Source organism: Somniosus microcephalus, chromosome 11 (genome assembly GCF_052327205.1).
Source record: "Somniosus microcephalus isolate GS21.2 chromosome 11, FLI_Smic_1.0, whole genome shotgun sequence".
In the NCBI taxonomy this organism is placed as follows: Eukaryota; Metazoa; Chordata; class Chondrichthyes; order Squaliformes; family Somniosidae; genus Somniosus; species Somniosus microcephalus.
In genome coordinates this window covers 23,985,496-24,273,853 of record NC_140997.1, presented here as the reverse complement: position 1 = coordinate 24,273,853, position 288,358 = coordinate 23,985,496, and the positions used below count along the sequence as shown (strand labels likewise).

Sequence of the window (288,358 nt, the reverse complement as noted above, 5' to 3'; positions counted from 1 at the left end):
AGATGGCGCCTCCCGCGCTTTGCCTTCTACCCCGATTGAACAAAATGGCACCTCCCGCGCTTTGCCTTCTTCCCCGCTGGATTAAGATGGCGCCTCCCGCGCTTTCTGCCTTTTCCGCTGCTGCCAGCGCTGTTGCTGGTGTTTTTATGCCTTGATGGCGACGCCCTATGGTCTTCGCGCGCTTCCCCCCGCGCTGCTGCCAACGCCGCTCTCCGCGGTCCCCGTGGAAAACTGCAGCTCCTCGCGGCTTTCTGCGCTTCTAATTTCTTTTTCTTTTATTGTAATTACTGTTCCCGTCGTCAGAGCAGACCCTATGGGACACTTCCCTCCCTCTTCTCGGCTCTGTACGCTGCCCGGCTTCGTAGCACCGGCCGCGCCCTGTGTGCTCCACCCTCTCTCTCTCTCTCCTCTTCCCGACAACGTTGCTCGGCCCCGTTGAAAAGGCCCCATTGAAAAGCCACCCGATCGAGCTCTAGCCCGCTGCAGCCCAGGAAGGATCAGTGTACTACCTGCCACCAGCCCGATTAGCTGGAACACCATAGACTGGATAACCAAGCCCAGCTCTCGACAGCCTCTCCTGCAAATCTTCGAATTCGATGAATCAGAGGGTGGTTGCCCACGGTCGACGCCCGTTTCTTCTGTTTGTTTTTTTTTTCTTTTTGGATTTCTTCCTTCTGGCTTCGACCTCTAATAACTTCGCCTCAGGGATGGATCCCCGTGAGGTGGTGCAGAACTGTAGGTAAGTTTGGATCTGTTCGTCGCCAATGTAATGTCCGTGTGTAATTGAGACACGGACTGCAGAAGTTGGTTATAACAGGTGTTTACTGAATGGAGACAAAACTGGAACTACTATACAAAGTTACTACACAGGCTTATATACAGGGGTGGTCACTACTGGTACTGCAGTATACAGGGGCTGCAGAATATAGTTCCTTCTTCAAGGTACATACACTACAGCTTTGAGGGTGTCCTTGAAGCGTTTCCTCTGCCCACCTGGGGCTCTCTTGCCGTGTCGGAGTTCCGAGTAGAGCGCTTGTTTTGGGAGTCCCGTATCGGGCATGCGGACAATGTGACCTGTCCATCGGAGCTGATTGAGCATGGTCAAAACTTCGATGCTGGGGATGTTGGCCTGAGCAAGAACACTGACGTTGGTGCGCCTCTCCTGCCAATGGATTTGCAGGATCTTGCGGAGGCAGCGTTGGTGGTACCTCTCCAGTGCTTTGAGGTGCCTGCTGTACATGGTCCATGTCTCTGAGGCATACAGCAGGGCGCGTATCACTGCTGCTCTGTAGACCATGAGCTTAGTGTCGGGCTTGAGGTCCTGGTCTTCAAACACTCTCTTCCTCAGGTGACCGAAGGCTGAACTGGCACACTGAAGGCGGTGTTGGACTTGGTCGTCGACGTCTGCCCTTGTTGACAGTAGGCTCCCAAGGTATTATCTAACCATGTAACTATGGTATTACATGGTTAGATAATACCAAGTAAAAACGAGGAGTCACTAAATTGCCAATAGGACTGGCGTAAAACTGTTTTTCACTAAGGGTACCTGTACTGTTAATATTATTGATTTATCTGTAAAATTTACCACTGCATTTATACTGTTAACCCTAAAGCTGTTCTCAAGGCTTTGTTTTATTGTGGCCAATGAATGTTGTTAGATCCGTGTGTTAAAGGAGACACGGAATGCAGGAGTTGATTTAACAAGTGTTTACTGAACAAAGTCTGGAGGTGAACTAACAACACAAGACGCTACACAGGCTTATGTACCCGAGTGGTCACTACTGGTACTACAGTATACAGGGGCTTCAAAAACATAGTTCCTCTTAAAGGTACATACACTACAATTCCTCCCCTTTTAGATAAATAGTACATAACATTTTAAGTAATCATTAAATAACATTTTTACAAGAACAATAATATACACATTTGCTGAAGTTAATCAATTACAAATTCAGTCTCTCTGGAGGCTTCCTGACTCGGTTCGGATAACGCCTCGGTGGTGTAGTAGGTTCTTTTGGCAAGGTCGATTCGGCTTCAATGCTAGTGTCGGGTTCATCTGGTTCCAGTATCACCGGATCGGAGGTAGATACTATGGGTATCTCTGCTTCATCACTAGGCGTATAGAGTTGTGGTGTAGGTTGTCCTTTTTTGGATGACTCTATGATCTGGTCAGCATGGCGCCTTATTATGCTTTCTCCAATGTCCACGGTATACATCAGCGGTCCTAGTCGTGTGCAAATAGTTCCAGGCTGCCATTTCTCGGTACGGTAGTCCCGGGCCAAAACTGGTTGACCCATCTGGAAGGTTCTAGTTGGCCTTTCATTCATGCTTTGAAATTGCCGGTTCTCTACGTCCCTTCTGACGTTTGGCTTGACCAAATCCAGCCGGCATCTTAGCCTTCTATTGAAAAACATCATGGCGGGGGTTTGGTTTGTAACCACGTGTGTTGCATTCCTGTACGCAAACAAGAAGTTATCTACCTTATGTTGTAGATTTATGTCTTCATTACCCATGGCCTTTATGGCCTTCTTGAAGGTCTGGACAAACCTTTCAGCCAATCCATTGGTGGCGGGATGGTATGGGGCGGACATGTAGTGCTTAACCCCATTGTTTTTTAAGAACTTCCTGAATTCTCCGGATACAAATTGCGGTCCATTATCAGAACAGATCTGTTCTGGCAGTCCATTCCTGGCGAATATGGCCCTTAATACTGTGATGGTTTTTTCCGTGGTGGTGGAGGACATCCTTATTACCTCCGGCCACTTGGAGTGTGCATCCACCGCGATTAAGAACATTGAGTCCATAAATGGACCAGCAAAGTCGATATGTACCCTTTGCCATGGAGAGGAGGGCCACTCCCATGGATGTAGAGGGGCTTGTGGTGGGGCGTTTTGGACCTTCTGGCATCCTAGACAGCTCTTGGTCATTTCTTCGATGTCTCCATCGATACCTGGCCACCACACAAACGCTCTGGCTAAGTTCTTCATTTTCACTCCACCCAGATGCCCCTCGTGAAGCTCCTTTAGCACTCTATCCTTGAGTTTGGGTGGAATCACCACTCTGGATCCACACATCTAGGTTCCTCGGCACACTGACAGCTGTTCTCTTCTTTGCGAGAATGCTGGCAACAGTAGTTCGCCATGTGCTGGCCATCCCTTCACCGTTAAATCGTAGACTCGTGAGAGAGTCGGGTCATTTCGCGTTTCCTTTTCAATGATAGAATTTGTCACCGGTAGACATTCCACTATGATCGAGTGGAATATCTCCACTGGGTCCACTGTAGGCGCCTCTTCCACCATTGGCAACGGTAGGCGCGATAACCCGTCAGCATTCCCATGCTGTTTTGTTCCTTTGTACTCTATGTCATATTGGTGTGCCCCTAGGAAAAGGGACCACCTCTGTAGCCTTTGCGCTGTCATAATGGGAACGCCCTTTTTAGGGTTGAATATAGAGACGAGGGGTTGATGGTCAGTCAACAAGGTAAACTTTTGTCCGTGTAGGTAATGGTTGAATTTCTTCACCCTCCACACCAGGCTGAGTGCCTCCCTGTCGATCTGGGCATAGTTACGCTCAGCTGAGTTCAATGAGCGTGACGCAAAAGCTATCGGCCGCTCCGAGCCATCAGGGAATCTATGCGATAATACCGCTCCCACGCCGTAAGGGGATGCATCGCACGCCAGTCTGATTGGCTGTGATGGGTTGTAATGAGCCAACACTTCCCTGGATGTGATCAAGCCTTTGCATTTATGGAAGGCACGTTTACAGTCTTCGTTCCATTTCCAAACTACTCCCGTTTGTAGCAGTGCGTTAAGCGGGTGCAGAACCGTCGACAAGTTTGGTAAAAATTTATGATAGTAATTTACTAATCCCAGGAATGACCTTAATTGTGAGACATTTTCAGGCGCTGGGGCCTTTATGACCGCTTCAATTTTTTCAGGTGACTTATGCAACCCTTCTTCGTTAATGACATGGCCACAATATGATATTTGTTTTTGGAAAAATTCGCATTTGGGGCGATTTGCTCGTAGGCCCCGTTCTCTCAGCCTCGTGAGCACCTGCTCCAAGTTGGCAAGGTGCTCGTTGTCGTTTTCTCCTGTTACAAGGATGTCGTCTAGGTAGCATTGAGTCCCCGGAATCGCTTGCAGGACTTGCTCCATAGCTCTTTGCCAGATAGCCGGAGCTGATGCCACTCCGAAAACCAGTCGATTGTACTGGTACAGGCCTTTGTGTGTGTTTATCGTGAGATACTTTTTAGAGGCCTCCTCAACCTCCATCTGTAGATATGCCTGTGCTAAGTCAATTTTGGTGAAACGTTTCCCTCCGGATAGTGAGGCGAAAATATCTTCTATCCTCGGAAGAGGATACTGTACCGTGTGAAGAACCGGGTTTACAGTCACCTTGAAGTCCCCACAGATGTGAACTTTTCTCTGTTCTTCAGATTTATCATTATTCAACGTTTTCTTCATGACTGGGACGATGGGTGTTGCCCACTCGCTCCAATCTACCCTGGATAACATGCCTGCTTTTTCCAAATTCTCCAGCTCTGCCTCGACGGCTGGACAAATTGCGTATGGCACCGGCCTTGCCTTAAAAAACTTGGGAATTGCCGCATCTTCCACTTTTATTGAGGCGGTGGCGCCTTTCAGGGTTCCTAGTTCCTGTTGAAACACTTCTTTGGCGTTAGCCAAGATTTCTTTTAATCGTCCAGGTATGACGTCATCATCGTTTTTTTTCTTACTGGTCACCGTCAGTGCCTGAATGGAGTGCCAGTCTAAACGTATCTTTCTGATCCATTCACGTCCCAACAACAGCGGACCACCATCTTGCAGAACGTATAAATACAACTTCTGTATTTCCTTGCCGTTGTATACAACAGGCACCCTTATTTTCCTTCTGGGGTATACTTTCTGCCCCGTATATGTCTTCAAGACAATGGATGTGTCTTTCAAAGGTATATGCGGAAATAGCCGCTCGTAATCCCGTCGACTCATGATGGTCAGAGCTGATCCTGTATCTAGCTCCATTTTGACTGGGGACCCCGCTATCGTGAGGGTAACCCAAATGGTCTGGTAATCTTCTTTGGCAATTACATTATGTAATTTGAGACAGCTTAGTCTCTTGTTTCCGGAGTCGCTATTGCTCTTCTGGTCTTCGGAGCTACTGTCCGTCATCATTTGTACCTTTCTGTACTTTTCCTTATTGACCATTTTACTGTCAGCGGATTTCTTTCCAGATCTGCATACACGTGCAATGTGTCCCATCTTTCCGCATTGCCTGCATGCTTTGTCCTTGAACCAGCAGTCCTTCTGGTCATGGGTGGATCTGCCGCAGTGATAACATCTCTCGAAACCCCGTGTCATTTCATGGGTGCCGAAGTCCTGTGGCTTTTGCTGTATCTCTGCAGCTCCTCTTGCTGCTGCTTCGTATGATACAGCCACACTGAAAGCCTTGTCCAGTGTCAAATCTTTCTCAGAAAGTAGTCTTTTCTGTGTTCCTTCGCTTAGGAGACCGCAGACGAATTTGTCTCGTAGAGAATCTGCCAGTCCTGCCCCGAATTGGCAGTGCTTTGACAGCTTTCGTAATTCGGTGAGGTAATCAGCGTAACTTTCATTCTTGTGCTGATTCCTCCTGAAGAATTTGAATCGTTCCGCTATCAGCAGCGGTGTTGGGTTTAAGTGCTCCTGTAAGGTATCAACAATCTCCTTAAAATTCTTGTCCATCGGTTTGGCTGGAGTGATCAAGTTTCGTAACAGCCCGTATGTCCTTGCGCCCATCAGATTTAGAAGTACTGATGCCTTTTTATCATCCGCTACTTCATTCGCCTTGCAATATACCTCCACTCTTTCCACATATGTAGTCCAATCTTCTATATCACTATCGAAAGCAGTAATATTGCCAGTCTTTGGCATCTTGAAAATCTAAAATGGCGCTTCCCGCGCTTTTCTTTCTTCCCCGCCGAGTTAAGATGGCGCCTCCCGCGCTTTCCTGCCGCTGCCGCTGCTGCCAACGCTGTTCTCCGCGGTTCCCGTTGCGACCTGCAGCTTTTCGCGGTATTTCTATTTTTTTAAATATATATCGCTTCAATAGTTTCTCCGTTACTTGGAGAACCGTTCCCATCGTGGAGCGGACTCTCTGGGACTTTCCCCTCCCTCTGCTCGGTCCGAACGCCGACCTGCTTTGCAGCACCGGCCGCGCCCGGAGTGCTCCACCCTCTCTCTCTCTTTGCTTCTGCTTGCCGACTCACTGCCCGGCCCCGTTGCAGAGCCACCCGATCGAGCTCTAGCCCGCCGCAGCCCAGGAAGGATCAGTGCACTACCTGCCACCAGCCCGTTTAGCTGGGGAAACCACAGACTGGAAACCAAGCCTGGCCCTCGTTTTCAAGTTTCTTCGAGTTATTATTTTTTTTCTGGCTTCGACCTTCGTCTGAGGAATCGATCCCCTTGAGGTGCTGCCGAATTGCAGGTAAGTTCGTTTCTAACTCGTCGCCACTGTTAGATCCGTGTGTTAATGGAGACACGGAATGCAGGAGTTGATTTAACAAGTGTTTACTGAACAAAGTCTGGAGGTGAACTAACAACACAAGACGCTACACAGGCTTATATACCCGAGTGGTCACTACTGATACTACAGTATACAGGGGCTTCAAAAACATAGTTCCTCTTAAAGGTACATACACTACAAATGTAATGAATTTATTATAGACGATAGGAGCAGGAGTAGGCCATTCGGCCCCTCGAGCCTGCTCCACCATTCAATGCGATCATGGCTGATCACTATGTAATTGATGAGTTGTAACAAGCACTAGTACCATATTTAAATAAATATGATTGACTCAAAAAAAAAAGAAACAGGCCGTGCAGAACGAAGCACAGCTTACAGGGGGCATTGGCCTGGAGGCCTGGAGTTTCCTCCTTGGGCACAACCCGCAAGTCAGACTCGAAAATGTGCCCATTAAGCTGATGTCAAATTAAGCCCAGATTTCCCACCACTCTCAGAATACGCCCGGGCGTACAATGGCCGCAAATCAGCATAAACAATCAGGGCCCGCAGAGAGCGGCAAACTCACACCATATTCTTTAAGTATGAAAATTGAAGTTTCAACTCAGTCACCCATCATTCATGCACATTACAAACTTGCAATCGGGGGAAGGTTGTCAATTTTTAATGTGATTTATACTTATGCCATAAAAATGCATTCAAAGGAACAGAAAATACAGAGCATGTCTCAGCGAGGATACATTTTTTAAATCCTCTTCTTAGGCAGTCTCTTGGAACCGAGGATGACTTGCTTCCACATTAAAAATGAGTTTGCAGGTGACTGATGAGTCCAATGCGGGACCTACAGTCTCTGTCACAGGTGGGGCAGACGGTGGTTGAAGGGGCGGGTGGGTGGGGTGCTTGGGTTGACGTGCGCTCCTTGCGCTGCCTGCGTTTGGCTTCCGCTTGCTCCCGGCGAAGAGACTCGAGGTGTTCGGCGCCTTGCCGGGTGCTTCTCCTCCATTTTATGCGGTCTTGGGCCAGGGATTCCCAGGTGTCGGTGGGGATGTTACACTTTTTCAAGGAGGCTTTGAGGGTGTCCTTGAAGTGTTTCCTCTGCCCACCTGGGGCTCTCTTGCCATGCCCGATCTCCGAGTAGAGCGCTTGTTTTGGGAGTCTCGTATCGGGCATGCGGACAATGTGACCCGTCCATCGGAGCTGATCGAGCATGGTCAAAGCTTCGATGCTGGGGATGTTGGCCTGAGCAAGAACACTGACGTTGGTGCGCCTATCCTGCCAATAGATTTGCAGGATCTTGCAGAGGCAGTGTTGTTGGTACCTCTCCAGTGCTTTGAGGTGCCTGCTGTACATAGTCCATGTCTCTGAGGCATACAGCAGGGCGGGTATCACTGCTGCTCTGTAGACCATGAGCTGAGTGCCGCTCAAAAGATTGCACTGAAACACCAGAACAATAGGCCAACATTTGCGATCAGAGGCTTCCCCGCGATCGGACGCCTCCGACCAGCAAAATAATCTACCAAAGTAGCTGGTGGCCCGGGAGGTACGGAGACTTGCGGTCCTGGGCCTCTCCGGGTACTTGCGGGCAAAGCCCTGGATATCCCAGGGGCGCAAGCAGTTCATAGACGCTCCTGGGATCACGTGGACCGGCCCAACCAATAAAAGGGAATCCCCATTCATACATATGGGAGATCTGTACGTACGGAACTGTCATAAGTAGGAATGGGGATCACTTAAAAAATACACCAACACATGAAATACATTTTTAAAAAATTATATATTTAAAATGAATTAAACCGCCATTTAATTAAATATTTGAAACAAAAATTTAAATTTTTAAAAAATGTTTTTATGGGTCTAAAAATAAACTTACCCTTTTGAAGAGTATTTTTAATTTATAAATGAGTGATAACATTTTATTTTTCTATTTTTTTAAACTCTTATGCTGGTAAAAGCAGGCCTTTCTCCTGCTTTTACCAGGTGCAAGAATTTTGCAGGCATTCAGCGGGCGGAAGTTGGGCAAATACTGCAACTCTCCGCCCGCGGAGGCCCTTCTCCCGGGGATGTGGAGGATCTGTCGAGAGAATTCTTGACAGATCGCAAGTGCCGGGTTTCAGCGCATGCGCTTCGCACGCCTGAACCCGGAACTTGCGCGGCCCCTACACCTTGTACGCACCCGTGGGGGTCGCAAAATATGGCCCGTTATTGACTTTGTTTGCCACTGCGTCTGAAAATCTGGCCATAATTTGAAGAGCTTCTGAGCAAAGCGCAATTGCCAGAAACCCGCGTATGAGGCTCTGTAAGTTGAGGGCGGGGCCTGTTTTATGGGCGGAGGCGCGTTCGGGCAGAGGGATCGCGAGACAGCCGTAGAAGATCGAGGGACTCACTTATGCCCAAAATTGGTCAATCTTTTAGGCCGCGTGTTTAATTTGCGTCCAAATTGCAGGTGGAACTTGGCGCAAATACAGAGGAAATTCAGGGTCTGAATTTCTACTCTAGTTACGGTGTAAGTTGAGTGTATAATCGGGGCAAGTAACTTTTTGGGTGGCAAAATGGGATGGAAGCTGGTCATCTGCCCCAAAATCAATCCCCCCAATTTCCTCCTGTTTTTTGACCCTTCTCACAATCTGCTCGCTGAGTCCCCAAGGAGCGAATCTACATATATTATAATGAGGGCCAGCGGCGCTACTGCTCCAAGATTCCTGCTTTTACACTCACAACACACTCGGGGTAAGTTAGACTGAGAACTATAGAGCACAGGATCATCGGCGACAGGCCAAAACGAGAAATCTCCGAGCCTGAGGGTGGAGAGTTTCAGCGGTGATATTTGCCCCATGGACCAATTTTTTTGCAGCAATTTCTTATTGTTGGGGGGTATTCTGCCTACATAGACCCGGTCTTGATTCTCACTGTGTGAGACCACTGCGAGATCTTCATCCTCCCTCCCATCCATAGTGAGATTCAGGAGCAAACGAGGCATTTCCTTGGACGCCATTATCATGGATGGAGGAGCACAAGACGGAGCGAAGGACAGTCAGGCAGTATTTATAGAGGATGGACCCCACTAGATATTATCCCCCCACAACAGCATGTAGGCGACATACCTGAGTGGGGTGATGTATATAAGTAAGGTGCACTTCTCCACAGAGGCAACGGGTACTCTGCCACCTACTGCATGATAACCTACAGCCAAGCTCATCTGCCCGCACTGCTCTCTCTGTGGCGATGAAGGTGATGACTATTAACCAGAAACTTAACTGGACCAGCCACATAAATACTGTGGCAACAAGAGCAGGTCAGAGGCTGGATATTCTGTGGCGAGTGTCTCACCTCCTGACTCCCCAAAGCCTTTCCACCATCTACAAGGCACAAGTCAGTAGTGTGATGGAATACTCTCCACTTGCCTGGATGAGTGCAGCTCCAACAACACTCAAGAAGCTCGACACCATCCAGGACAAAGCAGCCCGCTTGATTGGCACCCAATCCACCACTTTAAACATTCACTCCCTCCACCACCGGCGCACCGTGACTGCAGTGTGTACCATCTATAAGATGCACTGCAGCAACTCGCCAAGGCTTCTTCGGCAGCACCTCCCAAACCCGCGGCCTCTACCACCTAGAAGGACAAGGGCAGCAGGCGCAAGGGAACACCACCACCTCCAAGTTCCGCTCCAAGTCACACACCATCCTGACTTAGAAGTATATCGCCGATCCTTCATCGTCGCTGGGTCAAAAATCCTGGAACTCCCTACCTAACAGCACTGTGGGAGTACCTTCACCACATGGACTGCAGCGGTTTAAGAAGGCGGCTCACCACCACATTCTCAAGGGCAACTAGGAATGGGCAATAAATGCTGGCCTTGCCAGCGACGCCCACATCTCATAAACGAATTTTAAAAAATTGAAAAACTTTTAAGGCACAGACTCATTTCCGGCAGCCCTGGTGGACCTCTGCAATGCCAGCCAGTGTGTGCATTCATCAGGTGATTGGCATACTTTGCAGAAGAGCTGGGGTATTCAGCACCTTTGGCATCACAGTAAGGCAGCAGAGAGATGGGGCCATCCAGTTTCACAGGGGTGCAGGCAATCCCAAGGTCTAGGCTGCAATCGATGGCACCCGCGTTACTTTGCGAGCTCTTACAGAAGACCCCCCCTCAACTTCCTCTACTGGAAGGGCTTACACTCCCTGAATGTGCAGACTGTGTGTGACAACATGCAGAGGACCTCTTCAGGGAAGAAGATCATGCCGACGATGTCTTGTGGGTAACAAAGCTGACCCTCTGCTCCTCCCCAGATAAGGACCACGCTGAGAGTGGCCCAAACAGTAGCAGAGGAGCCTGTACAAGAGTGGTCATTGAGAGAACCATCAGGATCGTAAAGGAATGCTTTTGCTACCAGTGCAGTTTGGAAGGGGGTGGGGGGAGGGCTAAAGCATGCTCTAGCTCATGTGTCACACATAGTTGTAGCCTGCTACACCCAGCACAATTTCAGCATACAAAATGGCCTGGACTGATGCTGGGGAGATAGCCTGAGCTGCTTTGGAGGTAGAAGTGTATTAAGGAGACCCAGGAAATTCTGTTGTAAATACCTCTCCAGACCAGCGGTGGGTGCACATAATTTTCCATTGGTGTGGAAGCGGTGTATCTCACCTGCCTGGAATTTCTAGTCCGTATATATCTATAATATGTCAAAAATATTACATCGACATGCACTTCCTGTCCACTTTTTCCATTATAATTCCTACATCCACATTATAATTGTAGACATCGAAATTATAATGGCAATCTAAAAATAAATCTAAAACAGAATGTATGACATTAAAATGGGGATTGAATTATTTCTCCATGTCCTGATCCAGTAATCTGCCACTTTCTAACCTTGCTTCACCTGAAGGTTGCTCTTGATTGTGACAGTAGTTTCATCATCCTTTGAGCAGACTTGATCTCAAAATCAAGAACATTTAGGAACAGAAGCAAGATGCAACAAGCCAGTCCCTTTATCAGTCACCTAGTCACATTAATTCCACAAACCCCATCAATACCTTTCATTCAAACTGTTCAAATCCTGGTGACTTAGTGCTGCAGAAGGATTAGAACAGTGTGCGTTCACTTCTGTAACCTAGGTTTAAATCCCACCTAGGCTGTTGGGATGAAAGTCAGCCTTGACTCAGTTGGCAGCACTCTCATCTTTGAGTCAGAAGATTTGTGGGTTCAAGACCCGTTCCAGAGATTTAAGCATACAATCCAGGCTGACACTCCAGTGCAGTTTTGAGGGAGTGCTGCACTGTTGGAGGTGCCGTCTTTTGGATGAGATGATAAAGGGAGGCTCCATCTACTGTCTCAGGTGGCAGAGACTCTGAACAAATATTTTGTATCTGTCTTCACGGTAGAAGACACTAACGACATCCCAATAACGGATAATCAAGGGGCCACAGGGCGGGGGAAACTAAAGACAATCACTATCACTAAGGAAATAGTACTTGATAAAATAATGAGACTAAAAGATGACAAGTCCCCTGGACCAGATGGCCTGCATCCCAGGGTCTTAAAAGAAGTGAATGCAGAGATAGTGGATGCATTGGTTGCAATATACCAAAATTCCCTGGACTCTGGATAGGTCCCAGCGGATTGGAAAACTGCAAATGTAACACCCCTATTTAAGAAAGGAGGGAGACAGAAAGCAGGAAACTGTAGACCAGTTAGCCTAACATCTGTCGTGAAAATGCTGGAGTCCTTCATTAAGGAAGCAGTAGCAGGGCATTTGGAAAATCATAATGCAGTCAAGTGGAGTCAGCATGGTTTTATGAAAGGGAAATCATGTTTAACAAATTTGCTGGAGTTCTTTGAGGATGTAATGAGCAGGGTGGATAAGGGTGAGCCAGTGGATATGATGTATTTGGATTTCCAGAAGGCATTCGATAAGATGCCACATAAAAGGTTATTGCATAAGATAAGAGCTCACGGAATTGGGGGTAATATATTAGCATGGTTAGAGGATTGGCTAACTAACAGAAAGCAGAGAGTCGGGATAAATGGGTAATTTTCCGGTTGGCAAACGGTAACTAGTGGGGTGCCACAGGGATCGGTGCTGGGGCCTCAACTATTTACAATCTACATTAATGACTTGGATGAAGGGACTGAGTGTAATGTAGCCAAGTTTGCAGATGATACAAAGATGGGTGGGAAAGCAAGTTGTGCAGAGGACTCAAATAATCTGCAAAGGGATATAGACAGGCTAAGTGAGTGGGCAAACATTTGGAGTATAATGTGGGAAAGTGCGAGGTTATTCACTTTGGCAGGAAAAATAAAAAAGCAAACTATTATTTAAATGGAGAGAGATTACAAAATGTTACAGTTGAGAGAGACCTGGGGGTCCTTGTGCATGAAACACAGAAAGTTAGCATGCAGGTACAGTAAGTAATCAAAAAGGCAAATGGAATGTTGGCCTTTATTTCAACTGGGTTGGAGTATAAAAGCAGGGAAGTCCTGCTACAACTGTACAGGGAATTGGTGAAACCACACCTTGAATACTACGTACAATTTTGGTCTTCTTATTTAAGGAAGGATATACTTGCATTGGAGGCAGTTCAGAGACGATTCACTAGGTTAATTCCAGAGATGAGGGATTTGACTTATGAGGAAAGGTTGTGCAGGCTGGGCCTATGCTCATTGGAATTTAGAAGAATGAGAGGCGATCTTATTGAAACATATAAGATACTGAGGGGGTTCGACAAAGTAGATGCAGAGAGGATGTTTCCCCTCGTGGGGAAATCTAAAACTCGGGGACACAGTCTCAGAATAAAGGGTCGCCCTTTTAGAACTGAGATGAGGAGAAATTTCTTCTCTCAGAGGGTCGTAAATGTGTGGAATTCTCTGCCCCAGAGAGCTGTGGAGGCTGGGTCATTAAATACATTTAAGGTGAAGATAGACAAATTTTTGCAAGATAAGGGGGTCAAGGGTTATGGGGAGCGGGTTGGGAAGTGGCTTTGAGCCCAAGATCAGCCATGATCTTATTGAATGGCGGAGCAGGCTCGAGGGGCCAAGTGGCCTATTCCTGCTCCTATTTCTTATGTTCTTATGTTCTTAAAAGATCCGATGGCACTATTCGAAGAAAAGCAGAGGAATTCTTCTGGTGTCCTGGCCAATATTTATCCCTCTATCAGTATAACAAAAACAGATAATCTGGTCATTTATCTCATTCCTGTTTGTGGAGCCTTGCTGGGCGCAAATTGGCTGCTACGTTTCCTACATTACAACAGTGACTCCACTTCAAAACTATTTCATTGGCTGTAAAGCACTTTGGGACATTCTGAGGCCGTGAAAGGGGCTATATAAATGCAAGGAAACATAAATATAAATCAAGGAGAGGAACTAACTAGATTCAATATAAGTGAAAAAATGGTGATGGAGAATCTAATGATACTAAAGATAGACAAATCTCCAGGCTTTCCACCCCAGGGTATTAAAATAAGTAGGTGAGGAAATTGTTGATGTGTTAGTCATGATCCAGCAAAACTCTCTTGATTCAGGAATTGTCTCCTTGGATTGGAAAGCTGCCAATGACACTTCATTATTGAAGAAGGATAGGAGAGATAAACTAGGAAATTATAGGCTGATTAGTCTAACAGCAGTTGTGGCGAAATTACTAGAATCTATTATACGGAGTGACTGAGCATTTGTTCAAATATGAGCTGATCAGAGAGAGCCAGCATGGATTTGTAACGGATAAGTCATGTCTAACGAACCTAGTTGAAGTTATCGAGGAGATAACAAACGTGGTAGATAAGAGAGTGTCTATGGATGTTATAGAAACATAGAAGATAGGAGCAGGAGTAGGCCATTCGGCCCCTCGAGCCTGCTCTGCCATTCAATGCAATCATGGCTGATCATCCAAATTCAGTACCCTGTCCCTGCTTTCTCCCCATATCCCTTGATCCCCTTAGCCTTAAGAAATATATCTAACTCCTTCTTGAATATATTTAATGTATTGGCCTCAACTGCCTTCTGTGGTAGAGAATTCCACAGGTTCACCACGCTCTGGGTGAAGAAATTCCTCCTCATCTCAGTCCTAAATGGCTTACCCCTTATCCTTAGACTGTGACCCCTGGTTTTGGACTCCCCCGCCATCGGGAACAGCCTTCCTGCATCTAGCCTGTCTAGTCCTGTTAGAATTTTATAAGTTTCAATGAGATCCCCTCTCATTCTTCTAAACTCTAGCGAATATAAGCCTAACCGACCCAATCTCTCTTCATACGTCATTCCTGCCATCCCAGGTATCAGTCTGGTGAATTTTCGCTGCACTCCCTCCATGGCAAGAACATCCTTCCTCAGATAAGGCAACCAAAACTGCACACAATACTCAAGGTGTGGTCTCACCAAGGCCCTGTACAACTGCAGCAAGACATCCTTGTTCCTGTACTCGAATCCTCTCGCTATGAAGACCAAAATACCAATTGCCTTCTTAACCGCTTGCTGCACCTGCATGCTTACCCTCAGCGACTGGTGCACAAGGACACCCAGGTCTCATTGCACTTCCCCTTTTCCCAATCTATTGCCGTTCAGATAATAATCTGCCTTCCTGTTTTTGCCACCTCGCGTTTATCCACATTATACTGCATCTGCCATGCATCTGCCCAATCGCCTGTCCAAATCATACTGGAGTTTCTCTGCATCCTCCTCACAGCACACACGCCCACCCAGCTTTGTGTCGTCTGCAAACTTGGAGATATTACATCTAGTTCCCTCGTCTAGATCATTAATATATATTATGAATAACTGGGGTCACCTAGCACCGATCCCTGCGGTACCCCACTAGTCACTGCTTTCCACTTGGAAAAAGCCCCGTTTATTCCAACACTTTGCTTCCTGTCTGCCAACCAGTTCTCTATCCAAGACTGTACCTTACCCCCAATCCCATGTGCTTTAACTTTACAGCGTAGATGGGAGCAGAAAGTTGCAATGGGACATTGATAGATTAAGTGAGTGGGCAAAACTGTGGCAGATGGTGTTCAATGTGGGAAAGTGTAAGGTACTGTCCCACATTGGACCTAAGAAAGATAAGTCAGAGTATTTTCTAAATGCCGAGAAGTCAGGAATTGTGGATGAGCAGAGAGATTTAGGGGTCCAACTACAGAAATCACTAAAAGCTAGTGGACGGGTACAAAAATAATTTAAAAGGCTAATGGAATGTTGGCCCTTACCTCAAGCGGGCTGGAATACAAAGGGGTGGAAGTGATGTGACAGCTGTACAGAGCCCTGGTTAGGCCCCATCTGGAGTACTGCATTCAGGAAGGATATATTGGCCTTGGCGGGGATGCAGCGCAGATTCACCAGAATGATACTGGGGCTAAAAGGGTTAAATTACGAGGACAGGTTGCATAGACCAGGCTTGTATTCTCGTGAATATAGAAGATTAAGGGGTGATCTAATTGAGGGGTTTAAGATGATTAAAGGAGTTGACAGGGTGGATAGAGAGAAACTATTTCCTCCGCTGGGGGAGTCGAGAACAAAGGGGCATAACCTTAAAATTAGAGCCAGGCCATTCAGGGGTGATGTCAGAAAGCACACAAAGGGTAGTGGAAATCTGAAACTCTCTCCCCCAAAATGCTGATGAGGCTGGGGGCCAATCAAAAATTTCAAAACTGAGATTGCTAGGTTTTTGCTAGGCAAGGGTATTAAGGGTTATGGAACCAAGGCAGGTAGATGGAGTTAAGATACAGATCAGCCATGATCTAATTGAGTGGTTGAAGAGGCGCGAGGGCTGAATGGCCTTCTCCTGTTCCTATGTAAGTTCTTTCTTTCTCGCTCTGCTTATGGCACTGGTTGGCGTGATACTGTGCCATACCTACCAGGAGTACCCCAGGTTTGATTCCTGTTCTGTACTGATCTCAGCTGGGGAAGCATTTGTGGCTCCATAATCGGCCACAGCATCTTTGGGCTGGGGCGGGGAATCAGCCTGAGCTTCTGCTCTTGGTCGCTATCCAGTGATTAGTGACCTCTGCTGGAAAGTGCACTAGTGTGAACATTAAGTGAAGATAGGATTAGATTGGGCTGCGATGCTCACTGCAATAAATAGCCGGTGATGCTCACTCACTGTGTAGACTCGCACGTGTAGAATGGCCATTTGAACAAGGCACCACAAAGTGGGCAGTAGTGCTTGTGGAATGTGCTTCAACTGGAGAGGAGGGGAGAAAACTGGAATATGGCGGGCGGGGTGGGGGGCTTGTGGAGGAAGTGGAGAATTGAAGAAAGTAATTTCTCTCTTGAACGTGAGGATAAGTGAATGAGTTTGGACAATCCTGACCTCCTTCTCAGTGCATATGGATTAACAGGACAAAACCACCATAAATTGTTTCAAGTGTTGTCAACTTGACTAGTGCGTATGTCTACTGTGTTTTATATCATGATACACCTGTCAGATTTATGTACATTCCAGGAGTGTCGCTGTGCCCATTCAGTCCTTCCCAAATGTATTTGGCTAGCTAGCCACAGAGTTTTAAATAATTTAATGGAATCACGCCCCATGAGGTACTTACTGATGTCCTTTGACATTTCTGTTTCTTTCTGAGCTATCAATTTCTGCCAGTCTGATTGATGGTGCACTGCATATTGGGTTGTGAAGGATTTCATTGACTAAACAATGAACAGTGATTGAAGCTGGCATTTGTAATACAGCAAATACATGCTGTGCATCCCTAAGGTGCCTGTTAATTAAATGATTATTGATGATAAAACCCCTAGCCTACACCTTGTATACTGTAAGGCAGGGGCTGTATGCCTCTACTCTGTGCACTGTTAGAAGAGGGGCCTACTCTTTTAAACTTTGTTCTGTAAAACAGGTTAATTTGTTCTGACATTTTTATGGGTGGGGGCCGGAATGAAGGAAGTATGAAGAAAAGGAGCAGGTCAATTTGGAATCGAGGGCACTAAACAGATTGCTTAAGAAAGATGAAATATAAACAGAAAATGCTGGAAATGCTCAACAGGTCAGGCAGTATCTATGGAGAGAGAAACAGAGTCCAACGTTTCAGGTTAATGAAATGTCGTCACCTGAAACGTTAACTCTGTTTCTCTCTCCACAGAGTGGAGTATTTCCAGCATTATCTGTTTATATTTCAGGTTTCCAGCCTCCGCAGTATTTTGCCTTTGTCTTAAGAAAGATGGTTGCCAGGGTGCTCGGCACGAATGTTCCTGTTGTTATTACCACCACTCGTGAACAAGGCCCTACCCACGTGTGGCATCCTGGCGCTGACAGAAACCTGGCTTGCGAGCGCTAACTCCTTGCCTTCCACTGAATCCTCCCCACCTGGCTACACTCCCCATCACTTGCCCTGCTCATTGCTGTGGTAGTGGAGTAGCTGTAATCGCCCAAGTCCTACCTCGGTCTCTCTCCCCTACTGCTTTGGCACTTCCTCTTCCTTTGGGCACTTCACCGTCTTCCAGTCTTCCCACTTCTTATTTAAAATCCTCATTGCCTACTGACTTCCAAGCTCCACGCAGACTTGCCCACCGAGATCTTTTCCCTTAGCCTCCGCACCGAGCGACTCCGCATCCTCAGTGATTTCAAGCCACACCTCAACTCCCCCCCCCGCCCCCCCTCAGTTTCTCCAAGCTTGTGTGTGTAAACCAGGTTTCCATCGCACTTCCGGTGAAGTTATTGACAAGGAAATTCCCGGCCGCAAAATTAAAACATGGCCACTCACTTCACACATGGCAAAACATTACCAATGAGCGAGGATAGTCCCCTTGTTCTTGCTGGCTGTAGACTGACCGTCGAGATGGGCACAGGCCGCCACAGGTAAGTCCATACTTGGAAGTTTCTGGATGCGTGGCTGTCCATCAAACAACATAAGGAATCATTGACCCTATCCCTTCGCATACATCTGTCATATACCTGGACCCCAGGTACAACTGTCGATCTAAATCACTATCTGAAGCATGCCAATTAGCTAGGATGTTTGGAATTCATAGGTATGGTTTGATTCATCAATTTTTGCCAAGCACTTTGAATGCTATGGCTGATAATTAACATGTTTTCAACCAGCTATCAAATACTCTATTGGACAATGAGTACTGAATCAGCATTGAATTTGGTGAACTGTACCCCTGAGAGCCAGAAATATGGCTTCTAGAGTGCAGACCCAGTAGAAAGTAGTTCATGGGCATTGGATGACATACTAAGGTGGATGTTCTAACCAATGACATTAGGTGATGTACGAAGGTGGGTGTTCTAACCAATGACATTAGGTGATGTATGAAGGTGGATATTCTAACCAATGACATTAGGTCCTCTTTTTGTTAGAACCGGTTAACTGTAAATTAACTGTAACTTAATAAAACTTTAACTAAAACTTAACAAATTAAACTAAAATTTGGTTTCCCGGGGTGACAATGCACACAAGTCCCCGCGGCGCCCACCGGTCTCGGAAGGCCTCAAGTGTGCCGGCGGACACCGCGTGCACCATCTCCAGGGCCACCCGGGCGCGAACATAGCCACGGAAGAGAGGCAGGCAATCGGGCCGGACGACCCCCTCGACTGCCTGCTGCCTGGACCTGTTAATGGCCACTTTGGCCAGGCCCAGGAGCAGTCCTATGAGGAGGTCTCCCGGCCTGCCTGCTCCCCTCTGCACCGAGTGACCGAAGATCAGGAGCATGGGACTGAAGTGCAACCAAAAATCGAGGAGCAGCCCCTTTAAGTAATGGAACAGGGGCTGCAACCTCACACATTGAATATACACATGGAACACGGACTCCTCGAGGCCGCAAATAAGGCAGGCGGCCTGGGAATCCGTGAACCTACTTAACATTTTATTTCACGGGACTGCTCCGTGCAACACTCTCCGTTGACATTAGGTGGTGTACTAAGGTGGATATTCTAACCAATGACATTAGGTGATGTATGAAGGTGGATGTTCTCAGTGGTGGTATCAGGTGTGAGGGGGCTCGGAATTTGGACGCCAAGTGCCACTGCCCAGTCACTCACTTGAAATTCAACCCATCCAATTTTGCAGTCGCGCTGTCACCCCTCGATCTTCTCCCCCACCTCCCTCCTCATTTTGAGCACATGTGTAATTTAGCCTGCGTCCTGCATGCGAACGAGGGCCTTTAGCAGAGCAGTCGAATCTTGCAATGTTTGAGTGTAGGTTCCAGCCAGTTATACTTTTGCTTGTTTGGCAGAGGCCTTGAAGAGAAATGGCTTTGCAAAGTAACAATTTAAAGGGACTTCTTAAGGTAATTATTTTGGAAGTCATTTTGAGTGATTTTGTTCCTCTATTTTCTGTTTCAGGTCCTGGCGTGGATGTTTTTGTAATGACTGAAGCAGCCGAACAATTGAAACTGCCTATAAAGAAACTCTTTCAGCAGAACAGGAAGATCTTTAAAGAAGACGGGATCTATAAAGTGTCTCTCACAATACATGCTTTTACTCCATTTCAGGGCAAATCACAGCATCTAACTGGAAGCAACCAAGCCTAGAGCTCTTTGGCAAAGTCATTGTTACCTTAATGTTGCAGTTTGCTTTGGAAGAGTTGAGATACTTTACCGCGGGCCAAGATAGCGGGAGCTCTGCAGTGCAACTCAACTGACCTGTGCTGCATATGTGAGTAGAAGTGAAGAGATTGCCATTCCTCACCTCGGTGGGCATCCATCACAATCCGAATTGTTGCTGAGCTAACCATGCAAACGGAAGTTGAATATTTGCCCGTGGAACCTGAAGGATAAGAAAATGACACATCTGGCTTGTTTCAGCAGCTGGGCCCTTTATTTATCATTGAGGTGCTCTCATTAAGAGGTTATTAATGTGTTTTAATTTCCCTTCATTTCACTGTCAAAGGGGATAAGCACTGAAGCATATTCTAAATATGAATTTGGTTCTATTTTGGCCCAAATCTGGATATTGGTAAAAATCCAAACCTTAACCCAACTTGTATCATTTGAGTTTCATATTACCCAATGCTGGATGCTGTATAGATTAGTCCTTAGAGATCAACGATGAAAAAGGGGACTATTACATTAGTGGGTTTAATAAACAGGCCCCCTAGCTGTAGTAGAAAAAAGATGAGAAAATCTATAGATAAATCAGAGTACTGTAAATGGAGAAAAGGGAATAGAATTCTTAAAATGTGTGCAGGATGTCTTCCTCAAGCCCTGTGTTCATATGCCTACAAGGGGCGAGGCAGTGCTAGATCTAGTTATGACCAATGAACTAGAGCAGGTAGATGATTTGAATGTGGGTTAACACCTCGGGAGTAGTGACCATAATACGATAAGGTCTATGGGCCATGTAGACAGGGGCACCAGATTGGAATCGGGTAGACTTTAGAAAGATGAGGACTGAGCTAGCTGAGCGGAGGTGGAAGGTGAAATTTGTGCGCAGAACTGTATATATCAACAGTGGGATCTTTTTAAAAAGATTGAAAAGTTACAAAATAAATATATAAAATTAAAAAACAAACGAGACTACTTCAAGCTTCAGAATAATGTGGATAAATAACGATGTTAGAAGCAAACTAAAGTTGAACAAGAGGGTATATGGGGCTTGCGGGTATGATAGAAATAAGAGAGAATACAAAAAAAATAAGCAAAGAAGTTAAGAAAAGGATAGGGAAAGCAAGGAGGGAGTATGAGGAGAGAATCGCAAAAATATTAATAAGAACAGTAAAGTATTTCTACAAATATCTCAGTTAAAAAGTGAATTGTTAAATGTGAGGTGGAACCCCTGAGAGGAGAGGTTAAACAGAAATTGGTAGGGATACTTAACAAGAATTTTATTTCAGTGTTTATAAAAGAGCAGGATACGAGGGAGGAGTTTTAAATGCATTAAAAGTGAGATGAGAGAAATTATAATAAATGAAAGGAAAGTTTTGGAGAAGTTAGTTAAACTAAAGAAGGACAAAGTGCCGTGACGTTTTAGACAGATGTTAACGTGTTTATTATTTTAATAGGTCTGGAGTTTCCACTTGACTTGAGCTCGTTTTTTCAGGGCATGTTGCCCAAAATTGGCGTAACCCGCGCAAAAGATCGCAGAATTTTAAGCGCAAATTACGTCCAGTGCAAATCTAGTTTCCACGATCTTTTGCGCTAGTTTAGAAAGCATCGCACAAGAAGCCGGCCCGCCCAGAAAACTGGCCACGCCCCCCGGGATGAATGAATCACTATGGCGAGTTTCCGCTAATTGCGCTTGTTTGCAGGCCTTCGAGGAGGCTCTAAAAATTAAGCTGGAACTTTTGGGTGCAAGGACACTCATAGATACGTTTTAAAAGGCTTTGAATGTAATTTTTTTTTTAATGTACTAAGGAACTGACTACTGTACCCCAATCTAACTAGAAAATAGTTTTGTATCTTTTTAAAAGTCATTTTCAGTCATTTAAAATCAAGTTACTCAGTGGTGCTGGATTGACACTGTGATTAAAAATGCTTATTTTATGTGATGAACCCATTTTCAGCTGTATTAATCAAACTTTACCAAGTTACCACTCTTAACTGTGTCAAGGAATATTTTTTAAAGCAAATTTTAAATTTACGTTTTAAAGATGTCCGATTGTACTGGTTCATGGCAGGTTTTACACTGGTTCATGGCAGGTTTTGTGTTTGGAGATATGCAAATGTGTTTGAGCAGAAACTCGGGAGAGGGGGGGCGGGGGGAAGCACCTTTCAAAACAGGCACAATTATGGGTGCACTTTGCGCCAGAATCGCTGATTCCGCTCAAAGAAAGAAAGAATGAAAGACTTGCATTTATATAGCGCCTTTCACGGCCACCAGACGTCTCAAAGCGCTTTACAGCCAACGAAGTACTTTTGAAGTGTAGTCCCTGTTGTAATGTAGGAAACGTGGCAGCCAATTTGCGCACAGCAAGCTCCCACAAACAGCAACATGATAATGACCAGATAATTTGTTATGTTGATTGAGGGATAAATGTTGGCCCAGGACACCGGGGATAACTCCCCTGCTCTTCTTTGAAATAGTGCCACGGGATCTTTTACATCCACTTGAGAGAGCAGACGGGGCTTCGGTTTAATGTCTCATCTGAAAGATGGCACCTCCGACAGTGCAGCACTCCCTCAGCACTGCACTGGGAGTATCAGCCTAGCTTTTTATGTGCTCAAGTCCCTGGAGTGGGACCTGAACCCAAAGGGGAAACTCCACCCCATTGAGTTAATGTTGTTTGAACAGAGTGCACAGAGCGATGGAGAACAAGCGCACCAAGTGAACGACAGTGGTGAGAAGAAGCCCTTCGGTCTTACGTTTCTTAGAAGCTGAACTAATATCCCCATGTTGAAGGATGGAATGGTCTGGTAGTAGATCTATAGATACAGCTGCAAGATTAGTGGTGCTTCTGTCAGATTTGAATGGTCACCAAAAACATCCAATTACTACTGTAATAAATCGAACAAGGTTGGCCAGTACTGGAACACATCTTCACAGTCATTTACTTTTCTGAAGGCGCTTGTAAATAAAATGGGATGGAAATTCGTCTGGGCCTGGTTTTTTTGGGGCCCAGACTCGCCGCTGTTCAGGCAACGCGCGCCCCAACCGGGGAGCACGCGATCGGCCCGAAGTCGGGCCTCGTTAACGTTTGATGCACGAGCTGCCGGTGCCTGTCGCGACTCCACAGGCAGCCCGCGCACCGAAGATACCGAATGTCTGTCCGCTTGCCTCACCGGCAACAGAAGGGGGGTTGAAGTGAACAAGTTGGGGTTGGGGGTTTGACGGGGGAGGGGGTTTCCAACAACTGTGGAGTCGGGGGAGCACACCAGCTCCTTCTGGCCCCACCAGAGGGTTTTGTTAAAATTTTATTTTAAAAAAAAGCTTACCTTACGTTGGCGGCCAGGCTGAAGAATCCTGAGCCGGTCAAGCCCAGCATCTGTTCCGTTCATCGGGAACAAAAATTTCCCACTAGTCTCTGCCATCAGGTGTTTGGCCCCGAATGAACATATGCAAGGGGCTTCACGCAAGTTTTAGTCTGCTGCCCTTGACCCCTAAAAAAATAGGCCGGACGAATTTAGCAGAAGCCCAAAACAACCGGGCACAACGCAGGCCAATTTTCACCCCTTCAGCACTGTGTGCTTTTCGCTACTGACCTTGGGACACCGATTGCATGTACATTGCAGGGTGTAAGGTGTAACCCGGACTGTCTGGAAAAGGGATCTGACTGAAGAAAATGACACCATAGCGGCAGGATGTTGTGCTAACCTAAAGGTCTCCTCGTTGCTTCTCTAGAAAATGGCCATGGGTAAAATTACGTTACGAACCTTCTGTATGACATTGTAAATGGGATCGATATCTGTAAACTGTGGGCCTGAGAAAGGATAATCCGAAACCCTTTGAGAGTGGTTTTGGAGGGAAGCGTGCATTCATTGGATGGTGGGCCGGAGGGGTGGGGGGAGAAATCTGGTGGCCTGGCTGAATTTGAAGGGCCTGGTAGGAAAAATTAAAAAGCAAATTATTATTTAAATGGAGAGAGAGACTACAAAATGCTGTGGTACAGAGGGACCTGGGGGTCCTTGTACATGAAACACAAAAAGTTAGCGTGCAGGTACAGCAAGTAATTAGGATGGCAAATGGAATGTTGGCCTTTATTGCAAGGGGGATGGAGTATAAAAGTAGGGAAGTCTTGCTACAACTGTACAGGGCGTTGGTGAGACCACACTTGGAGTACTGCGTATAGTTTTGGTCTCCTTATTTAAGGAGGGATATACTTGCATTGGAGGCAGTTCAGAGAAGGTTCACTAGGTTGATTCCTGAGATGCAGGGCTTGTCTTATGAAGAAAGGTTGAGCAGGTTGGGCCTATACTCATTGGAGTTTAGAAGAATGAGAGGTGATCTTATTGAAACGTATAAGATTCTGAGGGGGCTTTACAGGGTAGATGCAGAGAGGATGTTTCCCTTCGTGGGGGAATCTAGAACAAGGGGGCACAGTTTCAGGATAAGGGGGCACCCATTTAAGAGGGAGATGAGGAGGAATTTCTTCTCTCAGAGGGTCGGGAATCTTTGGAATTCTCTTCCCCAGAGAGCTGTGGAGGCGGAGTCATTGAATATATTTAAGGTGGAGATAGACAGATTTTTGAACGATAAGGGAGTCGAGGGTTATGGGGAGCGGGCAGGGAAGTGGAGCTGAGGCCAAGACCAGATTAACCATGTTCTTACTGAATGGTGGAGCAGGCTCGAGGGGCCAAGTGGCCTGCTCCTATTTCTTATGTTCTTATGCACCTTGAAAGGCAGGGGCGGATAGGTCGGGGATGAAAGGAAGCAGCAGTTTAGAGCAGGAGGTAAATTCTTTGCAGTATCTACAGAAGCAAGGACATTAAATGTGGAAGCATTTAAGCCTCAAAAGCCACAGGCAACTGGCATAAAAAGAAGTGATCAGCTTTTCCCTGACTCCTGTCCCTTTAATGGACGCTCAAAATGACCACTTACCGAATGGTACTGCCCGTGTTTGGCGGGCGGGAGCAGGAAGTGGCGGTAATCTGGCGGGCAGAGACGAAAATGGCATCGGGGGGTCTCGCAATAGCTACTTGCAAATTTTTAGCCTGGTCACAGTTATACTGTGGGTGTTATAGTTTCACAAGAACGGGGTGAAAGTGCAACTCCCATCACGCATCTCTCTTTCTCACTCACATACTCGTGCTCACACATACACATACAACAGATAAAACTTTCCACTCCGACCTGTCAAGTGACATGGGCTGCCCTGGTGTACTGTGGGTCTTGGAGTTCCACAGGGGCAAAATGAAAATAGCTCCCATGACGCGTTATAATTTTGTATACACACAATCTGTCAACAGTAGGTAAAAATTACAGCACCTAGGCCCAAGTGAAATTTTCAGCTCAAGGCCCAGATGAAATTTCCCCCCAACTGTCAGAATCTAGACAGATAGGCCTCCCTGATGGAAACTGGTTGCAGGTATTTCTAACATTAGTTAACCAATATTATGGACAGGTTGGTGAATTTCTTTTCGGAACTGTGTAACTTTGTATGTCTTCGTTGCATTATAAATACAACAAATTATCTCGCGTGAATGAACAAAATGGCAGGAAAAATTATTTGCGCAATCAGATTGGTTGCTGCTGAATGAATGGTACCTTTGGGGGAAAATAAATACAATTTGATTGGTTGTTGTTGAATGAATGGTACCTTTGGGGGGGAAATAAATACAATTTGATTGGTTGTTGTTGAATGAATGGTACCTTTGGGGGAAAATAAATACAATTTGATTGGTTGTTGTTGAATGAATGGTGCCTTTGGGGGGGAAATAAATACAGTTTGATTGGTTGTTGTTGTACGACTGGTGCCTTTGGGGGAAAATAAATACAATTTGATTGGTTGTTGTTGAACGAATGGTACCTTTCGGCGAAAATAAATACAATCTGATTGGTTACTGTTGAACGAATGGTGCCTTTGGGGGAAAATAAATACAATTTGATTGGTTGCTTTTGAACGAATGGTATCTTTGGGCAAAAATAAATACAATTTGATTGCTCAGTTTTTGCTTGTTTACTTGTGCCTCATTGATAGTTGCTGACTAAATTGAACTATTTTTGATTCATTTGCATTTAGTCAATTGGATATTTAATTGTTAATTTAGCAGATAAGCAGCTGTTCCAGCCTATTGCTAACTTTTCGCTAAGGGCACCTGACATCCTGAGGTGTGACACCTGAAGTATAACACTTTTCAAATGTGACATTCTGGTTGCAAAACTTAATTATACAGATGGATTTGGCACAAAGAAGGAATAGGAATTAATGCGCCAATTCATAAAAACCGGTAGGTCAATATATTTCTTAGGAAATTAACATTTCCACAGATGTAATGGAAATTGATGGTAACTGTTTAATATTTATGGAACATTATCCTGTCCTGACTCAAGCATTCTGATTTAAGTCTTATTATTTAAGCAGTCATGTAAGAGCAAATTATGCAAAACAATTAGGGAGTCACTGAAGTCTGAACGTTGGATGGAATTAATGAATGTGTCACTGAAGTGGCCAATACAGGCATGGTGAAGCACTCTGTCTTCTTGATCTGTTTCTCAGGCCCTCCCTTACAGAACTGATGAAATCAAAAGACACGAGCAAATTTTCAGTCTTTGGATTAATAGCCAGGCAACCAATGCACATTGGATTCAAAATCATGAAATCGGCCCTTGATGGCTCGGTTGGTTAATGCGCTTGCCAATGTGGAACTGAGGCACACAGGCCGGGAAGGTGCCAGGTTGAATTGCTGTCTGGTGACTCTTGCTGGAAAGTGCCCCGGTATGAATGTCGGGTGAGGATAGAATTGGGCTCAGCCACATGGTCATTGTCTAACTTTAAACATGAAGAATGGCTACATGGGTGGCTGGTACTCAAGGGACTGGTAGCACAGTGGTTATGTTATTCGACTTGTAGGGGGTGATTTTCACTCAGAAGCTGGGAAGGAGGCGGGACTACAACTTTCGGGGTTGTAGTCCCGCCTCCATGGAGATGCGGCCAATCCACGCGATTTTAACTTGATTGACCTTGTTGAGCCTCCGCCCAGCGGGCTCAGCAGGCCAATTAAGGGCCACCCGGCAACAGGTGACGTCACAGACTGAAATTTAATCTGTCAAAACGTTTTGACAGATGAAATATCAGTGTTTCACAGCTGTTTGAAGCTGTCAAACACTGACAGTCTTACTTCTAACCTGAGCCCTTCTACACAGGCTCAGTTAGAAATCTCTCCGGCACAGAAAGCTGCAGGCTGTCACTTTTGACAGTTCGCAGCCGTTCTGCTTTCTGTGCTGGTTAGATGATGGACTCCCAAAACCTAGAGAAAGGAAGGCTAAAAAGGCAAGTACAGGTAATTTAAACTTCTTTACACACTTTAGACACACCAAACACACTTACCTTTGCACTCATGCACCCATCACTCACCTGAACACTGACATCTCGACCCCTCCAAGTCCTTCAACCCGACGGCCCGACTCCTCTAACTTGATGTGGTTTGGAGCTGTCGGGAATCCCACACTTCAAGCTTTAAAATAGGGATTAGGCTAAAAACTGCCTGTTAACTACCTGTTAACAGGCAGTTAATTGTCACTAATCCCTTCCCGCCTCGGGTAGGTGGGTCCCAGTGCGGGGCGGGTACCCGCCTTCTTTGAAACTTACATGGAGGCAGGTTGGGGGCGGGATGGTGTCGGGACCCCCGAATTCGGGACTTTAACCCCCCGCACGCCTCCAATCCCGACTCCATGGGTCAGTTAAAATCGAGGCCGTGATCCGTGAGACTCAAGTTCAAATCCCACCACGGCAGCTGGGGAATTTAAATTCAGTTAATTAAATAAATCTGGAATAAAGTGCTAGTATCAGTAATGGTGACTGCCGGATTGTCGTAAAAATCCATCTGGTTCACTTTAGGGAAGGAAATCTGCCGTCCTTACCCGGTCTGGCCTACATGCGACCCCAGACCCACAGCAATGCGGTTGACTCTTAACTGCCTTCTGAAATTGCCTAGCAAGCCATTCAGTTCCACCAGACTGCTACAACAAAGTCACTGTGGGAGTACCTTCACCACACGGACAGCAGCGGTTCAAGAAGGCAGCTCACCACCACCTTCTCAAGGGCAATTAGGGATGGGCAATAAATGCAGGCCTTGCCAGCGATGCCCGCATCCCGTGAATGGGGAAAAAATGTGCCCTAGAAAAAGTCAAGGCTTCAAGTGAGGTGTGAAGATAATTAGATGGAAACAAAATTATCATCTAGGTAAGATGGGATGCTCATTAATTAAGCCACGGTAACAATTGTGGGCGAATGCTTTGTGATGTATTCAAGAGGGAAAATAGAGTTTGGAATAGAGAGGGCAGAGTGTCACAGTGAGTCAGCATACTGTCCTCTACTGGTACCTGGGGTTGAATCCAGCGCGGGTTGGTGGGCTGGTTTCTGTAAGGCCCTGTGTGAAATGAGGTTAGGCAGCAGTCTCAGTCCAGTTCTTGGAAGCATAAACTGGCTCTAATTAGGCAATGAATTGGAAATCACATTCCAACAGGCCACATTAATGGCTGGTGTGGGAAATGAGAAAATGTCACACTGGTGCAGTAGGAGCTGCTCTGCTAAAGTTTGGGGTGAGGCACTTTCTTGGGACAGAGTGGAGAGAGCTTTACTCTGCATCTGTGCAAGGAGTGCTCAATCCTGGAACGTGAGCCATACACAATTCCCTAGCACTGACATCTGTCACTCACTTCGACGACCACAAACATAAGAAATAGGAGCAGGAGCAGGAGTCGGCCATACTGCCCTGCAAGCTTTCTCCGCCATTCAATAAGATCATGGCTGATCTTCGACTTCAACTCTACTTTCCCACCCAATCTCCATATCCCTTGATTCCCCTAGATTCCAAAAATCTATCTCAGCCTTGAATATACTCAACGACTCAGCATCCACAGCCCTCTGGGGTAGAGAATTCTTAAGGTTCACAACCCTCTGAGTGAAGAAATTCCTCCTCATCTCGGCCTTAAGTGGCCGACCCCTTGTCCTGTAAACTATGTCCCTTAGTTCGAGACTCTCCAGCCAGGGGAAACAACCTCTCAGCATCTACCCTGTCAATCCCCCTCAGGATCTTATATGTTTCAATGAGATCATCTCTCATACTTCTAAAACTCCAGAATTTACCAAAATATAGAGGGGTAGAAATTGGTCCTCGTTGTACCTGTTTTCCAGGCAAAAAACAGGGCAAAAAGGACCAATTTCAGGATGCTAAGTCCGGCACACGATCTGCGCCTGAGTTATGGGCGGCGGCATATTGGTAAAGGCGGCTTTGCAGGTGTAATGAAATCTGTTTGGCTTGCCTGTATTCGTTTTGCACTCATATATATTACCCTCCCCCACACGGTGTATAGTTTCACTTCCTCTTTCCTGACTAACCTGGAAGATTCCAGGTCTTGGCTCTTGGCTCCGCCCCTGACTTCTCTTACATAAAGATCCCCGGATCTGTATGACTCATTCCTGTGAGCCAGTCGGTGTGTTGAGATGTTAGCTCTGATCTTAGTGATTAAAAGCCAACTTGTTAAAGTCTATAGCTTCTAGTTTTGTGGTTATTGAAGGCACATCAATTTTAATCACTAAAGAATACTAGGATGGATCGACTCCTAAAACCAGAGCGTCTGGACTTGGATCCACATTCTGCTGAAGCATCAAATCAATTTGGACACTGGCTCAAATGCTTCGAACTCTTCGCGAGGGCCTCATCCGCTAGCGAGGTAGATAAACTGAGTCTACTGACTACTCGCGTTAGTCATCGGATTTATTCGTTCATCCGGGACGTCACCTCTTACATGGAGGCCATCACTATCCTGAAGGCCCAATACCAGAGGCCAGTAAATGAAGTGTACGCCAGACACCTGCTGGCTACACGCAGGCAGCGACCTGAGGAATCAATGGACGATTTCTTACAGGGCCTAAAGGACTTGGTCCGGGACTGTAACTGCAAGGCCATGACGGCCAACGTGTACTCTGACGAATTGGTCCGTGATTCCTTCATCACGGGCCTCAAATTGAATTATATCCGTCAGAGACTGCTGGAGAAGGAGGTCCTGGACTTAAAAAAGGCAGTGGCCACTGCGTGATCGCTGGACGTGGCCCAGAAAAACTCTGACTCTTATTCTTCCGGCCATGCGGCCCTCACCGCCTCGTGCGCACCGAGCGGGCCGCCATCTTGGAATCAGCCATCTTCCCCATCCAGGTCTCAGACCAGCTCTGCACCGCCGGAGTCCCCACACAGAAGTTCACCCAGGAGTCCTACTACAGCGGCAATGTCTCGAGGCCCGAAATGCTACTTCTGCGGCCAGGCCAAGCACCCCAGGCAACGATGCCCAGCGAAGGATGCTACATGCTTCAAATGTAAGAAAAAGGGGCATTTTAGCAAAGTCTGCAGGGGGAATCCGATTTCCAACTCCGTCACCGCCTCGTGCGTGCCGTGCGGGCTGCCATCTTGGGATCTGCCATCTTTTCCCGACTCAACGGCCACCCAGGGCCCAACAGTGGCTTCGATCATGGTGGATCAATCCAGGCCACACCCGTTGACAAAATCCATGATGGACATACAGGTAAACGGGAATTTAACGAAATGTTTAATTGACTGTGGGAGTACCGAGAGTTTTATCCACCCTAGCCTGGTACGGCGGCACTCATTAACGGTAACCCCTACACGGAGCAGAATTGCTATGGCTGCTAAGCCCCACACTTCGGACATTTTGGGCTACTGTGTGGTAACACTGACTGTAAAAGGCACGGACTACAAGGATTTTAAACTCCTTGTGATGCGAGAACTCTGTGTTAATGTAATCTTGGGCCTGGACTTCCAGTGCCACCACGAAAGTGTCACGCTAGCATATGGCGGGTCCCAGCCGCCACTCACAGTCTGTGGCCTATCAATCTTAAAAATCAGCCCGCCCTCTTTATTCACTAATTTTGCTCCGAACTGTAGGCCCATAGCGACCAAAAGTAGACGGTACAGTCTGGAAGACAGACACTTTCTCAAGGCGGAACTGGACAGACTCCTGCGGGAAGGCATTATTGAATGCAGTACCAGTCCGTGGCGTGCCCAAGTAGTCATAGTTAAAAATAGCGAAAAGAAACGGATGGTAATTGACTACAGCCAGACTGTTAATATTTATACCCAGCTGGACGCCTACCCTTTACCCCGCATATCAGAAATGGTCAACCAGATTGCGCAATACCGAGTCTTCTCGACTATCGACCTCAAATCCGCGTATCACCAGCTCCCCATTAGAACGGAGGACCGCCCATACACCGCCTTTGAGGCGAACGGACGCCTCTACCATTTTCTCAGAGTGCCCTTCGGGGTAACAAATGGGGTCTCGGTCTTCCAACGTGAGATGGACCGCATGGTTGACGAGAATAAACTACAAGCTACCTACCCCTATCTGGACAATGTCACTATCTGCGGGCACAACCAGCAAGACCACGATCTAAATCTTGCGAGATTTTTAAAAACTGCCCTAAAGCTGAATCTAACCTACAACGAAGACAAATGTGTCTTCAACACAACCCGTCTCTGTATCCTCAGCTGTGTGGTGGAAGATGGGGTAATTGGACCGGACCCTGACCGATTACGCCCCCTAAAGGAACTGCCCCTGCCACACAATCCCAAAGCTTTAAAAAGGTGCCTGGGATTTTTTTCGTACTATGCCCAATGGGTGCCCAATTACTCTGATAAGGTCCGACCACTCATTAAATCGACGTCCTTCCCACTATCAGCTGAAGCTCGGGAGGTTTTCACCAGTATCAAACAGGACATTGAAAGGGCTGCAGTGTGTGCAGTGGACGAAAGCATTCCCTTTCAAGTCGAAAGTGATGCGTCAGACTTTGCCTTAGCTGCGACCCTCAATCAGGCTGGGAGACCTGTGGCCTTCTTCTCCCGAACCCTTCAGGGACCTGAAATCAGGCACTCTTCTGTTGAGAAGGAGGCACAGGCTATAGTGGAGGCAGTGCGGCACTGGAGACACTACCTAGCCGGCAAACGTATCACCCTGCTCACCGACCAGCGGTCGGTGGCTTTCATGTTTAATAACAAACAAAGGGGGAAAATCAAGAATGACAAAATACTCAGGTGGAGGATTGAACTATCCACGTTCGACTATGATATTATGTACAGGCCGGGAGCCCTTAATGAACCCCCAGACGCCCTATCGCGGGGAATGTGTGCCAGCATTCATACGGACAAATTACAGGGTCTCCACAACGACCTCTGTCACCCAGGGGTCACCCGACTATACCATTTTATAAAGTCCCGCAATCTGCCCCACTCCATCGAGGAGGTCAGGGCAATGACCAGAGCCTGCCGCATCTGTGCAGAATGCAAGCCTCGTTTCTACAGGCCTGACCGTGCACACCTTATCAAAGCCACACGGCCATTCGAGCGCCTAAGTCTGGACTTCAAGGGACCCCTTCCCTCTGCTGACCGTAACGTATACTTCCTCAATATCATCGATGAATATTCCCGCTCCCCCTTCGCCATTCCCTGCCCAGACATGACCAGTGCCACGGTCATCAAGTGTCTCTGTAATCTATTCTGCATGTTTGGCATGCCGAACTACATACACAGCGATAGGGGGACGTCATTTATGAGTGACGAACTGCGCCAGTTCTTGCTCTCAAAGGGGATAGCCACTCGCAGAACCACTAGCTACAACCCCCGGGGTAATGGGCAAGTGGAAAGGGAGAATGCTACTGTTTGGAAGGCTGTCACGTTAGCCTTAAAGTCAAAAGGCCTTCCGACCTCCCGCTGGCAGGAAGTCCTCCCAGACGTGCTCCACTCCATAAGGTCTCTGTTATGTACAGCCACTAACGCTACCCCTCATGAAAAGATGTTTGTTTTCCCCCGGAAATCCACCTCGGGCATATCTCTACCCGCGTGGCTGACGTCTCCGGGGACAGTACTATTGCGGAAGCACGTGAGAGGCCATAAAATGGACCCCCTTGTGGAAAAGGTACAGCTCCTCCATGCAAACCCTCAGTACGCCTATATCGAATACTCTGACGGGCGAGAGGACACTGTTTCCATAAAAGACCTCGCTCCCTCGGGGAGCGGAGAGAACGATGAGAGACTACCCGAGGAAGACCTACACCAAAAAGAGACAGGACGCCCAGAGGTATCAATACCCAACTTTAACCTGGAGGACACTGCAGATAACCTGGAAGACACTGCGGAGGCCCGGACAGCGGAGGAACCAGAATCCACTCCCCTAAAGGCACCCCAACCGGCTTTGCGCCGATCACTGAGAACCGCAAAACCTCCTGACAGACTCACTTATACCAACTTTTAAGAAACATCACCCCGATGGACTAAATCTAAAGAAGGGGTGAATGTAATGAAATCTGTTTGTCGTGCCTGTATTCATTTTGCACTCATGTATATTACCCTCCCCCACACTGTGTATAGTTTCACTTCCTCTTTCCTGACTAACCTGGAAGATTCCAGGTCTTGGCTCTTGGCTCCGCCCCTGACTTCTCTTACATAAAGATCCCCGGATCTGTATGACTCATTCCTGTGAGCCAGTCGGTGTGTTGAGATGTTAGCTCTGATCTTAATGATTAAAAGCCAACTTGTTAAAGTCTATAACTTCTAGTTTTGTGGTTATTGAAGGCACATCAGCAGGCATCCTGGCTGGCCAACTTGAACAGGTGTTGGACTTCTTACATATGTAAATGAGGGGCCTATTGCCTGCTTTAGGCCCCCTGGCAAACATTGGTTTGGAATTAAGCGGAGACGGGTTTCCTCCACTCGGGATCCTGAAACAGTCGCGACAGCCTATGCAACTTCCGCCACCAAATGTTGAGTTTTTTTTGTAAGGAAGAATGTCCCGCTTGCTCCTCCCCGGTTGCCGCTCCAGCCCCTCCTCCTGGAACATACCATCGGGATGCCGCCGGGGAGGCAAGCAGCCTGACATTCATAGAAACATAGAAGATAGGAGCAGGAGTAGGCCATTCGGCCCCTCAAGCCTGTTTTGCCATTTAATGAGATCATGGCTGATCATCCCAATTCACTACCCTGGTCCTGCCTTCTCTCCATATCCCTTGATCCCCTTAGCCTTAAGAAATATATCTAACTCCTTCTTGAATATATTTAATGAATTGGCCTCCACTGCCTTCTGTGGTAGAGAATTCCACAGGTTCGCCGCTCTCTGGGTGAAGAAATTCCTCCTCATCTCAGTCCTAAATGGCTTACCCCTTATCCTTAGACTGTGAACCCTGCTTCTGGACTCCCCCGCCAGCAAGAACATCCTTCCTGCATCTAGTCTGTCTAATCCTGTTAGAATTTTATAAGTTTCAATGAGATCCCCTCTCATTCTTCTAAACTCTCGCGACTATAAGCCTAATCGACCCAATCTCTCTTCATACGTCACTCCTGCCATCCCAGGTATCAGTCTGGTGAATCTTCACTGCACTCCCTCCATGGCAAGACATCCTTCCTCAGATAAGGAAGGGGCGAACTGCCTGTGGAGGTGTGACGGGCACCGCCAGCTCAGCCACATCAAGCAAATGAGGCCTGAGGACCAATTTAGGGGCCTCCCGTATGGGTGTCCTGCTGGCTATGGGCCATGACCAATTTCCAGCCCATAATGTTAAGAGGAAATAGGAAGCGAAAATAATTCACAGGGACTCGGTGAATCAATATCATATATTAGATCAGTGCAACATCATTGTGTGTTATAAATACAATAAATCACAGCTAGCCGTGACGAATCTCTCCATTCACAAGTTATCTAGTCAGCCTCACTTGTGTAGATGTTTATCATATATCTTGTCTGGCTGCGACCTAATCTGTGGGCAAGGACAGCAATTGTTCGCAGAATAGGTTCATTTATACAGCTCTTTATACAGCTCTTTATTTAGTTAGTGCAGCGCCTGGCCAGGGCGTGTGGGGGCGGGCGGGGTGTGAATGGAATTTGAGATGGAGCCCAGTTCCACTGGGATCCTTCCCCATGTAACCAGTGCCATAAATTCCAATGGGTGGGGGGGTGGGGGGGGTAGCGAGAGAGTCTTCCCCCCACCTCCATCCGTGAAGGGGATGTTTCTGTAGGGTTCCCAGGGCACCCTGGAAATTCTCTTTAAGGTCGAACAAACCTCCTGCCAGATCAGAGTTCCATTGAAGGCCTTACTAAGGCACCAGCACTGCTCTTCAGTCCTTCCTGGGCCTTGAGTCTCCACCCCTCCCCCTGCACCCCCCCCCCCCCGCCCCCTACCACCGATCTGGTTTAGCTATAGGCACAGTGGCCGAAGGATGCCTTCGAGATTCATGGGGAAATACCCGAAAATATATTTAACTTGAAAGTTGTCCGCACAAAATGGAGTCCAGCTGTTCAACTAAATGCTGCAAAAGGGCCTTTTTGCTAAACACAAGCTAGTTTTTTTTAAATTTGTTTTTATGGGATCTGGGCATCGCTGGCCAGGCCAGCATTTATTGCCCATCGCTAATTGCCCTCGAGAAGGTGGTGGTGAGCCGCCTTCTTGAATCGTGTGGTGAAGGTACTCCCACAGTGCTGTTAGGGAGGGAGTTCCAGGATTTGGACCCAGCGACGATGAAGGATCGGCGATATACTTCTAAGTCAGGATGGTGTGTGACTTGGAGGGGAACTTGGAGGTGGTGGTGTTCCTGCGTGCCTGCTGCCCTGGTCCTTCTAGGTGGTAGAGGTCGCGGGTTTGGGAGGTGCTGCCGAAGAAGCCTTGGCGAGTTGCTGCAGTGCATCTTGCAGATGGTACACACTGCAGCCATGGTACGCTGTTGGTGGAGGGAGTGAATGTTTAAGGTGGTGGATGGGGTGCCAATCAAGCGGGCTGCTTTGTCCTGGATGGTGTTGAGCTTCTTGAGTGTTGTTGGAGCTGCACTCATCCAGGCAAGCCATGGAAACACCGTAAACTAATTAAAGCCATAAAGTCTCTTATAAGCGCTCCAGAAATGACTGTTTATACCTTAGACATTCCTTACTAGTATGAGCAGCCATTATCCCTCGCTCAAACTGCTTTTGGAATATAAAGATGTCATATCTCTCCATTTGTGTGAAATGCAAGATTGATAGGGCAAAGGCCATAAAATTGCAGCCACGAGGTCTGTCATGCTAGGGCTAAAGCCATGTCCCAGTGACTCGATGACAATCACAGCACTCCACAGTCATCAGGCTTGATGGACAGAAGTGGAGGAGGAGCCTCTGGCACATGTGTCACTCTGATTGGTTAATTGAATGTAGGGCGACCTCCCTTTTAAATTAAGATATAAAAATAAGAGGGTTCTGCACCCCACAAAACCAGCATCAGTAATCAGTGGTAGAGAGTATGCAGTAATTTTCTCTAGAAGTAGTTCAGCAAGCTGTCTCTCTCTGTCTTTGTAGTAGTAGCGGTCTCTTGTTAGTTCACCTAGGCTCTCTTTGTTCTGTAAGAGCCTTTACAGGTAGACCTTATTAGGACAGGGAGTAAAATGGGGAGTTAGATTATGAGGCCAGTTACTTGACTTTATAAGTTTCCAAGATCAGAGAAAGGTGAGGGTGAAGCCAGCTCAGATATCATCGCTCATGCGTAAGGCGGGTTCAGCTGGAACCATAGACCCAAGTGGAGCCGATAACCCCCTTGTCGATTGGGGCTCATTGACTCAGAGCTCCAGGAGCTAATGCCTGCACCCTAGGGCAGGAAGGAGATTGACTCAACCACGCTACTCAGAAAGACGAGGTCGTGCAAGCTCTGAAACATTGCTAACCACCAGTATCTAAATGATAATCTATCCAATAGACTGGCTATCAAAGCTGTTAACTTGTCAGCTCTCTAGGGTTTTAACCCTAAAATAACCTTACCAACCGCAGTAATCTCAGACTCTGGTCACTGCTAAAGTTAATACTCAGCGTCCGTTAATGCTGATTTATAGTGATATACACTGAATTGCCTCTGTAACTTCGGCTACTCATTTTGTTAAGTAACACTGTACAATAATGATTTGATATTCAAACTGCTAGATAACTACATCTATTCATATCTATCACGTGCTTGTGTACTCCACCTTAACCTTAAGTTGTGATTTTGTAACCAATAAACAGCCTTATAGTGCACGACTGGTTGTCTGATGTCTTCCTTGTTGATTTGGCAAGAAAGGGTTAATTCATTAACTCAGTAGCTTGTACGTATCCTAATCGAGGGTTCAACTAAAATTGAAATTTAATCTGCACTGGTTAATTTAAGGACACTTTGTTGAGCCGACTCAGGCATCACTCATTCCTAGACCTACGCTGGGAGTTAAGCCCCAGACGGTTCCTAGCGAGGCGTTAAGGATTTGTCTGATTCCTCAGCATATTAAGTGCATTAGCGATCAAGTCCGCATGTCAAATCCATTGATGTCCAGCTGAATTCTACTATGAGAATTATCACCGCTACGCTTTTATCGACACCAACACCTTGGCTGCCCGTGCTTGCAAACATCGCACCACCACACCTACGCCGCGAATATGCAGTCTCCAGAGAATACAACCGCTACACCAGCAAAGACATGCCGATCCAGGCCGACTTGAACAACCTACCACCAACCCGTCTCAAATCTAGGCGGCCATTTTGGACCGTCGCCGAAGCCCTTCAGCGATCTCCCCTCAGCCTTGATGACCGATGGCGAAATGCTTGGAAGAACTGTGACATACGGAATGGATTCCTTGTAGAGGACCCCACAGTACAACCTGAAGGATCAAACCTTCCTCGCAAACAGTGGACAACCATCAACCGCCTCAGAACCGGTCATGGTAGAGGCTGCCACCTTCTCCATAGATGGAAGATTAAAGCATCCCCATCATGCGACTGTGGAGCTCCTGGTCAGACCCTGGAGCACATCATTGAGCACTGCCCTCGGAGGAAATTCGCAGGCAGCCTACAAGATATCCACGCTGTTACACCAGAAGCTTTGGCCTGGATATCCAACTTAGATATTGACATTTGATTTGCTTTGCTACCATCATACGAAAGAAGAAGTGCATTATCCCAATTGGTAGCACTTTTGCCTCTGAGGCAGTAGGTTGTAGTTGCAAGTCCCATTCCATAACTTAGTCTAGGCTGACACGTCATTACAGTACTGGACGGATACTGTATTGTTGGTGGTGACATTTTTGGTAACACTGTCTGTCTTGGTGGTTTATAGATGTAAAAGATCCCTTGGTACTGTTTGAAGAAGACCAGGGAGTTCAGACCGTGTCTCGGTCAAAATTCCTCCTTCGTGCAACACTCCCGAAAACAGATTAACTGGCAATTCATCTCACTACGGTTTGTGGGACCTTGCTGTGTGCACATTGAGTGCCATGTTTTTCTCCATAATAACAATGCTTGCACTTATTGGACGTGGAGCATTTTAGGACATCCTGGGCTAGCTGATGAGGCACTATACAAATGCAAGTTCTTTCTTTCTATAGATAAAAGAGCATAATAATAATCAAACACACTCATTTACGGTTTTTCACCGAACAATAGTCACAACGATGGAACTTGATCGCCAAAACATCGACAGGAATTCCAGAATATCCTACAATCTTCTTCTTTCGTATGGTAGTAGCAAAGCAAATCAAACGTCAATATCTAAGTCGGATATCCAGGCCAAAGCTTCCGGTGTAACAGCGTGGATATCTTGTAGGCTGCCTGCGAATTTCCTCTGAGGGCACTGCTCAATGATGTGCTCCAGGGTCTGATTAGGAGCTCCACAGTCGCATGATGGGGATGCTTTAATCTTCCATCTATGGAGAAGGTGGCAGCATCTACCATGACCGGTTCTGAGGCGGTTGATGGTCGTCCACTGTTTGCGATAAAAGTGCAATTTGAATTTTTCCGTCACCCTACATTCAGTGTCACCCTGGTAATACAATGTTCATCACATGACATAACAGTCCTGTTACAAATCAGCGCATCCTCCAATTCACTGTTGCCAATGCCATGGGAGATCTGCTGCTGTAGAACCAAAGGTTTTGATTTTACTGCATGTCTGTCACACTCCAGACATCACATTTTATTACAGGTGCCAAACAATCTTACAAAAAGAGAAAGAGAACCAGGCACTTCATCGAGGGCCGTGAAATTATAATGGAATTTACTGATGCCTAATTGAGCTGAGGGATGTACGCACACTTATAATCACCTGCAATCTCACAGGGAGTGCTTGAGCACTAGCCTTAAAGGGACTGGCCTGGTTAGCAGCTGAACATCAAAACTGAACTCCAGACCACCATGAGCAGTTTCAGTAATAAATCCCCAAGTGCCATTCTGTCTCTTATTTGTAACACTCGTTCACTTTATTAGATTGTTTTGAGTTCGCTTTTCACAACGTGTTATTGTGTGGTGATGTACCCTGACAGAAATTCATGTGATACACATGATTTCTGTGCAATGATGTGATCAGATGGTAGTTGAATAGTTCAATGATGAGACAGGCTGGCTGATATACCTGGTCTTTAAGGTTAAACCACATGGTCCCCTCATCCCCGATCGACACTTAAGTTTTCTGGCTTCAGGTAGCAGTGAGGATGCTACAATTGAGCACGACAGATGAAAAATCAATTTGGATTCCAATTCCTGATTACTACCCAGTAAGTCTTGCTGGAAAATGCATGTGCGTGGCAGGGTCAAGCTTCACTGTCAAGCCTCCACAGTGAATAGCCCCCCCGGCACTCGTTAGTCAAGGTAATGTGCTGGAGGCCTGCCAGGCTTCTGTGTAACTGTATCCCAGCGCAAGTCAACGCTTTCATGAGAAGGGTAAGGAGAAAAAGTCAGAGGAAGAGGAAACCTGCCACTCACAGTCTCCACATACACATACAAAAGCAACATTCTGCGGATGTTGGAAATCTGGCACGCACACTCTCCACATGCCTACACACAGTATTGTAGTAATTCTTTGCATTTTATAATGCCTTATATTTGCCAAAACTATCTCAGAACTTTAGTTGAATTACTTGTTGGAGTACAGTGACTGTTGTTAAGTCAGCAGCCAATCTGCAGGAGGTGACCTGTTAATTGGGGTATTTTGGCAGTGTTGGTTGAAGGAGAATTGTTGGCCAGGACATGGAGACAAGCACTTTGGTAGGAAAAATAGAAAAGCAGAGTAATTTTTAAATGGTGAGAGATTGGGAAATGTTGGTGTTCAGAGCAACCTGGGTGTCCTTGTACACGAATCACTGAAGACATCTTACTGCAATTATATAGGGCCCTGGTGAGACCACACCTGGAGTATTGTGCACAGTTTTGGTCTCCTTACCTAATGGAGGATATACTTGCCATAGAGGGAGAGCAACGAAGGTTCACCAGACTGGTTCCTGGGATGGAGGTATTGTCCTATGAGGAGAGATTGAGTAGACTAGGCCTATATTCTCTAGAGTTTAGAAGAATGAGAGGTGATCTCATTGAAACATACAAAATTCTTACAGGGCTTGACAGTGTAGATGCAGGGAGCATGTTTCCCCTGGCTGGGTAGCCTAGAACCAGGGGTCACAGTCACAGAATAAGGGGCCGGCCATTTAGGACTGAGATGAGGAGAAATTTCTTCACTCAGAGGATGGTGAATCTTCGGAATTCTCTACTCTGGAGGGCTGTGGATGCTCAGACATTGGGTATATTGAAGACAGAGATCGATAGATTTTTGAATATTAAGGGAATCAAGGGATAGGGGGATAGTGCAGGAAAGTGGAGATGAGGTAGAAGATCAGCCATGGTGGAACAGGCTCGAGGGGCCAAATGGCCTACTCCTGCTCCTATTTCTTATGTTCTTATTTTCACGGGATCTTTAACATCCACCTGGACCATCAAAGCAGGCAGGTGGGGCCTCAGTTTAACATCTCACCCGAACAATGGCAAGCCTAAAAATGGAACAGTCCCCCCAGCAGAGTGTCAGTCAAGATGATGTTTTGCTGTGGGACTCCATACAGTGTCGGGTTCAGAAATAAACCACAGAAATAAAGCAATGATATCCATGGCATATTTGTGGCTTATTCTGTCTAAATATTAATTCCATTAAACAAAGTAAATGTTGTCATGAATATACTTTTAACCTCTTGTTCTCCCTCTTTTGTGATGCCTTGAATACTTATTGAAGTATCCTTGACGGAATATCTGCGAATGGATACATACTGGAGCATTCGCGATGCTGAGGACATCGTGGATAGCACGTTTAGGGAGTTGGTCACACCGCAGGTAAAGGCTGCACAGGCAGGAAGGGAATAGGTGACCACCAGGCAGAGTAGTAGGCGCAGGCAGGTAGTGCAGGGGTCCCCTGTGGCCATCCCCCTTTCAAACATATACCACTTTGGATATTGTTGAGGGAGATGGCTTATCGGGGGAAGGCAGTAGCAGCCAACTTCCTGGCACCATGGGTGGTCCTGCTGCACAGGATGGGAAGAAAAAGAGCAGGAGAGCTATAGTGATAGGGGATTCTATTGTAAGGGGAATAGATAGGCATTTCTGCGGCCACAAACAAGACTCCAGGATGGTATGTTGCCTCCCTGGTGCAAGGGTCAAGGATGTCTCGGAGTGGCTGCAGGGCATTCTGGAGGGGGAGGGTGAACAGCCAGTTGTCATGGTGCATATAGGCACCAACGATATAGGTAAAAAACGGGATGAGGTCCTAAAAGCTGAATATAGGGAGTTAGGAGGTAAATTAAAAAATAGGACCTCAAAGGTAGTAATTTCATGATTGCTACCAGTGCCACGTGCTAGTCAGAGTAGAAATAGAAGGATATTTCAGATGAATACGTGGCTAGAGGAATGGTGCACGGGGGAGGGATTCAAATTTCTGGGACATTGGAACCGGTTCTGGGGGAGGTGGGACCAGTACATATTGGACAGTTTGTACCTGGGTGGGACTGGAACCAATGTCCTAGGGGGAGTGTTTGCTAGTGCTGTTGTGGAGGGTTTAAACTAAAATGGCAGGGGGTTGGGAACCTGTGCAAGGAGACAGAGGAAAGGGAAGCAAGGATAGAAGCAAAAGACAGGAAGGAGAAAAGCAAAAGTGGAAGGCAGAGAAATCAAGGGTGTAAATCAAACAGGGCCACAGTAAATAATAATTCTAAAAGGACTAAGAGTGTTAAAAAATCAGGCTTGAAGGCTTTGGGGGAAAAATTCAGTTGGTAGCGCCACCCGTTAGCGCCTTAGGAGGGCGCTAAGTGGGGCACAAACCAACTAGCACCCGGGCGCGGTGATATCTGCGCCTCTCGCGAAATTGACCGTACATTTTGCGGCGGCGCTAAACAATACCGCCCGGTCTCCTGCGCACGCAGATCTTGACGTCATTCGAGAGTGCAACGCCCTTGGGGCGCCCCGGACCGGAAATTCAGTGGCGCCCCCCTCCTTTCCACCTGGCGCTACCAACGACAGGTTGCCTGGAACGCTTCCCAGTTGCTGTGGGGCTGGGGGGGCGCTATTTAAAGGGGGCCTCTTCCTGGCTTTTGTGTGGTAGCCATTTTTGCACCACTTGTTCTGAGAGAGAGAGAGAGATTTGGAGAGAGAGACAAAGAGAGAAAGAGAGACTTCTGCATTGAGTCAATGCTGTCTGAGGTAGTTTTGGCTTCTGACCATAACTTTGCAGGTACTTTGCTTTTTGACCTTCATAACTTTGATTGCCCAGATACTATGGGGGCTGCAATGAATGGGAACGTCGTCCTTCTCCATCACATTCGGAGGGCACAGAGACGCAGAGAGAGAGTGGCAATCATGGCCAGACGGAGGAGGGCCAACAGGCCTCGATACAGGAGACCTTACCCTCCCAGGGTTTTTCGGCAACAGTTCTCCTACATTAATATGTCTGAGGAGCAGTGTTTGCGAAGGCTGCGATTCAGCAAGGAGGTGGTCACTGAGCTCTGCCATCTGCTTCAGCCAGATCTGCAGCCTCAACTGAGGAGCAGGACGTCTCTGTCAGTGGCAGTGAAGATAACAGTGGCTCTCAACTTTTATGCCACCGGCTCATTTCAATCAGCTACTGGGGACATCGCCAATATCTCCCAGTGCACGGTGCATTGCTGCATCCGTCAGGTAACAAATGCCCTCTTTAAAAGGAGACAAGAGTACATCTCTTTCCCCATGACCCCGGACAAGCAGCAAGAACGTGCAACGGGCTTTGCGATGATAGCGGGCTTTCCCATGGTGCAGGGCATCATTGACTGCACGCATGTGGCTTTGCGGGTGCCGCAAGAGAATGCCGAGGATTTCCGCAACCGAAAGGGCTTCCATTCCTTAAACGTCCAGTTGGTCTGTGACTACAGACAGCTGATACTTGCTGTCAATGCCCACTTTCCAGGCAGCAGCCACGATGACTTCATCCTGCGCCAGACTTCTGTGGCAGACCTTTTCCAGGCACTGCATCACCCAGGAGGTTGGCTTCTCGGGGACAAGGGATATCCTCTGTGCACCTGGCTGATGACACCGCTCCGTTCGCCCAGCACCCCTGCTGAGCTACGATATGAGAGCCATCAAGCTACCAGGAACATCGTTGAGCACACAATCGGCGTGCTCAAGCAACGGTTCCGCTGTCTGGACCATTCTGGAGGAGCCCTGCAGTACTTGCCTGAGTGAGTCTCCCACTTTGTTGTTGTGTGCTGCATGCTGCATAACCTGGCAATCCTCAGGACCCAGCCACAGCCAGCAGACATTGGAGCACCAGCAGAGGAGGAGGAGGAGGAAGATAAGGAGGATGATCATCAGCAGCACCAGGGTGGGAGGGAGGCACAAAGTGGAAGGGCCGTCCGTTAAAGGCTCATAGCAAGTCGCTTCTAGGCCCCCTCTTGTAATGATCAGTAACATGTCATTCTAGAATGGTACACTAGGTGGAGCTGTATATTTAGTAGGGGGCTACCCACAAGGCAGTAGTCAAGATGGATGCCTGTACACTAGTCCACATGGCTGAATAAATGACTAGCTCAAGCTAGCTGTTCATAATGAAAACGTCTACTTATTTATGAACATAACATGGTACCAGGATTGGTAATATCTGCTGAATATTGTGAAACGCGACATGGAGAATTTGAAACCACTGGAGGGTTTGAAACTCACGGGAATGTCGACTGCAATTGGCGGACTTTCAAACAACAATTTGAACTCTACATTGCTGCCATCGGGTTCGGTATGATGCCAGACGCAAGGAAAATAGCGTTACTGTTCATGGTTGCAGGCCCGCAGGTGATAGAGGTATTTAATATGTTTGTATTTGATCAAGAGGAGGACAGAGAAAAAATGGACGATGTGCTAAAGAAGTTTGATACACATTGTTCTCCCAAAAAGAACGAGACCTATGAGAGGTACGTGTTCCGTTCACGGACACAGCAGCAAAATGAGACTTTTGATAGCTTTGTGACCGATCTGAAACTGAAAGCACAGACATGTAATTTCTCTGAACTGAAATCATCCATGACCAGATTGTGTTTGGTATTCATGATAAAAAGGTCAGGGAACATTTGTTGAGAGAAACTGAACTAACATTGGAGAAAGCTGTGAAAATATGCCATGCCAGTGAGCTAGCTCAACAGCATGCAAAGACTTTCAGTGAAATTAATAATAATGCGACTGTAGTAAGTGATAGTGCTGCCGTCGGTGCTGTGTCCTACGAGGGGAAGAAACATGGGCAGAACAGAAATGCAAAGCAATCGGAGGATGGAATTTTTAATTGTAAACGCTGTGGTTACCAGCACCAGTCAAGACAATGCCCTGCGTTTGGGAAAATGTGCACAAAATGTAATGGAAAGAATCACTTTGCCAAACAATGCTTTTCAAAAGTAAAAACAAAGAAAGGGCAACAAGTCAATGTGATTGAGGACACTGATTGAAGTGAGACTTTTTTTGTAGGAATGGTGTCATGTGACAATATCGAAAAGGATACAGAAAATGTGCAGCCCTCAGGAATGGACAATGCTGAACATAAAGTTAATGCAGTAAAAGAGGACAAATGGATGATGCCACTGCAGGTAAATGGAGCATTAGTTACATTGAAACTAGACACTGGGGCAAAAGCAAACTTAATCAGTATGAGTGACATTAAAAATATGAAAGAAAAGCCCAAAATACAGAAAAAGTCAGTACTACTGAAGAACTATAATGGACAGAAAATAGATAGCTTAGGTGTATGCAGACTTAAAGTGACAGTCAAAGACAAAGTGCATCATCTCATGTTTTCTGTTGTGGCTGAAGGACTTGATTCACTACTAGGTAACAAAGCTTGTGAGGACTTAGAACTGGTCAAGAGAGTCTACCGTATAAACTGTGCCATAAGCAGACCAGATGACTCGGTGGATTCTGTAGTGAGTAATTTCAGGATGTGTTCAAAGGATTTGGAGTTCTACCATTCACTTACAATGTCCAGCTAAAGGAGGATGCTCAGCCAGTGGTACATGCTCCACGGAAAGTTCCAGCACCCCTGCGTGACCGGCTCAAGAAAGAACTGGACAGAATGACCACACTAGGAGTCATCAGGAAAGTCGAAGAGCCAACAGACTGGGTTAACTCCATGGTATGTGTAAAGAAAAAGAACAATGATCTAAGAATATTTATGGATCCAAATGACTTAAATGCAAACATAAAACGTGAACACTACCAGATTCCCAAGCGAGAAGAAATCACCAGTGAAATGTCAGGTGCCAGATACTTCACAAAGCTCGATGCCTCACAAGGATTTTGGCAACTAAAACTGGATGAAGAGAGCACCAAATACTGTACCTTCAACACACCATTTGGCGGGTATTGTTTCCTCAGAATGCCTTTTGGGATAATATCTGCATCTGAAATCTTTCATAGAGCGATGGAACACATAATTGAAGGTCTGGAAGGAGTTCGGGTCTATGTTGATGACATCATCATCTGGGGCTCCACACTGAAAGAACACAATGAGAGACTGACTAAAGTGCTACAGAGCATACGCCGGAATGGACTGAAGCTCAACAAAGCCAAGTGTCAGTTTGACATCCAGGAAGTCACTTTCCTAGGGGATAATCTATCTGGTAAAGGAATAGAGCCAGATATGGAAAAAGTAAACGCCATACTCAACATGCCCCGACCCACTGATAAAAAAGGAGTGCTACGCATCATGGGGATGATAAACTTCATTGGAAAGTTCATTCCTAACTTGTCAGCCAAGACAGCCTGTCTGCGAGACCTGCTACATAAAACAAATGAGTTCGCATGGACAGAAAGACATGAACAAGAGTGGATGAACCTCAAAACAGTGCTGACAACCACACCTGTACTCACCTTTGACCAAACAAAGAGAATCAAAGTGTCAACGGATGCATCAAAAGATGGCCTAGGTGCAGTCTTGCTACAAGCAGAGGGTGAAGATTGGAAGCCTGTTGCCTATGCCTCCACGTCTATGACTGACTCTGAGTGTTGATTCGCCCAGATTGAAAAGGAATGTCTAAGGCTTGGTAGTTGGACTAGAAAAGTTCCATGGCTACATTTATGGACTTCCCACCTTCACAGTTGAGGCAGACCACTGCCCACTGGTTGCCATCATAAAAAAAAACCTGAATGAGATGTCTCCAAGGATTCAACGACTCATGATGAAGCTGCAAAGATATGACTTTGAACTGATCTACACACCAGGCAAACACATAGTGTTAGCAGATGCACTATCCCGAGCACCCACAATGAGTCATGTGAGCTCTACTGAGGAAGACGTGGATGTTCATGTGAGTATGGTCACTGCTGCGCTGCCTGTGTCAGATACAAAATCAAAGCAAATAGCAGAAGAAACAGTAAAAGATACAGGCCTAGAAATTGAGTGGGGTTAGCACCCAATTAGAGGCGCTAGAGGGCCTTGCGCCGGAATTATAGCCGCTTCGGAAATTGATTTGGGCCCTACCATCGGCGTTAGCCAGTAGCGCTGCGCCGGCACCGATGACGTCATCGGTGTGCGCAGCGTCCCGGTTGCCGTGGTAACGCGGCCGGACGCCGAAATTCAGTTGCGGCCGCCTCGCCCGTGGCAGCCGCAACCAACGATTTTTCAAAAGTTTCTTGCTGGACTTAGCGCCGGCGCATTAAGGTGGCGCGGCGGCCGGCCGCTTTCCCGGCGGCCGCCTGCCCGCACCTCCCTCCCCGGACTCCTCCACCACCCCCCCGTGGCACAGATGTGTGTGGGCCTCGAGCCCGGCACTTCTCCGAGGTGCCGGGCTCATTTTTCGTGCGATTCCACCGGCCAGCGGTCAGCTGCAGGCAGCTCCTCCTTAACAGAAGGAGGAGGCCTGCAGTACCCCAGCCTGCCGCACCGCATCGGGTGCCGCAGCGGGGGATTAGCGCTGCAATCCTGCATTCAGCGCCCATTGCGAGGCGCTGACACCCTCCATTAGCGCCCGCAACCGTCTGGGCGCGGCGCAGCTGAATTTTTGGCGGGCGCAGCGGCAATTAACTCTGGCGCTAAATTTCGGGCGCTACAGCCCTGGCGGAGGCAAACTCAATTTCTAGGCCACAGTGTTACAAACAGTAATAGAGAACATTCATCATGGTTGGCCAAAAGGTTCCTGTCCAAAGTACTGTCACATAAGGTCAGAATTGAGTGTCACAAGTGGACTATTACTAAAACAGAACAGAATAGTAATTCCACAAGCTCTACGTCGAGACATGCTCAAAAGGATTCAAGAGGGACACCTCGGAATTGAAAAATGCAAAAGGAAAGCAAGAGACACTGTTTATTGGCCTGGCATAAATAAGGACATTGAGAACATGATAGGCATATGTGAGACATGTCAGAAACACCAAAACAAACAAGCAAAGAAACCAATGATAGTAGCTGACTTACCAACAGCACCATGGCAAAAGGTTGGTATGGACCATTTTCATTTGAATGGTAAAGACTATCTTTACCATTCAAATTACCATCATAATGAAGTGTTTTGAGAGACTGGTCTTAGCCCACATCAAAGCCAGTGTTCCTGCCTCTCTTGACCAACACCAGTTTGCCTATCGGGCAAACAGATCAACGGAGGATGCAATCACAACTGCTCTACACTCGGCACTGAATCACCTAGATGGTAAGGAGACCTACATCAGAATGCTGTTCATAGACTACAGCTCAGCATTCAACACTATCGTCCCCAACAAGTTGGCCACCAAACTCCAAACTCTTGGCCTGAACACTTCCCTCTGCAACTGGACCCTGGACTTCCTAACAAACAGACCCCAGTCTGTCAAATTAGGTAACCACACCTCCCCCCCCCGACCCTGAACACGGGGGCCCCACAAGGATGTGTGCTGAGCCCCCTCCTCTACTCCCTCTTCACCCACGACTGTGTGGCTGTTAATGGTTCCAACACCATCATCAAGTTTGCGGATGACACCACGGTAGTAGGCCAGATCACCAACAACGATGAGTCAGCCTACAGGGAGGAGGTCTAGCATCTTGTGAAGTGGTGCGCCGATAACAACCTGGCCCTTAACATCAAGAAAACCAAAGAAATCATTGTGGACTTCAGGAAGTCCAAAGGCGGAAGACACACCCCCATCCACATCAATGGGGCTGTGGTGGAAAAGGTGGACAGCTTTAAGTTCCTCGGAGTCCACATCACGGAAGACCTCTCCTGGTCCCTCAACACCTCCTCTCTGGTGAAGAAGGCCCAGCAGCGCCTATATTTCCTAAGGAGGCTGAAGGGATGTAACCTGTCACCCCTGATCCTCTCTAACTTTTACCGCTGCACTATAGAGAGCATCCTGACAAACTGTATCACAGTATGGTATGGCAGCTGTAGCTACTATGACCGGAAAGCCCTGCAGCGGGTAGTCAAAACTGCCCAACGCATTACCGGCACCCGGCTACTGACCATAGAGCACATATACCAGAAACGCTGTCTACGGAGGTCATGGTCCATCATCAAAGATCCTACCCACCCCAGCCACAGTCTGTTCGCCCTCCTGCCATCTGGGAGATGCTACAGATGCATTCGCACCCGTACGACCAGATTTAGGAACAGCTTCTTTCCCAGGACTGTCATCTTACTGAACTCCACAAATAAACTCTAAAGCCTGCACATCTGCCAATGCACTTTATTATGGTTATGTTTATGTTAATATACTACAAGCCAAATGTATGTTGAATGTTTAAATGTCTTAATCCAAATGTACACTCTCGGGAGCCACAAGCCTACATTTAGTTGTACTGCACTTGTGCACTAACAATGACAATAAAAGTTGATTTGATTTGATTTGATTTGATCTAATAGTGATTGACTACTATTCTAACTATCCTGAGATGGCGCTGCTCTCAAGCACATCAGCAAGCAGTGTCATAATGCATGTTAAATCCATCTTCGCCAGACATGGAATTCCCAGGATTGCCATTAGCGACAACGGTCCGTGCTTCAACTGTAAGGAGTGGCAACAGTTTGCAGCACATTATGACTTTCAACACATCACATCCAGTCCTCTGTATGCTCAGTCGAATGGTAAGGCAGAGAAAGGTGTTCAAGTTCTCAAACAGCTACTGAAGAAAGCAACAGAAAGCAAGTCTGATCCTTATCTCGCCTTGCTGAGCTACCGAGCCTCCCCTTTAGGCTGTGGTTCTTCACCTGCTGAACTCCTAATGGGTCGCAAGTTGCGCACCACGCTACCCTGCTGTGCAAAAGAAAAGCAGAATAAGGAACTAAGACAGAGACTTCAACTGTTAAAGCTGAAACAGAAATCACATTATGACAAGTCATCCAAAACTCTGAAACCATTGACAAGGGATAATGTTGTCAGAATTGAGGATCCAAATGCATGGAACAGGAAAGCTACCGTTCTTGAGGAAGTAGGACCAAGGTCATACACTGTTAGAACTGAGGAAGGACAGATTCTCAGGAGGGACCGCCGTTCCCTCCTGAAAACACAAGAAACCATCCAAGAGCAAATCGATGACAATGCCGCAACTGAATCTTGTCACTTACCACCAGAACAATCAAACACACATACAGGCTCTCATGAAAACACATCAGACTTACCTGTGCTGAGAAGATCCACACGTGAAGTAAAAAAGCCTGATAGACTTAATCTTTGAGTACAAAGAAAACTATAATAAAAGAATGAAAAGCTTAGAGTTCATAAAGTAAAGCTTTGAAAATGTGTTGACTGTTGTGAAGATGTTTATGTCATTATGATTGATTGATATTGATTGATATTGAGTTTGTTTAACCTCTAAGGACGGGGGATGTAATGATCAGTAACATGTCATTCTAGAATGGTACACTAGGTGGAGCTGTATGTTTAGTAGGGGGCTACCCACAAGGCAGTAGTCAAGATGGATGCCTGTACACTAGTCCACATGGCTGAATAAATGACTAGCTCAAGCTAGCTGTTCATAATGAAAACATCTACTTATTTATGAACATAACACCTCTGAGGGAATGGCTTCTGCCATTCAAACAACCTGAATGAAACCATCCCGCAACCCCTAAGCCGGTCAAGGCAACAATAAGTGCAAAGACCAAACATGCACATTTTGAATAGAGACACTTCTTTATTTCACAAACTCTGTGGGGCCGATTTTCCTGGAGCCGTCAGGCGGGATTTCAGGCGTGTGGGGGGGGTAAATCGCAAAAAAAGGGGTTCGCGACCCCCCCCCCGCCTGATTCCCCGCCCCGTCTGACTTTCACCCCAGCATTTCAATCCGACCCGAATCAGTCCCGCCCGCAGCTGGCGGGACTGGTCTTTAGGCATCCTAATCACCAATAATTGGCATCTATAATGCCATTTTGAGGGGCCCTTCCTATTTTCAGCCTTTCCCCACATTAAACACGCCTGGTGGGAACCCCACTGATGAAACCTGGCGTGAACAATAACGGCTCGCTTACTATCAGCTGCTGGTCAATCAGGAAAGAGGAGATTTAATCAGACAACATTTGTAGGTTGCAGGACCTTGTTGTTTCAGGCTTGGGGCAACTTGTTCCAGGCTTAGGCACAGCTGTGGAAGGTTGGAGCCTCACACACTTCTCCAGTGTGAGCTCCTGTGAAGCACCTCTCGGCACCCTCACGCAGCGCTTCCTCAGCGGAGGCATCTACCAGAAGTATGGGAGGCCTTTTTTCCTTTCCCTTCATGCCATTAGAGGATCTCCAGCAGCAGAGGCATCAGCAGCAGAACCAGGAACAGCAGCATCAGCAGCAGGAGCGCCAGGCTGCTGCTCACTCACCTGAAGTTGCACAGGCCAGAAGGGGCCAGCGCTTGGATGTGGCTTGAGAACACCTTGCTGCGCATCAGGAGGCCATGGGGACCCATATCTGCACTGACAGTCCTACTCAGAAGGACTTCCATGAAGGTCCGATTTCTCTGTTCAATAGATGCCCATTGCTCCTCAAGAGATGTCATTCTATTATGAACACTCACCATGTTTTCCATACCCTGGCGACTTATCTCCTCCATGGAGGGTGCCAACCTTTCTATGGTGATGCATTCATGCGCCAATGACTACGCAAAGGCTCAGCTCATCTTCGCTCTGAACTCCTCCATTCACTCCACACTCGCAGCGACCCTGGAGACAAAACCTGCCAGAGACTCCTGCATCTGTGCATGGAGATCCATCACCTCTTCTCTTGCGGATGGACCCAGAGGCAGAGGGTTGACATGGAGCTGAGCTGAGCTGGCAGAGTCCTGCGCCCTCTGACGAGGACTCTCCACTGCTGTCCCTGTCTCCACAATCTGCTGATGCTCACTTGTGAGCTGTGATACACCAGGTGACAACACTACTCTATGTCCCGAAGGTCCCTCCGAGGTGTGAGTGTCTGCGCTGGTGCTGGGTGCGCTTACTTCTGCTGACGCTGCGCCCTCAGAGGTTGGAGCTTCCTCTGAGGAGTCTGGCTGCACAGCCTCTTCCTCCTCCACAGTGGGGACGGGGGCTCTGGATGGTACTGTGGGGGAGTAAAGGAAGGAGTTAGAGATGTAATGCCAAGGTTCTTCTGGTGACTCCCAGCGAGTTGGCATCTGCTGACACCTGCATCCATGCAGCCTTGGTCTCAGTGGGAGGCCTCTTCCTCCCTGACCTAGGGAAGAGGACCTCCCTGTGGACCCTAACCCCATCCAATAATGCCTGCAGTGAAGCCTCGTTGAATTTGGAGGCAGCTCGGGGTCTGGCACTGGCCACAGCTACTGCAGGCTCCTCTGCCATCCTGTATGGTTTGTTTGGAAGCCTTCACAGGATGCAGTGCTTGCTGTGGACCTTGAAAACACCACAAATGATGACATCATACTGTGGGGCTTTCTGACTGGAAATAGTCAATTAGCAAGGGTTCCCACACGCTGGAAATGAATTGGCCAATTGAGGGAAAATTGCATCGATGTGGCAGACCCACTTAGATTCATGTGGGAACCCCTACATTCGGGGAACCCGACAATTCCCCGCACCTGCGGGAAAATCGACCCCTGTATGTCTCATTTCCACATGATAAAGTAATAGAAAGAAACACAAAAAAAGCAGTAATTTACATAACTGGCTCTCACAACCTGGAGACAATGTCCAAAACAGTAACAAAAATTTGACCACGAACCTCGGCCTTCAATAAAACAATGAAAAACATTTTGCCACGCCTCCTACTTTTTGCCCTTCGAGGGTGATCTGCTTCCCTTGCGAAATTCCCCCCTTCCCACCCTGCAGCTCCTCCATAATGGGACCCCAGTGGCTGGAGCAAGGCTGGGGGAAGGCTGCTGAGTGTCAGAAACTGAGACTGCAGATGCCCTTGAGGGACGGCCTGGACCAGCTCTGGGCCTGGAGGGCCCGGCTGCTGACTGCTCCAACTCTGCATGGGCGGCAGCAGTCTGTCCTACAGGTGGTGGCAACTGCAGTGGAGAAGTGCCAGTGCTGGCAGCAGGAATGCTGTCATCTTGAGAGAGGACAGCAACTCCCTGCTTGACCGACACACTGGCACTCCCACGGGGCAGTACTTCAGCATCCAGAACAATCTGACGGAGCACAGATTGCTGGCCTGCTGTGGCGTGGTGAGAGCCCCAGGGAAATCTGCCCGATCCAGCGAGGGTGGCAGCAGTCAGTGCTCGCGTGGCCTCAATCTGCGTCTGCATGAGAACAACCACTGACTGCATTGCAGCACTTAGCATTTGCATGGCAGCCGCCTGTGCTACAGCGAAGTGCTCCACACTCCTTGCCAGTGATTCAATGGATTCGGGCATCCTTGCCACTGCAGCCATGAGCTCAGTGTGCCTTTGCTCCGCCTGGGCACTCATTTCAGTGAGGACCCGCTCCTTGTCTGCATCCAGCAGGACTCGAGGCCATACTCTCCCTCCGGGGAGAAGGCCCCTGAGCTTCCCTACCCCCGTCGCGTTGCTGCAGCCTGCTGGGTCCTGGAGCTTCACCCTCATCAGACCATTCCCCCCTGCTCCCCTCCAGGGAAGGCATGTCCCCAGTATGGGCATGGGCTGCCTCGGTAGAGGGTGGCGCTGATGGTCCGGCTTCCTCTTCCTCCTCGCCTTCAGCTTCACTCTCACTGGCAGCTTGAGGGCCCGACTCCTCCCCTGGTGAATCACCATCTGAAAGCAGGGAGGTACAAGAGTGGCTTTCGCGTGAGGACAGGGTGACAGCAAGGGAGGCATGAGTGCAGCGATTTAGTGATTTGGATTGAAAGTGTCAAAGGCTGGTGTTGTGAGGAACAAGTGGAAGGAGAGAGGACAAAAAGGTGATCACCTTACCGTTGCTGTCCAGAACGGGGTCGGCGTCTCCAGTGGCGACGGGACCAATCACCCGGCTTGCCAGAATCCTGTGGTCGTGCTCCTCAAGATCGCTGAGGGCTTTAAGGTGAGGCCACCCTCCACTGGTCCGTTGCTGCTGTCTCCTATTATGAGACAGCTTGACCTGCAAGAAAAAGGACGGCGTCTGAGTAAATATGCAGCCATGATCTTGCCTGAAATGCCTCCCATGGTTGAATAGCCCTTACTGTATGCAGCCATGATCTTGCCCGAAATGCCTCCCATGGTTGAATAGCCTTTACTGTATGCAAAGTGTGGAATGCGCGTGTGTGTTTGATGAAAGGGCCATAGGTGTTGGATGAGTGTTGGGCACTGGGGCTTTCAAGACCCTCTGGCCATAAAGTGAGGTTGAGATGGAGGGATGAAGAGGTTTTGAAAAAAAGGCACTCACCCTGACGACCCGAGTGAGGTCGTTGAACTTTTTCCTACATTGCACATGGGTCCTAGGCACCATGCTGCTTGAGGTGACTCTCTGAGCCACCACCCTCCACACTCTTCTGTACTCGCGTGGCAAAGGCTTCCTGCCACTCTCTGGGTACAGAATGGATCTTCTGCGCTCCACCCCGCGAACCAGAGCCTCCAAAGCCCGCTCGCAGAAGCGCTGTGCTCACTCCCTAGCCCTTTCCATAGTGTCTGGCTGCTAGATTTAGCCACAGGTCTGCCCAGGCCGAGATTCAAGGCTCCAGTGAGCAGGGTGTGGCTGCAGAGCAAGATTGACCCTCCCCTTTAAGAACTGACCGATGCCAGTGTGTCTGTGTTCAATCGCTAACTGACAGCACCTGTGCTGCGCCCGCCCTCTGAGGTAGCGCCTCGCTCCTCGGCCTTAGCGCCTTAAGAGAGTTGTGTAGCGCCTGATTTAGCGCTCCAATCACCTCCAGGGGCGATAAAAGCCAAGTTTGCTGTCGGAGGCGATAATTAGCGCCAGGCACTAAACTTTGCGCACGGCCGATAATGGCGCCCCAAATGGGGCGATACTAAATTTTTCCCCCTTTGTGTCTTAATGCGAGGAGCGTTCGTAATAAGGTGGATGAATTAGCTGCGCAAATAGATGTAAACGGTTATGATATAATTGGGATTACGGAGACATGGCTCCAGGGTGACCAAGACTGGGAATTCAACATCCAGGGGTATGCAATGTTCAGGAAGGACAGGAGAAAAGGAAAAGGAGGTGGGGCAGCATTGCTGGTTAAAGAGGAGATTAACACAATAGTAAGGAAAGATATTAGCTCTGATGATGTGGAATCTGTGTGGGCAGAGCTGAGAAATACCAAGGGGCAGAAAACGTTAGTGGGAGTTGTATACAGACCCCCAAACAGTAATGCTGAGGTTGGGGACAGCATTAAACGGGAAATTAGAGAAGCATGCAATAAGGGCACAGCAATTATCATGGGTGACTTTAATCTACATATAGATTGGGCTAACCAAATTAGTAACAATACTGTGGAGGAGGAATCGCTAGAGTGTATACGGGATGGTTTCCTGGACCAATATGTCGAGGAATCAACTAGAGATCAGGCCATCTTAGACTGGGTATTTTATAATGAGAAAGGATTAATTAGCAATCTTGTTGTGCGAGGCCCCTTGAGGAGGAGCACTCATAATATGATAGAATTCTTCATTAAAATGGAGAGTGAAGTAGTTGACTTAGAGACTAGGGTCCTAAATTTAAATAAAGGAAACTACGACGGTATGAGGCATGAGTTGGCTAGGACGGATTGGGGAATGTTACTTAAAGGGTTGATGGTGGATAGGCAATGGCAAACATTTAAAGATCACATTGATGAACTACAGAATTTGTTCATCCCTGTTTGGCATAAAAATAAAACAAAAAGGTGACTCAACCGTGGCTAACAAGGGAAATTAGGGATAGCATAAGATCCAAGGAGAGGCCATATAATTTGGCCAGAAAAAGCAGCAAACCTGAGGATTGGGAGCAGTTTAGATTCAGCAAAGGAGGACAAAGGGATTAATTAAGAGGGGGAAAATAGATTATGAGAGTAAGCTTGCAGGAAACATAAAAACTGACTGTAAAAGCTTCTATAGATATGTGAAGAGAAAAAGATTGGTGAAGTCAAGCGTAGGTCCCTTGCAGTCAGAATCAGGGGAAATTATAATGGGGAACAAAGAAATGGCAGACCAATTATATACATACTTTGGTTCTGTCTACACAAAGGAGGACACAAATAACCTCCCAGAGATGTCGATGAACATAAGGTCTAATGAGAGGGAGGAATTGAATGAAATCAGTATTTGTAGGGAAATGGTGTTAGGGAAATTGACGGGATTGAAGGCCGATAAATCCCCAGGGCCTGATAATCTACATCCTAGGGTACTTAAGGAAGTGGCCCTAGAAATAGTAGATGCATTGCTGGTCATCTTCCAAAATTCTATGAACTCTGGAATAGTTCCCATGGATTGGAGGGTAGCTAATGTAACCCCACTATTTAAAAAAGGTGGTAGAGAGAAAACGGGGAATTATAGACCGGTAAGCCTGACATCGGTAGTGGGGAAAATGCTAGAGTCCATTATAAAAGATGTAATAGCAGAGCACTTGGAAAACAGTGATAGGATCGGACAAAGTCAACATGGATTTACAAAAGGTAAATCATGCTTGACTAATCTACTGGAATTTTTTGAGGATGTAACTGGTAGAATAGATAAGGGAGAATCAGTGGATGTGGTGTATTTGGACTTTCAGAAGGCTTTCGATAAGGTCCCACATTAGCATACAAAGTTAAAGCACATGGGATTGGGGGTAAGGTACTGTCTTGGATAGAGAACTGGTTGGCAGACAGGAAGCAAAGAGTTGGAATAAACGGGTCTCTTTCCGAGTGGCAGGCAGTGACTAGTGGGGTACCGCAGGGATCAGTGCTAGGACCCCAGCTATTCACAATATATATAAATGATCTAGACGAGGGAACTAGATGTAATATCTCCAAGTTTGCAGACGACACAAAGCTGGGTGGGCGTGTGTGCTGTGAGGAGGATGCAGAGAAACTCCAGTATGATTTGAACAGGTTGGGTGATTGGGCAGATGCATGGCAAATGCAATATAATGTGGGTAAAGGGTCACAGTCTAAGGATAAGGGGTAAGCCATTTAGGACTGAGATGAGGAGGAATTTTTTCACCCAGAGAGTGGTGAACCTGTGTAATTCTCTGCCACACAGGGCAGTTGAGGCCAATTCATTAAATATACTCAAGAAGGAGTTGGATATATTTATTGAGGCTAAAGGGATCAAGGGATATGGGGAGAAAGCAGGGACAGGGTACTGAATTTGGATGATCAGCCATGATCTCATTGAATGGCGGAGCAGGCTCGAGGGGCCGAATGGCCTACTCCTGCTCCTATCTTCTATGTTTCTATCTGAGAGGGAGAGAAAAAAAGTAAGCAATTGGTCAAGCCCTTGTTTACAATTTATTTGCTTTTAACTGGTGTAAATTATTACCATCTGCAGGGCTTGGAGGTGACTGTAAATGTCTAAGGATGTCACTATGAAAGGTGCAGTAACTAAAGGGACCAGTACTTTGGAAAGTAACTGCCTTTCCCCAGTTTATTGCTAACCCTGCTCACAAACCACTCTTTTTGAACTCTCCATTCTGCTGCAGTTGAAAACAATCGATTTTCCTCTCTCAAAAACTGGTGTCCTTATTTTGGAAACCTCCCTCCCTTTACTATTATAATTCAGGGTCCGGCATTTCCACTTTAAAAAAATCCAATGTTGGCCTGAAGATTTTAAGGGGGAACCCCCAGTTGTCTTATACTTGGTATCCTATATTTAATTGAATGCAAAAAAATATTCGCCTTAATAAGAGGCAAATGAGTTTTAGGCACTTTTTTTTGTGTGCCTGCAGCCGCCTGCTGGCACACATGATCCCTGCCTTATTGGAAAGGAGGAAGGTTTTGCGAGGGGGGTAGCTCGTGAGAGTCGAAGAGGACTGTTTTCATCCTGGAGACTGTGGCAGGAGAGGCAGGAGAACCGGAATCCGCCTGAGGATGAGACAGCAATGTGAGTGAGTGTGAGCGCCTGGTGAGTGAGGGGGGGAGGAGGAGGGGGGGGGGGGGGGGGGTAATGCTGGAAACGAACAGAAGAGTCCTCTTTTCCTTGTTGTATTTGTGGTGCAGAGTGAGGTGAGCAACCTGTTGTTACATTAGACCGGCTGACTAGATACAGAAAGATAGAGAGAGAGAGATACATTCACACAGGACAGGCGGAGAGGGCAGATGGATGGACCGGGGTAAAAGGTAAGGTTTTATTCGGGTGACATGTCCCGGGCGGGTGACAGATTATAAAGGGGGTGGGGTGGTGGGGAGACGAATGTCAGTAAAAAGGCAACATCTGAACGGTTCATCGACAGAGTGGGAATGGGGGGGGTGGGGACAGGAGGCAAGCACACTGACATTTTGAGTCGCTGACATTTTGTTTCTAGTGTTGTTTTCTATCGGTGGAAACATTAACAAACTGTCCTCAACACCTTGTCATTTATGTATCAGCCAGCATGTCGGATTTGATGAACTGTTTCACATTCATTTGTCGGTTGCACATTGCACTGAGTGCCCCAAACCTCGGCACTTCTGATTTATTTATTATATAATATAAAATTACTGCGTCGACTAAGTATTTGGAGGGAGCAAAAAACTCCGTGTGAGACATTTTAATAACAATGTCAATGAGTTATGGGCAGATTGACGGTTCCAATGGGCAAAGGGAAATTCACTTTGAAACAATTTGGAACGTGAGATGTTTCCAAAGATCAAAAACATTTCTTTCAAACATACCTCTGAATGCACAACACTGATGGAGAGAATGGTTTTTTTTCTCAAATATTAGCTGTTAAATGTGTATATTTGATTAATGTTGTGTCTCCCCCCCCCCCTTTTTGGTGAGTCTAGTTACAAAGGGGCCCTGAAGACCTTGTAACAGTGACACCTGCTGCCTGTCCCTGGGATCCGCTCTGTCGCTTTTATCGGCGCCTCTCCGCTGTTAAAAGGTTCAAGGCAGCAATTATTTTTTTCCATTAGATTCACCTTCACACCCCCTCCCCCCTCCGCCCACCACCCACCCACACAAGGGGGGTCCCTTCAGACTGATTATGGTGGAGATAAAGTCACATTCAATGCAAGGAGATTGAAAAAAACATGTGTAAAAAGGTTCAATTAATGCATTTCAAGGTACAATTTATTAACAGAAGGAACCAAAATGTAGAGGTTTATGGTTAATGTCGGGTGGGGGGGGTTTGTAATTATTTTTTTTTCTGAAGACAGGCGTTTTGTAAAGAAGGTTGGGCAGGGTGTGTGTGTGTGTGTGAATGGGGGGGGGGGGGGTAATAGCCAAAGCTCCCTTCGCCCCCCCCCCCCCCCCCCGTGACCCCATCCAGCTTTTGCCCATATGTTCACTGCAGTTCACCCCCCCTGACCATCTCACCTGAGAACCTGTTCACTGCTTTGCTGCCACCCCCCACCACCACCCAGAAGACTGGCGACGGGAAGTTCACGAGAGGCTGAGTAGGAAATATGACTCGGTTGGCATCAGATACACCCCGATTCGAATGGACCTGCCCGCAAATCGGTCAGAAACATGAGCAAAGTGGTCAGCTCCAGCAACAACAACAACATCAACAACAACAAAAAAAGGGAGCAAAAATATTGGTCTGTGTTTATGGAGTTGCGAGTTGTCTCCGGTTAAGACCGTCCAGGCTGAAATAACAGCACAGAACTAGCGCAGTGCTTGTAAATAAACAAAAAAAATATAGCCACAGTAACAGATAAGAACATAAGAACATAAGAAATAGGAGCAGAAGTAGGCCAATCGGCCCCTCGAGCCTGCTCCGCCATTCAATAAGATCATGGCTGATCTGATCCTAACCGCCAATCTACTATCACAGAACCATCTCCTGAATCTAACAGAATTAGACACACGAAATAGGAGCAGGATCAGGCTACACGGCCCCTGGGCCCGCTCCGCTACCCGCAGAGCCATGTCCGATCCGAACCTAGACTCATGTCCAAATTCCTGCCCGCTCCCCGTAACCCTTAATTCCCTTTACTTCTAGGAAACTGTCTATTTCTGTTTTAAATTTATGTAATGATGTAGCTTCTACAGCTTTTTGGGGCAGCATATTCCATGGACCTACCACCCTCTGAGTGAAGTAGTTCCTCCTCATCTCAGTTTTGAAAGAGCAGCCCCTTATTCTAAGACTATGCCCCCTAGTTCTAGTTTCACCCATCATGACAAAATATATAATGGTAAAGACGCCCTCTAGCCACATGGAATAATCATGGCATGGAATGTTGAAGTCTTGTTGCATTTTTCTTTTAAATTGGTACTAAAATATTCCATTGAAGGAGGTGAGGCACAGGTTTTAAAAATGAAGCCTGGAGTAAGGCATACAGTGAAAGTCATGTTGTTTGAGACCCTGTGGGTCAGTCTCTTGGGGCAGTTAGTAAAATTGTGAGGAGGCGCTCAAGATTGCCAACATTAGCAAGAGTGTTCAGAGTGCAGCGTAGGGGCTTCCAACACACTTGATTTTTGAAAGCCTTGTGTTTTTCACAGTGTTTCTCTGTCGTTTTGGACATTTCCAGGCCTGTTGAGCATTTTTGAATTATATCACTGCGTATCTGTCTAACTAATCCTGGCCAATATGCATCCCTCAACCAACATCACTAAAACAGATGATCTCATTGCTGTTTGTGGGAGCTTGCTGTGCGCAAATTGGCTGCCGTGTTTCCTACATTACAACAGTGACTACACTTCAAAGGGACTTCATTGGCTTCATTTGTGTCAGCTGTGGCTCAGTTGGTAGCCCACTTGCTTCTCGAGTCAGAAGGTTGTGGGTTCAAGTCCCACTCCAGGGACTTGCAGCATATGCAAAGTCTAGGCTGACTCTCCAGTGCGAGTGCTGCACTGTTGGAGGTGCTATCTTTCAGATGAGATGTTAAAGTGAGGCCCTGTCTGCTCTCTCAGGTGGGTGTAAAAGATCCCAGGTCACTATTTCAAAGAGCAGGGGAGTTATCCCTGGTGTCCTAGCCAAGATTTATCCCTCAACCAACATAACAAAAACAGATTATCTGGTCATTATCACATTGCTGTTTGTGGGATCTTGCTGTGTGCAAATTGGCTGCTGTGTTTCCTGCATTACAACAGTGACTACACTTCATTGGCTGTAAAGTGCTTTGAGACATCTGGTGGTTGTGAAAGGTGCTACATAAATGCAAGTCTTTTTAAAGCGTTTTTGGGGTGTCCTGATGTCATGAAAGGTGCTAAAGTTCTCTTCTTTAGTGATTATCTGCCTTAGAAGGGGTTACCTCCAAGATGACATGGCTGCCAATGGGAGATTGGAACTTGTCAGTCCTCCGTGGCAGACTCGATAATCTGACGCCTGAGCTAGGCAGGTCCAAGGCAGTCTTCGTGATTGACTTGCTGGCTTAACTCATTGATCAGGCCTGGAATAGTTCATCTGTCACTGGGGCCTGGGATTCATGTCATTCAGCTCCAGAGTACCCTACCAGGGACTATCCTAAAGGTATGGCAGTTTCAGTTGGACAAGTGCGCAGTGTCGGTAATCTGTGTGATTTTAACTGGTGTTAGTCCAGTAGTACACCCCAACCCCCCACACACGTAGGGGTCCCTAAGCCTCAGTTCTTGCCAACACATGCCTGAGTTGTCTGTATTTAGGTAAATGGGGTATGTCCCTACAGCAGTGGTTTTCAAACTTCTCCTTATGGGGGACTTGTGCTCATATCGACACATTCGCAGGGACCCCTTGACATAAGAAAACTCACTAAGCACTTGTTTGAGTATAAAACAAGGCTTTAATCAACTGTTTCACAACCATGAGATTCTAGTTACATCACTAGTTCCTGGTTACAAAAACGTCCTGGGCAAGCTGGGCCCACGCCCGAGTATTTAGACTCCTTGGACGGCGCCACCAGCTGGCCGCCCAGTATTATTTCATGAGTCATTTCTTCATGAATGGTAAGATTCATGACAGGCCTCTGTCCTAACTTCTAAGAGTCAGTGTGAGGTACCTGATGGAAAACGGTGTTGTCGTTGCATAAAATACATTTTAAATTAGCTTCCAGGAAAAGAAAGAGCAGGCCAGTAGGTCAACAAATAGAGAAACATAAAGAAATCTGATGAGAGGGATAACATGGCAGTGCGGCGACTCCAGTTTGAAAACCTGTGCCCTGCAAAGGGAGAATGGGGACTTCCTATTAGCAAAACATCAGTGGTTTGGTTTGGACACAAACTTGGTGATGATGGTTCACCGTATGTGTCAGACACCCAGCTGACCAAAAAGAGAACAGAAAATCTGACAGCCTTTCTATTTTTCTGGAGAGAGGGGGAGGGGGTGTTGCGGTGGGGCTGTTTAACAGACTGTAAAATGCAATTAGTTCAGAGAAGCTCCCTGAAGAGGAAATTAAACTAGTTATTTGCACAGTAGCTCAGTAAGCACAGGACCTAAATTAACTGTTCCAAGTCGGCAATAAAAAACAGAAAATGCTGGAAACGCACAACAGGTCCATTCTTAACATCTATAAAGAGAAAAGACGGATTAATGTTCTAGGTAGAACCCCTTCATCAGAATGGGCAGTTAGTTGCTGCTTTATACGGCTGGAGGGAATGGGTGGAGAGATCAACCGATTAAAGTCAGTGCTGATTCCTGTCACAGAGAGGCGGTTATTGGCCAACAAACAGGTCTTATAAAAAAAAAACAGAAAGAGGCTAAAACGATTGTATTATGTTGTATCTCTGTGAGGCTGCGAAATGTCTTTGAAAGAACAAAAGGGCATGAAAATAACTGAGTAAGGCAGTGAGAAGCCATAGGATCAATACACCCCAAGCAGCGTCAAGAGTGGAGGGGGTGTGGGGGAGGTGTGAATTGGCAGGTAGATGAGAGAAAGCTAAGGGCTGGTTACTAAAGTTACTGTTCAGATTCAAGGGCTGCAGAGTGCCTAGGAGAAAGACCTGATACCACTTCTGAAGTTTGAGTGAGCTTGGCTGGACCAATGTAGGAGGCTCAAAGATGGAAAGGCCATAATGGGAGTGAGAAGGAGAGTTGAAGTTGTGATAGAATGGAGTTGCTAGGCAGAGAGATCACCCAGTCTATGTTTGGTCTCATCAATGTAAAGAAAACTGCGCCAAATATACTATGCTAGATTGAAGGCAGTACATGTAAATTACAGTCTCAGATGGAGCGCTTGGGACCCAGGGCAATGGTGTGGGAAGAAGTGAACAAATTTGTGTTTCTTCTGTTCCATCGCATGGAAAAGTACCAGAGGAAGGGCAGCTGGAAATCAGGTTGGTGGATGAACAAAGAAGGATATCTCTGAGGGAAGGGTCGCGTCTGGAAATTAGAGAGGGGACGGGAAGGGAGGGGAAAATGTGTTAGGCTATAGGATCATATTGTAGGCGGCAGAGAAGATCTGGTGAATGGGGACGACTAGTGAGATGGAAGGTGGGAAGGGGAGGACAAGGGAAGTCTGTCAATAGTCTGCGAGCAAGGGCAGGGAGTGTTGTAGTTGGTATTAAGGCCGGTATGGTTGCTAAGCAATCTGAGGCCATGTTTTCCTCTGTCTGCTAATTTTAGTGAAGAAGTAGATATGCTCATACAGTGCTTCAACCCTGATAGGAAGCACAGAATGACTATTCCTCTGTCCTTTGTGCTGCTGTAAGGGCTGCTAACCAAAGCCAGGTTCACAAGAAGTAACAAAAGTGAGAGAATAGTGGCTTTTTACTTCTTAAAGCTATTTGTGAAAATCTTGTGGTTAAGGAGAGAATGGAAAAGAAAATATTTTACTCCAGACCACACCTGGCATCAGTAACCACTGTTATACCACTGCGGTTTTAGGTTGGACTGCGGGTGTCTGGCATCGGTGAGCCAGCTCCCAAGCTTTGATGACTAAACTTGGCTCCCATGTCTTTACAGTAGAAGACACTAAGAATATCCCAACACTGGACAAACAGGGGGCTAAAGGGGGGGAGGAGCTAAACACGATCAAAATCACTAAGGAAGTGGTACTCGGTAAAATAATGGGACTCAAGGCGGATAAATCACCTGGACCTGATGGCTTACATACTAGGGTCTTGAGGGAAGTGGCGGTAGGGATTGTGGATGCATTGGTAATAATTTTCCAAAACTCCCTGGACTCGGCAAAGGTCCCGGCAGACTGGAAAACTGCTAATGTAACACTCTTATTTAAAAAGGGCAGTAGACAGAAGGCTGGAAACTATAGACCGGTTAGCCTAACATCTATGGTAGGTAAAATTTTGGAGTCCATTATTAAGGAGACAGTAACAGGACATTTGGATAATCATAAATTAATAGGACAAAGTCAGCATGGTTTTATGAAGGGGAAGTCATGTTTGACAAATTTGCTGGAGTTCTTTGAGGAAGTAACGTATAGGGTGGATAAAGGGGAACCAGTGGACGTAGTGTATTTAGACTTCCAAAAGGCATTTGACAAGATGCCACACAAAAGATTATTGCTCAAGATAAAAAATCACAGGATTGGGGGTAATATTCTGGCATGGATAGAGGATTGGCTATCTAACAGAAGGCAGAGAGTTGGGATAAATGGTTCATTCTCAGACTGGCAATCAGTAACTAGTGGTGTTCCGCAGGGGTCAGTGCTGGGTCCCCAACTCTTTACAATCTATATTAACGATTTGGAGGAGGGGACCGAGTGTAACATATCAAAATTTGCAGATGATACTAAGATGGGAGGGAAAGTAGTGAGTGAGGAGGACATAAAAAACCTGCAAGGGGACATCGACAGGCTAAGTAAGTGGGCAGAGATTTGGCAGATGGAATACAATACTGGAAAGTGTGAGGTTATGCACTTTGGCAGGAAAAATCGTAGAGCAAGTTATTATCTTAATGGCAAGAAACTGGAAAGTACTGAAGTACAAAGGGATCTGGGGGTCCTGGTGCACGAAACTCAAAAGGTTAGTATGCAGGTGCAGCAAGTGATTAAGAAGGCCAATGGAATGTTGGCTTTCATTGCTAGGGGGATAGAATATAAAAATAGGGAGGTATTGCTTCAGTTGTACAAGGTATTGGTGAGACCGCACCTGGAATACTGCGTACAGTTTTGGTGTCCATACTTAAGAAAGGACATACTTGCTCTCGAGTCAGTACAAAGAAGGTTCACTCGGTTAATCCCGGGGATGAGGGGATGGACATATGAGGAGAGGCTGAGTAGATTGGGACTCTACTCATTGGAGTTCAGAAGAATGAGAGGCGATCTTATTGAAACATAAGATTGTGAAGGGGTTGGATCGGGTGGATGCGGGGAGGATGTTCCCGATGATGGGTGAAACTAGAACTAGGGGGCATAGTCTTAGAATAAGGGGCTGCTCTTTCAAAACTGAGATGAGGAGGAACTACTTCACTCAGAGGGTGGTAGGTCCATGGAATATGCTGCCCCAAAAAGCTGTAGAAGCTACATCATTACATAAATTTAAAACAGAAATAGACAGTTTCCTAGAAGTAAAGGGAATTAAGGGTTACGGGGAACGGGCAGGAATTTGGACATGAGTCTAGGTTCGGATCGGTCATGGCCCTGTGGGTAGCGGAGCGAGCCCAGGGGCCGTGTAGCCTGATCCTGCGCCTATTTCGTGTGTCTAATTCTGTTAGATTCAGGAGATGGTTCTGTGATAGTAGATTGGCGGTTAGGATCAGATCAGCCATGATCTTATTGAATGGCGGAGCAGGCTCGAGGGGCCGATTGGCCTACTCCTGCTCCTATTTCTTATGTTCTTATGTTCTTATTTCCCAGTAGCCAAATTAGTGATTCAGTTTCCCGTGACCCAGCTACCAGAATAAAGAGGGCCGGGTTTAGCAGGGCAAACTCGGGGAACCAACTCAAGGACACTGGTCACCTGCAATCTGACCTGCAGCAGGACCAGGATAACAGTGGCTCATGAACTTAACAGATGGGAAGAATTCAACGTATCGTCACAGCTATATAGAGATGTTGGAGTGACAAACCAGCGATTACACAGTAAGGCAAGAGACAGGGAATCTCAGAACAACGCAGTGACTGGTGTCAAGGGCTGCTGTGCAAAATGGCGTTGACATATTGTAAGGACTGTGCCATCCATGCAGGAGCTGCCTGTACAACATACGTGAGGGGGTGGGGGGGCGGTGGGCAGCACCTGGGCATGCGGCCACTTCACTTCAAGAAGGAGTTAGATATATTTCTTAAGGCTAAAGGGATCAAGGGATATGGGGAGAAGGCAGCGACAGGGTACTGAATGTGGATGATCAGCCATGATCTCATTAAATGGCGGAGCAGGCTCGAGGGGCCGAATGGCCTACTCCTGCTCCTATCTTCTATGTTTCTATGTGCATTTGATGCCACGTTCCCATATCCTGCTTCTCAGCGTCTAGTTTGTTGTTCTTCATCATTCACTTCAGACAATGTTTGCCGTCACTTCTCATTTCCATTTTCTTTCTTTTCAGCTACCTCAGCAGTTATGTACGGATACTTGGTCTTTTAGCAGCATCCAGCTCTATTTTTCAGCCTCTTTTAACTATAAAAAGATATATCTAAAATACATTAAAAGTCTTGCATTACAGTCTAATCTTTTGTTCCTAGATATTAGTCATATTTTAACTTTAATATTGGAAAGAACTTCAGTCAAAAAATCCAATTTTGCCTTCAATCATTTTGTTCAAGAGCTTTAATTGTCCTTTCAGTTCTCACATAACACACTGGGCCGCAAGGAATTTACTTTGCATCACGCTTCAGATCTCACACTTCAGCAAATTTTCTGACTCACCACAAGGAGTGCCGTAGGAGGCCTGACAGTCTATGCGGGAGAGTTCTTTTTGTTATACTTTTTGTGACACAGAAAGTTGAGTGTGGCAGAGAAGTGCGATGGACAGGAAATGCGCCCTAAATGTACTGTTTTCTACAGACACAAATACAGGCACAGGTGTGTGTGCCTTGTGTGATGGGAATTTATAACAGCGTAGGAGGTCTTCCATACATCCTTGGCTTCACCCACTCGGCACCAGTGGCAAGATGACGTATGCAGCAAGCCGCGAAAGAATTGGGGGCAGTCCAATGTGGGTCCCATTCCCTAAAATGAGAAGAAACATAGCTATTGACTAAAAACGACTGCATTTTCATCAACTAAACTCACATGAGAATTACGATAGCAAAATACTGCGGACGCTGGAAATCCGAAATAACAACAGAAAATGCTGGAAAAACTCAGCAGGCCAGGCAACATCCGTGGAGAGAGAAACAGAGTTAACGTTTCAGGTCGAAACCCTTCTTCAGAACTGAGAAAAAAGCAGGAAATGAAACAAGATAAAAGGCCAGTTTGGTGGCTGGGAAATGACCTCCATCCCCCATTTCCCAGCCCCCAAACTGGCCTTTAAATCTGTTTCATTTCCTGCTTTTTTCTCAGTTCTGAAGAAGGGTTTCGACCTGAAATGTTAACTTTGTTTCTTTCTCCACAGATGTTGCCTGGCCTGCTGAGTTTTTCCAGCGTTTTCTGTTCACATGAGAATTAGACTGCCGATGAAGACTGAAACTAAAATGAGACTACAGTTCAAGATAAGGAAGAAGACTGAAATTCAAATTCAGGTTATTTTCAGACCCTGAATTTCCATGGGGTTCTCCTGATCTCTTGCTGTAACTTCAATGGAAGATTGGCAGACCCTCACAGGAATGGGGTCAATGGCGGTTGTGAGAGGTTTACACCGTTTCTCCGGGAGTTGTCCAGCAATCATCCATCAGAGGATTTTCTGCGGAAATCCCAGTCAATTATTTTTAGTACCTCGCCAGTCTTGAATTTTTGGAACTGACATTGTTGATCAAAAGATGGTCCGGCAATGCTTCGATTTTAAAATCCTCATGCTTGTTTTCAAATCCCACCAAGGCCTCACCCACTCCCTATCTCCGTAACCTCCTCCAATCCTACAACCCTCCGACATCTCTACGCTCTTCCAATTCTGGCCTCTTGCGCATCCCTGATTTAAATCGCTCCACCATTGGCGGCCATTCCTTCAGCTGCCAAGGCCCTAAGCTCTGGAATTCCCTGCCTAAACCTCTCCGCCTCGCTACCTCTCTCTCCTCCTTTAAGATGCTCCTTAAACCTACCTCTTTGACCAAGCATTTGGTCACCTGTCCTAATATCTCTTTATGTGGCTCGGTGTCAGATTTTGTTTGATAATCGCTCCTGTGAAGTGCCTTGGGACATTTTACTATGTTAAAGGTGCTATATAAATGCAAGTTGTTGTTGTTGAAAGAGACAAATTAAGTTTAGTCATCATTCAAGCCCCCAGTTTATTATTTCTCAATAACTCTTGTGGCCCAGTGTGTTATTTGAGAAGTGAAAGAACAATTAGATCATGTCTTTGGAACATAATTTAGGAAGAAATCCTGAAAGCTCCAGAATAAAAAAAGGAACACTTTTGACTAAAAAAAATTCTAATGGGCCAACATTTGCGATCAGAGGCTTCCCCCGGGTAGATGCCTCCGACCTGCAACAAATCTACGAGTATACCTGGTGGCCCGGGAGGTACGGAGGCTTGCGATCCTGGACCTCTCCGGGTCCGCACAGGCAAAGCCCTGGGTATCCCAGGGGCGCATGTGGTTCGTAGGCACCCTCTGGGATCACATGGGCCGGCCCAACCAATAAAAGAAGGGAATCCCCATTCATACATATGGGAGATCCGTACGTACGGAACTCCAATAAGTATGAATGGGGATCACTTAAAAAATACACCAACACATGAAATCATTTTTTTTTAATGTCATATTAAAAATTAATTACAATGCCACTTAATTAAATATTTTAAACCAAAATGTAATTTTTTGAGGAAAAAAATGATGTTTTTACGGGGCTAAAAATAAACTTATCTTATTGAAGAATGTTTTTAATTTATAAATGAGTGATAGCATTTTATTTTTCTATTTTTTAAAACTCTTATGCTGGTAAAAGCAGGCCTTACTCGTGCTTTTACCAGACGTAAGAATTTCACAGGCATTCAGCGGGCGGAAGTTGGGCAAATAGCGCAACTCTCCGCCCGCGGAGGCCGTTCTCCCGGGGATGTGGAGGATCTGTCGAGAGAATTCTTGACAGATCGCAAGTGCCGGGTTTCAGCGCATGCACTTCGCGTGCCTAAACCCGGAATTTGCGCGGCCCCTACGGGCGCGTACACACCTCGTACGCAACCGTAGGGGGCCGCAAAATATGTCCCAATATTAACGTTAAAATATGACTAAACCTTGCAAAGAAAAAATTAGAGTAAAGCTAACCGATAAATTTCTTCCAAAGACGATAAATTAAAGTAAGGCGAAAACCTGAAACTGAAGCTAAAATAAAAACTATTTGTAAGATTGAAACAGCTCTGCTCCAGTGGGCAGTCATATCCTGTTAGGCCAACCAACTGATCCTCTGAAATTTCCCATTTGTCTCGCCCCACAGCTCTTCTTTATCATTCTGGTCGTGTGTTTAGAGTGACACAGCGACGCAGGAGTTGCTCTGCATTTCTTTGTTGTCTCATGAAGATCATCCATCGAATTCACCACTGAAGTCTTCACCCTGGGGCATACTTGTTTATCATCTGCATTCAACGCAGGCAATCAGTATTTTGCCATTGTCTATACCTTTGCATTCATTGACGCAAATGAGTGCGGGCAAAAAAGAATGCCCACAGGAACTACGGGGGGGGGGGAGGGGATAGCATGAATTTGGGTGGACGGAAAGTGCCGGCATGAATTGGGTGACGTAAGAAAACTACTAGGCACTTGGTCTAAGCGTTAAACAAAGCTGTAATCAACTGTTTTACAACATGGAGGTCTAGTTGTGTCCTTCACTAGTTCCTGTTAAGAATGTCCTGCGCAAGCTGGGCCCGTGCCCGAGTATTTATACTCTCCCTGGACAGCGCCACCCGTAGGCTGCTCAGTATTATTTCATAAGTCTTTCTTTCATGAATGTCTGATTCATGTCACTGGGTTTGGGAGAAAGACATTGCCAGTGTGAACTGCGGGGGAAGGGGGGAATGCCTATATGAACTCGGTAAACTTGAGCTCATGCAAAACTCTGCTGCCCGTGTCCTAACTCGCACCAAGTCCCGTTCACCCATCGCCCCTGCGCTCGCTGACCTACACTGGCACCCGGTCCGGCAATGCCTCGATTTTAAATTTCTCATTCTTGTTTTCAAATCCCTCCACAGCCTCGCCCCCTCTCCTATCTCTAACCTCCTCCAGCCCTACAACCCTCCCAGATTTCTGCGCTCCTCCAATTCAGACCTCCCCGATTTTCATCGCTCCACCATTGGCGGCCGTGCCTTCAGCTGCCTGGGCCCTAAGCTCTGGAATTCCCTCCCTAAACCTCTCCGCCTCTCCACCTCTCCGTCTCTGTCTCCTCTTTTAAGACGCCCCTTAAAACCTACCAGCTTTTGATCACCTGTCCCAATATCTCTTTATGTGGCTCGGTGTCAAATTTTGTCTGATAACGCTCCTGTGAAGTGCATTGGGACGTTTTACTATGTTGAAGGTGCTATATAAATGCAAGTTGTTGTTGGGTAGGGGTGGCGGGAGGTGGGGTGCAGGGGAAAGGAAAGTGCCGGAAAGAACTGGATTTGGGAGAAAGATATTGCCAATGTGAACTGCGGGGGTGGGGGGAGTGCTAATAAGAACTGTTGTTGGGTCGGCGGGGGCGGGGGGGTGGAGGGACGGGCTGAGAGGAACGTGCCTGTATGAACTGGAAGATGGAAGAAGGGTGCCAGTTTTAATATTGGGGGAAGGATGAGGAAGCAGAGTGCCAGCCTTGGAAGAGGGAGCAGAGTGCTAGATTGACTTGCGAGGAAGAGGGAGAACAGTGTCAGTTTGGACTGAGGGTGGGGGCGGGGGGGGCAGGAAGAATGCAGGCTTGAAGTGGGGGAAAGGGGGAATAGTGCCAGGTTGAATTGAAGGAGAGAGGGAGAACAGTGCCAGTATGAACGGGGAGGATTGGAGGTGGAGAGGGCGTAACGTATCTGCAGAGGGTTTGACGGGGGAGAGTGGCTGTGAGGGAACTAATGATCTGCTTGGTCGGTTGAAAGCCCAAGGGACAGTTATATTTTGTTTTTTTGTCGATGAAAAATCCTTCAATTGTGAACCATAAAAGTATACAAAATGAACCAGAATGCATTATTTTAAATCTAAAAATAAAATCAATGCTTCCCAGGCAAACGTGCCACCAAGACCTCTTCTAAATGCACCACCAGTTGGTGGGAGGGGGGTGGGGAAACAACTTTTGCAGGCGATGTCTACAATGCTAAACTTGCTGCCTACAACCTTGACTGGAATAATGTCGTGGTCAATAAGACAGGGTTTGAATCCCGTATTAACCAATTTAAAAATAAAAGCATTTTGGCTCCCAGTATCTGCTGCTACTGGGAGAAAGAAATATTCAAATATAAAGAAACGTAATTAATTTCCAGACGGCAAATAGAGTGTCGTTTTAAACAAAGCTGAGCAAATATTGCTTTTGGATTTTAAAAAAAAATTTGCAAAACCCATGTTTAATATAGAATTCAAAATATTGGAAAATGCTTCAAATAAAGTATCAGAAATCAATATATTCTGGCTGGGGAGGCATAATCCACTAGAAAATATATCTTGTGTCCCTAATACTTGCATCCCTCTTCAGGCTTTTGTGTATTGAATGTTTTTTCTCTCTAATACAAAAAAAGTGTTGAGTGTATTTACAGCTCAAGTTACAAAGCTGTGTCCCACTGCACTTTCAGCGCAATTAATTGATTTCACACGTCACAAGCTTATACACGGCTATTTTTAAGTTAACAGGTGTTTGTGGGGTGGAGGGTAGTGGGTGGGCGGGAGGGGCAGGGGTGGAAGCTGTGTTGGCGTTTTGAAGCCATTGGTCAGCTGTTGCTGGTTTTCTAGGTTGACACGCATGCTGGGTACGTAGGCCTGGGTCCAGGTCAGAGGTCATTTATTGTTGTCATAGTATCTACCCTGCCACTTGGGCACCCCTGACAGGTTTTGCCCAGGTAGAAACTGTTACAGTAGAGCCACCTGTCTACCCTGAACTGGGTTAATATTTGTGTCATCCCAAGGTTAAAGGCAGAAGCTTAAATTGTATCTCTTTCTTCCAGTCAGTCACAGAATCACAGAAACCCCACAGTGCAGATAGAGGCCATTTCGGCCCATCCAGCCTGCACCGACACATATCCCACCCAATCCCCGTAACCCCTACACCAACACATATCCCCATTTAATCCCCCTAACACTAAGGGTCAATTTATCATAGCCAATCAACCTAACCCGCACATCTTTGGACTGTGGGAGGAAACCGGAGCACCCGGAGGAAACCCACGCAAACTGCTTTCTGCTTTCTCATACAACATGGTGTCATCTGCAAACTTAGACATTCTACTTTTAATACGCTCAACAAAAACATTTATAAATAGTTGACAGCATGGACTCTGGGACTAATCTTTGGGGTGGTTTTTAATATAGTTGTACAATTTGAACGGATACCATAATCAATGGCTTTTGTTTCCTCTTATTGAATAATTTATTATCCAATTTACTCTCCCCTCCTTTACCCAAGAGTTTTCAGTTTAATCAAAGGCCTCTTATTAAATATTATCTGAAAATCAAGTTATATAACATTCCGCACATTACTGAATGCCATTACTTTGTTACATCCTTCAGAAATTCCAATAAATCTGTCAGTATTATACAGTACGTAGCTTTGCATTGTTAGTGCCCCCTGGGGCCTGGGATTGGGACCACTCAGACTCAACTAACTACAGACCGTTAGCATTCATCAGAGAGTGGAAGCTCTCTAATGGCTCGTTCATCTGACCCGTAAAAGTTAAAGAGACTGCTGTGTATTTTAAAAATAATGCCATGAGCAGCTGCAGGGTAGGTCAATGTATTTACATTATTTTGTGTGTGTTTGTTAAAGAAAGTCTTGCGTTTTTTGAAGTGCCTGATCACTTCGCTCAAAAAAAAAAAATCTCAACATGCTTCACTGACAATGAGTTGCTTCTTGGGCGTGTGGCTGCTCTTGATCTGTGGCCAAACCTAGAAGCCATTTTGTGCACAGCAAGAGCCCACAAATAGCCACGAGACGGACGACCGGTTGATCTATTTTGGTGATGTTGCCTGAGGGAAGTATGTTGGTCAAGGGACTGGGAAAGCTTCCTACCTTTGTTTGAATGGTGCAATGGGATCTTCAGTGTTCACCTGAACCACTGGAATTTAATGCTTCATCCAAAGGACTACAACCTCTGACAACACAGTACTCCCTCAGTACTGGAATGTCGGCCTAGATCGTGATTCTACTTTGTTACATTTTTGGGGTTTCTTTACTCTTTAAAAAAAAATTCTAGATATTGTTTCGCTCCCATGTGCCAGACTATTCTTGTAGATGGGCCCAAACTCTTTATATGCCAGAGACTGTTTCCATTTGCCCGTATATTTGGGTAAATTCATCGTGTGTTCAGGAATCAGAAAGTTTAGTTCAGCTATTAGTTTTATCATGTGCCCTCAAGTGATTCTCTTTGATTTTGGAAGGCAACAGGTTAACACACCCCTTGACTATGAGGTGGGCTTTAACTACCAAACCAATTCATTAAACAGCAATAACAATGAACAGTAGCAGCAACACAACATGTAAGATTTTAGCCACTCCAGCTAACCTTATTGATTAATAGGTCCGAGAGTTCAGTTGCAGCAACTTTAATACTTTATTAAGAAATACAAGATTTAGCTTCTGCCTTTTCTTATATTGGTCCATCAGTCATGCAAGCCCCGCACATCCACGTTACTTACATCAGGTCAGCCCACTGGATGGAACCTTAGATGCCCCTTGAGGTTGCTCTCTCGTGTCCTAAGTCCAAGCTGCACACCTTGCACCAATATGCCCTCATTTTGTTATTTATATCCTGTCGCGATCCATCTATGTCACCTGACTCTTTTTGTGTTCTCTGCGGGGTTTTGGCGGGAAGCCAGCAATAGCAGCTGGAACATTTCTAATCTATGATTTGCAAAGACACACTCTGTGGTACCTAGCAGCCTTCAGTTGCTTTTCTTCAGTAGTTCCCTCATTATCCCGAGACCAACTTGCCTACTGTTAATGATGTTATTCCTTCTAGTTTCACAATTATATCAGCCATTTTATGTCAATGTATGTTATCCCTGAAGCCTACCCCACATAAGTATTTATAGTAATTACTAAGCTTCACTGTGTCCCTGAGTAAGTAGAAAATAATAACTAGTTTGCAACCGCAGTGCTAAATTATGATGGAAGTAACAGTCTTATGTATTGGTCGCTTTCTTTTTGTCACCATGGACAATAGTTACCTGGTGTGATAATCTCTCTTTGAAAGCTTCAAACATACTCCTCAATTTGAACAGGGCGGGTTGATAAATGCCTTCAAAAAAGAGGCCAAACAGATCCGCATAAATTGAAAAAAGGCTGCCTTTCAAGCAGATATTTGAACAAATTCCACAAGATGTTTCTATTTGAAGTAAGTGGCTTGTCCCCTGTCAGCAACACCAATCTCAGACAAGCTGAGGAATCCTTCAATAATTGTATCAAGTTAAGCTGAGATGCCTAGAAATTCGGGTCGGGGGCTTCCCGCGGGTGCAAGCCCCCGACCTTCCCTTACCTAGTGCGCCGGCCGTTGAGCTGTGGGCCCCCGTGGGATTCCGATCCTGGACCTGCTCCAGCTGTCGGCGCGCAGTGCTTGTGTATCCCAGGGGCGCAGTTAGTTCGATGCGTCCCCTGGGATCACATGGGCCATGGAGAGCCAATGGTAGCAGAGAATGCTTCATTCATAAGTTTGACAGGAAGAGCTGTCAAACCTATAAATACTATAAGCCCCAAAACATCACTAAAACTTCAAATAAATTTTAAAAAAACATCACATTTTTAAAATAACTATAAATTACATGAAATAACTATTTTAAACAATAATTTAAATTTTTGAAAAAATTAATTATATTTTCTAACAGGGCTAAAAATAAACTTACCTTTCTTTAAAGTATTTAAAAATAATAAACCTGTGGAAAAAATGTTTTAATTTTAATTAATTCACCACTTACCTTGTTAAAAGCAGGCCTTGCGCCTGCTTTTTAAAAGTGTAACTGCTGGAGACTTACCCTCCTGGAGAAACCTGCAAAAAAAACGTAAGTTCGATGCGCACGCGCTGCCTCTCCGGTGCACGCGTTCCACCTGTCAACCCCTTCTTTCAGGGGAACGGAAGTGCCGGTTTCCCGTACATGCGCAGTGCATGCACGAAACCGACACTTTCGTTGGGCCTACGCGTGAGTACCCCGTGCGTACTCACGCATTGGGACTCGAATTTCGGGGTCAATATGGAGTGAGTTTTTTTTTAATGCCTTCTGTACTGTGACAGTGTTAAAGAAGTCAAGACCACGTTAAATCTTAGACACAAATGCTTCAGTTTGGTTTGTGCGCTCAGGCTAGACATACTCCTGGTCATCGGGTGAAAGGTGTCAGTTTGGGATATTGAAGATTTTCCACTTTTCATCTAGTTACAGCGTAACATGCTCTCAAATCCGGTGAAGGGCTGGTCAAAGCTGCCTACGCATACCCTGACAGAGAGGGCGAACTGACAAATTGGTCACAGTTAAGTGCCGAACTTGCCGGACTTGTGTTTAGTGGGAGTTGGTTTGAGGCTCTCCAACTTAGAGCTTTTAACAACATGAACCCCACGGTCTGAGATTACTGAGATGGCTGTTGCAACATCTAGTGGCCTTGTGTGCGAATGAGTGAGTGATCCTGGAACAACGGGCGAGGCCTGACCGGTCATGGAATATTTTTGGGGGGAAAACCACATTCAGTTGTTTCCCTCAGATACCTAACGACATAAAATGGAGGATTCACAGCAGCAGTGTAAAGCAGTCAGCGGCTGTGTTGACCCAAAGAGTAACATTATGATAGATGGACAGCATGTTTAAAACATTTCTAAATTCTACCTCAGCACCAGTAGCCACGGAAAAGCACCAGGCCTTATCTCAAATTGCTGCTGCAGGCACTGGGGAAGTGATGGTTCCCTTGTACCTGTCTCGAGTATTGTATTAATATATTTTTCTCCCTTTTTACCTTTCATTCTTTTCTTTGAAAGAAAGAAAGACTTGCATTTCTATAGCGCCTTTCACGACCACCGGACATCCCAATGCGCTTTGCAGCCAATGAAGTACTTTTTTTTGAAGTGTAGTCACTGTTGTAATGTGGGGAACGCGGCAGCCAATTTGCGCACAGCAAGCTCCCACAAACAGCAATATGCTAATGACCAGATAAACTGTTTTAGATGTGGGTTGAGGGTTAAATATTTGCCAGGGCACCGGGGAGAACTCCCCCGCTCCTCTTCGTGAGATCTTTTACGTCCCCCTGAGAGGGCAGACGGGGCCTCAGTTTAACGTCTCATCCGAAAGACAGCACCTCCGACAGTGCAGCACTCCCTCAGCACTGCACTGGAGTGTCAGCCTAGATTTTTGAGCTCATGGCTCTGAGTGTAAGACTCCCTTCTTAGTGTATTTTCTCTTCATCATTGGTCAAAAAGGCAGACAGCTAAGTGACCTTCTTCCACCAATATGAGACTTAAACTGGACAGCAGTGGCCTGGGGGCTGTGCAACTCTTTAGGGAGGGTTTTAATTCTTGGGCTGGAAGCCCGCGAGTCTCCGTGAATCGAACACTTACGTCCCGCCAGCCAGTTCCCTCAGCCACCTAAGTTGGTGGTCTGCGGGAATTGAACAGAAACAGGGCAGTAAGTCTATGCACAGCTATTTTAACTGCATGCCTGCCCCTGCTCTCGCCAGGCGGAGTGAGTTAAAATCCTCCTCTTTGTCTCGCTTCCCCACCCCCCGCTTTCCTTTTGTGAAGTGTTAAGTTCAATGAAAGCCCTGTGAAATATCAGTGTTTCAATTAAAGCATGTTTTTTGCTATTCCTGTAAATCGGTGTTGAAGGGTTTGTGTGGGTGCAAACTTGGAGCTGTTACATAAATAAAAAAAAGCAGATGACACAAAGCTGGGTGGGCGTGTGTGCTGTGAGGAGGATGCCGAGAAACTCCAGTATGATTTGGACAGGTTGGGTGATTGGGCAGATGCATGGCAGATGCAGTATAATGTGGATAAATGCGAGGTTATCCACTTTGGTGGCAAAAACAGGAAGGCAGATTATTATCTGAACGACAATAGATTGGGAGAAGGGGAAGTGCAACGAGACCTGGGTGTCCTTGTGCACCAGTCGCTGAAGGTAAGCATGCAGGTGCAGCAGGCGGTTAAGAAGGCAAATGGTATGTTGGCCTTCATAGCGAGAGGGTTCGAGTACAGGAGCAAGGATGTCTTGCTGCAGTTGTACAGGACCTTGGTGAGACCACACCTTGAGTATTGGGTGCAATTTTGGTCGCCTTATCTGAGGAAGGATGTTCTTGCCATGGAGGGAGTGCAGCGAAGATTCACCAGACTGATACCTGGGATGGCAGGAATGACGTATGAGGAGAGATTGGATCGATTGGGCTTATATTCGCTGGAGTTTAGAAGAATGAGAGGGGATCTCATTGAAACTTATAAAATTCTAACAGGACTAGACAGACTAGATGTAGGAAGGATGTTCCCGATGGCGGGGGAGTCCAGAACCAGGGGTCACAGTCTAAAGATAAGGGGTAAGCCATTTAGGACAGAGATGAGGAGGAATTTCTTCACCCAGAGAGTGGTGAACCTGTGGAATTCTCTACCACAGAAGGCAGTTGAGGCCAATTCATTAAATATATTCAAGAAGGAGTTAGATATATTTCTTAAGGCTAAAGGGATCAAGGGATATGGGGAGAAAGCAGGGACAGGGTACTGAATTTGGATGATCAGCCATAATCTCATTAAATGGCGGAGCAGGCTCGAGGGGCCAAATGGCCTACTCCTGCTCCTATCTTCTATGTTTCTATGTTTCCACAGAAACTGAGTGGCACTTGGCACAATCCAATGATGTCACTGTGGTGTACAAAGATTTTCTGTGGCCTGTATTGAAAGGGGAGCGACGTCGGTTTGGAACTGGGTTTTCCGGATCGCCATTGACTCCCAGAGACGTGATATCAGAGCCGCGATATCACACCAAATCCCATCACTGCATCTGCGTAACCACTGGGATAAGTAGAACATGTCTCCCCCATCCTCCCAATTTTTTTGTTGTGGGTTACATCTCCCTCTCCGACAAATCCCACTATTGTTCCTGATGTCCCGCAACGTCCCTCACTCTTTGTAGATGGTTGCACCTTTGCATCATGGTATGAATCCATCCTCGAGAAAGAAAGAAAGACTTGCATTTATACAGCGCCTTTCACGGCCACCGGACGTCCCAAAGCGCTTTGCAGCCAATGAAGTACTTTTTTTTGAAGTGTAGCCACGGTTGTAACGTAGGAAACGCAGCAGCCAATTTGCGCACAGCAAGCTCCCACAAACAGCAATGTGATAATGACCAGATAATCGGTTTTAGTGATGTTGGTTGACGGATAAATATCGGCCCAGGGCACCGGGGAGAACTCCCCTGCTCAAGATGCGCATAAATGACCAATTTGGCCATTGAATTCTGCTTAGTCCTTTATTGGAACTTTGTTGGCTGTCCAGCAATGAAGCTTGTCCGATCAGTGTGGAACCTCTGAATTCCCAGTACATTGTTTTTCAGATTGGGAACCCCTCAGGGGCCCATGTAAGGATCCCAGGGGTCCTCGAGGCTATCAAATGTTGGTGGGTTTTTTTTCTAAGTTGGAGGACTTCCTAATAAGTTCTGTCTGTTGTTGTGGAGTAGCCCTTTTAAGAAGAGCCCTGTCAAAAATAATACTACACGGCACTTAAGTGCTGTCAGGTTCATGAGTGCACAGATATACTGGGTTAAAACCCAACAGTGTTCAATTTATACCTACAGCGGGGAAAAGAGAGATTTCTCCCATGCATGGAACTGATCGAAAAAATGGTCATTTGATTTCCTTTCTCTGGCTGTCAGACATCACAGAATGAACAAATTGATTTTTTAAATTTAATGTAATCGTAAATATGGACAAAATCGATGTCAAATTCAGATCTTTCAAAATTTCTTTCATGGCGTTTCAAAAGGTCTGAGTGAGGGCTTTAATACAAAAAAAATCTTAAACTGTCTGTAGGCAGAACAGCGCCCCAGTAATATATCTGTTTACTTGATTCTCAATCACATTTTAGAGGGAAAACAAAGTGCATGAGTGTACCAGGATACAACTACAACAAGATTGAATGAGTAAATATTTAATGATAACTTATTTATTTTCCACTGCAGTGTGCCAGCTGGACGATTACCATTGACAAACAAAGACAGGGATTGAAAGCAGCACACGAACTGTCAGCCCTGAGCAAACGTGCGGCAATGAAGAGTAGGGACCAGAGTAATTCTCCATTAAAAGTTGAACAGGCATAACGAGGTATTTAAAGGGCAAGTCAATACTTATTACTGCGCACTTTAACCGGCAGGGCATGACGCACAGGTCAGAACATCTGTCTTTTTTTTTAATCTACTTTCCCTCCCCTCCTCTTTCTGAGGCACTGGCTCCTGCTGGGGAAGGTCGCACTGGCACCAACGACTGTCCGGAAACTTGCCCAAGTAACCGTTCCTCGTGCATGACCCCAGGCGGTGACCGTCGGCAGACTTTGCAACTGTGAAAGGGTTGATGGCCAAACCCAGTCCTGTTTTCAGTAGGTGTCCAGAGACATCAGAGACAATGGATAACAATCAGGAACGGGGGGACCTAATGAATTTTTCTCTTTCCTCGCTCAGGGGCACTGAGGCTAAATCTAGCTCCCCAGCTGAGGTCAGCTAACAGCACCAATTCAACCTGGGATCTTCCGGGTAGGTCCGGCAATGCCTAGCTTTTTGAAATTCTCTCCTTGTTTTCAAATCCCTCCATGGCCTCGCCCCTCCCTACCTCTGTAACCTCCTCTAGCCCTACAACCCTACGCTCCTCCAATTCTGGCATCTTTCCCATCACCGATTTCCTTCGCCACACCTCCATGCCTTCAGCTGCCTGGGCCCTAAGCTCTGGAATTTCCTCCCTAAACCTCCGCCTCTCTCCTCCTTAAAACCTACCTCTTTGACCAAGCTTTTGGTCACCTCTCCTAGTATCTCTTTATGTGGCTCAGAGTCAAATTTTGTCTGATAACACTCCTGTGAAGCGCCTTAGAATCATATCGAATCATAGAATAGTACGGCACAGAAGGAGGCCATTCGGCCCATCGAGTCTGCGCCGGCTCTTTCGAAGAGCGATCCGGTTAGTCCCGCTCTTTCCTCATATTCTGGCAATTTTTTCTCCTTCAAGTATTTATTCAATTCCCTTTTGAAAGCTATGATTAATTCTATATCCACCACCCTATCAGTTAATGCTTTGCCAATCCCAACCACTCGCTGCGTAAAGAAGTTTTCCCTCAGGTCGCCTCTGGTTCTTTTGCCAATCACCTTAAATCTGTGTCCTCTGGTTATCGACCCTTCAGCCACTGGAAACAGTTTCTCTTTATTTACTCTATCAAAACCCTTCATGATTTTACTGTGTTAAAGGCGCTTTATAAATGCAAGTTGTTGTTGTTGTATATGCTAGCACTAGACCAGGTGGTACCTTTATTGACTATGGCATTGGGGGAGCTCGGAACAGCTGAAATAAAGGAGTGCCGGGGAACTTTTACAAAGGATTACATACGGTAAAGAAATAGGCCATTCGGCCCAACCAGTCCATGCCGGCGTTTATGCTCCACTCGAGCCTCTTCCCGTCTTTCCTCATCTAAATCTATCAGCGTAACCCTCTATTCCCTTCTCCCTCATATGCTTGTCCAGCCTCCCCTTAAATGCATCTATACGATTCGCTTCAACCACTCCCTGTGGTAGCGAGTTCCACATTCTCACCACTCTCTGGGTAAAGAAGTTTCTTCTGAATTCCCTATTGGATTTCTTGGTGACTATCTTATATTGATGGCCTCTAGTTATGCTCTTCCCTACAAGTGGAAACATTCTCTCTGTATCCACTCTATCAAAACCTTTCATAATTTTAAAGACCTCTATTAGGTTAACCCGCCTGCCTTTTTTCAGGAGAAAAGAGACCCAGCCTGTTCATTCTTTCCTGATTGGTATACCCTCGCATTTCTGGTATCATCCTTGTAAATCTTCTCTGGACCCTCTCCAGTGCCTCTATATCCTTTCTATAATATGGCGACCAGAGCTGTACGCAGTACTCCAAGTGTAGGTTTAGCAGAACTTCCCTTGTATAAAAGCAATTCCGATTGCATTTGCACACACGCACATTGATGTGTAGAAGAATATGATCCCTTTTCTACACAACGTATAGAGTTGGGGCTTTCTGCATGTTGTTCTATTACTGTTGCCACCTGCCCTCCAGCAGACTCCAAATAATGGATTGAAAGAATACTTAACCAATTTTGTTGTAATGGTCTTCCAGCTTCTGGGTTTTTTCTCCCTTTCGGCCATTATTATGTTATTTTCTTTACAGTTCACTTCCCTTCCCCCGCCCCACACACAAAGCAACATTCCTTAACCATCAAAGAGACAGACAGACAGAGGGGGTGAAAGAAAGACACTGAGGATTGAGATTAAAGAATAACTGGGAGGGGGGTGGGAGTGGACAGAGAGACTGAGGCAAGGAGAAGAGAGGAATGGGAGCGAGCGAGACTGAGGAGAAACAGACTGTAGGGGCAGAAAGATTGGTGGAGAAACAGCGAGAGAAAGAGAACAAGAGGCTAGAAAGACTTTAGGGAGACAGTGAGAGTCTTGGGGGGAGAGAGAGATTGAGGGTGAGGGAGGGAAAGAGACCGGAGGAGAGGGAGACTGAGAGATTAGAGGGGACAGCCAGATGGCCTGTTCCTAGTCTGAATTGATGCAGTTATTACACTAACTGTTGGAAGGGCTGGAAGAACTTGCTCACTCAAATTTCTGCTCACTGCCAGCCTGTGGAATAGTCCCTGGTCTCTGATCTGTGCCTCCTCTGACTCTGATTACAAACTGCTCACTGTGTAGTGACGGGGAAGCCACCTCCGATCATTGCATTGCCCAGTGTGCTAGTGCACACAGCTGCTGTGTCATGTGGTGACCCTTTGCTGTGTCATGTGGTGACCCTTCTCCCTTGCAGGTTAGGATCTCAGTTGGTTGAGGACTGGACTGGGCTCCCAGCATTTGAATGGCGACGGGGTTCGTCCAACCTTTCCACTGTTCCAAAATGAGTGCAAGAAGTTCGGATCTGGAGAGGCTGCAGTGACCGAAACGTGCTTGCCAGAACTTTGCATCAATCTTCGGGCAATGGGAATGGAGATCAGCTCCACACTCAGTAGACATTTCGTGGCTGATGGAAGCCAATCTCTACTGTTCATCTCTCTCTCTCACCCTCCTCCCTTGCGTTCAAAGATTCAGCAACCATTCTGCCATTGCCCAGAGATTGTTTTCTTATATTTTGTGTAGTTCCATTCCTCCCTCCCCCACTCACTCCAGATTCCCCGTCAGGCTGGGACCAGAATCAGACAAACTACCAGAGGTCAATACTGGATACATGCATTTATTTGAATACATTGAATTTCATTTCTTTAAACTCGCCTTTGGCTCTTCATTTTCTTTTATCAGTCAGCACGCAGTCTGGACTTTTGGTAGCATTCTAATTCTAATTCTGTGGCTCTTCAGACCGCCGCTGTTGCCAGGCAGCGCACCAGCTCATTCAGCTGATGGTATTGGAGTTGTACTCTTGGATACTGCTCTCTGTCAACCTCTCGAGTCTTTTTATTGCAAGAGTCCTTGTGGGATGAGAGGATCCCATTCAGCAGCCCTGACAGTTGCTGTGATCGCCAGAGGCAAGAGCCCGATCAGTGCAAGGCATACCGTGAGGCAGCTGTGTATCTGATGAACTGTAAAGTGATGGAAGTGATTGCAAAGCTCTAATTGGATAATGAAGTTCAGGTGATATCATACGGTGCAGATTGAGCATCCTTTATTTTAAGCACCCCCTTCGAATGCCAAATTGAGATTTACATCTCAAGGGTGCGCTGATAGGGTTAGATGAAGAAGAGGTGGGAGGAGGAGGAGGCTCGTGTGGAACATAAACACCGGCATAGACCTGTTGGGCCGAATGGCCTGTTTCTGTGCTGTAGACTAACTCTGTATAACATCCTTGCAAATGCTCATTTCTATTTGTACCCATTAAAGGCTTGTCACCTTATCACAGAAAAAGTTTACATCCGTCCTGCCACAAGGGTCCAGTTGGAAAATGGTTTGCCTATAGTGGTACTGAGCCACACAGATCAAGCTAGGTGCAGAGAAGATTTACTAGGATGATACCAGAAATGCAAGGGTATACATATCAGGAAAGGATGAACAGGCTGGGTCTCTTTTCTCTTGATAAAAGAAGGCTGAGGGGTGACCTAATAGAAGTCTTTAAAATTATGAAAGGTTTTGATAGAGTGGATACAGAGAGAATGTTTCCACTTGTGGGGAAGAGTGTAACTAGAGGCCATCAATATAAGATAGTCACCAAGAAATCCAATAGGGAATTCAGAAGAAACTTCTTTACCCAGAGAGTGGTGAGAATGTGGAACTCGCTACCACAGGGAGTGGTTGAAGCGAATAGTATAGATGCATTTAAGGGGAGGCTGGACAAGCATATGAGGGAGAAGGGAATAGAAGGTTATACTGATAGATTTAGATGAGGAAAGACGGGAGGAGGCTCGAGTGGAGCATAAACGCCAGCATGGACTGGTTGGGCCGAATGGCCTCTTTCTGTGCCGTATATCCCATGTAATCCTGTGTAAGAGGTGCAGTTTTGAGGGTCAGTGCCTGGTCTGTGCCACGGTCACTGATCTTAACCTGTGCCGGTAGTTCCTGGCCACAGCTAGGAACTCATCCAGCTCCCACTTGAATGGGAGCAGCGAATGCACACTCACCGCACGAGCCACAGGTCGATGACCCTCTGCGAAAAGACAAACCTCCTGACATCTAATTGGCCTCAGTTCTCCTGGTCTAGCAAGAGGAAATGCCAGCTGGGATTGCTAATCCCGCTCAACATTTCTTGACCCCTGCTGGAAACCATATCTCATTGCATCGTTGTCAGGTGACAACAAGATCGGTCTTGGTTAACAATACCTTCCACCGTCGACTACAAACATACGAAAATAACTGACAAGAAAAGACCAGCTGGCTCATCCAGCCTGCGCCGTACAGTCATGTTGCAACTGAGCGTTACGATCCCCAGTTTCCCCCCACCAGCCATGGAATCTTCCAGGTGAGGCAATCAAACAATATTTAAAAAAAGTCTGAGGTCGATTCAGTGAAAAGAAATGATGAGAAGTTCCACTCTAACCGCCAAAGGCGATCACACAAGTTCCAGTGGACCACAGTGACTATGAGGCACATCACCCAATACCCCACCTACCTTTAACATCAGCCTCAGCCAGGAATTTGCCCAGCTCCCTTTTGAACGCTTGCAGCAAATCCACACTTGCTGCACGAGCCGACATCTTCCTCCAAATGTTGAGGACCTTCTGCAAAAAGGAAGAACCTCCCGGACATCTGACCCACTTCTATGCATATGTAACTTACATGCACGTCCCCCTGTTTTCAAATTCCTCCACGGCCTCACCCCTTCCTATCTCTATAATCTCCTTCAGCCCCACAACCTCCCCCGAGATATCTGCACTCCTCTAATTCTGCCCTCTTGAGGATCCCTGATTATAATCGCTCAACCTTTGGCGGTCGTGCCTTCTGTTGCCCAGGTCCTAAGCTCTAGAATTCCCTGCCTAAACCTCACCACCTCGCTACCTCTCTTTCCTTCTTTAAGACGCTCCTTAAAACCTATCTCTTTCACCAAACTTTTGGTCACCTGCCCTAATTTATCCTTATGTGGATCGGTGTCAAATTTTTTGCCTTAAAATACTCCTGTGCAGCCCCTTGTGACGTTTTACTATGTTAAAGGCGCTATATAAATACAAGTTGTTGTTGTTGTTCTCCCTAACCTATCCAACTGAAATAGTCTTATCCACATGGACAAAGTCCAATCAAATTTCCCCTAACTCTACGCTTTCCTAGACTAAAAGGACCTAGCTCCCTAAGCCTATCATGGTAACAAAGGGCTTTTAAGATAGATATCAACCTAGCGGTCCTCTTTTTGCACCTTTCCCAGGGCTTCTATACCATCCACCTCATGAGGGGTCCAAAACTAGGCACAGTATTTTAGAGACCCAATCAAGGTCTTAGTGTCAGCTGTGGCTCAGTTGGTAGCACACTCGCTTCTGAGTTTAGAAGGTTGTGGGTTCATAGTCCCACGCTGGGTACAATAAATCTAGGTTGTCACTCCAGTGCAGTACTGAGGGAGTCTTTTGGATGAGTTATTAAACTGAGGCCCTGGTACTATTTTGAAGACGAGCAGGGGAGTTCTCCCCGGTGTCCTGGCCAATATTTATCCCTCAATCAACACCACTAAAAACAGATTATCTGGTCATTATCACATTGCTGTTTGTGGGAGCTTGCTGTGCGTAAATTGGCTGCTGCATTTCCTACATTACAACAGTGACTGCACTTCAAAAAGTACTTCAGTGGCTGTAAAGCGCTTTGGGATGTCCGGTGGCTGTGAAAGGCGCTATATAAATGCAAGACTTTCTTAAACAAGGAGAACATATGGCATTGTATTTTATATTGCATCGTCCTAGCAATACATCCCAATATTCTATTTGCTTTTGCTATAGCCTCGTGGCACTGGCTGTGAACCTTTAGAAATTCATGAAATATAATGTCTAGGCATCTGTCCAGCTCAATAGAATTTAGTTCGGAATCCTGCATGGTATACACATGGGCTAGATTTTCATTGAGGAGTCGGGTAGGAGGCGGGACTACAACTTTCGGGGTTGTAGTCCCGCCTCCATCGAGTTGTAGCCAACCCACGTGATTTTCACTTGATTGACCTTGTTTAGTCCGCCCAGCGGGCTCAGCAGGCCAATTAAGGGCCACCCAGCAACAGGTGGCATCACAGATTGATATTTCACAGAATCACAGAATCACAGAAACCCCACAGTGCAGATAGAGGCCATTTCGGCCCATCGAGCCTGCACCGACACATATCCCACCCGATCCCCGTAACCCCTACACCAACACCAACACATATCCCACCCTATCCCCATAACCCCACGTATTTAATCCCCCTAACACTAAGGGTCAATTTATCATAGCCAATCAACCTAACCCGCACATCTTTGGACTGTGGGAGGAAACCGGAACACCCGGAGAAAACCCACGCAAACACGGGGAGAATGTGCAAACTCCACACAGACAGTCACCCGAGGCCGGATTCGAACCCGGGTCTCTGGCGCTGTGAGGCAACAGTGCTAACCACTTTTGACAGATGAAATATCAGCGTTTCACAGCTGTTTGAAGCTGTCAAACACTGATAATCTGTACTCCAAGTTAATTCCTTCCTCTCAGGCTGATTTAGAGATCTCCCCAGAACAGAAAGCTGAATGCTGCAATTTTTGACAGCTCGCAGCCATTCTGCTTTCTGTGCCGGTGAGATGAGGGACTCCTGAGACCTGAAGGAAGGAAGGCTGTAAAGGTAAGTAAAGGTAAGTAAAACTTCTTTAAACACTTTACACACACCAAACACACTAACCTTTGCACTCAGGCACCCATCACTCACCTGAACACCGGACATCTTGACCCCTCCAAGCCCTTCATCCTGACAGTCCGCCTCCTCTAACTTGGCGTGGTTTGGAGCTGTCGGGAATCCCACACTTCAGGGATAAAAATAGGGATTAGGCTAAAAACTGCCTGTTAGCGACCTGTTAACAGGCAGTTAATTGGCACTAATCCCTTTCCCGCCTCGGGGAGGCGGGTCCCAGTGCGGGTCGGGTACCCGCTTCCTTTGAAACTGGCATGGAGGCGGGTTGGGTGCGGGGTGGGTTCGTGCCCCCCCGATTTCGGGATTTTAACCCCCCCCACACGCCTCCAATCCCGCCTCCATGGCCCAATGAAAATCCTGCCCATAGCCCGTCTACACTCACTATCTAGACTGCCACAAGGACAATGGCCACTAAGATGAGGTGCCAAAGGGATGCAGCATCCGTGGATACCAGAAATGAGAAGTTAAAAGTATCAGGAAAGACTGAACAGGCTGGCGCTCTTTTCTCTAGAAAAGGGAAGGCTGAGTGAGGGGTGACCTGATGGAGGTCTTTAAAATTAGGAAAGGATTTGCGAGGCTAGACATAGAGAAGATGTGTCCACCTCCGTAACATCACCCGACTCCGCCCCTGCCTCAGCTCATCTGCTGCTGAAACTCACATCCATGCCCATGCCTCTAGACTTGACCATTCCAACGCACTCCTGGCTGGCCTCCCACATTTTACCCTACGTAAACTTGAGGTCATCCAAAACTCGCACCAAAACTCCTCTGCTCGCTGACCTACATTGGCTCCCGGTTAAGCAATGCCTCGATTTCAAAATTCTCATCCTTGTTCTCTAATCCTTCCATGGCCTCGCCCCTCCCTATCTCTGTAATCTCCTGCAGCCCCACAACCCCCCGAGATATCTGCGCTCCTCTAATTCTGCCCTCTTGAGCATCTCTGATTATAATCGCTCAACCTTTGGTGGCCGTGCCTTCTGTTGCCTAGGCCCTAAGCTCTGGAATTCCCTGGAATTCCCTCCCTAAACCTCTCCGCCTCTCTACCTCTCTTTCCTCCTTTAAGACGCTCTTTAAAACCTACCTCTTTGACCAGGGTTTTGGTCACCTGCCCTAATTTATCCTTACGTGGCTCGGTGTCAAATTTTTTGTCTTAAGATACTCCTGTGAAGCGCCTTGGGATGTTTTACTACATTAAAGGTGCTATATAAATACAAGTTGTTGTTGTTATGGAGGAATCCAAAACTAGGGGTCATAGATATAAGATAGTCAATAATAAATCCATTAAGGATTTAGGAGAAACTTCTTTATCCAAAGACTGGTGAGAATGTGGAATTTGCTATCACATGGAGTAGTTGAGGTGAACAGCATAGATGCATTTAAGGGGAAGCTAGATAAGAAAATGAGGGAGAAAGGAATGGAAGAATATGCTGATAGGGTGAGATGAAGTAGGATAGGAGGAGGCTCGTGTGGAGCATAAACACCGGCATGGACTTGTTGGGCCTAATGGCCTGTTTCTGTCCTATAAACACTGTGGGGGAGAAATTGGGTGAGTAGCGCCACCTGTTAGCGCCTAAAGAGGCAGTCAGTGGCTGTAGCGCCACTGGCTACGTCTCCGACGATATTCAGTAGGGGCGCTAATGGTGGCGTTAGGCATTTGCGCTGCGCCACCACCGATGACGTCATCGGTGTGCGCAGCGCCCCATTCGTGCGCCGTTCGCAATATTTGGTAGCGAACGCCGCAGTTGCGCCGCTCGCTACCCACGCCCGGTTCACGGGGGCCTTACTGTGCCGGCAGCGGCGCAAGTTAAGGTGGAGGTGCGGTGCGGCCACTTTTCCGGCGGCCGCCTGCCAGCACCTCCGTCCCCGGCCTCCTAATCCCCCCCCCGTGGCATTGCCGGCTGTTTCCCGAGAGCCCGGCACTTCTCCTTGGTGCCGGGCTCATTTGCCCGCACTCGCGATCGGGGCTCGCGCTGTTGCAGGCACCTCCCCCTTAACAGTGGGAGGAAGGCCTGCAGTACCGCAGCGTGCCGTGCCGCAGCGTGTGGCGCTGCGGCACGTTGTGCTGTGATATTCAGTTTCAGCGCCCTAAGAGGGACGCGGAGCGCCTCGAGCCTCGCCCCGTGTCCCTCGCAGGGCAATGAAACTGAATATCTGGCGATCGGTATCACTCCGATCGCTGCGCTAAATCCTGCGCTCCGCCGACTTTTGCGCCACTTTGGCGCCCCAACCCAATTTCTAGGCCTGTGTAATTCGATAGAGGTGATTCCATGATTCCACATTCCCAGTGGAGAAGCTGTGCTTGTAGGAAGCCTGTGTCCAGTGGGGTTCCGCAGGGATCGGTGCTGGGTCCCTTGCTGTTTGTAGTGTACATTAATGATTTAGATATGAATGTAGGAAGTATGATCAGTAAGTTCGCAATGACACGAAAATTGGTGGAGTGGTAAATAGCGAGGAGGGAAGCCTCAGGCTACAGGACAATATAGATGGGTTGGTTAGATGGGCAGAACAGTGGCAAATGGAATTTAACCCTGAAAAGTGTGAGGTGATGCATTTTGGGAGGACTAACAAGGCAAGGGAATACACAATGAATGGTAGGACCCTAGGAAGGACAGAGGATCAAAGGGACCTTGGTGTGCATGTACAGATCCCTGAAGGCAGCAGGACAGGTAGATAAGGTGGTTAAAAAGGCATATGGGATACTTGCCTTCATTAGCCGAGGCATAGAATATAAGAGCAGGGAGGTTATGATGGAGCTGTACAAAACACTACTTAGGTCACAGCTGGAATACTGTGTGCAGTTCTGGTCGCCACACTATAGGAAGGATGTGATTGCATTGGAGAAGGTGCAGAGGAGATTCACCAGGATGTTACCTGGGCTGGAGCACTTCAGCTATGAAGAGAGACTGGACAGGCTGGGGTTGTTTTCCTTAGAGCAGAGAAGACTGAGGGGGGACCTGATTGAGGTGTACAAAATTATGAGCGGCATAGATAGGATAGATAAAAAGGAACTTTTCCCCTTAGTACAGGGGCCAATAACCAGGGGGCATAGTTTCAAGGTAAAGGGCAGGATGTTTAGAGGGGAGTTGAGGAAAAACCTTTTCACCCAGAGGGTGGTTGGAATCTGGAACTCACTACCTGAAAGGGTGGTAGAGGCAGGAACCCTCACAACATTCAAGAAGCATTTAGATGAGCACTTGAAATGCCATAGCATACAAGGCTACGGACCAAGTGCTGGAAAATGGAATTAGAATAGACAGGGCTTGATGGCCGGCGCTATGAAGTGCGGGTCAAATATGGGACTACAGTATTGCACCCCCAAATCTCCATCCCGCACTCCTGTTGAGCTCCTGTTCCTTCAGGATGCACTGGGATCATGGAAGCACCCTTTATAGACTAGGGTGACCATATTTTCTAAACCGAATCCGGGGAGCACAGCAAAGTGGCCAGGACACGTTTCAAGAAAACCAGCATGTTGCTTCTGCTAGTGGAATAAGCGTAGAGACAATGCCATTCTGACTTTACACCGAATCTCGAATCTTGCATGTGTTCTGACAATGGTGCTGTACCATCTATACTCGTCCCCTAATACTCTAACTTTAATTTCTCAATTTTAAACCTGTTTCAAACAGATAGAGATTTTTCCATATAAGGTGTGAAACACCCTCTGTCTCAGAAGGTTTCAGAAACCTCTTCCCAGTGGGAGAATTTAGAACTTGCCTTATTCAGTAAAAAAAAACAGGACGCACCATACTAATCTGAGGTAAAGTAAACCCAATCACCCACCAGCCCTCGGCTTCTCCCGCGCATTTTAAAGGTTCCACCCACCGGCCAGACACTATTGGCCGAAACACGGGGTCAGGTGACTTAAACCCCCAGAGTGCAGTGTGGCCCGAGCTATCGATGGGGCCTTTTCCTCTGCCGCGCTGCATTGTGGGAAGGTGGGACGGCCATCGTTGCCTCCGTTCATCCGGCTCCTGGAATCCGTTCCTGAGCTCAAACAGGGTGGGAACGGGCTGAGAATCTCCCCCCAGGGTTTCTGTACATTCACATCTAAAATAACAAAGACTCTATATGGGGACGAGTTTTCTGAACTGGGGACTCTCCCGGGGACATTGTTTGCCCGGGGACACAGTACCTAGTCCGGGGACTGTGCCCTGAAAACAGGGACGTATGGTCAGCCTATTATCGACCAGCGTGAGCCAAGGGGACAATGAGAGAGAAACTAAAAGTTTTCACCCATGTGCTTTGTCTGAAACTGCCAACAAAAGTGTGCATAAATTCTTAAATATTTATTATTCGAAGTATGTGGTTTTCATGTTGATGGATAAAAATAAGTTTCTCCTCACTGGTAACAGAGATACAACCGGTATTGTCTGAACCAAAGTTCCGTGGTGTCGATGCTGTCATTGTTTAAGGTGTCATGTTCTCTGGCCCCGTGGATCTGTGAGGTAAAATGTAAGCTGAGAATAGCACAATATGATATTCCCGGAAGGGCATTAAGAGGCATATGTTACCTCATTACTGCAGGTTTACACAGAATCACTCTGTAGTGAACCACAAGCTGACCGCACGTCCATTATATAACACTCGTAGGAAAATTAAGAATATGAGGGCAGAAAAATGAGAAAAGGTCATTGAGCCTGTCTTGGTAGTTCCGTCATCCTGAACCTCTCTGTTTGTTTAGCTCAATGATTTGAAATCTTTGTTGTCCTTCTCTGACTACCTTCCACTGCCTCAATATTTTAGGTCAAACCTGTGATCGAGTACTCCACGAGTTGCCTCGCTAACGCTTTTCAGAGTCTCTGTAACAATTCCTTAGGCTTACTTCTACCGGATGCATTTATTCACCTCATATCGCATGTGCCTATATAACTTGTGCTATGACTTTGAATGGGTGATTTTCCGATTTCGCCTGCCAAGAACACACATTGGAATACCCAACGTGTGCTCTTGATGGACAAGGTTTCTCAATCGGAATGTGAAGTCTGAAAATTCAATCTTCAGAGTAGGGGGGATTTTCCTGTGTGTGTTCCTTTTGATGAGAACATAGATGTTTGCAAACAGGGGAGCAAGACCAGTAGAAAGTGGTTAACAGATGTCTATCCATTGATACTCTCACTCTGAGTCTGTCTCCCGTTCTAAAATAAGTCATCACAAATTTGTAAAGAAGATGTGTTTGTCACAGACTGTTCAGACTTCATTAGCGGTCTATAGTGGAAAGCCCTCTGACATTCAGACACGTTAGTTTTCCAAATTCCATTTAAGTTTACAGATTTTCACAGCTTCTTGCGGCTCATTCATTCATTCATCTACGTGTGCAGATTCTCACTTCAGCTCCTCCCTCCCCCCCATGTGTCTCTCTCTTCCCCCATGTCTCTTTCTCTCCTTCTCGTGTCTCTTTCCTCCCCCTCTCTATCTTTCTTTCCTCACTATCTGTGACTCTCTCTTCCCCTGCGTCTCTCTTTTTTGCCCCATTTCTTTCTTTTGCCCTATGTGTCATTTCTCGCCCCCCCCCCTCTCTCTCTCTCTCTTGGTCCCATCTGCCCTCTCAGGTGGATATAAAGGATCCCATGGTACTATTCGAAGAGGAGGAGGGAGTTCTCCCAGTGTCCTGGCCAGTATCTATCTCTTAACGAACACCAGTCAAAACAGTTTCATTGGTCATTTCGTTCTTTGCTGTTTGTGGAATCTTGCTGTGCACACATTGGCTGCTGCGCTTCGCTACATTATAACAGTGAATACACTTCAAACGTAATACATTGTGAAGTGCTTTGGGGCATCCTGAGGTTATGAAAGGTGCTATTTAAATGCAAGTTCTTTCTTTATTGTTCCGTGGAAGCAAAAGATCTCAGACTTTTTAACACAAAGTTAGTCGCTGCAGATTTGCCGACCTGAGCTATTGATAAGGATGAGTAGCAGCACATTGTAAGATTAATCCATCACAATGCTTACGGACCATTGCTTGAGTAGTCAATGGCACTGCTACACTAGCAGTCTGCTTTAAATGTTAAATTTTAGAGTGTATAGAACAACAAAAAAGGTTACTTCCATTTCAAATTCAATTACTAAACCCGTCCTTCAAGGTCTATTGACTTTACATCTGAGCTGCTCTTTCTTTGGCGCATTTTACTTTTTCTTCCTGTCACTCAAGAGGGCCAAGTTTCTTCAAGCCAGATGATCTGGTCCACTTGATTAACTCTGCTCTCTGCTTTCATCTGCCACCACTGATACTTCGGTTTCAAAAGAGAAGAACGGGTTGAGAAACCACCTTCTCAATATGAAACATAGAAACATAGAAGATAGGAGCAGGAGTAGGCCATTCGGCCCCTCGAGCCTGCTCCGCCATTCAACGAGATCATGGCTGATCATCCAAATTCAGTACCCGGTCCCTGCTTTCTCCCCATACCCCTTGATCCCTTTAGCCTTAAGAAATATATCCAACTCCTTCTTGAATATATTTAATGAACTGGCCTCCACCGCCTTAAACTGAAGATTCACAGAAATCACATGTCCTGTAAAGAACTTCACAACGGATTAGCTTAACTTTGGAGGCTGGAAGGGCGGAAACAGCTCTCCTGTGCCGTCTCTGGATCTTCTGTTGAAGAAAATAAGGAAGGGATCTCTTCACCTCTCAGACCTTCCCTTTTGTTCTATCATTCCCTCCCCCATTTCCCAGCCCCCAAACTGGCCTTTTAATCTGTCTCATTTCCTGCTTTTTTCTCAGTTCTGAAGAAGGGTTTTGACCTGAAACATTAACTCTGTTTCTCTCTGCATGGATGTTGCCTGGCTCGCTGAGTTTTTCCAGCGTTTTCTGTTGTTATTTCGGATTTCCAGCATCCGCAGTATTTTGCTATTGTAAGGAAGGGATCTTTCTGGCCCCTCGCGCGCCCACGCTGCTCTTCTCCCGAGGAGTCTCTCCAGCTACTCTTTTTGCTTAAGAGTCCCCTCGGGCTGCAATCGGTCCACTTGCCAAAAGGGCAACTCCACTGTGTCGCGCCTGGCTCTTTCTTTAAGAAAATAAGAAATACTGACTGTCTTTTTTTCCCCCCTTCATTTTAATCATGTCCAGTGCCCCTGGAACTGTACCGCACCAGGAGTTAATAATGTCCTCAGGAGGAGAGACAATTGACAAAATAGCCCCAGAAGTTCTTGTGCTTCATACAAAGTCATAAACTGGTATTTAATTGGGGAGGTCTGAAGAAGATATAATGGTGTCACCTTCATGGACATATCTAAGTTTGACTCCGATAGCTTCATTCATTAGGATGGAATATCTTTATCGGCAATTAACTGACGCCTGATTTTTTTTGTTTTGGGGAATTTACCAGCTTATCTTTGGAGGCGTGGCTGTCCAGAGATAAGGGGTCATTTTTCAAATTCGATCTGCTGGCATATCGGAAAATGCCCCTACAGTGTTCAAGGATGAATAGATGTGTCATAAGCTGGCCTTTGCTGGCTGCCACTATAAATCACTCTGATAAATGACAGTGCAAAGATACAGCTCTCAGGAGAACAATCCCGTCCACTAGACTAAATGCACTCGGAAGGGCAGGTTCTGGTTTTAGACAGCAGAGATTAAAGATATTGTTGCATTTGCGTGTCGCTAAAAATAGAATTGTCGGTCACAGATTGTGTGGCTCATTCTAATAATATTAGCAATGGAAAATATCTCTTAACGTTCTTGCTAGCCTTCGCCTGGATGTAGGTTTGAATAAATAGCCGTGATATTTTCCTACAACTTTTTGTTACTTTTAAAGTGGGTGGCACCCTCGCCTCTGAGTCAGAAGGTTGTGGGTTCAAGTCCCACTCCAGAGACTTGAGCACATAAAGCTAGACTGACACTCCAGCGCAGTACTGAGGGAATGCAGCACTGTCGGAGGTGCCGTCTTTCGGATGAGATGTTAAACCGAGGCCCCGTCTGCTCTCTCAGGTGGATGTAAAAGATCCCATGGCACTATTTCAAAGAAGAGCAGGGGAGTTATCCCCGGTGTCCTGGTCAATATTTATCCCTCAACCAACATAACAAAAACAGATTATCTTGTCATCATCACATTGCTGTTTGTGGGAGCTTGCTGTGTGCAAATGGGCTGCCGCGTTTCCCACATTACAACAGTGACTACACTTCAAAAAAGTACTTCATTGGCTGTAAAGCGCTTTGAGACATCGGGTGGTTGTGAAAGGCGCTATATAAATGCAAGTCTTTCTTTATATTTTGCCTTTATTCAAGAAGGTTAACAGCTGACTATAAAAGCACAGATGACGTGAGAGAACTCAGTCGTGAAGAGGGTAGTTCTCAGCAAGAGTCCTGCAGCGATAAAAACTAAACAAACCCAAAATCAGTTTTACTTTAAACAACACATGAAAATTGGCCGCTTGACAATTAGATTTGAATATTTTTCCGTTGAGAAACCAAGTTGATGGACCAAGGTCTGCAGTGCAGAAAACCATCAAGGTGAGGACAAGGTAAATCAGGAAGTAGTGACTAGGCAATGCGAAGCTCAGGTTTTCAAAACTTGGAAATAATTTGGCCTGGAATTCAGCAGCGGAGCGAAGGCGTTCGCTGCGGGCCCTGAGGTACGCTTCGCACAAGGACCTCACGATCCCTGTGCCGGGAACTTCATGTTTTCTGACCTTCAATTCAACGGAGTATAGTGGGGATTCCCTTGTGCGAAGTGCTGTGATGACAGCAGGCTGTCTAAGCAGCCAATCAAAAGTCAGAATTCTCGCAGGCAGCGAACAAGGAAGTAGGTAAGCTCTTAAAATTCTAACTTTTTAAAATAGTTAGAGAGAGCAAAGCAAAGATTGGGGCTCTCACATGGGGCAAAGGCAAACCTGAAATAAAAATGGACAAACTAACGCCTGCGCCAAATCCCGAAGTTACTTTCGGTTTCAAAGGCGGAATGGCGGTGAACGCTGCCGGTTCGCTGTAATCCCGATCGCGAATTCCGGGCCCATAAGCGGGAGGAACATCTAAGGGAGAACCATAGACTCTTACAGCACAGAAGGAGGCCATTCGGCCCACCGTGTCTGTGCCGGCTCTTTGAAAGAGCTCTCCAATTAGTCCCACCCCCACTGCTCTTCCCCCATAGCCCTGAAAATATTTCCTTTCCAAGTATTTATCCAATTCCCTTTTGAAAGTTACTATTGAATCTGCTTCCACCGCCCTGTCAGGCAGCGCGTTCCAGATCACAACTCGCTGCGTAAAAAAAGATTCTCCTCATCTCCTCCCTGGTTCTTTTGTCAATTATCTTAAATGTGAGGTCTTATGTTTTTGGGCTAACTCTTATAAGTGACCCTAGGCCTGTGTCAAAGTGCTTTCCCTTCCCCACATATTTAGGTAAGTGTGTAGTGTGAACAAAGAGCTGTCTTCAGTTAACTTTTACCATCTGATGTGACGTGATCCTCCTTGTGTTTAGAAGACGGCAGAATAACACTAAACTTGACTTTAACTTAGGCTTCAACCACCAAACAATTGTATTAAAGCGTAAATGCATAAGTGAATAGTAGCAACAACACAACATATATCTTACAGTACAAAGGCAAAATACTGCAGATGCTGGAAATCTGAAATAAAAACAGGAAATGCTGAAAACACTCAGCAGGTCAGGCAGCATCTGCGGAGAGAGAGAAGCGGAGAGAGAGAAACAGAGTTAACGTTTCAGGTTGATGATTGGTCAGAACTGGAAAAAGTTCGAGGTGTAACAGATTTTTAAGCAAGTGCAGGGACAGGGAGAGGGGGGAGGGGAGGAAAGAACAATGGGGAAGATCTGTGATAGGGTGGAAGGCAGGAGAGATTAAGAGACAAAAGGGATGATGGTGCAAGGCAAAAGGCGATGGTAATGGGACAAGTTAAGAAACAAAAGATGAGTCTAGATGAAGTGTAAATGGCACTGGCAGAATGATCGACAGCTGCCATGTGAGAGAGAGAAAAAATATATCTTACAGTATTTACTAAGTTCAGCTAGCTCCTCATGTACTGGAAAATAAAAATAGCTCACGACAGCTGTGCTAAACTATGATATTGTGGCAAAGACCACATAGGGACAGTAACACAATTCACTATGTTTAGCCAATGTTGTTATCGCTCCATGTTATGTACAGAACTTCATTGGGTTATCGGGGCAGGGTCCCTTTAAGAGTCGTCGATTGTGTGATGACGTCATAGCCCTGCGACGAGGCTGAGTCCATGCGGAGAGTTAATAAAGCTAACACGCGTTTTTCTTTGCTGCTACGAAAGTCTCGCAGTCTGTTGATTTCCAGCAACTCCTACATTGGTGACCCCGTTTCTCTTTTGGACGTTTCCAAAGATTTTATCCGAGATGGCGACGAACGCCGTTTCTCTCAAATTACCGGAGTTTTGGGAACGGCAGGCTGCCGCTTGGTTCGCCCAGGCCGAGGCTCAGTTTGCACTCCGGGACATCACCGCGGACGACACGAAGTATTATTACGTCGTCTCTGCTCTCGGCAGCTCCACCGCGGCCAGAGTCGTGAGCCTGCTCGAGGACCCCCCGGAGCACCACAAATTTGCGACGCTGAGAACGCACCTCCTAGAGACTTTTGGACTAACTGAACCCGAGCGCGCACGCCAGCTTCTCCCTCTACCTGGGCTTGGCGACTCCAAGCCCTCAGAACTGATGGACCACATGTTATCCCTCCTGGGCAAGCACAAGCCGTGCTTCCTCTTCAGAGAACTGTTCCTACAACAGCTGCCAGGGCAGGTACGGTCGGCTTTAGCCAACTCTCATATTGGTGATTTCCACGACCTGACTAAGGAGGCCGACAAATTTTTCTCCGCCGGGCAACAGTACTGCGCGGCCATGCGGGGCCCTGCCCCCACCACCACAGCCCAACGGCAGCAGCCCCCAAGCATGTGCTTCTACCACGTGCAGTTCGGCCCCAAAGCTAAGAAGTGCCAGCCCCCGTGCAGCTTTACCGTGTCGGGAAACGCGAAGGCCCACTCATTAGCTACCATGGCTGTCGGCCGTTCAGGTAGTCTGTTATTCATTACGGACACTGACTCTGGACGTCGTTTCCTCTGCGACACGGGTGCCCAGGTGAGCGTCCTGCCCGCGTCAACCGTAGACATACAGGGGGGGAACCACGGCCCCGCCCTCGAAGCTGCCAACGGCAGTTCCATCTGTACCTTTGGGAAACGGAGCGTGGCGCTGTGTTTTGGCGGGCAGCGTTTCGCTTGGGACTTTGTTACAGCGAAAGTGTCCACCCCCCTTCTCGGCGCTGACTTCCTCTGCACCAATGGCCTTTTGGTGGACGTCAAGAACTGACGTCTCGTCCATGCTGAGACTTTCAGTTCGCTCCTGTGTTCGCTCAGTGGTTCCGGCACAATGAAGTTGTCCAGCGCATTCTCGGCCTCCGACGAGTTTTCCCGCCTCCTCGCCGGGTTCCCGGACCTCACGAAGCCCACTTTCTGGTCCGCCGCCACCAAGCACGGGGTAGAACACCACATCCTGACCACCAGTCCGCCTGTCTACGCCCGCGCTCGGCGCCTCGACCCGGGGAAACTCGCCATCGCAAAAGCTGAGTTCGACACGATGGAGCGCCTCGGCATCATTCGCCGGTCGAACAGTCCATGGGCCTCGCCCCTCCACATCGCACCGAAACCAGGCGGCGGTTGGCACCCGTGCGGCGATTACTGGTACCTCAACGACGCTACGACCCCCGACCGCTACCCGATTCCACACATCCAGGACTTTTCCGCCCGCCTGGCCGGGAAAGTTGTTTTCTCTAAAGTGGACCTCATTCGGGGTTACCACCAGGTCCCCGTCCGGCCGCAGGACGTCCCAAAAACCGCGGTGATCACCCTGTTCAGGCTGTTCGAATTCCTCCGCATGCCATTCGGTCTCAAAAATGCCGCTCAGGCTTTTCAATGCCTAATGGACACCGTGTTATGGGACCTACCATTCCTGTTCGTCTACCTGGACGACATTCTCATCGCCAGTGCCTCCAGGACGGAGCATGTGTCCCACCTCCAGACTCTCTTCGAACGCCTCAGCCAGCACGGCCTAATCGTCAATCCGGCCAAGGGCCTGTTCAGGCTGTCCTCGATCGACTTTCTCGGGCACCGCATCACAAAGGATGGGGCGGTGCCACTGCCGTCGAAAGTGGAGGCCGTGAAGGATTTTCCACGCCCCTCACCGTGAAGGCCCTGCAGGAGTTTTTGGGCATGGTGAACTTTTATCATCGCTTCGTTCCCCGGGCAGCCCAGCTTATGCGGCCCCTTTACGAGGCCCTCAAAGGCAAGCCCGCCAAGCTCGCCATCGACTGGTCCGAAGAGATGGCCAATTCTTTCACGGACACGAAAAGGGCCCTGGCTAACGCGACCATGCTGGCACATCCGTTGGCCGATGCACCGATCGCTCTCACCACTGACGCTTCGGACTATGCTGTCGGCGCCGTCCACGAACAGTGGGTCAACGGCGCCTGGCAGCCGCTCGCCTTCTTCAGCCAGCAGCTCCGCCCCAACGAGCGGAAGTACAGCACCTTCGATCGCGAGCTTCTCGGCCTCTACCTCGCCATCCGACACTTCCGTTTCCTGCTAGAGGCCCGCCTGTTCACGGCGTTCGTGGACCACAAGCCGTTGACCTTCACCATGGCCAAAGTTTCTGAGCCGTGGTCGGCCCGTCAGCAGCGCCAGCTTTCCTTCGTCTCCGAGTTCACGACGGACATCCAGCATGTGGCTGGGAAAAACAACCCTGTCGCCGACTGTCTCTCCCGGGCCGTCGCCAGCGCCGTACACCTCGGCATCGACTACACCCGCATGGCGGCCGACCAGGTCTCCGACCCGGATGTCCAGGCCTACAGGACGGCTGTCACGGGCCTTCAGTTAGCGGACGTCGCGTTTGACGATGCCGGCACCACGCTCCTGTACGACGTCTCCGCTGGGCAGCCACGCCCCGTCATGCCCGGCGGGTGGAGACGGCAGGTTTTCGATGCCGTCCATAGCCTTTCCTACCCTGGCAGGAAGCCGTCACAGAAGCTGGTGGTGGCTAAGTTCGTCTGGCACGGGCTCAAGAAGGACGTTCGCGACTGGGCCAATACCTGCGTGGTATGCCAGCGCTCGAAAGTGCATCGCCATACTAAGGCCCCGTTGGTGCCTTTCGCGGTGCCCGAGAGGCGGTTCGACCATGTTAACGTGGACCTGGTGGAGCCCCTGCTGCCCTCCCATGGGTTCATCCACCTCCTCACGATGGTCGACAGAACCACCCGATGGCCGGAAGCTGTCCCGCTGTCATCAACAACGTCCGCCGATGTGGCTCGGGCATTCATCAACACTTGGGTCGCCTGGTTCGGCGCCCCATCTGACGTCTCCTCCGACCGGGGGCCCCAGTTCACGTCGGAGCTCTGGAACGCTGTCGCCCAAGGCCTCGGGTTGAGACGCCACCACACCACCGCATACCACCCTCAGGCTAATGGGCTGTGCGAATGGTTTCATCGCTCCATGAAGGCCGCGCTCTGGGCCAGCCTCCGGGACGACAGTAGGATCGACAGACTCCCATGGGTCATGCTGGGACTCAGGACCGCCCCCAAGGAGGACCTCCAGTCCTCATCTGCCGAGCTCGTCTACGGGCAGCCGCTGCGGGTTCCCGGGGATTTCGTCCCCAACGCCACGGACCCTTGGTCCGCAGCCCGTCAGCGGTCCGCCCTCCTGGACAACGCCAAGGTTTTCACGCCGGTGCCCACGTCACAGCACGGTCTCCCTCAGTCCCACGTTCCGCCCGACCTTCGTGCGGCGGAGTACGTTTTCGTCCGCCACGATGCCCACCGGGGACCTCTTCACCCACCCTACGACGGATCATTCCGCGTCCTGGAAGCTGGGGACAAGGCCTTCGTGGTGGATGTCGGCGGTAAGCCGGACTACATTTCCAGGGACCGTCTTAAGCCGGCCCACCTGGATCTGGACCGACCCGTTGGGTTGGCTCAGCCCCAACGGCGGGGCCAACCTCCGGCTTCTGCGCCCTCAGTCCACCACGGAGCGCCCGGGGACCCTCATGCAACCCCCACCGGTCCCCGCCCCGGACTTAAGGAGCCGTTTCGGCCGTGTGATCCGGGCCCCTCAACGACTGACATTGCCAGTTCTAGTGAATTCTGGGGGGACGTATGTGGCGGAGACCACATAGGGACAGTAACACAATTCACTATGTTTAGCCAATGTTGTTATCGCTCCACATTATGTACGGAACTTGGTTGGGTTATCGGGGCAGGGTCCCTTTAAGAGTCGTCGATTGTGTGATGACATCATAGCCCTGCGACGAGGCCGAGTCCCTCAGTCCATGCGGAGAGTTAATAAAGCTAACACGCGTTTTTCTTTGCTGCTACGAAAGTCTTGCAGTCTGTTGATTTCCAGCGACTCCTACAATATAAGTAATATCCTTACAAAGTGGTTCTTTTCCTTCTCTCAACAGAAATTATCTGTACTGACTATCCCTCTTTGAAGGCGACAGATAGAATCTCTGGTTTGCAAAAGACAGCCTGATAAATAAATTGACTGTGATCAAAAGAATTTAAATAACTATTTGTTAAATTCAGTAAAGTAAGTGCCAATATACAATACATATTTGAACAAATCCTAAAGTATGTTTGTACTTAACTTGAATGGCTTGGTCACTCCCCTGGACATCAGCTGCAAACAAACGGATTAATTGTAGTAATGATTGTACCGTGTTAAGCTGAGATACGATTTGTGTTTGAAGCCAGTTTTAAACCCCTTGTGAACATGACCGAATTAAGGAAGCCAGTAATACCAGGCTAAATCTTAGACAACAATGCTGCATTTTTGGCACAGGAGGTAAAGAATTTCAGTTTTGAGATCCTGGGAAGAATGAGTGAGAGCAGGTGACAACAACAACAACAACTTGCATTTATACAGTGGGGGAGAAATTCAGTATCGCCCCGTTTGGGCCGCGATTATCGGCCATGCGCAATGTTTAGCGCCTGGCGCTAATTATCGCCTCTGACAGCAAACTTGGCTTTTATCACCCCTGGAGGTGATTGGAGCGCTAAATCAGGCGCTACACACCAGTCTTAAGGTGCAAAGGCTGAGGAGCGAGGCGCTACCTCAGAGCGCTGGCGAAGCTCATGTGATGTCGGTCAGCAATGGAACACAGACACACTGGCGCCGGCCAGTTCTTAAAGGGGAGGGTCGATCTTGCTCTCCATCCACACCCTGCTCATTGCAACCTTGAATCTCGGTCTGGAGAGACCTGTACATCAAATCTGCTGGAAAGAACAATGGAGAGGCCCAGGGAAAGAGCTCAGAGTGCAGCCCCCACAGTCTCTTCTAAATCGATACAAGGAAGGTCAAATCAAAATGAACCTGCAAAGTGCTGCTCAGTACCCAAAACTCCTTCACACAGCGTTGAATCTCTCCAGAAGTCTCTCTCAGAATGCGTGGTGCAAGAATGTCACCAACAAAAAAAGGCAGGAAGCGGTCGTCTTTAAATAGCGCTCCCCAATCCCTTCCTGACTGCAAAACGTTCCCCTCTACCTGTCATTGTTAGCGGCAGGCGGTAAGGCAGGGGGCGCCACTCAATATCCGCACTGGGGCGCTACCTGGGCGTTGCGCACTCGACTGATGTCACGATCTGCCGGCGCAGCAGATCATGGCGGTAGTGTTTAGTGCCGCCGCAAAATGTCGAGTTAATTTCGTGAGTGGTGCAAACATCGCCGCTCACGAGCGCTAGTTGCTTTGTGCTCCATTAGCGCCCTCTTAAGGCGCTAACGGGAGGCGCAAACCAACTGAATTTTTCCCCCAGTGTCTTTAATGTAGTAAAAAAAATCCCATAGCGCTTCACTGTATCATTATCAAACAAAATTTGACACTGAGGCACATAAGCAGACAGTAGGCCAGGTGATCAAATGCTTGGTCAAAGAGTTAGGTTTTAAGGAGCGTTTTAAAGGAGGATAGAGTGGAGGAGAGGTTTAGGGCGGGAATTCCAGAGCTTAGGGCAGCTGAAGGCACGGCCGTCAATGGTGGAGCGAAGAAAATTTGGGATGCGCAAGAGGCCAGAATTGGAGGAGCGCAGATATCTTGGCGCATTGTAGGGCTGGAGAAGTTACAGAGATAGGGAGGGGCGAGGCCACGGAGGGATTTGAAAACAAGGACGAGGATTTTAAAATTGAGGCGTTGCCGGGCCGGTAGCCAATGCAGGTCAACGAGCACAGGGGTGATGGGTGAACGGGACTTGGCGCGAGTTAGGTTACGGGCAGAAGAGTTCCGGATGAGCTCAAGTTAATGGTGGGTGTAAGGTGAGACTGCAGAAATGGGGAGGAAGAAGATAATGAATGATGACATTGTATATGGCGATTAGAAGGAACAAGGAAGGAAAATTCAGAGTAGCACTGACCACAACAGTATTAATATAACAAAGACAAGGATCCCCGCGATTGATGCTGGAAGATGCATGCGTATGGATGTTGGGTGAGAACAGAATTAGATTTAGCTGAGACTGAAGAACCTGCAGAGAATGACTTTTTGGGTCATCGATGAAGAATGGGCACCTGTAGAAGACACAGGAGATTGCCAATATTTGTGTAACTGTAGCCCAGCAAGAGTCGCTGCCTTCAGGAGAAGAAAAAACAAATGGCAGGAGGTAGGCTTTTGCGGTTTGTTGCTAGTAAAATAATATGACCTGTATGTATTCTAAACTATATTATTGCTTGGAATTCTAAGTTATCGCAATGTAGTAAGTTATCGATGTAATAGTAATTCATAGCTCTCCTTACATTAAAGGGAGCTCTCACCTAGATTGCAAAGGAAGTAAAATGAAGACAGAAATAGAAATTTACAATTAAAGTTAGCATGAGTGAGTGCAATTGGTGTAGATCAGAAATAGATTTTCAATTGAAATCATTTTAACTGGAGTATTCACTTAGCAGATCCAGTACTTACTTAAGTGAAGACAACTGTGCTGAGCAAGAATGGGTCGTTAAACAGAAATAATGAAAGTGAGTGGTTCATATAAATCAATGTGCTAAAGGATGAGGGTCTGTGATAATATGGAGAAGTGTTATGCAAGTTTGCTTTTCAGGCATCCAGGTTTGTAGATGTGCAGGGAAATGGCGTCAAAAGAACGAAGTCCTGCTATTGCTAAAATCATTGGCACAGGGATAGCATCTGACCTCTCCAGCGATGAAAACATGAGCTTAACTAGAGGCAACGGTGGTTCTGGACAGTCAGTCAGCTAGGTAAAGGTGCAGACGGCTTAATGTTTAAAAATAATACACTTTCGCCTGGCTCTGGCTCTAACTATACACACACTGGGATAGATCATGACTGTGTGATAGTGTAGAACGGGTCATAGTAAGTCAGCAGCCCTTTTTAAATCTCTCCCCATTTTTATTTCCATTTGAAGTTATGTCTCAACGTTCACTGGAACTGAGGAAGACACTTCTCAAGGTGTGCTCAGATCTGTCCAATAAGGGACAGTGTTGGAAAAATAGATTGCGCTGTATGACAACACATTACCAGAAACTTCACATGGACATTGGCTAAACCTCTCAAGTGCCTATTCTTGTGTGCTGTTAGTTGGTATGCTTGCAGTAGGATGAGGGTGAGTGTGAGGGGTGGCTAGTGAGATGGGGAAGTGATAAAGTAGATAGAGTGGGATGGGTGGAGGTGCAAGGTAAGTTGGTGTGAGTAAGGATGTGCAGGAGAAGGGTAGGGAAGGCAGAGTGATGTGGATGTGATGGGATGCACAGCAGGATGAGGTTGAGTGTGGCTTTGCAGTAACGTTTCGTGATCCACTGAGATCATTGATAGGTTGGCGCCACTGCAGCCAGGGACCTCTGACGACATCCCTGCTTTTGCCCTCCTGTGCAATGTGCAACCAGGCAGCGTTGGTGTCCTGGGGAGGTCTCTTCTGCCCTTGGAAGGGAAGAGAACCTCCCTGCGTGCTGTGACTCCCTCCATAAGCATATGGAGGGAGTCATGGGAGAGCCTGGGTGCAAGCGTCCACCTTTGTGCAGTGTTTGTCAGTGTTTGCAGCACCTCAGTGCTGCAGAACACTAACAGAACAACTCTCAAACTTCATGTGGACGTGGTCCCTTTAAGGAAACTGGCTGATGACGTGTCATCAAATGACGTCATCAGACCCGCTTCCTTTTAATTGGCTGGGAAACGCGCAGGGCGGGCTCAACAAAGATAATCAAGGGAAAATCACGTTTACAGAGCGGCTGCAGCCGGGATCGGGACCGGAACCCGGAAACCAACTCTCTCGCCCCCATTCCGCCTCCTCCATTAAATTCGCGGCCTAAATGTTCAAACTCACAAATGTTTAATGACATTGGTGTCACCCACCCACTGAAAATTAACTTTGAGATCAGTTTGCAGAAAATAATTAAGTATTACAAATACCTTATGTAAATTAAATGGCATTTATTATATAACTCAGTGGCCTAGAAATTGGGTTGAGGCACCAAACTGGCACCAAGTTCGCCTGAGCGCAGGATTTAGCGCAGCGTTCGAGTCTTCAGCGATCGTCAGATATTCAGTTTCAGCACCCCTAGAGGGAGATGGGGCAAGGCTCGAGGCACTCCGCGTCCCTCTTAGGGCGCTGAAACTGAATATCGCAGCGCAACGTGCCGCAGCGCCACACGCTGCGGCACGGCACGCTGCGGTACTGCAGGCCTTCCTCCCATTGTTAAGGGGGAGGGGCCTGCAACAGCGCGATCCCTGATCGCGAATGCCGGCAAAAGAGCCCGGCACCGAGGAGAAGTGCCGGGCTCTCCGGAAACAGCCGGCAATGCCGCGGGCGGGCGGGGGGGGGGGGGTCAGGAGGCCGGGGACGGAGGTGCTGGCAGGCAGCCGCTGAAAAAGGTGGCCGCCCTGCACCTCCACCTTAACTTGCGCCGCTGCCGGCACAGTAAGGCCCCGTGAACCGGGCGCGGGTAGCGAACGGCGCAACTGCGGCGTTCGCAACCAAATATCGTGAACAGGGCACGAATGGGGTGCTGCGCACACCGATGATGTCATCGGTGGCGGCGCAGCGCAAAAGGCTAACGCCACCATTATCGCCCCAACTCAATATTGCGGGAGGCGCAGCCAGTGGCGCTACAGCCACTGCCTGCCTCTTTAGGCGCTAACAAGTGGCGCTACTCACCCAATTTCTCCCCCAGTATTTTTCACTAACTGTTCCCTTGTGTGTGGTAGATTAAGGGTGATCTAATTGGGGTGTTTGAGATGATTAAAGGATTTGATTGGGTAGATGGAAAGAGAAACTATTTCCTCTGGTGGGGGAGTCCAGAACAAGGAGGCATAAACTTAAAATTAGAGCCAGGCCGTTCAGGGGTGATGCCAGAAAGCACACAAAGGGTAGTGGAAATCTGGAACTCTCCCCCCAAAAAAGCTGTGAGGTTGGGGGGTCAATTGAAAAGGTCAAAACAGAGATTGATAGATTTTTGTTAGGCAAGGGTATTAAGGGCTACGGAACCAAGGCGGATAGATGGAGTTAAGATACAGATCAGCCATGATCCAATTGAATGGCGGAACAGGCTTGAGGGGCTGAATGGCCTCCTCCTGTTTCTATATCCCCAACAGTGTCTTGTTCAAGAATCATTCTCAGGATTGCTCCAAGCCACTGCCCCATGAGTGACAGGGCCCAACTCGCAGCCTGTGATCCCGCACATCTTCAGCTCCTGTTTCGAAGATGCTGAGCAAAGTTTAAACGAGAGGGGGGAGCTGTAAAAGACCAGCTGTTCTAATGGAAGTATAGGTCCTAGAATTGTAATGGAGCCTTTTCACTTTGTTTTATAGCTGCTGAAATAACCTCGCTTGATAGCAATCACCCTCTCTCACTGGGCAGCAAGAAAAAGAAAGACTTGCATTTATATAGCGCCTTTCACGACCACCGGGCATCTCAAAGCACTTTACAGCCAATTAAGTACTTTTGAAGTGTAGTCACTGTTGTAATGTGGGAAACGCGGCAGCCAATTTTCACACAGCAAGGTCCCACAAACAGCAATGTGATAATGACCAGATAATCTGTTTTTTGTTAGTTGGTTGAGGGATAAATATTGGCCAGCACACCAGGGATAACTCCCCTGCTCTTCTTTGAAATAGTGCCATGGGATCTTGTATGTCCACCTGAGAGAGCAGACGGGGCCTCGGTTTAACATCTCATCAGAAAGACGGCACCTCTGACAGTGCAGCACTCCCTCAGCACTGCACTGGAGTGTCAGCCTAGATTTTTGTGCTCAAGTTCCTGGAGTGGGACTTGAACCCACCAACCTTCATGACTCACAGGCGAGTGTGCTACCAAGTGAGCCACAGCTAAGAGGAGAAGGAAGGGAACATGAAGGGAGGCCCAGGAACACTTAGAATAGCGGCCTTACGAAGGGCCTCAAGTGACTGGAAGGAAGGCCACACGTGGTCCTTCAAGCAATATTATAACCAACATACGCGGACGCCCAGCAACCTGAAAAGTTCCGCGTGGGCCGCTCACCGACTTTTCCGTTGTAAATACCGCGCATGCGCAAAACCTTAAAGGGACCGCGCATTAAAAGAAACAGGCCGCGCAGAACAAAGCACAGCTTCCAGGGAACATTGATTATAACACTGAGAAATCTATTAATATAATTTTATTAAACTGAACAAAACAACAGGTGATCTGTATCAGGCCCAGGCTGGAGTATCTGCTAACAAATCCATTCCCATCCAATCATTCTGGCTGTCACTAGTTTTGTCTGGTTTAATAACAGGATCATTATCCAAAATCTTGTAAGTCCATCAGCAACATTTCATGAGGCAAGAATGTCTAGAACTCAGGAGACCTAACCATTATAGAGGAACGCAATTCAATGTCATGGCCTGTCTTGTTTTAAATGGAAAATCCTTATCTTCATTTAGAATCATAGAATCATAGAATGATTACAGCACAGAAGGAGGCCATTCGGCCTGTCGAGCCCGTGCCGGCTCTCTGCAAGAGCACTTCAACTAATCCCGCTCCCCCGACCTTTCCCCATAGCCCTGCAATGTTTTTTCCTTCAGGTACTTATCCAACTCCCTTTTGAAAGCCACGATTGAATCTGCCTCCACCACCCTTTCAGGCAGTGCATTCCAGATCCTAACCACTCGCTGCGTAAAAAAGTTTTTCCTCATGTCACCTTTGGTTCTTCTGCCAATCACCTTAAATCTGTGTCCTCTGGTTCTCGACCCTTCTGCCAATGGGAACAGTTTCTCTCTATCTACTCTGTCCAGACACCTCATGATTTTGAATACCTCTCCTCTCCACCTTCTCTGCTCTAAGGAGAATAACCCCAGCTTCTCCAGTCCATCCACGTAACTGAAGTCCCTCATCCCTGGAACCATTCTCGTAAATCTCCTCTGCACCCTCTAAGGCCTTCACATCCTTCCTAAAGTGCGGTGCCCAGAATTGGACACACTACTCCAGTTACATAAGAACATAAGAAATAGGAGCAGGAGTAGGCCAATCGGCCCCTCGAGCCTGCTCCACCATTCAATAAGATCATGGCTGATCTGATCCTAACCTCAAATCTACTATCACTCTACATCCCTCCCGAACCCATGTGAGCTCCTGGGAGAGGCGAAAAACCAGATAAAAACCTAATGGCCGATTTGGGAGAAAAAAATCTGGGAAATTCCTCTCCGACCCATCTAGGCGATCGAAACTCATCCAGGAGATCACTCTGTCCCTATATTTTCTACAGTACTTACCTTCTGTAAAAGGTGATCTCCACCCCAGCCAGGAACAGGAATAGAACCATCTCCTGAAATCGAACACATAATTAGAACACAAGAAGTAGGAGCAGAACCAGGCTACACGGCCCCTGGGCCCGCTCCGTTACCCACAGGGCCATGACCATTCCGAACATAGACTCATGTCCAATTTCCTGCCCGCTCCCCGTAACCCCTAATTCCCTTTACTTCTAAGAAACTGTCTATTTCTGTTTTAAATTTATTTAATGATGTAGCTTCCACAGCTTTCTGGGGCAGCAAATTCCACAGACCTACTACCCTCTGAGTGAAGAAGTTTCTCCTCATCTCAGTTTTGAAAGAGCAGCCCCTTATTCTAAGATTATGCCCCCTAGTTCTAGTTTCACCCATCATTGGGAACATCCTCACCACATCCACCCGATCAAGCCCCTTCATAATCTTATATGTTTCAATAAGATCGCCTCTCATTCTTCTGAACTCCAATGAGTAGAGTCCCAATCTACTCAACCTCTCCTCATATGTCCACCCTCTCATCCCCGGGATTAACCGAGTGAACCTTCTTTGTACTGACTCGAGAGCAAGTATGTCTTTTCTTAAGTATGGACACCAAAACTGTATGCAGTATTCCAGGTGCGGTCTCACCAATACCTTGTACAACTGCAACAATACCTCCCTGTTTTTATATTCTATCCCCCTAGCAATAAAAGCCAACATTCCATTGGCCTTCTTGATCACTTGCTGCACCTGCATACTAACTTTTTGAGTTTCGTGCACCAGGACCCCCAGATCCCTTTGTACTACAGTACTTTCCAGTTTCTTGCCATTAAGATAATAACTTGCTCTATGATTTTTCCTGCCAAAGTGCATAACCTCACACTTTCCAGTATTGTATTCCATCTGCCAAATCTCTGCCCACTTACTTAGCCTGCCTATGTCCCTTTGCAGGTTTTTTATGTCCTCCTCACTCACTACTTTCCTTCCCATTTTTGTATCATCTGCAAACTTTGATATGTTACACTCGGTCCCCTCCTCCAAATCATTAATATAGATTGTAAAGAGTTGGGGACCCAGCACTGACCCCTGCGGAACACCACTAGTTACTGATTGCCAGTCTGAGAACGAACCATTTATCCCAACTCTCTGCTTTCTGTTAGATAGCCAATCCTCCACCCATGCCAGAATATTACCCCCAATCCTGTGATTTTTTACCTTGAGCAATAATCTTTTGTGTGGCACCTTGTCAAATGCCTTTTGGAAGTCTAAATACACTACGTCCACTGGTTCCCCTTTATCCACCCTGTATGTTACTTCCTCAAAGAACTCAAGCAAATTTGTCAAACATGACTTCCCCTTCATAAAACCATGCTGACTTTGTCCTATTAAATTATGTTTATCCAAATGTCCCGTTACTGTCTCCTTAATAATGGGCTCTAAAATTTTACCAACCACAGATGTTAGGCTAACAGGTCTATAGTTTCCAGCCTTCTGCCTACTACCCTTTTTAAATAAGGGTGTTACATTAGCAGTTTTCCAATCTGCCGGGACCTTTGCTGAGTCCAGGGAGTTTTGGAAAATTATTACCAATGCATCCACAATCCCTACTGCCACTTCCCCCAAGACCCTAGGATGTAAGCCATCAGGTCCAGGGGATTCATCTGCCTTGAGTCCCATTATTTTACCAAGTACCACTTCCTTAGTGATTTTAATCGTATTTAGCTCCTCCCCCCCCCTAGAGCCCCCTGTTTGTCCAGTGTTGGGATATTCTTAGTGTCCTCTACCGTAAAGACTGATACAAAATAATTGTTCAGCGTTTTTGCCATCTCCATGTTTCCCACCATTAATTTCCTGGTCTCATCCTCTAAGGGACCAACATTTACTTTAGCCACCCTTTTTCTTTTTATATAACTATAGAAACTTTTGCTATCTGTTTTTATATTTTTTGCTAATTTACTTTCATAATCTATCTTCCCTTTCTTAATCAATCTTTTAGTTATTTATTGGTGTCTTTTAAAGACTTCCCAATCTTCTATCCTCCCACTAGATTTGGCTACCTTATATGCCCTTGTTTTTAGTCGGATACTATCCTTAATTACTTTACTTAGCCACGGATGGCTATCTTTTCTTTTACACCCTTTTTTCCTCAGTGGAATATATATTTTTTGGAAGTTGTAAAATAACTCCTTAAATGTACACCACTGATCATGTACTGTCTTACCCTTTAATCTATTTTCCCAGTCCACTCTAATCAATTCCGCTCTCATACCTTCATAGTCACCTTTATTCAAGCTCAGCACGCTTGTTTGAGATCCAACCTTCTCACCCTCTAATTGAATATGGAATTCAACCATGTTATGGTCACTCATTCCAAGGGGATCCTTTACTAGGACATTTTTAATTAATCCTGTCTCATTACACAGGACCAAATCTAAGGTTGCTTGCCCCTTGGTCGGTTCAGCTACATACTGCTCAAGAAACCCATCCCTAATACACTCAATGAACTCATCCTCAAGGCTGCCCTGCCCAATTTGATTTGTCCAGTTAATATGATAGTTAAAATCCCCCATAATTATAGCTGTTCCCTTATTACAAGCCTCAACTATTTCCTGATTAATACTCCATCCAACAGAGTTGCAACTGTTTGGAGGCCTATAGACTACGCCCACGAGTGTTTTTTTCCCCTTATTATTCCGTATCTCCACCCAAACTGTTTCACTATCCTGATCCTTTGACCCAATATAATTTCTCTGTATTACAGTGATTCTTTCCTTTATTAACATAGCCACCCCACCTCCCCTTCCTTCCTGCCTGTCCTTCCTGATTGTTAAATAACCTGGTATATTTAATTCCCAGTCATGGTCACCCTGCAGCCATGTTTCTGTAATGGCCACAAGATCATACCCATATGTAGTTATTTGTGCCGTTAACTCGTCCATTTTGTTACGAATGCTACGTGCATTCAGATAAAGAACTTTCAAATATATTTTGTGACACTTAGTTCCTGCTTTTTCCCCTTTTACTACTTTACCTTTTACTCCATACCTTCTGCCCCTTCCTGACATGCTCTGTTTTTTAATTCCCCCACTGCTACCTAAGTCTATGACCTTCTCCGTAGTCATTTTTATTATTTGCTCTCTAGAAACCTCCCCCCCACTAATTAGTTTAAAGCCCTCTCTACAGCCCTAGCTATATGATTCGCCAGGATTCTAGTCCCAGCACTGGCCAAGTGAAGTCCGTCCCAACGGAACAGTTCCCTCTTGTCCCAGTACTGGTGCCAGTGTCCCAAGAAGCAAAACCCATTTTTCCCACACCAGTCTTGGAGCCACGCATTTAACTCTCTAATTTTATTTATCCTAGCCAAATTCGCTCGTGGCTCAGGTAATAATCCAGAGATTATTACCCTTGAGGTTCTGTTTTTCAATTTGACCCCTAGCTGTTCATACTCCTTTAACAGAACCTTCTTCCTTGTCCTATCTACGTCGTTTGTACCAACATGGACCACGACAACTGGATCCTCCCCCTCCCGCTCCAAGTTTCTTTCCAGCCCAGAAGAGATGTCCTTAACCCTGGCACCGGGCAGACAACACAGCCTTCGGGACTCCCGCTCTTGACTGCAGAGAACCCTATCTATCCCCCTAATGATACTATCCCCTACCACTACAACATTTCTTTTTACTCTCCCCACTTGAATGGCCCCCTGTTCCACGGTGCTGTGGCCAGGTTGCTCATCCTCCCTGCAGTCCCCGCTCCTGCCCTCACAGGGAGAAAGAATCTCGAAACTGTTTGACAAGAGCAAGGGCTGCGGCTCCTTCAACACTACCTCCTGGATCCCTGTACCTGCCTCACTCATAGTCACACCGTCCTGTCCCTGACCACGGTCGACATCTGAATTAATTAATTTCATAGGTGTGACTACCTCCTGAAACATAGAGTCCAGGAACTTCTCCCCCTCCCTGATGTGTCGCAGTGTCTGAAGCTCGGTCTCCAGCACCTCAATACGGAGCCGGAGTTCCTCTAGCAGCAAACACTTGTCGCAGATGTAATCACCGTGAGCCTCAATGGGGTCCACCGGCTTCCACATCTCACAACAGTAACACATCACCTGCTCCAGAGTTTTATAAAGGTTCATCACTTCCTTGCTTTTGTATGCTATGTCTCTGTTTATGAAGCCCAGGATCCCGTGTGCTTTTTTTTAACTGCTTTAGACTCTGGTCTTCCTCACTTTTACACGTGCTGTGTTTCGGAAGGGAATGTACCTTCAACCGAATGAATCTTTCAGTGGATCTGCTGCCCTCTGATGGTGACCCATCTGACTTCACCAGCAGATCTCGATGATTGTGCCAGGGTCTGGGAGCAGGTGGAGAGCTGGCTCTGTGTTTGCAGTTGCCTTGCTCTGGGTGAGTCTAATGGCTCTTTGTAAAGGTTTTCTGAGCAGTGAGAATTTGCTACGTGTCTAATGTTCGGGAAAACTCGCAACATTTTCAGTCATGAAGGCGGGAGAGCTGATTTACTGAACACTGCAGCATTATTACATCTTGTTCTGTCGCAATTCATAGCACCGTCAGTCTTACAGACTTACTCTTGTAATCAATTGAGTAAGATACAGATGGCTGAGCGTGTGTTGTGTAGAGAATATGGGATGCTTGTTGGTGAATTAACAGATTGTAATTCAGTGATCAAGATTATATTTTAGGATTTAATCCAGTGCAATGATGGATTTATTCAATTTTTTGTACGATGTATAACACTCAGCCATACAATCTATCTGAAATATATTTAATTTGTTGCGTATATTGCACGCTTCTTATTTATGTGTCGTCAATGTGACCCACTATTGTCACAATAACCATCATCTCCACAACCCACAGCACCTCATACCTAAACCCACAGCACCTCATACCTAAACCCACAGCACCTCATACCTAAACCCACAGCACCTCATACCTAAACCCACAGCACCTCATAACTAAACCCACAGCACCTCATACCTAAACCCACAGCACCTCATACAAAACCTACAGCACCTCATACCTAAACCTACAGCACCTCATATACAAAACCCACAGCACCTCATACCTAAACCTACAGTACCTCATACCTAAACCCACAGCACCTCATAACTAAACCTCCAGCACCTCATACCTAAACCCACAGCACCTCAAACCTAAACCCACAGCACCTCATACCTAAACCCACAGCTTCTCATACCTAAACCCACAGCACCTCATACCTAAACCCACAGCACCTCATACCTAAACCCACAGCACCTCATAACTAAACCCACAGCACCTCAAACCTAAACCCACAGCTCCTCATACCTAAACCCACAGCACCTCATACCTAAACCCACAGCTCCTCATACCTAACCCACAGCACCTCATACCTAAACCCACAGCTCCTCATACCTAACCCACAGCACCTCATACCTAAACCCACAGCACCTCATACCTAAACCCACAGCACCTCATACCTAAACCCACAGCACCTCATACCTAAACCTACAGCACCTCATACCTAAACCCACAGCTCTTCATACCTAAACCTACAGCACCTCACACCTAAACCCACAGCACCTCATACCTAAACCCACAGCACCTCATACCTAAACCTACAGCACTTCATACCTAAACCCACAGCTCCTCATACCTAACCCACAGCATCTCATACCTAAACCTACAGCACTTCATACCTAAACCCACAGCTCCTCATACCTAAACCCACAGCACCTCATACCTAACCTACAGCACCTCATACCTAAACCCACAGCACCTCATACCTAAACCCACAGCACCTCATACCTAAACCTACAGCACCTCATACCTAAACCCACAGCTCCTCATACCTAAACCTACAGCTCCTCATACCTAAACCCACAGCTCCTCATACCTAAACCCACAGCACCTCATACCTAAACCTATAGCTCCTCATACCTAAACCCACAGCACCTCATACCTAAACCCACAGCTCCTCATACCTAAACCCACAGCACCTCATACCTAAACCTATAGCTACTCATACCTAAACCCACAGCACCTCATACCTAAACCTACAGCTCCTCATACCTAAACCCACAGCACCTCATACCTAAACCCACAGCACCTCATACCTAAACCTACAGCTCCTCATACCTAAACCTACAGCTCCTCATACCTAAACCCACAGCACCTCATACCTAAACCTACAGCTCCTCATACCTAAACCTACAGCTCCTCACACCTAAACCCACAGCACCTCATACCTAAACCTACAGCTCCTCATACCTAAACCTACAGCTCCTCATACCTAAACCCACAGCACCTCATACCTAAACCCACAGCACCTCATACCTAAACCCACAGCACCTCATACCTAAACCTACAGCTCCTCATACCTAAACCCACAGCACCTCATACCTAAACCCACAGCACCTCATACCTAAACCCACAGCACCTCATACCTAAACCCACAGCACCTCATACCTAAACCCACAGCTCCTCATACCTAACCCACAGCACCTCATACCTAAACCCACAGCACCTCACACCTAAACCCACAGCACTTCATACCTAAACCCACAGCACCTCATACCTAAACCCACAGCACCTCATACCTAAACTTACAGCACCTCATACCTAAACCTACAGCTCCTCATACCTAAACCTACAGCTTCTCATACCTAAACCCACAGCACCTCATACCTAAACCCACAGCACTTCATACCTAAACCCACAGCACCTCATACCTAAACCCACAGCACTTCATACCTAAACCCACAGCACCTCATACCTAAACCTACAGCACCTCATACCTAAACCCACAGCTCCTCATACCTAAACCTACAGCACTTCATACCTAAACCCACAGCTCCTCATACCTAAACCCACAGCACCTCATACCTAAACCCACAGCACCTCATACCTAAACCCACAGCACCTCATACCTAAACCTACAGCACCTCATACCTAAACCTACAGCTCCTCATACCTAAACCTACAGCACCTCATACCTAAACCCACAGCTCCTCATACCTAAACCCACAGCTCCTCATACCTAAACCCACAGCACCTCATACCTAAACCTACAGCACCTCATACCTAAACCTACAGCACCTCATACCTAAACCCACAGCACCTCATACCTAAACCCACAGCACCTCATAACTAAACCCACAGCACCTCATACCTAAACCTACAGCACCTCATACCTAAACCTACAGCTCCTCATACCTAAACCCACAGCACCTCATACCTAAACCCACAGCACCTCATACCTAAACCTATAGCTCCTCATACCAAAACCCACAGCACCTCATACCTAAACCCACAGCACCTCATACCTAAACCCACAGCACCTCATACCTAAACCCACAGCACCTCATACCTAACCCACAGCACCTCATACCTAAACCCACAGCACCTCATACCTAAACCCACAGCTCCTCATACCTAAACCCACAGCACCTCATACCTAAACCCACAGCACCTCATACCTAAACCTATAGCTCCTCATACCTAAACCCACAGCACCTCATACCTAAACCCACAGCACCTCATACCTAAACCTACAGCTCCTCATACCTAAACCCACAGCTCCTCATACCTAAACCCACAGCACCTCATACCTAAACCCGCAGCTCCTCATACCTAAACCCACAGCACCTCATACCTAAACCCACAGCACCTCATACCTAAACCCATAGCACCTCATACCTAAACCCACAGCACCTCATACCTAAACCCACAGCTCCTCATACCTAAACCCACAGCACCTCATACCTAAACCCACAGCACCTCATACCTAAACCCACAGCACCTCATACCTAAACCCACAGCACCTCATACCTAAACCCACAGCTCCTCATACCTAAACCTACAGCACTTCATACCTAAACCCACAGCTCCTCATACCTAACCCACAGCACCTCATACCTAAACCCACAGCACCTCATACCTAAACCCACAGCTCCTCATACCTAAACCTACAGCACTTCATACCTAAACCCACAGCTCCTCATACCTAAACCCACAGCACCTCATACCTAAACCCACAGCTCCTCATACCTAACCCACAGCGCCTCGTACCTAAACCCACAGCACCTCATACCTAAACCCACAGCACCTCATACCTAAACCTACAGCACCTCATACCTAACCTACAGCACCTCATACCTAAACCCACAGCTCCTCATACCTAAACCCACAGCACCTCATACCTAAACCCACAGCTCCTCATACCTAAACCCACAGCACCTCATACCTAAACCCACAGCACCTCATACCTAAACCTACAGCTCCTCATACCTAAACCCACAGCACCTCATACCTAAACCCACAGCACCTCATACCTAAACCTACAGCACCTCATACCTAACCTACAGCACCTCATACCTAAACCCACAGCTCCTCATACCTAAACCCACAGCACCTCATACCTAAACCCACAGCTCCTCATACCTAAACCCACAGCACCTCATACCTAAACCCACAGCACCTCATACCTAAACCCACAGCACCTCATACCTAAACCCACAGCACCTCATACCTAAACCCACAGCACCTCATACCTAAACCCACAGCACCTCATACCTAAACTTACAGCACCTCATACCTAAACCTACAGCACTTCATACCTAAACCCACAGCACCTCATACCTAAACCCACAGCTCCTCATACCTAAACCCACAGCACCTCATACCTAAACCCACAGCTCCTCATACCTAAACCCACAGCTCCTCATACCTAAACCTACAGCTCCTCATACCTAAACCCACAGCTCCTCAAACCTAAACCCACAGCACCTCATACCTAAACCCACAGCTCCTCATACCTAAACCCACAGCTCCTCATACCTAAACCTACAGCTCCTCATACCTAAACCCACAGCACCTCATACCTAAACCCACAGCACCTCATACCTAACCCACAGCACCTCATACCTAAACCTACAGCTCCTCATACCTAAACCCACAGCACCTCATACCTAAACCCACAGCACCTCATAACTAAACCCACAGCACCTCATACCTAAACCTACAGCTCCTCATACCTAAACCCACAGCTTCTCATACCTAAACCTACAGCTCCTCATACCTAAACCCACAGCACCTCATACCTAAACCCACAGCACTTCATACCTAACCTACAGCACCTCATACCTAAACCCACAGCTCCTCATACCTAAACCCACAGCACCTCATACCTAAACCCACAGCTCCTCATACCTAAACCCACAGCTCCTCATACCTAAACCCACAGCACCTCATACCTAAACCCACAGCTCCTCATACCTAAACCTACAGCTCCTCATACCTAAACCCACAGCTCCTCATACCTAAACCTACAGCTCCTCATACCTAAACCCACAGCTCCTCATACCTAAACCCACAGCACCTCATACCTAAACCCACAGCACCTCATACCTAAACCCACTGCACCTCATACCTAAACCCACAGCTCCTCATACCTAAACCCACAGCACTACATAATTAAACCACTGTCTGTCAGCCTGGTGTTGGATGGATAAACTGTTACAGGAAGTGAGGGTGACACTCACAGGAAGTGCTTGCTAATTGTAATACTGTAGGGGGCTAAATTGGGTGCTGTAGTGCTTGTTTTTTAGGCGCTACCCAGTCAACTAAGACTCGAAAATGGGGTCTGAGATGCGGCGCACACTTCCGATGGGAAGCGTGCTGGATGCCATCTTGGTAAAAGGCTTTGTGCACGCGCACACCTAATGATGGCCGGCAGCGTGCAGAGTAGCGAGATGATGATGTCAATCAGTGTGCAAAGCTGTTTTGAAGCCGCTGCTGCCATTTTGGAACTCCACACTCCAGCCAACGCCCTGTCGTAACCTTGCACAGCTGAACACGATGTTAAACGGAATGAAGGATCCCTCCCACCACCACCAGGGCTATTTAAAGGGATTATGAAGTACTTACAGGTTAGTTGCTGGCTGCTGGTGCAATTGTACGTATTTTTGGAGCTTTCCTATACTTGGCACTCTCGTATGTTCAGCCATTCTGCAATATATATATCAGCACAGATTCAGTTCACAAAGGACTCTCACCAGTTCTTGCAGCCACAATGCACCTCCCCTTTAAGAGGTGTAGGCTGCCTTTAAGTAGCGCAAGCCACCCGCGATATCTGGCCCCCCTGCTGGTGCGGGCAGCCAATGAGCAGCGTGGGTAGCACTGGTTGTGCGCATCAATATAACGTGCTGCCTGCAACGCAATGAACGGGTGTGGGTTAATCGTGTAGCGTGATCCCCACGCCCGTTTTCGGGGGTTCATTAACCTATTAACGTGTCAACCTTGGCTCAGTTGGTAGCACTCTCAGCTCTAAATAAGAAGGCTGTGGCTTCATGACCCACTCCACAGACTTGAACACATAATCCAGGCTGACATTCCAGTATCAGCAGTATAGAATCATAGGATGGTTAACAGCACAGAAGGAGGCCATTTGTTTTCTTTCAGGTACTTATCCAATTCCTTTTTGAAAGCCACGATTGAGTCTGCCTCCGCGTTCTAGATTTCCCCACGAGGAGAAACATCCTCTCTGCATCTACCTTGTCGTTTCCCCTCAGTATCTTACATGTTTCAATAAGGCCACCTCTCATTCTTCTAAATTCCAATGAGTATAGGCCCAGCCTGCATAACCTTTCTTCATAAGTCAACCCCCTCATCTCGGGAATCAACCATGTGAATCGTCTCTGAACTGCCTCCAATGTAAGTATATCCTTCCTTAAATAAGGAGACCAAAACGGTACACAGTACTCAAGGTGTGGTCTCACCAATACCCCGTACACTTGTAGCAGGACTTCCCTGCTTTTATACTCCAATCCCTTTGAAATAAAGGCCAACATTCCATTTGCCTTTTTGATTACTTGCTGTACCCGCATGCTAACTTTTTGTGTTTCATGCACAAGGACCCCCAGGTCCCTCTGAACTGTAGCATTTTGTAATCTCTCTCCATTTAAATAATAATTTGCTTTTTTATTTTTCCTGCCAAAGTGTATAACCTCGCAGTTTCCCACATTATACTCCATCTGCCAAATGTTTGCCCACTCACTTAGCCTGTCTATATCCCTTTGCAGATTCTTTGAGTCCTCTGCACAACTTGCTTTCCCACCCATCTTTGTGTCATCCGCAAACTTGGCTACATTACACTCGGTCCCCTCATCCAAGTCATTAGTGTAGATTATAAATAGTTGAGGCCCCAGCACCGATCCCTGTGGCACCCCACTAGTTACCATTTGCCAACCAGAAAATAACCCATTTATCTCAACTCTTTGCTTTCTGTTAGTTAACCAATTCGCTAGCCATGCTAATATATTACCTCCAACTCCGTGAGCTCTTATCTTATGCAGTAACCTTTTATGTGGCACCTTATCGAATGCCTTCTGGAAATCCAAATACACCACATCCACTGGTTCACCTTTGTCCACCCTGCTCGTTACATCCTCAAAGAACTCCAACAAATTTGTTAAACATGATTTCCCTTTCATAAAACCATGCTGACTCTGACTGCATTATGATTTTCCAAATGCCCTGCTACTGCTTCCTTAGTGAAGGACTCCAGCATTTTCCCAACGTCAGATGTTAGGCTAACTGGTCTATAGTTTCCTGCTTTCTGTCTCCCTCCTTTCTTAAATAGGGATGTTACATTTGCAGTTTTCCAATCCGCTGGGACCTCTCCAGAGTCCACGGAATTTTGGTATATTGCAACCAATGCATCCACTATCTCTGCAATCGCTTCTTTTAAGACCCTGGGATGCAGGCCATCTGGTCCAGGGGACTTGTCGTCTTTTAGTCCCATTATTTTACCAAGTATTATTTCCTTAGTGATAGTGATTGTCTTTAGTTCCCCCCTCCCTGTGGCCCCTTGGTTATCCATTATTGGGATGTTGTTAGTGTCTTCTACCGTGAAGACAGATACAAAATATTTGTTCAGAGTCTCTGCCATTTCCCCATTCCCCATTATTAATTCCCCAATCTCATCCTCTAAGGGACCAACGTTTACTTTAGCTACCCTCTTCCTTTTTATATACCTGTAGAAGCTCTTACTCTCTGTTTTAATGTTTCTTGCCAGTTTACTCTCATAATTCATCTTCTCTCTCTATTATTATTTTAGTCATCCTTTGCTGATTTTTAAAAATTTCCCAATCCTCTGGTCTCCCACCAAACTTGGCAACATTGTACGCCTTCGTTTTCAATTTGATACCATCCTTTACTTCCTTAGTTAGCCACGGATGGTGCTCCCTTCTCTTAAAATCTTTCTTTCTCACTGGAATATATTTTTGTTGAGAGTTATGAAATATCTCCTTAAATGACCACCACTGCATTTCAACTGCCTTACCCTTTAATTTATTTTTCCAGTCCACTTTAGCCAGTTCTGCCCTCATGCCAGTGCAATTGCCTTTGTTTAAGATCAGGACACTGGTTTGAGATACAACTTTTTCACCCTCCAACTGAATTTGAAATTCAACCATGCTATGATCACTCTTTCCTAGAGGATCTTTTACTATGAGATAATTTATTAATTCTGTCTCATTACACAGTACCAGATCCAAGATAGCCTGCTCCCTGGTTGGTTCCATTACATACTGTTCTAGGAAACCATCCCGGATGCACTCTATGAACTCCTCCTCAAGGCTACCATGGCCAAATTGATTTGTCCAATCAATATGGAGATTAAAATCACCCATGATTATTACCGTACCTTTTTTACAGGCCTCCATTATTTGTTGATTTATACTCTGTCCAACAGTATTGCTACTGTTCGGGGACCTGTAGACTACGCCCACCAGAGACTTTTTGCCCTTATTATTTTTTATCTCCACCCAAACCGATTCTACATCTTGATCTTCTGAGCCAATATCACTTCTCACCACTGCACTGATCCCATGCTTTACCAACAAAGCCACCCCACCTCCCTTTCCTTTCTGTCTATCCTTCCAAATTGTCAAATACTCATGATTTTGAATACCTCTATCAAATCTCCTCTCAACCTTCTCTGCTCTAAGGAGAACAAAACCAGCTTCTCCAGTCTATCCACGTAACTGACGTCCCTCGTCCCTGGAACCATTCTGGTAAATCTTTTCTGTAAGGGAGCGTTGCACCGTCGGAGGTGCTGCCTTTTGGACAAGATGTTGAATCGAGGCCCTGTCTGATTTCTCAGGTGGGTGTAACCGATCCCATAGCAACATTTTAAAAGATGAGCAGGGAAGTCCTCCTGGTGCCTTGGCCGATATTCATCGCTCAACCAACACCAGTAAAAGAAACTGATTATCTGGTCATTTACCTCGCAGCTGTTTGTGGGATCTTGCTGTGTGCATGCAGCAGCATACTAAATATGCCTAGTGATAACAATTGACTATGCTATCAAAGCTGAACCCCTGAGACTGCATTTCTGTCTTAAATGCTCTAACAGCCATCCAATGTTACTTATAATGACAGTTTCTTCTAAATTTCTTTTTCTGCTGCCAGGCCAGTTTTCTTTGGTGCCTTTTGCTTTGAAGATGAAAGCCATGTAGATAATGGGATTGCAACAGCATTCCCAATTTATTGTGGCTAGTGGCTAAAAGAAAGACTTACAGTGCGCTACTTACTATAAGACTGTCTGCAGAATTCCCATACCATTGCTCTCAGCGACTTTGAAGTTTTACAGTGTGTTATACCAGACATTATTAGGACACTGACTTATCACCAGTGTGGGTAGCCTTGAGACCTGGGATGGAGAGTGGGGTGGGGGAGGTTTAAGAAGAAGCTCCAGAATCCAACAATGCTAGGATGAGGACCCCGGTCTAAGCTCTGTCAGCACAGGGTGAGGGTGAGGGGCTTTTTAGCATTTTGGGAACACTGGGAAGGAAGGTACTGGGAACACCGAGGCAGGTCCTAGGATCTGGGATCATCGGGTAAGGGTTTTAGGGATCTGGGAGCATTGGAGACAGAGAACTCTGGGAGCATTGCTGGTGGTCCTGAAATCAGGAAGCACCGGGAGTGCGGCCTAGGGCATGTGCGTGCGGCAAGGTAGTCTTGGGGTCTGGCAGTGGCGGGAAAACTGGTGAGGGGGCGGGGGGACTGCGAGACCAGGAAGGATGGGGGGAGGAGGTTTCAAAGTAGTGAGGAATCGGAATCTGGCAGTGTTAGGAGTTCCTGGGAGGTGGCACTATTATTGGAGAGCAGGGTCCAGCTGCCTGTGATGAAGAACAATCCAGGAGAATGGGTCCCAAACTGTCCTTAGCCCCTTTTTGAATCACTAGGGCCCAATTCATTTGCTTCCCAGTCCACCAGCTCCCAACCCATCTGCAGCCCTGTTTGTGAGCTCATGTAGCCCCCATAAACAAACAAATATTGCCTCTTAAACACTCAAAAGTTAATTGTTTATGCAGATTCGAAGCTTTAATATAAAGACGTTTACTTAAATGCTATTTGGCTCTGAAGTAGCACCATTGGCTCCGAGTCAGATGGTTGGGGGTTGAAGCAAGGATTTAAGCACATAATCCGGGTTAACACTTCAGTGTCGTAATGAAAGAGTGCTGTATTGTCGGAGGCGCTGTCATTCAGAAGAGCTGTTAATAATTTGGCTCATCCATTTGCCTAAATAACAACAGTGGCTACGCTCAAAGAGTAACATATTGGCTGTGAAGCGTTTTGCAATCTTTTGAGGATGGGAAAAGCGCTGTCCAAAAGCAAGTTCTTTCTTTTCTTTTCTAACTCTCAACAAAGTAAGAATGATCATACGTGTTCCTAATCGCAGGTTAAGCCCCCTCGCCAGTGTTGCCTCTCTTAGGTGTTATCTGTCTGAATAGTTCATAACAGAAAACAATATTTATTAATAAATGTCATGGCGTGCCTGAAATAACGCTTTTCAGTCTCCTGCTTAACTCGATGAGGGTGAATTTCCAAAGGGGGATCTCTCGCTTGTTGGTCATAAATTTGCTGGAAGAGCCACGGAAACGCCATAAAAATGGCATTGACGCCATTTTTCAAGGGGCTTCAAAGAAAACAAAGATTGTTTATTTGAGACTGGATTTATTTTGGTCAATCACCTCTTTATTCCAATTGTATATGTTCCGGAACTCTTCCACTGCAGTTAAAGGGGGGGGGGGGGGGTGGGGGTCAAGCAGAACAATCTCAGAGGAAGTTCACCCATAAAGTCTTTTTGAAAAAGCAAAAAAAGGAGCTCTCCAACCCTGATAGGGTGAGGGGCCATGCCGTGTGACACCTGCTGACTCACGCAGCGCATGCTGGGAAATTCAAATGGCACAGACTCAGAATGCGCAGATTTGGCCGAACGCTTTCTCCAACTGTGGTGAGGTAAAAAAAAAAATTCTCATGTCGAAGCCTTGGATTTTAAGACAGGCTCAGGGCTTTGAAGGAAAACTTTCATGAAGCTATTAAAATGGCAATTCTTTAATCGCGTTATTGTGTGATTTTTAAATTACGGATAAAATCTTATTTTGGACGTTGAAAATTTCTGTAAAAGGGTTTCGACCCGAAACGTCAACTGTTTCTCTCTCCATGGATGTTGCCTGGCCTGCTGAGTTTTTCCAGCGTTTTCTGTTGTTATTTCGGATTTCCAGCATCCGCAGTATTTTGCTATCGTATTAGTGTCAAAATTTGTCTGCTTGCACTCCTGTGAAGCGCCTTGGTACGCTTTTACCATGTTAAGTGCGCTATAGAAATGCAAAATTGTTGAAATGTTTACAGCTTTAGATAGGGTTTCCCCATTATAATTAAATGTTGACGTAAAAAGCAGGACTCAAATTGTGACACGGGAAGTAAGGGTTGTGGACAGAAATTGCATGTCATGCAAGAATTTTAATATAATGTAGATGTGTGTGTATACATGGGATTTATGTGAAATGGTGATGTGCCCGTGAGCTACCATGCAATGCACTGCAATGATTATGACATGGGCATTAATCCTTCAGTCTGGATATCACTACGTGTTTTCTGAAGTGCACATAATCACAGGCTGGCAGTCATCACAGTGAAATCTGTTGGTCACAACTTAAAGCAAGCTGCAGCACAATCAAACAGCTGCCCTATATACTGTATTAGAAAGTAGAAAACACTGGAGTGATTTCTAGATTGCAATTTCTTTTTGGGGTTCAGATAACAGTTCTTTTTAAAGTAATGTCTATCCTGGAGTTATTTCAAGGGTATAATCTCGTCTGAGTGTTCAAATGATCTTTGCCCTCATGGTCTATAATGTTCTTTGAACCCCTCAGTGAGATGGCACACTGTAATCCCAGGTATCTGAGCCATTCTGTATGTAACCTTTGAGAGGGTTTGCATCATTTCAGAAGTTAATCCACCCCACACACGTTGATGGATATCAAGGCTCTGGGAAACATAGAAGATAGGAGCAGGAGTAGGCCATTCGGCCCCTCGAGCCTGCTCCGCCATTCAATGAGATCATGGCTGGTCATCCAAATTCAGTACCCTGTTCCTGCCGTCTCCCCATATCCCTTGATCCCTTTAGCCTTAAGAAATATATCTAACTCCTTCTTGAATATATTTAATGAATTGGCCTCTACTGCCTTCTTTGGTAGAGAATTCCACAGGTTCACCACTCTCTGGGTGAAGAAATTCCTCCTCATCTCTGTTCTAAATGGCTTACCCCTTATCCTTAGACTGTGACCCCTGGTTCTGGACTCCCCGACCATCGGGAACATCCTTCCAGCATCTAGTCTGTCTAGTCCTGTTATAAGTTTCAATGAGATCCCCTCTCATTCTTCTAGAAAGGCACAGAGGAGGGTGACCAGAATAATGTCTAACCTTAGAGTTCTTAATGCTGATAGGGTGGCAAGAATTAGGACTATTTGAGACTCTCCGCTTTGATGAGGATATGTTTTGAGGTTTTAAAAATGACAATGGGATTGGATTCAGTTTGTTTGGTTCGGTTATTGGAAGTGGCTATAAATTGTTGGACGAGAGGGCATAAATAGAGGCCCTGAATTTACACGGGCTGCAATCCCAGAACCACTACAGGCTTCTCTTGGATGCTTGCTAGCCACAAACTGCAGGAAATTCTGGAGCCTGCTGACATCTGGGTGGGGTGCCCAACCTACCCCCTGCCCAACCCCCCCCCCCCCCGCCCCACCCCTGGAGAGGCCCTTTCTGCACTCCACTTTGTAAAGGGGGGGCTGATTTTTTTTTTCTAAAAGGCCTTACCTTTCCTTCGGGGGTCCAGGTCACTTCCCTCTGGGACCCCTTCCCTTGTCGCGATCCACTTGCACTCTTCTGGAGGCCTCACCTGACTTGGTGTGCCGGCCTCCACACATATGTTGGGTCCTGTTATGGATGAGGAAGCAGGAACTCCCAACATAGAGAGTCTCTGCCCTTAATCTCGCCCCCTCTGAATCAGTGGCCTTGTTTGGGGTGGGTGGACACACCAGACCTGGGACAGGGTAGGGGCAGGGAAATCAGCCCCAGTATCTCCAAGAAGCAACATGTAGATGAGTAAAAATGAAGGAGTCAAGGATGGAATCTTGGGGTTCCTTGGAAGTTACAGCGCGGTGGTGAGAGGCGAAACTGATGCTGGGGCTGTAGGAGTGGAACCAGGAGGTAGACTACAGAGGTGAGAGGTTGGAGACAGATGCTCGATTGAATTATTGCTTTGTGATTCACTGCCAACCATTTGTTGTCCTATATGTAACTTTTTTTGCTTGTGATGTATTTCCTTATTCATGATGTTGAGGGGGGGGGAGATCTTTATCTGTTTTATTTCCTGCTTGATTAATATGTTGAAATTGGGAAAGGTCCAGGTGTGTAGATCAAAATGCAGTGAAGGGTGGTGGCCATTACGGGAGATGGCAGCATGCACATACTGAAAGATAAAAAACATTATGAAATGTTCACGACCTTCATTATTGAGTCCAATTAGGCAACGAAGCCATCTGAAGTTGTTGAGATGTTACAGGGCTACATTCTGCCGTAGCTCATTAAGTGCCATACTGTTCTGGACAGTGCCCTATGGTTATATCGTTGTTGTTCACTTAGTTCTGTATCCTTACTCAGGTGTTTCTCTGTTTGCTATGTTGTGAGTTTTAAAACAAGTATTATGGTCTGGGGCACTCGATTTGACTGTGAGCCGTTGGCCCGTCCGTGAGCTGCTGCGTGAAGGCTCAGTGAATTTTAACAGCTGGAGCTCAGACCATTCTGCAGGACCATCCTGTCCAAAGCCAGCGGGAATGACGAGGAAGCCTCAGAGAGCCTGAGAAAACCTGTAAACTGAAATAAAAAGGCCCGCTTAACCTTTGGGCCTGTCTTCAGCTTGCTACTGGTGAAGGAACGAGCGATATATGTCCATGTCAGGATGGTGTGTGACTTGAAAGGGAACTTGCTGGTGTTTCCATGCTGGATTCTTCTTAGACAGTCCCTCGGAACCGAGGATGACTTAAAGGGTGGAAGATGCCTGTGCGAGAATTCTTTTAATGTAGGGTGGCCGTTGCACACCAGCTACCACACGGGCTTGACAGAGCAAGGTCTTGGTCCAATGGCAAGGGGAACCAAGACAACTGGAGACCAGGCTCTGCTACATCGGCCTAGCACACACACACAAACATACTGCTACTGTCATCCTCCCTCCTTCCCGCAGGTCCTCTCTGCTTGGGTTTCGTAGGATGCATTGTGGTCCTCCCGACCTCGCTGTTGGCCCGTGCCGCGCCTTCCCTGGGCCCCGACCCCGCTGCTGGTCCACGCTGCGCCACTCCTGGGCCTTGGCCATGCTGCTGGGCTCATCCTTGCACCTGCTGCCCATGGCCTTCCAGGCGGTGGAGGCCACGGGGTTTGGGAGGCGTTTGCTCGGATGCTGCCTAGGTGGCAAGAGCAGTCGCTCTCAGCTCACCTTTGGAGTGAGAGATCCCCCCTGAAGAGGCATGAACGACGACAGAATGAAAGCTGGTCTATGACCACGGCTGGCATAGGGGAGCCACATTTAGGAGATGATACCTGGGATGGCAGGAATGACGTATGAGGAGAGATTGGGTCGATTGGGCTTGTACTCGCTGGAGTTTAGAAGAATGAGAGGGGATCTCATTGAAACTTATAAAATTCTAACAGGACTGGACAGACTAGATGCAGGAAGGATGTTCCCGATGGCTGGGGAGTCCTGAACCAGGGGTCACAGTCTAAGAATAAGGGGTAGGCCATTTAGGACAGAAATGAGGAGGAATTTCTTCACCCAGAGAGTGGTGAACCTGTGGAATTCTCTACCACAGAAGGCAGTAGAGGCCAATTCATTAAATATATTCAAGAAGGAGTTAGATATATTTCTTAAGGCTAAAGGGATCAAGGGGTATGGAGAGAAGGCAGGGACCGGGTACTGAATTTGGATGATCAGCCATGATCGCATTGAATGGCGGAGCAGGCTCGAGGGGCCAAATGGCCTACTCCTGCTCCTATCTTCTATGTTTCTATGAGAGGTAAGGGTGGGACTCACAGACATTAGTCTCCGCAATCTAAACAGAATGAGCACCAGTGTAACATTTTCTGAAGGAAAAACACGGGCAGCAGTGGCTAGTGAAGAGCTGAATTTAAAAAAAAGGGATGTCAGGTTCCCTGTTTCAGAGAGAGCCTTTGATCAGTTCTTGAAAAGGAATTTGCTGCCTTTGTTCCTGTAACTGTGTGGTGCCACTGATGTTGAGGTTCTTTTGTTGCATTTTAAAATATAATGGTCAGGGTTTCATGATATTGTATTTAATTAGTCTACTGTTGCACTGCACCTTCCCTAATTGCTGTCTGGACGACTTTCTCTCTGATCTTCCAGCGTCATTGGCAGTTGCATTAAGTAATTTCAACCGTTAGCCCCACTCTGTTGTAATGCAGAGCTCAAAGGGAAATATGCTTGATTATCTGGAAAGTTGTGCTGTTTGGAGGACATCCTAGAATGATACAGCCCAGCAGGAGGCCAGTCGGCCCATCGTGCCTGTGCCGGCTCTTTCAATCAGCTCTCCCATTAGTCCCACCCCCCCCACCCCCCCTGCTCTTTCCCCACAGCCCTGCAAGCTTTTACCCTTCAAATATTTATCCAATTTGAAAGTGATTATTGAATCTGCTTCCACCACCCTTTCTGGCAGTGCATTCCAAATCATAACTCGCTGTGTAATTTCTCCCCCCCCCCCCCCCCCACACCTCGTATCGCTTCCCATTCTTTAGCCAATTATCTTGAAAGGGAACCCAAATGATAGTGCTGAATGATGGCACTTCTGTGATTTAAACTGACAAAAGGCTGTTGGTTTCCTCGTGTTTTGTAGGAAGATACCCCGTGGTGAGGGTAAATTAACCTCTCACGATTTTTTGTGAAGCATTTGTACGACTGATTATTTTGCGGCACAGTACGTGTTTATGCTTCTGTTTAAATGGTGAGTAAATACTGGCATTAATGTTGGCATGTAAAAGTTTGGTAATATTCTGTGCTCTGAAGTAATTGAGAAATAGAAACCAATACTACTTAACTGGCAGTGTGTGGTTTACTGGACCTGGGGCTGATTGCTAGTCCTGGGTCACAGACCATCAGTAAGAGGAGGCCACGAAAAATAAATACAGCATCCTGCATCTTGGGGGACGAGGTCAGCTCCGTGAGAGTCACTGTGAAAACCATTGAAAGGGAAAATGCTGCTTGTTGCAAGAAGGCTGTTCCCGATGGCCGGGGAGTCCAGAACCAGGGGTCACAGTCTAAGGATAAGGGGTAAGCCATTTAGGACTGAGATGAGGAGGAATTTCTTCACCCAGAGAGTGGTGAACCTGTGGAATTCTCTACCACAGAAGACAGTTGAGGCCAGTTCATTAAATATATTCAAGAAGGAGTTGGATATATTTCTTAAGGCTAAAGGGATCAAGGGGTATGGGGAGAAAGCAGGGACAGGGTACCGAATTTGGATGATCAGCCATGATCGCATTGAATGGCGGAGCAGGCTCGAGGGGCCGAATGGCCTACTCCTGCTCCTATCTTCTATGTTTCTATGTTTCTATGTTTAAAAATACCCAAGTCACGATGGTAGGGGATGGCAGGGCACAACCAGCTCTGCGGTTTCTTTCTACACTGCAGCCTCTGTTTGTGGCCAAGAGTCAGTTTGTATAGTTATATACTCAGACTGATATGTGCTGCGGCCTTTCTGAACTCCGGCAGCAACAAGCAATCTCATTTCCCTAAGTGCTCTACTTGTCATCAGTCGGCGATACCGCTGGAGCAGTGGAGCCTGGGCTTGACTTAGAATGAGAGGGGGCGCGGTGAGACGGCGCGGAGCTTTGGGCGAGTTTCAGCAGGCAAGGTTTTAATGGGCTGTCGGCCCATTTCAGGCCCAATCTAAAACTTCTTGCTCTTAGCCACGAAGGCGAGGCACAAAAGGAGGGAGGGCCTCTCGTTGCAAAGAGGAAGTTAACAAGCTCCGAGGACTCTGCGCTGCAGGATGTTGAGCTGGCAAGTCCCCTTGGTCCAAGCTCACTACTGTCTTGTGGCTCAACCAGTGCAATCCCCACAAGCTCACTGTCTAAATGCCCTAAGAAGGATTTATCCAACCAAGTACTTATTGAGGAGTGAGTGATTTTTAAAAATTCATTCATGGGATGTGGACGTCATCAGCAAGGCCAGCATTTATTGCCCATCCCTAATTGCCCTTGAAGGTGGGGGTGAGCTGCCGTCTTAAATACAATTGAATGGCTTGCTAGGGCTATTTAAGAGTCAGGCCACATATAGGCCAGAAGATTTTCTTTCCTAAAGGATATTAGTGAACCAGATGTACTAGCCTTTTCTTAAATTCCAGATTTATTTAATTATAATAGGAGCTGCCATGGGTGGGATTTGAACTCAGATCATTAGTCCTCTGGATTAGTAGTCCCGTAACATAACCACTATGCTACCATAATAGTGTATGCTGTAAAGTGTTGGGTGTACTGGGGTTGGCATGGCTTTCTACCACACAGCTAGCTAAAAAGAAAAGCATGGCAACTTATATTGACGTCTGATACACTATCAATTCCTCATAAAAGACAGAGAGTTAATTAACAGGCTTTTATTAGCAAAGAACAGAGCATGCCTCTCGTGGTTGCTTGGTATCCAAAAGGGCAGGGGGCTGCAGAGCAGTCACCTTTATACCCGGGCATGTGGGTGGAGCCAGGGGCGGAGTCAGCTGAGGCATGCATAGGCACAACAGTGTGCAACAACAACAACAACAATAACAAACAGTGGTTTACCACATTCACCCCTTGTTTAAAATTGAGTCCGGCGGGGTGAAGTGTACTAAAAGTTCGTGTAAACTAAAAGTTCGTGTAGTTAAGTCTATCAGGTGGCCTTGTATGCCATCCTGATCGTCGTAGCAGCGGCGGTGATGATGCAGCATCCAACGCCGAACCTGGCGTCTCGTTGATGAGAGGTTGCGTATTCAATGGCGGGTCCTGGGGCTGCGGCATGCCGTCTACAGGGGTCGGGGTGTGGGTAGTGGTGGGTGGCGATGGTGGTGTCTCAGGGGCACCCGAATGTGCGAGGTCTCGTGTGGAGACAGTGTCCTCCCGCCCGTCCGGGTACGCTACGTAAGCATACTGGGGGTAGGCGTGGGTAGTGGTGGGTGGCGAAGGAAGTGTTTCGGGAGCACCCGAAGGTGCGAGGTCTCGTATGGAGACTGTGTCCTCCCGCCCGTCCGGGTACACCATGTAAGCATACTGAGGGTTGGCGTGGAGGAGGCTCACCCTCTCGACCAGGGGGTCCGTCTTATGGGACCTCACGTGCTTCCGCAGTAGGACGGGTCCTGGAGAAGTCAGCCATGTCGGTAACGAGATCCCCGATGTGAACTTCCTGGGGAAGGAGAACATTCTCTCATGAGGGGTGGCATTGGTGGCTGTACAAAGCAGTGACCGAAGGGAATGGAGCGCCGCAGGGAGGACCTCCTGCCAGCGAGAGGTCGGAAGGCCCTTAGATTTCAAGTTTAAAAGGACTGCCTTCCAGACCGTCACATTCTCTCTTTCCACCTGGCCATTCCCCCGGGGGTTGTAGCTGGTGGTCCTGCTTGTAGCAATACCTCTCGCGAGCAGGTACTGACGAAGTTCGTCGCTCATAAAGGATGAGCCCCTGTCGCTATGGATATAGCTAGGGAAACCGAACAAGGCGAAGAGGTCATTCAGACATTTAATGACCGTAGTACTGGTCATGTCTGAGCAAGGGATGGCAAACGGGAAACGGGAGTACTCGTCAATTATATTGAGGAAGTACACATTGCGGTCAGAGGAGGGGAGGGGCCCTTTAAAATCGCCGCTCAGCCGCTCGAAGGGGTGCGTGGCTTTGATCAGGCTCGCTCTGTCTGGCCTATAAAAATGCGGTTTGCACTCGGCACAGATTTGGCAGTTCCTGGTCAAGGTCCTGACCTCCTCGATGGAGTAGGGCAGGTTACGGGATTTGATGAAATGGAAGAACCTGGTGACCCCCGGGTGGCAGAGGTCATTGTGGAGGGTCTTCAGTCTATCAACCTGCGCGTTGGCGCATGTACCACGTGATAGGGCATCTGGGGGCTCATTGAGTTTCCCGGGCCGGTACAAGATATCGTAATTGTAGGTGGAGAGTTCGATTCTCCACCTCAAGATCTTGTCATTCTTGATTTTGCCCCTCTGCTTATTATTAAACATAAAAGCTACTGAACGCTGGTCAGTGAGCAGGGTAAATCGTTTTCCGGCCAGGTAATGCCTCCAATGTCGCACAGCTTCCACAATGGCCTGAGCCTCCTTTTCGACAGAAGAGTGTCGAATCTCGGGGCCCTGGAGGGTCCTTGAGAAAAAGGCCACGGGTCTCCCCGCCTGGTTAAGGGTTGCAGCTAGGGCAAAGTCGGATGCGTCGCTCTCCACTTGGAAAGGGATGGACTCATCCACTGCGTGCATTGTGGCCTTCGCAATATCTCTTTTTATGAGAGTGAAGGCTGCACATGCCTCTGCTGTCAGGGGGAAGGAGGCGGACTTGATGAGGGGTCTGGCTTTGACCGCATAGTTGGGCACCCACTGAGCATAGTACGAGAAAAACCCTAGGCATCTCTTCAGTGCTTCTTGGCAGTGGGGGAGGGGGAGCTCCATAAGGGGGCGCATTCTGTCGGGGTCGGGGCCTATGACTCCGTTCTCCACTACGCAGCCAAGAATGGCAAGGCGCGTGGTACGAAACATACATTTGTCCTTGTTGTATGTTAGGTTCAGCCGCTGGGCCGTACGGAGGAATTTCGCTAGGTTAACATCATGGTCCTGCTAGTCGTGGCCGCAGATGGTGACGTTGTCTAGATAGGGGAAAGTGGCCTGGAGCGCGTTCTGGTCAACCATCCGGTCCATCTCCCGTTGGAAGACTGAAACCCCGTTGGTGATGCCGAAGGGAACTCTGAGGAAGTGGTAGAGACGACCGTCAGCTTCAAAAGCTGTGTACTGACGGTCCTCAGCCCTGATGGGGAGCTGGTGGTATGCCGACTTCAGATCAATCGTCGAGAACACCTGGTATTGTGCTATCTGATTGACCATGTCAGATATGCGGGGGAGTGAGTATGCATCCAACTGGGTGTAGCGATTGATCGTCTGGCTGTAGTCGATAACTAGGCGCTGTTTTCCGCCAGTCTTCACCACCACCACTTGTGCTCGCCATGGGCTGGTGCTACTCTCAATAATCCCTTCCTTCAGGAGTCTCGCCACCTCGGATTTAATGAAACTCCTATCCCCGGCACTGTAACGCCTGCTTTTAGTAGCAATGGGCTTACAGTCGTGGGTGAGGTTAGCGCCTTTGCAGGCGCTGACATAGTGTCCTTTCTTCCCGCAGCCGGAGCAGGTGGCATTTTTCGCCGGGCAGCGTGCTCTGGGGTGTTTTGCCTGGCCACAAAAATAATATTTCTGTGCCTTGGACATCGCTGCAGCAGTTGGAGGTGGCGGTCCCATGACCCAAGGTCGCGGTGTCCACGGTGCGGAGCGGTTAGGGGAGAAAGCGTCCATATTCCTATGGGCCGCGTCGAGCGAGAGCGTGAGGGACACTGCCTTTTTCAGGTCTATTTCTCCCTTCTCCAACAGTCTCTGCCGGGAGTAGTCGGACCTTAGACCCGCAACGAAAGCATCTCGGATCAGTCCCTACGTGTGTGCTGCGGCTGATACTTCTTTGCAACCGCAGCCTCGGCCGAGTATCCGCAGTGCCCGTAGGAAAGCCTCCACCGATTCCCCGGGCTGCTGTCTGCGGGATCTTAAGAGGTGCCTGGCATAGACCGTATTTACCGGGCGTGCGTATTGCCCTTTAAGCAGATCGCTAGCCGCCGCGTAGGTCGCCGCGTCCTGGATTAGAGTATAAACTTGGTGGCTCACCTTTGAGGCCAGGATTTTCAGCTTGTTTTCGTCTAGGGTCACAGTTGAGGCTTCCAGGTAAGCCTCGAAGCAACGCAGCCATTGTGCGAATTTGGTAGCCGAACCCGCTTCTTGGGGGTCTAGGTCCAGGCATGTTGGTCTGAGGGCTCGCAGCAGCGCCTGCTGCTCAGCGTTTGGTGCCGTCGGTTGATGCAGCTCCTGCTGTTCAACATTTGGACCCGACATTTTGCTTTGCTAATAAAATTGATACACTATCAATTCCTCATAAAAGACAGAGAGTTAATTAACAGGCTTTTATTAGCAAAGAACAGAGCATGCCTCTCGTGGTTGCCTGGTATCCAAAAGGGCAGGGGGCTGCAGAGCAGTCACCTTTATACCCGGGCATGTGGGTGGAGCCAGGGGCGGAGTCAGCTGAGGCATGCATAGGCACAACAGTGTGCAACAACAACAACAACAATAACAAACAGTGGTTTACCACAACGTCCTTAAGAGAAGCCTTAACATACAGCTTTCACTGGGAAGAGTGACCTGCTGAAAGCCTTCAATATATGCGATGTTGCCAGTAAGTGAATGAGAGAGCAGCTGAAAAGCAAGAGAAGCGGAAGATTTCCTCGAATCCGCCCACTTCTCCATCTCTGGCACTACCGATGGCCTCCATTTCTAGGACTTGTAGGGCTATCTCCGCAAGTGTCTGCATGCAGCCCATAGTGGGAGTGATAACCCGTACAGAGTACACGCAGCATTCAGCAGCATTAGATGGGAGGATTCTTTTGGGCTGAATGCGTGTAAAGTTGTTGAGTGAAGGAACATTTCCAGGTGAAGACTTGTGTGCAAAGTGCAGCCTGTATCATCATGGATATTGATAGTAACGTTTGTAGGTACTTTAAGGCAGTGTGAGGGGCAGGTGCTGTAACTGAAAGTGCCGTACAACATTCGTAGTGGCAGGTAATGGTGGGTTCTCCTCCTTGGCTGAACTGGTAAGGTCATTAAAATTCTCTCGGTACCGCTTCCACGGGCACCGTATGATGGGGGTGTTATTCGCACTCGTTGCCGCCTCCACCCATTCTGCCTGGGCAGCTCTTATTGGGGTCCTGTGTTGCTCAGTGTTGATAAGGGCTCCCTCCTCCGCCTCGCTTCCTCCAGGGCAAGTCCAATGGTAGAAGTCGAGAAGCAAGCAGCTTGGTGGCCTCCGGCAGTCCTTATCGCCATTCCTGCCGGTTTAGTGGTGGTAGGCGGATGTGTAAAATGGGTCAGGGACACGTTTCACTGGATCTCTGCCCTATTTTAGCAACAAATGTATTTTCCTTCAGAAGTGCCCACCCAGATTCTTTGAACACTTTTGTTTATTAGTTAGAGATGGGAAAAATGCTGTTTGACTGACAGTCAAGAATCATCCAATCAGGTAATGAAGAGTCTATTCACTTTCTGATTGGCGTAGGAAGGTGGTGCACCATGAGGACGGACATGTCGGGCGACCAATGGTAGGAGTGTGGTTGCGGGGCGATTGGAGGCAGGCAGTCACGTGATGAAGCCTCCAGGAATATGTCCGAAGAAAGAAAGACTTGCATTTCTATAGCGCCTTTCACAACCTCAGGCCGTCCCAAAGCGCTTTACAGCCAATGAAGTACTTTTGGGAGTGTAGTCACTGTTGTAATGTAGGAAATACGGCAGCTAATTTGTGGCACAGCAAGCTCCCACAAACAGCAATGTGACAATGACCAGATTATCTGTTTTATGAGTTGATTGAGGGATAAATATTGGCCGGGACACCAGGGATAACTCCCCTGCTCTTCTTCGAAATAGTGCCACAGGATCTTTTACGTCCACCTGCGAGAGCAGACGGGGCCTTCAGTTTAACATCTCATCCGAAAAACGGCATCCCTGACAGTGCAGCGCTCCCTCAGCACTGCACTGGAGTGTCCGCCCTAGATTTATTATGCTCAAGTCTCATGGAGCAGGACTATGAACCCACAACCTTCTGACTCAGAGGTGAGAGAGTGCTACCCACTGGTCCATGGCTGACACTGTAGATGGCCATTTAGACTGCTGATGCACAGTCCTTTGAAAGATGTGATTCACAACTCCATTACCGGCCTCCAGCCCTTCCCCGAATATCTAAGGACGAGACACCCCTCTCCCAGCCTCTCTGGTGGCATTGCTTATTCTCAGTCCTGGGATTGCAGCTGCCTCTTAAGGCAGGCCTGGTGTTATTGTTCCATTAAGCACTTGCACAACACACCTCGCCTGCAGCTTCGCGCTGCCGTTCATTAACCCAACACCTCACTTGCTGCCAACCCCACATAAAGCCATTTAAAGTCTGCTTCACACAGCTTGTTGTAAATCTGTTGTCACTGTGCCTTTGTACTGCACTAACCAGGCAGCATCAGGCGTATCTGTCTAAAGGTTCTGCACCAAATAAATAGAACTCAGATTGCCTCCCTCCCAGCTATGCTTATTGATTTTTAACTTGGGAGGTTACAGCCTTGCAGCGTACTGATATATTGCGAAATGTAAAAGCCATGAAAACCCTATTTGGTTTCTCCAAGGCATGACAATTGTAGATCAAGCTAATGCTGCAAGAAATACGCATCAATCCTGTCAGCACCTGTGAAGAGAGAAGACAGGTTAGGTGTTGAGTGTGGAACATCTGTCTACACTTTTTGATAGATTTTAACTTCCGGACCTCATCTACACATTGGTTGTGAGGAATTTCAGGGAGCAGCAGGCTGGGCATCCGGTGATGGGCGCCCGGGGAAGGGGAGGTTGTCTGGACATATGCACAGATACAGGGTGCAGACAAATGTGGAGCTGGAGATATATACACAGATATAGAGATTGCAAAAACACACAGCTACAGAGCTGGAGACAGAGCTCATAGGGGGTCGATTTTTAAAGGGCCAATTTTGGTCCTGCCCACCTGATGGATAACGAGATGGGCGGCTGGTTAAAATGGCCGTTGTTTGCTTCGCTCGGTGTTCCTCTCGCGCTCTGACCCCCTCCCATTTTAACTGCTGGCTTGTCGACAGCGTGGGGGCCTCGTTAACATTTAAGTCTCGGGGTGTCACGACACAATTAGGACCCGCCGCGATTTTTATGGCTCGCTGTGGCAGTGCCGGGCCCGCCCACCAGCGACACCTGCTGGCGAGCAGGAGCTTGACCAGAAGAGGCCGATAAAGGTGAGTAACCTTAAAAACTAAATCTGGTTTCCTCGTGGGCCTGGAGGAGCCGGACTGCTCCCGACGAGGAAACTCTCATTCCCTGAGCATCTTTCCCCCTTGACCATGATCTCCGGACCAGCCCCCCCCCCCCCCCCCCCCCCAGCCTCAGCAATTGCCTTATGCAGGGGATCGTTCCCTCAAGTCCCCAGGGGCAGCCTCCTACTTGCCCGCCAGCTCGGGCTTCCCACCTGGTTCGGGAAGGACATTCACAGCCAACATTTAAATTCGGCCTGGGAGTTTAAAATCTTCCGGGTCCTCGCACTGCAGGAGACCAGACGGGTTGTCATCCGCCTCGGTCCCCACCCGCACAACTCCCGCCCGGAGTTAATATCCAGGCATCACAAATCACAGGGCCGCACTGTAGTAAAATCCTAAATCTGGGCATTTCAGTGCCATCCTTAAAATTAAATAAAACTTAATCCCCACTCCCTAATATTTTCCAAATCCTGGTAATTATATAAGTTCAGTGTTAGGGATGCTCAGGTAATGGTAGTGAATTTCCACAGGGATCCTCCTGGTCCTCTGCTGTAATTTTGTCCAAAGGTCTGTGGAATTCCCTGGACAAACAGCTTAAATGGCGTTTACACCATTTCTCCAGGGTTTCCGCGGCGATTATGGTGGTTGATTAGGAGAATCCTCCCATAAGCTTGAGCCCAGTTGATATATTCACACCAGGAGGCTGCTTTCGTATACCTCAATTAAGTTGCTGCAATCAGTCTTGAAAAGAAGCAAACATTCACAGCATGCTCCAGAAAGTTCCTTCCGAGAAAAGTAAAAGATTTAAAAAGTTACATTTGAGCAGCTTATTTTGTTATATATAATGAAAAGCAGGCGGTCTGTAAAACGGGCGTCCGATTCACTATCGACCGTTTGGCACTACTGCCCAATGTGAATTTCACCCCCAACAATACTCTTTGAGGCCCAACAATAAATAAACACAACTGTGGTCCTCAAAAACCATCAGCTCATCTTAAACCTTTTCTGCCTCTAGTTCATGTGCAATCAATAGTGGGCGAAAGACGTGTCTAGTTGATTGGTTCTGACAGACTCAAATCCTGTTCTTGAAGCAATCTGGTTAGTTTTGATAGGCTCCATTCTAGTCTTGACTTTAACCTCTACCTTTACTACCTCAAGGAAGAACTTTTGAAGTGGTCTCCCAGCTGGCCTCCCCACATCCACCTTCCACAGGCTGCAACTCATCCAGAGTGCTGCTGTTCATGTTGTTAGCCACTCAAAGCCTTGCCTTTCCATTACCCCAGTACTCCCCAGAATCTATTAACTCCCTCTGCCCCAGTAAATAATTTCCAAGATCTTTAACCTCACCTTCAGGTGCCATCCCACTTTTTCCTCAGTGACCACCTTGAGACATACATGCTGCTTGCATCATACCCTCCTCTGACACAAGTCCATTCCTCATTCCCATCCTCTTCACTCCACCACTGGTAGCCATTCTGTCCGACATCTTACTCCTCCCTTTTGGAGCCCACTCCCTAAACCTCACCACCTCACCCCTTGCCTGCTTCACTCCCCATCCCTGCTTTGAAAAGTCTACCAAAGACTTTTCAGCTGCTTTTCCAGCCCTGCCTCTTAGGAACATTCTGCATACTCTTTTCCCACCCACTCGCATCCATTTTCATTGATCTGTCGCATACTGTAAAGTATGAATTATTGACACCAGCCTCCAATTCCAGCAATAAAAACCCCTCACTTTTCTTGTGAAACACTAACAAGCTGACACGAATTAAGATGCTGACTGTCAGCTTAAAATGCTGATGTTGTATGCTCTCTATGGGATCAATTTTAATTGGGTGGGGGGGTGGTCGTTTGGGACGGGTGGGAGGGAAACCCCCACAGGGATCTCAGCGTGAGGCCCGGCCCATTTTAACTCTCGGGCCTCATTTAAATAGTCGACGACAGGCTCCCTCCCCAAACCACCTTGTGATCACAGTGTCAGTTGTAGCTCAGCGGGCAGCACTCTCTAGGTGGGAGGGGCTAGGAGTGAGCAGGTGCTGCTGGATGCTTGATTACTGCAGGGAGTTGGAGTGAGCGTGTAAAAAGTTGGTGGTGGTTGTTTTTTCCACGTTTTAGAGCCTTTTTGGTCCAGATGGCTGCTGAGGGGCCCGGAGTGCCCGGCCCCTCAGCGGACAATGCTCCCAGGATGAACTTAATCAGGGGAGAAAATGTTAGGGGAAGGGAGTAAAAAAGGCCCAAAGATTTGGGCCGGGTCCCCAGGAGCTTTGGAAAAGAAAACACGGTGGTGGTTCAGTGTGAGGACAAGGAGATACGAGCTTGGCATATTATCCAAGCGGTACATGAGGACTGTGGCGAGGGAAGCTGCTTTGCCTGCCGACCAAAGCCGAATGTTGGGTTCGAGGTGACGGTCAGTGGCCAAGAGGAGGTGGAAAGATTTTATACTGAGTTTGAAGGTTGGAGATAAGTTCTTATATATAGAAACATAGAAACATAGAAGATAGGAGCAGGAGTAGGCCATTCGGCCCCTCGAGCCTGCTCTGCCATTCAATGAGATTATGGCTGATCATCCAAACTCAGTACCCTGTCCCTGCTTTCTCCCCATATCCCTTGATCCCTTTAGCTCTAAGAAATATATCTAACTCCTTCTTGAATATATTTAAAGACTTGGGCCTAGAAATTCAGTTGGTTGCGCCAGCCGTTAGCGCCTTAGGAGGAGTAGATGTCGGGCGCTAGGCGGCTAGCGCCCAGGCGCAGCGCGATCTGCGCCTCGCCCCAACTTCACTAGGGATTTAGCGGCGGCGCAAAGTCTTTGCGCGCGCTCAGCTGCACGCGCAGATCATGACGTCATTTCCTCGTGCAACGCCCTTTGTGCGCCCCCAACCGGAACTTCAGTGGCGCCGCCCCATTGTGCGCCTGGCGCCCCTAGCGACTGTTAGAGTGGAACGGTGCTCAGTCGATGCGGGGCGCGGGGGGCGCAAATTAAAGGGCACTCCTCCTGCACTATAAAAGGCTGCCATTTCGCAGCACTCCTTCTTGAGAAACGGATCTTTGCAGAGAGACCAAGGTAGAGAGCTTTCTGCTTTGGCCCAGCACTCGGACAGGTACTTCTGGCTTCAGGCCACAGCTTTCCACTAGTCTTTGCCTTCATTGACATCTCATTGTTTGCCAGCATATTATGGGGGCTGCAATGGGTGTCAACGCTGGCTTTCTCAATTACATCCAAAGGGCTCACAGACGCCGTGAGAGAGTGGCAGCCCTGGCTAGACGGAGAGGGGGCAACAGACGTCGGGAAAGGAGGCCTTACCCACCCAGGGTATACCGCCAGCAGTTCTCCTATCTCAACATGTCTGACGAGCAGTGTGTTCGGAGGCTGCGATTCCGAAGGGAGGTGGTCACAGAGATCTGCCAGCTGCTTGGCGGTGATCTGCAGCCACAGCTGAGGAGCAGGACGTCTCTGTCGGTGGCAGTGAAGGTGACGGTGGCTCTCAACTTCTATGCCACCGGCTCCTTCCAATCCGCTACTGGGGACATTGCCAACATCTCCCAGTTCGCCGTGCATTGCTGCATCCGCCAGGTGACCAATGCCCTTTTCAAAAGGAGACGTCAGTTCATCTCCTTCTCCATGGCCCTTGCCAAGCAGCAACAGCGTGCAATGGGCTTTGCAGCATTCGCGGGCTTCCCCATGGTGCAGGGCGCCATTGACTGCACGCATGTGGCTTTGCGGGCACCTCTGGAGAATGCCGAGGATTACCGCAACCGGAAGGGCTACCATTCGCTCAACGTCCAGCTAGTGTGTGACCACAGGCAGCTCATCCTAGCTGTCAATGCTCGCTTTCCAGGCAGCAGCCACGATGCCTTCATCCTGCGACAGACTTCTGTGGCAGACATGTTCCAGGCACAGCCTCACCCACGAGGATGGCTTATCGGGGACGAAGGCTATCCTTTGTGTACCTGGCTGATGACCCCGCTCCGTGCGCCCAGCACCCCTGCTGAAGAGGGATACAATGAGAGCCATCAAGCGACCAGGAACATCATCGAACAAACAATCGGCGTCCTGAAGCAACGGTTCCGCTGTCTGGATCGTTCCGGTGGAGCCTTACAGTATTCGCCGGAGCGAGTCTCCCATTTCGTGGTCGTTTGCTGCATGCTGCACAACCTGGCTATCCGCCGGACTCAGGCACTGCCACCAGAGATTGGAGGACCACCTCAGGAGGAGGAGGAGGAGGAGGAGGAGGACCAGCACAGGAGGGAGGCAGAAAGTGCAAGGGCCGCCCGTCGCCGGCTTATTGAATGTCGCTTCTAGGCCCCCTCTGAGGGAATGGCTTGTGCCAATGTCAGCAGATGAATGTAGCCGCTCCACAAGCCCTCAGCCGAGCAGGGCAACCAGGACTTACCAAAAAAACCATGCACACTGCAATTTAACAACAATAATTTATTGCAAACCTCTGCCCTTCCCACATTACATTCTCATGTGGAGAAGCCCCCTCCAAAAACACAAAACTACCAGTCTCGGTCTTACAAAAAGAAAGAAAGACACCAGTCTCGGCCTTACACAAACACAACTGCACCAGTGTCGGCCTTACAACAAGCACCAGGCATTTGTGCATACCTCTACTTTTTGCCCTGCGAGGGCGATGCCTTGCGCATCCTTGCCTGGCCCCTGCCCGCCCTGCAGCTCCTCCTCAATGGGAGCCCAGTGGCTGCAGCAAGGCTGGGGGAAGGCTGCTGAGGGGCAGATGGCGAGACGGCAGATGCCCTTGGGGGTCGGCCTGCACCAGCTCTGGCCTTGGAGTGGCCGGCTGCTGACTGCTCCAACTCTGGCTGGGTGGCAGCAGTCTGTCCAGCGGCTCGTGGCAGCTGCAATGGCGGAGTGGCAGTGTTGGCTGCAGTAATGGTGCCAACCTGGCAGATCGCAGGTGCTCGCTGGTCGCCTGAGACATTGGCACTCGCACGGGCCAGCACTGCAGCATGCGCAGCAAACAGCTGAAGAACAGACTGCTGGGCTGCTGCTGCGCGGCGAGTGCCCTGGCGATGCCTGGCTGATCCAGCGAGGGTGACAGCAGTTAGTGCCTGTGTGGCCCTGGTCTGTGTCCGCATGACACCAGCCAGTGAATGGACGGCACGACTGAGCACTTGGCTAGAAGCCGACTGTGCTGCCGCGAAGTCCTGCAGACTGCTGGCCTGTGCTGCACTGAATTGTTCCAGACTCCTGGCCTGTGCTGCTCCGAATTGTTGCAGACTCCTGGCCTGTGCTGCACTGAATTGTTGCAGACTCCTGGCCTGTGCTGCTCCGAATTCCTGCACACTCCTTGACAGAGACTCTATGGAGTCAGGCATCGTTGCCACTGCAGCCATGAGCTCAGTGTGCCTGCGCTCAGCCTGGACGGCCATTTCCTCCAGGAGCCGCACCTCCTCTGCGCTGACCGTCGCAGGACTGGAGGCTGCACTCACCCTCTGGGGAGAAGTCCGCCGAGCTTCCCCACCCCTCCCGCGTTGCTGCAGGCCGCTGGGCCCCGGAGCTTCACTCTCCTCCGACCCTTCCCCCCGGCTCCCCTCCAGGGAAGACGTGTCCCCTACATCGCCATGGGCTGGCGCGGCTGAGGGTGGCACTGATGGGCCGGCTTCCTCTTCCTCCTCCTCGTATTCCGAAGCGCTGACAGTGGCAGCTTGAGGGCCCGCCTCCTCACCTGGCGATTCACCATCTGAAAGCAGGAAGGCACAAGAGTAGCTTTAGAGTGAGGACAGGGCGGCAGCGAGGGAGGCATGAGTGGTGCCATTCACAGCATTGGTCGGATAGTGGCAAAGGATGCTGATATGAGGCGCCAGTGGAACGAGCGAAGTCAAAAAGGTGATGCCCTTACCATTGGTGCCCAGAACAGGGTCGGCATCTCCACTGGCGACGGGTCCAATCAGCTGGCCTGCCATAATGCGCTCCACACGCTGGTCGAGGTCGGAGAGCTCTTTGACGTCAGGACGGCCTCCCCCGGTGTCAATTCGTTTGCGCCGGTTGTGCGCCACCTTGGCCTGCAAGAGAAACGACGGCCTCTAAGTACAGTGTGAAGCCCTGATCTTGTCTGCACTGCCTCCCATGGTCGAATAGCTTGAACAGTGCGTAGCCCTGATCTTGTCTGCACTGCCTCCCATGGTCGAATAGCTTGAACAGTGTGTAGCCCTGATCTTGTCTGCAATGCCTCCCATGGACGAATAGCTTGTACAGTGTGTAAAGTGCTGAATGTGCAAGTGAGTTTCATGCCAGTCCCATAGCTGCTGGATGAGGCCTGGTCATTAGGGCTTTGAGGTCCCTTTGTCCCTTTGCTCATAAAGTGAGGTGCACATGCAGGGATGAGGAGGACACTGGAAAGGGTACTCACCCTGACAACCTGAGTGAGGTCGTTGAACTTCTTCCGGCATTGCACAGGAGTCCTGGCAACCACGCTGTTGGAAGACACCCTGTTTGAGACCTCCCTCCAGGCTTTCCGGTAGGCGCTGGGCAGCGGCCTCTTGCCACCTTCTGGGAACAGAACATGGCGCCTGCGCTCCACTCCGCCAACCAGCACCCTCAGGTCACCGTCGCTGAAGCGCTGCGCTCTCTCCCTGGCCTTCTCCATAGCCCTGGGCGTTGCACAGATGAAGCAGAAGTGGTCAGGCCTAGGTTGAGGGCTGCAGTGTGCAGGGCGTGGCAGGCAAACAAATACACCCTCCCCCTTTAAGAGCTGACCGGCGCCAGAGTGTCTGCCGTCAATCAACAACTCGCCGCACCTGCGCTGCGCCCGGCCTCGGGGGTATCGCTCAGCACCGCCGGCTTAGCGCCTAAAGATAGTCGTGCATCGCCTGTTTTAGCGCAGCAGCAACCTCTTGGGGCGATGCGACTGAATATCGCCGAATGGGGCGCGACTTTTCGCCAGGCGCAAACTTTAGCGGCCGCCCGACTTTACCGCCCCAAAAGTGGCTATACTAAATTTCTAGGCCTTGGCCTCAACCGCCTTCTGTGGTAGAGAATTCCACAGGTTCACCACTCTCTGGGTGAAGAAATTCTTCCTCATCTCTGTCCTAAATGGCTTACCCCTTATCCTTAGACTATGACCCCTGGTTCTGGACTCTCCGACCATCGGGAACATTCTACCTGCATCTAGTTTGTCCAGACCTGTCAGAATTTTATAAGTTTCGATGAGATCCCCTCTCATTCTTCTAAACTCCAGCGAGTATAAGCCCAATCGACCCAATCTCTCCTCATACGTCATTCCTGCCATCCCAGGGATCAGCCTTGTGAATCTTCGCTGAACTCCTTCCATGACAAGAACATCCTTCCTCAGATAAGGCGACCAAAACTGCACACAGTACTCAAGGTGTGGTCTCACCAAGGCCCTGTACAACTGCAGCAGGACATCCTTGCTCCTGTACTCGAACCCTTTCGCTATGAAGGCCAACATACCACTTGCCTTCTTCACCGCCTGCTGCACCTGCATGCTTACCTTCAGCGACTGGTGCACAAGGACACCCAGGTCTCGTTGCACTTCCCCTTCTCCCAATCTATTGCCATTCAGGTAATAGTCTGCCTTTCTGTTTTTGACACCAAAGTGGATAACCTCGCATTTATCCACGTTATATTGCATCTGCCATGCTTCTGCCCAATCACCCAACCTGTCCAAATCATCCTGGAGTTTCTCGGTATCCTCCTCGCAGCACACACGCCCACCCAGCTTTGTGTCATCTGCAAACTTGGAGATATTACATCTAGTTCCCTTATCTAGATCATTAATGTATATTGTGAATCGCTGGGGTCCAAGGACCGATCCCTGCGGTACCCCACTAGTCACTGCCTGCCACTCGGAAAAAGACCTGTTAATTCCTACTCTCTGCTTTCTGTCCGCCAACCAGTTCTCTCTCCAAGTCAATACCTTGCCCCCAATCCCATGTGCCTTAACTTTACACGCTAATCTCTTATGCGGGACCTTATCGAAAGCCTTTTGAAAGTCCAAATACACCACATCTACTGGTTCTCCCTTATCTATTTTCCCAGTTACATCCTCAAAAAATTCCAGTAGATTAGTCAAGCATGATTTACCTTTTGTAAATCCATGTTGACTTTGTCCGATCCTGTCACTGTTTTCCAAGTGCTCAGCTATTACATCCTTTATAATGGACTCTAGCATTTTCCCCACGACCGATGTCAGGCTTACCGGTCTGTAATTCCCCGCTTTCTCTCTACCACCCTTTTTGAATAGTGGGGTAACATTAGCTACCCTCCAATCCATGGGTACAGTACCAGATTCCAGCGAATTTTGGAAGATGATCAGCAATGCATCTACTATTTCTAGGGCCACCTCCTTAAGTACCCTAGGATGTAGATTATCAGGCCCTGGGGATTTAGCGGCCTTCAATCCCGTCAATTTCCCTAACACCATTTCCCTACAAATACTGATTTCTTTCAGTTCGTCCCTCTCATCAGACCCTATGTTCTCCAACATCTCTGTGAGGTTATTTGTGTCCTCCTTTTTGAAGACAGAACCAAAATATGCATTTAATTGGTCTGCCATTTCTTTGTTCCCCATTATAACTTCCCCTGCTTCTGACTGCAAGGGACCTACACTTGATTTCACTAATCTTTTTCTCTTCACATATCTATAAAAGCTCTTACAGTCAGTTTTTATGTTCCCTGAAAGCTTACTTTCATATTCTATTTTCCCCTTCTTAATTAATCCCTTTGTCCTCCTTTGTTGAATCCTAAACTGCTCCCAATCCTCAGGGTTACCGCTTTTTCTGGCCAATTTATATGCCCTCTCCTTGGATCTTATGCTATCCCTAATTTCCCTTGTTAGCCACGGTTGAGTCACCCTTTTTGTTTTATTCTTATCCCAAACTGGGATGAACAACTTCTGTAGTTCATCCATGCGGTCTTTGAATGTTTGCCATTGCCTATCCACCGTCAACTCTTTGAGTGACATTCCCCTCTGCTATATTCTGAAGAGGTGGTGGCCTCATTCTTAAGCCTGCCGGTTTATATTGAGAACGATGTGCTAATCAAAAAGTTGGAGTCGTGGGACATTAAAATTTGCTCAGCAATAAATAGGAGATACTATCCAGGAACACGGGTAGCAGATGGAACCCGTTATGTAAAGGTGCGGTTCCCAGAGGGGGTGAAGTCATTGCCGTATAGCATGAAATTCGAGACAATGGAAGGAGTGCAGTACTTCTGGGTAGTGCATGATAACTAAGTGAAGGTTTGTTATTATTGTCTTGGACACGACCATCTTGTAAGAAGCTGTCCAGCCTTGTACTATTATAACTACGGTGAGTCTGGACAAATCGCTCAGAGCTGCAAGGCGGAGAGCTGTGGGGTGTGTCACAAAGGCCCCACCCATTGTGAGTGTGAGGCAGAAGAGTGACGAGGAGATAGGAGAAGGAGCAGAAGATGTGAGTGGAATGGCCGGAGGAGCAGAGCAGGCAGAGGACACAGCTCGTGAATGGAAGGAGAAAAAAGCGCTGGAAGAGGCAGAAAATTGCGGAGCAGAGAACAGGATGCAGATGGTGAAAAACACACCAAGCACAGTGGAAAAGGACAAAGACAGCAGAGGGCAGCACGGGTCGAGGGCAGAGTCGAGTCATAATTGGTTTGGCTCTCTCTAAAGAATCTGGTGTCCGCGGGGGGAGCGGAGGCGGGAGTGGGGTGCGGGATAAGTGTAAGTACTCCAAAGAAAGACAGAGAGTTGGACATCTCGGGGAGCAGGAGGGGGAAAGACAAGGAGAGGGTGCAAATGGCAGGAGCCTTAAAGGGGAATCAGGACGGGAGCGTCGAGACAAAGAGCTAGAAGGGAGCGAGATAGTTGCAGATGCAGCATTGTCCCAGAGAGAGAAGAAACGGGGAGCAAGGGTCAGCAATGGAGATGAGGCCGAAGGGAGTGGCACTGATTGAGAAACCGTGATAGCAGGAAGACTCTCTAAGGGAGATTGTGTATCGAATGAGAGGTTACAGAAGAGCTCGAGAGTGAGGAGTCAGAGGGGGACACAGACATGGAAGTGGGGGGTGGGGTGGCATTGTGTGGAAAGGGAAAGGTTAGTGAGGGGCAGAAGGAGGGAGAAGGGGCAGCTCCTCGGCCCAAACCTAATGTAAGGAAGAGGCTGAAACTGCAGGGAAGGTTCAAACAGGAGGTGAAAAAGAGCCAGAGGCTGCAGGAGAAAGCAACAGCTACCCGAAAAGTTGGGAAGGAGCATGAGAGGAGGGAAGGGCCGGAGGTTAAATGATGGAGGGATTATCAGGGATACTTCCCTTATTCGGAGCCATGATTACATTGGTCTCGATCAATGTGAACGGACTGAGGGGTGAGAAGAAATTGCAGCGGTTGTTGCAGTGTTTTAAAGGCACTGACTTGTGTCTGCAAGAAACCTTTTGGGATGAGGATATCCTAGAAAGAGTTTGGAAGGGAGAGGTGTTTGCAAGTTGTGCAAACAATAACCGTAGAGGGGTGGCTGTTTTGGTGAGTCCGTCCATAAAAGAGAACGTTGCCTTGGTGGACAAGGACACTGAGGGGAGATTTTTATAGCTAAAAATGGAGGAATTTAATTGCGATCTCTTTAATATCTATGCACTGAACGACCATTGCAAGCGTCGCAAGTTTTTTCGGTGGCTATTCACTGAAGTGGCAGAGGTGGAAAATCCTTGTATAGTGGGGGATTTTAATGTATTTTTATCTTGGATGGACATTTCAGCCCAAATGACCTTTAAGGAAGATAACCCCAGAGGGATGATTGAAAAAATGATGGCAAATTTAAATTTGAGAGACTTATGGAGGGATCAGAACCCCATAAAAAGGAAGTTCTCCAGAACAGGTTGGGTGGGTGATGTTTTAAAACAGAACCAAATAGATTTTGTGTTAATGTGGGAAGGGTTAAGTTCTGAGGTGATGGAGATTTATTACAAAAAAGTATTTTTTAGTGACCACTCGGCTTTGGTTCTTAGAATTAGGAACAGCAGGGGTGTGGATTTTAAACAATCAATACCGGAAAGAAATTGCTTATAAAGAAGGGATTTTAAATATAATAAAGAATGCTCAGAAGGAATCTTTATTCTTGAAAGAAAGAAGAGTCTGGTGGGACAAGTTTTCTCGGTATGTTATGGGAAAGAAGAGAGAGCAGCAGCTAACCGGCGTCGAGAAGAGAATATAAACAGAAGGTTTATGGATATCTGTAAAGCAGTTGATGGAGGGGATAAGGGAGCAGAGACTAAGTGGATGGTTTTAAAGGAAGAATGGGAATTATTGAAAGCTGAAAAATGCAGGAGGGAACATTCTCCATGCAAAGGCTAAAGATGCATTGGAGGGAGAAAGATGCACTAGATATTTTCTAGAGCAAGAGAAGCTGCGACAGAGATTATCATTAATTGGATAGTTGAAGGTTGGGGAGAAGATCTTTAATGAAAGTGTGGAGATTTTGGAGGCAGTTAATGGCTTTTATCAAGAGTTATATACAAAAGAAGACATTTCCAGATTGGCGATGGAGAACGTTAGTGCTTTTATTGAAGAGGGTTTAAAGGAGGATGAGAGAAGCATGTGTGACAAAGAAGTAGGATTAGTGGAAATAAAGTAGCAATAAGTGGAATGAAGGGGAGGGGGGGCGGTGGGGAAGCCCAGGGTCCGATGGACTAAGTGCAGAATTTTATAAAGAATTTTTAGAGATTTTAAGTCCATTGCTCTTCGAGGTTTTTAAGGAGATTAAAATTGAGGGAAGCCTGGCCCCATCTATGAGGAGAGGTATCATAAGCTTAGCTTATAAAAATAAAGGGGATAGAAGGGATCTAAAGAATTGGAGGCCCATCACATTATTAAATGTGGATTATAAGATCTTGGCAAGGGTTATGGCAAATCGTATGAAGGAGGTGATGCCGTAGATAGTTTTGCCCTCTCAGTCCTATGGAATCATAGGCCGGGACATTGCAGACTCTGTGGTCTCAATCCGAGATGCGATAGAGCTCATGGAAGAGAGTGGGAGGGAGGCTTATGTATTAAAGATAGATCAAGAGAAAGCCTTTGATAGGGTCTCTTGTGAGTTTTTATTGATGTTTTTGGAAGCATTTGGTTTCGGGATAAATTTCATTGAGTGGATAAGGATTTTTTATTCAAACATATTTCGCTGTGTTAAATGTAATGGTTTTTTATCCAAGTATTTTCCGATACAGAGGTCAGTGAGACAAGGTTGTCCCCTGTCCCCATCATTGTACACATTGGTAGCAGAACCATTAGATTACATGATGCGAAAGAAAGAAGGTGTATTTGGGATTACGGTTCCCAGTTCCGGGCTGGTGTCGGTGATACACCAATATGCAGATGACACAACCTTAACATTGAGAAATGGGGAGTCAATGAGGAAAGCTATGGACGTAGTGGAGGAATATTGTAGAGCTTCAGGAGCCTGAGTGAATTATACAAGTCCCAATGTCTGGTTGCAGGAAGGGGTAGGGGGGAATGGTTGGAGGAAAGCTCCTTTAAGGTGGTGGAGGTTTTGGAAGTTCTGGGGGTGCATATGGGGTGCAAGAAAGACAGGGATGAAGTGGATCGATTAAATTGGGAACTGAAGGTTATGAAAATTAAAAAGATTTTGGGAAGAAGGGAAAGAAGGTGGTTGAAAGTGCAAGGAAGTGCGACAGTGGTGTCTGCTCTCCTGTATCTAAGCTATGGTACTTATTGACGGTGGAGGATATTCCTGAGTGGGTGGAAAAGTCCATCCAAGAGGCTTGTGTGAGGTTTTTATGGGAAGGGAAACCAGCCTTGGTGGCTTACAATACCATCATTGGATGGAGAAATCAGGGAGGACTCAATTTCCCAGATATTGATTTGAAGAAAAAATCCTTTAGAATCAAATGGGTGAAGAGATCTCTTCAGAAGTCAAATACAAGCTTTTGGAAGAGTTGTTTTGAGCATTTTTTTAAACAAAGTGGGATAGGAGGGCAGGGGATATTGTATATGGAATACAATACAGGAAACTCTTTTTTATCCGGCACCGATGGGACCGGCGTGTTGCTGGTTTATCAAAATTTCCGGATGATGGAGAGGGTTATCTACCGAGGCTATTTTTAACAAAGAAAAATAAAAAAATCAAGAAATGTGCAGTATACAGTAATTGGGTACTCGCCTACAGAATGTTGTGTTAAATGGATGGTGGAAGATGCTTGATTAAGTACAGTACTGCCACTTGAGGGTAATCCATAACTCTTTAATTACTTAACGGTAAAACAAAACTTATAAATGACTGTACAGTACAGTATAAAGTACTGTGGTTGACTGTACACTTATTCCAAGTCAACTGGTTCATCAGGAATATCCATGTCAGCTGGGTCATCAGGATCATGCACTTCAACAGATTCTTCAGGCACTTCCACTGCTTCAACTCTTTTGGAAGCTTTCCTAATCATGTCCCGGATGTCTGCTTGCTTAGTGGACTCTTGCCTTTTTTGTAGAAAGGTGGAATGCAGAATATGGAGGTGCATAACTTCTTGGGCAGAATAGCAAGGATGCCTTTCAACAAATTTGAGGAATGAAGCAAAATCTTCTGCAGCTTTAGCCCAAGAAATCATCTTCTTTTCAGCAAGCTCAACCTCTTCACTTTCCATCTCACTTTCCTTTTCTTTCTTTGGATTCAAAACATTCTCCATTATTTCATCATCACTTAGCATATGCACAACAGCAACTTCTCTATCTGCATCAACCCCACTGCTCAGTATCACTTTCACTGAGGTGATGTAGAGGGTTTGCTGGGCCTACATTTTTCACCATGCCAGCCATTTCCATTACTGTACTCCTCTTGGGACGAACATTGAACCCATGAAATTCCTCCTCTGAAGAAGAACCTTCAGCAAACATTACAGAAGGCCACAATTTGCGCCAGGCTTGTCTCAAAGTGTGACCTTTCACCAAGTTCCAGGAACATGCAGCATTAAAGATGGCAGCCTAGAAATTCGGTGGGGTTAGCGCCCAATTAGAGGCGTTAGAGGGCCTTGCGCCGGAATTATAGCCGCGATCGAAATTGCGTTGGGCCCTACCATCGGCGTTAGCCGGTAGCGCTGCGCCGGCACCGATGACGTCATCGGTGTGCACAGCGTCCCGGTTGCCGTGGTAACGCGGCCGGACGCCCAAATTCAGTTGCGGCCGCCTCGCCCGTGGCAGCCGCAACCAACGATTGTTCAACGGGATGTTGCAGCACGTAGCGCCGGCGCATTAAGGTGGAGCGGCGGCCGGCCGCTTTCCCGGCGGCCGCCTGCCCGCACCTCCCTCCCCGGACTCCTCCACCACCCCCCCGCGGCACTGATGTGTGTGGCCCGCGAGCCCGGCACTTCTCCGAGGTGCCGGGCTCATTTGTCGGGCGAATCGACCGGTCAGCGGTCGGCTGCAGGCAGCTCCTCCTTAACAGAAGGAGGAGGCCTGCAGTACCCCAGCCTGCCGCACCGCATCGGGTGCCGCAGCGGGGGATTAGTGCCGCAAACCTGCATTCAGCGCCCATAGCGAGGCGCTGAAACCCTCCATTAGCGCCCGCAGCCGTCTGGGCGCGGGGCAGCTGAATTTTTGGCGGGCGCAGCGGCAATTATCGCGGGCGCAAAATTTCGGGCGCAAAAGCCCTGGCGGAGGCAAACCTAATTTCTAGGCCGGCAAATTTAAGATTGTATTCCTTCTGAAATGCGTGAATATTGTCATCTTGGCTGATCAGTTTACGTCGGAAGTCTTTCTTGTAATGACACTTGAGATTTTGGATAACGCCCTGGTCCATGGGTTGTATGAGAGAAGTTACATTTGGTGGCAAATAAATGGTGAAAATATTTCCCGAAATCAACTCGGATTCATGTGGATGGGCTCTACAATTATCAAGCAATAAAATGCATTTGCTATCTTCAGGTTTCCCTATTCTACGGAAATGTTCCCTCACAGATGGAACAAAAATATGATGGAACCAATTCGAAAAGATTTCCTTATCCACCCAAGCATTTCTTTGAACTTTGTACTCAACAGGTAAGTGCCTCACATTTTTAAATGCACGGGGATTTTTATACTTCCCAATGACAAGAAGTTTAACCCGGTGTGATCCAGCAGCATTCGCACATGTTAGCACGGTTACACAATCTTTATTTTTCTTGTAACCTGAAGAATTAGCCTCACTAACCTCAGCAAGCGTTGATTCTGGCAAAAACCTCCAAAATAAGCCAGTTTCATTGGCATTGTATAGCTGTGCTGGCGACAAATCATGTTGCTGCACAATCCGATTGAAATAATCGCAGTATTCTTCTGCGGCGTCGTGATCAGCTGATTTCTTCTCCCCGGAAATATCGAGTAGTCGTATCCGTGCCGTACCTTGAAGCACGTTAGCCATCCCTCGAAGAAAGTACACTTGTCAGTGAGCTCCATCTTTACGTAGAAATCCTTCACTTTCTCGATTAGCATGGGTCCGGAAATCAAAACACCCTCTGACCGCTTAAGAGAAAACTACTCATAAAGCACGGTATCCAGCTCTTCAAGCTTAGGCTTACGAAGCGTACGCCGTTTCTCTACACTCTTAGATGTCTCCGAGCTTGAATAAAACTTGAGCAGCTTATCCTTCTGCGATTTGATGTCATAGATTGTTGACGAACCGATTTTGAATTCATTCATAATGTTGATACGCTTCTCTCCCCTTTCTAGTCGTTGGCATATGTCAATTTTCTGGTTTAAAATTAACACCACTCTCTTCCTTTTGCTTGGTCCAACTTTTGGGATTTCCATAATGCAATGCAATGACTACCAGCAGCGTGGGAGACACACAGTACCCCTGTAAAATGGCGGATCAGAAGAGACTACCGGCAGCGCGGGAGAGTCAGACTCCTGTTACAGGGGTATTGAGGTGTTCCGACTTCCGACAGCGCCAAGAAGCCGAGTAGTGGCAGTTTGGAGAACTACCCCCACTGACTGACTCGGCCACTGCGGGAGACTCGGACTCGGACTCGGCAACATTGCCGGTTATTGAGGTGTTTTCGGAGCAAGAATTATGCTGGTTAATAGAGAATTCCGGATATTTAGGTGCCATTTAAATGAGAGTTTCCTGTAATATGTTTTTGAAATCGATTAAACCTCTCCCTAGGTTTTATAAGGGGGTTGTAGAGACTTGGGCCCAATTTTTAAAATGTGTGCAGTTTATGCCCAAGGGTGCTGAGGAATTTTTAGAACAGCCCTTATTTTTGAACAGGTGGGTCAACATTGAATGAGAGGTATTATTTAATCAAGCTTTTATAAAAGCTGGTATTATATATGACAAAGATGTATTATATGAGATAATTCCAAGTTGGTTGCCGGAAACGATAGTGAGGGACATGGGCCTGGATTTTGTCAATGGGGACGTGATGGAGGCGGGACTCCCACTTTTTGGGTTGTCGTCCTGCCTCCATCGACTTGTGGCCAACCCACGCTATTTTCCCTTGATTGACCTTGTTAAGCCCTCCCAGCGGGCTCAGCAGGCCAATTAAGGGACACCTGGTTACTGGTGACGTCAGTGATTGACATTTCATCTGTCAAGAGCTTTAGACAGATGAAAAATCAGCATTTGACAGCTCTGTGAAGCTGTCAAACACTGACAATCTGTCTTCTAACTTGAGTCCTTCTACTCAGACTCAGTTAGAGATCTCTCCAGACCAGAAAGCAGAATGCTGCAGATTTTGACATTTCAGCGGCCATTATATGAGATAATCCCAGGTTGGTTGCCGGAAGCAATAGTGAGGGACATGCTTTCTGTGCCGGTGACTCCCGAGAACTGAAGGGAGGAAGCCTGCAGGAGAAAATAAAGGTAAGTAAAACTTATTAAAACACTTTACACTTACCTCTGCACACATGCACCCATCACTCACCTGCACAATGGACATCTCGACCCCTCCAACCCCTTCAGACCGACGCGCCACCTCGCTAACTTGGCGTGGTTCGGAGCCGTCGGGAAGCCCACACTTCAGGACTAAAAATAGGGATTAGGCAAAAAACTGCCTGTTAACTAGCTGTTAACAGGCAGTTAATTGGCACTAATCCCCTTCCCGCCTCGGGGAGGCAGCTCCCAGCACAGGGCGGATACCCGCCTCCTGGGACATTGGCACGAAGGCGGGTTGGGGGCGGGATGGGTTCGTGCCCCCCGATTCTGCAATTTTCCCACCACTCCCGCCTCCAAACCCGCCTGCACGGGGCTTGGAAAATCCAGCCCATGGTGTGGGAGGAGGATCAGGAGGTAGAGGAAAAAGCAATTATGATCATGTATGAGAAGATTGTGAGGGCAATGCCATAGGATTGGATGGAAGAAATAAATGTGCAAATCTCCAAAGGAAGTAAAATGTATCCCGCTTTTCCAAGCTTTCTGCTGGAGAAAGGGGGAGGAGTTGGTCCAATTTGTCAACAGTAATACTTGAGATTTCTATGGAGTATTCAGAGAATGGAGTATATAGAGAATGGAGATTCAAGACACCTGCTGGTCAGGAGTTTTGGCAGAGTATATACCCACAGCTGGACTTCAACAGGATTTGGAAGGGAGTGTGGGCGAATTTTAAATGTCCAGAGTGGATTGAACTGGATTTCAAATTGGTTCATAACCAGATTTTTACCATGACGGTCTTGTGCAAGATTGGCCGAGTGAAGGTGGCAACTTGCCCAATGTGTGGGACACAGGATGAGACTCTGTCCCATTTACTGGTGTTATGTCCACAGTTAAATGACTTTAAGTACTATGTCCGACCGTTGTGTGAAGTTTTTTTGCTGGGTGGGGACCGAAGAATGAGAATGGGAATCTCGTGGGACTCAATTTTGAGATGGGAATTGCAGGAGAGCCTGCCCAAGTCTAACGGAGCGGCAATTAATTTAATATTCAGTTTGGCTAGATTCGTGATTGTGCAAAGAAGGAATGCTCTTTTTTAAGGGGAGGAGAATAAATCTAAAAGAGTATTTTAAATATAAGCTAAATGATCATTATAAGGCTCTGTGGATGTTTTATTCAGAAATAAATTTAAAGATAGTATTTTGTGATCAATTTTTAAAGTACAATAGATTAATATATGTTACAGAGACAAATTAAACTTACGGTTTTGATGTTAATATGTGTTGGAGGAATGGCTGTGCAAAGTGGCGGAATGGATTTGAATGATACAATGGAATGATCACGATGTTGTAAATGTTTTTAATGTTCAATAAATAATATATATTAAAAAAAAGTGGGTGGCATTCTTGCCTCTGAGTCAGAACATTGTGGGTTCGAGTCCCACTCCAGAGACATAAGCACAAAATTTAAGCTGACACTTCAGTGCGGTACTGAGGGAGTGCTGCACTGTCGGAGGTGCTGTCTTTTGGATGAGACGTTAAACTGAGGCCCTGTCTGCCCTCTCAAGTGGACGTAAAAGATCCCATGGCACTATTTTGAAGAAGAGCAGCAAGTTCTTATCTGAGGAAGGATGTTCTTGCCATGGAGGGAGTGCAGTGAAGATTCACCAGACTGATACCTGGGATGGCAGGAATGACGTATGAAGAGAGATTGGGTCGATTAGGCTTATATTCGCTAGAGTTTAGAAGAATGAGAGGGGATCTCATTGAAACTTTTAAAAATCTAACAGGACTAGATAGACTAGATGCAGTGTTAAGTCTGTGTGTTCCAGTTGTATTAAGATTAATTACTGACACAGACTACAAGAATAAAGTTTCAACAGGTCTTTACTAGTTGGAGGTCAGGACTATACTAAATACAATATTACTACACAGTGCTTATATACCGGTGGTCACCACCGGTATTACGTATACAGCAGCCAGAGAAAGTAGTACATCTCTTAAGGTGGAACAGGCTTAAGTTCTCTTAAGGTGGAACAGGTTACATACACCACAATCCTCCCTTTTTAGCTTAACAGTCATATCCCCATTTAACATAACATAATAACATATATACATATATAACTTCAGGTATAAACAGTTCAAAGGTTCAGTCTCTCAGGAGGCCTTCTGATTCGGTTTGGATAACGCCTTTCAGTGGTCTCTGATTCTTGTTGCTGAGGTGACTCTTCTTGTTGGTTTCCTATGTATTGGACGTCATCATCAGGTACAGTCCCTGCCGAGGTAGATGCTTCAGGTTCATTAACGTCTTCCACAGTTGTCTCTGTCGCAACCATGGGTTCGACCCTTGCTCTTGATTCTACCAGTTGATCCGCATGACGCCTTATCACATTGTTACCAATATCTACTGTGTACATCAGAGGTCCTTGTCTGGCCTGAATTGTTCCGGACTGCCATTTTTCGTTTCCATAGCCCCTTGCCAACACTGGTTGTCCTACATCGAAACTTCGAGTGGACTTGTTATTAATATGCCGGAACTGTTTGTTTTCCATTTCCCTCCACACATTTGGTTTTAACAAGTCCAACCTGGACCGCAACCTCCTGTTATAAAACATCATGGCAGGACTTTGGTTAGTCACTGCATGAGCGGCGTTTCGATATGCCATTAGGAAATTGTCCACCTTGTGTTGTAACGGAATCTGATCATCGTTCATGGCCTTTATTGCCTTTTTGAATGTTTGGACAAATCTCTCGGCCAACCCGTTTGTCGCCGGATGATATGGGGCAGAGGTATAATGTTTCACCCCATTCTTCTTTAAGAATTTTTGGAATTCTTCCGACACGAACTGTGGTCCGTTGTCCGAACATATCTGTTCTGGCAATCCGTTCCTTGCGAATATTGTTCTTAACACCGCAATTGTCTTTTCTGAAGTAGTGGTATTCATCTTGATCACTTCTGGCCATTTGGAATGTGCGTCCACCGCAATTAGGAACATGGAGTCCATGAATGGACCAGCAAAGTCAATATGTACGCGTTGCCATGGGGCTGAAGGCCATTCCCATGGGTGTAGCGGTGCGATCGGAGGTGCATTTTGCACTTTTTGGCACCCAGCGCAGCTTTTTGTCAACTCCTCTATCTGTTGGTCAATGCCCGGCCACCATACATAAGCCCTAGCAAGACTTTTCATCTTAACGCCCCCAGATGACCTTCATGCAGTTCCTTTAGAACTCTTTCCCGTAACTTGGGAGGAATAATCACTCTTGTCCCGTACATCAAAGTACCATGGCAGACGGACAGCTGGTCTCGCCTTGCCGAGAATGCCGGTAACAGAGGGTCACCATGTGTTGGCCATCCCTTCACTGCCACCTCGTAAACTTGGGACAGTGTCGGGTCGTTCCTGGTTTCTCTTTCAATACTTGAATTGGTGACTGGTAATGAGAGGCGATCTTATTGAAACATATAAGATTGTGAAGGGGTTGGATCGGGTGGATGCGGGGAGGATGTTCCAGATGATGGGTGAAACTAGAACTAGGGGGCATAGTCTTAGAATAAGGGGCTGCTCTTTCAAAACTGAGATGAGGAGGAACTACTTCACTCAGAGGGTGGTAGGTCCATGGAATATGCTGCCCCAAAAAGCTGTCGAAGCTACACCATTACATAAATTTAAAACAGAAATAGACAGTTTCCTAGTCGTAAAGGGAATTAAGGGTTACGGGGAGCGGTCAGGCATTTGGACATGAGTCTAGGTTCGGATAGGTCATGGCCCTGTGGGTAGCGGAGCGGGCCCAGGGGCCGTGTAGCCTGATCCTGCTCCTGTTTTCGTGTGTCTAATGCTGTTAGATTCAGGAGATAGTCCTGTCATAGTGGATTGGCGGTTAGGATCAGATCAGCCATGATCTTATTGAATGGCGGAGCAGGCTCGAGGGGCCAATTGGCCGCCTACTGCTCCTATTTCTTATGTTCTTATGTTCTTAAACACTCGATGATGGTCGAATGAAATAACTCAACAGGGTCAACTTTCGTCGTCTCTTCCGCTTCAGGTAGTGGCAGGCGCGACAGCCCATCAGCATTGCCATGCTGCTTTGTACCTTTGAATTCTATTTGATATTGATGTGCCCCTAGGAAAAGGGGCACATCAATATCAAATAGAATCTCTGGAGTCGCTGTGCTGTCATCACCGAAACACCCTTCTTAGGGTTAAAAATGGATACCAACGGCTGATGGTCTGTCAGAAGTGTGAATTTTTGGCCCTGCAGGTAATGATTAAACTTCTTCACTCCCCATACAAGGCTGAGAGCCTCCCTATCGATCTGCGCATAGTTGCGCTCAGCGGAGGTCAATGATCTGGATGCAAATGCGACTGGCCTTTCCATGCCATTTGGCAACTTGTGTGAGAGTACTGCCCCAATACCATATGGAGAAGCATCACAAGCCAACCGAATAGGCAGTGTCGGGTTGAAGTGAGCCAACACTTCCTCTGAGGTGATCAATTCTTTGCTTTTGCGAAATGCCTTCTTACAGTTTTCGCTCCATTCCCATGGTACCCCTTTCTGTAAAAGAGCGTTCAGCGGGTGCAGTACCGTGGATAGATTCGGTAGAAACTTATGGTAATAGTTAATCAATCCCAGAAACGACCTCAACTGAGAGACATTATCCGGAGCGGGAGCTTTTACAACTGCCTCTATCTTGTCAGGAGACTTATGAAGCCCCTCCCGGTCAATGACATGACCACAGTACGAGATCCGCTTCTGAAAGAACTCACATTTCTGCCGATTAACTCTAAGTCCATACTCTTTCAGTCTGTTGAGCACCAGTTCCAAGTTTGCGAGGTGTTCTTCATCACCATCACCTGTAATCAGAATATCGTCCAGGTAACATTGTGTGCCTGGAATTCCCTGTAATACCTGCTCCATGGCCCTCTGCCAAATTGCCGGAGCCGATGCCACACCAAAAACCAGCCTATTATACCGGTACAAACCTCTATGCGTGTTGATCGTGAGGTACTGGCGTGACTTCTTCAACCTCCATCTGCAAGTACGCCTGCGCCAGGTCTATCTTGGTGAAGTGTTTCCCGCCAGACAACGAAGCAAAAATATCTTCAATCCGCGGAAGCGGATACTGCACCGTGTGCAGCACCGGATTAACGGTGATCTTGAAATCTCCACAGATGCGAACCTTCCCTGGTTCTCCTGGCTTGTTGCTCGAAGGACGTTTCATAACGGGAACAATGGGCGTAGCCCACTCACTCCAATCTACCTTAGACAGTACACCTGAACGTTCTAGCGCTTCCCGTTCCGCTTCTACAGTAGGTCGTATTGCATAGGGTACCGGTCTGGCTTTGAAAAATTTTGGTTGTGCATGTTCATCAATCTTGATGTTTGCCGTAATTCCTTTCAGTGTTCCCAGTCCTTGCTGGAACGCCTCTTTAGCATCATCCAATATTTTGGACAATCGTTTCGGTTTGACATCTGTTTCCCCGGAATCTACCGTTAGTGCTTTTAAGGAGTGCCAGCCCATATTCATTTTCCTAATCCACTCCCGTCCCAGTAGTGGTGGACCTCCTTCAGGTAGCACATATAAGTCCATTACTTGGCTTTCTTCGCCCTTGTGGACCACTTTTACCTCTATCTTTCCGATGGGGTACACTCTTTGCCCCGTGTATGTTTTCAATATAATCTCCGTATCCCGTAGGGGAATATGTTGGAATAACCTTTTGTAATCTTTCTTATTCATGACCGTCAATGCCGATCCAGTGTCCAATTCCATCTTTACTTGGACTCCTGCTATCTGAAGAGTGACCCAAATTGTCTGGAGATCTGCATCCTTACCAACGTTGTGTACTCTTAAGCTACCCAGTTCATTACTGCTAGCGTCTGAATCTGACTTCTGTTCGTTCGAACTGGTCTTTGTCACCTTGTGCACCTTTATGTATTTTCCTTGCGGTGACTTTTTGTTGCTGGTCTTCTTTCCTGACCGGCATACTTTAGCTATGTGGCCAAGCCTGCCACACGTTCTGCATTCTTGGTTTTTAAACCAACACTGGTTCTGATCGTGTGTTGTCTTTCCACAACGATAACATTTTACAGTACTCAAACCCAATTTATTTGTACTGAGTTCCTGTGACCGTAGCTGCATTACTGCCGTGCCTCTCGCTGCGGCTTCGTGTGCTGCTGCCATAGTGACCGCTTTCTCAAGCGTCAGCTCATTCTCCTCGAGCAGTCGCTTTTGTGTACCTTCTTTTAATAATCCACACACAAATTTATCTCTTAGCGCGTCTGTTAGTCTCGTTCCAAACTGACAGTACTTTGCTAGCTTACGCAATTCCATTAAATATTCAGCATTGCTTTCATCCTTCAGCTGCCTTCTGCTGTAAAATTTAAATCGTTCCGCCAGCATCAGCGGCGTGGGGTTTAGGTGATTTTTCAGGACAGTAACAATCTCCTCGAACGTCTTATCTGCCGGTTCATCTGGTGATAAAAGGTGTTTCAATTGCCCGTATGTCTTTGCACCCATTAAGTTCAATAAAGTTAGTGCTTTCTCTGCATCTGGGATTTTATTTGCTTTACAATAATTTTGTATGCGTTCTACATACATGGCCCAATCTTCGATGTCGCTATCAAAGGTATTAATGTTCCCATGTTTAGGCATCGTTGCAATTTATTTTATTTATTTATTTATTTATTTATTTTTATCCCAAGATGGCGGCTTCCCGCTCTTGTCTTCGTCCTCCACCTACAAAATGGCGGTTTTCCTGCGCTTGGCGGTCTTCACCCACTGGCTGCAATGGCGTTTGGCGTGCCGCTGCTGCTCCCCTTTCCCAGCGGTTAGTAACTCCCCCGACGCTGTCTCCGCTTCACCACGGCTCCCTCGAGCATTCGTGCTTCCCCGATGTCGCGCCTTGCAGCCCTTCTTGCAGCTCGGTTATTAGCACCGGCTGCGTTCGCCTTCACCGCGGCTCTCGCGCCTTCAGTCGCCCCAGACGCTGCGCCTTTTTGGCCCGAAAGCGGCCCGGCCCTTATCACCAGCCACGATCGATGTCCCCGCGCTGCGCCTTTCGGCCCGAATGCGGCCCGGCCCTTATGTCCGGTCGCGATCGGTCTCACCGCCCTTATTCCTCCGTCTTCCTCCCCCCGTCTGTACAGCCAACGCGGCCGACTTTCTGCTCGCGTCGCTGACCGGCTTACCCACCACCGAGGTAGAAAGAAGATAGCTGACTGCCGCTGATGGAGGCTTCGAGTTCAGGATGTCTTCTGCACTCCGGGTTCTCGATGCCTGCCGCGCGACGTGTCTTCCAGCAGGGTGATGAGGGTGGATGCCTCTCTTCGACGCCCGTTCTGTGGGTGAAGCCGCCGTGGATATAAACTGCCGCAGGGTAGGAATCGGACTCGTCGCCACTGTTAAGTCTGTGTGTTCCAGTTGTATTAAGATTAATTACTGACACAGACTACAAGAATAAAGTTTCAACAGGTCTTTACTAATTGGAGGTCAGGACTATACTAAATACAATATCACTACACAGTACTTATATACCGGTGGTCACCACCGGTATTACGTATACAGCAGCCAGAGAAAGTAGTACATCTCTTAAGGTGGAACAGGCTTAAGTTCTCTTAAGGTGGAACAGGTTACATACACCACATGCAGGAAGGATGTTCCCGATGGCGGGGGAGTCCAGAACCAGGGGTCACAGTCTAAGGATAAGGGGTAAGCCATTTAGGACTGAGATGAGGAGGAATTTCTTCACCCAGAGAGTGGTGAACCTGTGGAATTCTCTACCACAGAAGGCAGTTGAGGCCAATTCATTAAATATATTTAAGAAGGAGTTAGATATATTTCTTAAGACTAAAGGGATTAAGGGATATGGAGAGAAGGCAGGGACAGGGTACTGAGTTTGGATGATCAGCCATGATCTCATTAAATGGCGGAACAGGCTCGAGGGGCCGAATGGCCTACTCCTGCTCCTTCTATGTTCTCCGGTGTCCTGGCAAATATTTATCCCTCAATCAAAAAACAGATTATCTTGTCATTATCACATTACATAAGAACATAAGAAATAGGAGCAGGAATAGGCCACTTGGCCCCTCGAGCCTGCTCCGCCATTCAATAAGATCATGGCTGATCTTGGCCTGGCTGAGGGCAACAAAGGCCATCGCCCATCCCTTCGAAACATTGTTTGTGGGAGCTTTCTGTGGGCAAACTGGCTGTCGCGTTCCCTACATTACAACAGTGACTACACTTCAAAAGTGCTTCATTGGCTGTTGTTGCTCTGAATTCGCTAGATGTTCGAAAGACCGAAGAAATAGGTTCGCAATTTTCCTTTTAGGGTTCAAATGTAAGTTTGGTCTGAACAAACACACCGGCAACAGATTTCGCGTACAAAGATTTATCTTTAATAAATGCTTAACAAACACCGTTCATTATTTAAAGTACAATTCCAAAATATAAGACTCACAACTTATATTGATATTACCCGATTTGGTCCGAGGTGATCAGTCTCTGTCCAAACCTCTACGTAGGGTTTCTGTCCCCAGGTCCCTGTTGTCGAGTGTTGCTCCTAGGTCCTCGCTCCCAGGTTGTCGCTCTCTGTCTGGGGTTTTCCCTCCTGGTTTATACTATCCTATAATCTGTCCCATCTCTTTGGTTACACATTTGTTCCTTTATTCCTGCGCCCTGATGTTTAGTTTACCCTATTCCACATCCTGTCTCATCTCCTTGATTAGTTTACGTCTTACTTCATCCATTTTCTCTAATTGACCCATTGTTTGTTAACTGGCGTCTGTAGTGACCTCACTCGTGTCTGACGAGGTTACCTATGAGCCCTCTGTTTAGAACATTCCTGAACCTCTGCATTATTTATCCATTATCCCTTACACATGGTGACTCCTTCATTTTATTTCAGTTTTCTTACATAGCTTCCATTTCCACACTGTAAAGCGCTTTGGGGCGTCCCTGAGGTCGTGAAAGGTGCTATAGAAATGCAAGCCTTTCAAACCGGCAGGACTTAGGTCAGGGCTGCTGGGCGGGAACAAGGATCGGGACGCTCGGGAGTCAAGGGAACGGTCCTTGGCATAACATTAGTGCTGGCCAGGGGCTTTGGCAGCTGGTGCTGTTGCCAAGCGGGAGAGGCAAGGCCGGGGTTGCGGGGCCGGGGGGGAGCTCGCCATTGACTTCAATGGATATAAAAATCAGGGAGAGATGTAAAGTGGGCTGTCGACGCGCCATCGCACCAAGTCAGAATCTACCCCGTGGTGATTTAGTCTCTTAAACACATACAAACCTTTTCCATGAAGGCTCAGTTTTCAGGAGATTTACGTGATTAATGATTTCCTCGGTGTTGTGAACATTCTTTCATGTGTTCATTATTTTTAATGATTATTATTAAACCATTTAAAAAGTCAGCTAAATGCTTCCATGTAATTAACAATGAACGATTTACAAAAATCAGTGAGGAGTCAGGAACCATCTGTTGAAGTTTTTAGTCAAAGCGACACTTGGGAAACTGAGGAGAGACAACATGTACTTAATATCATGTTGGGGCAGACAGGAACTCCTATATATTCCAACTGAAATCCCTGCAGCGCTGGGTGTACAGGAGGCTTAAGCCCCCCTTTACATTCCAGCCTTTCATAGATGCCCGGGATGATTCTGTATCCGTTTAAAGAGAGGTTTGAAACTCTACCACATACCGCAGACGTAGAATTAACAATCACCCAGCGGTGAGCGTACTCTATGGCCCAGTCTGTTGAGATACAGGCCTTCCGTGTGAGAACTGGACATGTCCTTTCTCGTGGTCAGTAGTGCGATAGCCATTTATTTTACACACTATATAAAAAGACACCCAAAAAAAGTACACCGCGAGCTAAGTCCTCAAGCAGGCGGGCAGCCACGGTTTTGTAACTGCTATTCTTGAACCCGGCACGAGGAGTTGTGTGTGAGTGGGTCGGGTTCACTCATGTTTGCCTTGTCCTACCTCATGTCATGTAGGAGAGCTTTGCTTCTACTCAGCGTCTCTTGTTTTTTTCCCCTCCTCTTCCAGTCCTAGTTACCTATGACTGCTTGGCTACCTATCCCCCCCCCTCCTCCTCTTCGGCCTCAACCCACACCCCTCCCCCCCCCCCACCTCAAACCTGTCCATTCAGCCCCTCTATCCTCTGCTTGCTGCCTTGCCAGACTGACAGCAGGAGCTCACCTTGTAGGAAACCATGGTCAAATCCAATGATCTCACAAAGGAGATCACTATAGAGGTTTTTTTTAATTCACTTATGGGATCTGGGCGTCGCTGGCAAGACCAGCATTTATTGCCCATCCCTAGGTGCCCTTGAGAAGGTGGTGGTGAGCCGCCTTCTTGAACCGCTGCAGTCCGTGTGGTGAAGGTACTCCCACAGTGCTGTTAGGGAGGAAGTTCCAGGATTTTGACCTAGCGACGATGAAGGAATGGCGATATATTTTTAAGTCAGGATGGTGTGTGACTTGGAGGGGAACTTGAAGGTGGTGGTGTTCCCATGCGCCTGCTGCCCTTGTCCTTCTAGGTGGTAGAAGTCGTGGGTTTGGGAAATGCTGCCGAAGAAGCCTTGGTGAGTTGCTGCAGTGCATCTTGTAGATGGTGCACACTGCAGCCACGGTACGCCAGTGGTAGCCTTGACCTCCCTGGATCTACCCAGAGAATTGCGCTCCTGGGTCAAAGAGTGCAGGGACAGTGGATGGCCTTAAAATGAAGGCTGAGTAGCAGCTGTTGGGAAGGTGAGCCTTCACTTGCGTCATTTGGTGCAGCTCGTCACAAAGGAGCTGGGCACTGAGATAGTGCCCAATCCCAGACCACCCTGCTGCATGTAAATGAAGATGAGGTGTTCTCTAACAGGACTAGACAGACTAGATGCAGGAAGGATGTTCCCAATGACGGGGGGAGTCCAGAACCAGGGGTCACAGTCTAAAGATAAGGGATAAGCCATTTAGGACTGAGATGAGGAGGAATTTCTTCACCCAGAGAGTGGTGAACCTGTGGAATTCTCTACCACAGAAGGCAGTTGAGGTCAATTCATTAAATATATTCAAGATGGAGTTGGATATATTTCTTAAGGCTAAAGGAATCAAGGGATATGGGGAGAAGGCAGGGACAGGGTACTGAGTTTGGATGATCAGCCATGATCTCATTGAATGGTGGAGCAGGCTCGAGGGGCCGAATGGCCTACTCCTGCTCTTATTTTCTATGTTTCTATGTTTCTCTAATGTCCTGCCCCATTTCCCTCCCTACCACGTCTGGCCCTAGGGACCGCCAGGACAGCAGTGGTGCAGTGCCATGGTTGGTAAGAGAAGGCCCAGCATCGTCCACCTCTCCCTCTCTTCTGGCCCCAAAAGACTCACCGCACGAAGGCCTGAGCCCGACTTGAGGCCTTGAATTGAAAAGTGTTTGAGGCGCTTCCGTTCCCTTTAAGAAGGCCTGGTCCTCCTCTTGGTGGTATTTTTCCGGCGCTGGGCTCCCTTTCTGTGTGGTGGGGCCTGCATTGGGGGTCCACTCTGCACAGTAAAAGAACCCTGACCTCAGGACGTCCCAAAGCATTTTACCGCCAATGAAGTACTATTGAAGTGTAGTCACTGTTGTAATGTGGGAAACACGGCAGCCAATTTGCGCACAGCAAGCTCCCACAAACAGCAATGTGATAATGACCAGATAATCTGTTTTAGTGATGTTGGCTGAGAGATAACTATTGGCCCAGGACACCGGGGAGAACTCCCCTGCTCTTCTTCGAATGGTGCCATGGGATTTATTACGCCCACCTGAGGGAGCAGACGGGGCCTCGGTTTAACGTCTCATCTGAAAGATGGCACTGAAATGTCGGCCTAGGTTTTGTACTCCGAGCCCCCTGGCGTGGGACTTGAACCCAGAATCTTCTGACTCAGAGTGAAAAGTGCTTCCACTGAGCCACGGCTGACATCAGCCTACCCCCCACATCCCCAAAAAGTACCCCTTGTAAACATTTTTTGCCACAGCAGATTTCCCTCATTAGCCAACGTGGCTGGCCTTCAGATACCAGCTACTAATGTCAGCTATAGAAATATAGAAAGCCCCAGGGAGAGAAATTCGGTATCGCCCCGTTTGGGGCGCAATTATTGGCCGGGCGCAAAGTTTAGCGCCTGGCGCTAATTATCGCCTCCAACTGCAAACTTGGCTTCTATCACCCCTGGAGGTGATTGGAGCGCTAAATCAGGCACTACACACCTCTCTTAAGGCGCTAATGCCAAGGAGCAAGGCGCTACCTCAGAGCGCTGGTGAAGCTCATGTGATGTCAGTCAGTAATGGAACACAGACACACTGGCGCCGGCCAGTTCTTAAAGGGGAGGGTTGATCTTGCCTTCCATGCACACCCTGCTCATTGCAGCCTTGAATCTCGGCCTGGACAGACCTGTACATCAAATCTGCTGGAAAGAACAATGGAGAGGCCCAGGGAAAGAGCTCAGAGTGCAGCCCCCATAGTCTCTTCGAAATCGATGCAGGGAAAGTCAAATCAAAATGAGCCTGCAAAGTGCTGCTCAGTACCCAAAACTCCTTCACACAGCGTTGAATCTCTCCAGAAGTCTCTCTCTCTCTCAGAATGCGTGGTGCAAAAATGTCGTCGACAAAAAGGCAGGAAGCGGCCGCCTTTAAATAGTGCTCCCCCAGTCCCTTCCCGACTGCAAAACGCTCCCCTCTACCTGTCGTTGCTAGCGGAAGGCGGAATGGCAATGGGCGCCACTCATTATCTGGTCCGGGGCGCTACCGGAGCATTGCACGCTCGACTGACATCACGATCTGTGGGCGCAGGAGATTGTGGCGGTAGTGTTTAGCGCCGCCGCAAAATGTCTGGTCAATTTCACAAGTGGCGCAAAAATCGCCACGCCCGGTGTGGTAAACCACTGTTGTTAGTATTGTTGTTCACTGTTGTTCACTCTTGCACATTGTTGTACTTGTCTGTGCATGCCTCAGCTGACTCCGCCCCTGGCTCCACCTTCATGGCCGGGTATAAAGGTGACTGCTCGGCAGCCCCCTGCCCTTTTGGATACCAGGGAACCACGAGAGGCATGCTCTGTTCTTTGGTAATAAAAGCCTGTTTGTTACTCTCTCTCAACTTCCAGTCTTTTGTAGTAATTGATAGCACATCAATTTTATTACCAAAGTTAAATGTTGGCTCCGAATGCTGATCAACCGATGGCGCAAAACGCTGAGCAGCAGGCGCTGCTGCGAGCCCTCAGACCAACATGCCTGGACCTAGACCCCCAAGAAGCGGGTTCATCGACTAAATTCACACAATGGCTGCGTTGCTTTGAGGCGTATCTGGAAGCCTCAACCGTGACTCTCGATGAAAATAAACTGAAAATCCTGGCCTCGAAGGTGAGCCACCAAGTCTATACTTTAATCCAAGATGCGACGACCTACGCGGCGGCTATCGACCTACTGAAAGGGCAGTATGCACGCCCGGTTAACACGGTCTATGCCAGGCACCTTTTAAGATCTCGCAGACAGCAGCCCGGGGAATCGGTGGAGGCCTTCCTACGGGCACTGCGGGTACTCGGACACGGCTGCGACTGCAAGGAAGTATCGGCCGCGGCACATGCGGAGGGACTGATACGAGACGCTTTCGTTGCGGGTCTAAGGTCCGACTACTCCCGGCAGAGGCTGCTGGAGAAGGGTGAAATAGACCTGACAAAGGCAGTGTCCCTTGCGCTCTCGCTCGACGTGGCCCACAGAAATATGGACGCTTTCTCCCCTAATCGCCCCGCGCCGTGGACGCCGCAATCTTGGGCCATAGGACCGCCACCTCCGACTGCTGCAGCGATGTCCAAGGCACAAAAATGCTATTTTTGTGGCCAAGCTAAACACCCTAGAGCACGCTGCCCCACGAAGAATGCTACCTGCTCCGGCTGCGGGAAGAAAGGTCACTACGTTAGTGCCTGCAAAGGGAAGACCGCTAACGCCAGCAGCGCCGCGTGCGAACCGTGGGCACAGCCATCTTGTCCGCCATCTTGGGCTCCCCCAGCCGCGTGGGGACCGGGACCGTGGGCGCCGCCATTTTGTCCGCCATCTTGGACGCCTCCGACTTCGGTTACGGGGGACCCGGACTCCACCACCGCCTCATCGGACGACCGCATCGACGCGCTTGAACATACGCTGGCTTCCGTGACGCTGGATCAATCTCTCCCGCATCAACTGTCCAGGTCCATGATGGACATTACGGTAAACGGCCGCGCCACTACCTGCCTTTTTGACAGCGGGAGCACGGAGAGTTTTATACACCCCGACACGGTGCGCAGTTACTCTCTCCCGGTCCTGCCGACGCGTCATTGCATCTCTATGGCTTCCAAAGCCCAGTCAGCGGACGTCGGTGGCTACTGTATGGTGACTCTTTCAGTGCGGGGTACTGAATACAAAAATGTTAAACTTCTGGTCCTGCCCCATCTCTGCGCTGCCGTCCTACTGGGGTTGGATTTTCAGTGCCACCTTAAGAGTGTTACTTTAGCGTACGGTGGACCCCTCCCCCCTCTCACAGTCTGCAGCCAGCAGTTTTTAAATCGCCCGCCGCGCGCCATTTGCAGCCTCTCCACCCTTAAAGTCTCCCCCCCCTCCTTGTTCGCTAACCTCACCCGCGACTGTAAGCCCATCGCTACCAAAAGTAGGCGTTACAGTGCCGGGGATAGGGGTTTCATTAAACCCGAGGTAGCGAGACTCCTGAAGGAAGGGATTATCGAGAGCAGCAATAGCCCATGGCGAGCACAAGTGGTGGTGGTGAAGGCTGGCGGCAAACAGCGCCTAGTTATTGACTACAGCCAGACAATCAACCGCTACACCCAGCTGGATGCATATCCACTCCCCCGCATATCTGACATGGTCAATCAGATAGCACAATACCGGGTGTTCTCGACGATTGATCTGAAGTCGGCATACCACCAGCTCCCCATCAGGGCTGAGGACCGCCAGTACACAGCTTTTGAAGCTGACGGTCGGCTCTATCACTTTCTCAGGGTTCCCTTCGGCATCACCAATGGAGTTTCTGTCTTCCAACGGGAGATGGACCGGATGGTTGACCAGAACGCGCTCCAGGCCACTTTCCCATATCATCACCCGGGAGCTAGTTTCTTTGTGCCTCATTAGCGCCCTAAGAGGGTGCTAACGGGAGGCGCAAAGCAACCAAACTTTTCCCCCTTAGTGTCTCCGCCTTTGGCTTTGCTGTTATTGGAGGGGAGGGTGCGTGCGGGCAGCAAAGCAAACTATTATCCCTGGAGAATTCTACAAATGGAGGGCAAAGGCAACAATTGCGAGCCAGCAAACATTTTAACTAAATGAACATTCTTTGGGGAAAAAAGACATCCGAGGAACAAAAGGGATGTTCAAAGCCGGCGTTCCGAAGGCCCGGCTTCAGTGCTCCGCTCACAGCTGCTCAGTTCCCATAATGGGCCAGTGTGATCTTGATCCAGCTGGCAAGGATAATTATATGTGTCTTTTTGAAGAAAAAGGTCAGGAATATGCACCACTGTTAAATTACATTCAGCCCAGAAAAAGGATACGGTCATCTTGAGAGTGCCTCTAATTCCTTCCTTCATTGGCTTTGTTGATGGTTAGTGGTACGCACGGTGAAGCGGTTTCCATGACGAATATGTCTGACCTCGATCGGTACAGTGTGACCCTACTGACTCTGCCCCAGCACAAGGGAGCAAAGCTGATTTTTGAGGGGCTGAGAATATAACTTGGAAAAATAAAATGGACAAAAATATTGGCAAACAATGATGTAGAACAGTAATGGGAAACATTTAAAACGGTGTTCAACGGAGTCCAGGAAACATATATTCTGCTAAAAGACAACAACAAACTAAATACTAATGAGACACTATGGGTGAATAAAGACATAAGGGAAACATTGAGGATAAGGAAAGTGGCTTACACTAAGTACACGGACAGCAGGGGAGATGTTTTCTGTTTTCTCCTTTAGTAAGGATTCCATTATCTTTCCTATCACTGATGTTAAGCTGACTGGTCTATAATTCCCTGGACATGTTTTATCTCCCTTCTTCAATATAGGTATAATGTTAGCTATCAGCCAGTCCTCTGGCACTACACCTTTTTCTAACAAATTATTAAATACGTGTAATAGTGCCTCTACTATCTCTTCCCTAGATTCTTTTAAAATGCACGAATGCAATCCTCTTTGATTTTGATTAGCTTATTTAATAGTTCTCTTTTTTTATTTTAAATGTGGTTATATAATTTCTAATCTCATCTGATGTCGGGTCGCAGAGTCAGGGGACAGGTAGCAGAATGGATAGCTAGCTAATAGATAGCTAGATAGCTAACAGATAACTAATGGATAGATAGCTGCAAGATAGAAAGCAGAGAGTAGGGGTAAAGGGTAGCTATCCAGAGTGACAGAAGGTGTGAAGTGGAGTCCAACAAGGACCAGTGTTGTTCACAATTTAACGATTTAGATTTTGGAATCAAAAACACAATTGCTAAATCTGCGGATACCCAAAATTGGGGGAGATAGTTAATAAACTTGCAGAATGGGCATATAATTGGCAAAAGAATTTCAACATAGATAAATGTGAGGTATTACATTTTGGTAAGAAAAATAAGGACCTCACATATTACTTGGAAAATAAGAATCTGAATGAGGTAAAGGGTTCTGAAAGAAAGACTTGCATTTATATAGCGCCTTTCACGACCACCGGATGTCTCAAAGCGCTTTACAGCCAATGAAGTACTTTGGAAGTGGAGTCACTGTTGTAATGTGGGAAACGCAGCAGCCGATTTGTGCACAGCAAGGTCCCACAAACAGCAATGTGATAATGACCAGATAATCTGCTTTTGTTATGTTGATTGAGGGATAAATATTGGCCAGGACACCATGGGATTTTTTACATCCACCTGAGAGAGCAGACTCGGTTTAACGTCTCATCCAAAAGACAGCACCTCCGACAGCACTGCACTGGAGCGTCAGCCTAGATTTAGGTGCACAAGTTCCTGGAGTGGGCTTAGAACCCACAACCTTCTGACTCGGAGGTGACCAACTGAGCCACAGCTGACATCTGGGAGTATGAATACATTAATCACTAAAAGTAGTGACACAGGTTAACAAGGCCAGAACAAAATCAAACCAAGCACTAGCGTTTATTTGTAGAGGGATTTAATTGAAAAGTAAGGAAGTTATGCTAAACCTGTATCGAACCTTGGTTAGACCACACTTGGAGTACGGTGTACAGTTCTGGTCACCATATTATAAAAATGATAGAGGCACTGGAGAGGGTGCAAAAAAGATTTACAAGGATGATACCAGAACTGCGAGGTTATATCTATCAGGAAAGAATGAACAGGCTGGGTCTCAGAAAAGAGAAGGCTGAGGGGTGACCTAATAGAGGTCTTTAAAATTCTGGAAGTTTTTGATAGAGTAGACACAGGGGCCACGATTTTACGAACCTCAGCGGGTCCGGTGTGGGCGATGCCAGTAGCAGGTCCCGGCCCTGCTGCTGGCTCCAGCCCGCTCTGTGAAATGACTTTCCATTGATGGGGCTTGTTAAGCCCACCCAACACTTTTCCCGGGCCAATTAGAGGAAGCGGGTCTGGTGACTTCATTTAATGACGTGTCATCAGCCAATTTCCTTAAAGGGACCATGGCCAACTTTATTTTGACATTTGTGTTGTCAGTGTTCTACAGCATTGAGGTGCTGCAAACACTGACAATGACTACACGGAGGTGCAGGGCTGCACCCAGGCTCTCCCATGACTCCCTCCATATGCTTGTGGAGGTAGTCGGAGCACGTAGGGAGGTCCTCTTCCCTTCCCATGGGCGGAAGTCACCTCCCCAGGACACCAACACAGCCTGGTTGCACATTGCCGTGGAGGGCACAAGCAGGGATGTGGTCAGGAGGACCTGGGTGCAGTGCCGCAAATGTTTCAATGATCGCAGTAGATCACGAAACGTTAGTATAAAGCCACATTCACCTTCATCCTGCTGTGCCTCTCATCACATCACCATTACTCTGCCTTCCCTACCCTACTCCTGCACATCCTTACTCACACCAACTTACCTTGCACCTCCACCCACCCCACTCTTTCTACATTATCACTTCCCCATCTCACTAGCCACCACTCACACTCACCCTCATTCTAGTGCAATCATACCAACTAACAACACACAAGGGTAGCCACCTGGGTGTTTTTGCCAATGTTCATGTAAAGTTTCTGTTAATGTGCTGTTAAACATTGAAACCTTTATTTTCAACACTTTTCTTTTTTGGACAGATTTGTGTGCACCTTTGGGAATGGCTTCATGAGTTGCAGTGAATGGTGAGACATAACGTTACCCCTCGGCATTCTTAAGGGGGAGGGTGAGCAGGCAGAGGTCGTGGTCCACATTGGGACCAACGACATAGGTAGGAAGGGGGATGAGGTCCTGCATCAAGAATTTAGGGAGCTAGGTAACAGATTAAAGGGCAGGACCTCAAAGGTTGTAATCTCTGGATTACTCCCAGTGCCACGTGCTAGTGAGTATAGGAATAGGAGGATAGTGCAGATGAATGCGTGGCTAAAGAGTTGGTGTAGGAGGGAGGGTTTTAGTTTCCTGGATCACTGGGCCTGCTTCTGGGAAAGGTGGGACTTGTACAAGTCGGACGGGTTGCACCTGAACCAGAGCGGGACAAATATCCTTGCGGGGAGGTTTGCTAGCACTGTTGGGGGGGGTTTAAACTAACTTGGCAGGGGGATGGGATACAGAGGGGAGCTGAAATAGGGGGTGATGTGCTGCCAATTATAGAGAAAAAAACAAGTCAGCTTGGTAGACAGGGCAAATATATAAGGGCAAGGCTGGATGGCATCTATTTTAATGCAAGGAGTCTTACAAATAAGGTGGATGAACTGAAGGTGTTGATAAACACATGGGAGTATGATATTGTTGCTATCACGGAGACATGGTTGAGGGAGGGGCAAGACTGGCAGCTCAATATTCCGGGGTACAGAATCTTCAGGCGAGACAGAGGGGGAGGTAAAAGAGGAGGGGGTGTCGCAATATTAATTAAGGAGTCAATTACTGCAGTAAGGAGGGATGATATATTAGCAGGTTCCTCTAATGAGGCCATATGGGTGGAGCTTAAAAACAAAAAGGGGGCAAGCACTTTGCTGGGAGTGTACTATAGGCCTCCAAACAGTCAGGGGGAGATAGAGGAACAGATATGTAGGCAAATCTCAGAGAAATGTGCAAATAATAGGGTAATAATAATGGGGGATTTCAACTTCCCCAATATTAACTGGGATAGTCAAAGTGTGAAAGGCTCAGAGGGTGTAGAATTCTTAAAGTGCATCCAGGAGAGCTTTTTGAGCCAGCATGTAGAAAGTCCTACAAGAGAGGGGGCGGTACTGGACCTAATTCTAGGGAATGTGGCCGGCCAAGTGGAAAAAGTGCTAGTAGGTGAGCACTTTGGTGACAGTGACCATAATATGGTGAGATTTAAGGTGGTCATGGAAAAGGACAAGGATGGGCCGGAAATAAAGGTTCTAAATTGGGGGAAGGCCAATTTTAATAGGATAAGGCAGGATCTGGCCAAAATGGACTGGGATCAGCTACTTGTAGGAAAATCCGCATCGGAGCAATGGGAGGCTTTCAGAAGGGAGATTGAGATCATACAATGGCAACATGTTCCCGTAAAGGTCAAGGGTGGTTCCAAAAACCACAGGGAACCTTGGATGTCAGGGGATATACGAGAATGGATTAGGAAAAAAAGGAGGGCTTTTGGCAGATACAAAAGGCTAAAGACGGAGGAAGCCCTAGAGGAGTACAAAAAGTGCAGGGGGATACTTAAAAAAGAAATTAGGAGATCAAGGAGGGGCCATGAAATAACACTGGCGAGCAAAATAAAGGAAAATCCTAAGATGTTTTATAAGTATATTAAGGGTAAGAGGATAACTAGGGAAAAAATAGGGCCCATTAGGGACAAAAGTGGCAATCTGTGTGTGGAGCCGGAAGATGTAGGAGGGGTTCTAAATGAATTTTTTGCATCTGTTTTCACTTTGGAGGAGGACGATGTAGACATAGAAATAGGGCGGGGGGACTGTGATATGCTCGAACATATTAACATCGAGAGGGAGGAGGTATTGGCGGTTTTAGCAGGCCTAAAAATGGATAAATCCCCAGGCCCGGATGAAATGTATCCCAGGCTGCTGTGTGAGGCAAAGGAAGAGATTGCGGGGGCTCTAACACATATATTCAGGACCTCTCTGGCCACAGGGGATGTGCCAGAGGACTGGAGAACCGCTAATGTAGTACCATTATTCAAGAAGGGAAGTAGGGAAAAACCGGGGAACTACAGGCCAGTGAGCCTAACATCAGTGGTAGGAAAATTATTGGAAAAATTTCTGAGGGACAAAATTAGTCTCCACTTGGAGAGACAAGGATTAATCAGGGATAGTCAACATGGCTTTGTCAAGGGAAGATCATGTCTGACTAATTTGATTGAATTTTTTGAGGGGGTGACTAGGTGTGTGGATGAGGGTAACGCAGTGGATGTGGTATACATGGATTTCAGTAAGGCCTTCGATAAAGTCCCGCACAGGAGACTGGTCAAGAAGGTAAGAGCCCATGGAATCCAGGGTGCCTTGGCACATTGGATACAAAACTGGCTTAGTGGCAGAAGGCAGAGGGTGATGGTCGAAGGTTGTTTTTGTGACTGGAAGCCTGTGGCCAGTGGGGTGCCACAGGGATCGGTGCTGGGTCCCTTGCTGTTTGTGGTCTACATTAATGACTTGGATATGAATGTAAAAGGTATGATCAGTAAGTTCGCGGATGATACAAAAATTGGTAGGGTGGTAAATAGCGAGGAGGGTAGCCTCAGTCTGCAGGACGATATAGATGGGTTGGTCAGATGGGCGGAACAGTGGCAAATGGAATTTAACCCGGAAAAGTGCGAGGTGATGCACTTTGGGGGGACTAACAAGGCAAGGGAATACACAATGAATGGTAAGACCCTAGGCAAGACGGAGGTGCAGAGGGATCTGGGTGTGCAAGTACACAGATCCCTGAAGGCGGCGGAACAGGTGGATAAGGTGGTAAAAAAGGCATATGGGATACTTGCCTTCATTAGCCGAGGCATAGAATAGAAGAGCAAGGAGGTTATGATGGAGCTGTATAAAACACTGGTTAGGCCACAGCTGGAATACTGTGTGCAGTTCTGGTCGCCACACTATAGGAAGGATGTGATCGCTTTGGAGAGGGTGCAGAGGAGATTCACCAGGATGTTACCAGGGCTGGAGCGCTTCAGCTATGAAGAAAGACTGGGCAGATTGGGTTTGTTTTCCTTGGAGCTGAGGGGGGACATGATTGAGGTGTACAAAATTATGAGGGGCATAGATAGGATGGACACTGAGGAGCTTTTTCCCTTAGTAGAAGGGTCAATAACTAGGGGGCATAGATTCAAGGTAAAGGGCGGGAGGTTTAGAGGGGATTTGAGAAAGAACTTTTTCACCCAAAGGGTGGTTGGAGTCTGGAACTCACTGCCTGAAAGGGTTGTGGAGGCAGGAACCCTCACAACATTGAAGAAGCATTTGGATGAGCACTTGAAATGCCATAACATACAAGGCTACGGACCAAATGCTGGAATATGGGATTAGATTAGACAGGGCTTGATGGCCGGCACGGACACGATGGGCCGAAGGGCCTCTATCCGTGCTGTATAACTCTATGACTCTATGACTCGCAATGGTGATGAGTGTGAAAGGAATGGTGTAGGTGTGGGGTGGTGCCAACCTGGTGCATCATGTGGCAGCCAGGGTGTACAGCATCAAGTGAAGTAAATCTGGCCATGGTGAGGCCATCCCAGGCCTCCCGGGCAGCAATGTGGTTGGGTGCTGATGCCCTGTGTCCTGTGCAGCATCAGTTGATTGCGGGGAAGGTTGGTGTTGTTGTTGTTGGTGCTGCTGGTGTGCCTGGTGCTGCTGGTGTTGGGGCTGATCGTGGTGGGATTCTGAGGACCAAGGTGAGACAGTATAAAGGGCACCAATGCTGATGGAATAGATGGCAGGTGATCTTGAGACGACAGGGGGTGGGGATGGGGGTGCGGAAAGAACAAACCAGAAGGTCTGTGATAGGGCAGAAGGCAGAAGTGATTAAATGACAAAGGGGATGATGGTGTGAGGCAAAAGGGGATGGTAATGGGACCAGTTAAGAAACAAAAAGATGGGTCTGGAGGAGGTGTAAATGGTTACAGCAGAACCATTACCAGCACCCACTGTCCAGGAAAATCAGAGCGGTGGTTAGGAACTAAAGTTGTTGAACTTGATGTTGAGTCCGGAAGGCTGCAAAGTGCCTAATCGAAAGATGAGGTGCTGTTCCTCGAGCTCCCGTTTAGCTTCGTTGGAACTGTGTAGGAGGCCGAGGACAGAGAGGTCAGAGTCCTCACAAAGACTGACTATATAAAAGTGTGAATCTTGAGGCTGGGAAGGGGGAGGGCCAAGCGCTGGTACGCGGCTATGTGGCAGCACTCCTGGCATCATACTTTGGTGGAAGACTGTGTTTTCCCGTTCCCTCCCCAGGACTGTCAAAGCCCAAATTAGAATGTCCTGGTAACTCCCACATTTTCAAAAGGTGCATGACATGAATCTTATCATTCATGTGAAAATGACTTATGTAATAATACTGGGCGGCCTGCTGGTGGCGCTGTCCAGGGAGAGTATAAATACTCGGGCATGGGCCCAGCTTGCTCAGGACATTCTTTAACAGGAACTAGTGAAGGACACAACTAGATCTCCATGTTGAAAAACAGTTGATTAAAGCCTTGTTTAATACTCAGACCAAGTGCCTAGTAGTTTTCTTACATCAGCGCATGTACACAAATAAAGCACAGTTTCGACAAATCAGTGGCTGGGGAACAATAAACAGGCTGTAGTGGTGATATTGCAACCATTATGTTTCCAATGCAACCTTCTCGTTGTGTTCACCTTGTGGAGTAGTTAAAGTCAAGCTGGCAAATGAAATCGTTTTTTTTTACCCTGCGGCTTAACCACTGTGCACAAAAATTAAAAGGCTGAATCAGGGGAGTACTGGCTGGGGGGTGGAGGAGCCGGTGGGGGGTTTGCTGGGGGAGCTCCCAGTCTGGCCTAGTAGCGGAAGCACTGTCTGCTACAACACTGAGCCTAGACGTTCCCAGGTTCGATCGCCAGGCTTTGCTGAGTTAACTGGTCTGAACCAAGGCAGCAGCAGGGGCTGTTATAATTGGCCTAAATGTCCCTGAGCTAGGGACACAGGAAATGCTTGCTCCTCATTATTACCCTGTGCACACATGTGGATATTGGGTGAGGTGTAGATTGTGATGCTGCCCGTGGCCAAACAGCCCATCAACATTCACTGCCCCGGCCCATAAGTAGTAGCCATTTGGGCGAGGTACCAGAAAGTAGATGACACTTTAACCCAGCAAGGACTTAGTACCTTAAGGGAAGGAAGGGAGGAATCACAGAATCTTAGCATAGTACAGCACAGAAGGAGGCCATTCAGCCCATTAAATCTGCGCCGGCTCTTTCGAAGAACAACCCAGTTAGTCCCACTCTTTCCCCATATCCCTGCAATTTTTCCTCCTTCAAATATTTATCCAATTCTCTGTTGAAGGCTACTATTGAATCTGCCTTCACCACTCTATCGGGCAGTGCATTCCAGATCCTAACCACTCGCTGCGTAAAGAAGTTTTTCCTCATGTCGTCTCTGGTTCTTTTGCCAATCACCTTAAATCTGTGCCCTCTGGTTATCCACCCTTCAGCCATTGGAAACAGTTTCTCTTTATTTACTCTAAACCCTTCATGATTTTGAACACCTCTATCAAATCTCCTCTCAATTTTCTCTGCTCTAAGGAGAACAACTCCAGCTTCTCCAGTTTATCCACGTAACTGTAATCCATCATTCCTGAAATCATTCTAGTAAATCTCCTCTGTACCCTCCCCAAAGTCTTCACATCCTCCCTAATGTGTGGTGGCCAGAACTGGACACAGTACTTCAGCTGGGGCTGAACTCGTGTTTTATACAGGTTTAGCATAGGAAAAGGAAGAATATTGTATGGGGGGAGGAGGGGGGCGGGTGGGTGGTGGTGCAGGGTGAAATAAAGAACTTGTAGAAATTCCTCCAGTGGACTATCATGAATATCTGACACATCCCCTCCAGCCTCCCTCGACTGCCAGAAAGCTCTCATCCATTTCCTCCTCCCCATGACACTGCTTAATATTTGCTTTCATTGGCCTCAAATCCCAACCCTCCGGAGCCTCAATAAACCCCAAGCACCTCCCAAACCCTCGACCTCTACCAGCTAGAAGGACAAAGGCAGCAGGCTCATGGGAACACCACCACCTCCAAGTTCCCCTCCAAGTCACACACCATCCTGACTTGGAAATATATCGCCGTTCCTTCATCGTCGTTGGGTCAAAATCCTGGAACTCCCTCCCCAACAGCACTGTGGGAGAACCTTCACCGCACGGACTGCAACGGTTCAAGAAAGCGGTTCACCACCACCTTCTCGAGGGCAATTAGGGATGGGCAATAAATGCTGGCCTTGCCAGCGACGCCCACATCCCATAAAACAAATTTAAAAAAGTTACAAGAAGATTAATACTAATGTCACACAGCAGCCTTACAGTTTAGGATACCAGGTGTATTCAATATACTGATACACAGTAGAAAAAAATCAGCAATTCTAGAGATGACGAGGGTGAAAGGGGGCTTGATAGAGGGCTAAGATTTTCACGGGTGTGAAGAATTTGGATCCGGCTAAGTCTTTCTATCTGGCACAGGATTCAAGGACTCACTCGCCAGTTTAAAGTATAGGATATCGAAGGAAAATAAGAAGTTTGGGTCGCATTTTTATAACAAGACAGAGATAGAATTTAGAATAGATTACCTGTTAATAAATGGGGTACAGGATAAGGAGCCTGACGGGAGGTTCGGAAGGGTAGACTAGCTGGACAAATGGTCTTCTGCCCAAACCATTACAACGGTACAGTGTAATATGCTTTAATCCGGTGCGATCCACTGGTGTGATATTTTCACTTCACCATCTCAAATTGCTCCCACCGCACAGACTTGTACCCAGCTGAAAATGTTCACTCTAGGTGCAAGCCAAGTTTAGTGGAAGCAACTCTGTAATTGTCCTGCAGGATGCTGTTCACGGCTCGAGTGGACAGATTACCAAAATTTCACACATCCACCATTGATTGTATTTTACTGACATGTTCAGAACAACATTGGACATTGAAACCTGATGTCTATACTGGTACACAGCACACTATTTTATTCGGCCTCAGCTCTGGAGTTTTGTGTCCAGCTCTGTGCACCACACTTTAGGAAGGATGTCGAGGCCTTGGCGAGGGTGCAGAGCAGTGTCCCCTTTAAGCTGCGCGGCTGCACAGCGCTCCAGGGGTCCCGCGCAGCCGGCTTTTAAATAGAAGAACCTCGCATGCGCGGTATTTTGAATGGGCCGTGCAGCCCCCCCCAAAAAATTACAGGGTACATTGGTGCAGAGGAGATTTACCAGAATGGTTTAAAAGAGGTTTTTTTTAATTATGAAGGGTTCTGATAGGGTGAATAGGGAAGAACCATTTCCCATGGTTGGAGATCATGAACCTTTCAAATGTTGGTGTTGAGAGAGATTTGGGTGTCCTCGTGCAAGAAACACAGAAAGCTAGCATGCAGGTACAGCAAGCAATAAGGAAGGCAAATGGCATGTTGGCCTTTATTGCAAGGGGGTTGGAGTATAAGAGTACAGCAGTCTTGCTACAATTGTACAGGGCCTTGGTGAGACCACACCTGGAGTACTGTGCACAGTTTTGGTCTCCTTATCTAAGGAAGGATATACTTGCCTTGGAGGCAGTGCAACGAAGGTTCACTAGATTGATTCCTGGGATGAGAGATTGAGTAGATCGGGCCTATACTCTATGGAGTTTAGAAGAATGAGAGGTGATCTCATTGAAACATACAAGATTCTGAGGGGGATTGACAGGGTAGATGCTGAGAGGTTGTTTCCCCTGGCTGGAGTGTCTAGAACTAGGGGGCATAGTCTCAGGTTAAGAGGTAGGCCATTTAAGACTGAGATGAGGTGGAATTTCTTCACTCAGAGGGTTGTGAATCTTTGGAATTCTCTGCCCCAGAGGGCTGTGAATGTTGAGTCTTTGAGTCTATTCAAGGCTGAGATCGATAGATTTTTGGACTCATGGGGAATCAAAGGATATGGAGATCGGGCGGGAAAGTGGAGTTGAGGTCGAAGATCAGCCATGACCTTATTGAGGGGCCATCTGGCCTACTCCTGCTCTTATTTCTTATGTTATTGTGAGAATCCGTGAGGAGGGGGTCATCACTTTGAACTCGTCACTAAGAATGTGAAGAGAGAGGTTAGGAGAAATTTCTTTACACAGCAAGAATGCTTTGCCAGAGGGAGTGGTTTGAGGCAGAACACAGGGAAAATTGGATAGATATTTGGTGTAGAGGAAGATATTGAGCAATGGGGAGAAAAAGGGAATTAGTTTTGGATAGCTCTAGCAAAGAGCCAGCCTGGACACAATGGGCCGAATGGCCTCCTTCTGTGTTGTAAACCTCTGTGGGTTTGGCTCATGATTGATGAAGCAGGGAGCTTGGATCATGCATCAGATTATGGGACATTTGTGACTTGTCTGGTGCTGGGACCTAGTCGGATTTCCCCCTGTTATTTGTGTTTCTACCAGAGTCAGCTTAGTAAAACATCTGTCCTCGTTACAATAGCCTGCAGCTGCACCCTGATGTTGTGTCTGAAAAATTGCAATAACCTAATGTTGCCACCAGAGAGAGCTCCAATAATGACACGGCTCACTGAGGACCTTTAGTGACCGAAAGCCAGAATTACATTGCAGGCCATCTGATTTTAGAATTAAACCCTACCCCTCCTCCCTAGGAGGGTTTCGAGCTCTGGTTGGAAGTATTCCTGGAGGATTTGATCACGTGATGTTTGATCATGTGGGCATTAGATCACATGACAATCACACGAGAGTTGATCACACGATGCGTGCCCGCAGTTTTTTGCAAATGTTATTCCATTTACCTCATAGAGGTTGGGTGCCCTGCAGCTGAGTGTCCGCGCTGGTGGCTTTGCACTAGAGGTTGTTGCGCGAGAAGGTCCAAGGACCGGGAGGCCGCCTTTCTCCCAGGTTGCTAGCAGCAGTGCCCACGAGATTCGCCTTCCATTCCGGGTGACTCCCAGTCAGTGCGGGAGGGCGGGCAACCCTGATGCTACCACGAGCTCACCCCAAAAGACATCACCGCTGCTTCTAGCAAGGAAATAATCCTTAATTGAGAGTTATAGTTCCATCCACCTCATGAGTTGGGAAATGCCTGAGGAGAAGAAAGCAGCCCCCAAGAAGGGCCGTGAATAAACTGCCAGCAAAGAGCGGCAAGAAGCGGAGAAAAAGAAAAGAAAGACTTGCATTTATATAGCGCCTTTCACGACCACCGGATGTCTCAAAGCGCTTTACAGCCAATGAAGTACATTGTAATTGTAGTCACTGTTGTAATGTGGGAAACGCAGCAGCCAATTTGCACGCAGCAAACTCCCACAAACAGCAATGTGATAATGACCAGATAATCTGTTTTTATTGATGTTGGTTGAGGGATAAATATTGGCCAGGACACTGGGGATAACTCCCCTGCTCTTCTTCGAAATAGTGCCATGGGATCTTTTACATCCACCTGGGAGAGCAGTCGGGGGCCTCGGTTTAACGTCTCATCTGAAAGACGGCACCTCCAACAGTGCAGCACTCCCTCAGTACTGCACTGGGAGTGTTGGGCTAGCTCTGTGTGCTCAAGTCCCTGGTCGAGAAGGTCGAGGAAGGAGAGTTACTCCATCTACGTCTAAAAGGTGATGCAGCAGGTTCACCCCGACACCGGCATCTCCTCCAAGCCCATGAGTGCCATGAAGTCCTTTGTGAGCGATATTTTCGAGCGCATCGTGGGTGAGGCTTTCCGCCCGGCCCATTATCAACAAGCGCTGCACCATCAGCTGCCCCGGGAGATCCAGACCGCCGGGTGCCTGCTGCTGCCCGGGGGAGCTGGCCAAGCGCACCGTGTCGGAAGGGACAAACGACGTGACCAAGTACGCCAGCTCCAAGTAAAACGCCACAATGTGCAGAAAGAAAAACCCACCCAAGCACCTGGTGGATGGCACTCCATAAAACTGGTGCCCACTGTTCGAGGGAGCATCAATAACCCCTGCACAGGGAGGTCATATTTAACTAAAATGAGAATGTTTTTTCAAAGATGTTACAAATGTAGTGGACCTCGGATATGCAGTTGATCCTATACTTAGATTTCAGAAAGCTTTTGACAAGGTTCCACATCGATGATTAATGAATAAAATAAGGAGTCGCTAGTGAGGGGTTAAAATGTGGTGCAAGATGGACATTTGATTTTTTTTAAAGGAAAATGGTGTAAGTAGGGCATACCAGAGATCAGTCTCAGGATCCTTCTATTTTCAACACAGACCAGTTATGTCTCACCATTCACTGCAACTCACTAAGCCACTTCCAAAGGTGCACACTGATTTTTCCAAGAACGCAAAGTGTTCAAAATAAAGGTTTCAATGTTTGACACCACATTAACAGAAACTTTATATAAACATTTGCTAAAACACTCAAGTGCCTACCCTTGTGTGCTGTGAGTTGGTATGATTGGACTAGGATGAGGATGAGTGTGAGGGGTGGCTAGTGAGATGGGGATGTGATAATATAGATAGAGCGGGATGGGTGGAGGTGCAAGGTAAGGTGTGAGTAAGGATGTGCAGGAGTAGGGTAGGGAAGGCAGAGTGATGGGGATGTGATGAGAGGCACAGCAGGATGAGGTTGAGTGTGGCTTTACAGTAACGTTTCGTGATCTGCTCAGATCATTGAAAGGTTTGCGCCAGTGCAGCCTGGTCCTCCTGACCACATCCCTGCTTTTGCCCTCCACTGCAATGTGCAACCAGTCTGTGTTGATCTCCTGGGGAGGTCTCTTCCGTCCATGGGAAGGGAAGAGAACCTCCCTGCGTGCTGTGGCTCCCTCCATAAGCATATGGAGGGAGTCATGGGAGAGCCTGGATGCAGCCCTGCACCTCTGTGCAATGCTTGTCAGTGTTTGCAGCACCTCAATGCTGTAGAACACTGACAGTACAAATGTCAAAATCAATTTGCGCATGGTCCCTTTAAGGAAACCGGCTGATGACACGTCATTAAATGAAGTCACCAGACCCGCTTCCTCTAATTGGACCGGGAAATGCACTGGGCGGGCTTAACAAGCCCAATCAGGGAAAATAATTTTGGACAGTGGGCTGGAGCCGGCAGCGAGGCCGGGACCCGCCATCGACCTCACCCGCACCGGACCCACCGAGGTTGGTAAAATCCAGCCCTTAGAATCTTACAGCACAGAAGGAGGCCATTCGGCCCGTCGTGCCTGTGCCAGCTCTTTGAAAGAGCAGTTCTGCCCAGTCCCACATCCCCGCTTTTTGTCCGTGACCCTGTAAGTTCTTCATCTTCAAGAACCCGTCCAACTCCCTTTTAAAATTATTGAGGGAATCAGCTTCCATCACCTTTTCAGGGCGAGCGTTCCAGATCCCGACAACTCTCTGAATGAAAAGAATTTCTCCTCATCTGGAGTCAAGTGAAGCATCCCACCAGTTAGTCCGTATCACTGCTGTTATCTTAAACTTTGTGACCCTGAGCACGCACGCCATTCTGCAAAGAAGTCCTGTCCATTTCTATATGCTGGTCTGTGAGAAGAAGAATGGACGTGTTTACTCCCTCCCAACAGATCGTGGAGCTCAATCATCATTTATGTAGCTAGGATCCACTCGTGTGCCTGAGTCTAAGATTTCTTACCACAATTAGTATTGATTGAATCCAATAGGGATTGTGAAGCGCACTCATCACCGTGGATACCTGGCCACCTCTGAAATATTAAAAAGAAAAAGAAAGACTTGCATTTATATAGCGCCTTTCACGACCACCAGACGTCTCAAAGCGCTTTGCAGCCAATGAAGTACTTTTTTTGAAGTGTAGTCACTGTTGTAATGTGGGAAACACGGCAGCCAATTTGCGCACAGCAAGCTCCCACAAACAGCAATGTGATAATGACCAGATAATCTGTTTTAGTGATGTTGGTTGAGGGATAAATATTGGCCAGGACACCGGGGAGAATTCCCCTGCTCTTCTTCAAAATAGTGCCATGGGATCTTTCACGTCCAACTGAGAGAGCAGACAGGGACCTTGGTTTAACGTCTCTTCCGAAAGACAGCACCTCCGACAGTGCAGCGCTCCCTCAGCACTGCACTGGAGTGTCAGCCTAGCTATATGTGCTCAAGTCCCTGGAGTGGGACTTGAACCCACAACCTTCGTGACTCAGAGGCGAGAGAGTGCTACCCACTGAGCCACAGCTGGCACAATAATTACTCGAAAGTTAACAATTTGTGATTACGTAAGTCAGATGAACTGTTGATGGTAGATCCCGAGGCTGATCCCCACATGGCAGGTTTATGGTTGGTGCCATACTGATAAGTGTGTTCAAGTCAGGCAATTGGCCCAGGAAGAGACTGAAGAAAATAAAGGGCAATTTGCCCAGCTGCACTTGCACAACATCCACAAGCAACTCTTAATAAGTTACTGCCAGAATCCTGGGGTCGATGCCTTTTGGCTAGGAAAAGAGCCCTAACACAGGAGGAAATTTAAATAACTATTTTCCTGGGATGAGAATTCAAATTAAATGATCTGGGTCTGTAGAAGTACCGATGCAGTACCTTCTGACCTTGAACCCAGATCAGTGGCACTTTAACAATCAACCAGGTTTTACAAACTTTAACTTTCCCACTTACTAGTGGCCATAAAAGGAACACTCTGCCACCTTTTACACGGGAGCAGGGAGCACTGAACTGGTTCATAAGCCCAGCAACCCAGTTGAATGTATCAAACAACAACAACAACTTGCATTTATACAGCGCCTTTAAGGTAGAAGAACATCCCAAGGCGCTTCACGGAAGCGAGTATCAAACAACATTTGACACCGAGCTACACAAGGAGATACAGTATTAGGACAGGTGACCAAAAGCTTGGTCAAAGAAGTGAGTTTTAAGGAGCGTCTTAAAGGCGGAAAGAGAGGTAGAGAGGCGGAGAGTTTTAGGGAGGAAAGTCCAGAGCTTGGGGTTGTAAGATTAGGCCCTTTACGGTACCCGGTCTGACAGTTACTTAGAGTGAAGACAATGAGACAAAGGTTTCAGGGTAACTGCTTCTTTATTTAAAATCAATCAAGTTTACAAGCAAGCATAAAATCATGTTTACACCCAAGCACAAGCTTCAACGAGCAAGCATAAGCATACATACGTACTAACACCAGCGAGTGACCAGTTCGGCGGTGACTAGTAGGCTCTTCTTTCTGTGCGCCCGGTCAATTTGCCTGACTCACTGCGACATTCCCAAGCATTCCCTAACTGTGTCCTTTATACCCAAAACTTGGGAGGCCTCCCAATGCGTACGTGTCCTAGACCACATTGACGATTGTTCAATCATAGGTATCTCTTCTCCTTATCTGCAGTCAGTGGGCCTCAAGGCCGCTTGCACCATGTCTGAAGGGATTCCTCATTGTTCAGTCAGCATAAAGGTTTGTTTTGCAGAACTCTCGAGGTCATGTCTGATGAGGTTTGCAGAAGTTAACTAAATCTGTAGAGAATGGGCCTCAAGGCCGCTTACGCCAGGTCATCTCTTCTCCTTACCTGTAGACAATGGGCCGCTTATGCCATGTCTAAAAGGGTTACAGAAGTTAACGAAATCTGTTTAAAGGTTTGTTTGCAGACCTCTCAAAGCATGCTGGTACATTACATTCAGCTAAGTCACAACGAACAGCGAGTTATATCTTACAGGGCTCAGGCAGCTAAGGCACGGCCACCAATGGTTGAGCGATTATAATCAGGGATGCTCAAGAGGCCAGAATTGGAGTGTGATGAAATATGCCATTCATCAGACTCTGTAGTTATAACTGTATATATTGTATTGCCTGCTCCGGTGTTTGTACCTTGTATTGTGTATAGGGCACCGCCCCCCTTGTGTGTCGGCTCCACCCATACCTGGCCCTACTTAAAACAAGTCCAGGCTTGTCTTGCAGTAGAACAGCAGCACGCTAGGTGAAGCTAGGTGCAGACACCGGCATCTTTTCTTTGCTAATAAAAGCCTTGTTTTATTCTGCTAACTTCAAGTCTTGAAGTTATTGAGGCGCATCAATTTTATTAGCAAACTTTTAACGATGGATCAACTTTTGAAACCGGAACGCTTGGATTTGGACCCGCACGCTTCGGATGCATCGGCACGGTTTGGACACTGGTTCCAGTGCTTGGAATTCTTTATGGCCAACTCCGAAGCCGTCACAGCCTCTAAAGCCACCGGAGATGTGAAACTCGGGATCCTGCAGAATCGGGTAAGCCACCGGGTTTTTCCACTCATACAAGACGCCGCCACCTACCTGGATGCCTGCAACATTCTAAAGGCCCACTATCAGCGGCCTACCAACGAGGTGTACGCCAGGCACCTGCTTGCTACCTGCACACAGCGACCCGGAGAGTCGCTAGAGGACTTTCTAGTCACCCTAAAAGTGCTTGGCAAAGACTGCAAATGCAAAGACGTGAAAGCCACGGTATACACAGACGAGCTGATTCGGGATGCCTTTATCGCAGGCCTTAGCTCTAATTACATCCGGCAGAGACTGCTAGAGAAAACGGGCCTAGATCTGACACAGGCTGTGGACACAGCGCGATTGTTGGATGTGGCTCAGAAGAACTCTGACTCCTACTCGGCAGGCCGCGCGGCCCACGCCGCCTCTGCTTCCCCGCCCGGTAGCCCAACACCGTCGGGGCCCTGCTCTCCCCCCAGAAGCCCTACAACCGCCGCGACGCATCGGGGCCCCAAATGCTACTTCTGCGGGCAGCCGAAGCACACCAGGAACCTGTGCCCGGCGAAAGGCACCACCTGCTTTAAGTGCGGTAAGAAGGGGCACTTTGGGAAGGTGTGCAGAGGGAACCCCGCAGGCAAAACCGCCACCACCGCGTGCGCGCCGTGGGAGCGGCCATCTTGGACGCCATCTTGTCCGACCTCGTGGGGTCCGCCATCTCGCGAGCAGACAGCGTGGACGCCATCTTACCCGGCCTCGTGTGGCCTACCATCTTGTCCCGATCAGGGCCCTACAGTGGCGTCGATCACAGTGGACCAGTCCAGACCGCACCCACTATCCAAATCGATGGTGGACATTGAGGTAAACGGGTGCAAGGTTAAATGTTTAATTGACAGCGGGAGCACAGAGAGCTTCATTCACCCTGATCTGGTACAATGACTCTCTCTAACTATAGTCCCTACTCAGGGCAGGATCTCTATGGCCGACAAAACCCAGATATCGACTATTGCGGGTTACTGCGCGGTACGATTGTCCGTTAAAGACACTGTATATAATAATTTTAAACTGTTAATTATGAAGGATTTATGTGTGAGCGTGATCTTGGGCCTGGTTTTTCAGTGCCACCACCAAAGCATCACGCTCAATTTCGGTGGGACCCAGCCGCCCCTCACAGTGTGCGGTCTGGCTACCCTGAAGGTAAAGCCGCCTTCGCTATTCGCGAACCTTACCCCTAACTGCCGGCCAATAGCGACCAAAAGCAGGAGGTACAGCTGGGAGGACAGGCGGTTTATCGCGACCGAGGTAGACAGGCTCCTGAAGGAGCGCATTATTGAACGCAGCAACAGCCCGTGGCGCGCCCAAGTGGTGGTGGTGAGGGGTAGCGAGAAGAAGCGGATGGTGATTGACTATAGTCAAACAGTCAACATCTATACCCAACTAGATGCCTACCCGCTACCCCGCATATCCGAGATGGTGAACCAAATCGCCCAATACCGGGTGTTCTCCACCATCGACCTCAAGTCAGCGTACCACCAGCTCCCTATCAGACCAGAGGACCGTTCGTACACCGCCTTCGAGGCAAACGGACGCCTCTACCAGTTCCTCAGAGTCCCCTTTGGGGTGACGAATGGGGTCTCGGTCTTTCAGAGGGAGATGGACCGCATGGTCGATGACCACCACTTGCAGGCAACCTTCCCCTATCTCGACAACGTCACCATCTGCGGCCACAACCAACAGGACCACGACTCAAACCTCGCAAGGTTTCTGAAAACCGCACAAAAACTCAACCTCACCTACAACGAGGACAAGTGCATTTTCAACACCACGCGCCTCTGCATACTAGGCAGCGTGGTGGAGAATGGGGAAATCGGACCAGACCCCGACCGATTGCGCCCCCTACGGGAGCTGCCCCTGCCCAACACTCCCAAAGCCCTGAAAAGGTGCCTGGGGTTATTCTCGTATTATGCCCAATGGGTCCCTAACTACTCCGATAAAGCCCGTCCCCTCTTGAAAGCATCCTCTTTCCCGCTCTCTGCTGAGGCCTATGCTGCCTTCAAAAGCATTAAGCAGGATATTGAGTGGGCCACGCTACAGGCAGTGGACGAGAACACTCCCTTTCAAGTGGAAAGTGATGCGTCTGACTTTGCCTTGGCGGCCACCCTCAACCAGGCAGGGCGGCCCGTAGCTTTCTTCTCGAGGACCCTCCAGGGGCCCGAGATCAGACACTCCTCCGTGGAAAAGGAGGCCCAAGCCATCGTGGAGGCAGTGCGCCACTGGCGGCACTACCTAGCCGGCAAACGTTTCACCCTACTTACCGACCAGCGGTCGGTAGCGTTTATGTTCAATAATAAACAGAGGGGGAAGATTAAAAATGATAAGATTCTTAGGTGGCGGATCGAGCTCTCCACCTTCGAGTACGACATCATATACCGGCCGGGGGCCCTTAACGAATCCCCCGACGCCCTCTCACGAGGGATGTGTGCCAACGCCACCGGGGATCGGCTACAGACCCTCCACAACGACCTCTGCCACCCAGGGGTCACATGGCTGTTCCACTTCATAAAGTCCCGCAACTTACCCTACTCGATTGAGGAAGTTCGGTCCCTGACCAGGAACTGCTGCACTTGCGCTGAGTGCAAGCCTCGGTTCTACCGCCCTGATAGAGCCCACCTAATCAAAGCTACATGGCCCTTTGAGCGGCTTAGCTTAGATTTCAAGGGCCCCCTCCCGTCCGTCGACCGCAATGTTTACTTCCTGAACATTGTGGACGAATACTCCCGTTTCCCATTCGCCTTCCCCTGCCCAGACATGACCAGCGCCATGGTCATTAAATGCCTCAACAGCCTGTTCTGCCTGTTCGGTATGCCAAGCTATATCCACACGGATAGGGGGGCGGCCTTCATGAGTGAAGAGCTACGCCAGTACATGCTGTCCAAGGGGATCGCCACGAGCCGTACCACCAGCTACAACCCCCGGGGTAACGGTCAGGTGGAGCGAGAGAACGGGACAGTATGGAGGGCAGTCACCCTAACTCTAAGGACCAAGGGCCTCCCTATCTCCCGCTGGCAGTAAGTCCTCCCAGATGTGCTCCACTCAATACGGTCACTATTGTGTACCACCACTAATGCCACGCCTCATGAGCTAATGTTTGTGTTTCCCCGGAAATCCACCTCAGGCGTATCCATACCGTCATGGCTCTCCACCCCAGGTCCGGTACTTCTGCGAAAGCATGTGAGGGGTCACAAGACGGACCCTCTCGTGGAGCCAGTGCACCTGCTCCACGCCAACCCACAATATGCGTATGTCCGGCACGCCGACGGACGGGAGGACACTGTGTCCATAAAAGACCTCGCCCCAGCCGGTAACAACAGCAACAACGACAACGACTACAACAACAACAACAACAACCACAACAACTATTACCCACCCACTCCACCCACTATTCTTTCATCACCCCCGGAAGAACACCAGCCAACGGTACCCCCACCACCTACCCCCCCACCACCTACTCCTTCAACAACCCCGGTGGCGCCCCCGGCAGAGACCCAGGAGACCACCCGGGACACCCAGCCGGCACCCGCGGCACCGCAACCGTTACGTCGGTCACAGAGGACTATCACACCCCCGGACAGACTAAATCTGTAGAAGGGGTGAATGTGATGAAATATGCCATTCATCAGACTCTGTAGTTAACTGTATATATTGTATTGCCTGCTCCGGTGTTTGTACCTTGTATTGTGTATAGGGCACCGCCCCCCTTGTGTGTCGGCTCCACCCATACCTGGCCCTACTTAAGACAAGTCCAGGCTTGTCTTGCAGTAGAACAGCAGCACGCTAGGTGAAGCTAGGTGCAGACACCGGCATCTTTTCTTTGCTAATAAAAGCCTTGTTTTATTCTGCTAACTTCGAGTCTTGAAGTTATTGAGGCGCATCATGGAGGAGCGCAGATATCTCGGAGGGTTGTGGGGCTGGAGGAGGTTACAGAGATAGAGAGAGGCGAGGCCATGGAGGAGTTGAAAACAGGGCTGAGAATTTTAACCAACACCTTGCCTCTTTTTCCAGTGGACAAATGTAAGGAGAGTAAAATTAATCACAATTTTTGTGCCATTCCCTCTTTAAATAGCTTTTATTTGCTTCTTGGTTGCTTTGTATAGGTTGTGAAGCTTTCAATCACAAACTTCGAGAGGGGATTCTTTAAAAAAAACACTTTCCAAAAATAAATATGCTATTCTACAAATAAAGAAGTGGTTAATGAATTAAAATTTTAAAAAAATTTAGAAGATAAAAATGACAATGAAAGGGTCAAGGTTCTCGTACCCTGAACACCTGGTGTTGCGCGCCACTGTCGATAACCAGATGTAGCTGCGCATCATTGGTTTCAAATTGGTCCTCACAGAATCATACAGCACAGAAGGAGGCCATTCGGCCCATCACGCCTGCGCTGGCTCTTTGAAAGAGCGATCCAATTAGTCCCACTCCCCGCTGTTTCCCCATAGCCTTGCAAATTCTTCCTTTTCAAGTATATAACCAATTCCCTGTTGACAGTTACTACTGAGTCTGCCTCCACCACCCTTTCAGGCAGCGCTTTCCAGATCGCAACAACTCGCTGCGTAAAAAACATGTTTCCTCCTCTCCTCTCTGATTCTTCTGCCAATTATCTTAAAACTGTATCCCCTGGTTACCGATCCTCCAGCCAGTGGAAACAGTTTCTCCTTATTTACCCCTTCATAATTTTGAGCACCTCTATTAAATCTCCCCTTAACCTTCTCTGCTCTAAGGAGAACAATCCTTGTGCTCTACACAACAGAAGTCCCCCATTCTGCTCCTCTGATTAAAGAAAATGTGCTGCAGACTGTGCTCTGAAAGCTTATTATATAATGAAATATGTAAATCAGAATCAGCACATAAAGTGGTCTGTTGCATTCACTTGATCATATAGACAAGATCAGAATGATTAAAGGTAAGCTGTTTGAAAATGAGCCAATTTTAATTCAAAAGTAAGTGAAAAGATGCTGTCTTATGAAACAAGACAGTACACTTTTCTCCATGAAAGTGTTTCTCAAATCCCAGAACACAACATGATCTTTTGTTGCCGACCTTTAATGCTTCAGTAAAAGCCAGTTTTAAAAGTTTTAAAACTTGTAACCTAAGGACTATGTTATCTATTCAACAATACGGAGGCGGTTGATTTTCTCATCCTCGTTCCACACTGATATACCATCTCTGCAGGACATCAATAAATCATTGCTTAAATCAAACATTCGGAACTCACGAAATTCATTAAAATTAATAAAGGATTCCCGCTTGCTAATTAACAATGGGAGAGGCCGTTGCAAACAACTGCTCGCCATTAATATTTTATGTTACAATTAGAAAAAGCATCTCTGCTTTATTTTAATTATGTAAAAATAAACATTTCGGGATAAATCTGCATGACTGTCTACAATTAGTGTGGAAAGCACAATACTTAACGTATGTTTGCAGGAGACTGCGCTGTTATGTATAGATTGCAAAATTAAACTTTGAGAATTGCATTCTCAGCTACACTTCATTTCAACTTCTTTGTACCCAAACATGCCATTCCCTCTTTAAATAGCTTTTATTTGCTTCTTGGTTGCTTTGTATAGGCTGTGAACGTGTTTACATGGTACCATAAATACTCCTGGTGTGTGTTTGGATTTGCTGCACACTGCATTTCCAGAAAACAATGGAAATATTTTGCATTTAAACTGAAAGTGAGCAAGTGGTTACAATTTAATGAACATGTCAACTGAAGAGAAAGGAATAATGGGAAGAACGCAGGTTTTCAACTCTCATCACCACATTGTTTGCAAAGCCTGTCAGTAAATTAAAATTTAACAAACCTGGAACCGTTCACTGGATCTGCTCGGGGCCCCCTGGTGGATGAGCCTGGTAGGGGCCGCGGGGCCAAAGTAGCGGGAAGGAAGTATGCAGGCGCAAACCACTGGCGCAAAGCTTTACTTATCTCCCGGGTTTTTATTCATTCTCGAGATATGGGCGTCGCTGGCCAGGCCAGCATTTATTGCCCATCCCTAGTTGCCCTTGAGAAGGTGGTGCTGAGCTGCCTTCTTGAACCGCTGCAGTCCGTGTGGTGAAGGTACTAGGGAGGGAGTTCCAGGATTTTTGACCCAGCGACGGTGAAGGATTGGTGATATACTCCCAATTCAGGATGGTGTGTGACTTGGAGGGGAACTGGGAGGTAGTGGTGTTCCCTTACGCCTGCTGCCCTTGTTCTTCTAGGTGGTAGAGGTCGCGGGTTTGGGAGATGCTGCCGAACAACAGTATCCGGGAGATTAACCTTCCATTCCGGGAGACTCCTGGACAATCTCGGAGGGTTGGTGTCCCTACTCCTCCCCTGGAAAGATTGATTCCAAAAATTTAGCATGAGCCCTAAAACACTAACTTTGCCTTCCAAGTCCAACAGAATTGTAACATTAAAAAATCTTAGCAGGTTGTGAAGCCGCGGAGTTCCTCAGGACTTCTCCCGTTTCGCTACCGTAACTTTGGCAGGTACCCCTATCACGTGGATAAATGGGGTTCCCCTGAACTTAAACAAAGAACTTGCATTTATATAGCGCCTTTCAAGATCTCGGGACGTCCCAAAGCGCTTTACAGCCAATGAAGGAGTGCCGGCCTGGATTAGGCGCTGGAGTCTCTGGAGTGGGACTTTGAACCCACAACCTTCTGGCTCAGAAGCAAGAGTGCTCCCCACTGAGCCATTGGCTGATGCCTAGTTATGGTGGTGGGGCGGGAGTGGGGGGAAGACCTGAGGAAATTCCCAGCGTATGTCAACATTTAAGAATGGGTTAAATAGGTGGATGCCGGAAAGCGGGGGCTAAAGGGATATGGGCGCAGGGTGGGCACATGGGACCAGGACTGCTGAACATGTGGAGGATAAACACCAACACGGATTGGTTGGGCCCAACATCCTGTTCCCGTGTTGTCATTTCCATGTAATTCCTACCTCTCTGCCATTCATCTTGAACGAGTAGAATGATGCATGCCACGTGCAACAGGGCCCTCCCCTCCCTTTGGAAAGAAGATGGATTCCCAGCCACTGCCCTCTGTCCCATTGAGTGCACTGTATATTTTTTTGATGAACTGTGAGGTCCTGATTAAATCTGATTTTTATTTCTGAGCGCAAGTTTAATGTTCGACCTGAAGAAGCACCGATTTACTCGCAGCTGATATCGTCCAACCTTTGGATCCGAAATTTTAGGATGAAAGAAAGGCCTGAAAATGCATAGGCCGACACCCAAAATTCCCAGCCGGCTTCAGTGCTTTAACTGACGGGTCCGCCTGGACCAGATCGTCCCCTCAGCAATTTCCCAAATGTGCTTCTGCAAACAAAGCAGCAACTGATTTTTAAAAAGTCGAAATCGTGACCAAAAGAAATTGTTTTTTTTTGTGTTTGGCAATTAGAAAGCTTCGCCTTTCTGGTGAAGAAGGTCAAGGATGGCAACCCTGGGTACGGAGAGTTTCAGGAGTGGCACGCCGACCCAGACACCAGAAGGTAACGTGGTGATGAACTTCAGCTTCGATGGCTACCCACTGGAAGAGGAAGAGATTCAGATCAAAGAGAGGCAGAGGCAGGGCAGTGGGATGTCCATAATCAACGAACCAGGTGATACCCGTTTTGTGTGTGTGTGTATGTACATGCGTATTTGTCGTTCATTTCCTTCCGTTTGCCCTCATCACTCCTGTAGGCACTGCCGCTTGCTGGTTCCACAGCCACTAACAGTCCTGCAGGGCCTCACACAAGAGGCCATTCTTCAGGCGTGACCCTAGACAGTAAATGTTGGGGAGGGTTTTCATCCTGAGGCAGTCTATTTCTACCTCCGTATGACCGCCCACCTACCTCCCTACCGCACCTCCACCACGGCTCAAACCCTCATCCACGCCTCAGTCACCTCAAGGCGTGATTTCCGGAGCAGGCTCCTCACTTGCCTCCCAAGCTGTACCTTGCATTTGGGGGAGTGTTAAGGCACGGGGCCAATAGGGCCCGTTCCCAGGGTCCGAGACAAATCTGGGACCCCCGGTAAAACTCGCCACAATGCAGAGAAACGACATACAACTGCTGGATCAGTTTCATTTCATCATAGTATGTTGTGATGTGATGTGCTTTATTATTAATGCAATGTGTAAACATTCTTCAGGCCCATTTCTTCATGCATTTTACTGCAACGTTTGTGTGTTAATGGACCGGGGTGCGGCGGGGCCCCAAGGATTTGTAATCCAGCTCTACTTACATAAACTCCAACTTATAGGAACAGGAGTCGGTCATTCAGCCCCTTGAGCCATTCAGTTAGATCATGGCTGATCTGTGCCTCAGTTCGATTTACCCACGTTAGCGCCATATCCCTTTATACCCGTCCCTAACAAAAATCTATCGTTCTCGGTCTTGAAAGCTCCAATTGCCATGGCATCCACAACCTTTTGGGGAGAGAGTTCTAGATTTCTATTACTCTTTGTGTGAAAATGTGCTTCCTGATTTTTGTTCCTGAATGGCCTAGCACTGATTTTAAGATTATGTCCCCTTGTTCTTGGTTCCTCTACCAGAGGAAGTAGTTTCTCCATATCTACCCTATCAAATCCTTTTAACATTTTAAACACCTCGATCAGATCACCCCTCGATCTTCTGCTCCAAAGGGAATACAAACCAAATCCATGCAACTCATTCGGAACTCTGTCACTTGTATCCTTCCCCATACGGAGTCTTACTCAACTCCGTCTCTTGGGCTTGCCAAACTCCATTGGCTCCTCATTTTCCCCCCCCCCCCCCCCAGTGCATCATCTTCTAAATCTTCATTCACATTTTCAAATCCCTCCCGGGCCCCTCTCCACCCTCTAACCCAACACTCTGCCCTTTTCAGACTCTGGTTTGCTGTCCGATCTCCTCCCCTGCTCCATCACCAATAGCAATGCTTGCAGTCTACCTGCACCCTAAAGCCCTCCATCTTAGCACCTCTCTCCCCACCTACATGAGCTTCGTCACAACCTGACTCTTTGACCACATCTCCCATAACTGCTCTCTCGCTTCCGGTGTCCTCTGATGCACCTGGGATTCTTGTTACATGAACGGAGCTGTTAAGTAAGTCCTTTGCCCTTTAAACAGATGCAAAAAGCTAGAGACAGAAATATGTCTGATAATTGACTTCATTTTTTTATTGACAAAACATTAATCTTAAACACCCATACAGAGCAGCGCACATCAACCTTGCGTCTAATCACTCACGTGTGTAGATTTGATGAGGCACCGTGAAAATGGCATCTCCAAGCCTGATCACACCACCGGGTCTTGAATGTAGCAAAAAGGTCTTTCTTTTTAACTAAGTAAAAATGTTGAATCTCTTCTTATACCATTTTCTTTATAGCCTGCTTCCTGCTGGATGCAACACTATCTGATATTCTATGACTACCCAGTTATTCGAACAGATTGCCAAACGGAGATGAGGGCCTCATGCCTTTTCACACCATACTGTTACTTCCTACCATTGCCTTCCCCGAGCCATAGCTTTATTGTAAACAACCTCTGATGCATGCTCTATAGCAGCATATTGCCTTTTATGATGCAGCAATCTCCTTCTCTTACACTATCCCCTGCTGTAGTGTAAGAGAAAGAGGAAAACACACATATAAAATAGTGCTGATAGATTGACTTTAGAAGTAAATTCCAACCTTTCTGCCCGGGTCTAATGGAATAATGCAGTGTTATTGACTGACTGCCGAGAGAGGACTCCGACACTTCGCTGTTGGAGAACCAGGGCTTATGCCCATCAAACAGATGGGTAACAAAAGGATTATTTCCTGAAAAGCCTGTGTTTTAAAAGCTTAAGTGTTTCAATCTTAATAACTCTTTAAGCTCAATATTTAGACGTGCCTATACGTACAAAGTCCTTGGACCTGAAATTCATCCTTCCCCAATATTATCAGCACCATTAAGGGGGAAAGACAGGCTTTTCGAAAACACAATTTAAACCAATTCTGTTTACATTACGGTTCTGCCTTTGTTCAAAATAAAAGTAATGTAAAAACACATCGATATTCTTGCAGGTGCTACATCAGGCTAAGCTGTACGACAGCTGAGCCCCATCCTGTATTCCAGTGCACTTAGCAGTGGAGGTCACTGCCTGTTTCTTTCCTCCTACTGAGCCCAGCTGCGGACCCAGGAAGCCCCTTAACTCAACACAGATCGGGGATCAATCCTAGGCCCTTCTGATCTGTGTGGTTGTTGTCACACACCATGGTGCATTTACCTACAAAGCCGCCAGCACATCAAGGCACAGGATGCTATTAGAGGGCATTTTCACCTTCCCACCAGATGGTAGTCATGGCGCAGCCTGGCCGAGATATTAATGAAATGCTCCTTCTGCAAAAACGTTGACACTTTATCTAAAGGGCACCCTCAGAAAGGAGCCCAGCAGCTCCACTGTGATCGTTCCATTCAGCACATTCAACCCTTCGTTTCTTGCTGAACTTTCTGAATTATTGATGTGAGTCACAGCTGTCAAGAGAGTGGCGAATCCTTTTGTCACCCATCTGTTTGATGGACATAAGCCCTGGTTCTCCAACAGCGAAGTGTCGGAGTCCTCTGTCGGCAGTCAGTCAATAACACTGCATTATTCCGTTAGACCCGGGCAGAAAGGTTGGAATCTACTTCTAAAGTCAATCTATCAGCACTATTTTATAGACGTGTAATTTTGTAATGGTTTTCCTTGATTTAAAGAAAACAGCACACGGAGGTCACTGTACAGTCTGTCCCACAGTACTTAGTGACAGATCCATTGCTCAGTGTGTTGTGTACATTCTGGGAACATAAGAACATAAAAAATAGGAGCAGGAGTCGGCCATTTGGCCCTTCGAGCCTGCTCTGCCATTCAATAAGATCATGGCTGATCTTCTATCTCATCTCCACTTTCCTGCACTATCCCCATATCCCTTGATTCCCTTAATATCCAAAAATCTATCGATCTCTGTCTTGTATATACTCAATGACTGAGCCTCCACAGCCCTCTGGGGTAGAAAAGTCCAAGGATTCACCACCCTCTGAGTGAAGAAATTTCTCCTCTCAGTCCTAAATGGCCGACCCCTTATTCTGAGACTGTGACCCCTGGTTCTAGACTCCCCAGCCAGGGGGAAACATCCTCCCTGCATCTACCCTTTCAAGTCCTATGTGCTGTTTGGACAATTTGGTGGCGGCTCCTGGGTTTTGCTGGGTCAGGAGGTATCGAGTCCGCTGATGGCCCTTGAAGGGTTGGAGCATTCTCCGTTTGTGGCACATTAGGAGACATTTGTTGGTCCAGGGTTCCCCTCTTATTTACTCGGACATTTGTCTGGGTCTTGTGTGGTGTCCACAAATGGGTAGCAGACTGCCTGGTACTCCCAGCCTCGCTGGCTGCTATAGGTCCACAGATGTTTCACCCAGATGTTTGCTGTGTGGAGGTTTGTGCTCCACTGTGGTGCTGGAGGGGGAGGGGGATGACCATCTCACAGTGATGGTGGTGCACTAGCCTGCATATCACAGAGGGGATTCACTCCCTGGTGAGTGGGTCTTAAAGCACAGGCCCAGATCTGGCGGGACTGTGACTGCAAACACCACATTTACAATATTTGCTGCAAACAGGGAATCTTCCCTCCTGGTTTACCAGGCGGAAGCATTAAGGAAAATTCCCAAAGCGCTATCGGGGATGATCGGGCACTCTCAGTGAGGAGTGGTGCTCACAGGGGAGCACGTCGCTGGATTCTGCAGGAGCACGTCCTGTAATGTTCTGCCCAGGTAGACTGAAACTCTCAAACTGTGTTCAGCGTGTATCCTGGGATGTGCTCCCGGCTAAGCTTCCTGCATAGAATGTGGAATCGGCCCTAACTAACAAAAAGAAATTCAAACTCTCCCCAGTCTGTCTTTTTAAGGCTCCGTGGGTGAATGCGCCACTTGCTGTGGGGCGGAGCCACATGGATCAGATAGGTCCCTGGTTGACACCTGGTCTAAGCTGAGTTAGTTGATGTAGCAGTGCCGGGGGGGGGCTATAGTTGGCCACGGACAGTCTACCAAACCGCTGCCGATCCAACACTTTATCTGGCTGTGAGAATGGTCCTATGTGCGTCCTCTTTTTTTGATAAGGTGGTGCCTGGACTCAACTTGGCTCTTACCCGTGATGACATGGCTGAGATTGCCCAGTCCCCGTGCATCCTCCCGCCCCAAGCACAGCTTGGAGAACAAACAGGATGTATCTGTCACCTTGAGTCAGGGTTTTTAAAGAATAGAACTTGCTTTGGAAGCCATTCACGATTGGATCTTAATTGGGTTTTTTGATGTCTTTACAATGCAGACGTTGAGTCACAGCCCAAGGACAGTTATCATGGCATCTACTTTGCGATGCTCCTGGCTGGAGTTGGATTTCTACTGCCCTACAACAGCTTCATCACAGATGTGGACTATCTACACCAAAAATATCCAGGTGCCGTTCTTGTGAGAAACTGGGAGAGGGCTGGTGCACAAGCATGTAAAGTGACCAAAGCATCTTGGCCTATGGGCAAAGTCTCTGCCTCGTGCAACGCCAAGTTATCTAGATCAGGAAGGCACCTGGTTGGATCGCCAGTCTGTGCTCTTAGTTGATCTTGGCCAGGGTACTTCAATTGGCCTCAGCCCCACGGAGGGAAAAATCCGCTAGGATTCCTGTTACTGACCTCCGTCCAGTGACCCTGGCTGGAAAATGCGGCTGTGTGGACTTCAGCTGGTGGGGCTGGGCTCTGATGCCAGCTCGAACCATAGTGCCGCTGACACAAAAAGCACAATTAGGGGGCAAAATTCAAAATCTGCTGCCGTCCCACAGGAACAGAGAAATAGAATATAAGAAAGGGTGAGGGCTGTTAAACCACTCCAATTCAGCTTAAAACAATTATGGGATTAGTTTTAATAAAAGATGCTCACCGCTGTGTCAGTGAATTGACGTTTTGCTTTTCATGATGAAAGAACAGGCGGGAGATTTCCTGCCTCTGTGAAGCCACCAGAAGCGTGTGTCAGGGAATCGCGCGCCCCAGCCCGTGGTTTTCCATACTTTCATTTTAATTTCCTGATGTACGTTCCTGCCGTGTGCGATTCCACAATCGGAAAGTCTTGTGTTTACAGCATTGGCAAATTAATCAGCTTGGCATTGTATTCGGTGCTATGAAACTTTCAAATGCAAACTCTGTTTTTATACTCAACACCTTAATCGCTTTTCCTCTCTCCATCCTTTCCTCCTCTCTCCTTGTATCTTTCTCTCTCACACATTTTTCTGTCTTTCTCTCGCACTTTGTATTTTTCTCTTTCTTTCCCCCTCTCTTTCCCACTCACCGCTCTGCCTTCCTCCTCCTGGCCAATATTTCTCCCTCAACCAACATAACAAAAAACAGATTATCTGGTCATTATCACGTTGCTGTTTGTGGGAGCTTGCTGTGCGCAAATTGGCTGCCGCATTTCCCACATTACAACAGTGACTACACTTCAAAAAGTACTTCATTGGCTGTAAAGCGCCTTGAGACGCCCGGTGGTCATGAAAGGCGCTATATAAATGCAAGTCTTTCTTTCTTTCTTTCCTTTCTACCTTTTCCATTTCTCTTTCCTTTGCCATCTCCGCCCCCACCTTATAGAAGTATCAACCTCTGGAAGAAGAATGATCAAGTATAAAATGGATCTCAGTCGTTCTCAGATTTCATGCTGCAGTGACAACACGAGAGAAACGTTGTACCGTCTGCCTTGTGATTGTTTGTTTTTGATTTGTCGGGCAGCTGCAGATGAAAGGATTTACAGCTGCTGTATTTTTGTTCTCGTGCAGGGACATCCATTGTGTTTGACATGAGTCTCACGTACATCCTCGTTGCTTTGGCGGCTGTGATATTAAACAATGCATTGGTGGAGCTCCTCAGCTTGCACACCCGCATCACTGTTGGTAAGTGCAGAAGGTCCAACGGGACGTTGCGGCTAAAAAAAAACATAGTGCCACTGAGCACGATGCTTGCTAGATGTTAAGCTGCTTCCAATATCTCACATCGGAGTGCACTCAATTATGAGGTGCATTGAGCGGTAGACTGGGACAATGTATTGAGTATTGTGTGCAGTTTTGGTCGCCTTATCTGAGGAAGGATGTTCTTGCCATGGAGGAAGTTCAGTGAAGATTCACCAGGCTGATACCTGGGATGGCAGGAATGACGTATGAGGAGAGATTGGGTCGATTGGGCTTATACTCACTGGAGCATAGAAGAATGAGAGGGGATCTCATTGAAACTTATAAAATTCTAACAGGACTAGACAGACTAGATGCAGGAAGGATGTTCCCGATGGCTGGGGAGTCCAGAACCAGGGGTCACAGTCTAAAGATAAGGGGTAAGCCATTTAGGACAGAAATGAGGAGGAATTTCTTCACCCAGAGAGTGGTGAACCTGTGGAATTCTCTGCCACACAGAAGGCAGTTGAGGCCAATTCATTAAATATATTCAAGAAGGAGTTAGATATATTTCTTAAGGCTAAGGGGTTCAAGGGATATGGGGAGAAAGCAGGGACAGGGGACTGAGTTTGGATGATCAGCCATGATCTCATTAAATGGCGGAGCAGGCTCGAGGGGCCGAATGGCCTACTCCTGCTCCTATCTTCTCTGTTTCTATGAGGAAGTTGCTGTTAAATGGTCAGTCGGTCCGCTTTATTGTTACTAACTTTGACTAAGCAGGGCGAGTAAAGGTGTTGAGTAGATTGGAGGGCTCGGATGCAGATGGGTGCAAACTTTCCCTCACGTATGAACCATGACACAACATATGTTTTTCTCTGTGATAGGATGGAAGGCAGGAGAGATTAAGAGACAAAAGGGATGATGGTGCAAGGCAAAAGGAGATGGTAATGGGACAAGTTAAGAAACAAAAGATGAGTCTAGATGAAGTGTAAATGGCGATGGCAGAATGATCGACAGCTGCCATGTGAAACAATAGGGGCAGAGGTTATGGTCTGAAATTGTTGAACTCAATGTTGAGTCCAGAAGACTGCAAAGTGCCTAATCGAAAGATGAGGTGCTGCTCCTCGAGCTTACGTTGAGCTTCTGACGAAAGGTCATCGACCTGAATCGTTAACTCTGTTTCTCGTTCCACAGAAGCTGCCTGACCTGCTGAGCATTTCCAGCATTTTACTGTTTTTATTTCAGATTCGCAACACCCGCAGTATTTTTCTTTTGTATATGTTTTTCTCTCTCCACACAAGAATTCCCTGATGCCCCCTCACTCAGAATCCTAGACAACAGGGTCCCGAATTTCCTTGGGGCCATTGGTGTTGCGTGTGCGGGGGGTGTGGTAACGCAATACAACAGTGCAAACTCTTCCAGAGTATTAAGAACTTAAATTAGGATATTCATCTATTTATATGTAAAATATATGTTATTGTATCATAAAAGTCTTAGTGGAACACATCACACTTGCACAAAACAATGTTGTCACGCTCTTTCTGATTGGCTGAAATTTCCCAGGAGCCAATCGAGAAACAAACGAGCACTACTACCGCTTTACTACCGCTGATCATTCTCAGTTTCTATGTATAATGTGTTATGTCCGCGTGTAATTGAGACACGGACTGCAGGAGTTGGTTATAACAGGTCTTTACTGAATGGAGACAAACGGGAAACTAACTATGCAAAGTTACTACACAGGCTTATATACAGGGGTGGTCACTACTGGTACTGCAGTATACAGGGGCTGCAGAATATAGTTCCTTCTGCAAAGTACATACACTACAATTCCTCCCCTTTTAGCTAAACAGTACATAACATTCGATTAATAATTGAATAACATATTTACAATTACAGTTGTCATACACATTAGCTGAAGTTAAGCAATTATAAGTTCAGTCTTTGAGGAGGCTTCCTGATTCTGTCTGGATAACGCCTCTTTGGAGTATCAGGTTCTTCTGGCAGAGTTGATTCGGAATCAACGTCGTTGTTTGGTTCGTCTGCTTCCAATATTCCCGATTCTGAGGTAGATGCAATTGGTACTTCGGTTTCATCACCAGGTGTATCGGATCGTGGTGTGGAATTGACGTTTTCCAGTGACTCTAGAATCTGGTCAGCATGGCGTCTTACAATGCTCTCTCCAATGTCCACGGTATACATTAGAGGTCCTTGCCGTGTGCAGATCGTTCATGGCTGCCATTTCTCTGTGCGGTAGTCCCGGGCCAAAACTGGTTGACCTATCTTAAAACTCCTGGTCGGCCTTTCATTCATATTCTGAAACTGCCTGTTCTCCACATCTCTTCTGATGTTTGGCTTGACCAAATCCAAGCGGCATCGTAGTCTTCGATTGAAGAACATCATGGCTGGAGTTTGGTTGGTAACCGCATGTGTCACATTCCGGTAGGCAAACAAGAAGTTATCCATCTTGTGTTGTAGGGGTATATCTTCATTACACATTGCCTTGATAGCCTTCTTGAATGTTTGAACGAACCTCTCAGCCAATCCATTGGTGGCTGGATGATATGGGGCGGATGTGTAATGCTTAACACCATTGTTCTTTAAGAACCTCCGGAACTCTTCAGACACAAACTGTGGTCCATTGTCGGAGCAAATCTGTTCAGGCAGCCCATTTCTGGCGAATATTGTTCGTAAGACTGTGATAGTTTTTTCTGTGGTGGTTGAGGACATTTTTATTACCTCTGGCCACTTTGAATGTGCATCCACCGCAATTAAAAACATCGAGTCCATAAATGGACCAGCAAAATCAATGTGCACCCTTTGCCATGGAGATGAGGGCCACTCCCATGGATGTAGAGGGGCTTGTGGTGGGGCGTTTTGGACCTTCTGGCATCCTGTACAGCTCTTGGTCATCTCTTCGATTTCTCTATCGATTCCCGGCCACCACACAAACGCTCTGGCTAAGTTCTTCATTTTTACCCCTCCCAGATGACCCTCATGAAGCTCATTGAACACTCTATCCTTCAATTTGGGTGGAATTACTACTCTGGATCCACACATCAAGGTTCCTCTGCACACTGACAGCTGTTCTCTTCTCGGTGAGAATGCTGGCAACAGTGGTTCACCATGTGCTGGCCATCCCTTCACCGTTAAATCATAGACCCAGGAGAGTGTCGGGTCATTTCGTGTTTCCTTTTCTATGTTTGCATTCGTCACAGGTAGATATTCGACTATGGTCGAGTGGAATATCTCCACTGGATCCACTGCAGGTGCTTCTTCCACCGTCGGCAACGGTAGGCGCGACAATCCATCAGCATTCCCATGCTGTTTAGTTCCTTTGTACTCGATGTCATATTGGTGTGCCCCTAGGAAAAGGGACCACCTCTGTAGCCGTTGTGCTGTCATTATCGGGACGCCCTTCTGAGGGTTGAAAATGGAGACAAGAGGTTGATGATCAGTTAGTAGAGTAAATTTCTGACCGTGCAGGTAGTGATTGATCTTCTTCACCCCCCACACCAGGCTGAGGGCCTCTCTGTCAATCTGGGTGTAGTTACGCTCGGCTGAAGTTAACGAGCGTGACGCAAAAGCTATCGTCCTCTCTGAACCATCAAGGAATTTATGTGACAGTACCGCTCCAATGCCAGAGGGAGACGCATCACACGCTAGTCTTATCGGTAGTGATGGGTTGTAGTGAGCCAATACTTCTCTTGAAGTGATTAGGTCTTTACTCTTCTGAAAGGCCCGCTTACATTCATCGCTCCATTTCCATGTTACTCCAGTTTGTAGTAGGGCATTGAGTGGGTGCAGAATTGTGGACAAATTCGGCAAAAACTTATGGTAGTAATTCACCAATCCGAGGAATGACCTCAGTTGCGACACATTTTCAGGCGCTGGAGCCTTAACTACCGCTTCAATTTTGTCAGGGAACTTATGTAACCCCTCTTCATCAATCACGTGGCCACAATACAATATCTGTTTCTTAAAAAACTCGCACTTGGGGCGATTGGCTCGTAGCCCATGTTCTCTTAGTCTAGTGAGCACCTGCTCTAGGTTGGCAAGGTGTTCACTGTCATCTTCACCTGTAAGAAATCACACAACACCAGGTTATAGTCCAACAGCTTTATTTGAAATCACAAGCTTTCGGAGCGCTGCTCCTTCTTCAGGTGAAGTGGAGAAATGCATAAAGACACAGCTTATATAGTCAGAGAATCATGTCAGATGTTTACAGGTAACCTTTCCAACTGCCATTTATCACACCTCGGCAGAGAGATAATCACAGCAGTCAAAGGTGTGAATGGTGTCCAAACAGGTCAGTCAGGGAAACATTACATCAAAGAACAATGAGGTGGGGTCACAAGGGGTCAAATATTGCAGATGCTGGGGTCTGTATGAAAAACAAAAAACATTTTTTTTGGCTGGAAATCACAGCAGGTCCAGCCGCATCTGTGTAGAGAGAACAAGCTGATGTCGACTCGAGTCTGGATGACCCTGCATCAGGTGGGGTTACATGTAGCGTGACATGAACCCAAGATCTCGGTTAAGGCCGTCCTCATGGGTGCGGAACTTGGCTATCAGTTTCTGCTCGAAAACTGATAGCCGAATCAGCAGAAACTGATAGCCAAGTTCCGCACCCATGAGGACGGCCTTAACCGAGATCTTGGGTTCATGTCACGCTACATGTAACCCCACCTGATGCAGGGTCATCCAGACTCGAGTCGACATCAGCTTGTTCTCTCTACACAGATGCGGCTGGACCTGCTGTGATTTCCAGCCAAAAAAAATGTTTTTTGTTTTTCATACAGACCCCAGCATCTGCAATATTTGACCCCTTGTGACCCCACCTCATTGTTCTTTGATGTAATGTTTCCCTGACTGACCTGTTTGGACACCATTCACACCTTTGACTGCTGTGATTATCTCTCTGCCGAGGTGTGATAAATGGCAGTTGGAAAGGTTACCTGTAAACATCTGACATGATTCTCTGACTATATAAGCTGTGTCTTTATGCATTTCTCCACTTCACCTGAAGAAGGAGCAGCGCTCCGAAAGCTTGTGATTTCAAATAAAGCTGTTGGACTATAACCTGGTGTTGTGTGATTTCTTACATTTGTCCACCCCAGTCCAACTCCGGCATCTCCACCCCATCTTCACCTGTCACTAGGATGTCGTCCAAGTAACACTGAGCCCCCGGAATCCCTTGCAGGACTTGTTCCATCGCTCTTTGCCATATCGCCGGAGCTGATGCTACTCCGAATACCAGTCGATTATACTGGTAAAGACCTTTGTGAGTGTTTATTGTGAGATACTTCCTAGAGGGTTCTTCAACCTCCATCTGCAAATATGCTTGTGCTAGGTCAATTTTTGTAAAACGCTTCCCTCCAGATAGTGAGGCGAAAATATCTTCTATCCTCGGGAGTGGATATTGTACTGTGTGAAGGACTGGGTTCACCGTCACCTTGAAGTCCCCACAGATGCGAACCTTCCTTGGCTCCTCAGACTTATTGTTTAACGTTTTCTTCATGACAGGAATGATGGGTGTCGCCCACTCGCTCCAGTCTACCTTAGATAACACGCCTGCATTCTCCAGATTCTCCAGCACTGCCTCGACGGCTGGGCGAATTGCATATGGTACCGGTCTTGCTTTGAAAAACTTGGGAATTACATTCTCTTCTATTTTTATCGAGGCGGTTACGCCTTTAAGAGTTCCCAGTTCTTGTTGAAATACCTCTTTGGCGTTAGCTAAGATGTTTGACAATCGTCCAGGTGTGCTGTCGTCATCTTTTTTACCAGCCACCGTCAGTGCCTGAATGGAGTGCCAGTCTAAACTTATCTTTCTGATCCATTCACGTCCCAATAATGGTGGTCCAGCATCTTGCAGTATGTACAGATACAATTTCTGTATTTCCTTGCCGTTGTATTCGACAGGCACCCTTATTTTCCCTCTGGGGTATACTTTTTGCCCCGTATACGTCTTCAAGACAATGGATGTCTCTTTCAAGGGTATGTGAGAATAGCTGCTCGTAGTCTCGTCGATTCATGACGGTCAGGGCTGATCCTGTATCCAATTCCATTTTGACTTGGGACCCTGCTATCGTGAGGGTGACCCAAATAGTTCAGTGATCCTCTTTTGCGATTACGTTGTGAAGTTTGAGACAGCTTAGTCTCTTGTTCCCAGATTCACTATCGCTCATCTGGCCTTCGGAACTACTGTCCGTCATCTTTTGTACTTTCCTGTACTGTTCATTAGTAGCCTTTTTGTTGTCGTTAGTCTTCTTTCCAGATCTGCAAATTCGTGCAATGTGTCCCATCTTTCCGCATTGCCTGCATATTTTGTCCTTGGACCAGCAGTCCTTCTGGTCATGGTTTGTTCTGCCGCAGCGATAACATTTTTCAAATCCCGTGTCATTTCGTGGGTGCCGTATTCCTGTGTCTTTTGCTGCATTTCCGCAGCTCCCCTTGCTGCTGCTTCATACAATACTGCCACACTGAAAGCCTTATCTAGCGTCAGCTCTTTCTCTGAGAGTAACCTCTTCTGGGTTCCTTCACTCAGGAGTCCACAGACAAATTTGTCCCGTAGAGTATCTGTCAGTCCTGCTCCGAACTGGCAGTGCTTTGATAGCTTGCGTAGTTCCGTAAGGTAATCAGCATTGCTCTCATCTTTATGCTGACTTCTCCTGTGGAATTTAAATCTTTCTGCTATCAGCAGCGGTGTAGGATTTAGGTGTTCCTGTAGGATATGAACAATTTCGTTAAAACTCTTCGCCATCGGTTTGGCTGGAGTAATCAGGTTCCGCAATAGGCCGTACGTTCTTGTGCCCATTAAGTTTAGTAGTACCGATGCCTTTTTCTCATCGGCTACTTCGTTTGCCTCGCAATATACTTCGACTCTTTCCACATACGTGGTCCAATCTTCTATTGCATTATCGAAGGCAGTGATACTGCCAGTCTTCGGCATCTTGGAAATCTAAGATGGCGCCTCCCGCGCTTTGCCTTCTTCCCCAATTTAACAAAATGGCGCCTCCCACGCTTTCCGTCTTCTCCGCTGCTGCTGGCGCTGTCGCTGGCGTTTTATGCCTTGATGGCGATGCCCTATGGTCTTCGCGCACTTCCCCCCCACGCTGCTGCTAACGCCACTCTCCGCGGTTCCCGTGGCAAACTGCAGCTCCTCGCGGCTTTCTGCGCTTCTAATTTCTTTATTTTCCCGTCGTCGGAGCAACCCTACGGGACACTTTCCTCCCTCTTCTCGGGTCTGTACGCTGCCCGGCTTCGTAGCACCGGCCGCGCCCTGTGTGCTCCACCCTCTCTCTCCCTTTCCTCTTCCCGACAACGCTGCTCGGCCCCGTAGAAAAGCCACCTGATCGAGCTCTAGCCCGCCGCAGCCCAGGAAGGATCAGTGTACTACCTGCCACCAGCCCGATTAGCTGGAACACCATCAACAGGATAACCAAGCCCCGCTCTCGACAGCCTCTCCTGCAAATCTTCAACTCTGATGAATCAGAGGCGGTTGCCCACGGTCGACGCCCGTTTCTTCTGTTTGTTTTTTTTTCTTTCTTCCTTCTGGCCTCGACCTCTGACAACTTCGCTTCAGGGATGGATCCCCATGAGGTGGTACAGATTGTAGGTAAGTTCGAATCTGCTCATCGCCAGTGTTATGTCCGTGTGTAATTGAGACACGGACTGCAGGAGTTGGTTATAACAGGTCTTTACTGAGTGGAGACAAATGGGAAACTAACTATGCAAAGTTACTACACAGGCTTATATACAGGGGTGGTCACTACTGGTACTGCAGTATACAGGGGCTGCAGAATATAGTTCCTTCTGCAAAGTACATACACTACATAATATAGGCTGAACTAACACGGTATCCAGTGACTCAATGGGCCAGAAATTAGGATCGGGTGGTTGCCGCGCGTGCAAGCCCCCGATGTGCACTCACCCGGCGTGCCGACATCTGAAGCCTGGGCCTGCTTGGAATTCCTGTCACTGGCTCGGTTCAGATGTCGGCGCGATGTGCTTGCCTGATCCAGCGGCGTAGTTAGTGCGATGTGCCGGCTGGGATCAGGTGAGCACTGTGCAGCCAATCAGGGGCGGGGAAACTTCATTCATGAGTTTGATAGTAAGAACTATCAAACTCATGAAAAGTACGGGCGCCCAAAAGACTAGTTTAACTTTAAATAAAAATTTTAAAAACATCCCAATAATTAAATAAACTATAAATAACTTTTTAAAACTATTTTAAACAATTAATAAAATTTTTGAAAAAAATAATTTTTTAAGAAATCGGGTCTAAAAATAAACTTACCTTACTGTAAAGTCCTTAAAAACAATGAAGCTGTGGAAAAAATGTAATAATTTTAAATAATAGACCACTTACCTTCAAGAATCCAGTCCTTACGCCTCCTTTTTATATGTGTAAAAAGTTCAGGCCCTTGCACACGGGCAAACCTGTCAAAAAGAAGGAAGTTCAACGCGTGCGCGCAGAGTCCTGCGCGCACACGTTGGACCTCTGAAACCCTTGGAGGAAATGCCGGTTTCCCGCGCATGCGCTGTGCATGCTGAAATCCGGCACTTCCAACGGGCCCACGCATGAGTACCCCGTCCGTACTCACGCGTTGGGACCGGAATTACTGGCCCATTGACTTCACAAGGTACTATGGCAGGGGTGGGGTGGTGGGGGCGGGGGAGCTGTGTACGTTTGCAGCCAGAATAAGAAAGGACAACAACAACTTGTATTTATATAGCGCCTTTAATGTAGTAAAACGTCCCAAGGCGCTGCACAGGAGTATTTTAAGACAAAAAGTTTGACCCCGATCCACATAAGGATAAATTAGGGCAGGTGACCAAAAGCTTGGTTAAAGAGGTAGGTTTTAAGGAGCGTCTTAAAGGAGGAAAGAGAGGTAGCGAGGCAGACAGGTTTAGTCAGGGAATTCCAGAGCTTAGGGCCTAGGCAACAGAAGGCACGGCCACCAAAGGTTGAGCGATTATAATCAGGGATGCTCAAGAGGGCAGAATTAGAGGAGCGCAGATATCTCGGGGGGGTTGTGGGGCTGAAGGAGTTTACAGAGAGAGGGTGGGCGAGGCCATGGAGGGATTTGAAAACAAGGATGAGAATTTTGAAATCGAGGCGCTGCTTAACCGGGAGCCAATGTAGGTCAGCGAGCACAGGGGGTGATGGACGAATGGGACTTGGTGCGAGTTAGGACACGGGCAGCCGAGTTTTGGATGACCTCAAGTTTACGTAGGGTGGAATGTGGGAGGCCAGCCAGGAGTGCGTTGGAATAGTCAAGTCTAGAGGTAACAAAGGCATGGATGAGGGTTTCAGCAGCAGAAGAGCTGAGGCAAGGGCAGAGATGGGCGATTTTATGGAGGTGGAAGTACATAAAAACATAAAAATTAGGAGCAGGAGTAGGCCATTCGGCCCCTCGAGCCTGCTCCGCCATTCAATGAGATCATGGCTGATCTTCTGCCTCAATTCCATTCACCGGCCCTATCGCCATATCCCTTGATGCCTTTACTAGTCAGAAATCTATCGACTTCTGTTTTGAATATACCCAATGACTGAACCTCCACAGCCCTCTGGGGTAGAGAATTCCAAAGATTCACCACCCTCTGTGTGAAGAAATTTCTTCTCATCTCAGTCCTGAATAGCCTACCCTTTATCCTGAAGCTTGGCCCCTGGTTCTAGACTCCCCAGCCAAGGGAAAAATTCTCCCAGCATCCACCATATCAAGCCCTGTAATAATTTTATATGCTTCAACGAGATCTCCTCTCATTCTTCTGAATTCAAGAGAATACAGGCCTAGTTTACTCAATCTCTTCTCATACGACAGTCCCGCCTTCCCAAGAATCAATCTCGGGAACCTTCGTTGCACTCCTTCTATGGCAAGTATATCCTTCCTTAGGTATGGAGACCAAAATTGTACACAGTACTCCAGGTGTGGTCTCACCAAGGCCCTATATAATTGGAGTAAGACTTCTTTACTCCTGTACTCAAATCCTCTTGTAATGAAGGCCAGCTACCATTTGCCTTCCTAATGACTTGCTGCACCTGCACATTCACTTTCAGTGACTCATGTACAAGGACACCCAGGTCCCTTTGAGCATCTGCATTCCCCAATCTTTCAGCATTTAGGAAATACTCTGCCTTTCTGTTTTTTCTACCAAAGTGGATAACTTCACATTTAACCACATTATATTCCATCTGCCATGTTCTCGCCCACTCACTGAGCCTGTCGAGATCCCCTTGAAGCCTCTTCACATCCTCTTCCCAACTGACACTGCCACCTAGCTTTGTATCATCAGCAAATTTGGAAATGTTACATTTAGTCCCTTCATCCAAATCATTGATATAGATTGTGAATAGCTGGCACCCAAGCAGTACCCCACTAGTCACAGCCTACCATCCTGAAAAAGACCCGTTTATCCCTACTCCTTGTTTTCTGTCTGTTAACCAATTCTCAATCCATGCTAGTATATTACCCCCAATTCCATGTGCCCTAATTTTCTTTCACCAACCTCTTGTGTGGGACCTTATCAAAGGCCTTCTGAAAATCCAGCTACACCACATCTACCGGTTCTCCTTTGTCTACTCCACTAGTTACATCCTGAAAGAACTCCAATAGATTTGTCAAACAGGATTTCCCTTTCATAAATCCATGTTGACTCTGCCCAAACTTACTATTAGTTTCTAAGTGCCCAGTTATTGCATCCTTTATAATAGATTCCAGCATTTTCCCAACTACTGATGTGAGGCTAACAGGTCTGTAATTCCCCGTTTTCTCTCTTCCCTCCTCAGGCGGTCTTTGTTATGCTGCGGATATGTGGCCAGAAGCTCATTTCCGGGTCAAATCTGACAGCAATGTTGCGAACAGTGTGGTTCAGCCTCAGACAGATGTTAGGGAGAGAGATGGAGTCAGTAGCTAGGGAACGGAGTTTGTGGCGGGAACTGAAAACAATGGCTTCGGTCTTCCCAGTATTTAATTGGAGAAAATTTTTGCTCATCCAGTACCGGTTGTCGGACAAGCAGTGTGTCAATTTAGAGACCGTGGAGGGGTTGAGAGAAGAGGTAGTGAGGTAGAGCTGGATGTCATCAGCGTACATGTGGAAACTGACGCTGTGTTTTCGGATGATGTCGCCAAGGGGCAACATGTAGATGAGAAATAGGAGGGGGCCAAGGATAGATCCTTGGGGGACACCAGAGGTAACGATGCGGGAGCGGGAAGAGAAGCCGTTGCAGGTGATTCTCAGGTTACGATTAGATAGATAAGAATGGAACCAGGCGAGTGCAGTCCCACCCAGCTGGGCGACGGTGGAGAGGCGTTGGAGGAGGATGGAGTGGTCAACCATGTCAAAGGCTGCAGACAAGTCAAGAAGGGTGAGGAGAGATAGTTTACCTTTGTCACAGTCACACACTACACGATGTAGCCACTTGCCTTGAGATCAGCTGCTAACATCAGCTGAACAGCTCTCCTTGTGGATTCCGGCCTGACATTGCGGCTGAATGATTCCCCCCTTCCCCCCATGGCTAACACCCGCGGGCTCCCAGCTCCTGATTGGCCGTTTACCAAAAAATTCCTGTTGATCTTTTATTCCTATGTGGCATTAAACGTCTTCCTACGTATTCCTACAAAGAAAGGCTGCAAATGTTGTGATTCTGGTACAATTTTGCTAAATAATGAATACACTCCGTGCAATAGTTATTATTCACACTTCAATTATACTCAGTGAACGTCATCCTCATAGACCGTGGGCGGTCTGTTGCCCCTCAAATGGCGTGCTTGTTTCCACTGAGAGAGGGCCAGCTTAGACTGGGGGATGGTGGGGAATGTCCTTGTGTAAAGAGAGGCCACTGCGGATTTCTGATGGGGTCTGGGTTGGGGGGGGCGGGGATGGGGGGGCAGCGGAAGGAACTTCCGCCGACCTGCACCATAGTCCTTACCATCAAAGGAGGGAGCGCCCACGGGAGAGTTTTCCCCTTGCAGTAATTCCAATCATTCCTGCCTCCGGAGTCCAAGCATGGAACACCCCAGAAATGCTGCCAAATAATTCTCGAGATCATAAAGGAGGTTGATGAGCTGGCCGAGGCTGGGGTGGTGGCCTCCCAGTGCAGCAATTTGGCGCTGTGTGTATCACTCTCCACCTCCCCCCCCCCCCCCCACCCCGCCCCACCACCAGCCTCCCCCCCTTCCACCCCCATCTCTAGCGGGCGGTCAAGCTATGTCCACACTGGCGTGGCACCTGCCGGGATATCATAATGAGCTGTCCCTACCCTGACCCCTGATAACCCACTGGTGTTAGGAGTGGAGTGACCAATCTGTCACACTTACGCTGGGCCCAGATATCTATAACGACATTAGCCCATTAAACCACCTGAAGTGCGTCATTGGTCCTTTCCAAGCTCTGAAAGATCCCATGGCACTATTTCGAAGAAGAGCAGGGGAGCTATCCATGGTGTCCTGGCCAATATATTTATCCCGCAACCAGCATAAGAAAAACAGATGATCTGGTCATTATCACATTGCTGTTTGTGGGAGCTTGCTGTGCGCTATTTGGCTGCCGCGTTTCCCACATTACAACAGTGACTACACTCCGAAAGTACTTCATTGACTGTAAAGCGCTTTGAGACGTCTGGTGGTCGTGAAAGGCGCAATATAAATGCAAGTCTGTCTTTCTTTTCTTTCCCTGCCAGTTGTCCCCATCCCTTTACTCTACTGAATGTATTAAAGAGGAGCTGGACGGTGCTTGGTACTTCTGATTGGAGCGATCAGGAACAAAATGTTTGTGAGAATGTACTAATCAGGCAAAAGGCTTCCTCTTTAATCTAGACGTACAATTAACTAAGGAACAACAACAACTTGCATTTGTATAGCGCCTTTACCGTAGTAAAATGTCCCAAGGCGCTTCACTGGAACGTGATCAGACATAATTTGACACCGAGCCACACAAGGAGATATTAGGACAGGTGACCAAGAGCTTGGTCAAAGAGGTTGGTTTTAAGGAGCGTCTTAAAGGGGGAGAGAGAGGGGGAGAGGCCATGGTGGGATTCGAAAACAAGGATGAGAACTTTAAAGCCGAGGCGTTGCCAGACTGGGAGCCAATGGAACAGCTGAATAATTTGCATGACTATTCCCATGGCAACCAGATAGTATGCGTGTAGAGAGCTTGAACGATGTTCTGAAAATTCTGAGGTTTGTTTTTGGAGTTGTGATGAGGTGAATTCTCTGGATTGATTGCCTTTCAGTAATTAGAGGCACGGCAGGTAGGGGGGTCAATAATTACATCAAACTCTTACTCATCTAATTAGAGGAGACACAAGCCAGACAGGAGCACTGCAAGAAAAATCCAATCGATGGCAGTAATCCTGAAACACAGCACGCAGCAATAGCAGGCCGTCCCTATGGCACCCCGCCTGTGTCTTGGCATTTGATGGGCTCTGAAATCGTGTCCATTGTTGTGTGGCCCTCTGCTAGCTGTCTTCTCCAACCCAAGAAAAATAATGACGGAAAAAGCCTCCCAGTCAGCGTCCGAAGTTTTCCAGCAGCCATTTTTGTGACCTTGTTTTACAATGATCAATCCTAACGTGCTTTTACTGTCACCGCTCAGGTCCTTCCAAGCGCCCCTGTTCATTGGTGCTCGATTCCTTGGTTCCTCTACCGATCTGAGTCACTGTTCCCTGTGCCTCTTGCCTTGGGGAATCCGGCAAGTTTATTGTGGAATCCCTGTTGGCTGCGTGAGGCCTGCACGTTGGGAGCGAGCGGCTCCATCAAACCAATATGTTCAATATAAAACGCAGCTACTGTTTGGCCTGGCACCCATTGTTTCCCAGCAGTTCAGTTTTTAGCAGAATGATACTGGGGCTAAAACCGTTAAATGATAAGGACAGATTGCATAGACTAAGCTTGAATATAGAAGATTAAGGGGTGATCTAATTGAAGTGTTTTAAGATGATTAAAGGATTTGATAGGGCGGGTAGATAAAGAAAAGAAAGACTTGCATTTATATAGCGCCCTTCATGACCTCAGGACAACCCAAAGTGCTTTAAAGCCAACAAAGTACTTTTTGAAGCTATGCAGCTTTAGAAAGTGCTAGAATGTCCTGTTACACCCGGCAGCGCTGTTACTATTGACCGGTCGGAGGGGAAAGTTGATAGATGAAGGTGCCGATGCAGGAATATGATCATGGGACTGTCCAGGGCATTCATAGTGCGAGCACCTGTAAACAACTTTGTTAGGTGAGATTGGGAATGCCATTGTATCGCGCTCACATATGTGCTACAATAAAGAAGGGTGATGGGTACACTGTCCTTGAAAGGACAGATGTCAGTTAGCAGGCGTGCACTGCCTTAGAAAACAGAGTGGATATTGAATTTGATGATGAAGGTGGCTGAAAGGACAGAATGTAGGAAACCAGAAAGAGAGGGGCTTAATTATATAAAGAATCCAAAATTAAATATTTTACATGAAATATAAACAGAAAGATTGGACTTGTTTTATGGCAAATTTCAAAAACTTTGACATAAAACATTATTCAATTCAGATTCACACAACCAAACCTCTGGAACAGCTGTATGCCCTCCTGCTTTCTAAAAGTGTTTCATAGAATCATAGAAATTTACAGCACAGAAGGAGGCCATTCGGCCCATCGTGTCCATGCTGGCCGACAAAGAGCTATCCGGTCTAATCCCACTTTCCAACACTTGGTCCGTAGCCCTGTAGGTTACGGCACTTCAAGTGCATATCCAAGTACTTTTTAATTGTGATGAGGGTTTCTGCCTCTACCACCCTTTCAGGCAGTGAGTTCCAGGCCCCCACCACCCTCTGGGTGAAAAAAAGTTCTCCTCAAATCCCCTCTAAACCTCCGACCAATTACTTTAACTCTATGCCCCCTGGTTATTGACTCTTCTGCTAAGGAAAATAGGTCCTTCCTATCCACTCTATCTAGGCTCCTCATAATTTTATACACCTCAATTAGGTCTCCCCTCAGCCTCCTCTATTCCAAGGAAAACAATCCCAGCCTATCCAAGCTAAAATTCCCCAGCCCAGGCAACATCCTCGTAAATCTCCTCTGCACCCCCTCTAGTGCAATCACATCCTTCCTGTAATGTGGTGACCAGAACTGCACGCAGTACTCTAGCTGCGGCCTAACTAGTGTTTTATACAGTTCAAGCATAACCTCCCTGCTCTTGTATTCTATGCCTCAGCTAATAAAGGCAAGTATCCCATTGATGTGCCTCAATAATTCCGAGACTCGAAGGTAGCAGAACAAAACAAGGCTTTTATTAACTTAGAACGAAACACGTAAGCGAGAGAGATGTCGTCCTTCTGGAGATTGGGGCTAGACTGAAGCTAGCTTACAAACGGGGCCAGGTATGGGCGGAGCCCTACACACAGCACATTCCAGCACATTCCAGTATACAATACAGCACATTCCAGTACACAATACAATGAGGTCTGGGGGAAGGGAAATGACACTGAAACCGATCTCAGTCACAGGCAGTGATGAATGGAAATATTTCATCACACCCATATGCCTTCTTAACCACCTTATCTACCTGTCCTGCTACCTTCAGGGATCTGTGGACATGCACTCCAAGGTCCCTCTGATCTTCTGCACTTCTCAGTGTCCTACCATTTATACAATTAAACATCGGGATTTCTCTGTGTGCTATTCCACAGTTGGTCCGATTCATGCAGTTTAACGCCAATAACTCATTTATTTTAAAAGTAGAGGATTTTGGTTTAGAAGGGTGGCCACTTCTCCTGGAGGACACCTTCTGTGGCCTGGGACACCTGATCTGGAAACCTGAGATGACTGGATCTGCTCTTAAGGTAAGAGCTTCGGTGCACACGGAGGGTGTGGGAGGCACCGTTAAGGCTGGATGCTGTTTCATTGCATCTGCTGACTTCCCTCACGTTTCACATTTCCCTAATTTCTTTTGAAATCTCCTTATAGTTCTGCAGTGCCACACACACAAACCTAAGCCATGCTCTTTCTCTGGTAGGTTCAGGTACTCCCTCTCAGAAGGCACCTGTTGGTCGCGGTGGCTGTTGTTTTGGAGTGAAGCGGTCACCATCAGTGGATTATGGCTCCAAAGGGTAGAGAGCATAGTGACATAGCACTCGTGGCTCCCATAGACCGGAGGCTTTGTTTGTGGCTCCATGGAATATAAAATAAAAGATTAAGCTGCCTGAATTGGACTGATAGTGACTCCTACTCAAAAAGATTTTAAACGTGTGAAATGGTCACTCGTGGATGCATCTTTTGCAATTGGAGGAGAGGCATTTTAAACAATTTTTAGATGACTTGGGTACCTCTTTAGCTGACAGTGTAGAATCTGACGCATTTAGTCGGAAAGAAAGGGCTTGAATTTATATCGAGCCTTTCATGATGTGCCAAAGCACTTGACAACAAATGGATTACTTCGGAAGGCCAGTCGCTGCTGTGTTCCTCTACATTGCAACAGTGACTACACTTCAAATGTACTTCATTGGCTGCAAAACACTGGGATGTCCTGACGTCTTGAAAGGCGCTATATAAATACAAGTTCCTGCTGTCGTCAACTGTGCATGTTTTACCAACCTTGAGAATACAAAACCAAGGATGCAAATTTTTTAAAATGGAGGAAAGCATAACTAATTAGGCCTAAATTATCTTCAGAGCAAGGGTTTAGCACGTGACCAACTGTTAGTGGCAAGATTCATGAGTAGCAACCAAGGAGGCTGTGGCACCTGTTCAAGGATCTTGTCCGTGAAGGTTGTCAAGTATGGAACATGGACCTGGGCCATTGGCCTTCACCTTTGTTGAACTGGAGGGCGTCAAAACCACCAAAAAATAGATACTTGAGTGCAGTAAATGAACCTATTGCTTATCCATCCTTCTGACCCCCTGTTGTTTTGAACTAAACCGTCCAAGTGTTACTATAATATAGGTTCTGGTTCTGATTGTTTTGAAGGTAGGGGCAGAGCAAGGAGGGGACACCTGAACTAGTTGCCCAGGGTTAAGTGTCTTGGCGGAGTATATTCATTTTAACCAACCAAGTTTCTATATCAGCAGCCAACTTTAGTTGGTTGTAGCAGTAGAAACCATTGCGAGAAAAGTAGAAAATGCACTGAGACCAACGTTAATGATAATAATGGGGTCGGCGGTATTACATGAACTGTGCGTTAAACTGAGTTTCATTTGTCTGATTGGTGACAGGTTACCTGTTTGCTTTGGGACCCCTTATGTTTGTGAGTATCTGTGATGTTTGGCTGGAGCTTTTTACAGTGCAGCAGGCATACGGCATCAACCTGGCAGCAGTGGGGATTGTGGCTTTCGGCTGCACAGGTAAGGCTGAACTCTAACGTTTGTTTGAGTGTCATGTGCAACATTCATTAACCTCGCCTCACCACTTTTGCAACCACTTTCCCTTCCTCTTTTATTTATTTCCTCCGCCTCCCTTAGATCGCTACATGCCATGCATCAACCTTCGGCCGAGTGAGTGGGGCTGGAATTTATCGGCAGCCAGTGCTCCTCCTAAGTGGCCACTAGGTGCAAGAGAGCAGCTAAAATGGCGTGACCCCTGGTTCCCCCCTCCCCTCACCCCCCCCCACCCCACGCCCTTCCTTCCCCACCACCCCGGCCGCTCGCATCTACCCCTCCTCCTCCCCGCTCTCCGCCACTCCACCTCCTCCCCCATCCTTCCGTCCCTCTTGCCCCAATACTTCCCCCCACCCCCCCGCATCCCAACAGGCACCTCTCCCAATCTCATGGCCATGGTAGAAAACCAGTGAAGATTCATGGCTGCAGTGTGTACCAGCTACAAGATGCACTGCAGCAACTCGCCAAGGCTTCTTCGGCAGCATCTTCCAAACCCGCGACCTCTTCCACCTAGAAGGACAAGGGCAGCAGATGCATGGGAACACCACCACCTCCAAGTTCCCCTCCGAGTCACACACCATCCTGACTTGGAAATATATCGCCGATCCTTCATCGTCGCTGGGTCAAAATCCTGGAACTCCCTCCCTAACAGCACTGTGGAAGTACCTTCACCACACGGACTGCAGCAGTTCAAGAAGGCGGCTCACCACCACCTTCTCAAGGGCAATTAGGGATGGGCAATAAATGCCGGCCTTACCAGTGACGCCCACGTCCCATAAAACGAATAAAAAAAGCCTGCAGTACCGGAGTCCTACTATTCCATACAATAGAGTCATAGGCCTAGAAATTCGCTGGGTGCCAGTCTCGCTTGGACGCCGGAAGTCCCGCCCCGGAAGGAGCCGCTTGCGCCAGCCCGATATTCAGTTTCAGCGCCCCAAACGGAAGCGGGGCGCTGCTCGAGGCGCCCCGCATCCATCTTGGGGCGCTGCAACTGAATATCGCAGCGTAAGCGCTGCAGCACGGCGCGCTGCAGTACTGCAGGCCTTCCTCCCCTTCTTAAAGGGGAGGGGCCTGCACCAGCGCGATCCGAGATTGCGAGTGCCGGCAAAAGAGCCCAGCACCGAGGAGAAGTGCCGGGCTCTTGGGACACAGCCGGCACTGCCCGGGGGGGGGGGCTCAGGAGGCCGGGGACGGCGGCACGAGGAGGTGCTGGCAGGCGGCCAGCGAAAAAAATGGCCGCCCCGCACCTCCCCTTTAATTAGCGCCACTACCGCCACAGGTAGGCCCCCCTGAACCGGTCGCAATTTGCGACCGGCGCTACAGCGGGGGGCGCGACCAAATATCGCGTTCGGGGCGGTAGCGGGGCGCTGCGCACACCGATGACGTCATCGGTGGCGGCGCAGCACTACAGGCTAACGCCGCCATTAGCGCCTCGCTAAATTTCGCGGGAGGCGTGGCCAGTGGCGCTAAAACCACTAAGTGCCCTCTTTGGGCGCTAACTGGTGGCGCAGCCCACCGAATTTCTAGGCCATAGAGTTATACAGCACAGAAAGAGGCCCTTCGGCCCATCGTGTCCGCACCGGCCATCAAGCCCTATCTATTCTATTCCCATTTTCCAGCACTTGGTTCGTAGCCTTGTATGCTATGGTGTTTCAAATGTTCATCTAAATGCTTCTTGAATGTTGTGAGGGTTCCTGCCTCTACCACCCTTTCAGGCAGTGAGTTCCAGATTCCAACCACCCTCTGGGTGAAAACATTTTTCCTCAAATCCCCTCTAAACCTCCTGCCCCTTACCTTGAAACTATGCTCCCTGGTTATTGACCCCTCTACTAAGGGGAAAAGTTCCTCATAATTTTGTACACCTCAATCAGGTCCCCCATCAGCCTTCTCTGCACCAAGGAAAACAACCCCTGCCTGTCCAGTCTCTCTTCATAGCTGAAACGCCCCAGCCCAGGTAACATCCTGGTGAATCTCCTCTGCACCCTCTCCAATGCAATCACATCCTTCCTATAGTGTGGTGACCAGAACTGCACACAGTATTCCAGCTGTGGCCTAACTAGCATTTTGTACAGCTCCCTCATAACCTCCCTGCTCTTATATTCTATGCCTCGGCTAATGAAGGCAAGTAACCCATACGCCTTTTTAACCACCTTATCTACCTGTCCTGCTGCCTTCAGGGATCTATGTACATGCACACCAAGGTCCCTCTGATCCTCTGTCCTTCCTAGGGTCCTACCATTCATTGTGTATTCCCTTGCCTTGTTAGTCCTCCCAAAATACATCACCTCACACTTTTCAGGGTTAAACTCCATTTGCCACTGTTCTGCCCATCTGACCAACCCGTCTATATCGTCCTGTAGCCTGAGGCTTCCCTCCTCGCTATTTACCACGCCACCAATTTTCGTGTCATCTGCAAACTTACTGATCATACCTCCTACATTCATATCTAAATCATTAATGTACACTACAAACAGCAAGGGACCCAGCACCGATCCCTGCGGTACACCACTGGACACAGGCTTCCAGTCACAAAAACAACCTTCAACCATCACCCTCTGCCTCCTGCCACTAAGCTAATTTTGGATCCAATGTGCCAAATTGCCCTGAATCCCATGGGCTCTTACCTTCTTGACCAGTCTCCCATGTGGGACTTTGTCAAAAGCCTTACTGAAGTCCATGTAGACTACATCAACTGCACTACCCTCATCCACACACCTAGTCACCCCCTCAAAAAATTCAATCAAATTGGTTAGACATGATTTCACCCTGACAAAGCCATGCTGACGATCCTTGATTAATCCTTGCCTCTCCAAGTGGAGACTAATTCTGTCCCTCAGAATTTTTTCCAATAATTTCCCTACCACTGATGTTAGGCTCATTGGCCTGTAATTCCCTGGTTTATCTCTACTACCCTTCTTGAATAATGGTACTACGTTAGCTGTCCTCCAGTCCTCTGGCACCTCCCCTGTGGCCAGAGAGGCTCTGAAAATTTGTGTCAGAGCCCCTGCAATCTCCTCCCTTGCCTCACACAGCAGCCTGGGATACATCTCGTCTGGGCCTGGGAATTTATCCAGTTTTAAGCCCGTTAAAACCGCTAGTACCTCCTCCCTCTCAATGCTAATTTGTTCAAGTATATCACAATCCCCCTGCCTGATTTCTATGTCTACATCGTCCTTCTCCATAGTGAACACAGATGCAAAATATTAATTTAAAACCTCACCTACATCTTCCGGCTCTACACACAGATTGCCACTTTGGTCCCGAATGGGCCCTACTCGTTCCCTGGTTACCCTCTTGTCCTTAATATACTTATAAAACACCTTGGGATTTTCCTTTATTTTGCCCGCCAGTGTTTTTTCATGAAGAACCAATGCGCTGCCCTGCGTGCCAGTTTACAATATTGCCCGTATTTTATTCCTTCTCATTTCCTTTGTTTGTCGTCGCTTTCATTCTGGTTTTGGCTGCAAGATCACGTCTGTATGTGCGGGCTGCATTGCGGTTGTCATTCATTTCAACCTTCACAGTGTTGTGGAAAGAGCTGTGACATTGTGCTGTGCTGTTCGAGAGCCACTAAACTAACCCTTAACATTATTATGCAGAAATGATGTTTTCCAGATGCTTCATGGTAGAAAAATGGAAAAAAAAATTGTTTAAAAAAAGAGTGGAATTAGCGGGAGAACAACTTGTGCTTCTGTAGCTCCCCTCATGCACAGGGACACTTTACAGAGCAGAGGTCAAAGCTGGGGGGCTAGGGGGAACGCAAGGCTGGGTGGCTGGGGTGAAAGCACAGTCTGTAGCAAAGGATGTCTTAGGAGGCGTTTTGGAAGTAGAGAGGGAGGCGATAAAGTGGAGGTGTTCAGGGAGGAAGCTGCAAAGAATGAGAGCAGAGTGACTGAAGGATCAAGCTGCCAATGATAGACCACAGGGTGTAGGAAGAGAGGAATAAGACGGTGACTGAGAGGAGAGTGCATGTGGGGATGTAAGGTCGGAGGAGGCCGCTGAGATAGGGTGGGGCAGGCTACGGAGGGTTCTGAAAGTGAGAGCAAGGATCTTTAAATGATTAAAAGGGGAGTGGAAATCTGGAACTCGCTTCCCCTCCAAAAAACCATTGAGGCTGGGGGTCAATTGAAAATGTCACAACTGAGATTGCTAGGTTTTTGTTAGGCAAGGGTATTAAGGGTTACGGAACCAAGGCGGGTAGATGGAGTTAAGATACAGATCAGCCATGTTCTAATGGAATGGCAGAACAGGCTCGAAGGGCTGAATGGCCTGCTTCTGTCCCTATGAATCACTGAATCACGAGCCAGTGGAGCGTTACAAGGACCCTGGCGATGGGAGTGTAGCACTTTGTGTGGGCTGTGGCATTCTGAATGATTTTGACTGTACGCTGTGGAATCTGGAGGTGGGGTTGCCAACAAGGAGAATCCGAGCCTCAAGGTGATAAAGGCATGGGTCAAGGGCTCGGCAGCAGTGAGGAGCGAACATGTGGGGCTGGAGGGAGACAGTATCTTGGAGGTGGAAGGAACTGGGCAACACATTGGACAATGCGCTGATTTCTGCCTCAGGAACTGGTAAACTAACAATGATGCAAGTAGAGTAACCTCTCACTATAGCCCTGTGGTGGAACACAAACTGTGCAACACTTTGCGACAGTTTATTAATACAGCACACTATCCCAACAGCATAGTCCTTATTATGGCACTCCTTGCTATGCCATGAACCTTAATAAGACAGATCGCTTCTTCGCTTAAAAAAAACTGTATTGGCCCTTTTTCTGTAAGAGACGTGCACTATAATGCACTTTTATAAGTTTCCCCTAAACAGTACTATGGGATCTGGTATAAATGGAAGTTGTGCTTGTACTAAATAGACATGTTGAATAGTCACGGTCACTATCTGAAAATGGCAGCGAGTAAACAGAGTTTATCAGGCTGATTAAGCAGTGACCTTGCCTAAAGATGGCAGCTTAATGGAGAATTTAATGTATTTGGTCATTTACTCACTTTTGTTGTATTAGTTTCCTCTCCCCCTCCCCCCCCCCACCATTTTGAATGTTATTTTTCTCTCCACCTGTTTTCAGATCCCCTCCCCGCAATAGCTCAGCTTAGGGGACAGACTAATGACTTGATGCCGGGCCTCTGCATACGGCGCCTTGGAGCCCAGCCTGTAGGAAGTGTGCGGGATCAGCCTGAGTAACTCTGCCTCCAGTTGACTCTTGCACCCTTGGGTGAGGAAGCGCCTCACCAGCGCTGAGTGCCTCCCCCGCGGTATGATCGGGAACTCGCCGCCTGGGCAGACGTGCTCTCTAAATTGACAACTAATCTTTGCACATTTTTCTTTCTTTTGCATTAAGTGCAGCAATCGAGTTTCTATGGTTACACAGGGATGCTGCCCAAACGCTACACACAAGGGGTGATGACGGGCGAAAGTGAGTACTTGCTCCACTTGTTTTTTAAAAAATTCCAGTGAATGGATTTTGATAGAAATCCCAAAACTTACAGATATTGAAAATATTTATAGGAAGAATTCAATTGAAAAAAGGTTGCTTGCCCTCTGTTTCTAATGCCTGCGATACTATATTTCTTGTTTTAACTTTATCGTTTGGTGTAATGTACTCCAAATTAATTAGCTTCTGTCACCATCTCATTGAAATGTATAATCTCATTGAAATGTATAAAATTCTGACAGGGCTAGACAGATTGGATGCAGGGAGGATGTTTCCCATGGCTGGGGATTCTAGAACGAGGGGTCACAGTCTCAGGATATGGGGTCGGATATTTAGGACTGAGATGAGGAGAAATTTCTTCACTCAGGGGGTAGTGAACCTGTGGAATTCTCTACCACAGAAGGCTGTGGAGGCCAAGTCACTGAATATATTTAAGAAGGAGATAGATAGATTTCTAGACACAAAAGGCATCAAGGGGTTTGGGGAGAGTGCGGAAATATGGTATTGAGATAGAGGATCAGCCATGATCATATTGAATGGCAGAGCAGGCGCGAAGGGCTGAATGGCCTACTCCTGCTCCTATTTTTCTATAACATACCATAAGAACATAAGAAATCGGAGCAGGAGTAGGCCATTCAGTCCCTTGAGCCTGCTCCACCATTCAATAAGGTCATGGCTGATCTTCTACCTCATCTCCACTTTCCTGCACTATCCCCATATCCCTTGATTCCCTTAATATCCAAAAATCTATCGCTCTCTGTCTTGAATATACTCAACGACTGAGCCTCCACAGCCCTCTGGGGTAGAGAATTCCAAAGATTCACCACCCTCTGAATGAAGAAATTCCTCCTCATCTCAGTCCTAAATGGCCGACCCCTTATTCCGAGACTGTGACCCCTGGTTCTAGACCATCTGTTAGGGTCACCAACTCTGGTTGGACGTATTCCTGGGGGTTTCATCACATGACCTCCCGCCTCCAACCGCCCCGCCCCGTCAAACAGTCCTCCCCTCCCCACCTCCAATATTTTTATAACTAATAAATGAAAAGCGCACAGAAAAATTTAAGGCACCCAGGATTTTTCTCCTGAGTTGCGCATAGCCGTATCCAGGAGATGACTCTTCAATTCTTGGAGACTCCAGGACAACCCTGGAGGGTTGGTAACCTTACTATCTGTTCCAGCTGAGCTCCGGTAATCTAAGGTCAGGTTCAGTTTTGGCTGTCCAATTGTATCAAATCACCTTCAACGGGAATGGCTATCCAGCTAGAAGGAGGGGCTGGCTTTGTGATGCACAAGGCCAAAGCAAAACTTCCCTGTTTCCTGTTGACACTTTAAAAACACAGTGGCTGCCATGAAGGGGCAAGAGTTCTCCTTAAAGGGGTAAGCTTATTGGGTGAATGGATTCCCCGGTGTGGTACTGAGCCACGTAGACCAGGAATGCCCCAATTTCGATCCACAACCTTCGCAGAGTGAGTGCATCCCATTCAGGGCACCATTTGGAAAGCGACACTTGGCCTCCGTGTCCTGGGCTGGCAAGAGGAGTCATCAGCCGGGGTTCCTGGTTCAAAATATTAGCCAGTTACCCTTGCTGAAAAAGTTTGCCTATGTGGACAGGATTGGGCTCATCTGTGAAGTCCTTCATGATTAAATAGATGTTCACGCGGCCCATACATAAAGAATGAGCACTTGGGCAAGGTACAAGAAGACCACTGGTGCCCGTGGAACCATTCTGAGTAAGAGTTAACGTTTTCATAAGCTCGAGTTTCTCCAGTGTTTTCTCTTGATTCCATCGTCTGAGGGTAGAGATTATTCCTGTGGTTCTTCTCTGAACTGTTTCCAGGGCTTGAAAGACTCCGCATAATACTCGGAGGTATGGGCTGCCCAGAGCACTGTACAAATTCAGCATGACTTTCTACAAGTTGTACTCTTATATATATCTCATATATATACAGAGACATCGGAAGACAATTCTGTAATAAATTAGGGCCAGTGTAATGCCTTAGTGTCAGCTGGGTTGAGACTAACCAATCGGATTCTGCAGGGCTCCTATGGGGAAAGAGCAGGGGGGAGTGGGACTAATTGGATCGCTCTTTCAAAGAGCCGGCATGGGCACGATGGGCCAAATGGCCTCCTCCTGTACTGTCGCGATCTGGAACGCTCGACCTGAAAAGGTGGTGAAGCTGATTCCATTAATAATTTTAAAAGGGAGTTGGACGGGTTCTTCAGGGTTACGGACAAAAAACGGGGACGTGTGACTGAGCATGACTGCTCTTCTGAAGAGCCGGCACAGTCACGACGGGCCGAATGGCTACGATTCTATGCTCTATTGTTTTGCCTTCATACTTAAGTATTCCATTTGCTCTGCAGTGACTGAACGTTTCGAGTGTTGACTGACTAACGCCTGTAGATATTTGAAAGAGGAGAGGAGAAAATTGGAGGGGAAAGAGACAAGTCCCCATCCTATGGAAAGCCTCTGTTTCTTCGTTGTTCTTAGCAATGAACACCAAGATTGTTTTTTTTCCTCCATTACAGGCACTGCTGGTGTCATCATTTCCCTCAGCCGAATTTTTACCAAACTCCTGCTTCCAGATGAAAGAAAAAACACCATCATCTTCTTCTTCATTTCGATCGGAATGGAGATGATGTGCTTCATCTTGCACTTGCTGGTGAAAAGAACACAGTTTGTGCGATATTACACCGCTCATAGTAGCAGGGGCCGCGAACAGCTCAAGGGCAAAGGTCATGTGGATCAGGGCCCAGGCTACCGGGTCCATCACAATGTCAATACAGAGGAAGTAAGATTTGTAAGTTTTTACTTCACAATGTAAAAGTGAAACTGCTGATAGACAGGATATCTCAGCGGGTACCCTGCAATTTGAAGACTGCTCCCTGTGATTGCATCCCATTTCTCCCACGGCTTTTTCCTCTTTCAGTCGCGGTCCAAATATTCCCTTTTAGGCCGGGAGGAACTGTGGCGGCCTTCATTAGAGATTGTCTGACAAACCCAAGTTTGTTTTTTTGGAGGGGCAAGAGGCCGGTGTCGTTTATGATGCGGCGACATCTCCTATTGTTCAAAGTGGGTGTATGTCATTGCATTTTATACCGGTAAATAAATTAATAAAACTTTGACAACTTTTTTTTTTGTAAAATGAATGGTCTTTTTAAATGATTTAGCTTATCGTTGCTTAGCTGGGGCCAGACCAAAGCCACTTGCAAATGAGCCACTCAGATAAAGCACATTTGGGACCACCTTGGGGAACCGGTGCGACGGGTATTGGCTGGATTTTGCACTTTTGGTTAGCATGCTGTAGATTAAGACAGGAGTGTATGTACTGGACATCGCTGGAGAGGAGTTCACAGAAATCACAGAAACCCCACAGTGCAGATAGAGGCCATTTCGGCCCATCGAGCCTGCACCGACACATATCCCACCCGATCCCCGTAACCCCTACACCAACACATATCCCACTCTATCCCCGTAACCCCACGTATTTAATCTCCCTAACACTAAGGGTCAATTTATCATAGCCAATCAACCTAACCCGCACATCTTTGGACTGTGGGAGGAAACCGGAGCACCCGGAGGAAACCCACGCAAACACGGGGAGAATGTGCAAACTCCACACAGACAGTCACCCGAGGCCAGATTCGAACCCGGGTCCCTGGCGCTGTGAGGCAACAGTGCTAACCACTATGCCACCGTGCTAAAATATTAAACTAGGTAAAATATTGGTCTTAGCCAGGATTTTGCCTTTCGTCATTCTCATATAGAAATAATTTGACACTATTTTGCACTATTGTTTTAATGTGAGTGATTCACGCAGATACAAGGGAAAGGGCCAATTTAACTTCAGTTCCTCCTTGTAAATAAGAAAAAATAATAAGTGTACACCACACTGGCCCCTTTAACGGGCTAAAGAAATTATTTGCTTTTCTCAGTTTTCTACGGTTTTAAAATCATGAAGGGTTTAGATAGAGTAAATAAAGAGAAACAGTTTCCAACGCTTGAAGGGTCGATAGCCAGAGGGCACAGATTTAAGGTGATTGGCAAAAGAGCCAGAGGTGACATGAGGAAAAACTTTTTTACACAACGAGTGGTTAGGATTCGGAATGCACTACCTGAGAGGATTGTGGACACAGATTCAGTAATAGCCTTCAAAAGTGAATTGGATAAATACTTGAAGGAGAAAAATTTCAGGGATATGGGGAAAGAGCGCGGGGGGAGTGGGACTCACTGGATTGCTCCTCGAAAGAGCCGGCACAGACTCAATGGGCCGCATGGCCTCCTTCTCTGCTGTACAATCCTATGATTCTATGACCCTTGGATGTTTTTCTATGAAACGTGATCAGCTATCCAAGCCGAGGCCAGTTTTCTTCTCAAAGGAGACTTGTGTCCTCCCTGCCTCATCTTGGTCAAACTGACCCTGAACATGTTTTACCTTTAAGAGAAACAGAGAATGCCCGAAACACTCGGCAGGTCAGGCAACATCTGCGAAGAGAGAAACGGGAGTTAACTTTTCAGGTCGACAACCTTTCATCAGGACTTCCTTTTGTTCCCTGTGTTGGGGGGAGGGGCTTGACCTCTGGCCCTACCGCTGTCTAGGGCTGGTCATCACCAATTAAACCGACTCGAGGAACAGCACCCCATCTTCTGATTAGGCACTTTACAGCCTTCCGGACTCGATATTGAGTTCAACAGCTTCAGATCATAACCTCGGCCCCTATTATATTTTTATATTTTTTATCCACACTTTTGGTTTGTGACTTTTCCTTTTCTCTCTCCCACACGGCAGCTGTCTCTCACTCTGCCAGCGCATTTCACACTTCATCTAGAGCCATTGTTTGTTTCTTTACCTATCCTATTACTATCTCGTCTCGCCTTGAATATCTCTTAATGTCTCTTCTTTCATCCCCTCCCCCATTTCCCAGCCCCCAAACTGCCCTTTGTTTCATTTCCTGCCTTTTCTCTCAGTTCTGTAGAAGGGTTTCGACCCGAAACATTGACTCTGTTTCTCTCTCCAGGGATGTTGCCTGGCCTGCTGAGTTTTTCCAGCATTTTCTGTTGTTAAACCGACTACTGTTCGCCCCAAGTAGAGACCTGGCCAGACCACCTCATGCTGTGCATGCACGACTTCAGTTCCTCTTAACCTAAAGTGTGAAACCCTGCTGGAAATGTCTGAAATGAGATCATGAATCCCCTATTGCCTCAAAAGCAAAATACCGCGGATGCTGGAACTCTGAAACAAAAAGCAGAAAATGCTGGAAACGCTCAGTTGGTCAGGCAGCGTTTGTGGAGAGAGAAACAGAGTCAGCGTTTCGGGTCGATGACCCATCAGATGCTGCCTCGCCTGCTGAGCATTTCCAGCATTTTCTGCTTTCATCCCCTATTGTCTCAGATTGCGACAGTTTCAATAACTGCCCCGTTATCTCTCGGGTGACCTCATTAATATACCAACGCTCTCTCTCTTTCCCTGTCCCAGCAGCTCCAGCGTATGTCCGTACGGTAGATTTTAAACCTTTGTCAACTCACTTTAACATAAAAGCAGCCCTTCATTATAAATCAGATCCAAATTCTCTCTGCGGACAAAAATGGTTGAAAACCTCGCAACGCAGCAATAGGTCAGAAACTCGGGACTAAAGAGTTGTCGCCGTGTCTCTACCCTCATGCTCACCGATGGCGAGGCTTCGCACCGAGAATGGGGCCTCAGAATTGCCTCCTAGAAGTAAAGGGACATTCAAAGAAGGGGTGGGACTACTTAGAGATGAAAGGGGCTGTCTTGTGCTTGTGGGGAAGGGAATGGTAGAGATGATTAATAAGTGTTTTTGGATCTGTTTTCACAAAGGAAGTTGAAAGTAGGACTGTAGGAGTACCTGGGGATGGATGCGAAAGGATCATGAATGGAGAGAAATATTCAAATGGACATTGTATTTTTTTAAAAATCCAATGGGACGAAAAATAGGAAATCACCGGGCCAGAACACTGAAGGAGGTTGGGGAGCAGATAGTGCAAGCACGAACCAGAAATTTCCAAAACTCCTTGGGGTAGATTTTGACTCCGTGCGATAGTGTAAAACGGGGGATAGCGAGTCGGCAGCCTGTTTTACATCTCCTCCCACTTTTATTCCCCATTGAAGTCCACGGAAATAAAAAAACCAGGAGAGACGTAAAACGGGCTGCCGATTCGCTATCACCCGTTTCACACAATCGCACGGAGCTAGCATCAGTTCCCTTGAAATCGGGAATTGTGTCTACTCTTTTTATTAAGCACCCAAACAAATTAACTGTAAATTAACAAAACTTTAAATAAAACTTAACAAATCAAATTAAAATTTGGTTGTCCGGGTTGATGATGCACTCCAGTCCCCGTGGCACCCACCGGTCGCGGAAGTACTCAAGCGTGCCGGTGGACACCGTGTGCTCCATCTCTAGGGCCACCCGGGCGCGAACATGGCTGCGGAAGAGCGGTAGGCAATTGGGCTGAACGATCCCCTCGACCGCCCGCTGCCTGGACCAATTAATGGCTCTCTTGGCCAGGCCCAGGAGCAGTCCTACGAGGAGGTCCTCCAACCTGCCCGCTCCCCTCCGCACCGGGTGACCGTAGATCAAGAGCGTGGGACTGAAGTGCGGCCAAAAATCAAGGAGCAGCCCCTTCAAATAGTGAAAGAGGGGCTGCAACCTCTCACACTCCGTGTAGACGTGAAACACGGACTCCTCCAGGCTGCAGAAAATGCAGGCGGGGAATTGTGTCTAAGGGCTGGAGAGTAGCAAATGTTACACCCCTGTTCAAGAAAGGGTAAAAGCATAAGACAGGAAACAATAGGCCAATTAGTCTTACCTCTGTTGTGCTAAACTTCTGAAGGGCCAATTTTCTGAATGCACGCTCCCGGTGGTGAGTCTCGCCTGCTGGGAAATTATGGACTGGGTCTCTGTGATTTTTCCATCCATTAATCCAATCTGGTTTTCGCAAGATGATTGGGATGGGGTTTGGCTATTGGAATTGTATTGGTGAGACCACTGCCCCCTTAAACCGAAAACCCATCTTAGTTTTTGGAATGACAGCTGCATTTCCCGCCATTATTCCCCAAGGAAAACGGTATGGCGGAAAGCCCCCAATCGGATGGAGCCGAGCAGGATGTCCCAGCGACTGCAGCCTACATGAGGTTTGATGCACCGAAGTCGAAGCTAAGAAGAAACTGGCCGGGATTCAGAGGTAATCTTACATTTTCATACCTTCCTGTCGTGTTGTGTGTGGCTGTGTCAGTATAATTACCTGTCAGTACTTCAGTCATTATTCATCCAATCTGCATGGTGCTAATATTCGGGCTGAGATTGAGCTAGTACTTATTGTGTCGTTTGCATTAGTGCTGAGAGAGAAAGAACATGAGAGGTCAAGAAGATACATAGAATTACATAGAATATACAACACAGAAATAAGTCATTTGGCCCAACCAGTCCATGCCGGCGTTTATGCTCCACTCGAGCCGCCTCTCATCCTTTCTCATCTAACTCTATCAGCATAACTGTCTAATCTGTTCTCCCTCATATGCTTACCTAGCTTATCTACCATCTGTACTATTCGTCTCAACCACTCCCTGTGGTAGTGAGTTCCACATTCTCACCACTTTCTGGGTAAAGGAGCTTCTTCTGAATTCCCTATTTGGTTTCTTCACAGAATCACAGAAACCCCACAGTGCAGATAGAGGCCATTTCGGCCCATCGAGCCTGCACCGACATATCCCACCCGATCCCCGTAACCCCTACACCAACACATATCCCACCCTATCCCCGTAACCCCATGTATTTAATCCCCCTAACACTAAGGGTCAATTTATCATAGCCAATCATCCTAACCCGCACATCTTTGGACTGTGGGAGGAAACCGGAGCACCCGGAGGAAACCCACGCAAACACGGGGAGAATGTGCAAACTCCACACAGACAGTCACCCGAGGCCGGATTCTTGGTGACTATCTTCTACAGATGGTCTCTAGCTTTGCTCTTTCCCACAAGAAACGCTCTCTCTGTGTGTCCACTCTATCAAAACCTTTCAGAATTTTAGAGATCTCTATTAGGTCACCCCTCAGCCTTCTCTTTTCAAGAGAAAAGAGACCCAGCCTGTTCACCCTTTCTTGATAGGTATAACCTCGCAGTTCTGGTATCATCCTTGTAAATCTTTTCTGCACCCTCGCCAGTGACTCTATCTCCTTTTTATAATATGGCGACCAGAACTGTACACAGTACTCCAAGTGTGGTCTAACCAAGGTTCAATAAGTTAGCATAACTTCCCTACTTTTCATTTCTATCCCTCAAGAAATAAACCCTAGAGCATGGTTAGCTTTTTTATGGCCTTATTAACCTGCGCCACTACGTTTAGTGATTTGTGTATTTATACTCCCAGATCCCTTTTCTCCTCTACCCCATTTAGATTCTTATTTTCCAATATGTGACCTCCTTATTTTTATTGCCAAAATGTAATTTATCTATGTTGAAATTCATTTGCCAATTATGTGCCCCTTCTGCACGTTTATTAATGTCTTCTTGTAATTTGTTGCAGTCCTCCTCAGTATTGACTAATCCCCCAATTTGATGATGTCCGCAAATTAAAAAATTGTGTTTATGATTCCAAAGTCTAAATCGTTCATATAAATTGTGAACAACAGTGGTCCCAGCACTGACCCTTGTGGGACCCATTTTCCACCTTCTGCCACTCTGAATAGCTACCCTTTACTCCTACTCTCTGCTTTCCGTCTTGCAGCCAGCTAGCTATCCATTCTGCTACTTGTCCCCTGACTCCGTATGCTCTGGCCTTATTCATTAGTCTATTATGTGGTACCTTATCAAAGGCTTTTTGGAAATCTAGTTATATTACATCTACTACATTACCCTTGTCTACTCTCTCTGAAGTGAGTGAAGGCTTTACTGGTAGTAGAGGGTAGGTGTTGCCATGAGTGCCTTTACTTACCTTGGCCACCCTTGTGAGGACATTGAACTTTTTTCAGCACTGTGTGCTGGAGCTTGGACTGACTGCCTCTACACCTCCCTCTTGATGCCCTGAACCATCCTCTGATGGGGCTTCCAGCTCTCAGTGCCCATTAGATGGCCCCTCCTGACTTCTGCCAGCCCCACCTCCACAGAGGCATCTGAGAACCTTAGTGTCCTTGTTACTGCTGCTATGCTCTCTCAGCCAGTTTTCAGTGTCTGGAGCTTTCAATGTAAGCCCCCCTCCCTCCCACTGTTGAACTGACTGCTGTCTTATAAAGACTGTACCACAACTGTATTGTCCAACCTCCCAGCGGCGGTAAGCCAATAAAGAGCAGATTTTCTGCCTTCCAATGCGCCTCGCATGACCAGTGAGGGGTCTGGCAGGATAATACATAGAAAAGAATGGCATAGAATTTACTGCACAGAAACAGGCCATTCGGCCCAACTGGTCCAAGTCAGCGTTAATGCGCCGTATGAGCCAATCGCAGCGGTTTCACATTAGCGGGTGCTAGGACCACTCCGCCATGCTCCACCACAAAACTGTCAACAGGAGGAGAATCCATGTGGCCATCCACTGATGTCAGATAATTATCCTTGGTTTTGGAGGTGGCTTTGATGCGAGGAGGTGGCTTTGATGCGAGGGGGTGCCCTTCATCTATCGAAAGCGCTCAATATTTAGGTCATTCTTATTAGCGAAATTGTCTTTGGTGCCATTCAGTGCTTTGATGTAAGTATCAGGGAGGCGGTTCAAACACTTGATTTAGTATGAATAGGACCCTGCGGACTGATATCAGTTTGTTTACACCTGGGAAGCAATCCGACTTGAGGCCATCACTTCAATGTTTGTCTCTTTAGATCTTTAAAAACCAAACCCACTTCAACTGGAATTTGAGAAATAGCAAATTATTTGGGGGCGGGGGCGGGGTGGGGGGGGGGATGTTGGGGGAAACACTCCTGATCAAAAGAAATTTGTTGGGAGGGAATGAAGCTTTAATAAAGATCAATGGATTGAAAAAGCAATTTAACCTGGTTGCTGGCAGTCCCTATTCTCCAGGGAACCAGGTAGCAAAGCAGTTCATAAATGATAAAGTGCCGTGGGAGTTGGGATTTCCACCCTGCTTTCAGGAGCTCGTGCTGGGGTTTTGAAAAAATGGAACAGGAGCCACTAATAAATAAATGGTAAAAGCAAATTGCAAAAGTGTAAGTCACCTACAAGGATCAACACCTGTCCTTGCCTCGGGAGTTATGAATGATTAAAGTGACTAACATCATTTCAGGTCTCACTTGTACAATTCAATAGAAATCACGAGGCTGTACAACGTACTGCAGGTTCAGAACCGAGGAGAGCATGAAATGATAACACGTGCAGCTTGCACAATTATATAAGAGAGGAGTTATTTAACGCTTTTGTTTATGTTAGGGGGAGGGAATCACATTATAAGTGAACTTTAATTTAGTGGAATTGATACAGTCCACATAGAAACAACACTTGCGTCATTGCCAAAGTAACACACGGGGACGAATGGGAATCTGGGTCATAAAGTTGCGTCTCGGTTTGAATACCTCTTAATGTCTCTTCACTTCTCTTTTGTTCTCTCCCAGCCTGGCCTCTTAATCGATTTCATCTCCTGTGCTTTTCCAGTCTTGACAAAGGGTTTTGACCCAAAACGTTGACTCTATTTTTTTCTCCACGGATGTTGCCTGGCCTGCTGAGTTTTTCCAGCATTTTCTGTTGTTATTTCGGATTTCCAGCATCTGCAGTATTTTGCTATCATAAAGTTACCCTGTTGATTCAATTCAGCCCAGCAACCTTCTGTTGGGTTTTATTTGTCATTATATGTCCATCTCTTCCCCTGCAAGAATCTTATCAAAACACTATGGCCTACTGCCTTTGAGCTCAATGCTCAAATGTAGCAGCTTAGAGGTCACAAAAATCATCCAAGGTCAGTGCAGGTGAGGGAGGCCATTTAGCTCATCCTCCCATCGACACGCACGGGCTGGTGTTCAGATTTCCGCTTAACCCTCCGACGATGCTGGAGCCCAGGCCCAGTTTCCTAGTTCGGTGTTCATCCCATATCCAGAATGGACTCCTGGAGGGATTCCCACCGCCAAGAGGGAGCCCGCCAATGAAATCCCAGCACCGCAAGAGGCGATAAAGGATAGAAGGGTGGAGGGAGTTAAAATCGGCTCTAGTGCGTTCCACTATTGGGCCGAACTATGGCAGATGACATTTACATTGAACTTGGTCTTCGTTAGTTCTGCCCAATTGCTAACATTGTTTTTGTTCTACTGTAATTCCTTGGACGCTAGATCACTACACCCCCACCCCTCCCCCCGCCCCTCCACCCCACAATTTAGTATCATCTACAAATTTGACAAATTTACATTACAATCTGAATCTAGGTCATTTATGTCGATCAGAAATAGTGGTGGCTCCAGTACTGGAGATTCCTACAGCGTTCCACTTAGTACTTCGCTCCAGCTTGACATCACTCCCCTAACTAGCACCCACTGCTGCCTCTCATTTAGCCAATTCCTTATCCACCTCCAGCTGTAAGCTTGAAGGCAACCTTTCATGTGGAACGTTATTGAAGTCTTTCTGGATGTCTAGGTAAATTATATTTTAGGGTTTGCCAGTGTCCATTTGGGATGTCACTTCCCCAAAGAACATCACAGCAGCCTCTTTTGAAACCACATTTGCTCCCACGGACCTCTATTCTCAGTGCCTAATGATTCATTCTATTATTTTGCTAGTTACTAATGTAAGATGAATAGGTCTGTAGTTGCCCGGGTTTGTTTTATCACCTTTCTTGAAAAAAGGATACCGGATGTCCTTGTTTCCAATCCAGTGAGAGCTCCCCTTATTCACGGCTCTTCCATGAGGACTGGCAGCATTTAATGGATTTTGCCCCTTGTGCCTTGGTTATATATGGGTAAATATTGTGAGGCCCTGCACCATCGTTGGAGCAGATATTAGAAAATAACAGTCCATTGTCAGTAAAATTGTGGCCAGGCAAGTACTGAAGTGGAAAATCCTGGCCATTAGGTTTCATTGTAGACCCTCCCGTGGTGTCTGGCATGCTACCAGTGTTAATCTAGTGAATGCTTCCGAGACGCGATCATCTATCTACATATATATAAACCGATACATCTCTCTGTCTGTCTCTCTGTCTGTCTCTCTGTCTGTCTCTCTGTCCGGCTATACAATCAAAAGTTATAGAACGTACCTACACGTATGTTATATCGAAAGAAAGCTTATCGTTAGGGGACTCTCGTAGGCGTATTTACTTTTTCATCACACAAAAATTGTTTGGACAGTATACAAAAAAACGTTCAAAAATCCTCAAAAATCCACTCATTAGCGGTTGACCAATCCTACCTCTCATTAGCGTTGAGTGACGTGCTGCTTGACCAATCCTACAGTTCACTCACCTGATGGTTGACCAATCAGTGCATCACGGGCGGGTCCTAATCCTCCAGTCTCCTTAAACTTCGTCGCCATTTTTTCCATCCCCACAGGGACAGCAGCAGCAAAAGAAACCCCCACATTGCGGCTCCCGCTCCCGCCCCGCCGGAGCGGCAGGTAAGTTGGGCTCACTCGGGCCGTGCCTCACAACCGCTCGGCCCGACACACACAGCGGTCGGGGGAGCGGCAGCGGCCGGCCGTCAGCCGCGCGATCCGCGGGGCAGCTCAGCTCGGGTCCATCTCGGCCCGACAGCCCGGCCGCGCCTCAAGCGCTAGGCCCCGCACGGCCGCTATCACAACGGCACCGGGCCTCAGGCGCTAGGCAGGGAGAAGGGAGGGAGGGGAGGGAGGGAGAGGACCGCACAGGGAAAGGGGAAGAGGGAGAGAGAGGGGGGACAGACAGGGGCAGGGAGACCGCGCGGCCCAAAATTGCCCTGGCAATGCCGGGCACCACCAGCTAGTTTAATATACATTGGCCCGTAATTTCCGATAGGAGGCTTCCTGCGTGCGGAGGCCTCCTATCGGGAAAAAAATCTATGAACTTACCTGAGGGCTCCCGAGGTCCGGACACTTCCGCTCCTAGGCCTGTCCACAGTCGAAATGCGCAGGGCCCAGGTATCCCAGGGGTGCATGCGGTTCGCAAGCGTCCCTGAGATCGCGTGGGCCAGGCCAGCCAATAGGAGAAGGCAATCTCCTTTCATACTTTTGACATATAGACCTGTCAAATATATGAATGGAGATCACCCCAAAAACACAGTAAAACATTAAATACATTTTTAAAAAACTATCACGTTTTTAAAATGAGTTAAAATTACATTAAATTTAATACTTTAAACAAAAATGTAATTTTTTGAAAAAAATAATTAAAGTTTTTTACGGGGCTAAAAATAAACCTACCTTTTTTTAAAGTATTTTAAAATTATAAATAAGTGAACTTTTTTTAAAAAACTTTTTTTCAACTCTTATGCTGGTAAAAGCAGGCCTTACGCTGCTTTTACCAGGTGTAAGATTTCTAAGGGTTTTCAGCGGGCGGAGGTTCTGCAGAAAGCGGAACTCCCCCCGCAGAGGCCCTTCTCCAGGGCAGGCGTCCGATCTGTGAAGAGCATTCCTGACAGATCGGAAATGCCGGTTTTCAGCGCATGCGCAATGCATGCCTGAAACCGGCATTTCCGACGTCCCTATGGGTGTGTACACAGCTCGTACACAGCCGTAGGCATCGGAAAATACAGCCCATTAACTGTTTTTCGTTCATCCTCAGTTTTCTCTACTTGCACCTTGAAGGGACCTTCCTTGATAACCCCGTTTGCTGTTATAATAATGAGTGAGTTTCCCATTGTTGCATGTAGCCCTCGGAGTTACTCTCAATTCCAGTTCCCTCTTTGCCCTTCTGACTGGCTTTTTACATTCTTCCCAGTGGTTTCCTTATCTTTCTCCCTACAGGCTTGGTAGAGTGTATCTTTCTTATTTATTTCTCTTCGAATTATCTTAATCCATTTAGGATCACGTTACCTGCACTTACTAGTCCTTGGTATGCACTTAGCCTGCACACTCAGCAGAATGTTCTTTAAAGATTTCCATTTGTTCTCAACTGAGGTTTCTTTGTACTACCATAGCCAAATTTAGTTACGCTCTTCCCACATTTCATTGAAAGTTGTACATCTGAGTATCGATTTGTGGCGTTGGTTTCATGCCAAATTTGATTCTGTTATTGTCACCAGTACTTCCATTTCCTGCACCCTATCTAGATCACTTGCTATTACCAGATTGAAATGTGAGTTACCTTTTGTGGCATTCCTAATGCACTAGGTCTGAAAGTAGTCATCAATTACATTCACTAACTCAGATTCCAGACCACTTGGGCATTCCTAGTTTATATCAGGTTGGCTAAAGTCCCTCATTTATGTAACCTTTCTGTTTGCACAAACCTTCCTTAGTTCTTCATAGAGTAACCAATCCTTCTGTTTACTTTGACCCAATGGTCTATAGAATATATAATGCTCCCTTTGCACTACATACTTCAAGACAGACCATCTCATTGGAAAGCTCATCCTGTGGCAATTAGTCTACTTCTTTTACCTCGTTGGTGTCTCTGACATATACAGCTACTCCATCCCTTTTACAGTCTGGCCTGTTCTTCCTGAACACGCTAAACTCATGCAGTTGTTTCCATCTTTCTTTTGTGTCTTCCACTGCCCTACATACCCTCTGTACAAGGATGTTGGTACCAGTCTAGTTTAGGTAAAGCCTGTCCCATTTGCACAGCTTCCCCTCGCCAGAACTTTGTTCCATTGTTTTAGGAATCTAAAAGCTGCCCCTGCCCCCCGCCGCCCCACCCCTCTAGCTATGTGTTTATGTGTCTCATTTATTTCTGCCTGACTGCCCAAGCGCATCACAGTGAGAGTAATCCTGAGATTTCTACCCTTGTAGCCTTGAAGTTCAGTCTGGAACCAAACTCCTCAAGCTCCCTCTGTAGGACCTCCATCCTACTCTTTCCTATGTCATTGGGTCCTTCGTGTAAACAACAGCTTCTGGTTCATTTCTCTTCCTTTCATGAAGTTTTTCCACCTGCTCCATTCTTTCCATGACCCTGGCACCAGAAAGACAACAAACCTTTGGGGGCTCTTAGTCATGGCTCCAAATCAAACTATCTGTCCCCTTTAATTATGAAATCCCGCTCTACTGAAGCACCTCTTTTCATAGATAGTGTCGCGCTTTTTCTCATGGGTTATCCCTTGCTCCATGGTGTTGTGGTGAATAAAACGATTTAGTGCGGTCCTGTCGATTGAGGGTAATTGTGACTGATTAAGGCAATATGAAGAGAAACGAGAAGCAAGACAAGCAAAGCCAGTAGGCATCAGCATTCAGATCAACTCGTACATCAGATTTGAAGGATCGGAAAATGAGACTGCCTGACTTTAGAGCCTGAAAGCAGTGTGACAGCTTTCTACCGGTCCTGAGGAATTCTGATGGCCAAGCACTCTCATGAGGCAACTTGGTGAACTCGGATATATTCCTCCTATGCCATCAGTCCACCGCCAGAAAATGGATCCTTTACAACCAGGCTTCTAGGAGATCTTGTCATTTCCTGCTCTACCCAAAGATTGCTGCGGGTCAGACACAAAACCAACACTATATTGTCACAGAGTAGACGTCCACTTTCCCCATGAATACTGAATGCACTTCTTTCTTCTACTCCAATTGTTCTATTGATTTTCTCTCCTTACCTTCTTCCGAAGATCATGACACCTGCTGGGATTCAGTTGCATTAATGTTAGAAGTACTTCATTATCTTGCCTAACCTTGGAAAGTGAATGTCATTAGGTTGTTTGGCTGTAGGAAACACTATCCTAATTCTATCCCATCCGTACATCAATACAAGTACAGATCCAACAGAGATCCATGGATCAAGATCAGGAATCCTAACTAAGTTTACTCCCCTACTCGTCCAAGGATGCTGAGGTCCACTGTAGCGCCTCCACTGTTACCTGGGTTGACATTGGCTCTATCAGTACTGACCAGGGATTGGGCATGGGATCTTCCTGATCTGTATGGCTCAGTACCATAACACAGTGATACACCCATTGAGACAATGCGAGAACCACCACTTCCAGCCGATGCAATGATGGAGGTGCAAACCTCTAGTACAACAAGAAATGCTATTGCTTATTACTGTGAGAAGTCACACAACACCAGGTTATAGTCCAACAGCTTTATTTGAAATCACAAGCTTTTGGAGCACTGCTCCTTCATCAGGTGAAGTGAAGAGATGCATATAGGCACATATTCAAATAAAGCTGTTGGGACTATAACCTGGTGTTGTGTGACTTCTCACAATTGTCCACCCCAGTCCAACACTGGCATCTCCACATCATGCTTATAACTAGGATGAGTTAAGCGCAGAAGCTTGCACCAATGTGCATGCATGGTGGCATTTATGAAAAGGGATGGACATTTGTGGCTGCCTTAATGGCCTGAAAACGGCCAATTTAGACTTTTCTGAACGAATCGATATTAGCCCAAATCAGACCATTTTGGAATTGAACACTGGTTCCACATCTGTTCTTAAATGCTAAAATTATCATGTTAAATGCATTGAAATATTTCTGTTGTAGCGATACGTTTCTTAAAGGGTGCTTTTTTGAATAACAAACCGTCTGTTCTCTTGTAGACATTATTCTACACCGGTACATTGTGGCCCGTGTTATTTGGCCCTACATGCTTTCCATAGCTCTAACGTACTTCATCACACTCTGCCTGTTTCCTGGACTGGAATCTGAAATTCGGAATTGCACTTTGGGAGAGTGGCTGCCTATCCTCATCATGGCCATTTTTAACCTGTCTGACTTTGTGGGAAAGGTAAGAGCTTTGAACCCTGAATAACGTCCGTCCCCTCAAAAAACAACTATCCTCTCCCAATATTGTTTGTTAACAGTTTTGCCCACGGTAACTATAATGCATATTAAATAAAACAGCTTATCTGGACATTACCACATTGCCATTTGTGAGATCTTGCTGTGCACAAATTGGCTGCCGCGTTTCCTATAATACAACAGCCACTTCGCTTCAAAAGTACTTCTTTGTAAAGCGCTTTGGGACGTCCTGAGGTCGTGTAAGGCGCTAATTAGATGCAATTCTGTCTTCTTTCTTTTTCAACAGCCCAAGAAGGCTCCTTCCTAACTACAAATAATAGATTTAACCACACATTAACACAGTAATCTCTCCAAGTTTTCAGTCAATGTCATTCCGAAAGCTTTCAGATGCCGCCGATTAGCCACTGGAGCTTATCTCACGTCATTTGTGAACTCATCTCTTTTTAAGCTACACCTTATTATTCTTTATTGATCATCTGTAGCTCTGTAAAGAATATATCTAAAGCACTGAAATTCTTAATGTCCCATTGATTGCCCCAGTGTTTATGAACTTCCAGTCACTTCGAATGCTATAACTTTTGCACATGGATATGAATATACATTAAATCAGAAATATATTCCAAGGATACAAAGTGTTTCAGGGCTTAAAGACTGGTGATGAACCTCTGGAGATTTACTCTCAGCGCTTCAACACATTTTAATTATTAATCTATTTACTTTGCCTGCAAAGCAACAGTGATTGCACTTCAAAAAAAGTCATCTATTAGTTGTGAAGTGTTTTGGGACGACCTGAATGTGCTACATCAATGCAATTTCTTCCTCCCTCCCTCCCTCCTTCTCCACAGGTGTGCTGTGGGCCAATCCAAACTTGTTAGGATATGCCAAGCTGCCACTTTGTAACGCAGGAGGGTAGAATAAATAATTATTATAAACTATGGCTCTGGCGTTTGTAGCAATGGCGGAGTGGAACTTCAAAGTGCCAGCGGTGCCCATTGAAGATTTTTGATATGTCACAAAAGTGTCCTGTTTCCAAAATGTTCATTTTCCTTACGTTGATCAGATGGGGGAAGAAAGCTGGCCTTTCAAAAATGTGGGCCCCACCTCTGCCGAGATGAGGTCTTGGCATTACTAATATGCCTGTTTCATGGAGGGGTACGAGCATTGGGAACAATGGGGGGGGGCGGTGGTAGGAATTGTGTCACATCCTGTCAGCCCCTCCTTTCTCATGTCCACACGTCACGTGACTGAAACACCAACAGACACCAAATGGGACAAAGACCTGTCAGAACTGGGACCCACCTCAGCTCCTGCCTCTTCTCACCTCTGTCCATGCCAAATATGGTATCATTACACTGATTTGGACACAGATTTCTCGGCCTATATGTTATGAACTCATCCTGCTCTCTTCATTAACCCCTCTCACTGGTTCCTCCCAAATTTGTTTGACCTCAGACACAGGGTTTACACTTGTGTTCATCGTCTTCTGAGGGTACTCAATGTTGCCATGGAGCACAAAGTCGAAACGTTTCTGATTCCCTTGAACCATTTTTAATTAGCAGAAATCCACACTTTTCAAAGAGAGGATTGTCATTATATTTAATTAGCATTTGGTAGTAGCCCTAGGTGTGTTTTTTTCAATTTTCTTCGAACATTTCTGTTTATTAGTTAAAAATATTGGAGATGGGGGAAAAAAAAGGCTGTTTGACTGACAGTTAAGAATCGTCCAATCGGATAACAAAGAGTCTTTTTGCTTTCCAATTGGCTGTGGGAAGGCGGGCGCTGTGAAGATGGATATGTCCGGCGACCAATGGTGGGAGCGTGGGGGCGGGGCAGTTGGAAGCAGGAGGTCATGTGATGCAACCTCCAAGAATACTTTCAAACAGAAGGGGGTCTAGACAGGGTAAATAGAGAGACACTGTCCCCATTGGCAGTGGGGTCGAGAACCAGAGGACACAGATTTTAAGGTGATTGGCAGAAGGACCAAAGGTGACATAAGGAAAATCTTTTTTACGCAGCGAGTGGTTAGGATCTGGAATGCACTGCCTGAAAGGGCGGTGGAGGCAGATTCAGTCGTGGCTTCCAAAAGGGAATTGGATAAGTACCCGAAGGAAAAAAAATTGCAGGGCTACGGGGAAAGAGCGGGGGAGTGGGACTAGCTGAAGAGCTCTTGCAGAGAGTTGGCACAGGCTCGACGGGCCGAATGGCCTCCTACTGTGCTGTAATGATTCTATGATTCTATTGGCAACCCTAGAGTACAGTATAAGTGAACAAGGGAACCCCATCCCCGTACAGTGTGCATACGATAGCAAAATACTGCGGATGCTGGAAATCTGAAATAACAACAGAAAAAGCTGGAAAAACTCAGCAGACCAGGCAACATCCGTGGAGAGAGAAACAGAGTCAATGTTTCAGGTCGAAACCCTTCGTCAGAACTGAGAAAAAAAAGCAGGAAATAAAACAGATGAAAAAGCAAGTTTGGGGGGCTGGGAAATGGGGGAGGGGATGAAAGAACAAAAGGGAAGGTTTGTGAGAGGTGAAGAGACATTAAGAGATATTCAAGACGATGTTGCCTGGCCTGCTGAGTTTTTCCAGCTTTTTCTGTTATTTCAGTGCACATACTATTTCATTTTACTTTAGATTGTGAATGAGATTGTGATGGATTCAATAAATCTAACACAGGGCCTTGGCTAGTTAGCACCGAAGCTGTGCCCCTTTTAACATTGTCGCTTGACCCTGAAGGAGTAACAGCTGCAATAGCTTTTCTCTGCTTCTGAATATGGAGTTGCATTTTTGCTCATTTCTCAATACCACTTTTTTTTCTCTTGTTGCAGATACTTGCAGCTTTACCTTACGACTGGAAGGGACTCCGGCTCCTCCTCTGTTCCTGCACCCGGGTTGTATTCATCCCGCTCTTCCTCCTGTGCGTGCTCCCGAGTGACCGGCCTGTTTTCAGCCACCCTGCCTGGCCTTGTGTTTTCTCCCTGCTGATGGGGATTTCAAACGGCTATTTTGGCAGCGTGCCCATGATCTTAGCAGCGGGCAAAGTCAGCCCTGAACAGAGAGAGCTGGCAGGTGAGCGGCAACGGTTTTTCACTTGCGTCGAGTTTCTCTGGGGACTCGCTGAAATAAGAAAATGAAAGCTGCCGCATGCGATTACTGCCGTTGCCGTGGTGATCTCCATGGGTGTCAATGGCAATGGCTATTTCAGTGGAAGAGGTAAACTGTTACAATCGGCTCCCCCGGTCAATTTGTGCTGTTCTCAAGTGGTAGAATTGATCAGTTTATTGATTGTCGTTCTCCGCAAGTCTGGTAGGGTTCACTCTATACCACTTGTCCAGAACAGACCAGTTCACAATACTCTGATTCATATACAGGACACTACGCTCTTAAAGGGGAAGGAGAGTCAAGAGGAGTCATTTCTGTTTAAAGTAGCTCCCCAACATCCACGTGAAGAAAATATAGTCAGACCTATATTTGTCGTCAATTTTACAAAACAACCTTTCAAAGCTGTTGTACGTGTGAGGTGGGCTGTTCCCGTTCTCCCCTCCAGAGCTCTTTCTGCCGATATTACTAACTGTAAGGAGCTGCCTGCTTCCTGGAGCATTTTTTTAATATTCATTCATGGGATGTGGGCGTCATCGGCAAGGCCAGCATTTATTGCCCATCCCTAATTGCCCTCGAAGGTGGCGGTGAGCTGCCTTCTTGAATACAATTGAGCGGCTCGCTAGGCCATTTCAGAGTCAACCACATTGCTGTGGGTCTGGAGTCACATATAGGCCAGAACGGGTAAGAATGGAAGATTTCCTTCCCTAAAAGACATTGGTGAACCAGATGGGTTTTTCCTGACAATCCGGTAGTTTCACTATTATTAGCTTTTTATCGTGGGTGGGATTATGAACCCATGTCTCTCGGATCATTAGTCCAGGTCTACTGGATTACTAGTCCAGTAACATAACCATTATACTACTGTTCCCATTTAACAGGGGCTGCAGGCTTGAAACAGCCAGAGATCCGATCAGGAGCTGTCCAATCCCGGGTGAAATGTTACAAAGGCAGGGTGGGGCGGCAGGGTCTCCATCAGGCAGAGAAATCGGGATGTTGTTTTTGGGATGTATTATGTCTGTGAATGATTGAGACACTGATGCGCCATCAATTACTCAAAAGACTGAGGTTGAGCGAGTAACAACCAGGCTTTTATTAACTAAAGAATGAAGGTCTTGTCTCGAGTGGTCGACCCGTCCAGAATACTAAGGGACTGGGAGGTAGTCACTTATATACCTGGAATAGTGGGAGGAGTCAGCCGAGGCATGTCCAGACCTGTACCTAGTGGAATACACATACAGACACAGACAGGTATGACAGTGGTTTACCACAGACACGGACAGCAGGAGTTGAACAAAACAAGTCTTTACTGATGGAAGTCAATAGTGAAACTGAAAACAACAGAGGCTCACTAGCACCTTTTATACAGGGGTGGTCACTGCCGGTACTGCAGTCTGAGACCAGTTATTCTCTTAAAGGTACATACACAACAATTCCTCCCCTTTTAGATAAACAGTACATAACATTCATTTAACAACTAAATGATAACTAATTACAATCACAATTACGGTTGCTAGATACATTGGTTAAGTTTAAGCAATTATAAGTTCAGTCTTTGAGGAGGCTTCCTGATTCTGTCTGGATAACGCCTCTTTGGGGTATCAGGTTCTTCTGGCAATGTTGAGTCGGGATCAATGTCGTTGTTTGGTTCATCTGCTTCCAATATCACTGGTTCTGCGGTAGCTGCAATTGGTACGTCGATTTCATTGCCAGGTGTATCAGATCGTGGTGTGGAGTTGATGTTTTCCAGTGACTCTAAAATCTGGTCAGCATGGCGTCTTACAATGCTCTCCCCAACGTCCACGGTATACATGAGAGGTCCTTGCCGTGTACAAATCGTTCCTGGCTGCCATTTCTCAGTGCGGTAGTCCCGGGCCAAAACTGGTTGACCTATCTTAAAACTCCTGGTCGGCCTTTCATTCATATTTTGAAACTGCCTGTTCTCCACATCTCTTCGGACGTTTGGCTTAACCAAATCCAAGCGGCATCGTAGTCTTCGATTGAAGAACAACATGGCTGGAGTTTGGTTGGTAACTGCATGTGTCGCATTCCGGTAGGCAAACAAGAAGTTGTCCACCTTGTGTTGTAGGGGTATATCTTCATTACACATTGCCTTGATAGCCTTCTTGAATGTTTGGACAAACCTCTCGGCCAATCCATTAGTGGCTGGATGATATGGGGCAGATGTGTAATGCTTAACACCATTGTTCTTTAAGAACCTCCGGAACTCTTCAGACACAAACTGTGGTCCATTGTCAGAGCAAATCTGTTCAGGCAGCCCATTCCTGGCGAATATGGTTCATAAAACTGTGATAGTTTTTTCCGTGGTGGTTGAGGACATTTTTATTACCTCTGGCCACTTTGAATGTGCATCCACCGCGATTAAAAACATCGAGTCCATGAAGGGACCAGCAAAATCAATGTGCACCCTTTGCCGTGGAGATGAGGGCCACTCCCATGGATGCAGAGGAGCTTGTGGTGGGGCGTTTTGGACCTTCTGGCATCCTGCACAGCTCTTGGTCATCTCTTCGATTTCTCTATCGATTCCCGGCCACCACACAAACGCTCTGGCTAAGTTCTTCATTTTTACCCCACCCAGATGACCCTCATGAAGCTCATTGAGTACTCTATCCGTCAACTTAGGTGGAATTACTACCTGGATCATCACATCAAGGTTCCTCTGCACACTGACAACTGTTCTCTTCTCGGCGAGAATGCTGGCAGCAGTGGTTCGCCATGTGCTGGCCATCCCTTCACCGTTAAATCATAGACCCGTGATAGTGTCGGGTCATTCCGTGTTTCCTTTTCTATGTTTGCATTCGTCACAGGGAGACATTCGACTATGGTCGAGTGGAATAACTCCATTGGATTCACTGCAAGGTCTTCTTCTTCCACAGTCGGCAACGGTAGGCGTGACAATCCATCAGCATTCCCATGCTGTTTAGTTCCTTTGTACTCGATGTCATATTGGTGCACCCCTAGGAAAAGGGACCACCTCTGCAGCCGTTGTGCTGTCATTATCGGTACGCCCTTCTGAGGGTTGAAAATGGAGACAAGAGGTTGATGGTCGGTTAGTAGAGTAAATTTTTGACCGTGCAGGTAGTGATTGAACTTCTTCACCCCCCACACTAGGCTGAGGGCCTCTCTGTCAATCTGGGCGTAGTTACGCTCGGCAGAAGTTAACGAGCGTGACGCAAAAGCTATCGGCCTCTCTAAACCATCAAGGAATTTATGTGACAGTACCGCCCCAATGCCGTAGGGAGACGCATCACACGCCAGTCTGATCGGCAGTGCTGGGTTGTAGTGAGCCAATACTTCCCTTGAAGTGATTAAGTCCTTACTCTTCTGAAAGGCCCGCTTACAATCATCGCTCCATTTCCATGCTACCCCCGTTCGTAGCAAGGCATTCAGTGGGTGCAGAATTGTCGACAAATTCGGCAAAAACTTATGGTAGTAATTCACCAATCCGAGGAATGACCTCAGTTGCGACACATTTTCAGGTGCTGGGGCCTTAACAACCGCTTCAATTTTGTCAGGGGACTTATGTAACCCCTCTTCATCAATCGTGTGGCCACAATACGATATCTGTTTCTTAAAAAACTCGCACTTGGGGCGGTTGGCTCGTAGCCCATGTTCCCGTAGTCTAGTGAGCACCTGTTCTAGGTTGTTAAGGTGTTCACTGTCATCTTCACCTGTCACAAGGATGTCGTCCAAGTAATACTGAGTACCCGGAATCCCTTGCAGGACTTGTTCCATCGCTCTTTGCCATATCGCCGGAGCCGATGCTACTCCGAATACCAATCGATGATACTGGTAAAGACCTTTGTGAGTGTTTATCGTGAGATACTTCCTAGAGGACTCTTCAACCTCCATCTGCAAATATGCTTGTGCTAGGTCAATTTTTGTAAAACGCTTCCCTCCAGACAGTGAGGCGAAGATGTCTTCTATCCTTGGAAGAGGATATTGTACTGTGTGAAGGACTGGGTTCACCGTCACCTTGAAATCCCCACAGATGCGAATCTTCCTTGGCTCCCCGGACTTATTGCTTAACGTTTTCTTCATGACAGGAACGATGGGTGTCGCCCACTCGCTCCAGTCGACCTTAGACAACACGCCTGCCTTCTCCAGATTCTCCAGCTCTGCCTCGACGGCTGGGCGAATTGCATATGGTACTGGTCTTGCTTTGAAAAACTTGGGAACTGCATTCTTTTCTATTTTTATCGAGGCGGTTACGCCTTTAAGCGTGCCCAGTTCTTGTTGAAATACCTCTTTGGCGTTAGCTAAGATTGTTGACAATCGTCCAGGAGTGACGTCTTCATCTTTTTTACCGTCCACCGCCATTGCATGAATGGAGTGCCAATCTAAGTTTATCTTCCTGATCCATTCACGTCCCAATAATGGTGGTCCACCATTTGGCAGTATGTAGAGATACAATTTCCGTATTTTCTTGCCGTTGTATTCGACAGGCACCCTTATTTTTCCTCTGGGGTATACTTTTTGCCCCGTATACGTCGTCAAGACGATGGATGTCTCTCTCAAGGGTATGTGTGAGAATAGCCGCTCGTAGTCTCGTCGATTCATGACGGTTAGCGCTGATCCTGTATCCAATTCCATTTTAACTTGGGACCCTGCTATCGTGAGGGTGACCCAAATGGTTCGGTGATCCTCTTTTGCGATTACATTGTGAAGTTTGAGACAGCTTAGTCTCCTGTTCCCGGATTCACTATCGCTCATCTGGTCTTTGGAACTACTGTCCATCATCTTTTGTACTTTCTTGTACGGTCCCTTAGTAGCCTTTTTGTTGTCGCTGGTCTTCTTCCCAGACCTGCAAATTCGTGCAATGTGTCCCACCTTTCCGCATTGCCTGCATATTTTGTCTTTGGACCAGCAGTCCTTCTGGTCATGGTTAGTTCTGCCGCAGCGATAACATTTTGCAAATCCCCGTGTCATTTCGTGGGTGCCGTATTCCTTTGGCTTTTGTTGAATTTCTGCAGCTCCCCTGGCTGCTGCTTCGTACGATACTGCCACGCTGAAAGCCTTATCTAGCATCAGCTCTTTCTCTGATAGTAACTTCTTCTGTGTTCCTTCACTCAGGAGTCCACAGACAAATTTGTCCCGTAGGGTATCTGCCAGTCCTTCTCCAAACTGGCAGTGCTTTGATAGCTTGCGTAGTTCCGTAAGGTACTCAGCATTGCTCTCATCTTTATGCTGAGTTCTCCTGTGGAATTTAAATCTTTCTGCTATCAACAGCGGGGTTTAGGTGTTCCTGTAGGACAGCAACAATTTTGTTAAAACTCTTTGCCTTCGGTTTGGCTGGAGTAATCAGGTCCCGCAATAGGCCGTACGTTCTAGCACCCATTAAGTTTAGCAATACCGATGCCTTTTTCTCATCAGCTATTTCGTTTGCCTCGAAATATACCTCGACTCTTTCCACATACGTGGTCCAGTCCTCTATTGTATTATCAAAAGCAGTGATACAGCCAGTCTTCGGCATCTTGTAAATCTAAAATGGCGCCTCCCGCGCTTTGCCTTCTTCCCCGATTTAACAAAATGGCACCTCCCGCGCTTTGCCTTCTTCCCCGCTGTTGCTAGCGCTGCTTTCCGCGGTTCCCGTTGCAACCTGCAGCTCCTCGCGGTTTCTTGCGCGTTTAATATTTCTTTTTAAAATTATTTTCCCGTCGTGGGACAACCCTGTGGGACTCTTGCCTCCCTCTTCTCGGGTCTATACGCAGCCCGGCTTCGTAGCACTGGCTACGTGCTCCACCTGTGTGCTCCACCCTCTCTCTCTCTTCTTCCCGACAACGCTGCTCGGCCCCGTTGCAAGCCACCCGCTCGAGTTCACGACCGCCGCAGCCCAGGAAGGATCAGTGTACTACCTGCCACCAGCCCGATTAGCTGAAGCACCGTCGACAGGAACCAGGCCCCGCTTCCGACAGCTTCTCCAGCAATCTTCAACTCCGCTAACACAGGGGCGGATGCCCACGGTCGACGCCCGTTTCTACTGCCTCTTACTTTCTTTTCTTTCTGGCCTCGACCTCTGCTCACTTCGCTGTAGGAATGGATCCCAGGAGGTGGTGCAGACTGTAGGTAGGTTCGTATCTGCTCGTCGCCAGTATTATGTCCGTGAATGATTGAGACACGGACAGCAGGAGTTGAACAAAACAAGTCTTTACTGATGGAAGTCAATAGTGAAACTGAAAACAACAGAGGCTCACTAGCGCCTTTTATACAGGGGTGGTCACTGCCGGTACTGCAGTCTGAGACCAGTTATTCTCTTAAAGGTACATACACAACAGGATGGAATAATTTTCAATAGCCAGAAAATAGCAGTAAATGTGCTCCCACTTAACCCAATACACGCTGGCTGCATGCAAGGCCCCAGTAGTGGTGTGAGGCCTTGCAAATTTACCCTTCAATACATTTTTGCAATATTACTGGTAGAGCCGTTTGTACACAAAAGCAGCATTTCCTGCTTTTTTCTGCCATTCTTACCCGTTCTGGCCTACATGTGACTCCAGACCTACAGTAATGTGATTGACTCTGAAATGGCCTAGCGAGCCACTCAATTGTATTCAAGAAGGCAGCTCACCGCCACCTTCGAAGGCAATTAGGGATGGGCAATAAATGCTGGCCTTGCCGATGACGCCCACATCCCATGATTGAATATTAAAAAAACGCTCCAGGAAGCAGGCAGCTCCTTACAGTTAGTAATATCGGCAGAAAGAGCTCTGGCGGGGAGAACGGGAACAGCCCACCTCACACGGACAACAGATTTGAAAGGTTGTTTTGTAAAAATGACGACAAATACATGTCTGACTATATTTTCTTCACGTGGATAATGGGGAGCTACTTTAAACAGAAAAGTAGCATTTCCGTTTCATTTCCTGCTTTCTTTCCAGTTCTGACGCAGGGTCTTCGACCTGAAATGTTGACTCTGTTTCTCTCTCCACCGATGTTGCCTGGCCTGCTGAGTTTTTCTAGCGTTTTCTGTTGTTATTTAGTAGCATTTCCTTCATCATCGCTGGGACAAAATTCCTGAACACCCTCCCTAACAGCACTGTGGGAGTACCTTCACCACACGGACTGCAGCGGTTCAAGAAGGCGGCTCACCACCACCTTCTCAAGGGCAATTGGGATGGGCAATAAATGCTGGCCTTGCCAGTGACGCCCACATCCCATAAACGAATATGGAAAAAAACCTCATGCCTGCTGTCAGCAACACCGACTCGCGGTGGAAGTGCCCTTGTCAGAATCCCAGTTTCCTTAGGCTCTGCTTTGGAGAGGTGTTTGCTGCAATATCCTTTGGAGCTGCCTTTCTTCTGAGAGCCAACAATACAAGCAGAGCCTGTGCAAGTTCACAGAATGAGCCCAGAACGCAGCCTCGGGACTGGGAAAGACAAATAATGAATGATCACTTCTACAAGAAACAGCCAAAAGGCCACATCAGTGCTGTAAAAAGGCCCAAGGTTAACAAGTGCCCCGACTCTCCAATGACATTATCCATCCCTTAGACATGTGGCCATAACAACAACCTCCACAGTGTCCTATTGCCTAAAGGTGAGGCTGAGGCCGAGAACCATCGCCATACCTGCTGAAAATATCCGTTCCAAATTGCAGGGGCTGGGTAGACTGGCGTGTTGTCAGGATTGACATTTATGATCAGCTAGAGTGATGCAGATTGCAAAGCTGTAAATAAACATTTGGAGCTGTGTTTATTTTGAGAATGATATGCATCAAAATAGAATGAAATAATTATGCCAAAATGAGTGTTGGATGAGTGGCATCTGTCAGATCTGATTGGCAGGCAGGCTGGAAATGTAGCTCTAGTTACAGTTTAAGTGAAAGCTGTGCACTTTTCTGAAGATCTTGACAGGACAATTTGATATATTTCAACCAAACAGAAGACAAAACAAGACTTGAGTTTTTAAAGTTTGCAGTTGCTGGTTATTTTCTTGGCCGTTCCTGCTTTTTATGGTGAAAGGAGGACAATGGGATTTGCTGTGAGCAACAGTCTCATTAAAGATCCAGGAACACAGGAGCCTTGACTGCTTCCCAGCTGCAGTTACTCAGTATTTCAATTGCTCTACTGGAAAACATTATGGGATCGCACCAAACTATTTTTATTCATTCCTGGGATGTGGGCGTCGCTGGCAAGGCCAGCATTTATTGCCCATCCCTAGTTGCCCTCGAGAAGGTGGTCATGAGCCACCTTCTTGAACCACTGCAGTCCGTGTGGTGAAGGTACTCCCACAGTGCTGTTAGGGAGGGAGTTCCAGGATTTTGACCCAGCGACGATGAAGGATCGGCGATATACTTCTAAGTCAGGATGGTGTGTGACTTGGAGGGGAACTTGGAGGTGGTGGTGTTCCCATGCGCCTGCTGCCCTTGTCCTTCGAGGTGGTAGAGGTCGCGGGTTTGGGAGGTGCTGCCGAAGAAGCCTTGGCGGGTTGCTGCAGTGCATCTTGTAGATGGTGCACACTGCAGCCACGGTGCGCCGGTGATGGAGGGAATGAATGTTTAAGGTGGTGGATGGGGTGCCAATCAAGCGGGCCGCTTTGTCCTGGATGGTGTCGAGCTTCTTGAGTGTTGTTGGGGCTGCACTCAACCAGGCAAGTGGAGAGTATTCCATCACACTCCTTACATGTGCCTTGTAGATGGTGGAAAGACTTTGGGGAGTCAGGAGCTGAGGCACTCGCTGCAGAATACCTAGCCTCTGACCTGCTCTTGTTGCCACAGTATTTATGTGGCTGGTCCAGTTAAGTTTCTGGTCAATGGTGACCCCCCCAGGATGTTGATGGTAGGGGATTCGGCAATGGTAATGCCGTTGAATGTCAAGGGGCAGTGGTTAGACTCTCGCTTGTTGCAGTTGAGCGATACAAATTGGGGATGCGCAAGAGGCCAGATTTGGAGGAGCGCGGTGATCTCAGAAGGTTGTATGGCTGGAGGAGATTACAGAGATAGGGAAGGGCAGAACAAGAAAGGTAAGTTTTTATTTTTACTTACCTCGGCCACCTCGCCTTTAATCATCGCCCCCGAAGTGGCTGGCCGACCGACCGACGCACGCCTCCTGCAGCTGTCGGTGTTTTCGCCGGTGCTGCTGCAGGGGGCAGAAGTCAATTTCGGGTCTGGGGTGATGCGCACGGCGATGATGTCACGATCTCTGGGCGAAGGAGATCGGGGCGCAACGTCGTAGCGCCGCCGCAAAACTCCCACCGAATATGGCGGGAGTCGATGTCAGCACCGCGTCCGCTCGCAAAGCCATTGGCGCCCCGTTTGCCCCCTGAGAATTTTAAAGTCAAGGCTGGACCGGGAGCCATTGTAGGTCAGCGGGCACGGGGGTGACGGGTGAACGGGACTTGGTGCGAGTTAGGATACGGTTAGGTTTGGATGAGCTCAAGTTTAATATGCAATATTATCCTGCTTGAGAACTTTGACTGCCTCTTTCTTTCTTTACAGGTAACACCATGACTGTGTCCTACATGTCGGGGTTAACTTTAGGATCTGCAGTGGCCTACGTCACGTACAGCCTGACCAGTATGTCTCACACTTCATGTATTCACACTGAAACAATCAACGCTTCATTCACCACAGGACTCTAAACAAAGGCTCTCTTCACATTCTCACTAGGGGTGAGCAAACCTCCAGAATTTCAGTTCAATTGGCCATGTGGCTTGGATAAAGCTTTAAAAAGTTTTTACCCAACCCGACACCAAACTGATCCCCCCTGTGGGGAGGCTGTGATGTCACTTCCTCCGCACACAGTGCTAAGACTGACTTGCCTTCAATGCGAGCTTTTACAGCCAAGTTTAAAAAAAAACCAGTTTGAATCTATCCCTTTACTGTTTAATTATTTCTTGGGTTTCACGAATCAGCTTGACACTCAGGCCTTTCAGCCATGTGTGGGATGGTTTGAATATCTGCACCTGAGGCCCAAATTAAGTGTTAAAGGGCTCCCCAGGCTAAACCGAGACATATAAATGCAAGTTCTTTCTTAAATCCATGTAGGTTAAATTCACTCTGTGTTATATTGGTGATGAATGTGTTGATTTATATGGCATTCCTTTGTCCATTATTTAACCCATTTAAAACAAATCCATGGCACACCGAGGAATTTTATTGAACACGTTACAGTGTTTGTCGCTAATATCCCTCAGGGCAACTTCAGCCCTCTAATCTGATGTTCAACATTACTCGCAATATTTGCACATATTTGTGTTCAAAATCATGAAGGGTTTTGCGAGAGTAAACAAGGAAAAATTGTTTCGAGTGGCAGAAGGCTCGGTCACCAGATTTAAAGTAAGAACCAGAGGTGACATGAGGGGGAAAAAAATGTACTGGATGAGTTGTTGTGATCTGGAACGCGCTGTCTGAAAGGGCGGTGGAAGCAGCATCAATAGTAACTTTCAAAAGGGAATTGGATAAATAATTGAAGGGGAAAAATTCACAGGGCTATGAGGAAAGTGCAGGGGAGTGGGACTAATGGGAGAGCTCTATTAAGGAGCCGGCACAGGCACCATGGGCCGAATGGCCTCCTTCTGTGCTCAGAAATCACAGAAACCCCACAGTGCAGATAGAGGCCATTTCGGCCCATCGAGCCTGCGCCGACACATATCCCACCCGATCCCCGTAACCCCACGTATTTAATCCCCCTAACACTAAGGGTCAATTTATCATAGCCAATCAACCTAACCCGCACATCTTTGGACTGTGGGAGGAAACCGGAGCACCCGGAGAAAACCCACGCAAACACGGGGAGAATGTGCAAACTCCACACAGACAGTCACCCGAGGCCGGATTCGAACCCGGGTCCCTGGCGCTGTGAGGCAACAGTGCTAACCACTATCCCATTCTGTATCATTCTATGTTTCTATGATTTCTGAGATTAACACAGCAACAACATCCTAAAATATTAACCATTTGTTTGGAACTAGCTTAAAAATATCCCTCTATTTGTTTCTTCCCAACTAACAATTTACTTTCTTCAGTTTTTTAATGTGGGCATAGACCTGTCACAGAATCCGACTGGATATAATCACAGTCCGATTCTATTAAGGGGAGAAACGTGAATGTTGACACCACTGTGTCAGCCACTGAGTTGGAGGCGAGGCGGGACGGGACTTACGGCAGGACTTACAGCCAACAGCCGATTTTACAGAAAACAGAGTCTACTTAAACAGAGTCTCTATGAACTGCAGCAAACAGAACTCATGACTGAAACTACAGCAACTTCTCCCGATAAAAGTCGAATTATTTATCCAGCAAAATGCAATGAGTGGAGGATAATTACATAACCCAAATTATGTGCATGAAATCAATCCCAGTCACTTACAACAGGGGCGATTGGAGGGGAAATTAACCAATCATCTCCATTCTGGCCGGGACTTGTGGTGTCACTACAGTATATTTTTTTTTTTACGCAGTGAGTTGTTGTGATCTGGAATGCACTGCCTGAAAGGACGGTGGAAGCAGATTCAATAGTAACGTTCAAAAAAGAATTGGATAAATACTCGAAGGAAAACATTTACAGGGCTATGGGGAAAGAGCAGGCCAGTGGGATTAATTGGGTAGCTATACCAAAGAGCTGGCACAACAGAATGGCTGCCTTCTGTGCTGTATCATTCTCTGATTCTATATAGCCTTAAAATAAATAGGACCTTGCCTCCCACCCATTAAAGCAGCTCATGTGCGTGACATGATACTCTTACTTTACGTCTACTAAACAATAGGTGAATTCTTCAGGGAAATGTTTGGTAGCTCAAGCCTGAAAAAGCAAGTCACAATACAGTATGTGTAAGGATTCTCCTGTGGCTGATGATGCATTAAGGCGTTCTTTATTTTCCTTGCAGGGTAAATGGAGAAACGCTAAAGGGGTATTTATATCACCCTATGGAAACATTGCTTGGTGCGTGTCATCTCAGATACATTAACTAGCATCCCCAACCCGTCTGGGACTTGGTTCTTGTTCTGCCGGTCCTACAGGATTGGATGGGATCACCTACATGGACATGAAAAGCTTCTGAAGAAGTTCCAAGGGGGAAGCGTTACCCACCAGAGTCACGGACAGGCCTTTCATCTTGACTTTACTTAAGTCTTTAAAGAGTCCTGACATTTTCATCGAAGAGTGCCTGCTCATTGCCATTTTGTCTGCCAATGCCAGCCATTTTACAGTTGCGTTTTTCCATTTTCCAGAAGGGAACTGTTGGTAACTGAGTGCGGCTTTGTTAAGCAGCGTGGAAGAAGTGGGCGAGGCAGCTGTAATTCTACGAGTTAATATTCTCTAGTATTTTTTCAGATAAAAATCTGAATGTGAATTGGTTTAAACAGCTAGTTTTTCGATCCATCACGTTTAATTGTCTGAAGACTGCATTAGCGTGTTTGCACCAGGTTTTTAAAAAAATCACGAAAAATTATGCTTTTCTACATTCCTCTGAGTGTACTTGAATGTGGCATTTAATCTTCTTGCCCTGCATTTTGTGCTATAATAATGCAGTGGAAACCATCCAGAGTGAACTCAGACATAGTGAGACTGTTTAGGGTGAAAAAAATCCCAGTACACTATCTCTGTTCATGTGCTGTGCAGCTGAACACAGCAGCACTCTACCTTGCTTACAGTAAGAATCGGAGTGCCAATGTTTCATTGTTTAAAGACATACCTCCCATATCAAACAAAGGTTGATGCCTGCATCCATAAAAGTAATCTATCTCTGTCTGAACCCATTAATTACACTTTTTAAAGATCTTCATCGCAATTCATCTTTAGGAAAGGGTCAGTCTCAGATTAGAAAGCTTTGATGAAGTACACCATTTCACATCAGGATCCTGCTTAAAGTTGGCCACATTCTTTAATCAGAAGGTCTTTTAAGGGGAAGCTAGATAAACACATGAGGGAGAAAGGAATAAAGAGACTTTCCACGACCACCGGACACCCCAAAGTGCTTTACAGCCGATGAAGCACTGTTTGAAGTCTAGTCACTGCTGTAATGTACGAAACGCAGCAGCCAATTTGTGCACAGCAAGCTCCCACAGACAGCAATGTGATGATAATCAGGTTTTTTTGTTATGTTGATGGAGGGATTAATATTGGCCAGGAATAACTCCCCTGCTCTTCTTCGAAATAGTGCCATTGGATCTTTTACTTCCACCTGAGAGGGCAGACGGGGCCTCGGTTTAAAGTTTCATCTGAAAGACGGCACCTCTGACAGTGCAGCACTCCCTCAGCACTACACTGGGAGTGTCAGCCTGGATTTTGTACTGTAAGTCCCTGGAGTGGGATTTGAACCCACAACCTTCATGCCTCAGAGGTGAGGCTGCTACCACACTGAGCCACAGCTGACACTATGTAGGGAATGGAGTGCGTTTACCCATTTATTTGAAATAGGTTAACCTCTGTTTCAAAATAGTGAACAAGAGAAATGCCACGGACATTAGGCATTCATCCATTATTATAACCGTCAGTCATTTCTACCCTTGCATTAGCAAATATTTGAAATGCATAGCAGGTTAACATAGAAACATAGAAGATAGGAGCAGGAGTAGGCCATTCGGCCCTTCGAGCCTGCTCCGCCATTCAACGAGATCATGGCTGATCATCCAAACCCTAGCACCCGGTCCCTACACCGACAGCCATCCCACCCAAGCCCTATCCCCGTAACCCCACGTATTTAATCCCCCCCTAACACTAAGGGCCAATTTTTTTTATCATGGCCAATCAGCCTAGCCCGCACATCTTTGGACTGTGGGAGGAAACCGGAGCACCCGGAGGAAACCCACGCAAACACGGGGAGAATGTGCAAACTCCACACAGACAGTCACCCGAGGCCGGATTTGAACCCGGGTCCCTGGCGCTGTGAGGCAACAGTGCTAACCACTATGCCACCGTGCTGGTTAATCAGCATCTGAAAGAGGAAAAGGCAGGTTAATGTTTAGGTGTTATTCCTTCCTCAGTACAAGGCCCTGTGGTTTTGTTCCAATTATATTGACTCATCCTAGTTCCTTCTGAAGCTACTTAGAAATAAAAGTCGTCCCATTTTCAAATAGTCAAGGCGGCACCTCCAACAGTGCAGCACTCCCTCAGCACTGCACTGGAGTGTCAGCCTAGATTTTCATGCTCAAGTCTCTGGAGTGGGCCTGTGAACCCACACCCTTCTGACCCAGCGGCGAGAGAGTGCTGCCCACTCAGCCACAGCTGACAGTAGAAGGCTATGCTGGGAGGAGGCTCGTGTGGAGCATAAACACCGGCATGGACCAGTTGGACCGAATGGCCTGATTCTGTGCTGTAAATTCGATGTAAGGTTCAATCCTGAAACTTCATTTTGAGGCATGCTGTGATTTCAATGGCCTGCTTGTCCATGAGCTCCGTCGACTGACTCCTGATATGGGAAGCAGGATTTCGTGGAACGGGATTCTACTGTACATACAGCAAAGAACTTTTTTTTAACTGTCAGTAAGAACTCCAGTGTGATAGAAAGCATAATCATTCCCCTCAAACGTAGATCTGAACAGCTCACATTCGATAATTGGTAGGAGTGGGTGAAATTGAAAGACGTGCCAATCTCTGCAGGTTTCCATGCAGCTGCTGTGAAAGTAGAACTAGAAGTAAAACAGCCTGACAGCACTTCTTCATTTTAGAGTATCTTTCACTTATTATTGCCAACACTCGTGGGGGGAAAAAAAAAAACAAATCCTGAAGGCAGACAAGAAACTGAACTCTTTGACAGAATCCAATCTAATAGTCACCCCTTACTTGAAACACTCTTTTACTTCTTTGATGTCAAAGCCAGCATATCTGCTTCGAGGTACAGTAAGGCTGGAGTCCACGACATGTTCAGTGAGTGTGACAGTCTAAACTGGCATAGGCTGCTGTAATGCCCCAAACAGTATTCTTATAGTAGAGCCTCACTCCACCTGAGCAGGCATGTGCCACGTCTGATTTCAGTTTGCATCTCTCTATCTGGCCAACTGGGGTTGCATTTAATAATGAAAGAGCACACCGCTGCAAGATGAGGTCTCCTGCTCGGCTCCTGGGCGCCGACTGGTCGAGCAACACTTCTGAGTTGGGTGAGATGAACCACAAGAGAGGCAGTTTTTGTCCCGTATGTTGTGCAAACGCTGCCTTAGAGGGAGCTGCCGCATCCACTAATGCCTCGTCTGTAGAGGCCAGTAGGAGAAACCTTTCATTTTAAGTGCATCTGTCGTCCGTTACTGTTCTGCGTCAAGTGCTGTCTTCTTATGTAATCTTTCCTCGTGCCTTGAAAAAAATTCCAGTTTTAAGAAGTGGCAGGTATAACTTGGTATCCCTGCCCTGACCAATTACACTGTTTTATAGAATGTGGAACTCGCTACCACAGGGAGTGGTTGAGGCGAATAGTATAGATGCATTTAAGGGGAGGCTGGACAAGCATATGAGGGAGAAGGGAATAGAGGGTTATGCTGATAGATTTAGATGAGGAAAGACGGGAGGAGGCTCGAGTGGAGCATAAACGCCTGCATGGACTGGCTGAGCCGAATGGCCTGTTTCTATGCCGTACATCCGATGTAATCCTGTGTAAAACTTACAGAGCCACAACTGCAATACTGTCCAACACTGGAATGATGCTTAACATGTTAGCGTCGATGTCATTTGCAAATTTTCAAATGTAGAACTCGCTACCGCATGGAGTGGTTGAGGCAAATACCATTGATGCATTTAAGGGGAAGCTAGATAAGTACATAAGCGGGAGGAGGCTGGTGTGGAGCATAAACACCGGCATGGACCAGTTGGGCCGAACGGCCTGTTTCTGTGCTGTAAATACTGTGTGAATTTATAGCATTTGTGTCCAGATGCAGAAAACAGTGTTCTTGCTGTCAGTTTCAGATAAGTATTAAGCTGCCCGATCTGATTGTAGAGTTCCAGTGTGAGCAATAGTGGCCACTCGCTCCCGATCAGAGTCCGAAGCCTAACTCCTTGCCCTCCTCTAAAGACGCAGTGGTCACAAGCAATGACCATAGTAATATTGTTAAATGGAAATAAGGAAGCTACTTATATACAAATATATACAGAGTCTACATGTCTAGCTATAGTAAAGATGATGCCAAACTGATTATTGTGAATTGCTTATTTTCCTCTGTGTTAAATAATTTGTAGGCGCATTTAAAACTAACACAAAGGAAAATCATGGGTGTATCTGCTCTGATTTTATCATATAAAAAATATATATATATATACATACATATATGGCAAAGATGATCCTGCTACTGAATTAATTCAAATTATTTTTTTTAGATAATAGCAACTGACGCCATCTGATTACTGCTGTCTTTAGTAGTGTTGTGTCTCTTGTATTGGAGGATGCAGTGCTAACAAAGAAGGGAGCAGAAGCTCACAGTAGGTGGGTGCATTGATGACTGTGCAGGCCGATATGTGGCAGGCATTGGTGTGGAAATTCATCTTGGCCAGTAACATAAAACGGGTGTTATCGCACCAACCGCCTGTTACACGCCCCACTCAATCTGTTACACGCCCAGCTCAATCTGTCACACGCCCCGCTCAATCTGTCACACGCCCCGCTCAATCTGTTACACGCCCCGCTCAATCTGTCACACGCCCCGCTCAATCTGTCACACGCCCCGCTCAATCTGTTACACGCCCCACTCAATACTCAGTTCCATTGAACTTCTACTCCATTGCCCACCACAAGACGCATATGACCACATTCCTGGGGGCTCCCCCGTGGATCCCTCTGACGTTTCCAACCCTTCCGTCTCTCGTGTCTTGCCTCCCCGCTGGTGCGGTGTTGTAGCTCAAAGGCCTTCAGCACGCCATTGCTGGCTGTCGGTTGCCAGGGTTACCCAAGAGCTAACGACCATGTTGCCCTGCTTCAAGAGACTATTCAGTGTGTTCTTGTAGCTTTTTTGTTGTCTGCCCTGCTTCTGCCATCCACCAAGTCTCCATAAAGCACCTGCTTTGGCAACTGTACCTCATCCGTTCCTAACAACAAGTCCCGCCCAAGGGAGCTGAGCATTCATTATCATAGCCTCAATGCTGGTGCTGTCAGCGTGTTCCACTACGTTGCTGTTAGTGATCTTGTCCTGCCACCTGATATGAAGTAAGGTGCAAAGGTGTCTTTGGTGAGACCTTTCCAGCTGTTGAGTGGGCCTTCTGTAGAGTGTCCATGTTGTGCTTACATACAGGAGAATGGTAAAGACAACCGCCTTATAAACCTTCAGTTTAGTGGCAACCTGATAGCGTTGTGATTCCAATTAGCTTAGACAATCTACCAAAGGCCACGCTTGCTCTCTATGTAAGGCATCACTTCCTCATCGATCCTTGCATCAGCAGAGAGTACACTTCCCCAAGATAGATGAACTCCTTGACCGCATTCAATTGAATTTGGCCAATAATGATCGATGGTCTAACATGTGGCTTCCCAGGAGTCTGTTTATACATTACTTCAGTCTTCTTCAGACTAATTGTAAGCCCCTAGCTGCGAATCTATCCATCATCAGCTGATGGTCCTCTTCAGAATACGCCACAAGCACGCAGTCATCAGCTAGAAAAGTTCTTGTATAATTTGTTTGGAGAACTTAGTCGATACTCGTTGTCTTGATAGATCAAACAGCTACCCCATTGTGCGGATTTGTATCCCAGGTCTTACATGAAGATCCCTAGTTGCATCATCTGGCATAGCCGCAGAAAGAGTGCGAATGGAACAGGGTTCTGTACACGTCCTTGTTTCACACCAGTCGAAACAGGGACATGTTTGCACAGAGTACCGTCAATACACCCTCTGCCACACATCCCATCATGGGGCTGTTTCAGAACTAGCAAGAACTTCCCAGGACAACCAAATTTCCTTATAAGTTTCCAAAGACTGACCATGTTGAAAGATTTGGTCAAATCATTAAATGCCATATATAGATCTTGATTTTGCTCCTTGCAATTCTGAATTTGGTGAGTAATGAAGATCAGGTCCATGGACCTCAGATAGCTCTGAAGATGCAATGTGTCTCTGGAAACCTCCTTGTCCACTTCAGGAGCAGGGAATCAAGAAGAATCCAATTCAAAATCTTGCCAGCTATAGATAGAAGTGAGATGGCCCGATAGTTAGCCCAGTCAGACGTCTCCCCTTTCTTGTATATCTTGATGATGTTTGCATATTTTAGATCTTGTGAGACCTTCTCCAGATTAGGCAGAACATCTTGTGCAGGCACTCAGTAAGAGCTCTACATCCAATCTTGTAAAACTCTCACTGCTGTATTTACTGTAAGTTAAATACACTGAAAGAACCTTGGCAGGACCTGACTCCTCACTGTGTTCATGAGCCAAGCCTGGAGGAATATCTTACTGGGTGAGCTGCCTTGACATTGAGCTTTGCTCCTGTGACCAACCATGGTGCTTTCAGCCAAAACATTCCTCTTTCTGAAAACGTTGCTATTTTATTGTTGTTTTAGTAAACGTAGGCATAAAATAAAATACAAGTAGACTGTATTCTGTGACCTCTCTGTTTCTCCTCAGCTAGTACCCGTTGTTGACAATCTGCTAGCTTGTCATTCTTCATAGCTTTGCCACTGTGCATTCCTGTCTCTTTTGTTCTCATGGCCTATCTGTCTTTATCCTTGGCTCCCTCTCTGTGACCTTCTCTCTGACAAACTGAATGCCTCCTTTCTGGTTTGACACCATCTGTCCTCCTCTCCCTCAAGTCCCTATGCTCTCCATTCTCCACTTTTTAACTTTCTTTTTCTCTTGCACTTACCGCTCCTCTTATCCATTCACTAAACCACTTTCGACTCACTGCTTCATTCCCTTTTCCGTTGCCCGGACAATATTCCCCGCGGGCTTCTTGGAATTGGATTTTTCCATCTCTTTTTCTGGTTGTCCACCTTTGACTCACCTTTTCCTGCCTTTGGCTATTTTTTCTTTTTCCCCACCGTATTTCACCCTTCCAGCTTGCATGGTGATGATATACACCAACCACTCTCTCTTTCTCTCTCCCAGTGAGCTTGTCAGCTTACTGGTCCTGTGTGCCCGCCTCTTGTTCTGCCTTGGCACTCAGTTCACAGCCAGCCAATAACAGTTTGCAGCGGGTATTGCCTCTGCCACTCAGGATCACACAGAGCCATATAAGGAGAGACTGGGGAGGAGCTTGGGCAACTTCTAATGCACGAATAATTTTAACATGTCAAACCGTTGCCCACCTCTCAGAGTGATGGGGTAAATGCATCACCAGAGTCCCAAGCCATAAAAACCAGAAGGTCCAAGTTTGATACCGGGTCTGTGCCGAGTGAGTTGCCCTCAGCCAGGGCAACCGTTAGAACTCCTTCCATTGACTCCTGTTGGAAAGTGCATGTTTGTGGACTTCGGGGAGGACTGGGTCAGGCTGTGATGCCCCTCACAGTAGAATAGTCCACTGACAGTAGAATAATCTTCTAGGCTCACCCATAAAGAATGGTGACTCGTGCAAGGTATCGGAGGTTCTGCCAGCATCAGTGGGACCCTACCCCAGCAAGCACCACTACCTACAGGAGAGGGGAGAGAATTGGAGTGGGGGGGGGGGGGGGATGGGGATTATTACAAAAGCATTTAAAACTTAAATAGGGTCCCAAAATAAATAACATTGCCTTTTAAAGTGAGTGCCATTTTGGTGAAATTTCTCCTCAGTGAGGGCAATGAGTTGCTATTATTCTGATCCAATCATATGAAAATTGTCCATACTACTCCTGTATTCATGTGCTTGGCATGCTGAATACTTGCAATCGTTTGCCTAACTTCATCTAAAAAAATAGAAGCATGTTAGAAGTCTCATCTTTCACACTCTAACACCTTTGTACAAAAGCTAATTTGTTCAATATGTTTCAGGAGAGTTTTTTTTAAAGTTTTGTACGGTTTTGAGTTCGGATTCAGCTGTGGAATGAATGATTAAGAGGTCGGAGGGTTGAAGTAATCGTTACTCAGTCATTTTGTATACGTGGTCCATAGAAATTCTGAGCCAACCTTTATTCATGTCCAACATTTCTTGTTAAGCATTTGTCACAATTCAGCTGTGTTTCAGGGGCACACCGTCCTTGCCATGGGATGTAGGGTTAACAGGGGAAAAAGGTGACTAAAATGTTCTCATTGAGCCATACGTTGGTACAACATGGGTAAGTGCAGCGTGCTTGGGAGGAACAGGTGACTTTGGACCTATGGTTTCCAAAGCTCTCCACCATTTGGTGTTTTCTTCACCTCATGTCTGGGTCTGTTGTAGACTAATTCACTCCACCATCATTGTATCATGCGACTACCCGGATGGTAGAAGGTGAAATATCTGGACCTTGCTCTTTCTTTGTCTAGCAATTCCTATTTACCTGACACAAACTCATGGCCTAGCAACCAAAACCGGAGTTACTGGGGAATAGAAGCAGTTGTTTCAGTGATTCCTTCATGCCTTGTATTCCGTGTACCAATGCGCACTAACGTGGCGCTGCATTCTGATGGGTAAAGGTCTGCCCGAGAAGTTTTGGCATTAGTTTGGATTAATTTTTAAAACAGTTGTAAAACGTTCTCGGTTTCAAGTGTTTTCTTACTCAGCCCAGCTGAATGGGGGGAGGGTGGCGGGTGGAGGGTTGAAGAGGAGCCTCGGCCCTTTGTTACTGGGGTGAAAGGTTAGGCCTGTTCATTCAGTTCACAACTGCACTACTGTATTTCGCAATCCTTACCACTGGTGTCACACCGAGAAAGTACACTAGCAGCATCTAGTGGCACAAATCCAGAATTACAACACCAAAATGTTACTAACTTCTACAGGCCAGTTGGATTTCAAACGAGCACTTAACGATAGTTTTGATCCAGTAATGTAGAGCCTGACTAGCGGAACCTCTCCAACCCTGGGTTTATTCAATTTAGGAGATGTTTTGTTCAAACCGACAGTGGTGAAGGGATTAATAGAAACAACAGTACAGCAATTGTGGGATTTATCTGTGAATTTCCATGCTTTGTTTTGCAGATAATGAATTCAGTGCAATGTTAGAAAAATTGGATTTAATTGCAACTCGGAGCTGGCATATTGCACACCACAAATTGGCTTCTTCAGGAAGTGACCTCATCACTGTACTGACCTATCATTCAAAAACTGTTAATTGGTGACGATTGGTCGATAATAATTGTTTTAATGACTGTTGCGATCCTTTGACGTTTTGTGGCTGTTCTGTCTGTTGTCATAGCAACCAGTGCATGTACATTATTGTGCCAAAGGAGTGATTCAGTTGCTCTTCATCTAAGAAATAAAAAGCCCCATTACCATGGGACACAGCTGTACCATCCTCACTTGACGTTGAGTCTACCTGCAATACCTTCCTTATTCAAGGGAATCACCCAGTGCTACGGTGGAGCCTTCTTGTTACCCTACCAAATCAGGATGCTGTGCACAGGCACATCTTTAGACACCACTAGTAAACTGACCAAAGTTTTGAATGTTGGTTTGCCTTAAAGCACTAATTAGGTCACTGATTATTTGTGAACTCATAAACTTAGAGTCATAGGTCAGCCATAGCAGCACAGAAGGAGGCCACTCGGCCCATCGAGTCCGCGCCGGCTCTCTGTAGAGCAATCCAGTCGGTCCCATTCCCCCCGCTCTATCCCCATAGCCCCGCAAGTTTATTTCCCTCAAGTGCCTATCTAGTCTCCCCTTGAAAACATTGAGTGTCTCCGCTTCCACCACTTCCGTCGGCAGCGAATTCCAGGTCCTCACCACTCGCTGCGTAAAAAAGTTTTCCCTCACATTCCCCCCTGTATCTCTTGCCCAAAACCTTAAATCTGCGTCCCCTAGTCCTTGTACCATCAACTGGTGGGAACAGCCTTTCCCTGTCTGGCCTATTCAAACCCGACATAATCTTGTACACCTCTATCAAATCACTCCTCAACCTCCTTTGCTCTAATGAAAACAAATCCAGCTTCTCCAACCTGTCCTTGTAGCTAAGATCCCCCATCCCCGGAACCATTCTGGTAAATCTCCTCTGCACCCTCTCAAGGACCTTCACATATGCTTGATAGCTTTTCTTGGAATAACACCAACAAACAAAAAAGCCAAACTGTAACAATGCACAGAAAGGCGGGAAGAAAGGACAGGCCTGTCCAGGCTGACAGTTCTGTTTATAGTGCTCTGCGGCCTGTGAATATAGAAGCAGGTCCGAGAAGGAATTGAAGAAAGTGAGAGCGCAGGCAAGATAATGAAATGGGAAGGAAGCTTGCATGGAATGTTATGAAGTGTGTGAGAAGCAATTAGAAGTGACAAGTAGATGAGATAATATAATTTCATCTCATCAAACTGAATGTCATTCCTACCTCATTCCTGTCAATTTATAGGCTGGAGCATTCACGCATAGGCTGGATGAGGTTCCATTTCATGCCTGTGAGATTATGTAATCTAATACAACATAAAGCAGGATCTGTTATCTAGTAAAAACAGACTGAAATAAAGTACGGGGATTAACTAAAATTGGTCTGCTATCTTGTTAAGTTCGGATAGTCAGAGGATTGTGAAATAAATTGTATGATAAGGGAGCTTCACATTAAAAAGCTATCGACTGTAGTGTTTCAGAATTAAGGGTACAAGTTCTCAATCGCAGGCTGTTGATTGTAACCCACTGCTTTTCAGGTGGGGAAGGGAAGAGCTGGTAGATTCCTCAGTGACTGCCCATTGACCCCACTGGCACCTTTCTGTCTGTCACATCGAAGTATTTAACTTCTTCTCAACTGTGCTACGGGTGCAGGGCCAGGTATGAAGTGTTTGTCTGGTTGCCCCTCCACAGTCAGCCAGTGGGAAGGCTCCATGGGACAGATGACGGCACTTTTCCTGCCCAGGCTGTGGGATCCCCTTCGAGCACAGCTCGCAGTCTGACTGAAAACTGACGGCAGTCTTCACATGTCAGAAATTTGGAAATGGTCAGACTTGAACACATGACCATGATAAAGTGAGCACCTTAACTATACTACCAAAGTACCAAGTTACACCACTTTAAAAAAAACATTCCTCGCTCTCTTTAACTCTCTGGACTCTTTACCCATGGGCTATGCACCATTTCCCAGGTGAATGGCAGACAGATGATGTCCTTCCAAACTTTCGCCAAAGTGGATTTCCAGGAGGTGCATGAAAGCGACTAGGTGTTTTTTTGCTCTCTCTCTAATAAACTATACATACTCCACAAAAAATGTGTCCTTTGTAACTGAGTAAGTATGGGGCTGGGATGATCATCTCCCAACTTCACAATGCTATTTGGTTGAACGCATAGGCCATATTCCTTCTACCTTCCTTTAGCCTCTCTGCTATCCCCTGCTCTCTGTTGTGCTCCTTCTACAACCCTCCAAGATCTCTGTCCTCCTCCAATTGTGGCCTCTCGTGCAACCTCAATTTTCTGCGCTCCACCATTGACGGCTGGCCTCTAGCTACCTGGGCCTCAAGCTCTGGAGTTCCTTCCCTAAACCTCTTTGCCTCTCCGCCTCTCTCTCCTCCTTTAAGTGGCTTCTTAAAACCTACCTCTTTGACCAAGCTTTTGGTTGCCTGTCCTAATATCTCTTTCTGTGGCTCGGTGTCAAATTTTGTCTGATAATGCTCCTGTGAAGCACCTTGGGACATTTTCACTACATTAAAGGCGCTATATAAATGCAAGTTGTTGTTTTATGCTATCCCATCTGTGTGGAAGAGTTGGAGAAATTAAAATTCCTGGATTCACACTATTTATCCTGTACAACTGTTTACCTATAGATTTTGGCCTAGGTTTATAGTTTCACAAGCACACTGGGGATTGTTATTAAGAGGAACTAAGAGCTCTGAAAATCAAAGGAAATACACAGTGTAATCAGCACTTGCTTACTTATTGGAAACAGAGCAATGCACAACCCTGGTAAAACGAGTGCAGAAGATTGAGGGATCAAGGTATTTATAATCTTAAAAGAAGTCTATCGGATAGATACAGAGAAACTATTTCCTCTGGTAGGGGAATCCAGAACAAAGGGGCACAATCGTAAAATTAGAGCCAGGCCGTTCAGGAGGGAAATCAGGAAGCACTTTTTCACACAAAGGGTGGTAGAAATCAGGAACTCTCGCCCTCAAAAGGCTGCGGATGCTGGGCCAATTGGCGCTTTCAAGACTCAGATCACTAGATTTTTGTTCGGAAAGGGTATCGAGCTAAGATGGGTAAATGGAGTTGAGGTACAGATCAGCCATGATCTAATCGAATGGCGGAGCAGGCTCGAGGGGCTGAACGGCCTACTCCTGTTCCTACGGACCAATATAGCGGTCCTGAAAATCTGTGGCCATCCTGGCCAACTATTGAGTGACGACAGGCTGAGGGGTGGAACGTCACATCTTCTCGAATGGACCTTCATTTACCAGCAGGCATCGCTGACCAGTGATCAGGAGCAGGATCACAGGCTGTTTCCTCTTTTTTTGTGCATTTTTTTTCATCTTTCATTTTTAATGATTACTGCCTTCTTTAAAGTTTGACTATATCTGTGGGGGTGGAGAATTGACATTGTAATTAAATGAAGCTGGGGAATTTCAGCAGCATTAATGATTAGGCCCGGGCGTTGGGCTGAAGATTGTCGGACAGGAGGAATGGTGGAAATGGAATGGCGGCACGCACAGACGCAGCGGCTTTGCTTCTCCCAGGACGGTGCTATTTACGTTTAATGTTAATGTTATTTGTACTGGACTCATGGGAGCTTGCAAGATCACATTTCGTCGTTCATGTACTTGTGCATTTTACAATGACAATAAAGTTGAATTATTAATTATTATCCATCCATGAAGTACCCAGTGTCTCAATCACTGGATCACAGTGTCTCAATCACTGGAACCCAGTGTCTCAATCACTGGATCCCAGTGTCTCAATCACTGGATTCCAGTGTCTCAATCACTGGATCCCTTGTCTCAATCACTGGATCCCAGTGTCTCAATCACTGGATCCCAGTGTCTCAATCACTGGATCCCAGTGTCTCACTCACTGGATCCCTTGTCTCAATCACTGGATTCAGTGTCTCAATCACTGGATCCCAGTGTCTCAATCACTAGATCCCACTTGTGGTTCCAGGATTTTTGCCACCACTGCTTTACTCACAAGTCCATTCCAAGCATTGATGACTCTTTGTATTCCAATGGAAAAATAAAGAAAATGCAGATCTGTGAATATGACTCTTGGCAAGATGTAAAACTTTGAAGACAAGAGCGACAACTTGCATTTATGTAGCACCTTTAACGTAGTAAAATGTCCCAAGGCGCTTCACAGGAGCATTATCAGACAAAATTTGACATCGAGCCACATAAAGAGATATTAGAAATAAAAACAGAAAATGCTGGAGATACTCAGCAGGTCAGGCAGCATCTGTGAAGAGAGAAACAGAGTTAACGTTTCAGGTCGATGACCCTTCGTCAGAACTGGAAAAAAAGCAGGAAATGGAACAGATTTGTAAGCAAGTGTGGGAGCTGGGAGCTTCATCCCCTCCCCCCTTTCCCAGCCCCTACACTTGCTTACAAATCTGTTCCATTTCCTGCTTTTTTCCAGTTCTGACGAAGGGTCATCGACCTGAAACGTTAACTCTGTTTCTCTCTTCACAGATGCTGCCTGACCTGCTGAGTATCTCCAGCATTTTCTGTTTTTATTTCAGATTTCCAGCATCTGCAATATTTTCTTTTTGTTAGGAGATATTAGTATAGCTGAGCAAAAGCTTGGTCAAAGAGGGAGCTTTTAAGGAGCGTCTTAAAGGAGGAGAGAGAGGTAGAGAGGTTCAGGGAGGGAATTCCAGAGCTTAGGCACGGCTGGTAAAGCTTGTGTTCTGAGCACATACAGATGGTCACACTCAAAGTAGGACAAGACTACAACTCCCACAGTCCTGTGGAGATAAGAACTGAAAATCTGAAATAAAAGCAGACATTGCTGGGAATGCACAGCACCTGAGTGAGAAAACGAATGGTTCACTTTTACAGGTATGACCTTTCATCTGACAAAGGCCCCACCTGAAACATTAGCCTCTGTCTTTCAGGCACCTGCCGCGAACTCCCAACATTTTCTCTCTTTAATTCATACTTACCATGTTCACAATTTTCTTTCTAGCTCCACAAGATTGTGGAAGTTGTACTCGTTACACTCATCTGTAATGTTTCACTGTGTCAGTAGATTCGGGACTGAATGCAGCTATAGAAGGCCAAGTCCAAGGCTTGTGCCTGCCGATCCTTAATGGCATCTAATCATGGGCTCATATAGGAGTAATTCCCTGATAATGAGGCTTTCGTAGTCAATTGGAGTGGGTGGTTAATAAAGTGCCTGTCTTGTTGATTAATGCATCACTTAATCCAGTGATCTCAATCTCTATTAGCAGAACTCCTTTGTCCATGATTGAAGATTGTACCTGAAGTATTTAAAGTTATTGTTCATAAAGTCTCAAGACCTGTTTATCTTTTAAGTAACACTCTCTGGGAAGGAAATAAACATGAATAGTTTTAATCACTTTATACCCGACGGTGAATTTCTTGATAATTATGATTGATGGATCTCCAGGTTAGGTTCTGTACGGCTAACTTATCAGTTAACAAGGGGTGGGTGAGAGCCATGATGAGAACAAAGGCTGCCTTCTACTCAATGTAATGGACTCTGTTCCTTTGCGCCAAACTTAATCAGAAAAATGTAGACATGAAATGGATATTGATTATGAAGACTTTAATTGAATGGGCATGAGGGAATGGAAATTCAGATGGCCTCCACTGATACAGAATCCCTTATGATGGAAAGAAAAGCAATGCTTGGACAATAGCTGGACTTGATGTGTGGCCAAAGATAACATTGCCCATTTGCTGCACTGATTTCTTACCAGAAGTGAAATTAAAAAGAACTTGTATTTATGTCGCACCTTCCATGACCTCAGGACGTCCCCCCTACAGCCAATGAAGTACTATTTTGGAGTGTAGTCACTGTTGTAATGTAGGAAACACTGCAGCCAATTTGTGCACAGCAAGCTCCCACAAACACCAATGTGATCATGACCAGATAATTTGTTTTAACTGTTGGTCAGGACGCCCCTGCTCTTCTTTGAAATAGCAGCGTGGGATATTTTACATCCACCTGAGTAGGCAGACAGGGCCTCGGTTTAACGTCTCATCTGAAAAATGGCACCACCGACAGTGCAGCGCTCCCTCAGTACTGCACTGGAGTGTCAGCCTAGACTTAGTGCTCAAGTCTCTGGAGTGGGATTATGAACCTACAACCTTCTGACTCAAAGGCAAGAGTGCTACCCACTGAGCCATGGCTGACACTCAAAAGAATCAGAAGTGATTGGCAAGGCACGGACAAACGTTACCCAGGTTATATTTCCGAAAGGAACGAAATGGATTTACTTTGTGTGCCAGGAACTTTTTGTTTGATTTGATAATGATAACATGCTACTTCTTTCATCTAGAAGAGTATTTGGTCATTCGCTGTGAGAATATGTGAACTCAGTAGAATTATATTCAACCATATACTTCAGGGAACAAAGCATATTCTATAATCCAGCACCACCAACATTATTCCAGATTCTAATTGCTAATGAATGTAGCCGACATCAAAAAGGGATTCATTACTGAGAACATTCCCTTCAGTGGGCATAAAATTGGGTAGTTCTGTTGCATAGTTACACAGGGTTAAAACCTGGCACCAATATCCACTACTGTGCAGAGAGTGTTAAATGAGTGCAGAGCCATCAAGTTTACAGCACAGAAGGCCATTCAGCTCATCATGTCTGTGCATCCAGGAGTTTATTGTGGATGATTGCATCGACATCATGGTCCTGACGGAAACTTGGTTAATGGGTGATGACACCTTACCCTTAAATGAAGCCTCCCCGCCTGGCTATACTTTCCACCACTTGCCCCGCTCAGACCACTGTGGTGGCAGTGTGGCTTTCATCACCGAATCACACCTTGGTATGTCCCCCTATTCCTCCGGCACTTTCTCCTCCCTTGAGCACCTCACCTTGTTCCACCCCTCTCACCTCTCATTTAAAATTCATGTTCTCTATCGCCCACCCAAGTACCATAAAAATATTATTACCGAGATATCTTCACTGCTCTCCTCCCTCAGCCTCTGCACCGAACGACTTCTCATCCTCGGTGATTTCAACCTCCATCTCAATTCATCATGCTCTCTCTCCTCGGAGTTCACTAGCCTCCTATCATCCCTTAACACCTCTCCCTCCATGTAAACTCCCCAACTCATTTTCACAGCCACCCCCTTGACCATGCCATCTCTCGTGGCCTCACTACTCCCATCGTGTCAATCGCAGATAAGGCCATCTCTGACCACTGCCTCATATCGCTCTCCACCAACGTCCCCCTTCCACCCTCACCCTCACCCCCCCACCACCCCCCCAACCCTGCTTCCTTCGGTGTCCACCCCTGGAAAAAACTCTCTCCCAACTCTCTTACAACTGCACTTATGAAATTCCAACTGTCCAACCTCTGGCCCTTCATTCACCATGACATTTCTGCAGCTACCAATCTGCTCAACCACACCCTCACCACCACCTTTGATGCCCTAGTCCTTATTAAAACAATGACCCTCTCTCACCCTGGCCGTTATCCCTAGTATGGCCCTCATCTTTGCTCCCTTAAGTCCAAGGGACACAGACTTGAACGGATATGGTGGACAATTGGTTTAGCCATTCACCGCCTGATCTGGCTGGACCACATAAAGCATTATCGGGTCCTGCTCTCGTCTGCCAAAATTGCTCACTATTCCAGAATCATTCTGGAATGCAAAGATAAACCCCGACTCCTATTCTCCACTGCTAACCATCTTCTTAAACCCCTCTCCCCTGTCTCCTCCACCCTCATCTCCGACAACAAATGTGAGGAGCTCATAGACTTCATTGTCTCTAAGATTGAGACCATCCATTCAGCTGCCTCTGCCACTTCCCTTCCTTCCCCTAGTCCACCGGGCTAAACTTCCTCTAAGGTTCCCCCCTGCCCTAGCCCTGAACTCAGAGCTTTCTCCAGTTTCTCTCCGATCTCCCATTATGACCTCTCCGTGCTCATCTTGTCCATGAGACCCACTTCCTGCTCCCTCAACCCTATTCCCACCAAACTGCTGATCACCCAACTTCCTTTTCTGGCTCCCTTGTTAACGGTTCTCTCCTCAGGTACCATCTCCCATCCCTCAAATCTGCCGTCATCACTCCTCTCCTCAAAAAAGCAACCCTTGCCCCCTCCGTCCTTGCAAACTATTGCCCCATCTCCAACCTCCCATTCTTGTCCAAAATCCTTGAACGTGTTGTCACCCCCCGCAACTCCATGTTTCAATTCCTCCAATCAGGTTTCCACCCTTGCCACAGAACTGAAACGGTTCTCATCAAAGTCACAAATGACATCCTTTGTGACAGTGACAAAGGTAAACTATCCCTCCTCGTCCTTCTTGACTTGTCTGCAGCCTTTGACATGGTCGACTACTCCATCCTTCTCCAACGCCTCTCCACCATCGTCCAGCTGGGTGGGACTGCACTCGCCTGGTTCCATTCTTATCTATCTAATCGTAGCCAGTGAATCACCTGCAATGGCTTCTCTTCCCGCTCCCGCCTCGTTACCTCTGGTGTCCCCCAAGGATCTATCCTTGACCTCCTCGTTCTCATCTACATGTTGCCCCTTGGCGACATCATCCGAAAACACAGCGTCAGTTTCCACATGTACACTGATGACACCCAGCTCGACCTCACCACCACTTCTCTCGACCCTCCACGGTCTTTAAATTGTCAGGCTGCTTGTCTGACATACAGTTCTGGATGAGCAGAAATGTTCCCCAAGTAAGTATTGGGAAGACTGAAGCCATTGTTTTCACTCCCCGCCACAAACTCCGTTCCCTATCCACTGACTCCATCCCTCTCCCTAACATCTGTCTGAACCACACTGTTCGCAACCTTGGCGTCATATTTGACCCTGAAAGGAGCTTCCGACCACATATCCGCAGCATAACTAAGACACCTATTTCCCCTTTCATACCATCACCTGTCTCTGCCCTTGCCTCAGCTCATCTGCTGCTGAAACCCTCATCCATGCCTTTGTTACCTCTAGACTTGACTATTCCAACGCACTCCTGGCTGGCCTCCCACATTCCACCCTACGTAAACTTGAGGTGATCCAAAACTCGGCTGCCCGTATCCTAACTCGCACTAAGTCCCGTTCATCCATCACCCCTGTGCTCACTGGCCTACATTGGCTCCCGGTTAAGCAATGCCTCGATTTCAAAATTCTCATCCTTGTTTTCAAATTCCTCCATGGCCTCGACCCTCCCTATCTCTGTAATCTCCTTCAGCCCCACAACCCCCCGAGATATCTGCGCTCCTCTAATTCTGCCCTCTTGAGCATCCCCAATTTTAATCACTTCACCATTGGTGGCCGTGCCTTCTGTTGCCGAGACCCTAAGCTCTGGAATTCCCTCCCTAAACCTCTCCGCCTCGCTACCTCTCTTTCCTCCTTTAAGACGCTCCTTAAAATCTACCTCTTTGACCAAGCATTGGGTCACCTGCCCTAATTTATCCTTCTGTGGCTCGGTGTTCAAATTTTGTGTCTTCTAATACCCCTGTGCAGCGCCTTGGGACGTTTTACTATGTTAAAGGCGCTATATAAATACAAGTTGTTGTTGTTGTTTTCTGGCTCTTTGCTTGTCCCACTGCCCTATTCCCCCCACCGGAAGAATATTTGAATTCCACATTTTTGGTCCTCCTTTTTATTTTATTTTGGCTGCAGTGACGGGGAAACATGAACGGCAACGTGTTTACATAACCATTCCCATTCTGCCCTCCTCAAAGAAACAATGTAAGTGCGGAAGAGGTACATTTGCCTGACATTCTTTCGAGTTAATTTTACTGTCGGAGGGGCTGTATTTTGTGTGAGACGTTAAACCGAGCCCCCGTCTGCCCTCTCAGGTGAACGTAAACGATCTCACGGTGCTATTCGAAGAAGAGCAGGGGGGTTCTCCCGCTGGCCTGGACAACATTCATTCCTCAGCCAACATCACTAGAAAACAAGATTATCTGGTCATTCATTTCATTGCTGTTTGTGGGAGCTTGTTGTGTGCAAATTGGCTGCCGCGCTTCCTACACTGTGATCATCAGTCTTCCAGCCACTTGGTCATGGTGCTGCACAGATCCCTTACACCCAGTGTCATGAATCTTATCATTCATGAAGAAATGACTCATGAAGTAACACTGGGCGGCCAGCTGGTGGCGCCATCCAAGGAGTATAAATACTCAGGCGTGGGCCCAGCTAGCCCAGGACTTTTGTGTAACCAGGAACTAGTGATGTAACTAGAATCTCATGGTTGTGAAACAATTGATTAAAGCCTTGTTTTAAACTCAAACCAAGTGCTCAGTAGTCTTTTTACATCACCCATGTTGATGCAGTATCTTATAAATCATTAATGCCACCTCTTCATCCGTTTCACAAAATCACAGGGAAAAAAATCATACTCAAACTTTGAAAGAAGTCCAGTTGAAGTTACTGCTTTCTTAATTCCCGTGGCTATGCTTTAATAAGTAATTCATTGGCTGTAAAGCACTTTGGAACATCCTGAGGTAGTGAAAGGCACTGGGTCAAAATCCTGGAACTCCCTCCCTAACAGCACTGTGGGAGTACCTTCACCACACGGACTGCAGCAGTTCAAGAAGGCGGCTCACCACCACCTTCTCGAGGGCAATTAGGGATGGGCAATAAATGCTGGCCTTGCCAGCGACGCCCACATCCCATAAACGAATTTAAAAAATATATATAAATATATGTTCGTTCATTCATCTGGGAGTGTACGTCCCGGTATTATGTTGCACTTGAGAAGAAAGGCAGGAGAGGATTCAAATAAAGCAAGTACTGTATTGCTTTTGCTATTGCAACAAAATGGCTAGCTAACACACTGATAGCTCGATTGAACCAAGTGCTCACAAGGAAAGTCCCAAGACAATTGCTACCATATAAATGGGAGAAGGAACTGTTCCCAAAGAAGTATTAGCAGAAACCTGAGAGTGGATTGGCTGAAGCCCTCTTGGCTGAGAATGACATATGACCTGTGGAGATCTAAAAAGGGGAAGCAGCAAAATAAGAATAAGCAAATGTTAATACTGTAGTGAAGGAGGAAAATAAGCGCCAGGAGTATAGTAAGACAAATGGTTTATGCATTTGTTAAATTAAATGTTCAGCTTTGTATAATGATCTTATAACACTACACAATGACACAAAGTGTTATTGGCAATACAAAGATATCAGTAAAAAGTAATAATTCACCTTTGAGCCTTTCATTTATTTTCTCTCTTGGCTAGAGTGCATTAAAATGCTGAATAAATGTACTTTGCAAACTGGTATCAGTGTAAATAAAATCACATGGCACTCAGCTAGCAGGAATTAATCTCTCGTTTGGTCTCATGGTTGCTATTATGAGCTTGATATTAAAAAGACAACATCTCCTCCTATCTGCCGGGCCTGTCACTCTGCTATGTATGAGTGCATCTTAGACATTCAAAACATGCAAGAAAACTCACCGTAATTGGCCAGTTTTTAAACTCTGGCTCGTATCTCCTCACTCCAGTGCATTCCTCTATACCTGATCTTCCACCCGTCTGAAAGCCCTCTCTGGTGCGTGCGATATACCTTTGTTCAATAACTGACTTTATTTTTGAAAATTCTCTTTTTATAATCCAACTGATTAGGATTCCTTACAAAGCTTACAGTATGACATTCAGACTAGCTGCATGTGCAAAAACTGAGAACGGGGAAAGATTGAGAAATGTATACATTCAATTAAAAATTCTGATGGTGACTGGAAGAGGCATCCTGAGCTGGAATTACGTTTTGGTATTTGGTTTATACCGATTCTCAGTCCTTCACTTCCAACTGGCTTGACCCCCCTCTGCCCATCGCCCCCCCTTCCCCTCCCACCACCACCACCCCCCCACCCCTGCTCTCCTTCCCTTTGCCAGAGTGCTTTAGCCACCATTTTAAAAGTTTCCTTGGTGAAGAACAAAATTGGCAAGCTGTGTTGGTTCTGAGCCCTGGAACAAGGGAGAGGATTTGCTTCAATCACACAGACAAAAGAAAAAAATCATGAGTTCAGTCAAAATACCCACACAGTCTTTCTGCGTTTGTAAAGTTCTTGTAGGCAAGTAAAACGTTCCGCTTGATCATACAACGTCTGCATAATTTATTTCAAAGCAAATAAAGAAATGTAGAATCCCCTCACGAATGACAATACCTGGAGTAAAATCTACACGCCACTGTTCGCCATTTTTGTTACTCAAGGTGGGGATGTTGGAACTGTAGAATGGACTAGCCTTTTGTAACTAGTGCCAGTGTGAAGCACAGTTGGGTGTGGTATAGCATAGGGTAGAGGCAGAGAAAAGCTCCCTCTATTCTTCTCTCAAAAAATGTATCTTATTCCCAACCTCAGGAGAGCATCCCTACCTCACCAACATAATGGTTCTGCTTTCCATAGCTTTATGCTCTGTCCCGTTCAGTATCCTCCCTAGTTATATTGAACAATTGTAGCTGAAGGGTAATTATTTGTAATTCTAACAGAGATATTTAAAAACTGTAGCCTTGCCACATTATCAGGTTGTGACAATGGACGGCAGCTGCTCATCTTTCCCAGCCTATGTTGTGACAAAGTAACAGTCACTGTCAGCGTTTCAGCACACTCTGTTGACGCAGTGCCCAACAGTACACGTAGATTAACCCAAACTATTGCAAAGACTGCGAAATGCCGTGGGAAATGTTGTGGGAGTCGTAGCCTTCTGGCGTGCTCTTTACAATGGATCTGTGTCTACGCAGCCTGCGCTACTAGTGCAAGGTCAGCAGTGGGCACAGTGTGCCTGTCCAGCACTGCCTTCCATACGTATCGACTTGCCTTGCGAAGAAGATGGTTTCTAAATTGTTTCTTTGTTTCTTATATTCACAACGCCAATTTCAGAAGTTGCAGTTTAAGACCCCTCTGTTGGTTTGCAAACAGGAAATTGGATAAGTGTAAGTCAGTCCATCACAGCTACTCAATTGGTGCATCTCAACTTTTCAGAATCTTCCCTTTTGCTCATACTGTATTGGTGTGTGTTGGTGCCATCTTTCCAATGCAATTGCCAATGGCACAGGTGGACGGAGTTAGGAAATATCCAGAACAGCAGCTCTGTGGTGTGCTATATAGGGATACTGTTAAATATTGTAGGAGCGAGTGCCCTCAATATTTTGTGCTTATTTTGTGTTATTAGGCTCATTATAACTCAGGTTTAAGTGGTGGCGCTGATTCATGTACCATACAAATAATACATAAGGAAAAACTATTACATTCTTTAGCAAACAATTGAGTAGTCCCTGTACACATGTTGGACCTCTTCACTCCCTTCAGTTGCTTTTGTTGTATGATGGTTGCAAATCTTCTCTTCTTAGGCATCGAGGATGATTTTCTTCCACATTAAAAATGAGTTCGCAGGTGACTGATGAGTCCAATGCGGGACCTACAGTCTCTGTCACAGGTGGGGCAGACGGTGGTTGAAGGGGCGGGTGGGTGGTGTCGTGTATTGGTTGCGAGTTTGACACCAGTCAATACGGTAATATGTGCATTGCATTATGGGAATTACCCGGGAAAGCAGCAGTCAGCCATTTTTAGAGAATAAAGAGAACATTGCAGTTGTAAGCCTGTCTGCCTGATTCTATGCTTGAATGCGTTCATACAACATTGGCGATGAGGATAACGAACGGAATCATTTTTAAATAGGTAGTTGTCCAAGTTTTAGTTAGCTAGGATGGAGAAGACCGGCGTTAAAAATTTTGCATGTTTCACCGAGCCAGCCACGTTGGGTCCAAGATGGACGAGGTGGTTAACGTCTTTTGAGCTCTATGCCGACGGCAAAGGACTCATTATCGACGGTACTTCTACAGCTGCCATGAAGCAGAGGAGAAGAGCTCTACTTCAACACCTAGCAGGACCAGATGTCCAGGATATCTTTTCGACTCTACCGGACACAGGAGAGCCAGCAGACTACATGGTGGTGGTTAGTGCTTTGAATCACTACTTCGTGCCCCAGGTCAACGCAGCATTTGCTAGACAGACTTTTCATAAGTTGTCCCAGAAGGCAGGTGAGACTGTGCAACAATTTGCTACTCGCTTGTGGCAGGCTGCTAAAGACTGTGCTTTTGGGGGGGGATGCGGATAATCAAATAAGAGACGCTATCCTGAGTAGGTGCACGTCAGCCTATGTGCGGAGGAAATTGCTAGAGGAAGGGCATGGTCTAACGCTCGCCCGCACGTTACAAGTGGCCTCACAATGTGAAAACGTCGAGGAGCAGATGTCAGCCATGTCATGTACAGAGAAGGCGGAGACAGATACTGTTCGTCGTGTTACACAGAAAAGAGGGTATTATGCGGAAAGCTCGACAGAGAAACCAAAGGGAAATGGCGATAGGAACAAAAGGAAATGTTACAGATGTGGACACACAGACCACATGGGTAGAGATCCGAAATGCCCAGCACGTGGACAAACGTGTCATAAGTGCAAGGGAAAGGATCATTTCTCCAAAGTATGCCGCACAAAGGGTACAAAGAAACACAGTGTGAACAATATAGAGGAACAAAATGACTTTGCATTTGCTGTTACTGGAAGTAACATGACAGAGAGACTTACCTTTTGTGTGGGGGGAGTAAACCTAAGAATGTTAATTGATTCGGGTGCAACTAGTAATGTGATAGATGAGAATACATGGGAAGGATTAAAGTCAGAACACATTAAGTGTCAGTCACATGTCCCTAAGACAGAGAGAAAGTTATTCTCTTATGCTTCTAGCTGACCACTGTCAGTTAAAGGTGTATTCACATGTGGGATTACAATAGGTAAGAGAACTGAGCAGGCGGAGTTCATTGTGGTTAAAGGCCATGGAGAGCCGTTGCTAGGAAGGGAGACAGCCATGAAACTGGGAGTTTTAAAAATAGGCGCAGATGTCTCAGCTGTGGTAGATGTAAGACAGCTACTAGAACAGCGGTATCCAAAGGTGTTCCAGGGAGTAGGAAGGCTGAACACAAAACTGATCAGTTTGTATATCGACCCACAAGTGAAGCCTGTGGCCCAGCCACTCAGGCGTATACCATTCAACTTAAGGGGGGCAGTAGAGGCCAAAATAAAACAATTGAGGGACATGGACATTATCGAACCTGTAACTGGTCCCACCCCATGGGTAAATCCTATGGTTATTGTACCAAAAGCAGATAAGGATGTAAGGTTATGCCTAGACATGAGACAAGCAAACCAGGCAATAGTGAGGGAACGATATCCAATCCCCACCGTTGATGAGATACTCCAAGGTATGAATGGCTCGACGGTGTTTAGTAAGCTAGACCTGAAATGGGGTTATCACCAGCTAGAACTGACACCTGAGTCACGAGAAATCACAATGTTTGCAGTACATAACGGAATATACAGGTACAAGAGGCTGATATTTGGTGTATCTTCAGCTAGTGAGCAATATCAGCACGAGATAGCTAATGCCTTAGCTGGAATAGAGGGTGTTGAAAACATCTCAGACGACATTATTGTGCATGCACACGACCAGGAAACGCATGACAGACGCCTGCATGCTGTCATGACCAGACTAATGGAAAGTGGACTTACACTAAACTCAGAGAAGTGCCAATTCAACATGGACCGATTGATTTTCATGGGAATCCTGTTGTCTGAAAAGGGCATCGGACCAACAGCAGAGAGACTGTGAGTGGTGGCAGAAGCTCGGGAACCAGAGAATGCTACAGAGGTGAGGAGTTTCTTGGGACTCGTTGGGTACAGTAGCAGATTCATCCTGCAGTTTGCAACGCTATAAGAGCCACTGCGACACCTGACGAGAAAAGACACACCATTTAAATTTGGATCACAACAGAGACAGTCATTCAGTGCACTCAAGGAAGAGTTGGCCAGAGCTGGCACTTTAGCATATTTTGATAAGGATGCACCAACCAAGGTGATAGCAGGTGCCAGTCCTGTAGGTTTAGGCGCAGTACTAGTTCAGGACCAACAGGGACAAGAGGTGCCAATATGCTATGTAAGTCGTAGTTTAACAGACTGTGAGAGGAAATACTCTCAAACAGAGAGAGAGGCCTTAGCTCTTGTATGGGCTTGTGAGAGGCTGCATCCATATGTGTATGGCCAAAAATTTAACTTGGTAACTGACCATAAGTCATTACAAGTGATATACGGCCCACACTCTAAACCCTGTGCCCGTATAGAGAGATGGGTACTTAGATTACAGCCGTACGATTTTAAGGTGATACACATTCCAGGCAAGCAAAACATTGCAGACCCACTGTCACGATTGCTGGGGGATACAGCAAAACAGGAGAGACAGTCTCATGGCTCAGATGAATATGTGAGATTTGTAGCTGTGAGTGCAACACCAAAAGCACTCACTACTAGAGAGGTGGAGGAAGCCTCTGCTACCGACCCAGAGCTGATTGAGGTACGGAAGGCAATCACAAATGGACATTTTGAGAACTGTAAAGCTTATGCAGCAATTGCAAACGAGCTGTGCGTAGTGGGGTACCTAGTTCTTCAGGGAACACGCATCGTGCTACCCACAGTGTTACACGCACGAGCCCTGTTGTTAGCACATGAAGGACACTTGGGAATAGTTGGAACAAAGCATCATCTCAGAACCAAGGTTTGGTGGCCTGGCATGGACAAGGCAGCTGAAAAACACTGTAAAGCGTGCCACGGCTGTCAGATAGTATCCAGACCCGACCCACCTGAACCGTTGAGACCAACACCATTACCGGAGGGTCCCTGGCAGGATGTAGCTATAGACTTACTGGGACCCTTGCCATCCAACCACTCCATTCTTGTGGTAGTTGACTATTATAGTCGTTACTATGAATACGACATCATGACCTCCACAACAACAGAGAAGATCATTGATAGTTTAGAGTCAATCTTCAGCCGTCATGGTTTGCCAATCACCTGCAAATCTGATAATGGTCCCCAATTCAGATCTGAATTATTCAAAGAATACTGTGAAAACAACGGGATCAAACACCTGAAAACAACAGCAAAATGGGCTCAGGCTAACGGAGAAGTCGAGCGCCAGAATGCATCGCTGATGAAGAGAATCAGAATTGCTCAGTCAGAAGGACTAGATTGGAAACGTGAACTTAGAAAATATGTGACTGTGTACAGGAGCATTGACCATGCCATGACAGGAAAGAGCCCGGCAGAGCTGCTCTTTAAATGGAAAATGAGAGGAAAGCTGCCAGACATCACAGAGTCGCGCGCAGACATGGAAGTACGTGACCGCGATGCAGAACAAAAAGGCAAGTCCAAACTGTACACAGATGAACAGCGGAGAACACAATACTCAGAGGTGGAAGTTGGTGACACGGTGCTGGTACGGCAGGACAAAGTGGACAAGTTCACCACTCCTTTTAATGCCACACCGCACAAAGTTTTGAGTAAAACAGGGAGTCAAGTAGTAGTGGAATCTCCAGACGGAGCACGCTACTCAAGAAACACTACGTTTGTGAAGAAACACAGAACCAATGGACCAAAGGAGACACTCCATGAACAGGAGGAAACACAAGGGACTGAGGACAGTATAGTAGACCCTGACACACATACCACTGTGACACAGGCAATACCCACTGACACCAACATGTCAGACATACCCAATACAGCCAGACCTCAAAGGGTTAAAAGAAAACCCCAAAGACTATCTGATTATGTCACAACATAAACTGTGCGAGAACTGCATGGGTGATGTTAAATGTTTAAACCTGGGAATTATTTAGTTGTGTGGTAAGACACAAGTTTGTAAAAAGTTTATAAACCAAATAAGTTATGCAGTGTTATTGTAAGCAACTGTTTGTAAACTGCAAGTTTGTTTCCAAGGAAAAGGGGGATGTCGTGTATTGATTGCGAGTTTGACACCAGTCAATACGGTAATGTAATGTGCGAGTTTGACACCAGTAAATACGGTAATGTAATGCGCATTGTATTATGGGAATTACCCGGGAAAGCAGCAGTCAGCCATTTTTAGAGAATAAAGAGAACATCGCAGTTGTAAGCCTGTCTGCCTGATTCTATGCTTGAATGTGTTCATACAACAGGTGGGGTGCTTGGGTTGACGTGCGCTCCTTGCTCTTTGCTTCAGCTTGCTCCCGGCGAAGAGACTCGAGGTGTTCGGCGCCTTCCCGGATGCTTCTCCTCCACTTTGTGCGGTCTTGGGCCAGGGATTGAACATGGGACCTTCCAGATCTCAGTGGCTTAGTACCACACACAGCCCACGTGCAGTTCACAGCAACAGCCTTGGGTTTGATTTAGGAAAGGGTGCTCTCTTTGTTCTGGGACAGAAAGAGAAAGTTGCCTTCATTTCTGTAGTGGACCTTGTTCTTGTACTCGAACCCTCTCGCTATGAAGGCCAACATACCATTTGCCTTCTTAACCGCCTGCTGCACCTGCATACTTACCTTCAGCGGCTGGTGCACAAGGACACCCAGGTCTCGTTGCACTTCCCCTTCTCCCAATCTATTGCCGTTCAGATAATCTGCCTTCCTGTTTTTGCCACCAAAGTGGATAACCTTGCATTTATCCACATTATACTGCATCTGCCCAATCACCCAACCTGTCCAAATCATACTGGAGTTTCTCGGCATCCTCCTCACAGCACACACGCCCACCCAACTTTGTGTTGTCTGCAAACTTGGAGATATTACATCTAGTTCCCTCGTCTAGATCATTAATATATATTGTGAATAGCTGGGGTCCTAGCACCGATCCTGTGGTACCCCGCTAGTCACTGCCTGCCACTTGGAAAAAGAGCCGTTTATTCCAACACCAAGTTTCGGAAGTTGCAGTTTAAGACCCCTCTGTTTGTTTGCAAACAGGAAATTGGATAAGTGTAAGTCAGTCCATCACAGCTACTCAATTGGTGCATCTCAACTTTTCAGAATCTTCCCTTTTGCTCATACTGTATTGGTGTGTATTGGTGCCGCCCTTCCAATGCAATTGCCAATGGCACAGGTGGACGGAGTTAGGAAATATCCAGAACAGTAGCTCTGTGGTGTGATGTATAGGGATACTGTTAAATATTGTAGGAGCGAGTGCCCTCAATATTTTGTGCTTATTTTGTGTTATTAGGCTCATTATAACTCGGGTTTAAGTGGTGGCGCTGATTCATGTACTATACAAATAATACATAAGGAAAAAACATTATATTCTTTAGCAAACAATTGAGTAGTCCCTGTACACATGTTGGGCCTCTTCACTCCCTTCAGTTGCTTTTGTTGTATGATGGTTGCAAATCTTCTCTTAGGCATCGAGGATGATTTGCTTCCACATTAAAACTGAGTTCTCAGGTGACTGATGAGTCCAATGCGGGACCTACAGTCTCTGTCACAGGTGGGGCAGACGGTGGTTGAAGGGCGGGTGGGTGGTGTGCTTGGGTTGACGTGCACTCCTTCCACTGTTTGCGCTTGGCTTCCGCTTGCTCCCGGCGAAGAGACTCGAGGTGTTCGGCGCCTTCCCGGATGCTTCTCCTCCACTTTGTGCGGTCTTGGGCCAGGGATTCCCAGGTGTTGGTGGGGATGTTACACTTTTTCAAGGAGGCTTTGAGGGTGTCCTTGAAGCATTTCCTCTGCCCACCTGGGGCTCTCTTGCTGTGTCGGAGCTCCGAGTAGAGCGCTTGTTTTGGGAGTCTCGTATCGGGCATGCGGACATAATCAGCACCTGTGAAGAGAGGCTCAGTCAGTTGTAAATACTCTGTTCATGAAGTGCTTTATCCCCCAGGTTTTTACGCCTACTTCTTCTCTCCTGAAGGTGGTACCTTGTGCCTTGGTGAAGCCTAAAGGGTACCAGCAGCCATTTTGCAACTTCTTTAAGTGATTACCACTCAGAGCTGAGCTCCATTCTTTCCAACAGGTAGTCGCTGGATAGCAGCCAGAATGGGGAATCCTGATCATTTTCTTCTGGGTTCAAGTCCCACTCCAGAAATTTGCCTACATGAAATCCAGGCTGACACTCCAGTGCAGTGCTGAGGGAGTGCTGCACTGTCGGAGGTGCCGTCTTTCAGATGAGACGTTAAACCGAGGCCCCGTCTGCCCTCTCAGGTGGACGTAAAAGATCCCACAGCATTATTCGAAATAAAAGCAGAGGAGCCCACTAAAAAAACAGATTATCTGGTCAGTATCACATTGCTGTTTGTGGGAGCTTGCTGTGTGCAAATTGGCTGCCATGCTTCCTACATTACAACAGTGAGTGCACTTCAAAGAAATACTTAATTGGCTGTAAAGTGCTTTGGGATGCCCTGAGGTCATGAAAGGTGCTACATAAATCCAAGTCTTTCTTTTCCTTTCATACCCTGGTCCAGGGGGACTGAAGCCAACTGCAGTGCATCTACAACCTTCCCAGCAGAGCACTTGGCACTGAGCAGGAATTGAACATGGGACCTTCCAGATCTCAGTGGCTTAGTACCACACACAGCCCACGTGCGGTTCACAGCAACAGCCTTGGGTTTGACTTAGGAAAGGGTGCTCTCTTTGTTCTGGGACAGAAAGAGTAAGTTGCCTTCATTTCTGTAGTGGACCTTTATGACAACACATTGGGTTCTAGATTCAGTACCTGAGGGAGGTAAGCTTGGTAGACATCCTATATGCAGTTTATGCTTTAGGTAATGACTCAGATTCTTAGTGAAAATTAATAACACGTCCTCCTAAATAGACATGGTCTTGTCAAAAAAGCAAGCCATGGTATGCTAAAGAATCATACTCCAACACAAACAGAAGCGATGTTGACTTTGTACCTCACCAAGCCCTCCCCTAATGGGTATTTAATGAATCACTATTTGACACTGAAAAATGACTGAAATGATACAATATGAAATCAACAACTACCTTTCCTTAAATGGTACATGAGAAGTACGAGTTGACCTTGCAAAGATATATGCAAAGCTGCCTGGAGGAGTAAAATCCAATCTTTATTTGGCTTCGAACTAACAAGAGGAAACCTCCTCCCCTCTGAAGGGAACAACCAGCCCAGGACCGACAATCCTGTGAGTCACTGATGGCCTTCAGTGGCAATAAAAGACTTTTGTTCATTTTACTTCTTTCAGGAGTGTCCAACTTTCTTTTGGGAAACTGAAAAATATGACACTGTGAGCAGGGGAGGGGAAAAAGCCCTTGGCCTACTTGTTATGTAGAGCACAAGGCAGACATGTCCCTCTCAACAATCCCAATTGAATTGGAAACAAAAACAGAAAAAGCTGCCAACAGCAGGTCAGGCAGCTTCTGTGAGGAGAACTGATGAATTAACGCTTCAGTTGTGGACCTTCCATCAAAACTAGAGGGTATCACAGCGGAAGAGCATTTAATTGGGACACCTTGACCTTGTGGGTGAATCTCTGTACTGTCCTGATGAACTGACTACGGAAAGACATTCCTGAATTTTAAAATGTTTTTTAAGCCTAAAGCTGTTAGTCCTTAAACTTTGTTTTGGAATTGCAGGATAAAGCGAGCCTGGAATGTGCTTGGTTTATTTTCTTCCTTGCACCTCTCAGTCTGAGGGATGAGTATTTATTATTGCACCTTGACAGTACAAAATTTAAGGTTTAAAGAATGCAGCGTGAAAAATGCAGGAATTATAACGTGTTAATCCTTCTGCTTCAGAATGTGAGGGGAGTAAAACAAGCTCAACAGCTTGCTGACTGATACTCCCTCAATCTTTATCTGGATTTATGGATAACATAAGATAATAAAACATGTAGTAGAAAAATAAAACATATGGGGGGAAAAATTCGGTTGCTTTGCGCCTCCCGTTAGCGGCCTAAAATAACGGGGCGCAAAGCAACTAGGGCCCGGGCGCGGCGCCGCCAACGCCTCCCGTGAAAGTCAGCGGGGGGCTAGCGGCGGCGGTCATCGCTGTGCGCAGCACCCCGCTCACGCCCCGGCCGCGATCTTCGGTAGCTCCCCCTGACTTACCGCCAGATTCTATGTCCGACGAGGTCAGGGGGGTCTACCTGCGGCCGGGGGGGGGGGGGGGAGGGCGCTATTTATAGGCGCGGTGCCGGGCGGCCATTTTTGTTGCTGGCCGCCTGCCAGCACCTGCCTCCGCTGCCATCCCGGCCTCCTAAGCACCCCTCCCGCGGAGTGCCTGCTGCGCTCCGTGAGCCCGGCACTTCCCTTGAGTGCCGGGCTCTTTTGCTGGCACGCTGATCCCGGTGGCCCAGCTGGGCCCCGGGTCGCGCTGCGCAAGGCCCCTCCCATTTAAGAAGGGGAGGAAGGCCTGCAGTATCTCGGCACGTAGCGCTGTGATATTCCCTCGCAGCGCCCCAAGAGGGAGGCGGGGCACTTCTGGTAGCGCCCCGCTTCCCTCTTGGGGTGCTACCACTCAATTTCGGCCGCGGGGGGCACTAATTTTTTGGGGGCACTAAAAGTAATGCCCCGGCGAAGTTAACGCCCCAAAGGGGGCGTGACTCACTTTTTCCCCCTAGGTTATTTGAATACTCATGGTTACTGATTTTGGCCTTTGGTTTCTTAATTTTCAGGTCAACGGGGCCAATTTTCACCTGGGAAATCAGAGTTAATGGGGCGGAAAGGGGCTAAATCTGGGGTTGGTAACCTTACCGTCCCGTTTCCCTGGCGATCGGCCTACTCCAGCTTTCACAGGGGCCTATCGCTGAGTGACCGCAGGGGTTGCCTGAAACAAGTGGTCGGTCGCTTTCCCACGCAAATTGGGGCCTTAATGACGTAGTGAGGGACCCAATTGCAATTTTAAGGGACATGTGGGCGGAGCTTGTGACACGAATGCTCCGCCCACTGGTGCTGGCATCCAATCAGGAAACGGCCAGAACAATTTTTACATTTGTTATTTTTGTGGAGCCGGCAGGGTTGCCAACCCTCCAGGATTGTCTCGGAGTCTTCAGGAATTGAAGAATAATCTCCTGGACACTGCTGTGAGCATCCCAGCGGAAAAATCACAGGGACATTGGCTGGGATTTTACTCACCTCGGCGGGTCCATGGTGGGCGACGTCGGTGGCAGGTCCCGACCCCGCTGCTGGCTCCAGCCCGCTCTGTGAAATGAACTTCCCTTGATTGGGCTTATTAAGCCCCGCCCAGAGCGGTTCCCGGCCAATTAGAGGAAGCGGGTCTGGTGACGTCATTTGATGACGCGTCATCAGCCGGTTTCCTTAAAGGGATCATGCCCAAATTTATTTTGACGTTTGTGCTCTCTGTGTTCGACAGCATTGAAGTGCTGCAAACGCTGACAATGACTACACGGAGGTGCAGGGCTGCACCCAGGTTCTCCCATGACTCCCTCCATATGATTGTGGAGCGAGTCGGAGCATGCAGGGACTCCCATGGGTGGAAGAGACCTCCCCAGGAATTCAACACAGCCTGGCTTCACATTGCACAGGAGGGCACAAGCAGGGATGTGGTCAGGAGGACCTGGGTGCAGTGGCACAAACCTTTCAATGATCTCAGTAGATCACAAAACGTTAGTACAAATCCACACTCAACCTCATCCTGCTGTGCTTCTCATCACATCCCCATCACTCTGCCTTCCCTACCCTACTCTTGCACATCCTTACTCACAACTTACCTTGCACTTCCGCCCATCCCTCTCTATCTATATTATCACATCCCCATCTCACTAGCTACCAGTCACACTCACCCTCATCCTAGTGCAATCATACCAACTAACAACACACAAGGGTAGGCACTTGGGTGTTTTATGCAGTGTTCATGTAAAGTTTCTGTTAATGTGGTGTCAAATATTGAAACCTTTATTTTCAACACTTTGCGTTCTTGGACAGATTTGTGTGCACCTTTGGAAGTAGCTTAGTGAGTTGCAGTGAATGGTGAGATATAACAGTACCCCCAGCAATGGTGATGAGTGGGAAAGGAATGACTTGGGCATTGTAGGGATGCTTTATGTTGTTGGTGTGGGGTGATGCCAACTTGGCACATCATGTGGCAGCCAGGGTGTACAGCGTCAAGTGAAGTAAATCTGGCCATGGTGAGGCCATTCCTGGCCTCCCAGGCAGCAATGTGGTCGGGTGCTGATGCCCTCTGTCCTGTGCAGCATCACGTGATTGCGGAGAAGGTTGGTGTTGTTGTTGTTGGTGCTGCTGGTGTGCCCGGTGCTGCTGGTGTTGGGGCTGATCGTGGTGGGATTCTGAGGACCAAGGTGAGAGAGTATAAAGGGCACCAATGCTGATGGAATAGATGGCAGGTGAAGTAGAGATGACAGAAGCGATCTGTCAATGGTGAGAGTGGTAATGGGTCAGACTGGATGTAGACTTGTGTAAAGACTTGCAGCTTGGTGAATCTGTTGTGGAAATGCAATGAGGAAGAGCTTGTGGCTGAGGGAAGATATCTCTGTAAGGCAGAAGCTTTTACTGTACATTTGAAGCTATCAACTCAGCAGCTGATCCAATGGCCATTGACCTCCCGCCTCAGCTTGACAGACGTGATCCCTGAGCAGCGAGGACCTTGTGGGCGAGCTGTCAAATGCAGACGGTGAGCTGAAATTCATTCTTAAGTGGCTCTAAACAAGCCACTAATTAATTACCTGAATTGGGTCCCCTGCCACTGCTCAGCGCTGACAGACCCGACATCAGGGAAAGGCGTGTGGTGGCCGGTTGACAGCGAGGTCCCGACCCGCTGTGAAAAAAAAAAATTTCCCACCCGACCTGCCACCGATTGCGCCCGCTGACCCCCCCCCCACCCCTGCAAAATTCCGGCCATTGTAACCTTTTTTTTAACCTTTTCTTTGAACACTTTCATTTATTATAAAAATATTGGAGATGCGGGAAAAAGGGCTGTTTCACTAAATAGTCAAGATGAATCCAATTGGGTAACGAAGAGTCTGTTCCCTTTCCAATTGGCCGCGGGAAGGCAGTGCATCTGGAGGACGGACCAATGGCGGGAGTGCAGGGGCGGGGCCGTTCGAGGTGGGAGGTCATGTGATGAAACCTCCAGGAATACGCCCAACC

General features: G+C 47.2%; 1 protein-coding gene across 3 annotated transcripts; it reads left to right on the top strand.

Annotated features, from left to right (window-relative positions):
* The first annotated feature begins 57,547 nt into the window (after positions 1–57,547).
* On the top strand, positions 57,548–261,904 carry slc29a4a (solute carrier family 29 member 4a). 3 transcript variants are annotated; one of them, XM_086000349.1, is made up of 12 exons: positions 57,548–57,671; positions 193,162–193,363; positions 198,069–198,197; positions 199,557–199,670; positions 216,861–216,989; positions 222,376–222,450; positions 225,000–225,271; positions 229,554–229,677; positions 239,083–239,270; positions 242,116–242,356; positions 251,843–252,015; positions 254,233–261,904. In XM_086000349.1, exons 2-11 carry the CDS (start codon positions 193,195–193,197, stop codon positions 251,983–251,985), a joined length of 1,584 nt encoding a protein of 527 aa, XP_085856475.1. In that variant the 5' UTR covers positions 57,548–57,671; positions 193,162–193,194; the 3' UTR covers positions 251,986–252,015; positions 254,233–261,904. The 3 variants fall into 3 exon arrangements, with proteins under 3 accessions (XP_085856475.1, XP_085856476.1, XP_085856474.1); XM_086000350.1 differs by lacking the exon at positions 57,548–57,671 and adding an exon at positions 78,978–79,115 and having other exon boundaries at positions 225,000–225,262; XM_086000348.1 differs by lacking the exon at positions 57,548–57,671 and adding an exon at positions 78,978–79,115.
* Positions 261,905–288,358: the final 26,454 nt, after the last annotated feature.

What these genes read in the sequence shown, in the direction of transcription:
- slc29a4a (XM_086000349.1), top strand. Translation starts at nt 193,195, where the DNA reads ATGGCAACCCTGGGTACGGAGAGTTTCAGGAGTGGCACGCCGACCCAG. An exon ending in TCTACACCAAAAATATCCAG is followed by an intron (nt 198,198 to 199,556) that starts GTGCCGTTCTTG and finishes GTTCTCGTGCAG; the next exon opens with GGACATCCATTGTGTTTGAC. An exon ending in AAACTGGCCGGGATTCAGAG is followed by an intron (nt 229,678 to 239,082) that starts GTAATCTTACAT and finishes GTTCTCTTGTAG; the next exon opens with ACATTATTCTACACCGGTAC.